General features: G+C 35.7%; 14 protein-coding genes, 1 long non-coding RNA gene and 1 pseudogene across 25 annotated transcripts in view; 10 read left to right on the forward strand and 6 right to left on the reverse strand.

The window, feature by feature from the left end:
- The first annotated feature begins 461 nt into the window (after positions 1 to 461).
- LOC135686886 (glycine receptor subunit alpha-4) lies at positions 462 to 18,885 on the forward strand. Its single transcript, XM_065203263.2, has 8 exons — positions 462 to 691; positions 7,939 to 8,039; positions 12,163 to 12,230; positions 12,606 to 12,829; positions 13,392 to 13,474; positions 14,752 to 14,895; positions 15,526 to 15,920; positions 16,415 to 18,885. The coding sequence occupies exons 1-8, from the start codon at positions 633 to 635 to the stop codon at positions 16,907 to 16,909; spliced, it is 1,569 nt and encodes a 522-aa protein (XP_065059335.2). The 5' UTR covers positions 462 to 632; the 3' UTR covers positions 16,910 to 18,885.
- Positions 18,886 to 21,439: 2,554 nt separating this feature from the next.
- LOC135686889 (glycine receptor subunit alpha-2) lies at positions 21,440 to 29,079 on the forward strand. Of its 2 annotated transcripts, XM_065203268.2 has the most exons (8): positions 21,440 to 21,600; positions 21,795 to 21,895; positions 23,559 to 23,626; positions 24,300 to 24,523; positions 24,951 to 25,033; positions 26,738 to 26,881; positions 27,494 to 27,849; positions 28,479 to 29,079. In XM_065203268.2, the coding sequence occupies exons 1-8, from the start codon at positions 21,554 to 21,556 to the stop codon at positions 28,938 to 28,940; spliced, it is 1,485 nt and encodes a 494-aa protein (XP_065059340.2). In that variant the 5' UTR covers positions 21,440 to 21,553; the 3' UTR covers positions 28,941 to 29,079. The 2 variants fall into 2 exon arrangements, with proteins under 2 accessions (XP_065059340.2, XP_065059341.2); XM_065203269.2 differs by lacking the exons at positions 21,440 to 21,600; positions 23,559 to 23,626.
- Positions 29,080 to 30,445: 1,366 nt separating this feature from the next.
- On the reverse strand, positions 30,446 to 46,230 carry LOC135686883 (uncharacterized). 4 transcript variants are annotated; one of them, XM_065203260.2, is made up of 23 exons: positions 45,186 to 46,230; positions 44,750 to 44,790; positions 43,611 to 43,890; positions 43,186 to 43,259; positions 42,229 to 42,291; positions 41,681 to 41,785; positions 41,280 to 41,358; positions 40,845 to 40,926; positions 40,374 to 40,466; positions 40,182 to 40,251; positions 39,865 to 40,026; positions 39,392 to 39,459; positions 39,089 to 39,162; positions 38,396 to 38,502; positions 37,604 to 37,698; positions 37,287 to 37,384; positions 37,008 to 37,093; positions 36,255 to 36,347; positions 35,509 to 35,544; positions 34,972 to 35,220; positions 34,172 to 34,276; positions 33,302 to 33,646; positions 30,446 to 32,877 (listed from the first exon to the last, which is right to left on the reverse strand). In XM_065203260.2, the coding sequence occupies exons 1-23, from the start codon at positions 45,538 to 45,540 to the stop codon at positions 31,465 to 31,467; spliced, it is 4,173 nt and encodes a 1,390-aa protein (XP_065059332.2). In that variant the 5' UTR covers positions 45,541 to 46,230; the 3' UTR covers positions 30,446 to 31,464. The 4 variants fall into 4 exon arrangements, with proteins under 4 accessions (XP_065059332.2, XP_065059331.2, XP_065059330.2 ...); XM_065203259.2 differs by having other exon boundaries at positions 43,611 to 43,893; XM_065203258.2 differs by having other exon boundaries at positions 44,750 to 44,793.
- A 135-nt stretch (positions 46,231 to 46,365) lies between these two features.
- LOC135686888 (motile sperm domain-containing protein 2) lies at positions 46,366 to 64,594 on the reverse strand. 2 transcript variants are annotated; one of them, XM_065203265.2, is made up of 20 exons: positions 64,442 to 64,594; positions 61,840 to 61,894; positions 61,070 to 61,188; positions 60,621 to 60,660; positions 60,319 to 60,405; positions 60,057 to 60,142; positions 59,249 to 59,317; positions 58,538 to 58,598; positions 58,091 to 58,129; positions 54,645 to 54,699; positions 53,467 to 53,539; positions 52,680 to 52,747; positions 52,237 to 52,408; positions 51,746 to 51,796; positions 51,303 to 51,364; positions 50,395 to 50,497; positions 49,894 to 49,990; positions 49,181 to 49,307; positions 48,464 to 48,620; positions 46,366 to 47,739 (listed from the first exon to the last, which is right to left on the reverse strand). In XM_065203265.2, the coding sequence occupies exons 1-20, from the start codon at positions 64,478 to 64,480 to the stop codon at positions 47,587 to 47,589; spliced, it is 1,713 nt and encodes a 570-aa protein (XP_065059337.2). In that variant the 5' UTR covers positions 64,481 to 64,594; the 3' UTR covers positions 46,366 to 47,586. The 2 variants fall into 2 exon arrangements, with proteins under 2 accessions (XP_065059337.2, XP_065059336.2); XM_065203264.2 differs by having other exon boundaries at positions 52,237 to 52,411; positions 64,442 to 64,593.
- Positions 64,595 to 68,728: 4,134 nt separating this feature from the next.
- Positions 68,729 to 72,243, reverse strand: LOC135686890 (phosphatidate cytidylyltransferase, mitochondrial). Its single transcript, XM_065203270.2, has one exon. The coding sequence runs from the start codon at positions 72,130 to 72,132 to the stop codon at positions 71,161 to 71,163; it is 972 nt and encodes a 323-aa protein (XP_065059342.2). The 5' UTR covers positions 72,133 to 72,243; the 3' UTR covers positions 68,729 to 71,160.
- A 26-nt stretch (positions 72,244 to 72,269) lies between these two features.
- On the forward strand, positions 72,270 to 100,882 carry LOC135686885 (WD repeat-containing protein 36). The gene is made up of 24 exons (XM_065203261.2): positions 72,270 to 72,457; positions 75,663 to 75,690; positions 76,359 to 76,459; positions 76,949 to 77,063; positions 77,489 to 77,621; positions 78,520 to 78,574; positions 79,415 to 79,547; positions 79,987 to 80,162; positions 80,619 to 80,739; positions 81,599 to 81,664; positions 82,053 to 82,133; positions 82,689 to 82,834; positions 83,394 to 83,514; positions 83,892 to 83,974; positions 84,799 to 84,881; positions 85,740 to 85,848; positions 86,311 to 86,390; positions 87,727 to 87,834; positions 89,574 to 89,680; positions 90,387 to 90,547; positions 91,578 to 91,691; positions 93,103 to 93,190; positions 96,354 to 96,541; positions 100,662 to 100,882. Exons 1-24 carry the CDS (start codon positions 72,308 to 72,310, stop codon positions 100,809 to 100,811), a joined length of 2,697 nt encoding a protein of 898 aa, XP_065059333.2. The 5' UTR covers positions 72,270 to 72,307; the 3' UTR covers positions 100,812 to 100,882.
- Positions 100,883 to 113,010: 12,128 nt separating this feature from the next.
- LOC135686219 (neurocalcin homolog) lies at positions 113,011 to 116,267 on the forward strand. Its single transcript, XM_065202407.2, has one exon. The coding sequence runs from the start codon at positions 113,732 to 113,734 to the stop codon at positions 114,293 to 114,295; it is 564 nt and encodes a 187-aa protein (XP_065058479.1). The 5' UTR covers positions 113,011 to 113,731; the 3' UTR covers positions 114,296 to 116,267.
- A 10,852-nt stretch (positions 116,268 to 127,119) lies between these two features.
- LOC148960135 (uncharacterized) lies at positions 127,120 to 129,729 on the forward strand. The gene is made up of 2 exons (XR_016143823.1): positions 127,120 to 127,945; positions 128,644 to 129,729. It is a non-coding gene; the product is annotated as an uncharacterized LOC148960135 (long non-coding RNA).
- Positions 127,804 to 134,408, reverse strand: LOC135686221 (tumor suppressor candidate 2). The gene is made up of 3 exons (XM_065202408.2): positions 133,967 to 134,408; positions 131,083 to 131,194; positions 127,804 to 129,713 (listed from the first exon to the last, which is right to left on the reverse strand). The coding sequence occupies exons 1-3, from the start codon at positions 134,119 to 134,121 to the stop codon at positions 129,648 to 129,650; spliced, it is 333 nt and encodes a 110-aa protein (XP_065058480.1). The 5' UTR covers positions 134,122 to 134,408; the 3' UTR covers positions 127,804 to 129,647.
- Positions 134,409 to 137,283: 2,875 nt separating this feature from the next.
- On the forward strand, positions 137,284 to 163,970 carry LOC135686104 (uncharacterized). Of its 3 annotated transcripts, none has more exons than XM_065202273.2 (18): positions 137,284 to 137,752; positions 138,645 to 138,784; positions 139,872 to 139,961; positions 141,507 to 141,582; positions 143,228 to 143,319; positions 144,328 to 144,486; positions 145,198 to 145,338; positions 146,504 to 146,567; positions 146,739 to 146,880; positions 147,312 to 147,415; positions 149,151 to 149,254; positions 150,110 to 150,182; positions 150,342 to 150,401; positions 150,887 to 155,878; positions 156,483 to 156,526; positions 156,787 to 156,905; positions 158,882 to 159,306; positions 161,841 to 163,970. In XM_065202273.2, the coding sequence occupies exons 1-18, from the start codon at positions 137,701 to 137,703 to the stop codon at positions 162,653 to 162,655; spliced, it is 7,692 nt and encodes a 2,563-aa protein (XP_065058345.2). In that variant the 5' UTR covers positions 137,284 to 137,700; the 3' UTR covers positions 162,656 to 163,970. The 3 variants fall into 3 exon arrangements, with proteins under 3 accessions (XP_065058345.2, XP_065058343.2, XP_065058344.2); XM_065202271.2 differs by having other exon boundaries at positions 158,882 to 161,155; positions 161,841 to 162,051; XM_065202272.2 differs by lacking the exons at positions 137,284 to 137,752; positions 138,645 to 138,784; positions 139,872 to 139,961; ... (4 more) ...; positions 146,504 to 146,567; positions 146,739 to 146,880 and having other exon boundaries at positions 147,313 to 147,415; positions 149,083 to 149,254; positions 158,882 to 161,155; positions 161,841 to 162,051.
- A 621-nt stretch (positions 163,971 to 164,591) lies between these two features.
- Positions 164,592 to 165,107, reverse strand: LOC148960136 (uncharacterized; annotated as a pseudogene).
- A 7,089-nt stretch (positions 165,108 to 172,196) lies between these two features.
- On the forward strand, positions 172,197 to 178,101 carry LOC135686011 (uncharacterized). Its single transcript, XM_065202154.2, has 8 exons — positions 172,197 to 172,591; positions 172,840 to 172,891; positions 173,888 to 174,450; positions 175,081 to 175,182; positions 175,515 to 175,571; positions 176,190 to 176,272; positions 176,537 to 176,610; positions 177,263 to 178,101. Exons 1-7 carry the CDS (start codon positions 172,322 to 172,324, stop codon positions 176,592 to 176,594), a joined length of 1,185 nt encoding a protein of 394 aa, XP_065058226.2. The 5' UTR covers positions 172,197 to 172,321; the 3' UTR covers positions 176,595 to 176,610; positions 177,263 to 178,101.
- Positions 178,102 to 182,526: 4,425 nt separating this feature from the next.
- On the forward strand, positions 182,527 to 191,742 carry LOC135686009 (solute carrier family 15 member 4). Its single transcript, XM_065202151.2, has 5 exons — positions 182,527 to 183,668; positions 184,036 to 184,216; positions 184,940 to 185,165; positions 188,154 to 188,315; positions 188,645 to 191,742. The coding sequence occupies exons 1-5, from the start codon at positions 182,686 to 182,688 to the stop codon at positions 188,905 to 188,907; spliced, it is 1,815 nt and encodes a 604-aa protein (XP_065058223.2). The 5' UTR covers positions 182,527 to 182,685; the 3' UTR covers positions 188,908 to 191,742.
- A 133-nt stretch (positions 191,743 to 191,875) lies between these two features.
- On the forward strand, positions 191,876 to 202,987 carry LOC135686010 (protein-serine O-palmitoleoyltransferase porcupine). The gene is made up of 11 exons (XM_065202152.2): positions 191,876 to 193,026; positions 193,385 to 193,428; positions 193,717 to 193,895; positions 194,551 to 194,660; positions 195,007 to 195,261; positions 195,500 to 195,600; positions 197,474 to 197,550; positions 199,033 to 199,096; positions 200,034 to 200,119; positions 200,739 to 200,846; positions 201,641 to 202,987. The coding sequence occupies exons 1-11, from the start codon at positions 192,587 to 192,589 to the stop codon at positions 201,824 to 201,826; spliced, it is 1,650 nt and encodes a 549-aa protein (XP_065058224.2). The 5' UTR covers positions 191,876 to 192,586; the 3' UTR covers positions 201,827 to 202,987.
- Positions 202,988 to 203,072: 85 nt separating this feature from the next.
- Positions 203,073 to 218,045, reverse strand: LOC135686012 (ADP-ribosyl cyclase/cyclic ADP-ribose hydrolase). Its single transcript, XM_089109101.1, has 8 exons — positions 217,134 to 218,045; positions 215,235 to 215,323; positions 211,276 to 211,405; positions 210,708 to 210,790; positions 207,809 to 207,901; positions 207,001 to 207,087; positions 205,456 to 205,554; positions 203,073 to 204,501 (listed from the first exon to the last, which is right to left on the reverse strand). The coding sequence occupies exons 1-8, from the start codon at positions 217,407 to 217,409 to the stop codon at positions 204,441 to 204,443; spliced, it is 918 nt and encodes a 305-aa protein (XP_088965227.1). The 5' UTR covers positions 217,410 to 218,045; the 3' UTR covers positions 203,073 to 204,440.
- Positions 218,046 to 227,650: 9,605 nt separating this feature from the next.
- The window catches only part of LOC148960137 (uncharacterized), a 25,128-nt gene continuing 23,363 nt past the window's right edge, over positions 227,651 to 229,415 (forward strand). Inside the window, exon 1 of one of the 4 annotated variants that reach the window (XM_089109092.1) lies at positions 227,651 to 228,059. In XM_089109092.1, the coding sequence (XP_088965218.1) occupies positions 227,661 to 228,059 (399 nt within the window). In that variant the 5' untranslated portion in view covers positions 227,651 to 227,660. The remainder of the gene's footprint in view (positions 228,060 to 229,415) is intronic. The other 3 variants (XM_089109091.1, XM_089109090.1, XM_089109089.1) reach the window with 3 other exon arrangements.

Here is a 229,415-nt window from a genome sequence, read left to right on the forward strand (position 1 = left end):
GTTTGCTCTTATTTTAAGTACTCTTTAACTTGAGTATAAGTAGTTGTTCTCAAAATATTTTTGGAGAAAAAACCAACAGAGCCTCTGATCACCACAACAGTTATATTCACGCTCTGTCTGTGTCCTTCTGTTTCCTTGTAAACAATTTTGTATTTATTTCTCAACTCAGATTAGAAGTCCATGTTCCGAGAGATTTGCTCAGCGGTATCAGAGTCGTAAACGCATTCGTGATAAAGGATGACCAAGAAAGCGAATCTAAGCTGCTTGAAAGTTATGTGTTTCACTCTCCACCTAGAATTCTTTGCGAAATTTCTCCTGTTTTTATTGAATTGGTGGCAAACTGATTAAACCTTGGCCTCTAACAATAAAATAAAAGAATAAGCATTCCTTTGACTGTGATTAAATTTTCATGAATTTAGAATAATTGAAATCGCATGTTTATCCCTGCAAGTAAAATACTACTTGTTGGGCATCTGACTGTTTGTCTGCGCGTAAGGTCACTGTGAAGCAGCGTCATTAAATCGCTGCGTTGATTGCATAAATATTATTTTATTTGCATAAAACCTGAAACGTAAAGCTTGTAGAGTAATTCATTATTATAGAGATGCAATTCGGGATTTTGGAGATGTAAGATGGAGCAGAGTATAACAAATAGAAGAGTTTTCATTCTAATCATATTTTTTCTTGAATGGTAAGTTTTTAGAACTGTATTTATCAAAGCATACGTTGTAAGTAATCAATATAAACTGGCCGTTCAAGATCATTTCAGCACATTTACGAGGAATAAATTTGCAGCCAATGTTTTGAAAATAAGAGTGTGTAGATGCAGAAAGAAAGCGTTGTATTTTGAACTATTTTGCATAGAGAATTCTGGAAGATTTTCTTAACATTTTGGCTGTCTACGCTGTGGTTAAAATTGTTTTCGTTGCGATGTGATAAATGTAGAAGAAACATGTCTGAATATTTATTCTTTTGGTATATTTACAAACGATTTGGCACACAAAGCAAAAATAAAATCCTTTTTATAGACAGGAGAGTATTTTGTTGTTTCCTCATTACTAAAGAAATTATATGCACTCAATACAAATATAAAATGTTGACGAGATTATCAGCACAAGAATATTCAGCTTATTCATTCGAGAAGCTTTTTTCTTGATTGAAATTGCTGCTTTGAAAACGAATGATGATCATGGTCATTTTGACAGCAGTGTTGACTTTACTTACTTCTTGGCAAGAAATTATTGTTTTTTTAACCATTATTACGCAAAACCTCAGGACAATGAACAGTGGAAAGAACGAAAGCTGGTTTGAGAATTCATTATCATACGTTTTACAGGCCTTCGCAAAAAATGTCCTTTTAAACAAAGGGCATCTGCTGAAATCAAATTTAGTCAATACCAAGGTCATAGGCATCAAGTCAGTGTGACGTCACTTTTGGCATTGATATTTACTGCTGTTCCTGGACAATTCATGCCGAAATAGGGAATGTCTATAATGAATATTGGAAAGCTGAAAGGTTGTAAAGCATTTTTAAAAAATCAGCTTAAGCACTGTGGATATATCTTACAGGTCATTCTCTCTCTATATGTTGATTCTATTTTAAAGTTCTTATCATTAAAGTTCAAATTCAAGTAAGATAATAGCTACTTTTATGCAATTTATGTATTCAAATGTGCTACTTTAGTAAAGGAAAACAATTTTGAGCTACTTTTATGCGTTTTTGTTGGGAAAAACGCTTAGCTTGTTCATGAATCTAGTTTCTCTTTCTACGCTCTTTTCTACTCTCTCTTTCATTTACAAAGATGTGGTCAAAACCTTTTTGAACTTTTTTAGTAGTTGTACCCTTCAGCTTTCATTTGTTCGTTAGTTCTTACACGTGTGTAAAAATAGCATTTCCCCTATGGCGTCCAATGACAAATTGTATTCTTTCTTGGATATCAACAAAATAATATATTCCAAACTATTTATGAAATGTTTAAAAACAGCTACTTTTATCTGAAGTTTGCAAATACAACTCCTCCCTATGAATTTCTTAAAATCTGTAGAATCTTCTCTTAATATAAATTTGTACTCCTGACCTCAAATCACACTTTTGAACGAAACAACAGGCGTTGAGTTGATTACAAACAATAGCTTGTAACTATCAAAAAGAAAAAAGGAGAACTGAAAGTGATGTATACTTGAAAACGTCCCAATGCAGGCACAGACCCGAAGACAGAAGCTCTTTCTGGGTGTACCACTTCCTCAAATAAAGGGGCACTTGCACTTATTAACAGCGTGTTTGCTATGTTTTTGTTATAAGTAGCTGGGGTTTGAGTCAAAGGGGTTGGATATCCTCAGTGACATGTCCAGAGTTGATATAGTGAAAGGGTATAGTGGTAAGGCGTCTTGGGTGAACCCCTCAGGCAAACGTTTTATGAGACACCCTCTACATTTCATAGGAAGGTTTCATGTGTCTTGTACAAGATGCAAAGCTTTAAAATTCTGTTGAAATTATTCTTAAAGCCAGAAGGATTTGAGGAGAAAGTGCTTGGACAATTTTAACAAAGTTTGAGGACGATTGCCAAACCATACCTTCTCCTCTTGGCCACACCACTTGTTAGTGGGTACGTGCACGCGGCGTCGTTTTTAACTACACCCTGTGCCCATTCTCCAAAAGGCGTTACAGTTCCACGGTTGTGAATAAGAGGAAGATTATCCGACACAATTTTTTTGGTTTCAAGAAGGCCAGTGCATGAGAAAAAAAATATAGAAACAGAGAGGAAAGCATCAAAGCATTCTTAACAACAAAGAGTAAACTGACGTTCAATATTGGTGTGGACGCGTAGTCAAGGCCTTCGTTCCATGGTCTGAAAGTCATATGGGTTCGGGTCCTGTCAGAATCACTTTCCACAAGGCCTCCAGCCAACTCAGCTGTCCATCCCCTTGAGGTCGCCTCCCCTTGAGGTCGCATCCCCTTGAGGTCGGTAAATGAGTACCCAAGGTACTCATTCTAGTACCCAAAGAACATCAATCTAGGGGCAAAAGCCACAGGCCAACATCAGCTAGCATCATTAGCTGTCACAACCCTAACCTGCATTAACAAAAAAGTATTTTTTACTTGCTGCTTGCTACTTTCATGTTTGCTTTTTTAAAATACTAAAAAGTAATTTTAAATATAATTTCGATTCTGTGAGTTAAAATTTGACATCCCTTGTAACAAATTTACTTTATTTTTATGAAAGTCAAACTTTTGTAACTTTAAACAATGGTAGTATGATATTTAAATTTTCTGAACCTTTTCCAAAATTTAGCCTACTTTAAAGAAATTCGCAATATGTTATGATGGTCACAAATATTTTCCAGACCTACAAAACTCTACTGAAACATCTTCAAAACTACATTTTGGTTGCAATGATGTCTTTAAATTCATATCTCCGCCGGAATCAAATAAATCAGATTTTTGATGGAATTTATAGAAAGAAATACGATTTTTAATAGGCTCAGCCCTTCAGTCCTCACCAGGCTCACATTTTCCAGACAAAGTGAAAGTTTGCAGATAGCCAATTTTATCAATTTATCTGCTCAATCAATATGAAAAGGTTTATTTTATTCTATTTCATTTTATTCTATTTTTTTTGTCACCAATATAGTTCTAAATAACATCCAGGCTACAAAAATAACAAACTCTAAAATTAAAGGCTTGTTTTGTTTAAAATTTTGCTCTTTATATGCACCATCTGCCTTATTCAGGAAGGTTTGATTGCATTTTCAATAGAATTCTAGCTAGAGGATATGAAGGTTTCTGTTAAAAGCATTACCTGCATAACATTGTTAAAAAAAGACAAAATAAATGTGATAGCTTAGAAATCGTCGCTAGATTTGGTATGTAGACACCATTGACTGACACTGAAATATTTGGCTTGCTGGTTGACTACAATATTCGAAGGAAAGTGAAATTTCCAGCACAAACAATTTTGTAGGAAAGTTTTATAGGTGACTCTTGGGTTGCCAAGCAGCAAAATGAGCCAGCTGAGAGGGGACAAGGAGCAGAATGCCCCGGGCTTTGAGCCCTAGGCCTTTTTTTGTCTAGAAATAATTTCAGATTTTATCTATGATCTGCTTGAATTGCAAATAATCTCTGGTATAGTTTTCACTTAGCGTTTTAGCGTTTGTCATGTAAGGCAGTAGCGAAACAGAGGCTCATGGAGTAAGTCTATAGTCGTTGTTTACAGCTTCCTAACAATAATGATAACAATAAAAAAAGCAACAACAACAACAAAAATCACAGTTTTGATGACGTCATCACATGTTTGATCTTTTTGTCCTAGGGCCCAGTAAAGCTTTCGGTGGGCCCTGTTAAAAGAAACCAGCAGTACTACTCTGAAAGGTCACAAACGTTTGACATTGTGATATGTCTCGGAGGAGAATAATACTACAACAACCTTAATGATTAAAGAAGCATTTGAGACATCATATAGAGTACCGAAGTGTGACGTCATAAACAATCTTTTTTAGAATTTTTTAAATTTGACCACATTATCCGAAAGAACAGCATAAAATACCTCGCAAAATTCAAAATCAGTTAGATATGCTCAAAATTGGGCGAGATATGGCCAATGAAGAATTAAAGTTTGCTAACAGATCACTGTTAATTTGGCATGGTTCATAAAGTTATGAACCAAGACCTAATAACAGAGGTTTGATGTGGCAAGATTCTGTGCTCATGTGGCCATATCCCAGCCAATTTATAAGGCCTTTAACTGATTTTACATATTTAGGGATATTTCACGATGCTCTTTTAGGTTCTGGGATCAAAAGTGAAAAATTCTGAAGATTAATTTTTATGACGTCATCACTTCGGTACTCTATATCTATTTTTATGGTATGAAAACTAAATCCTTTTCAGGAGTTTTATCATCACTTCAAATATCACAGACAAGCATTTTCATCAAGAAATGCTCTGTAACTACCAATTGAAATCTCGTAGTATAATCATAAAAGCACATGGCTGCTAAGAAATACGAAACAAGTCAACCTCTTAATTGTCAAGGACAGCTGTATTACAAAACCATTTGCTAATAAAGGTATTGTGTCTTTTATTTTAGAAATAGCCCTCTCAAGGTAATGTATGTGTCTATCCAAGGACATTGACAGCCCGTATGCACAGGAGAGGTTTTATTTTACGAATTATAATGGAAATCAAATAAGAGACTCCCTCTAATTGTATAGTGTGACTCTGGTACCCAGGGTACAGGGTCGAAATCTCTTGCAATTTTCAAAAATGTGCCACGTTTTCTGAGACAAAATGTCCTATGCTACATGTGCTTCTTTAATTTTGATATAGCTCCGACATGAAAAGCAAATTATCATATTGTACATTTTATTCATAAAATTTCATTTAAATGATTGTCCGTTGATGTTGATGTTCTATGGAAAAATTGAAAGACTGGCCAAAATATCATCAAAAATGAGCGTGTGATTTCTCAATTCTTAGTTTGTCCTATCTTGATTGTAATTATATGGTAAACTTTTATGCTATTTGTATCACAACCCTGGCAAAAAATGCTGAAAAATTCGGAAAAAATCGAGCTACTTCTGAATCGACTAGCCCCAGTTCCCCAAATCAATGTTGTTGTGCGGGTATTTAGCTTGAACACATCACAGCTGTTATGTTATCATCTCATTCAACATAGACCCTGGGTGGGGTAGGGGGGAGGGGGCTGTGGGCAGAGATGCAGCGTTCATTTAAACTTTCAAACCGGGGCTGGATGAATGTTTTAGCCAAAAATGGGGGGATTTTATTGAAAAAAGCAAAAATTTGTATTATTCCTCCTATGATGTCAATTGTTAAAGAATTTAATCAATAATACTCAAAACCATGGAAAATCACGACAAGTTTATGATAATGATAAGCTTATCATATTACAAAATATTACAAAATTGATATTACATTTTACATAATGATATTACAAAATTGATCAAAGCTGAAAGAATCAGGCTAGAAAAGCAAAGAAAGCCTTGAAGCTGCAATAAAATAGAAAAAAAATCACAGGACGACCCCTAATTACTTTATTTGACCTGTTGCAAAACAGCTTTCAGCCATTTTTCAGCAATTTTTACACTATGCTAAAATGTTGAAGGTTAAGACCAAAAAAGGCATGTTTGGAGGAAAGTCCACAACGTTTTGCAACTCTTTATGTAGGCTATCAGCGTGTTGGATATAAAGACTTCATTTTTTGCGCACTTTGATGGAAAGGGATCTCATTATCTCCTTTTTCAAGTCATGCCACCACGGAGTAGATGCTTAGCAACAAGTCTACCATTCCTGACAGCTGGTTATATTGAAAGTAAAAATTAAGAAAGGCTGTTCGTTTCCAGCCACAGAAATATGAAAACAGAGCGGCTGGTTTTTTTATTGTCATCTGAATGGATACACCCGTCCTTTTCGCCTGTTTGACTAATTACATTTACGGGTCATTCATTAAAATAGGAATAGCTAATAATAGTATGAAGGGTCAAGATTTTCCGAAACGACCACTGCTCTATAGCTGAAAGTGAATTCTCACGATTCTTTTTTGTAATGTTATTTATACCTTTATACCTACAAAGGACTTAGCCGATCAGTTGATTCAGCTAGACTTGTTTCGCAATCTCCTTGAAGTGTGTCCGGATGGACAACAACCTATTTTGATCTTAATATGTCTTTACATTTTTTATGAGAATTTTCTTTCTCCGAGATTTCCAGATACTGTTGTAAAGGAAAATAGGAAAAATGTTTTGTGGAGATATGGCACTGTTAGTGATACAAGCAGAACTTACACCCCAGTATTGTTTTAGCATCTTTTACGTCTTAATATCATTCATGTTAAGTCGCATATTTTCTTGTCGCATTTTTTCAATCGACATGTTATGTTGCACTAAATACTCTTCCAAACAGTATGTCTTAAAACAAAAAGATATTTTTTTGAGTGTAGTGAATTCTTGAAAAGAAAGGTTTTTGTCAAAGGCGTAGGAAATTTTCATGGAGTCATATGCCCTCGGTTTTGTTAGTCTTACCTACTAAAACACTAACTATACAGAAATAGAATCTTCCATAGTATATGGTTTTTTAAAATTGTAATGTTATAGGAAAAAAATATTGTATGATTTGTACAGAATATTAAACTTTGTTTAAGAATGTTTACCTACATTGGTTATTCGCTCCATTTAAAATCTAGAATAAATATAAATTAAAAACTATTAGGAAGAGTCAGAAATGGCTTAATGTATTCAACATGATTGGTGAAGATTTTTGCTTATTGCTTCAATCTTCCTATGATTAGGTTGTTTTCTATCTATCCTGGTGCATATCAGGAATTTTAACGTTGAATATAGATGAAGTTGGCAGTAAAGCTAGATTTTTTGCCAGGATGCAAATCAGATTTCACCCAGCCAGGGCTGATATTCAATGTTGCAATAAATTTGTGTATTTGTTATAATCGTCTGTTATCTATAACGAAGCTTAAAGATAACTTTAAAGGATGTCATTTCAACTATATAAATTATCATTCAAAGCATAGCAAATATCATTAGAGATGCATAGCATTAATATGTTCTTGCCTGTCGAGGAAAGTATGCCTTTTCATTAGTAATTATGTATAGCTAACCGACATGCTAACTGGCAGCCAAATTTTGAGGACATTGCTCAAGTAAATGACAAGCGTTTATGATAATCTGTCAAATAACCATTGCTTGCCGTGGGATTATTCTATAACAGAAGAAGTTCCCAGATTTGATTTCTTAATGGTTTATTCAAGAGGCTATTCATACTTCTGGTTGTTATGAAATTTTAATGCGTTGAATTTGCTATGTGAATTTGTTCTGTCTCGATCTGCAATGTGAGGTCTCTGCACACAAAATGTCTTGCATTGCCGGAATGAAGGAAAGAGTTGTGATAATGATATTTCTTTGTTGCAGCCTATTGATCAACGCAGCAAAGCGTAATTCGACAGAGCTGACAGATATGTTGAGGAACATTATGAAAAACTACGACAAAAGAGTTTTGCCGACAAAAGATGGTAAGCAATTAGCTAACGTTATGTCTGCTACTCTAGCCTAGAGTCTAGGAAACAGCAAATCTTCTTAAATCTACTTTTGTAGACTGCAAAGCTTAACAATAGAAAGTATTTTGGATATTTATCAGGCCCGTAGCATGGTTTTTGATATCGGGGGGTACGGTTCGCGCCGAAGGCGGGAAGGATAAGGGGGGAAATTTTTAAGGTTTACTTTCTCTTAGAAACGCCCATTTTCTTTCAGAAACGTTTTTCTCTACATCATATTGTTTATGTTTCTATATTTATTTTTTCAGAAAAAAATATTTTGTTTGAAGGGGTTATTCACAATGAATGCTAACAAGATCCAAAACCACAAACTTGTTACGGCGTGTTTCTCAGGGATTTAATAAGAATCATGCTAAAGCATGGATAAAACAAGAAAAGAGTCAGTTTTGAGAAATAAGGTGATGATAACGAAAATTGATAACTTAAAGTGTTAATCTTAACAAAGTTAGTTTGTTTGCGTGGCCTTGTGCTGGACCTCGGCCTTCTTAACGGTATCATGCATGGTAAATTTTCCAAACCTCTGGTTACGGCTATCATTTCTGTCAAAAAATTCGTTACCCATTTTGATCAAGTCTAGTTGATCGAGTTTATCCTTATGAGCATGTAGGATCATCAGGTGATTCAACCTGTTGTTGGTAGTGATAAATTGTAGATAAGTTTTTATTCTCTTCAAAGCAGAGAAGGATTTTCACTAATTGAATTTATGGCTGGCATCACCAACAAAATCTTCCCAAGTATTCGCTTAGTGCACTCTTCCTTGGTGCTTTTAGCTGTTCAAACATTTTAATTAGTTCATAAATTTTAAAACTATCGGTATCAAAGCTCATAGCCCTGGTGCTTGCAGTGGTAACTGTGCCTCTAACTGAAAATGGTTGACATCATTTCCATAAAAACTTCATACGTGGTTTCCTGTAACAGCCTTCAGCAAAAGATCTTGCAAATTGGAATAGCATTTGAAATCTGCATGATTGAATCTTGCTCTACTTTCGATAGTCGCATCAAAAGCATTGAAGTAAATATGATGATAACTCTCCCTGGGATTTGATGGAAAAAACTGTTGGCAGGATTGAGTCTTGCAGGCATTCTCCTTTTTCTTGAAAGCTTGGGGTCATCAACATCAAGTTCTCCTTTCTTCAACAGTACTTTAGTGGTATAGAGGCGTAAAATGATGAAGTGGACGGTCGATGCAGAGTTGTGCTTGGTGTTGCTGGGACGGGACCATTTACCCAGATAGCACCTCGACAAACACTGAAACACAGGACACTAAAACTTATAACACAGAAATTTTCATTCCAAACATCAGATAAGCTTCAAACTGCCACAATCTTTCTACAAATTTTAATAAAAAGAAAGCAACATAAGTAAATGATATTGCACTTTGACTTTAATATTTACACATTGTGGCATTGTTTTGTTATGCTGGAGAAAGGAAACGAAACATGTGGTGGTAAGCAGTACGCCTTCAAAACGTTCCAGAGTCTTGTGAATCACTTTTAAGATAAATATACTGGTGCCTTTTCAGAAAGGTTCCATGGTATAAACGAAATCGGTCTGTCAAATTGTGTGTCTGTTTAATTTTCTACTAGAGTTTGTTTTTGAGTGAATATAAATATGCTGCAATATTTATCAAATCATCTATATACAAAGCCAAATTTATAGCAACTGAAAAAGTGTATTTTTGTAAACACCTGTATTGAAATGTGGAAGCTCTGGAGTTATAAACTAAATTTTACAATGATTATTTTCACAAAGTTGTCTAAACAAATGAAAGTGACATGGCTACACTTATCCACGTGGGATTGATGATAAAGCAACCCATATTGAAAATCTTAAGGGCCTAAGAAAATGGCTGGGGCTCTTTTGAGGATGAACATACCAAAATATACAGCAAGAAGCTTATGTTGCTAAAATATATTAAGGTAGCTTAGCTATTATTAGTTGTTTTGTCTCATCAACTGATTTCAATTTCAAGACAGTGCATTTCTCCTTAACAAAAAATATTAGGGCTCCTCTCTGCTTGGGAAGATGGAAAAATACCCCCTGCTCTGTTATGCATCTGCGTCCATATTATCAGGTAAGCGAGGGTCAAAACTCAAGAATACAGTTAGTGATTAAAAAAGTAAAGTATTATAAAAGCAACGGGTATGAATTACTGTGGAGTCTTCGCTTCAGTATTGCGAGCAGCAGATTCATCATTTCATCCTCTTGATTGTTGGTAAGCGGCGGCATCTAGGCCCCCGGCAATGAAATATTACTGCTGTTCAAAAATGCAGGAGGAGCTGGTCTTGAAACAAACGGTCACAAAAGCATTACGTCACGCACATCACTCTGATTAGCTTTTACATGACCCTAATTAATAGCAGTCATTTACTTGTACTGAGACGGTTTATCCTGTCTAAATATGTATAATTTTCATGTTTGTGATTATTGTAATCTTTGCCAACTGGATAACATAAGATGTAAAATGTCGGAGTGCTTTCTTTCAGTATGACAGGCACTGCAGAGCGTTTAAAAAAGTGGGGGTCTAAAAAAAGTGGGGGAGGGGGCTAAAACCGTATAAAAAGAGGCTTTACTGGTAGTTTAGTACTTACTATTTGGCATTTCATGCAAAAAGTGCCCCCAGCCCCCCCCCTGCTCCGAGGTGCCTGTATGGGCCTATGGGAGCAATACAATGCAACTTTTTGGATCTGCAAAGTTTCTTTTTTGTCTCTTTTAATAGTCAAAGCTGTTTTTAATTGCATTCTTCATTTCTCTCCCTTTATAAACTGTCATTTTCGCTCCTTTTTCCATTGTTGATAAGTACAAATCACACGGGCCATTTCCATCTTTATGCTTACTAACCTTATATGCAACATTAATTACAGCAAAACAAATAGTGTAGAAAGGGGGAGAAAGTGTGAGTTAGATGCGATGTTGTTTATTGACTTCAGAGTGCAAAAACCTTGGCAATGATTGGAGCAAAACCAAGAAACAAGGTCTTAACACTTGAACCCTTTTTAATATAGACGTAGGGAGAATTCTCAATGAAACTTGCTTGCCTAAGGTTGCTCCTTTCTTTCTATTGATTGTCATTGACATTCAATATACCATTAAATAGTAAACGTAAAAAGACCGCAAGCTTAGTTAGTGAAAACACAGGAGTTACGCTGCTTGAATCAAATTGAAAACTAGTGCCACTCTATGGAGAAACCATACACTCAATTGCAAATGGTTTGCGGGACAAAATAAATAAAAACAGCTTAAATATTTATGACGTCAATAAAATTTTTTAAAAAGCTTTTAATTCATAACAGCAAACAAAAAACAACAAACAGAGCTGTTACTATCAATAGGTATTTTGTAGATCCGTATTCTGTTATTAGCTCAAGAGCTGACCATTCTATTACGATGGTGATATGAAAGGCTTTTAAGATTTGCAAGGAGCTTGTATGGTGGTCCTGTGGGCAAGCCTGCTAAGCACTGTCAAACATCACGCTGTCTAATTTGTCCTATTTTTGCTATTATTCTTGTTCTCCTTATAATTTATCTTTTCATTTTGATTTTTGCCTTCCTTCCTACTCTTCTCATTTCACTTTTTTCCTCTCCTTCTCCTCTTTCTTCTTGTTTTTTTATATTATTTTCCTTCTTGTTTCATTATCGCCTTCCTTTTCCACTTCTTCTTTCTTCTGCTATCTCTTCCTTGTTCTCCATCCCTTCTTCTACATTCTCTGCCCCGTCTTCATTCTTTCTTTCTTCTTGTTCTCATTTTATTCTTCTTCTTTTTCTCTTTCCTCTTCCGCTGCCTTGTTCAATTTCTTGCTGTTGGGTAAACTCCTTTCTAAACAGCTGATTTTGTGGCCTTGTTCAATACTTTCTTTGAAGACAATCTGTCTCGTTGTGGATTGGTTAACGAGAACAATAGCTGGAACAATAGCCTAAACACGATTCCAGCGCTCTGCCATATTTTTTACAATGCGATAAATTAAAGGGGGACTGGAAACAATTAAAAATTCCTTTGTTCTTATAACCAATCAACGTCGCGACAGATTGCCTTTAAGCTAGAAATGTATGAGAAAAATAAAACTATTTTTTTATTCTCAAGGAAAAGCTGCAGTTGTTATGCTTCAGATGTACATTGGTGACATGGTTCCAGTCGAAAACATCCACATGGTAGAGACCTTTTATTTAAATGAAATTTCATGAGAATCTACTCCTTTTCAGCTTGCAACAATAATCATGTGATACTTGTGATTGGACATTATCTCTCGTACAATGAGTTTGTGGCAGAAGCTAGTTTTCTTATTGTCAACCCTTTTTTCCTATGAAAATTCCACTAGTTCTCCAGTTAGAGATAATGAAGACAAACAAAAGAATTATATAGCAGTTAAAGCATAAATAATTATTTTCATTAAAATAAATTAAGCTGGTTACTTCAAAATATGCCAGTAAGAATGTCATTGAGTTCCCCTTGAAGAAGTTTCTACCAAACAGTACCAAGTATTCGCTTAGAGATTTTGCTAGCTCTCCAATATTCTGTTTTTGCAGCATTATTCCATGGATCTCTACCTTCGGGCATTTTGGTATGACTATCGTTTAGACCTGCCCCTAGACGACGGCGAGCAGTTTCCGTTAAACGGTCAGTTCACGCAAGAAATCTGGACACCAGATATTTACTTTCCAACTGGAAAGAAAGGAAAGATGCATGACATAACAAGACCGAATTCGTTGATTAGAATAATGAAAAATGGCCTAATTCGCTCCAGTCAAAGGTAAGCGTTCTGAAATGCATGGAAGCATCAATTTGTAATTTAACTTTTTAAACAAAAATAGCGAGCACGTAGGCAATGCTGTAAAGTTTCAATTATAAGTTTTTGAGACTACCAAATCTCTTTCATTCAACTTGCTGGGGTTGGAATGGCGGTGAATCGTGCTTTCTTAAGCTAACTGAAAACGTCTTCTCTGCTCGTTAAAATAATTATGGTCATCGTTATCATTGATTATGAAAGCAAATAACGCACTCCATTGGAAGCAGATTTTTTTCTGCGGGTGTAATACTCAAAAATGTTGCTGACATGTAGCAACCCTCTCAAAATTAAGATTCCTCCCCCTCCCCCTCTGCAAATTAATTCTTAAAAAAACAAATATCCATGCTGCAGGTACACAGGTAGTCTATTAACATCTCGACTTATGAAAGATATCGTGAGCCATGTGAGATAACGCAACTAATGAAAGTTCTGTTAAATTTGAAATACAAGTATCAAGTGCAAAGTACATAACCGACAGCTTTAAATTGATAATTTGTCTTCTTGAGCAAACTTTTTCTTTCAACAGGGTTTCAATAACCAATTTCTGCGCAATGGATCTTGGGAACTTTCCTTTCGACACCCAATTATGCAAGTTTTTTCTTGAGCCGTGTAAGTCATATCAGTTTTTCTTCAATCCACCTTCAGAAAGGCATAAATAATGTTATTCAAAGAAATATATACAATTTCCCATTTCCTGTCTTTTCGACATGGACTGGACGTGTAGTAAACACTGATAGCCAAAATTGCTCGTATATGCTGTGAATTGTTAATTGCAAGACGGTTAGGTGAAATGTTTTCAGCGCACAGTCAGTCGTGCCAAGGTTAATTGAATTTCGCGGGTCCAAGTAATAAGAGAAGGGTGAAAAATTAGTACAACTGTTACGAAATGAAAACTCACTGAAAAAACCCTTTTTTACTTTGTTTCGGTAAACTGATGAACGCCGTAACACAATGCCTTTGAAACGATAGAAACCAAAGAAAGTTATAGATCAAAGAAAACCATTTAAGAATATAAAACAAAACTCTACAAAGTAAACTTAAAGTGAATAAAAAGGGAAAAGAACTAGAAATACGACGAATATTTAAAACATAACGACAAAAGATACATGTAGGGCATTTAATCACAAAAACAAAATATTGAAGATACAAAACCTTAAAAAGGGTAGAATAAAAAACAATTAAGAGTATCAGACAGTAAACTCTGCTTTCTTTAGCAGTTCTTGCAAAGCAAACATATATTAAAAGCCTAGGTTGTTAATAGCTATGACGGACGGATAGTAATGAGAATGGAAGATAGATCGCAACGGTACAAGAAAACTAAAACGAAAACCTAAGATATTTGGCTCGCTAACTAAGTTGGCTGCCGCGAGAGAAATCTGATAACTGCCTGCCAGAACTGTGCTTATTCAGTTTTATAGGCAGTAGGCAGCTACCCAAATGGCCTAGGCCAGATGGTAAGCCAATCAGCTATTGGCCAATCAAGAAGCGTCTGACTAGCATCATGCTTATCGATTGGTCATGGTGGACAGATGACTTAAGCCACTGTAGTATCTGCATTTGAATTTGTTTCTTCCTAGCATTCGAAGGTAGTTTTTAGGACACTGAGAAGCTTATGCTTATCGAGCAATGTCCTGGTCTTTCCTCTCGATGTGACCACACTTCGTGATTCCTACGCCTGGAATTACAGAGAGCTGGCGACTCTCCTCACTCTGGGTGACAGTTTGGTCATGTAAGGGACTCAAACCACGGACCCTTGCTGTAGTCAGTGCCTCTAACAATTGAGCCATCCTCGCAACTAAAGTATCTTTTGACTGCCTTTAACTTGTAATAGAGCTCTATGCATACACTGAGAGGTGCCATCAATTTTTTAAAATAATTTTTTTCAGATTCATACAATAATGAACAATGCAAGCTTGCCTGGAGCTACGAAGCAGGAGGTCCACTTTTCTACCCAGAGGATCTTATGATGTTTGAATTCACTTTGCATGACATAAAAGTCACAAATACAACGAGCAATTACGGGATATTTGGTAAGTACATACCTGGAAACACAGTGACCTTTGAATATAATTGTTAAATGAATCCTGCTTACACATCAGTAGTTTGCCATTTGTATATCTCCCTTTCATTTCGATTTAATGAACATGAAAGACGCTAAAGTGCATAGCTTACACAATGGAGGAAAATTTTTATGTTAATGTTTTATTAGAAGAAATTCGTTCAACCCAGTGAAAATGATGAATAAAACAAGTTTTCAAACTCAACCTTAACAGTTAGCTTTATGTTTGAAACCTACTCTGACCAGTTTGCTGCACAACAACAATTTCTGAAAGACGTCCACGTTTCAGAAATTTTATTGCTTGCACTTTCTAACTAAGAAAATACAAGAATTTTCTTTTTCAACACATCTCAAACCATCATCTTCCTCGAAAGACAGATCAGTTCACTGTATCTGATACCATTAAAAGTAAACATCACTGTTAAAATATCTCTCGTTAATGTTGTTAAATGCTACTTGTTGCTGTTGTACGCTGCGTCTGCTACTTTCCAACATAATGCTTTAACAGCAAGCATATAAATTCCTTCACTTGATTTCTCCTTACTGGTTAATAAGATTATTTTTATCTTCCTTGCATGTTTAATTTGTTTGTTTTTTCAAGGAATGTTTGACAGCCTCATCGTTGAATTCCATCTGCGTCGAAATATCAACTACTACTTGCTCCAGAACTACTTTCCAACGGCTCTTGTCGTCATCCTCAGCTGGGTAGGCTTCTGGATCGACTATCGTTCAACACCTGCAAGGGTAGCTCTGGGTATAACAACTGTATTGACGATCACCACATTGGCGAATAGCATCAGGTCAACCCTCCCTCCAGTCAGCTACTCAAAGTCCATTGATTATTACTTGCTAGCATGTTTTCTATTTGTTTTTGCTGCTCTTGTCGAATTTGCTGTTGTTGGTATTACTGATCTGAAATGGAAGGGTCAGATAGAAAAACCAACCAAAAAGCGTTCAAAAAAGCGTGCTGCTGACAGAAATGGCAACAAATTGAAGGTAGGAACGGTTTGAAAATAAGCCTAGTTTTGGACAGAACGCACCATTTTGGTTCAAAATTTTTACACATTCCTCCACACATGTCTGTAAAAATTTGACCTGTTATTTCGCAAACATGAGGAAAGCCATGCCTATAATTCTGCAACGCAACAAACATTTAATAGGACGAAGCAAAATTATCAACAAATTTTTTAATATTTTTTGCTCCGAAATCACAATATTACACTCTTATCATACTTTCATTTCTAACAGGATATTCATTTTGTTGATGCTAAACTTCCCTCCCAATTATTTTTCAAATTTTTTCAAAATTCTGCCTATAGTTCTGCATGTTCCCTTAAATAATGGCATGTCCCATATCACAAATCTTTTAAGTTACCCTCCCCCTCCACTCTTTGTTTATGCAACCGTGTTTACGCACCTTTTGTTTATTTTCTTGATTTGACTGAAGTTTCTCACAAAGGGTATGCATTATGGTATTTTACATGTTTTAGATTTCTGGTGAAAATGGAAATAACTCTGGACCAAATAAGAAAGCAAACGGTACGCGTGAAAACGACACTATCGTCACAGCTATCAACTTTCCCTCAACAACTGCAATCAAACAAGAAGATAATTTGTCGATTCGCGGCTCGAGAGCTAATGAAGCATTTGTTATCGATCACGAAGAGAGCAAAGATGGACCTAAGGTAAATCCAAGGATGCAGAACTGGTCTGTCGAGGAGGACAAAAGTCGTGAAGAAACAAGCGGCGTATCTGAGGATGAGCAAGTGAATGACGCCAGAGACATGACAGAGAGAAGGCTTTCTGTTAGTATCGCAGCGATTGTCAAGGCCAGGCAGCTAGCAAAAGCACTTGCTGAAAAGCACAAAAAAGACAATGAGAATCACATGATTGACAAAATGTGTAGATGGGTTTTCCCATTTTCATTCGTACTGTTCAATGGCATATACTTTGCAGTTGTTTTAACCAGTAACGATAAAAAGTGAAATACAATGTGCTAAGACTTATCCATCCTTAAAGGTTTGTCCAGAGCCCAAAGGGAGGCTCAAAGAGAGAGAGACGAGGGTACTTTATTGCCAAATGCTCAATTCCTGGCTCAATGATCCTCAACATGTCGGGGGACAGAGAATTAGGTATTTCTGCACTACCCCAGTCCGTTTAGCCAGAGGTTTGAATCATTACAATGATAATTTACATTCCAAGGTGTAAATTGGATTTACATTCCATTGCACACCCTAATGTCTATTATAAAGGGAGGTGTGATCTGAGACTTTGAAAATTTTTAAACCTCAATGAAGCCTATTGACCGGTCATACCTAGGGGCGACGGTAAGGCCAGTCCGTGTTAAATATGTTAGGTGTTGAAACTAACTATTATCAGTTTTGCTTCAGCATTTAAAGATAAGATAAATTACTGCCTTGCTTAATCTTCTACAGGCTAAAGACATATTGCCTTAGTAGATCTAAGGTAACTTGTTTTATTGATATTTATACAATTCAACGCATGAGTAAATGGCATCTTTTCTACTTTCTTTGACCATAATTTCGATGGCATGCAGGCAACCTGCACAATCTCATTTCTTCCAAATCTGAATTATTTGTTTCGATGGTAGTTTAAACATTTTTGACAAAGAATAAAGGATTTACTAATTATATTTGCTATAGACTCGATTGAATTGCCTAGAATTTCCATAGTTCTCTCTGTAGTCAATGCATAATAATGTTCATGTTGTTGATTAGTTTTCTTAATAGACAAATACAAGCTAATTTTGTCTCAGCCATTTCCTACACAAATCTTTCTTGAGACACTACGATGGAGCTCCTGTGCTCAAGAGTTCCCCTAGAGTTATTATAATGCTTATTTTCTAGAAGTAACTTAAAATTTTTAAACCACAACAATACAAGAGAAGTCACAAACAGTTTATATTTTAATGATAAAACAATTTTTGCTTAAATTTTTTTGAGCTCCTGAACACAAAATGTTTCCCAAATTATAAAAAATAGGGACTTTCTTTCTAAAGAAGTTTCTAAACTCAAGTGTGAGTCCGATTGCAAAGTGTTTTGACGGGGAAATGATGATATTTTTACAACAAAGATTTAGTGTGCTGACAGCAATGCTATATGAATAGGAAAACGTCAAGAAGGTAGCTTTGATAGCTTCTTCTTTAACAAAAAATAAATCTAAAATGGCTATCATCCTGCATGTTTTTTTGCAAGCTCATTAAAGCACTCCTTTGGCTGAAATTCTGGTGATCCAATATGTTCAGTAATAACGAGAACGTGAATTGGATGTCTTGTGCCATGCTTTAGGGATATGTTCAGCGATGATGCAATGGAAACTGGTTTTTGTTTAAGTTGCATTGATTAAAGGACATGGCTTAGAACAGAAATCATCTATTTGTATTAATAATTTTTCTTCACTTGAACTATTATTTCTGTCGTTGTTATGATGAAGTTGGGAATAGTCCTTGACTGTTTTATTGCCAAAGTCTCTTTGGTTTCTTAGCATACGCAATTAACTCAAGATTGAATAAGTCAAAATAGTGGCTTCCTTTTTCAAACATTATTAACGAAAAATTCTAAGATCATTTCAATTATGCATTTATGACAAACAAATCAAGGCAACATGCGACCAGATGAAAATTTTATGCTAACTTTTCATTAAAAATCAAATCAAAACATAAAAGTACTTATTAAAGATTAATGACGTTTCTGAAAAATTGATTGAATTCAAAGTTCAACTGTCTAAAGATAGATAAACTCAAACAAAGTTAAAGAAAGAGATGCTTTAGGCATAGGAGGAGTTATAAAGCTGAAAAATAATTAGTATACAAATCTAAGAAAAAATATTTCAGAAGGCCCTAGAATATTGAATGATTAGAGTATGTTTTTACCTTCAAACGACGTTTTGATTTGAATACGCTTAGATAATAAGTCTTTGTTAGAAAACCTGTACTAATGCTATGTAAGGGAGGTACCCTTTAACTTTTGGACAATTTTTAATAAAGAATAAAACAATAACTTCGCATAAGAAAAATTTACAATATCTTGCGATAGAAATTTACAAAACATCTAACGGTTGAGTCCACCTTTTATGGATGAAATATTTTCCATAAATGAATGCCCATATTACTTAAGAAACTCCCAATTCAAAACAGCAGATCCACACATTACAAAATATATGGATATTAATATGGAACTCAGTTCCAAATGAGATAAAGTACTCCCCTACTTTACAAATGTTCAAGAAAAAAATCTCAGAATTTACATCGTTTAATTGTACTTGTAATCTTTGCAAGGAATACGTTAGCAACATCGGTTATGTTTGATTTATATTATATTTAGCGTTGGAAATCTAAATCAGTTGGTTTTAATTAGCTTGAGTACGCATAGCTAGAAATTGTACCAACTTTAAATAAAGAAAGAAAACAATAAAATGCCACATAATATTTTTTATGTGATATAAGTATCAAACCGTTTTTGCTTCTATAGCTTCTCTAAATTATCCCTAAAAGTATGTTTTGAAGTGAGACCACTACAAATATGTATACCAAAAAAAGTTAAGTTGCCATTTTTGATAATAACTCCTGTTTTATACTCTCAAGAGCGTCAAACAAAAAAAACTTAAACAGGTTTAGAATTGAAGGCGTCTCTAAATTGTGCATCACCAACAATCAGGTGCATGTGCATCAAAATAACTTTAAAGATGGGTATCACAATAATCTTTTGATAAACGAAAAACTTTTCATTTTATGTTAAGTTTTCAATTACTGTAAGCCCTCGAATAAGCCCAGGGGGCTTATCGTATTTCCTCTAAAGAGCGCCGCCCTCTGATAAAAGCCCCCCATTATTGAACGCCGCCCTCTATTGAACGCCGCCCTCTATTGAACGCCGCATCTTGAAAAGTGGTGTTCATTAGAAAACACACCCAACAAGAAGTAAGGAATCGTTTATACGCTTACTTTTCGAAAGCCATGAAAGTTTTTATCTCATAGAGATGAGGACTCTGACGAAGACAGGGATATTGACATTCCTTGGCTTGACATTTTTTTATCTTTTTTTATCGCATTTTTCATTTGACAAACTTTACTATTTGTATTGAACGCCGTCCTCCGATAAACGCCGCCCTCTATTGAACTCCGCATCCAAAATTTTGAGTTTGTAATAATTGCCGCGGCGTTCTTTAGAGGAAATACGATATTTCGCAAAAGTTATTCTGGATGTGGGTTCATTCGAGGAGTAGGCTTATTCGAAGGTAAGGGCTTTCTTAGCAGCAGCTAAAAATATTACCAGGGTAAATTGGTCAGCATGCTTCAAATGCAGATACAATGGGATAAAGCTATTGCTGTCGAGGAAATATCTTAGCCAATGCGGGCTTATTCGAGGGTGGGGGCTTATTTCCCAAAAATTACTTTAGAGTGGCTTATTCGAGGACTCACAGTATATATTTTCTAGTAAATGAGTGGCTGGCAGCTGCTGATTGGTCAAAATAACCAGCCAATCAAACACACTATTGTTCGTCTCCCGTTATTTTCGATCATCTGTGCTTTCGATTCGTACTTGGTCACCCTTTGCCATTATGTGACGTTTATACTCTGATGATTGTCGGAATAGAAGCATACTAAATTTTGGATTTCAATGCTTTTACAAAGTTTTTTGTCTCTTATATTTAAACTGATGGTGACTTTCGGGCATTCAAGTTGCATAAAACCTGATTGAGAAAATTACCTATTTCGTATTATTCATTCTTAAAACCATTTCCATCATCAAATGGTTCTTCCATTTAGACCTTCTATTGACTCACTGTTTAAATTAGCGTTGCTAGATGCTAACAATTCTACTTTGAAGATGCCGAAGACGCACGCCTAATATTTAATTTTATTACATGTAAGATACATCTAGGGAGATAAACTTGAAGTGATTTTTTTTCGATTTTGCTTAGAAAAATTCAACAATTCAAATTGAAAAATCTGTGTTATCTGACTGTTGCTTTTAGAAAGTAAAAACCAAATATAGCAAATCATGTCGATTGTTTTTGGACAGCATACTATTATGCTGAATTAGTCGCAAAACTCAGTTTAGAAATCAACAAGTCTACGATTCGATACGTTGACCAGGACAGTTTTTAGTTGCTACTTTGAATATAAAACCAAAAGCAACTGATAAATGCTTAAAAATGTTATAAAAGCACAGCTTGCTGGCAACTTTGAAATCTGATGCATTCAGAAACCTTTTTGGATGTTTTATTTATAGCATTGTTTCGAATTAGAATGAACTTCATTTAATTCGAATGAATAGCACCATCATTCTATTCTCCAACATGTTTGCATTGGCACCCTGGAACGGGCCTTTGGCTTATGTAAATTTGGTTTCTATTTGATGAGTTTTTCATTCATCGACAGCAGCGAATCGAAGCATCAAGATTTAGGTTTACAAATAGGTTTTTGTTATGCCATTGTCTAAGCAATACAATGGTCCACCAGCAAAGATATGTTTGAGAGTATGTCTATATTGAAGAATCTTGTATTTATGAATAATTGAGTGGCAATAAGATATCTTCATATTACACATCTACGGTACAATGCAAAGTGAAGAGCTTATATCAGTGCAAAACACGCCGTTCTAACATTGATGATGTCTGTCAACGCATTTTTCGTTATACTGTGTCTTATTATAAGGTAAAGAAGAATGCTATTTCCTTTCTATATATTATCATCTGCGAAATACTTTAAGTTTTTCTCACTGTTGTGCCTAACATGTTGACCAGTCAAGCGTTTTAATCGACAAGAAAAATCGATAAAATATTGAAATTCAATTGTTTTAAACATATATTATCTTCACATCTTTGATTTTAATAAAATTTTGTCTACAGAACAGCAAAACTTGCACCCAAAATGAACACATCAGAAATAAGTGAGAAATTTAGAAAAATATTCAAAAATTACGATAAACGCATCCTTCCAAGTCATACAGGTATGAGTGTTTTACATAATACAATTATAAACAATTTTTTATATCAGCTAAACGTTATTCAAGTACTGAAAACATTTTGGTTTATTCTCCAAAAAAGACTGGTTCTTTATGGTTATTCATATTGAATTATCAATAAGAAAATCTGCTAACAGAATATCTAGCTAATAGCAATCACGAATATTACTGATTTACTTTCCAATTGAAAATTTTTTAGTTGCCCGTTGTTAAGTAAACATTTCTCCTATAAACTCTCTATGGCGGGTTGGAAAAAAGGATAGTATAATTTCTTATTCCGCCTAAATAGTATCTCAGAAAAGAAGATTTTAATGGGAACATAGTACAAATTAATTATCAAAATAATTAGTACTTTTACTATTTATATTGAATGAGTATAAAAATATTTTTTAATATTGCTTAGCTTTATTACTTCTCATCATTAATCAATTTAAAATAAATAGTAAATTTTAGATTGACATAACTTAATAGAATAACGTGTGGCTGTCACTGTCACTGTCACTGTTACTTTTACTGATACTATCACTGTCACTGTCACTGTCACTGCCACGGTCACTGTCACTGCCACTGCCACTGCCACTGTCACTGCCACCGTCACTGTCTATGTCACTGTCACTGTCACTTTCACTGTCACTGCCACGGTCACTGTCACTGCCACTGCCACTGCCACTGTCACTGCCACCGTCACTGCCACCGTCACTGCCACTGTCACTGCCACGGTCACTGTCTATGTCACTGCCACTATCACTGCCACGGTCACTGCCACTGCCACTGCCACGGTCACTGGCACTGTCACTGCCACTGTCACTGTCACTGCCACTGCCACGGTCACTGTCACTGCCACTGTCACTTTCACTGCCACTGTCACTGTCACTGTCTATGTCACTGTCTATGTCACTGTCTATGTCACTGTCACTGTCACTTTTACTATCACTGTCACTGCCACTGTCACCGTCACTGCCACTGTCACTGCCACGGTCACTGTCTATGTCACTGCCACTGTCACTGCCACGGTCACTGTCACTGCCACTGCCACTGCCACTGTCACTGCCACTGCCACGGTCACTGGCACTGTCACTGTCACTGCCACTGGCACTGTCACTGCCACTGCCACGGTCACTGCCACTGTCACTGTCACTGTCACTGCCACTGTCACTGTCACTGTCTATGTCACTGTCTATGTCACTGTCTATGTCACTGTCACTGTCACTTTCACTATCACTGTCACTGCCACGGTCATTGCCACTGCCATTGCCACTGCCACTGCCACTGCCATTGTCACTGTCTATGTCACTGCCACTGTCACTGCCACTGCCACTGCCACTGTCACTGTCTATGTCACTGCCACTGTCACTGCCACTGTCACTGCCACTGCCACTGTCACTGCCACGGTCACTGTCACTGCCACTGTCACTATCGCTGTCACTGTCACTGCCTCTTTCGCTGTCACTGTCCTTTCACTGTCACTGCCACTGTCACTGTCACTGCCACTGCCACTGTCACTGCCACGGTCACTGTCACTGCCACTGTCACTATCGCTGTCACTGTCACTGCCTCTTTCGCTGTCACTGTCCTTTCACTGTCACTGTCACTTTCACCATCAATATCACTTTAACAGACTGTCATTTAACTCTATCTTTCTAAATAGGTGAACCTGTTAATGTTTCGATGCAGTTTTATGTCGTCGATATGGTTCCTATTAAAAGATATTATATGGTAAGAAAGTATGATGATCGCAATATTGACATTTTAATCAAAACATTGTAGAATTGGCACTATAATTGAGTAATAAAATACAGGCTTTGTCAACACTTCCAAAACAATATCGTAGTGTCATTATACCAAGCTAATTTTAGTGCAAGGCTGAATACTGTTAGTTAAGTAGTAATAATCTAGGCGTGAGAGACATAGGTGCCGGGGGCTGGGGGGCTTGCACCCCTCTAATCAGGCAAAGTTTATTGCATTTCAGGTTTCATTCGGGCATTTCTATCTCAATAAAGCAAGCGGGCAGGATCCGTTCTAAGCCTCCCTAAGCATCCCTTACGCCAAGGGCACTGCCGACAAAAGATTATATCATACCATACTATATTCTAACATCCTATATTAAATATTTTTCATATTTCAAGGTATGATAGCACGTTATACAATAAAATACTTGTTATATTTCAGTACATACTGTTTTATTACATCATATTTCTTGCATATTTCTATGTTTAAAAAGTTGCTTCCTTTATCTTCTTGTATCATATTATAGCATACATATTCTACAACAATGATATATAATTCATAACATATACCATTCTACATTTCATATCATGTCATACCGCAACAAATTATGAACATTAATTTAATCAATCTACTTAAAATTCGAAAATTTTTTTGCAAACAGCATATGGATGTCAATTTGTTTGTTCGACAATTCTGGAGAGATCACAGACTTGATCTTTCTTTAAATCGTTCTGAATGGAAAGCATTTGGAATCGAGGCCTTCAAAGATATCTGGGTGCCTGAAGTCTACTTCCCAGCTGCAAAGAAAGGCAAATGGCATGATCTTATGAAGCCAAACACTGCCTTACACATTCATCATGGGGGAGAAATATTTCTAAGTCGTGGGTTTGTGTCACTGTTTTTATTTTCATGAAAATTGAATGTTTTTTAATAGTGATCTGTTGAATTGTTTGTAAAGACTAAAAGAGCTTCAGTTGTTATGGAGTTTATTGTATACAGGTTCTACATCCATGTTCAATTTTTATCAAGAATCTGACATTTGAGTATGTTTATCATATAAGTAATTTTGCACCATGCTTTTTTGCACTATGCTTTTTAAATAAATTTAAGTTTCTGATCTTAAGCTAATTTTATCTTTCTGATTGAAAATGATTGGCTTGTTTTTGCTTGAAAAGAAACGTGATAGCTACTACCAAACTAAGAAAAGAGTGTTAGTATAAACAAGACAAAGATAGCTAGGTATAATAAAGTTTGCATTTGTACTTTGCAACATAGAACAAAGAGATTTAATCACACCATCTCTTTACTACAGCGCCTCACAGACTATTTATTGTCCAATGGACCTTCGAAATTTTCCATTCGATCAACAAAGATGCCAGATGGATATCAGACTTTGTAAGTAGCTAGCAAGTCAATATTTTGTCATTGATTCATCCTTTTATAGAGGCGTTGCTCTTTATTTAAAACAAACAGTTCGTATCGAAAAGTGGCCATTTCAGAATGTGGCAGTTGCCAGTTGTTTCAAAGTTCCGAGATTTACAACGATCTTCTTGGCAGCATACGTCAAATAGACTCACTACTTCATTTTAAACAAAAGCTATTACAATTTGTATAGACACAGGGATACGGTCCTAAAAGTTAGAAAGGGGACTGTGCTGTAAGGAGCGTCTGGAAGCCACACCAAAGACAACACTAAATGCTGCATCATCTGACATTGTGACATAATATACTTGCATTTCTATAAAGATTCTTTGTTGTGTATATGAAATCATTCAAACAGTTCACCGACTCTTAAAGGCTAATGGAAATTGCTCATTAATGGAAAACCAATAATAAGTAAAGCTTAAATTTACATTGCCACGTAAGCAAATTGCCCAACCAAACACACACTGACCTGTTTAAGGAAGGGTTAACCCCCTTTCCCTCCTCTTCTCTCCCTTCCCCTTTTCTCCCCACCCCTCCCCTCACCTCCCCTTATCATGAGCTTTACTGCAACAATATACATGAATTTGACGCAATGGCCTAAATTTGCTTGTTTTTGCTCTTTGGAGTTTGGAGTTGAAAGTTTCAAATGTTTGGTTTGAACTTTGCACTAAGGTCGTTACCTGCAAATAACGAGAATCTGAATGAGCCTTGTTTACTAAAGTAATCATAAATATGCTTATTCACGTAACTATAAATACCACACCACACTGACAACTTGAAGGGAGCCGGCTATTGATAAAAAGACATTATTTTGTACATGAAACAAGAAACACTATGTTCATTGGATATGAAAATTTGGACTTTCATGAAAAATTAATGAGTTCGGCCTGCTAGCGGCGTAGGTATGTATTAGAGACGTCAATAAATTCATATTCAAAGCGGGATGGAAGTTGAAAATTAATGATATCCAGCCGACTTGTTCGATCAATCAAGCATTGAATATGATTCTTACTTAATGTGACGTCAATGAAATTCATTTCTACCTGAATACCTAGCTCAGAAGCTAATCGTAGGTTGTTAGAAAGTACTCATGAAATGCTTGAGCAGTGAAAGCTCACCCTCACTAGTGTGTTTCTCTTTTATTATGCTGTTAACGCGTATTTGTCCACGCGCACTAGCCAAAATCTTGTCATTGATATAGTTAACATCCCTATACAAAGACCTAGTAAATTAAAATATAGCCTGAGTTTTGGAATCAAGCTGCCATCCAATTAGGACAAATCCAGCTTTAGAGTTGTTGAAATAGGGTCCTGTTTGCAGATCACTAAGATTAAAACTGCAAGATAATGATACTGAACTTGACAAAAAATGAAACTTAGAGGGTTGAAATTTTGAATACACAGTGAAAGTTTCTGCAATATATCTAATTGCTATATTTTTGCTGAGAATTTTTGCTGATTTAGGAGTAAAAGCAAGTCAATTATTTTCAATAAAACTCTGAACGGAAAAAATGGTTAGAACTTTCATAGAAACGACTTTAAGAAACCCAAAGTGCTCATTTCCCATCCAACCACGTTAAATATTCAAAATGAAAGGTAAAATTGTAGGGTTTCATGCGCTGTTGTTTATCGTACCACGTGGTTTAGAATAACCTTTTTAACTCTTCAAAACCAGATGCCTATGACAACGAACACTGCACTCTGGATTGGAACCTGGAACGTGGAGGGCCTATCTTCGTTAACAATGACCTTCAGGTGTCTGAATTCTCAGTCAAGTCCATGTCATACAGCAAGTCAGTGGTAAATGTAAGCAAATCAGGTAATATCTCGCTGTATTTACTACATTGGTTATCATCAACTGGTTAGAATGACACAAATGTTTTAACCGCAATAATGAATAGGCAACAAATCATATTGAAACTGTTTTTGATACTACTCATTTCATTCGTTTAAAGATAGTTTTCTTACTCTTGTGTTATATCTATAGCTAGCTTCTTCTTCTTTTTCATTTCCATCCTACCGAATAATTGACTTGCAGGTGTTTCTAATAACTCTGATTCGTGTACGGGCCAAATCGATACGCGTAACAGGCGGAACACGCGGAACGGGCGAAACAGGGGGAACACGCGGAACATGCGGAACATGCGGAAAAGTGAAATTGAATATTTTGCATAATTCTTTAGTTTCTCAAAGATGAAAAATTGAAATAAAGGTGTATCCATAATATTGGTGATTTTAGGTTTTTAGTGTTCTATTTTAGATCAACAGGAGGTTAATATTCTTTTCAATGACGTCATTGTGCTCAAGCATCAAAAAGGGACCTTGCAAGAAATTATAGTAAATAGATGTTATTTGTAGAAGAAGCTCTTATTTGTAAAGACATATCTTCAAGTTACTTGTTGCTCAATTTTGAAAATTGGCATTTTTTCAGCTAGTTACGATGTTTTGTCGACTACTTTCATTCTGGAAAGACAACGAAGTTTCTATCTACTCAATTACATATTTCCTTGTGGCATGATTGTTATTCTAAGCTGGGTAGGTTTCTGGATCGACTACCGTTCAACGCCGGCAAGGGCTTCTCTGGGAATCACGACAGTTTTAACAATTACAACCCTCACAAACAGCATTCGAGCGGCAATGCCTCAAGTTGTTTACACAAAAGCCATTGATGTTTACCTTCTAACTTGTTTTGTGTTCGTGTTTGCATCAATAATCGAATTTGCGATCGTTGGCATAACTGATGTCAAATGGCAGAAGTCCTACAAAAAGAAGAGGCGAAAAATGAAGGTGAAGAGATATAGCTGTTAACTCTTGTTAACATAACCATTGTGTCACAGCCTCTTGATATGGTTTTTAATAGGTGGTTCTAGCCGAGTTTTCCTGGTTCTAATAGCTTATTTGCCTGATGTTCGAACTATCCCTGGTTATCATTGTAAATAATACATTTCAAAACCTGAAAAGATAACGGGTTGGAGAAGTTCGAGATAACGGGAGTTCGAATTAAACAAAGTCGACTTATCAACGTTCAGCTGTATACTGTGTAACTTATTTTTGTAAATTTCCGTTACTAATGGCTACAGTCTAACGATAAATAATTTGTCTTCAAAACATATAAAAAGTTACACTTTCCCAATGCCAAACACTGCAATTAAGCAAAAAGAAACAAATATGTAGTATCATCTTTGTAGCGGACTTGTAGAAGATGAGCTTGAATAGTTTGCAGTCTCTGGTTTCTTTTCATAAGTTTTAAGTGTAGATGCGTACTTCTAAAATGAATAAAACCTCTTCCATGGATTTTATCTCCCATGAAATGCAATCCATTACATCATTCTGGTTGGCGTTCCCATTTATATTCCTGACAGTTATTTAGGAATGAAAGTAACACGTTAACAGATATCCGTACGTTTAAATTACAGGAGAAGGAAAAACGAGCAGACCTTAATGAAGAAATACCGATGCAACAGCTACGGAAACAGCCAGGTAAGCGAGACGCAAGTCAGTCACACAGCAACTCAGAAGCTCACAATGAAACACTTGGTGATGAGATATGCCACAGCTCGATCAGCCTCCATGCAGAAGTCAGTGCTGCAAACAACACAACTGAAATAAAGAGACGGAATATCAAAACGAAAAATGTAGAGACTAAAGACAAATCTGCAATGAAACGGTCAACTACTTCAAACAAAAACTGTAGTTGTTGCCTTTTAGTAGTGTGGAGAAAAATAGTCGACTACCTTGCTGAAAAGCACACAAAAACGAGAAATCATGGACACATTATAGACAGACTCTCAAGGGTTATTTTCCCTATTTTGTTCTTTATTTTCAATGTACTGTTTTTCACTACTGTTTATCTTAAACGTAAGAATACAAAACTTTGATTGATAGTAAAGTATACATAATAAACCAGCCTCTAATTCTCAAAATATTGTCAAGAAATAGCGGCAATAAATGTAACTCTCGCAAGAAAGGCAACGCTATTATCTTGTTGTTATATTGAATATGATTTTTTAAGTTAAATTCAAAGCAGTCTAATTGTTCAAAAAACTCATTGAAATCACGGCCTGGAGTCATTGGTTATAACAGAATGGCAAGTTAAAAAACTTTGTTTGAACACAAGCACGCAACAGTCTAGTTTTAGATCTAAATTTGGATTTAGAAATTTGGGTGTAAGTATGAAGTAGCAAGGCATGTACTTGTAACAACAAGGTAAGAGTTGAGATGAAGCAATAAACTGAAAACACACCTTCAGCTGACTACCTTCAACGGTAATGGCTTAGTGAGGATCCCACGAAATTGAAGAATTTTCCGCTAGCCCTTCTTGTACTGCTTCAATACAAGTAAGGCACTCTAATTATTGCTTCGATAGTTTAGCTTAATGGACAATGATCGAGCGGGAACATCGATGTTTGTAATTTAAGGCATTCATGAATTTTCTCTCTAAAGAATTCTATGGTTAGGTTATTGGGGTAAGATGGAGTTAGGTTGGTGTGTCCGCATACCAATACTTACGTTATTAGACAATAAGAAAGCAACTGAAATTTTTTTTTTAAATTGTGTCAGGTTTTCATTCGAAAAAACACTGCTCCATAGCACAAGCAAAGTTCTTTATCAGATGAGGTAACACAATGGAATAAATCATTATTCTTATTATATAAAAACAAAACATGATTGCATAAACAGCAAAGTTGAAGAGCAGCAATTTACAATGTAATACGCAAAGGACTATCAAGATCTGATCACAGAAAGTCGTTGATATCTTTACAAAAAAGGTACAAAACGCAATTAGACATTAATACATCGTTCAATCATCAAAGCAGGAAATTAACAAGAAGAATGCAACACTTATAATTAAAGATCTTCCTATTGGAAAATATCCTTTAAAGTTATTTACGCCTATAGAACACTTTCTATTAATTTTTATACTCTTAAAGAAATGTCGATACATGACATTTTTACGTGACAGCAAGCCAGCTTCTAGACACGCTTGCTTCTAGACAACCTGAGTAAATCAATTCAGTTTAGGTGAATGAAAATCTAGTTAACTAAGAGGTGCTCCATACGTCTGACTACCTGATGCATTATTATCTACACTAGCTGAAAAGGTAAAAAATCTGCTGTGCAAAGGCACATTAAAATCTAATTAATCTTTGCATTACTCTTTACCTATAAACAAAAAAGCGTCACTCAGCATAAACAGACTCAGCATTAACTATCATTATTCCAAATGCTGTAAGACTTGGCAACAAATCGAAAAATACAGAAAACAGAATAATTGAATTGACTGAGATTTCCCTAATGAAGATGACAAATATCCCAGTTTTTAAATATATGTTTACATGAAAAAGAAAAACGAGTTCTTTGTACACTATATTGGCACAAACTACAACTGGCACAGAAAACTCGAAATGCAACGTATAAAAAGTAATACAAATTCTACTTGTTTACTGACAGAAATCAAACAATCGGTGGGGAATATAATTTGATGGAGACGGATCACCATTTTGTTAAGTTTTCCCCACTTTTTTACAATTTGATGATGATTCAATAGTTTTAATAAGCTCAAAAAGCAAGGTAGGTTTTAGGCAATAATAATTAGTAATATTGTCATCCTTGTATTAAGGTGTGATTCAAATGAAATTCTGTAATTGATTATGAATATCTCTTAATACAAACGCTAGTCAAAACATGTTTAGAATCTTGGTAGAAATCCTAATTGGAGGAGACTCGGCGAACTCCGATTTGAGTTCTTCGAGCCTCCTCGTAGCATCGAGGTCATCAAAATGCTCCTGTTTTCTAACTGCAGTGTTTTCCTGTGATCTGAAAGACGGAAATGTCGCTTAACTTGGCTTGGTTACCTACCGACAACAGGAGATTTATAAATGGCTGGGTACAACTGTAAGGGTCGACTGATACACTCTTTTTTTTATAAGAACCAGTAAATGTTAGTTCAGGCTGACTGTTCTTAATTTTTTCGAAAATCTTAGGCTGGATTGTTCTTAATTTGTTCTTAAATTAAGCAGTGCTTTTGCTCGCTTTTTCGCTCTAAGGAGGTGTTCAGGCCTCATTTGCAAACAAAGTGAGTGAGACAGCCTTAATTTGCTGACAAATTTGAATATTCACCGAAAAAGCACCCACACATCGCTAAAAATCCTCGATTTTGAGAAAAAACGTTGTTCAAAATTGCATTTTGCAGAAGCTCAGCCTCAGCTTGTTCTTAATTTGTTCTTAACTTTTGACCAGTTTTGAGGCTCGTGTTCTTATAAAATTGTTCTTATAAAAAAAGAGTGTAAACAAGAAATGCAATGCTATAATTACAGGCAGATCAATTGATTAGAGGCGCCTTTAAAACGATATGACGACTGTCCTTTACTCGAAAACTGTCGAAGACTATGGTAAATTCATTCAAAATTGAGTACCTCTGCTACGTAAAGATTCCTTGCCAATTGCAACGCCTTCGTTTGTTCTAACAGGGTCACATGGCTCAAAACATTCGTTTCCATTTACTGAATCTGTATCACTGTCACTAAAATCACTTTCAGACCAATCTGCAACTTTGCTGGATATTTTTCTACGCTTCTTTGGCACTGGTTTTTGTTTTTTTGGTTTCGTTACCTTGGGCACTGATTTTTGCTTTTTTGGTTTCGTTACCTTGGGCACTGGTTTTAGTTTTTTTGGTTTCGTTTCCTTCGGCACTGGTTTTTGTTTTTTTGGTTTCGTTTCCTTCGGTATTGATTCTTGTTTTTTTGCATTCGTTTGTGCTTTTTTAGTTAATGTAGGAGCTTGTGCCTTTTGGGTTTTTCTCTGAGTTTTAGCTTTTGAATTACTACCAGACACTGTCTTCATCTCTGGTTGATGAGAAGCGCTGCTATCTCTTATGACTCTATTCCACATTAACTCGTTACGCTGATTTGCATTTGCACCAGTTGCGGTTATTTTTTGGCTGCTTTCATTTTCATTTTTGCGAATAGCCGATCTGCTAGCCTCTGCAACACTAGCTCGCTTAGCCTCAACAAGATCTTCAAAACTGTCTCTTGGGTTGCGCTTAACGTTTCTGCCGGCAGTCGCCGTCAGTTTGGTTTCCTTCAGGTCTGGAATTCGTGCAGGGTGTGCTGAAAGAAGAGCAGGCCACAAGAATAGAGCATTAAATCTTGCTGAGAGCGTCGCGTAGTCTTGCGTGTTTCTAAAGGAATTCTTAGTTTGAGGACTGTCTTTTATTGCTAACGAAGGTTGAAAACTTGTCGTTAACGAATTTGGTAAGCCATCCATTTTGCATGTTCGCAGGGTGGTGCCTTCCTGTGGGTTGTGACTGATAGCAGCTGACTCACCATTGACTGAGTGTACGCTAGAATCTCCAGGCACATCCAAAAGGCTAGGGACACCACTGTCCTTGGAAGAATCAGTGGCTATAACCTTAAATGAATCGGTCGGTTGATCATCTCTTTTGCAAGGGCTATTGGAGTCATTTGAGGTACTCAGCTCAGCACCACCAGTTTGGCCACTAACTTTGCTTGTTTCCGTTGATGTGCTGGCGCTGTTCTGACTTTTTGTTTGGTGGTCAGACAATTGTAGAAGTCTCTGTCGATGCAATAAAAGTTGGCGGAATGCTTTAAGTGTGACAAGATTAGGTGCAATTGGGGTGATTTGGGGGAAAGATGGCGGAACTTTCCGGCCCATGGGTGTAGAGTCTTTGTTTTTATTCCCTGCTGTGCTGCTAGGATTGGTTGTGTTAGAGGCAGTAGTGTTTCCATTTGCAGATGTGCTCGCTGCAGCTGCCTGCATACGCTTCATGATACTTGCATAGTCGATTTTGAATACCTGTTATCAACAAAAAAACATAGGACTTGAATAAATCAGCATCATGACAGATGTGACCCTGGCAACGTCATAAGTGAAAACTTTATTAGAAAGCTGAGGGTTACACAAGTGCAAGCAAAGCACGTAGAGCAAGAATCTCAGTCTTGCGTATGCGTCCCTCATCCGCTTCTTAACTAGAATTTCTGTTAATTGTTATTAGATTCAAGAAAGCCTATACATCTTATAAAAGGGTGAAGGTGGGGTGGATCCTGTCTAGGGCCCAAAAAGCATAAGGGTCACAAGGTCGAAAGCCCTGATGAGTGTCATGTTTAAAACCTACATTTTTCCCATTCATTTTTATAAGTAAGGCTTCAAAGCCTAAGAGTAAAATACATGGGAAAGAGAAAAGCTAGTTTTATATTTAGTCCTGAACAGACATGCATACCTCAAGAAGGATTGTGAAAGGCCCCAAGTTTCCGGGCATGTTGGCGATATTAACGGGTCTCATAGGCCGAATGCCAAGATTTTCTGGACCGTTGACCGTGTCCTTTAGATCAACCAACGGGTATGTAACCTTTAAGCGCTGGTATCTAACCAGATTTTCAACTTCCCTTTTGTCACGAAGCCAGTGAAGGTTTTCGAGTTCCTTAAACTGTTTGTTGTTAAAAGTGATCAGCCTGGATTTTTCTTTACTGTCTTCCAGTTTGTCAATTTGCAATTTCAAAAGGAACAAATCCCTTTTCACATCGACGTATGTTGCAATTTGAGTCTGATATCGACCTAGTAAACGCTGTAGGTAAAGCAAAATTGAGTTAAAGGACTTACTGGAACTAAAAAAAAGGAAAGTAGACTGAACCATAGTTTTTTTCTTACAGACAGCTGAGTAGGAGTCAAGGGTTTAATATCCACGTTTATTTAATTCCTATATTTATTTAGTTCCTAAGCATACAATTTCTTTTTACGTTTTGTTTGTTTAAATGTACAACGTACTCCTTTATTTATTTCGTCTACTGGGTTTTTTCTCTGCTCGCTCTCCCTCATAATCCTTAAACAGCTCTGCGATGTGCAAAAGCTTGAGTGTCCTACATCACCTTTTGCGATGGTTAGGAATTTCTGACGCATCTATATTGCGAGAGGCTTAAAAAGACTAATCCGATAATCGATGTATTACGAAACAGGGCAGGGTATATACATGAATACGATAAAACTAACGATTGGTGAAGTGCAAACTATCCAACAGCTCTAGTGTACGGGAAAAAACATTGAAAAATATGTACAGAGGGGGCTCAAGAACAAATTTTCCAAAAACACTTACCTCACCAGCTTCAAGAATAGTTTCACATCGGCTATCAAGGAATTCGTTTTCGTCACACGAATATTCATCAGGCATCTCGTATTCGGGATCATTTTCCTCCTTTTGCTTTAAAAAAATTATAAAGATGATTATCAACACAAGGAGAAATTCCTTTAGTGAAATTCTCAGAACCCTTTGAGCAATAGTTTTTGCCAGTTCTTGACCAGCCCACTTAACATTAACACGTCTGCAAGAACCTGGAATGAGTTGAAAACGGGAAAAGTGCAAATGCTTGAACGAATGAATCACTTCCAAATGAGCTTACTTACAAGAAATATCCAATTGATTTTATTTATCATAGAAATTCCTACTGAAAAGATTGGCTACAATAGATTTAAAATTTAGAAACAATTTAGAAACCTTATGCACCGTAAGCTAGCAAACCAAACTCGCAAGTTTTATCTTCGGTAAAATATATTCTAATTGAGATAAAAAAACCATTATTTCAACCAGGAAAGCTTGGTAAGGGGCTGAGCGTAGTTATAAGGCAATATCTGTAAAAACATTACAGTCAAAGACAAGAAGCTAATGAATTGAGAAGGGAGATGATCCATTCAAACATCTCATATCAAAATGTTATGCTTATTGAAGATGTACATCAATTTTAGCCGCAGCGTCCTAAGTTCCTAATGACAATGCATTCTATCCCAAAAATAATTCTATTTTCGCAAGCCTTTTCAAGGACTTCGAGAAGCACGAACAAAATGTATAGAACATTTAGCTTAACTCGATGCCTGCAAATAGTCAACATAGTCATTCACCTTTTCAATATCGTTCTCACTATCAGAAGTTCTGCCATCATCTTCTTCTTCTTCGGATTCTTCCTCGAACTCTTCTGATGTTCGTCCACCGTCCTCGTCAGCTAATTCCTTAACATCGCTTCCATTTTCACCTACAATCGTTTTACGTCTCTTGACATTAATTTTCCTCATCTGTAGCGTTCTCTTCTTTCGCTTTCTGTGAGTTGTAGGAGCTCCTTTTACTGATCCACACTGTGGCTTTTCTTGTCCCTGTAAAAAGCATTGCAGAACTTTTCGAAATTCGCAACGAGAAAAGGGACCACTTTGATAGAAAACGTTCTTCAAATGTACCAGATCTTTTAAAGTAACTTAAAATAGGCGATAAATTATTTTGAACTTTTTGGCTTAAATTCTCACATTGTCAGGGCACGTTGCAATTTTACACTTAACGTTAAGTAAACTGGTTTTCAAAAGTATTTTACAGGCTCGTAAGAAAAACGAAAATGATGAAATTTAGTAGCAGTAACATGTTTCCCAGCTTGAAAGATAAAAACTTACTTTTTTTCCATCCGACGGTTCACCAACGTCCAGTTTCTAAAAAATTGGAAAAAAGATTTCTTGTTAATTGACTCACATCAACAATCCTGTCCAAAACCTTACAGGACCATGCAGTCGAGTTCCTAGCATTGCATAGTTTCTCTTAACCCCCTCCCCCCCTCCGAATGATTTTTTGTAGCACATTTTATTCATATTTTATTGTGGCACAAATTTGGACATCAAAAGCCAGTTTTAAAGTATTGATATAATACAACTGAGCAATTTGCGATGGGTTGGGATGCGTGCAACATTTTTGGAAGTTTTTCGAAGGCCTTGTTAGTGAATTACATATGAAATATTAGGCTAGAGCTTTTCTCCAAAAGCCTCAGCCACTTTAGAGCAGGGTCATGAATAATGTGAAATTACTGGAAGAAAAACAGGTTCAAGCATTTTTAATCAAAACTTTGACGGCAGTCTGCCCCCTACAGCCCCTACAGCCCCCTACGGCCACCTACCGCCCTCTACAGGCCCCTCCTGCTCCTTTTGTTCGAGATTATTGTAGAGAGAGCATATCAGATGAGAGAGTTTGCACAAAACTCATATCCTATACAATTTTGCAAAAGCTGCAAATTAAGGATGGGTGGAGACTGTCCTCAAAAAAGATTTGCAAGATATTTGCAGCCTAAATCGTCGAAAGAGCCAAGATATTCTACAAAAATCACAAAAAAAGAAATATTGGAAGAGTAAGAAGCATAAAAACAACTTACATCAAAATCGATGTTTGGAATTTCATGGTTTCTATGCACAAAATAATTCAGCAAATGTTTCTTCTTCTGGATTTTTATGCGATATGTTTCATACTGAAGAAAATAAAAATCAAACGTCAAGTTTGGACAGATTTCAAAGTATCATCGATATGGGAGTGCTACGAAAGGTTTAAAGATATCTTTCATAGATTACAAGTAAAAAGAAACTACGGTCGGTTACAAAAAAGTGCCATAATGAATATATAGAGACCAAACATTGCTTATACTGAGAGAAAACGATGAGTCATTACTGAACCCGCGACCAGTGACTCTATACATCGCTGCAACGTTGTGTTTCTGTGCGTCGCTGCTACGTTGTTACGTTGTAACACTGTACGTCACGGCAACGTTTCAGTCACGCCCTGGTCTAGCCTTGATCATGTCATTTGCTCTATTTTCTCTCAGTTTATTTTCTCAAATCTTTTTCTCCTTTTAAATATTGCTTAAAAAAATTAAAGGCTTTTCTTTTGGTAAATTTCCAAAACTAGGAATTGAAAGATTTGAAAAACGATTCAAGTAAGAAGTTTTTTCTGTTAGTAGCAGAGAAAAGCTAGATAAAATTGGAAAAGGGAAACAAAAATTGTGTGGGTAGGGTAAGGAAAAGTAATTTGATATTTTATTTTATCATTTCATGGCTCCTTGCAAACCAGCATTGCTGAATGGGTTACCACACTTAATAGATAAAAATGAAATGAAATATCCAAGAATATTCACTTCATCTCTCTGAATGATTCTATATCTTCGCCAACACATGTTGTCTGTCCTTCCTGGAACATGTTTTGATACTTGAGTCCATTTTCCTAAAAATACGACAACATTGCTACTGTTAAAACAAACGAAAGCAACTGCTCAAACAAACGAAGAGTCAATATCCAAGTTTTTTCTATAACACAACATCCTCCGTTTTGTTAAAGAAATAAAACAATATTCAGTAATCTACGGATTATTCAAAGATACAAAGGAGTTAAGATTTTGCTTTAAAATTTTACTTACCGACTCCGTATTTAGCAACGGCTTCTAGAAGCTGCACGTCCTCCTTTTTCGACCATTTTCTTCGCAGTTTCAAGTCAGGGTGGTAAAAATTTACCCACCTATAAATGAGACAGAAAATATCCGTATCAAAAAGACAAAACGTTACCCTGATTTAGCATATCGTCCTAATTTAATGAAAATTACTGTTTACTGGTCTGTCATATAGCATTCAATGACGTGTAGGCAGAGCTGTACATCAAGGTCTTTATCGAGATTGATATACAGTAAACATTGCGAGTATCGTCGTTCAGGGCCCAAAGATATACTTATGCACCAACCTTTCTCTGCAAGAGCAATCGCTTCGGCCTGGGATATGTTGGCTTATCTTCTTCCATTTCCCAATACCATAAATGTTGCAGTATTTGAGTAGAAGCTGAAATTGAACGAATCATGATCACAAAAAGAACGCATATTTGTCCATCCAACATCGAACACGATAACGTTGGGCGACCAAACATGATGGAAAAGCGATCCAATTTTTCACTTAACATGATGCTTGGCCAAATTTTGGGTGAAATGTTAGATAGTTAGTCATTAAGGTTGGGTAACTAAGAAAAATAAAAAGAAAATTTTAGGTCAAATGTTGGGTCAAAAATTGGGTGAAATGTTTTATCTTTGACGAGGGCTCAAGGAAACAACAAACATGGTAGGTGTCCTATTCTTGGAGCACCTCGGGCAAGAAGGTGCATTGGCTTGAAGAGAGCCATTTGAATGCGACTCTATTAAAGTACAGCAGTGTCTCTAGATAGGCACAAATATCATGAGGCGCGAGAAACCTGAACCGACCTGCTATAGAATACATCAGCTTCCATTAATATTATTTCGTTTTCAAACTACTTAATTCCTTTTTCATATATTTTAGAAAACATTGTTTGCAAGAGCACACGATATTGATAGTCAGTGAATTCCGAAAAATTCACGATATCGACATAATTTATAGAGCCAATATTCCGATAGAAAATTACACAGACTTCCCAATAACAAGCATAACGTTATATACAAAGTTTCAAGCAAAGAGGGAGCAATTTATACAAGATTTAACATCATCAAAAAACTATAAGTCAAAACACCTCATTCTCTTCTTTGGTCCATTTGCCCTTCTTTAACCCAGGTTGAACGCCCTTCCTATAGCGAATCAGGCATTGCATGGGCAATCTCCCCTCAAGCATATTCGCCACTAAAAATAAGTATAGGAACAATATGCTACAATAAAGCGGCCGTGACATTAAAGAAGCTATGAATGAAAATTAAAATGGCTACATTTGGCTTCAGTTTTAGCCTGGCGTTTCTTATTTCTCGCATAATTTCAGCCTCACGTGTTTTTTTATATTTTTCTTATTCTTTAAATCAAATTTCCTGTGCAAAGAAATGTCCCGAGATAACATGAGCTAAATAAAGACTCTGTCCCGGATGTTGTCCTTGTACCCATATTTTTGCTATCCTTTTATTTTTGAATCGCTATCCCTTTATTTTTAATTTTGTTCTGGTTTTTTAGGTCTTGAGTTTTGTTGAATTTCGGCCTGCCCTTTTTCTCTTATTGTTCTTACTTTTTGGGTAAATATCAGCCTGATGTTTCTTTTAAGAGTTGTTCTTATAGATACATCACATAATATTGATTCCTTGGAAAGTACAGTTGATTGGGATCAAATTTTTCACTTCTTTGATAAATACTTTCGAATTTCAGTGCCAATACTTAGTTAAGAAACAGAAACAAAACAATGCTTATATTTCTGTTACAAAACTCTACACAGCCCAAATATTACCTTGAAGCCAACTTCCTTTAGGGCAGACGTCAACTGCAAAGCATAGTTCTTCATCCTCTGATGCTGTCCACGAACTTAAAAAAGCCAAAGGTAAAACCTGAGCCATTAAGGTAGCTTTAGCAGAAACATATAGATAATGTTATGAAAAACAATCAACTTTTAAGGAGGTAAATTATGTAATGCTTCAGACTGAATTTAGCTTACAGTATAATTTAAAACAGTGTTTATACTGTTCTCATTTAAGTTTTGAAATAAAAACTTAACCTAATGCAAAATGACGTGATAAAAACAAGAGTGCAGTACCTTTTGACAAGGTCTTTGTTTAAGCTTCTTTGAAAACGCTGAAAGCATTGCACTGGAGTTCGGAAAGTCTGAGAAAAAAGATACTTGAAATTAGAACTGAGATATTACAAAAACAACAAAAAGCTTGAATGACGTATATTGAGCTTCAAGCAGCACATTATCCGGAGCTTCAAGAGCCTTCGGGTGTTACAAAAAAGTACCATAAGCTTACATAGGACAAAACTCTTGACGTACTGTGTAGGGAATGCTTGAAGGGCTCACGGAATCACAGAGAGCAACCCATAACGACCAAAAAATTAAAAAAGGCGAACAAAATCAATCACGCTTGCAGGACTGAGATTTTGAAAATAGTGATTTACGATGTTCAACTTAGGAGAGGCAAATTGACTGTTTGAGCAAATAATATACAACTCTTCGGGTTTCCTGCCTCAAAAACATGATATTCATCAACTTCAAAATCAAGTTAATCGAACCCCTAAATCCTGAGCAATCCTCTCCCAATGTCGATTACTGTACTTTCTAGCCAATGAAACAAGTTTTGTATCTTCTTCTTTTGTCCATTTTGATTGATTTATGCAGGGGTGTTCGATGTTCAGCCATCTAATACGGCATTCTTTTTCCGTCCTTTGTGGAAGCTACAAAAAAGAAGTTGCTTTAACAACTGCACGCCGCATCTGAGAGTGCAAAGTAGATCCTTACTGTGCAGTAGAAAATAAAAATAATAGCCTAGAGAAACAATAAACTTGAATTTTAAAGCTTTTTGAACAATGAAATTAAGGCGTCTACTTACATACAACCGAGAAACACTTTCAAAGTCAAGGTCCATTAGACTCTTCCTTAATTCGATCTTAGGCAGAGTTCTAAAAACAAGATTTCAAATTCATAAACAGGATCTTAAAAATAAATGCAAACTATTGAAAATATAAAAAACTATAGATTTACAAACATTAGATAATCTGGTGAAACAACAGGACAAACTCACTGAAGATCTCTCAATTTCTTCTCAACTTCTTCAATTTCCTTCTTGACTTTGTTATCGTTGTTGTTCTTCAATTCCTTCTTTAAATGATTAAGTCTGGTTAAAAAAAATTAAGAACAAAATAGTGTGTTGGAATGCAGTAAATATCTTTAGGGTACATTTGCATTGTTGCTTGAACTATGCTTTAACAGACAACTTGATTTTTCATCAACAGTCCGAAGATACTGTGAAATTTGTTTCGCATACAGGCATCGCTAAATTGCGAAATCATTTACTTGTTTCTTCTGCATATATCTAATTACATTTCTTTTATCGACTGAGTTTACATCCCTTTCAATTGACAGTACCGTACTCTGTCCGCTCGAGCAAACGAACAAACAAGCAAAACAGCGAAATAATTGAAGAATGAATGAAATACATCAATTGTTAACAAGGGAAATATAACAAACAAAAATTGTATTAAATATCACAAACCGTTCTTTCAGAGATAATGTCATTCTTTCAAGGTTCTGATTTTCCACTCCCTCTGCAAGCAGCATTCGTTCCTTTCCTGTCCCTTGAAATCGAAAGAAATATAAAGTCTTTAACAGAACTATTGTATTTTTCTACCTAGAATTACATCCAAGATCTTATCACATGAAATAGACATTGCACCAATTCTTCGACTAAGACCGTTTTCGTCTACATAGCTAATCATACGTTCAGCATAGCTCACACAGAAAATGTTAACTAAAGTCAATGAACAACTGCTTTCTCCAAAAATGCATTATCCTTGCAAAACAAACTAGAGCACTGGTAAACTAACAATGAAAAATGTTTACCTTTATTAGAAAACAAATATAAGATGTTCTTACCAGACTTTTAATAAACAGTACGAAAAATTTAAAAAGTTACAAAATACAAACTTACAAAGTTTTGTCGTTTGGAAAAATGGATGCACTTTCTTGAGTGCCCTTCTGTCTTTACTGTCTTCATTATCTGGTGGTCCCTGCAAGTTGAGCAAAAAACAAATACAAATTAATATCAACAATATTCAACTTGTTTTTGTACAAAATCGTATTTAAATGATATTAATTTGGCTTTATTATTCCTTCAATGTACAACAAGCCAATCTCAATGATTATTTAGCAACAAAAAGTTGATCAGTATATAAGATGCTCTATGTGCAAACATATAGAGGATTTTACCATAGAATAATCAACAGACATAATTCTTATGAATATATATTGTCATATAAAAATTTTACAGTATGATTTAAGAATTTTACATATTAAATAAGACAATGTGGACAAATACTTTATTGAAAATACCTCTCCAAAGCGGTCCTTGAAATATGTTGGACGGAATCTTGCAAAGAACGAATAACCAAACATGTGTGGGTTCTGGGATTCTTTACTTCTGCTTTCAACTTCAGCCTTAAAGTACAATAAAGAAACTATAGTTCAAAACCTTGAATTTTGCCTAAACATCATAATTTCACTTTGCACCAAGAAACCTCAAAGAGGGGTTTTGAAAAAATAAAACGTCTTAAAACTCACAGGAACATTGATACAAAAAATAATAGATTCACATGACAATGATGTGAAGATATGAAGCATTTCAAAAAGCAATTGAAAATAACAATAAAGCAGCACTTTCATGTCACAATAGGTTAACAACAGGACAAAAGCCGAAAAAGTCAGCCACTTTCTACTGCATAAAATAAAATGGCTTTTTATCCCATCAACAAGAAAATCGAAAAGCTGATCAACAAGTAAAAATGATTTCTCAGGCATATCCTATAATCATGGGTAGAAATACCATGATCAGAAAATGAAGATAGGTGTAAAATTGCAATGGTTGTAGCGCAAGCACATACCTGCATGCATCTGTTGTTTCTCAGTGCACAGTTAATTCGAATCAGTTCATCTTTAATAATCTCCTTAAGATCGAGAAAAGAAAAAGTCTTTTGTAAGGTGGTGAAAATCATGCTTCCATATTCAAGTTATTTTTAATATGTATGTTTATATACATCATTATAAACAAAGAGGTAAAAAAATAGTCAGCTTCAAATTTAAATTTAAATTGGAAACCTTCAGTTGATCAAACTTTTGCCTGAAGCTCTAATTATCTAAGATGTGGTTTTTTTCTGAAAAATGTTTTCTCAGTAAGTTGTTTTTGCAAAATTTGTTCTGTCCAAAAGTTTCATAATTAAATTTATAGTTAGCCTGTGCATATACTAGGTATCATAAATAGCTGTAACTGTCAAAAATGCACTTAAAAGTTTTTCATTCTAAGTCGTTTTCCCAAATGTCTCAGTCCAAAAGTCCAAAAGTCCAAAAGTCAATGTCTTCAAATAATGTGTATCTTCTCTTCTATAGATGTTTTTAATATCATCTGTACAGTCCATACAGTCCTAGCCACAGATGTTGTGACCAACACATAAATATATGCCAGGAAAAATGTACAGTCTTACAAATACCAACCTTTTCTATAATAAGTTGAAGCATAAGAACTTTGATAGCAGAAATGTCCACTAAAAACTTGGAGAGGGGATGCAGCATCTCAACACTACCATCTCAACACTACGGTCAAGGACTTTATGGAACTTTTGTTCATCATCTAACCTATCCACACAGACAAGGTAGTATTCCATTTGAACAAGATATTCTGTGCTTTTTAAAAGTTTCCATGTATTATTCATTTATCTTTGAATAAAAAAATTAAGGATTTTAAGTCATTTACAGTTTTGACGGTTTCATGCATAATTTAAAGTGAATCACCAAAAAAACATAATGTGTTACCAAGTGCTTAAGATTGCCCTTAAAGTACATACTTGATAGTCTCTGTTCAACTGTAAGGCCCATTCCAAGGAGCCCACTTGGGGATTTACATTTGACACAGGAGCACCTAAAATTTAGATAACTAATTTTTATTCTGAAGCTTTTACCAAAAAAACTATTTTGAGAAAATGATAAAAGATGAAATTAAAACTCAGTCTTTAGACAAGCAAGGCTGTGTCCCTGATAAAGAAATGGGTTGGAAAATCAGAAAAACTTTTTCTGCCTTCATCTACCAATAAACACTTCAGAAAAGATTACATTCCTGTACAAAATAAGAGAAGAAATACTGGTTGTACCACAGTACTGTAACAAGCATAGATCAATGATGAAGCAGTAACAAGCTGACAACCAGGCTGCGAATTTAATCAAAATATCTCAGAGCTGACACTTAAGAGCTGACATATATCTAAATACATACCTTCATTGATCACTTCCCTTGAATTGCATTGGATTTTCAGAAAACTGTCGGATGAAGTTTCTGTAAACGACTTTTCGCTTGGGGGTTCAACTATATTCTTTGGAAACAATGATGATGATGATCTTAAAGATGTGAAGGAAGGATGTTCCACTTGCTGTAGGGCAGCCTTTGTTCTCTCAATGATATTAACAGTACAGTGATCCTTGTCTTCATCTTCATTATTGTGTGAACTGTCGTCTGATAAGGTTACATGTGACATCCAAGCAGAGGAGGCCTTTGACTGCTTACACAAAAAACACAATTTGATAATTTGTTAAGATCATTTGTGAATGATATCAATATTATCATTTTTGGTTATTTAATTTTATCGTTAGATAAACTTCTGTTTGTTTATAGAAAACTTCAGTAAGTAAAAAGAAGGTTTGCACACAAACCATGTGCCTGACATGATTGTGCATCTGTGAGATCTAATCAAGAACAGTTATAATCTGTACCTGGTCATTACTTTTGTTTCCTTCAAATTGAGAGCTCAAATGACCACAACCTGCCTTATTTTAGGCATTTGGATTTCAATCCTACATTTGTATTTTCCATTTCACTTTTCTTAATAAAACTACATAAATTTTTAACTTGCAACATCAAACATATATATAGCAAACATTTTCCAAATGCAGGTAACAATTGTATGAACTAAAGGAGTGAAATTTAATTTTTTTTAAATAAAATGGAAGCAAATTAAGTTGCTTAGGACAACTAGGAAGAACTTGTTATCACTGCTTTAACCCAGGTGCCTTATATTCTATTATAATTTAAATTGATTCTCATTTTTTCTTAACTATCTTTTAAACAACTTTTTGGTGGTATAAAATCTGAAAATAGCTTTTAGAAAAGCAAACATTTAAAAACACGACTTAGAAAATATTTTCTTTCTTTATTTTTTATACCCTGAAGAGTGACAGACAAAAAGCTTAAGTCATGTTGTAAAATATTTGCTTAAAATATTTGAAAAATCTTTTCAAAGCCATTTTTAAATCATCGTTTACATTATGACAAAAACAGAAGAAAAATGTCAAAATTATCATGTCTTTTACAACCCTATGGCACTAATAAAACTTGAGGCAATTGAAGCACATCCTTACATATGAAAATGAATCCACATCCTCTTCGTCTTGGCAATCATCTTCTGCAGAAAAGAGAATAATCGTGATGTAAACATCAAAATATTTTAAGCTATCTTGCAGCAGGATATAGGAAACATGTTTGAAAGAATTACGAATATTAAATATCAGATATTGAATATGGAATATGAATATAGAATATTCATAAAATTGTGGCTTCAAAGCTGCAATTTTTTAAATATAGTCGAAAAAGGGTTCTGCAAGGGTGTCCTCTACGATGTTTTTGAAAATTTGTTTTATATTTTTGCAGACAATTTGCTGCATGTCACTTTCCCAAGTGACTTCATGCTGCAAAACATAGCAGAAATTAGATTACAGTCAACCTGAAAAATCACAAAGAAATGAGTTGATGAGTTACAAAGGTAAACATCGAACTACATTGATGTAGGACACCCACCAGACAAGCTATCGTCATCTTCGGATTCTTCTATACCAAGGTCATTTTGTTCTTTCTTTGAACTGCGATCAGAATAGAGAACATCTTTTATCTGTTTGATTTCATTCAAAAGCGCCTCTTTCTCCACTTCGGAGAGTATCTCCATCTTCTCGAAACATTTACACCCCTTCCCTACTTCTATCAAGGGGTAATTTTCCCACAATCGAAGCGATCGGCCTTGGAGGCATGCTTCCTGAACAAATGCGCATGCGTAGACAGCGTTCTTCATACGCTCCTCCCTCAGTTGCGTCTGCGTTGGTGCAATTTTTTTATTGACATTTATGTTTATGCCTTTCTTGTTTTCCGTTATTTTCATCAACTATCAAGCTTATTTTAATGTTTTCTTAGTATCTCATTATCACTTTCGCCTATTTCAGATGCTTTTTGCATTGCGTCAGTGTTTTGTATTTATACCTGTTGCTACCTAGCATCCGAAGGTAGTTTTTAGGACACTGAGAAGCCATGCTTATCGATCAGTGTCCTGGTCCTTCCTCTCGATGTGACCTCGATTATGATGTGACGATGGTCGAGTGTTGTATTTGCAATTTACAGTGTTTTATTTTCAGGGGCTTTCAAGGAATTAATCCTTCACCGTTGTACTGTTTTACTCCATGTAGTCTATTGATATTGTACTGATAGTCATTTTACACATTTTCTGAGGAATTTTCTGAGTAACATTTTCGACTGTGTTATCTTGGCACTTGGAAATAGCCCATTGCTCACAATAATGGAGGAGTTTACTCTTCAATTTTACATCAAAAAATATACGTCAGTTGACTGTGTGTGTGTGGCAGGGCTCCTTCTTTATCTATATCACTTTCAGCTGTAATATATTTGGCTTTTTATATATTCGAAAAGTTAAAACTTGAAGTAACAAAGTTAACAATTGCCCGTTATATTATGGCCTTGGTTTTCATCTTAAGTTGAAGAAATTTGTCCCTATATCATTTGGGAAGTTTCGTTAAATCATTGCACCCATTTTTTCAAAAATCCTAAACCCTACAGTTAGAACAAATTTAATCAAGTGAGAATACCCTGTCAGGCTTTGTTTCTTGAACGCATTGAGAAAAAATCCCAAACGTAAATGATGCACAATAAAAAACCAGTAAGAGAAGTAAAAGTATAAAAAAGACTATTAATCTATTGTTATATTGTATATTATTATAAAAATACGACGAAAATCTCCCATGATGAAAATAACTTAAAACATTCATTGAACTTCAAATCAACTACTAAATAAAATATACATTAATAAAATAATATCTTAGCAGTATAAGATATAATATAATTGAGTAACCGAAAAAATTTAACGAGACAAAATACAGTAAACCTATGTTGCCTTACAGTAGAAAACATTGGTATTATGTCAAACCGAACTTCAGATATGTGAAAACATTAATAATTTCTGTGTTTAGTTGCTACATCAAAGATTTCAGAAAATTAAATACTTTTTCTGATTACCGACAATCTATTATTGGAGAAAACTAAAGAAAAAGCGAAAATTTCTGATCAGGGGCAAACAAGTTCATTTTGATTAATAGTGATATGCTTGTTGGCTATTAAAACTGAATCTGTCGAAGTCATGCCAATTAAAATCTTCTGCGCAACTGGCAAGCTTTGCTATTATAATTTCAAAACCGGCCTAATATCGTGCCAAAGATATTCCAGTATCTTTGGTCGTACTGCATGAAAATACAATTTCTTGACGCGTAAAAAGTCAGCTACCGCTAAGCAGGAGCCTTTAAAGGCTATCAATCTCTTTGGGTTAGTTTTTGATACAAGGAATCATATATCTAAGTAGCAAAGTAAAAATAAGCTAATAAAAATTGTCATGGTTGCAATAAAAACGAATGATGTGGATAAAAGATTGCATATACGTTCTAAGTTACATTTTGATGAGATTTATAAACATACAGGCATCTACATAAATTTGGAACAAATTCTGCTTAGGTAGAGCTTTGAATAACTGAGAAGTTTTAAATTGAGAATCTACAATCAACACAAATATCGCAAACAAATTGAAGGCTTATGCCTTTTGACCAGATCTAGTTTGAAAACGAATTCAGATAACAAGAAAATACAAGGATGAAATATATTAAAACAACAGTGAAAACCGGGCAATTGAATATTTCAAAATTTCTTCACTGCAGCTTTGTGTATATAGTTATAAAGATGTTCAGCTTCGCGCAATTTCAACAAAAAAATTTCGACAGCAACTTCGGTAGTTAGACTGTTAGCATGCATTTAGGGATTAGAAAAACTGCGTACAAAATATCTAATGATAAGTTGGATAGCTCTTCGTATCGGCATTACAAATATATCACGTGAAAACCCTCCAATTTTGAAAGGCTAGGTTACATTACTATAACAATCGATCAAACTTGGAAGTATAAGTTTTCAAAATCGGTGATAATACAGCATAGGTTAATGCAAATGCCACTATAATACAAAGTAAACAAAGGATAATTCGAATGTTTCTTTCCAAAGTAACTATCCTTGAATGCGAATCGTTAACCTGGCAGGAAGAAAAACAAGAGCAGTGAGGATGAAGCAATATTAAGCCAAGATCAAGCAAGTACGTAAAGATAAAATTGCTTAAATAAAGTAATGAGCGGGTACAACGACAAATATTCGGATACAAAGCGAAGTGATTTTCTAATGCGTATTATGCATGAAAAACAGAGATTCATGAACAATCAGGGGGGGGGGGGGCAAGCTTCAGTAAATAGGCGTTAGAAAAAAATTCCAAGTTCCTACTAATTCTTACGTAACTGTCATTTTATTTCGATGTTCAATAGTTATCTTGCAAACTGGCTAACTGCTGTCAAATGCTATATGTCTAATTAGAAATTGCTAACATCACTGTTGCAGTGCCGTCAGAACGAAATTCATATTGGTGGGGGGGGGGGGGGGGGGGGGGGGACTGCCCATTTTATTTCTTCTTATTCAGTACACTGCTATAAAGGAAACATATTACAGTTTGACAATTATTGCTCCAGCACCCCCCCCCCGCCCCCGGTTCTGACGGGCCTGACTGTTGAACGTATGCAATATTTAATCCTAAAATTTTCTGCTGAACAATTGGCTTGGTATCATAAAACGTTTCTCACTATAATGTCGCAAGGGTCATGCAATTGACAGACTTTCAACAACGTTGATTATGTCCTTAAAGAAAAAAATAGCAAATACCAATATCGACACGGTGTAAAGGGAAGTTAGTATAAATAGTGTGCCTCTACCTTTGCCTGTAAATCTTCTATGATTTTTTCTTCTAGAATTTTTCTCAGACTTTCAAGTGGATCAATTTTTGCATCATGTTTTGGTGATTTTGGTCCTGAATCGTGAGTGTCAGTGTATGGTGCCGGCATGGAGGTGACCTCGAACCTGCATCGCAATCTGCGTAAAAATGGCTTTAAATCAGTATATGACGTCATTTATTTAGAATTCATTCAGAACACTGCTGCTAGTTGTTTGTTCTCGGCGCGTTGCAGTGTTCTTTATCTTCTACATTTTTATCGACTAATTGCCGCAAGAATTCCATTTGAGTCCGTCGAGCAGCCAGCTACCCTAGCCTTTCCTTCATTTCCATAAAATTCAATTCTCGCATTTTTTCGACAACAGTACAATCTACAAGCCATTTCATGGTAGGAGACAATACATTATTTTTGATAGTTTCCGGCAAGTTGTCATTACAGCCAGGAAGTTAGTTATATACAATTCACATAAGTTGAGTTCACAGATTAACATGTTCAGCCTAGACTTTCAAATCACAAATTTCACCCAAATTTTCTACGAGAAAATAAATTCTGCCTCACCTAATGATGATATCGAATATTATCTCATTCATAACTTGTTTGGGTCCAAAAATGTAAAATTTTTATCTCGTTAATAACTTGTTGATGTCCTAGCAACTTAGCTGCGATTTGTACAGTACTTGGAAATATTATCTACAGTACCTGTGTTCTAAAACACTTGATTTTGGTATTTGTTTCCAAATTGCGCCAATATCTGCTGACTTTTCTTTCTCGGGCACAAGTGCCGATAAAATGAGGAACTTATCACGATTAACATTTTCAGTGTGGCCTGAAAGTAGACGAGAATAAAGTTCATTTGTAAGATTATGAAAATTTACTCAAACAACAAGCAGAGATATGCATTTTTATCATATTTTAGATATTTCTTTCTAATACAAACCAAGAAACAAGCTAAGAATGAGAATGTTCAGCCACGTTTGTGATTCTTACCATTTATAACGTTGAATAGGTCAAGTGAGAGAGATTATGTCTCACAAGTCGAAATCAATTGCTTTAATGTAGCAGATTCAAAGACACCAAAATGAAAAAACGACTTTGACTGTCCAAAAATTTACGTCATCATAAGTTTAGAGGCATACTCTCAAGCAAATGTTGACACACGACCCAATCAAATTTAATTTGGTTACTCTGGCTATTTATATACCCCCACACCCCTAAAGAATTAAAAGGGTAGATCCAAAACGAAATTGAAAAGCCTCGTTTCTGACTCCTGCAAATGCGAGATGTCTCAGCCTTGCTTTTTTGTTGATTTGGTGTATTCTCGCCCAAATTTGGTCAAAATTGTTGAGAACGTCCCACCATAACTCAAAAAATTCATATGTGCCCGTTGGCATCTCAGATGTTCACGAACGCACCTGGTTGCAAAAAGATGTTGATTTCCACACTATTTTCAGGTGGCACTAGACCAGAGCTTGGGCGCACTCTGTAGTTTTCTGGGGATGTCGTCTTAACCTGGGGAAAAGTAAGATTTTATTAAATCATATTGGACGATCTCGAAGATTTTACCTAAGGCTGTTCTGCTTTATTTACTCGCAGATTAGATTTGATTATTTAAAATCTTAATTTTCAGATAAAACAACATATTTCACAAGATTGAATAAAAATAAGAAGCTAAGGTGAAAATCAATGCCACTGAATGTATACAAAAAACATACAAATTCTTGTGAAAAGAAATTGTTAATGAACATGTGCTTATGGCCCTGTTTAGCTTTGGTTAAATTCATCCACTACATCTTTTACTTGGCTTATATACAAAAAATCTACCAAAGGTTCGAAACAAAATGTTAATCAGGGTGAATGGCAGGGGTATAGCAATAACAGATCTTTTAATGTTGTAGGGTTGTGCGGTAACATACCTTATACGCAACATTTGTTGAAATGGTATTGGTGATGGTAAGTATGCTCAGTAGCTCCCCGGAAGTACTAGCTGCTCCACAAAATACAATTTCATCAGCAGGGCTGTGTATAGGCAGAAACTTTTTCATTATGAAGAATAATAAAGAATTTAAGAACTGCTATAAGTAGGTTTTAGATGAGGAAAAAGCAAATATGAATACAAGAAAAAATATTGAGCGTGAAAATGAAAGGTGCATCAAATGAATAGCAGTTTAAGTTTGATTTAAATCCATAAAAATTGCATTCAATCGAGGTAAACGTATTTAGAGATATAAAGATGGGAATACAGTTCTATCCTTAGATACACTCTGCTTGATATTTTTCGTATGATCATCAAAAACGAGTGAAAATAGAAGTGCCAAGCCCCATTGTTGTTGCTTGCAGCTGTAAGTTTGGCAAATAACTATGAATGTAAATAAATGGTAACAGGAATGAATAAGATATTATTGAATAACGACGTTTCGAGCATAGCCCGTTATCGAGACACTTCACGTTCACTTGATAACGGGCTGTGCTCAAAACCTTATTCATATCTATTCCTGGTACAATTTTTTACATTCATAGTTACTTTCTGTTATATTGTACCGTACGCAATCTAGTATATTTATGCAAGTCTCGTAAAGTTGCAAAGATAGGAGATGCTCTCAATGGACTTTCCATTAGGGGATTTTAAATCTCATTAATTTATAATTGAACCCATTACTTTCCTTCCAGGTCAAACAAAAATCCAATGAAACATCTAATGAGGAAAATCTAGAGCTACTGAAGCTATCGAAAAAGTGGAAAGAGAAGTAAGGTCTCTACCCTGCAAATTCTGGTCAATCATTAGCATATGTCAATCAAAAATCATGCAAAAGCAGCCACTTACCATATGGTAATCAATGGGCCTATGAACTCAAAACGGCTTTTCTTTTTAGAAGTTTCGTCTCTCTAGAAAAGTGTTTTTGTAACAGGATGAGAGTCAAAACATTTAGCAACTAGGTTTCAGATAAGACCAATGATGTATATTTTGCTAAATGGATCTAAAAGCCAACACGAAAGGTTCTTAAACCCCGGGCAATGTTTGTAGAAAGAAAGATCTTTCAAAAGAAATGTATACTCATGTAGGTTCACGGCAACAGTAATTCGATTTTTGACTGAGTGAAAAACATTGATTTTGTTAGCGGACTGGTGATGATGACAAAGATAATTGGCAGATCCAAATTAAATAGGCTACTATACTTAGAGAAGAAATCCAGACCCTCAACTGAACATGGAGCATTTAGTAAGATTTTTAACTACAGCCTTTATGTTTAACAGATTTAAACTTACCCTTCTATTATGCTTCTGTTGTGTTGATTTAGTTATGTCTTCATTTTTGCCCTGAAAAAACACCGAAATAAAAATAAAAATCCAGTCTTGGGTTTAAATATAAAGCAAATACGAGATTTTGCGATATTCGAGGTGGCTACAACATGCATAGAAAGTGCTACGTAACAGACACTTCACGATAGTCTATAGCTACATGTTTCAATAAAGACGATTTCTACAAACCTTTATTGTAATGTTTATAAAGATTAGCGATCTGCTTATCTGTGATAGAGTGATCGATGCCATATAAGCAGAGCAAATCATCAGGCAATTGTTCTTTTGACACGTTTACACGGTGTTTGAGGCTAGCCTGGATACATCTCGGTTATCAATATGCATACACTTTCAAACACAAAAACTTTATCTTAAAAACATATAACTTAGATTAAACTCGACCTTTCTGAGCCGAATAACTACAGATGATAACCTCGAAGATAACTTCAGAGGCTTACCCGGTATCTCATGCTGTCTGACAATAGAAGTTCTGATGAGGAATCGTCACCAGTTTTTGTCAGCAACTCAAACGCATCTGATGAATTCACTGGTTTACCATGTATGTCTGTGCTCATTGACACTGATATGCTGCTGAATTCCAAATCTTGATTGTTTTCAATCGGGGCATTGCTGCTATAAATAGTTTGAGCAAAGAATTAACACAGACATGAATCTTCTGGAAGGAAGCCCTGAATATTATGTGGAGCTGTCTCAAATAACTATTTTACTAAAAAAACATTTAAAACAAGGCTTTTGCCTTTGGAGATGCTGACTGTGAATTTTTATTAAAACAGTGATACAATCTCCTTTTCATCAGAAGCCTCTTTTTACATTTATAAATTACATGATTCTGAGGTGATGACAAGAGATTTTGTCATGGTGAACTCAAGTGTTAACTAACCTTGGCTTGCTTTTTGTATCTTTCTTTCCATTTGCCAATTGAGGTGGATACTGGTATTTAAAGTCGTCCTAAAAGAAATATCAAATATACAATTGATCTCAGTTTAATATTCTTACACTTGTGCAAAAAGCTACAAACTCTCACAACCAAATTTTCGATCCGATTGATTGATGGGTGCACGATTAAAAACGATACCTAAATATTTTGTATATTTGCAGATTTCCCTATATATAGGTTCCCCTGAACTGTTTTAAGTGTCTTTATACAGCTGCCCTAAACGAATTTTGCTTACATTTTCATTTATTTCCGTACTAAACAAGTCTGCAGATATTACGTTGTAGTAATTTTCGCTAATTATTGAGTGACAAAAGCATAATTTTCAGTAAAGTATTCTTTACCAAAATCCTTTTATTGCTAACTATAAGTAATTCTTTTGGCAAGCTTTCTTTGACCAATAGGATTCTCTTTATGATTTGCGGTAAAAGTCATATGACAGAACATTGAACTTACCCAGAGCTCACAAGGGTTGTTTTTTAAGTTTAAGGTTACTTTATTCTTGTGATATCATATATTTTGTTACTTATTTTGAATTCTTCTGTATTGACGTCGTAATAGTGAATTAGTTCTTGGATTGACTTTACTGCTGTTGTCATGCATTGTATTTAGTGGAATTTTTAAACATGAAACTCCGCAAGGTAGGCCGAAGCCACGGGTTGAACAAGCCTTTTGCAAGCGAATATTAATTTATCAATACATAATTTAGAATAGGGGTGACAAAATTCCTTACAGTTCCACCCATCCCTATTAACAGCTGGTCTGCATCCACGTATTGTGCAACTATTTCTGTTTTGTTTACAAATCTGAAACGAAAAGCGAAAGAATAAAACCAAATATTACATGACTAAGTTAGCAAGAGAGTCTAGTTTTGGGGGCTGGACTGACTTCTGTATACAAGGGGTCTAGATAGGCCGGTCCTTGTCATTCCACAATGTAGATTCTGCGAGCAATCTTTATAACACAAGACACGTCTTGATACGTTTTCACGAATCTTCGTAGACTATAAAACTTTCAGAAATTTAGATACATTCTTGAACGTAGTCAACACAATTTGGACGTTGTGGTCACTAGAAGAGCTAGGAAACGGTTAAAATCAGCCTTAAAAGCCATAAGAGACGGCTGAGTTCTGCTATTTCGAAACAGAATTTATCACCAAGTGCTTCTGGCCTTTCACTGTAAAGTTTTTCCAATGGTAAAAAGCCTGTTGACAACAAACGATTATTCACATCCTAAAATGTTTTTCTGTTTCCTCATTCACGCTACCCTCAGACACGAACTAATTATTACCATTATTTTTTTACAATTCTTGATATTAAAGTTAAAATCTCAAAAAGAAGAACAATAAGATTTTATCTCGTATCAGGGCTATTGATATTGAAGCAATATGGTTCATTTTAACTTTGCTCGCCACCAACCCAATCTCATCACGTGAAAATCGCCAATACCAACATAATGTTGCGCAAATTGTTGCATTCTGCAAACCAACCGATGCCTCGGCCTTTTTCTTAGCAAATGATTCATGGTTACGATTGTAACAACTCATTAGATTTTGAAATATGCAATAAAGCGTGATGCATTTCACATAAACCTATTCCTGCGACTGTCAAAATCTCATCTATAGACAGATTCCATTAGATTTTCAGAAATCCTTTGCAAGTAAATAACAAACCATAATATTGCTAGCATTGCCTACGTGAAGTACAGGAGAATAATTTCATCTATGCGTTTTTGTCGCAATTTACTTTCTGTTCTAAAAATACTACGAGCAACACTCCCATTTTAACGCACCGCATGAAATTACGGCAAAAATTTGGGGGAAAGTGCTGCATAAATATCATTTGAAAGCAAAAGAGCTTCTGAATGGCGTCTCCTCCAAATGAAAACAACAAAGAATTCTTTGAAACTTACTTTATTTTTGAAATCCCTTCAGTGCTCAACCATGTCTTCACGATTTTCCAAGCAGCTAAAAATCGGTATGTTCGAAATGAAAGCCAATATTATAACGTTAAATATGACATATCTGAGGTGTTAAAGAATCTTTTATGAGCTATTAAAAAAGAACATTTTCTGAGAACTACATGACTTGCCAGACATTATCAAGACAATAAGATGTTTCGACAAAGAGAGCCAACAGGTTCCTGTTGCCAAGGAAAGACGAATTACGGGTAGGAGAGAAATTTTCAACAACATTGTTTGTCTTCATTTTAACAGACAATAGAAAATCCACCAGTTTGGTAGGTGCCAAATTCCCTTTACAATAGTTCAATTTAGCTTCTTTTTTGAATGAGCCTCCAACGTTGAATAACTGCCTAGGGTATCTTGTAATTATAACCTTTCAACTGTCGACTTAATCCTTGCTCTTGTTAATAATAGAATAATAAAAAGACTTACAGACAATTGACAATAAAACGGGTGCTTTCAAGATAAAAACTTGTAGCAAAGTGGTCTGACTGTTCATTTAACTCAGCTTCTTTTCAAACAAGCGATGTCATGCTATACAGCGGAGAAATTTCTAACATGCTTACAGCTTTCTAGTATCAGGCATTCTGAATACTGGCACATTTTGTTTTCAATTCAATGTGTTACTTCTTAGCTCCCAAAGGTAGGTTGTAGGACACTGAAAAGCAGTGTCCTGGTCCTTCCTCTCAATGTGAAATTTCTCATAATACCTAAACCATGAAATACAGCTAGTAACTCCCTTCACTCTTAGAGAACCTAAGTCATAACTCTTGGAACCGTAGAGACCCTTAGGTCTATAGTCCGCGATGCTATCTACTGAGTCTACCTAACATCTCACATCAACCAGCTTTTAATGTGCAATGAAAGTTTTCTGATGATGATGGCATAGATAAATAAAAGGAAAAAATAAAAAGTAATTCTGATGTGTAAAATGATATGGAAGGTATGCCAGAATAAATAAATTGGTAAAAGACGTCAAAACTAAGAAAAGATCACATTCCTGTTACGATCAAAGCAATTTATGAAACAAGCAAATGTGTTTGTCTGCAGATTGTTTTCTCATTACATAAAATTGTGGAACTAACCATATGGAAGACCACAATAAATGCCGGGCTACAATTTTAAAATAAACAGCATCCGAATATATTACAGGAAGCTGACTTTTGTCTTGCATATTTATTTGAATAAAAAGCAAATGCTTGTATGTTCAAAGTGACAGCATCTTTCAAAATGCACATGGTACCTTAATAATTTCTTTAAAACCGACGGGGCTCTTCTGAAATATTTATTGCTCTGTTTACATGATGTATCAAGGCATGATACAAACAAATTTTGCATGAATTATGAAAGCTATTAAAATCTTTTTTAACATTGCATCAAGGATTCTTTTACGTTCGCTGAGTTCATGCAAATCTTGAACATCAAAAACGAAACATCTTTCATGTGTTCTTTCGACATTAGTAGTCTTTTCGCAAATGTCCCTTTGAGTGAGACCATCAAAATATGTGCCGACGCTTTGTACCGGAGCGAGCTTAATAGCCCACCATTCCCAGAGGAAGTATTCATTGAACTGATGGAAACTGCAACACGTTCAGTTGAATTCAGTTTTAACAATGAAATGTACCAACAAAAGGATGGTGTCGTTATTGGTAGCCCTCTGGGACCTGCCTTGGCCAATATCTTTGTTGGCTTTCACGAAGAGCGTTTGTTCGACTACGACCAAAAGCCAGGTGTCTATTTTCGGTATGTGGATGACACATATACCATTTTCAAAACAGAGGATGAGTGTGATATCTTTCTAAAACGCCTTAATAGCCTACACTCAGCCCTCCAGTTTACGTTTGAAAAGGAAGAAAATGATTCCTTGCCATTTTTAGATGTTTTGGTCGAAAAGTCTAACGCTGGATTTCTTACCAGTGTTACCAGTGTATATCGCAAGCCCACTTTTACCGGTCAGTACATACGCTGGAATTTATATTGCCCAAAACAACGCAAAGTCAACCTTGTCAAAACTTTAGTACCTAGGGCACTTATGATCTGCTCGAAATCTAAACTACACGCTGAGCTGGAAAAACTTAAAACGATCTTTCTGGACAACGGCTATCCAGAAGACGTCATTTTATCTTATACTAAGGAGAAGATCGCAAGTTTTTCGGCTGTTCAAAAGTTTGGTCCGTAAAACTGCCCAGTTTATTTGAAACTACCATGGATTGGTAACACTTCCTTGCGATTCGAGAGTCAGATTAGGCGAGCCATAACAAAATGTTTCTTTGCTGTCAATCCTCGTATTGTTTACATCACTAGGAAAGCCCTTCCATCCATTCAAAAGGATTGCGTTCCTACCAACCAAAAAAGTTCCGTTATTTATGAATTTACGTGCCAGTGTGATTCTGGCTACGTAGGACGCACAACCAAGAGATTGGGGGATAGGATAAAACAACATGTTCCTTCCAACTATAAGAAACAAAACTGCCCCTCAAAGAGAACAGCCTCCTCGATCTTGTAGGTCTAAAAACAATGTTAAAACAAGTGATTCTGTCATCGGTCAACATCTTTTAGACAACCCAGATTGTGCAAAACTCTATAATGACAAAATGTTTCGGATAATTGGCAGAGCCCGGTCGTCCTTTCATCTAGCAGTTTTGGAATCGATCTACATACAAACGAAAAAGCCGCCATTGTGTAGACAGAAGGAGTTCGTTTTCTCTGTTGGACTCCAGTGGTAATTTTTCTTTAGGCACTGATTGGTCAACTATACCGGTCTTGTGCTTGCGTTTTTCTGGTTGGCCTATTTCGATCCACAACTGGGTATATATTTTTCATCGTGTTCTTTCGGACCCTTATTCTGACGTTTTATGCTCTGAGGAGTGTCAGACAAAAAAGCTTTTAGTTAATATGTTGTCAAATGTTTGTTTTTTTCAAAGCAATTTTCAAGTTATGCATTTTCAAGTTACGCCAAAAAACTGTTCAAAATCTTTTTTACTCAAATACCAAAAAACCTGGTTTAGCCTTTTCAACATTTCATTTATTTTGGAGTAGAAGGGTTCATATGTATTATGAAAAAGACATTTTATACAAAGATTCTGTAAAATTTCTTTCTAGGTTGATTCCTTGAGTTACAAATTTGTAGTTAAGAAACTATGCAACTTCATTCAGGTCGGTAACGTCAAGATCAACAGTACTCGAATAAAACATAAACCAATATAGAAATAATTTAGAAAAGTTCACACTTACGTAACAACAGCCTTCAAAAGTTTAGGAATACGAAAGGATGACAAGGATTTCTGCCACAAAAGAAATTTCCGGTGATAATTGACACTCAATTGACGCTAAAAGAAACTTTTTCTGGATAGCTTTAAGATAAAAAAATGAAATTTTTGTGCAAGTATACATACCTGACAATATCCAAGGCATTTCCAAAACGATTAAATATTCTAAAGAAAACGAGACAGAAATAAGTCAAGATTTAACAGCCAAAAAAGCAAATATTAGGCCACAGAATATATAAAAAGATTTCACAACTGAAAAACATCTCTCCATCATCAAAAATTATAATTTGAGAGCAATTAACGCAAGCTTTGACTTAAATTTTAAATTTATTTTCAATAGCCAATGGTCAGAAACACAAAAACCCTTTCTTTCAAAATTCTCTCAAAATTAAAAACCAAAATAACACAAAGAGATGAACCAAGGAGCTTGAGCTTTTACATCACTAGGATATATTTTAGCTCTAATTATCCACTATCGCAAGTAAAGCCATTGGTACTTCTAGCTGAAGGTTGCCTTGTGCATTAACTTGCAGTTCTAAATGGCTTTTTAATTAAATACTTGCTACAACATACCCAGCATACATGGATAATACACTTGGAAATTTGTAATCAAGAATTTAATCAAGTCCATGTCCTAAAACAAAACAGACCAAAATTCATTTTCAACAGCTTATACAGGTAGCAAAGAAAAGACTACAAATGACACTGACTTTATCATTCAACATAAGATTTTGATAAGTAATGTGACTAAGTTTGTCGTGAAGACCAGAATGGAATCTGATGGTACCCATATGAGGTTTGGCAGCACATGTGCTTTGTAACTCTGACCTATCTAGCAAGAAGTACTTCATTTATTGCATCTCTTATCTAAATACATGGGTGGAGCATATCTTATACAAATACAGTGAAAATTGACACTAATCTTAATACTGAAGCAAGTTTATAATAGAATTATAATTCTGATAGATACTAGCAAATGGCAAGCAATACCTTCATTGACTGACTGACTAATTGATTGAATGATTGCATACATTATTCATATATTCATCACATATTCATATATTTCATATATTCATCATATAATAATAAATTTCATACATTCATCACACAATTTATTTCATTCATATATATTCATAATATGCATTACTAACCTCTCATATATATTATTTTATTTATATACAGTACATATATATATAGTGTATTACATCATTTGTATTTACACAATATATATCCATCATTTCATATTTATTGCATATGTTCATTAATTTCATATAATCATCATACCATGTTTGCCAAACTTGAATCCTGCATATCAAAGATTAAAGTCACCTTTCCACCAGGATGTTCTCTAGACTAAAAGTAATGGCAAATAGCAGTGATGTTATTCATGAGGTTTCATTGGCAAGGTATTTCTCCTGTGCGGTAGATGAGAAAAGATTGTTGGCTCTTATCTGTAGTGTACTTAACTTCTAGGGAGTAGTATGAAGGGGACACACAGCACCTATTCAGGGGAAAATTTTGCAAAACTTTGCCCTGTGTACTCAAGGAAAAGGGTGCAGCCTTCTTACACATATATTTGAATCAAACATCTTCTTGGTAAAATTGCAAAAAATTATGGTTTAATGTTGCCAAGCTGACATTGTATCAGCCTACCCCAACCCTCAATAATTTCTTTGCACTTTTACCACAAATCCCCAGACCCATGCTTTCACAAAGTAAGAGGCCAGCATTCCCCGTTCTTTGGCAAATGCAAGTGCTTCTTAGGTACAGTTCAAACATACAAACACAATCGATTTGAGAGGATATCTAGGGATGAAAAATCAGGAAAGGACACAAACCAGTGTTTGGCATAATTTTAGAATAAAGTAAATTTTGTGTACTACAGAAATACATGTTTGGATAAAAGAGCCAAAAGAAAGCATTTACCTTGGCACAAGATAACAGCAAAAAGGTGAATGAAAATCTATGTGCAGGTCAAAAAAGGGAATTGACATAAAAGATATAAAAATAATCAATGCAAATTGGAAAAGCATCCAGAAAAAACTTTTAACATAATTATGCATGGTACATTTACAAAATTCTTGAAGCTCACCAGTTTCTCGAGGCCAAAGGCTACAAGCTTTTTAACTTCCTTTGGGTTGTGGGCATCTTTACGATAAAGTCTTGTATGAAAAAGAACTGGAAGGCAATAATAATTTCATCAACTTCCAACATTCATTTATTTGGGAGCCAAGATTCATTATTTTGATTTTATTATCAAATTTAAAAATCAAAGTAAATTATAAACTTTAAAACATAGAGCTTCTTGCACATAACTAAACAAAATATCTTTCAATTTAATAGATTGTACCTACCAAGTGGGTGTCCATTCTTGTCAAAATTGTGGACATACAAAAAACCAATCTCGAACAGTCTTCTATCAATATTTCTTTCCAGCAAGTCTACAAGAATATTGATATGTTAAAACAATGAAGCAAGCATAGGTCTATAGAAATGCATTGTCCTTCAAAAAGAAACAAAAACAAAAGGGCTAGATTAATAGCACATTCATATGTTTAGCTGTGCACATGAAAAATACCTCAACTGTCAAGAAATTTATCAAATATTATAATCTTTCAAAGTGAGTCAAAATTTATACATATATAGGTTAACTTACCATTTATTCCAAACGATTCCCTCCATCGAAGACAATCAACCTAAATATAAAAATTGAAAAACGCTGTAATTATTAAGGTGCCTGATTTTGAGCCATTACATGAACATAAACAACTATATCATTTAGAGTAAATTACCAAATGGTAGGAGGCATATGGTAATCAAAAGAGCAATTATCAAAAAGAAACATGGGAGCAAGGAATACTAGCAATAAGACATCTAGGTTAGGGGGGAGGCTGAGCATTGTTCTTCTACAATCTCTTCTGATTGTGCCACACACCAAAAAGTCACTCCCACCCCAACATACAATCAAATATGCAACTAACCATTTTCATTGAATCTATGTGGCTTAACCCAAGCTATATAACAGGTCATGATATCTCAGCAAGGTATCCTTTTGGGCGCCAAAATTACCTTGTTGTGTAAACTGTAAATGAAGCTTTTACTTACAATCATGTCAATGGCTTTGTCAACATCCTTTTGCTTGTGCTTAATAAACAGCCACACATACAAATCATCATTATTTATTCGCTCAATATCTCTTTCATCAAACTGATTGAGAAGTGTCCCTTGAAAAAGTAGTATGTATTTTTAGAAATAGATAATAGATGGTTGCATAACAGTGTAAGATCTGGTATTTTGGTTTTTGCTGGTTGGTATTCTAATGGTTAGATAGATTTTTCTTGATGGTTGACTGTCTCTTAAAGGCTAAAGGAAAAGTACAAACTGCATAGAGAGACACGTATTTGGAAAGCCTGTCTTTACTCATTTGCCAGTCACATGGCAAATGATCATAGTATGATTTATATAATTTCTTGGTTAGGATAAAAGTATTACTTCTCTTCAAACCAAGAAATTCAGTCATCCAGAAACTGAGATTTTTCTGGCATGTCTACTAGCTTTATGCCATAAATAGCAATAAAAAAATAATTCAAATAAGACAAGAAGTTTAATTGAATGCGACAAAGAGTCTGTGAAAGAGCCTTAATTCTCTTTGGCAAAGCCACATGGATGGCAGGTCATAAAAGAAATTTCAGAGAAGAAGAGTTTGCTTGTCATCAAAAAGCTATAGGATTGATGTAGGACAGGAAAATTAAAGATGCACAACAAACAATTTATTCTTTTCAACCCTCCATCTCATTATAAGATACAAAAACTTCTTAACTCAACTTTTTAATACAGAACCCAAAATAAACCTAAAAGATAATTGAAAAGCAAACCTTTATCAAAAAATTTCCTTTTAACTTCTTCAATCAACCTCTGGGCCTCTTCTGTCTAGAAATTGTTAAAAATAAGAAATTAACAGATGAATAGTTTATGAAAAACTTTCCGTCCTTCTTTCTACCTATAATTTGATTTCAAATTCACAGTTATACATATCTAGATCATGTTTGCAAATAACTGATGAATATGAAACAAATTTATTTTCTTGCATATAGCCCTGGACTATGAGCTACATATTCTAATGGGACAAGACCCTAACCTTAATCAATTAAAATCAGGGTTGCAAGTTTGTCATTCTGGTGGCCAAATTTCTCCTCCCTGGCCATATTGTGAAACTATTTGCCATAAAAAATGTTTTGGCTAATTTTTGTGGTAAAGGAAAACCCACAAAAAAGAAACATTTAGCTCAGCATCTGCATTGGCGTGAATCATTCAATCATGTTCTTCAATTATTCAATAAATTCAGCCTGTCATGCCACTGCTAAGGGATGATCACCAAAAATGCTTCCATGATTACTGATCATGGGCACTTTACATCAAGCTTCTTCCTGCTTTTTCAACTATTTTACCTCTCCACCTATTCTGTCTTCCTTTTACTCTTTTACCCTCCCTTTGGGTCAATTCAGTTGTCTTTCTACCTCACTTATAATCTATTCTTGCAATATATCCTGCTCATTGACCTATTGCTTTTTCTGCCTTTCTAGTAGCATCATTGACTTTTGTCCTTTCCCTGGTTCTTTGTTCTTGATCTTGTCTTTCCAAAGCACCTTCCAGCTACAGCCTTCCAATTGTCTTTCTGGTGTTTTATGAAAGACTTGTACATCATGATTTGAAAAATGATGATGTTCATTATTATCTTCTTGAAACACAGAAGTATCTTTGGTTCTTTTTCAGAAACTTCCTAAACATTCTAAATCATTCCCATCCTGCTGATACATTCTGATTTATCTATTTTGACATATAATTTCCAAATGTTAATGCTCTTCCAAAATATACAAATTCTTAAACTTCTTCAAATATTTCATGATCTACAGATAAACATTTCTTTGTTTTCTTTGTTGGTTCATCTTTATTTTGTCTTTCTTTTCTCCTGAATACAAAGCATTTCGCATTTTTCCAGCTATTATTTGCTTTTTGCAAACAGGAGAAAGCCATCTGCTCTTATTAACTTTTAAGTCCTTACATCACTTTCCTTGGAAATGAAACTGAGTGCAAATCTGAATGAATGCATCAAGCATTTGAGAATCATGATGATTTTACATTTTATGGTTTTCACATCTGTGGCAATTGAGAAACTATTTTAACTTCAATATTGCTGACTGGTGATCTTACTTGATGGAAGGCTCCTGCAACCTTTAAAGATGGTAGCTGATTTTAGCAGGCGTTTTTCAACTTGATTCAGAAGACTCTAAAAGCATATCAGTTTTTCTTTGTTGAAAATCAGTCTATCTTGCAAGAATTGTGATGCCATTTCCTCTGGATTGGCATCCTTGGCTTTGAAAAGGAGTTCACTTACATCAACTCTGCTACAACTGGGGAGATGCAATGAAAGAAAAGCAAGTTTACTGGATCAGACAGCATATCCAATATTTCTCTTGTTTTGTTGTGGCACCAAGCACCTGTGGTTGCTTATACTGAGAGAGATATTCCATACAATATGAGAAGTGAATTAATCATTTGTGGTTGCCAAAAGTGAAGACAACATCATACGGGATAGAGAATATTTAGCACAGAGGTCACCATTTGTGGTCCAAAGGAAAATTAAAGATTCCAACACACTAGTTGAGTTCAAACGAAAATAAAATTATGACATGGAAGTACTTGCATCTGCAGATTGTGCAAAATTTTCATTAAAGATCTAGGGTTTTTGTAGGTTTGGTGTGGACATCGTAAAGTAGGTTTAAATTATTTTGTTGGCGTTAGTTAGCTAATTAGCTATTTCTTTTTGTTCTTTTCCAAGAACCAACAAATTAAAATCATTGCAGGCAAAATCTTTTTTCATTGCTCAACCATGGTCACTAACCATGGTCAGCACTTGTCAGGATCACGGCTAAACCATGGTATGACCATAGCAAACTATGGTTGGGCCATGAACCATAGTTGGGTTTTCGCAGGGGTAGGCCCATAACATATGTCAAGAATTCGTATGGATTGCTGGGCCTTAAATTTTTTCTTGCAAGTCTGTCTATCACACAATGGAAACACGCTCTATATATCATATTTCAGTAAAAAGAGGGAAATTATTGCCCTCCCCGTGGCGAAATGCAAATACAATAATCAATTATTTCTGCTGTCTTGTGCATTTGGCCCGTCAGAGAGGGAAATCATTCATTTGAAATTAACGATCAAAACATAGCGTAAACATTACAGATCCTAAAATTTCACGACAACATACATTAATATTATGGCTGATAAATTAATGCTGGTAACGGCTCACAAACGATTTTCAATCAAATCACAAATTTGCGAGTGGTGGTACGCCCTCCCCAGGTTATTTCTCTGAAAACTAATAAGAATAACTCGATAATGATTTATATTTAGCCTGAGTCCAAAATTAACATGATGTAATAGAACTGAATGTTATAAATAGATATAAACCTGATATTCCATTGCATCTGGTAACGCTTTAGATTTCATTTTACGACATTTTCCTGACGATTCACAACATTTCCACAATCACAGGATACATCGTAATATCAATTCGTTGGTTCCCTGTGCCTATACTTAGACTTCGGTATTGACGTAATCAAGGCTGCTCACGTGGATCAGGAATCGAATTGCATTATTTGGCGTTGCTCTATCACGTTCTTATTCTTATGTTTGTTTATTTTTGCAATTAGTCACTGCCACAAAGAATATGAAAAAATAATCTACTTTCTTGAAATATTTATATACAGGGGCAAGGCAGTGTCATTAAAATAACAAGAGGTCTCTTGCACAAATGATGCAAAAAGCAATAGCAAAAGTAAAAAATTGTCAATTTTTGGTATCAACAAGGGGGGTTCAGCCCCCCTGTGAGCCCCCTAGCACTACACTCCTGGGTTTAGGTCTATCCGATAATTAAGGGTTAGAATTTTCCTTGTGATCTGAAACTTTTGGGTACCTGATTTAATAATATACCTTTTGATACTTATGGGTCAAAAATGGACCCAAAATATGGATCAAAAAACAGGAAAAAAAGAACAGATGTGTTTAAACTTGTTATTCTGGGAAACAATTTATATTACAGAGGGTCTCCTGGGGGAGGGGGTATTTGTTCTTGTATTCTCTTTAATGGAAACATTTCATTTTCAATTCAACTTAAACTACAATTACAAATCTCACTATTACAAGGTAATTTGCAATTGGCTAGCCTGGTTTTACAAGAAAAAACTATAACAATCGTAAGGTAAAAGAAAAAACTGAGAAAAATAAAACAACCAAAATTAAAACGGATGTAATTCCGGATTTGTCCATGGTTTATTTTTGCAACAAAATATGTAGTACGTAGTACGAATGGCAATTTTGGAAAGTTTAGAGATGAGATACCGTTTTTGTTGTTGATCGATGGAGAGAGAGTCACACATTTTGAAGAAAGAGATGCAGGAATTGCCAAAGATGCCAAGAGAGCTCATAGAAAGATTCACAAAAGAGACACATTTGAACTTTCGCTGTAAGTCAGATAGGAGAGGAGCATACTTGCTGTGTTTTCTTGTTGCATTTGTGTCAAGATTGGATTCAAAACCAACAGTAAGCTCTAAGATGTATAGGTAATTGTTGTTAGTCTTCAAGAGAAGATCTGGGCGAAGGTTTTCTCCAGTTATGATTGATGGTGAAAGATAGCCAGGTATATCAGCGTAGATGGTAGATTCATTAACAGCTTTAAGAGACGTAGCTAGAAAGTTTAAGATAGAGTTATGACGCCAGGTGTATCGGCCTTGTTCCAGGTATGTTTTGCAGCCAGAAACAACGTGAAGGAGGGTTTCTGGCAGAAAACAGAAAGAACAATCAGAAGTCTGGCTCAAGTTCCACTTTTTCAAGTTTTTCTGTGTGGCAAGGGTATTGTTCAGGTACCTTATGGTGAAATTGAAAATATTCTGAGGCATGCTACTTTGCACCTTGGACCAAAGTTTGTTTATTTGTGAAAGATCCTGGTTAAAAAGATGTGACAATAAAGATCCTTGGGAAGTTAGAATGTTTTGCAGACGATCTTTATGTTCTTGCTGGACAGCCTTTAATGCTTCTTTCGTGTTCCTATATATATCATATTGTATATTTGTGCTACTGCTGGTATTTTTCCATAAAGAGCGAATGTTATCGTTTGGTGAAGATTTCAATGCGTTGCGTAAAATAGTTTGACACTGTAGGAATTTGGCGGATGGTAAAGTTAGGCTGAGTCCAAACTGGTTTTTAGAAAGAATAATGCTACTCAAGGTAGCACTTATTGGGAGGTCGAGCCACTGGCGGATGTATTTGGATACGAGGCTGTCAAGATTCTCGACAACCCACGTCTTTGAAAGATCTGCTACAGTAAGGTTCCAAGAGATTTTAGAAAGAACAAAGTTGTGATAAAGAAGCAACTTATTTTTTGCATGTAGAGGCTGGGAATCAATTTGCTTGAGCATGTTGGACAGTGATGATAAAAGATCAGATTTATGTTCTTGGTTTGTCATTTCAAAGTCAAAATGACGACCGAGGTACTTAAAAGAATTTCCATTCGAGACAGGTGGGATAGATTCGTTGTTTATGAAAAGCTTAGGTTGATACTGAAGAGAACGTGTGGAAAATTTCTTTATTCCAAAAGTGATGCATTTATCGACACGTATGATCATGTTAGCCCATTGGCACCAGCGAGTGAAACAATTCAGTAGAAGTTGGTTTTCTTTCTCATTGCTGGTGATAACGGCAGCATCGTCTGCGAATTGAAACCAATGGACTGGTTGAAACATACGGTCGTTCTGATCATGTGGGGAGAAACCTAACTGTTTGTATTTTTCAGCTTTTATGTACTGTATGAATGTGTTGAAGCATAGATTAAATAGTAGAGGACTGAGGCAGTCGCCTTGAAGAACACCGCGACGGACTGGAATAGCAGGAGTATTATAGTGGCTTGTGATGATAGAGGTTTTAAAATCGGTGTAAAGGCTAGAGATAAGAAGCTGTATGTTGTCAGGGATATGATGATAAGACAGTACAGTGGGTATCAAATTATGATGTACTTCTCCAAATGCATTTTTAAGATCGAGAAGAGTGACAACTAGTGAACGTTGCTTGATACGAGCTTTGTTTATGACCTGAGCCATCATGGCAGTATGCTCTAAGGTCCCTGAAATATTAGAGGTGAAGCCTTTTTGTATTTCGTGCTCAATGAGACCATTAACTTTAAGAAAATTAAATAGACTGTCACGCAGGCATGATGTGAAGATTTTCAAAGGCACTGGCTCAAGAGTGATTGGCCTGAAGTTTGCTGGATCGTCATTGCTACCCTTTTTGTGAATTAGGATAGTGCATGCCTTTTTCCACTCTAAAGGAACTTTTCCAGAGAGCCAGATATTATGAATGATATTTGTTATCAAAGAGCGTAAATATGGACATCGTTTAAAAACAATGATGGAAATTTTGTCACGGGGACATGGAGTGGCTGAAGATTTCATACGCCGAATTACTGATGTGATCTTTTCATAAGAAGGAGGCTCCAAAGGAAAAGGGTGGTCAGGCTCCCTAAGAGATGGAATCCATGAAGGAATAGAAAAGTTTTTGCATGGCAACAGAGAAGAAAACATTTTAAAGAAATACTGAGAGCATTGATCTTTGGAAAAGGATGGCAGCAGAGTCGAGCTTGTTTGGAGAACGCGTTTGACGTATCCCCAAAAACTCTTTGAAATGAAGTTATCGTGATTTGAGATGTTTTTAACTACGGTAGAAGCAGATGAGTTAAGTCGTTGTCGTAAAAGCCGTGAAACGTATTTAATTTCAATGATAGGTGCGCCGTTTCTTTTCAATAACTGTAGTTCTTTTTTCAATTTTTTGGTAGCATGGTCTTGATATTTTGCAGCAAGTTCTTCATTTACTTCTTCTACAAATCCGCAAGTATCTCTGAAATAATTATAAATTACTTGATTCATTGACTGTATGGATTGATCAATTGAGGACAGGTCCATGGGGTTGATTGTAAAAAAGTATTTGAAGTATTCGTTAGCGACAGTCCATTCTTCGTTTGACCTTGGAAGACAAACGCCAGGTTTCAGTTCAAAATATTCATTCAAAGAGATATCGGCCAGTACAATCTCATTGTCTAGGGTTTCCTCTGATACCTGTTCGAAAGTGTCGTCACTTTGGAAACCGCTAATGACTCGACATCTCCTTTGATGCATTTTCAATCCTTTCATCCCCTTGCATTCTTTACCACAGGAGCATTTGACAATTCTTTCGTTGATGACAGACGCGCTTTCATTTTCTATTTCAATAAATGGAATGTTAATTGATCCCGACGGGCCACTGTCATTGTTGTCCAACCGTCGCTTGCACCTCCATGTATGGCGGCCTAAGGCCTGAAATTCTTTACCGCAGAACGAACAAATTGCGAAAAACAGCAATATCCAAAGCACGAACGAACGAAACATATTCAAAAAAAGATACTTTGTTGACACAATAAAAAAATAAGTAGTATTTGAATCCGTTGATGTAAGTATCCAGGCAGTTAAATAGCTATAAAACGAGAGCCGTGCACGATGGCATCTGTGCGCCAAAGCTCAACGACCAATCAATAATAATAATAATAATAATAATAATAATAATAATAATAATAATAATAATTGAAGCTAAATCTCCATTTCGGAGCATTTTCGGAGGCAGTGTTGATTCGTTTATTGATGCACAAATCCAAGGTTCCTTTGTTATTTTTCAAGTCCCCTAGATATTTATATGACTCTACTTCTTTAATAACTTGGCCATTTAAAATTAAAGTTTCTTTTTGGAATTTTTTACTTTTGCTATATTGCATGATCATTTGTTCACTTTTATCCAAGTTGAAATTCAGAAGGTTTTTCTTTTGAAACTCTTCAGCAATAGTAATCATTTCCTGCATTTTCTTGTGAGATATGGAAGCAATTAATATATCATCCTGGTAAAGTAGTGGAGGTATCAAAATGTTCCCAAAGTTAATTCCTAGGTTTTCTCTTTTTACTATTTGCATACCTTTATCAATATGATTGGCACAGATGGGGGCTGCCAAGATAGTTCCTTGTTTTAAATTTTCTTTAATTCTAACCTGTCTTGTATGTAATTCCACTAGGTGTGTGGACTGGAATGTATCCTTCATTGTTTAATTCGTAGACATTTTTAAGAAAGTTTCCTTTCACCCCACTTCTATACATATCTATGATGCAAGACTTTAGCCACAGCTTATCAAAAGCCTTCTCTAGGTCCAGGTACACAAACTTCACTGAGCATTTTAGATATTTGTAATAATCGTTTATTGCTTGCCAAATAAACAAATGATCTAATGTTGACCTACCCTTTCTTCCTCCTGCGGCTGCCTCTGAAAACCCTTTCTCAATAACATTGATCTGTCTATTAAGCATTAATTTTTCGTAGATCTTTGTTTGTTTCGTAGATCAGATTAAGCATTCTTTGAAAGAAATCGATGTTCCCGTTGAAAAATAAAAGGTGTTTCCTTGTTCCCTTAGGCTAGTAAAAATGTTCCCATGCTCCCAGTGGAAAATTTAAGTTGTTCCTGTGTTTCTGTACCATTTTTGGTCATGTTCCCCTGTTCCCGAAAACCCCTGGGAGACCCTCATCACTATGACTAGTGGTATCTTATGTGCTCAACAACAAGATTTTGTATTTTGGAAATTTTTGGGTCCTATCAACACTTTTTAGCTAAAAATATTGGTTCTATACGATTTGTTTTCAATACTTTTAGGTTAATTTTTATAATTGCGGATGAACCTCCCCATATAGAAAAAGTCTGAGAGACTCCCCTGGCCTGGGTTTCTTACTTTGTTTGTGCTAAAGATTCCTTTCACTGAATATACAGCAAAACCTGTTTCTAGTGCAAACCAATTTTTTTTTTCAAAACCAATTCCCTTTTTTCACAACCAATTTATACTTTTTGAAATCAAATACTTCTTTTTATAAAACGAAACCTTTCTTTCTAAAGCCAAACCTGTTTTTCCGCAAGAGCTCTTTATTCATCTTTTCATATGGTCAGAATCTGTCTGTTGCTCAATATTGGTCTGTTTAGCACCTGATAGACCCAACCCAATCAGGTATCCCACATTGACAGCTTAGATAAGATAAAGCCATATAGGTTTACCATACACTTTCCGATACACGAAAGTATTAATTGCTTTAGCAAAAGAATCATTTGGTTGAAACTGGCTTACATGAAAATAATGATCCGCTTGTTATAGCAAGCAGGACTGTTGGAAGCAGTGGATTGGGGAGCTGGAGCCCCCAATAATTTCCAAACTGTATTATACCTCCTTTATAACAGTGTACTGAACGGAAAGCAATACAATGGGCTCCCCCAAAACATGAATTTTGTTTTGATGACACTGGTAGCAAGCTTCTTCCTCAATGCAATTTCCGACTGTGCTTGATATCCCGAAAAGATATGAAGCGATGTTGGTTCTAAAAATTGCTGGAGTTAATTGCTATTTTTATTTAAAACTGCTTGAGTTAAATGCTTTTTTTGTAATGATTTTTGATTAGATGCTGAAACATATGGGACACTTACACAAAACCAGTGTATTGTTGGATAATGGTAATTCTATCACTGCAACCAGCCAAAATGGAAACCCTTAACCTAGTATGTACAATTTAAAACAATTGAAAAAAATGCTTTGGGATTCTCTGTATTGGTGCCCATCTGCCAAACCTATTTGAGCATATACTTGCTGTTTATGTCTAGTGCATATGCCTCACTGTTAGATAAATGAGAATATTGAGAAAGGGGAAACTTGAAGCCCTAGCCAAGTCTTTTGCTTTTAGCCCTAGCCAAGTCAAAACTGGAAACCGAATGTTTTAGGTTAAAATTACTGTTACAGGGTCATTGCTTATATAGACAAATAAACAAATTAAGAAAAATACATTAGCAAGTAAAACCACATGTTTGGACAGACTTTGATGAATCAGAAAGAAAAGTGTAAATGAAAAAGGACTATGCGTTTAATATACAGTTTATATATTTTCAATGAAACAGAAAACTGATTTATGGTCCACTTAACTACTCTTCCAATATTTACAGATAAATTCTCATCACAAAATCTGAAATTTTTCAGATTAAAAACTCACACCAAATATGTTCAATGATGCATGTAAAAATTGTTTTAAAATCATTTTACAATACTCTTTAGCATTTTCCTTACTTTTGCTAGGCTGTATAGAACCGATTTACTAACTCCAGCTGTCAATATACCTTTTATACTCTGTGTAATACTAGAACTTCTAACAATTGATGCAACTGACTTTTTAACTAGCAATTCACATCGTTTGCTATCTTCAGTTAAGATTTTGCAATTACTATCAGACTCATCCAATGTCTTTATATTTGCAAACATTCTAAATTTTTCTTGCAAATTTGAAGGTAAGGATTTGAGCAGTCTCAATCTGCCTTGTGGACTTACATCCTGTATCCACAAAGAGTTGTTAAATTGAAGACTTTTTGAATCATTTAAAGTGGGTTTGTAAAGCGAACTAAATTCTTTCCTATTTGGCACTACAATATTGCTCACTTTGTATTTGTCTTCACCAAAGGTCATTCGGAAGTCTCCAGTGTATGACAAACTAGTTATAGCCATAAAGAGATCAATCTCATGAAACTTTTCAGGTAGCAAAAGCAGTGATGCATTTACTGCACTTGCAAGATTGCCATAATATTCTGACTTTAAAGGTTCTGTCAAGAATTCTTCTGATATCAGAACTGGTTTATGAAGTCTCCCACTCACATACAAGGTTTTCCAGTTTCTCAAATCATCTATCAAATTGTCTTGAGCTATTACACCATATTTGATAACCCTGTCTTCAAAATTAACCAACGTATTAAAGTAAACTGAGGCTCCATAGTCAGTCTGCATCTTTGCTAGAAATTTAGGCCCAAAATTTTTAATGAATGAATAATGTTCAGGGTGTCTTTCTAAATTCATTTTATGCCACAGAGCTGGGTTGTCGACAATAAATATAAGATCGATCATGTTATCTTTTGCAGGCTTGTTATTGTTCTGCTGAAAGACACCGCTTCCGTATGCAAACGCTGATGTGATTCCAACTGGGAACTGTCTTATTGCGTGTGAAAGAAAATCTTGCATTTTTGCTCCGAAAATTATTAATAACACAGTGATATAAGATTATTTACCAGCCAGCCTGTAACTTCTTTCTCCTGCATGTGCTGTTTTTCTTGTTGTTGTAGTTGTGCAGAAATTGTTGCTCTTGCTGCTTTAATGCACATGTTGTTGTTGCACAAGAAGTTCACATGCTCACAAAATGGCCGCCGGGAACAGTGAAGCCAGTAGAGTCTTTTCGCCGTATCGTGCCGCTGGATTTATTTCAAATCACGTTCCACTTGCATTGCAAGTCAGAGGTACAGAAAATTTCGTTACAACTGCTGTCGGGAAAACATTTCACATTTACAATGTAAGTTTCTAGGCAAATGCAATTCATCGTTTGTTGTTGTTCTCTCAAAATCTAAACCTCAACATGAGTTTAGACATGATTTGGCTCACATTGTAGACTACAAAGTACTATAATTTTTTTGTCTAGAATAATTAACTTCAACTGGCAAAAATCCGTCGCCCCTCCGCTTGGAAAGTCATCAAGAGTTCAAGACTACTTTGCGTTTTGGGAGGCCATTTTAGTTAGAGGAAGGAGAGGGGGAATTAAGTTTGGATATCTGGACCTGAAATACTATGACTATGTTTATTTGGTATCTTTATTTTAGTAATTTGACATTCTTGCCATTCAGTTGAAATTGTAGCTGGACCAAAGTATGGCATATGCACATTCCCACACAGAACGCGTTACCCATGCAGACCATACTTTCCAGTCTGGGTGCACACCGTATATCTTTGTCCAAATACTTCATCCCACCATTTAGGTATTTGGGTGCAGCAAACCAAAAGGGTGTAAAATGAGTGTGGTCCTTTTGACTGTGGGTAGCAAACCTATATCATGTTTCACTGCAGGCAGGCCAGGGTGGAATCCATTTGCGACTCACGCCGGACATATGCCAATAAACAATAGAAAGACAATGGGAAATCGTTAGTCTATGCCGAATATCTCCGGTGTAAGCTACATGGATTCCACACTGGCAGTCAGGAACATAAATACATTCCACTGCAGTCAGGAGCATATATTTTTTTGCCTGAATTTTCCCATTACACTCTTTTTTATAAGAACCAGTAAATTTAAGTTCAGGCTGACTGTTCTTAATTTTTTCGATAAAAAAAGGACAGCTGAAACATGTGATTCCCCTATTGAGTGGCATTTACTGGAAAACCCAGATGTGCAATAACTATGATAGTGACATTTTTCAGATTTTTGTTAGAGCTGCACCGTTGTTTCATCTAGCAGTTTTGAAATCTATCTACATAAACACGAAAAAGCAGGTATTGTCTAAACCAGCCATTCTTAAACTCCAGCCTGCTGGCCAACTCCGGCCTGCTGGCCAACTCCGGCCTGCCGGCCAACTCCGGCCTGCCGGCCAACTCCGGCCTGCTGGTCAACTCCGGCCTGCTGGCCAACTCCGGCCTGCTGGCCAACTCCGGCCTGCTGGCCAACTCCGGCCTGCTGGCCAACTCCGGCCTGCTGGCCAACTCCGGCCTGCTGGCCAACTCCGGCCTGCTGGCCAACTCCGGCCTGCTGGCCAACTCCGGCCTGCTGGCCAACTCCGGCCTGCTGGCCAACTCCGGCCTGCTGGCCAACTCCGGCCTGCTGGCCAACTCCGGCCTGCTGGCCAACTCCGGCCTGCTGGCCAACTCCGGCCTGCTGGCCAACTCCGGCCTGCTGGCCAACTCCGGCCTGCTGGCCAACTCCGGCCTGCTGGCCAACTCCGGCCTGCTGGCCAACTCCGGCCTGCTGGCCAACTCCGGCCTGCTGAGCGCTTTATCTCAAAAAAGTATTTTGACTTACACACTTTGAAAATTTTGAATTTGATTTAGTTTTGTTTTGGACTGCTCTGATATTTTCTTTTTCTCTGTAGTAAATGATAATGTGTGTCCTGTTGACCAGTGATTTATCCAAAAGGGAGTATGAAAATAGGAAATGCTTTATTTAATCATTTAAATGTTTCATAGCAAAATATTTTACTACTTTCATTGAATTCAATAGGTCGTTGATAAACTCACCATGACCTCACCCCTTCCTCCACTTTCTGATACCCCAGGCCCAAGGCCAGACTTCATCTTTAGTTCATGAAGTTCCTGTGTATTAGCCTATGTGTATGAGGTAGCGTGTATGGACTAGGGCAATGGCTAATGCTTCATTGCCAAACTGTGTTTTATTTATTTTTTCTCTCCATCTTATTTTGGTTTTATTCATTGTAAAAAAGTTGATTATTCGCTGTTATGCTAAGATAATTCTAAAACTTTGGAAGACCCTTTCTTTTCATGTCAACATTAAAATAGATAAAGCTATGGAACAGTTAGCTTTTCTCCCGTCAAATTCTATTTTAGATGCAGTTTCTGGTCATCCCTAGATTATTATAATTCAAACTTTTTCTTGCCCCCAACCATGGTGGCGGCCTTTTTTAATACAAACACAATCATTAAATTTTGGCCCCACTTTAAAATATGTTTCACTGTCCTTGGATTTGACTTAAAGTGCATTAAATCGACCTAAAAAATATCAACATCGAATATAATGAACAACAGATATAAACGTCTTAACCTAAAAATATCACAACTGTCTTCTGATTCAACCTGATAAAAGAAAATTTGCTGCAAACTTTTCTGTAATCATTTTTTTGGCTTTAGATACTTTGTTACAGTTTGAAGCTTTTAGTCCCCTTCCCCCCAGAAAGTTATCCCTGGCCTTGGGCATGTAAATCCGTCAGGTATTGCACATTGGGCCAATCCCACTAACATCAAGCCAGCATCATGTCCCTAAATGTTATCATCACCCTCCCTTTTTCTTTCCTCTCATCCACCATTCCAAAACTAATTTCATGAAAATAAGCACTCTACATAGATTTTGTGAATATAGAATCTAACAAGAAGTAATAGGCCTGCCTATCTTATCTCTAAATTAGCTTGGTCAGTATGAGTTCCAAACTTCATTTTGTGCAATTTTTTTGACACACGCTATGTAAAAGTTGAAAACTCGGTGGTCCCCAGAGAAAATCCACATGTTTTCCTGGCTGAAATATGGTAGCAGATGCCGTATAGGTATTGTGCTTCTACATTGACACTGTGAGCTTCAAGCTCAATGTGATCAATAAGCAATTATTCATTTTAAAACAGCACTGTTCTATACCCTAAAAACGTAATGGCAATTTTTATAATAAGCCAGGAATTATTTTTTACTTCTTTATACAATTTATTGATGCAGAATCCAAAAAGATGGAAGAACTCATAAGATTGATTTACCAAGAGGACTCCCATGTAAAGAAGTTCTACAAACAGCATCAATTTTATGAAATATTCACGCAATGTTTGAATTTCAGTTGGTTCTAGAAAAAATGTTCAAAAAAATTGAAACACTTGACAATTCTTTCATGATAAATTTTTTTAAAAGATTGTGCTCTTACGAGATCTCCTTAAGAACTGTCTGGTAATGTTTAGTCATCCATCAGTACAGCAGTACCTGTCCTTGTTTAATGAAATGTGAAATATTTCACTTTTAGTGCTTAAAGCTGAATCTGCTTTTCGTGGGTGAGTTTGATTCATCATTGTCTTATTTTCATTATAAAAGTAATCATAGGATATGCATTTAAATACAGCAAGATTGTGTATGTTCACCCATTGACCAGGAAGCCAGTCAATCTCCAATGAATTGCTGCCTATTTTGAATGATTGGAACTTTTTAAATACAATTTGGACCAATGCCTTCAAAGTATAAATAGCTTCCCTATTTCCAATGCTCTTATCGTTGATTGCATAATTGCAGCCATTCAATAAATGAATATTTTTTATTTTTTTAAACCTTTCCATCAAGCTGAAGATTTTCTGAGAAGGTTCATGCCAAATATCACTGTTATGCCAAGATGAACTAAATGAAATTTGTACTCGTCTGTTTTGTGTCCCTTTTTTCTGTTCGTTTGGAACTGTCCCTCTAAGTGCAATGCAAGTTTGTGCTTTACTGATTATCTTCTTATGTTAACTAAATTCGTAAATATGTGCAATTGCTGAGTAATAATTGTCACGACACTTTGCCTCCACAATCATCCAATATTGAACTTCAAAATGACCAAGGTGGGACACATTCAGTTCTGCAGATTTATCACACTAAATATGGTCAATTTTACTTATTTTTATTACCTATCTGTTAATTTGATTAATGTACTCTAACAAATATGTACTTCATGTGTCACATTCTGCAGGTGAAATTCAGGAAGATAACATTGATCTTATTGCAAATCATGGGGAGTACACTGTAACAGCAGCAAGTAAAACCATTAAGTTATGGAAAAGAGGAAAACTGGTATGCTTGAAAGAAATCTATATTATCACTGAATTTGATAAATTGACTAGTTTCACTCATTCATTTAACAGACCAGACAAAATACTTTTGTCAAATACTTCAATGGCTTTACTAATTTGGCTTTTCTAATTTGGTCCCCACAATGTTGATTCTCCACAATGTTGATGTCTACTGCTTTTCTAAAGCTCTTTATAAAGAGAAAACAATCGAAAATAGGCTAAAAAAGCAGTTCTGCATTTTTTACGACCAAAGTGCATTCTGAGAAGTAATATTTTGATAACTTTTCGTTGATATACTTTGAGCTGAGACGGATCTAGATATTTCTAGATATTTTTGTACCTTATCTTTTTTTATTTCCACTGTCTTTTTATTTTTACTGATAAACTTTCAATTTTACATATGAATGATTTTTAGTTCCATGTTTTTGAAGAAGTTAGTTAATTAAGTTTTCTTGCATTATTTTTGCACTCTTATTTATTTTTTTTCAAGATAAAGCAATTCGAGAAGCACAAATCAAATATCGTGTTTATGCTTCCTTTTGGAGAGCATATCGTATCAGCTGATGAAAGTAATTTGGTAAACATATGGAGTGTTCAAGACCTTGGTAAGTTTAGTAAAAGCAGCTAACACTTGAGCTTAAAATACTGTCAGAGTCAGATAATTTGAACTTTTGTAGGCTGCCATTTTCGAATTATCGAAAGGTCAAGTATTCAACTGGCCTAGCTAACAATAGTTCTAAAATGAATTGCAAAACTTTAACCGATGTTTTAAGAATTGAAGAGTTTTAAGAATTTTGGTGTTGACATGGTAAAAAGAAAACTTTGCTCGAATCAGGGGTTATCATGGACTTTATTATCTTTATAATCTTGTATAATCTCTCTTCGTTGTTTGATCGAGTATGACCACATATTTCTTCTTCTTGATGCGAAAATTTCTTTAAATCCTGCTCTCATTATACTGTAGGAATGCTTGTAGCATGTTGCTGTGCCATGCTTCTCACGATGCAATTCTATGAACTCTTTTTTTTAGATGTTTATCTAACACTACCATTCAGCAAAAATGACTTTGAACTGACGACAGCCCTGCACCCGAGTACCTACTTAAATAAGATTGTATTTGGGAGCAGGCAAGGACACATGCAGCTGTGGAATGTAAAAACAGGGTGAGAGATTGCTGATAATTAAATCCTTTGATAACATACAACTCTGATTAGCCAAGCAGTAGTTTCTGTGTACAAAACTAAAAGCCAGAGTAATATGCTGGTTTTTCACCACCCTCTGGTTGCAAGTGTTTTTTGAGTATTTATCAGATATTAGGTAGTAGGAGCTTTGATTCCAGAGAACTTAAAAACAAAGGTAGTGTACTCTCAGTTGTAGTCTAAGTTATTACTGCATCCTCCTAGTTACTTGCCTACTGTCAACCTTGCCACTTTTTTCCTAATCGGCATAAATGACCATATATAGTATCGTTCAGCCTTCTATTTATAGCAAATTCATTAATTCCACCTCCCCAGATTTGTTCCTTTTTTCATTTCATTTCATTTTATAATATTTAACCTGGTTAAAGGTTCATACATATATGTTTGTCAACCTGACCTGTTTAAAAGATTAAAATAAGCGCTAATAAATATGTTATAATACTAATAACAAAAGAAAATTTACCAACCTAACCTAATTTACAATATTTAATAAAACTAAGGCTATAAAAAGTGAACGTAAAGATGAAATAAAAGTTGAAATAAAAATAAAAGTGTTGTGAGTTATAGCGAGCGCTGAGATATTATTTGAAAAATGCTCTTGAGATATTCTATAAATTTCTTTCCCCAAATCTTGTTTCAACATGTTATAAACACGAATAAATCGTATGATGATAGCAATCCTATACTTTTCGAAATCTCAGAAAAGCTTTGACACTATCCTGCAACGTGATTTAAGAATCATTTTGCTAATAGTGTAACGAGATATTTAAGGTAGCATTTTCAGTACCCTGACTGGTAAAGATATATTTGTTTTGCAAATATTTTTTGTGTGAGAAATTTTAATACATTATCATTTTCTTAGCAAACTCGTGTATGAATTTAACGGTTGGTCAGAGCCAATAGTGGTTCTAGAACAGGTGTGTATATTTTGTTTCATTAGGAATATTTTCTTCTGTATGTAAGCTTCACGGCTGCTTTTAACACTCATTGAACTCAGTATGTGCTGCTTTTTATCGATGAATTGCAAGGAGTGTACTATACTGGCAGCAAGTTTTTTTTATAGGAAGAAGGTTTAAGACTAATGTATCCTGACAAAAATTTCCTTGGTTATATTTTGTTGGTTCTTAACTAGTTGAGTTATTCTTATGTATATTCGTTGTTATAAATAACCTAGGAATACTCGTATTGTTAAAGTAATTTACATTGTTGACTTAAGTATAAATATTTAGCATACAGGTACGAAGTCAGAAAATTAGGGAACTAAAATTGTGATTCCATCTCCTTTAGCCAGCAGTCTGTAATGGCAAGAGCCACAGGCTTTATTGAAATTAGTTGTTTGCTTTTGGATTCTATCGCGCACCAGCTTCATTAATATTTGTAGAGTCGAAGTTAAAAGCATGTTTTAGTGTTAAAGCATTGTACGATTTAGTTGACAGAATGCTTGCTTGCTGCCTTTTAACTGTTTTTATCTTGATACATCCTCTCGCTAATCATATTTTTATCGAGTTTCTTGTCTAAAAATGAAGTAGCACATTCTCCGTAAATTCAGTTTCAAGTATTTTCTTCCTGCTTATATCATTGTTGTTGGACTTCAGAGATCGGAGACGTGGTGTTTTTCACAATATCCTGTTTTTTATAGGAAGCAACTTTTTATCGAATGTCTGATTATGTACGAAGGATGTGTACATAAAGTAGTAGTTGATATACCTAAAAGTGTCAATGGGCTTGAACAAATAGCTACCATATTGTTTATCTAGGCCCCGGCAATCGACGTAGCAGCTGTTGGACTGGAAAGTGGGAAAATTGTTTTACACAACCTTAAATACGATGAAACTCTTATGTCGTTTATGCAAGAATTTGGCCCTGTTACATCCATTTCGTTTAGAACAGGTATGTGCACCGTTGGTTTATGTTTAATCATAATTTTCTACCTGAATTGAATTTTCTATTTTCTAGCAATGTCTTTGTGTCTTGTGTTCCTTTTAATGAGCTTTTTATTATAATTTCGCTGTCAAGGCAGTATGTTTTCATAATCCTTTTTAAAAAAATTATAAAACTCAATTCAGATATATTTTGCCAGACACATTTCAGTTTGAGGAACTTCTTCAACTGCATTCTTCCAGCTCTATAGTCTTATTTTTATTGTCTGAAAAATGTGAGCTTTGACTGGAAATATTTCCTTATAATTTGAAAGCACCTCGATTTGAAAATGAAGCAATCTCTCTTCGCGTAAGCTATCAAATGTTGCATAACAGCCTCGTCCTTGTTTCCTCGCACTCAGACAATTTATGTTACTCGCAATAATAATTTGTGATACTTAATGATTTAGATAACGTTCCACTTATGGCCACTGGTAGTACTTCCGGGCATGTAGCGTTATGGGATCTAGAGAAGCGTAAAGTTCACAGCTGTTTACGAGATTGTCACAGTGGAAGTGTCACAGGGATGAAGTTTCTTCAGAACCAACCATTGATGATAACCTCGGGACAGGACAATTCGCTCAAGGTATTAGTCTTTTTTCGTTACTATTTTGTAATAAGCTATTAGGTAAAAAAAGAAGTGGTGAAATTAAAAAATATTGTTTCTCCGATGCATGTGGAAATAGCATCAAATGAATTTGTACAGTAGTTCATCCATAGTTTAATTATCAAATTATGAAGCCAATCACAACTTCACATAACTAGTGAAACCAGCAAGATACATTCTTTAACATTTTAAAGATACATTCTTTAATTTGACAGATAATTGATTTTTAAGCTTTTGCTAGACAAACCATTCGCTGGTAGAACTTGTTAGGTCTTTGGGAACTTTCGTTGCGTTGCATTTCAACTCAAGATACTATGAGAACCTCTTCAGTTTCATCCTGCAAGTTTCCTTGTTTTAGCTGCCCTTTTTAGGATGATCTGAACTGCCTATAAGAAAATGGCGGCTTGGTTGACGTTGTTGTTTTTCTCTTTATAGCTGTGGATATTTGATAACTCCGATGGTTCAGGTCGGCTGCTTAAAAGTAGAACTGGACATTCGAAGCCTCCAACATCCGTCCGCTTTTATGGCTCCAGTGGGCACGTAATTCTAAGCGCTGGTAACTACTTTTGTATCTTCTTATGATTGGTTTTATTGACGTTTTGATCAAATTTTGATTCTTTTTTATCTTTCAAAAGAAACGATGTTGTGCATGCTTCATTTTTGCTAAAACTTTTAAGTCTTTTCGTTTTTATTGTAAGATGACTAGCATAGATCCTCAATTACTTATTCATTTTGCTTACAGACTTTAAGCAAAGTCGTGAAATGTCACGATGTATTAAATCTTCATTGTTAAAATTCGCCGTGCTTCATGACATGTGTGGCTTTTTAGATATATTCAATGAAGTATTATAGACATCAGTGCGTAGTTAATAGGCATCCTCTGTCGGAGTCGGCTGCTTTTTTCGCGATCACTTTAGTTTTATGTAATCTGGCCAGGCAACTGGTTGTTGACAAAACCTATTTTCAAAATCAGTACGATGTAAATTCACGTGATCAGTCTCAGGTCCATCAATAGTATTGTAGCTCGGAAAACTTGACTTTGCACATTTGGTTATACCCAGTCCTTTTATTGTGGCTCCGTGCCTTCAAGTTTTCTACTTTAGGATGACATATGCTACTTTCTTCTGATATAAACCAAAGACCATCTTCAAATACATAACTGTCAATTATAAGTTCCCAAAATGCAATAGGCCTGTCGTTCTACACAATTATTTCAATTGTTTTTATTAAACTTGCTATTGTTCCAATCTTCTTTGATGCGTGAGGCGTGCACAAAACTGATTAGAATTTCTAGGTTTACAAGTAAATAAATATACCAAATATTATATGATTCTGTTTATAAACGTTTTTCTGAGTTTATTAAGCAAATGTTTGTAGCTATTTTAAAACATAGTTAATATCTACGTAACTTATAGCCCTAGATCGCTCGCTGAGGTACATGTCTACGATTAGAGACGAACAGAGTTGTGAGTTTTCTCAAGGTAAGCAAATGATCTCTGCTGTTTTTTCATCAATGTCTCCATTTAATTACTTTTAATTGCAAAAATTATTCGGAACTGATACATAATTTGAATCAATTTCCATTTTTCTTTGAAACCACGTTGTATACTTTGCATGGAATTTCTGAAATTTTTCTAAAAATTGAGCACAAAATAATTTGTTATCTTTTTGCCTTTTTACTTGAAGCACAGGTTTTTGAAATAATAAGGCTATGAAATACGTATACAAAATCCCCTTTTAAATTATTCCAATAAAGCTCAAAACTAATTCACAATATTTATGAAATTTTAAAATTCAGAAAATTTGCCTAGTCCAAGATTCAATTTTGCACCTCCGTTTCTCCTTTTAAATGAACTATGATCTGTCTAGGTTCGTTAATAAAGAAATCAAAGAACCTAGGGTTGCGAGTGGAGGACCTAAAGCTTCCCCCGATCACCAATGTGGACTCAGGTTAGTCACCAAAGCTACTAGATGTTGTCTTCTTAAAGGTGATAAATATTATTTATTAATTCTCTGTCCCACCTCATAATTTTCTGCTTCTTCTTCTACAATATTTTTGAAAGGATTTTACTGACTGCTAACTATAGTTAGAAATGTAGATCAGTACTTGATAAGTGATAATTTTGAAGACTTCTTAGTAGTTTCAAGCTAATAACTTTTTGGATATTTTATTAGTTTTTTACAAGAAAATTTCTTGTCCTGTTTTTTCTGTTGATATGTTTATTTGTAGTATTTTATTGATGGTATATTCAATTTATCAAGTTATGATTTTCTGTAACCTCAAAAACATATATTTCTCTACAACATAGAATACCTTAGCACCTTTTCCATTGTTAGTATGGTTTGGTTGGATATCTGATAAGTAGTGTTTTTATTTCATAAGGTTGAAAGAAAAATGTCAATGCACAACATCCCTTTAGCCGCACTTGAATGTTTTATGAATTTATTGTTAAGTATTTATTGTTGTAAGCCTTTTCATCTGTTAGTACGACTTGGATGTTGTAGATCCTACACGTTCAAGTGACTGGGACAACGTTGTAACATGCCATTCTGGATCATTTGTCGTGCGCACATGGAGACTCCAGAACAGATGCATTGGTAAAAATTCTTTGGGTAAAGAATTGAAAAAGTTACATGGCAGTATAGCCGTGGTATGCATCCTATGCTCTTCTATGCTAAGTTCTTGTTGATGGAATTATTTACTTATAATTCATTACAATACGAAATGCTTTATGATAACGTAAATTTACTTGCCAGAAATGAATCGAGATCTCTTATGATGGAAAATTAATTTGTAATTATGAAATGCTAAATATATGCTTTTAATTTATAAATGGTCCAGATCTCAGTTATGTAGTTACATTTTAAGAAATTGAAATCTAAAGTCTGAAATGTTTAACTGTAACTAATTTTTTATGATTAGTTTGTCTTTTAATTTTTTAAATCCCACCTTATCCCATATTCCTCAATAATTCTCTTTGAAGAACTTTAAGATACAACTTCTCTGTCCTTTTCCGAAATATGCCCCTGGTGGTGTTGGCCGAGTCCACATTGCATTTCACTTTACTGAGTGTCAATTCATTGTGGCTCCTCTAGTTCTCGAACTGCATTTAAGTATTGCGGTATGATGAATAGGTTTTTTGATAGGAGAATAAAGTTAAAAATTTTCCAAGGTTTGTATAAAAAAACAAACTATGTTCATTTCGAAAGGTTGCAAGGATATCAAGCTGTGGAAATTTCGTCATTGTTGGCTACTCGACTGGTTTTATCGAGAAGTTCAACCTGCAGTCTGGAATTCATCGAGGGTCGTTCATTGAAGCAAATAACAAAGGTTAGAAATCATTTTGAAAATTTCATCAATTTCATTGCCTCCAAATGAGTTACTTTCCCAATTTCTGCATATTGAATCTGGGGTTTTCTCTGTATTCCTGCCTCCCATTTTAGACAACAATTACTGAAAACGAATAATCACTCTAAGGAATTACTACCGCACATCCACTGTAAGCGGTGTAAACTATTTTCAAGTTGAAAATTTGCCACAAAGTCATGCAGTGAATAGGCCGTTCGTTGGATTCCCAAAATCTTGCATTCGGTGACATGATATTTCACATACAGAGCTTAATCAGAGGGTCAGTTCTGATATTACAAGCTGTATGCCAATTAGAAACTGCTTACCAACTTCAAAATTTTGATTCAATTCTTTTTTAGCGCACATTAAATCAGTTAAAGGTGTAGTTACAGATTCTGCAAATCTTCTTGTTGTTAGTGGGTCGTCTGATAAAACAATCAAGGTTTGTTCTAATTGAAATTATTTTTTATTCAAATGAATAAGATAACTTTTCATATCGTTCGATCTAAGAATGGTAAAAGTCTGATTAATAGAAAAACTGCCTCCATCAAATTATGCCCAAATTATTTCATGAATAATTTCGTGAAAAAATTCTGGGTCATGACATGAAGAAAGACTGCAGTAGCATTTGAGCTATACTGTCATGTTTTCCTCTCTCTGGGGTTTTTCCCAGGGCTTAGGACATTCCTCCTTATCTATAATAAGAGGTTAATTAATCTTTTGACGTAATTATAAATCTTGTTTACCATTTTTCCTGCATTTTAAGATATTCAAAGTTAATTATTTCGACGTATTTGATAACTAATTCGTATGACTTTTTGCGGCATCAAATTACTGTTTAAACTTTTTTCTTAAAGTTTATTTTACCCCTAAGATTTACATAACAAAACAATAACAGCCAAAATTTTATAGTTTAACAGATTTTTGTTATTATGTAGATGCATTTTGTTCTTTGTAACACAACATGTTATCTTTCTACATCTGAAAATTTTAGTCTGTCTTTGTCATAAGGTATTTAAGAGCTGTTTAATGTTAATCGTTTTTGTTTGGTACAATCTTTTTCTTGGCGAGGGATAGAAAATAAATGAAGGAGACTTCTTAACATCGTGTAATTAGAAATGAAGTGTACTCATACGAAAGTGCGTTTTTGCCTTGTTATTGATTTAGAAACCTTTTGTAGAGGGAAATATTTCAATCAAAGAAAGTCTGTCTCTGTAATTACTGAAGATAGTTATGACTTTGTAAAGGAATTTTTCTTACTTTTAGTATTGGGATTTTAAATCTCATAAATTCATATCAAGTCAAGAGCTGGAATTCCCAATTCGGCAACTTGTTCTTCATCGTGACAGGTATGGCATTAGACACTATACGGCAAACATCAAAAACAAACATTTGACAATCGCATGTTAATAAATTGACTCTAATCATAAAAATTCTTGGATTGAACATTTAGTACATTAAACCCTTTTTTGAACAATTGGCCAACCATTCTGCTTTAAAACTGCAACCTTGTCAACAGCGTTCCGAAGTGTGATGTACAAAAGAAACAAATTTTAGAACTTTTTTAATTTTGAATACTGGGTTACGAATACTGGGAATTCTGAAAGGACTGAGTTACGGCAAGTCAAAGAACAAAGTTTTCCTAATGAATGTTCTTGGTTAATGACTTTAATAGTGATGTGTTGGGGAAAATCCGGTGCTCTAGTGGCTATTCATCAGTCAGTTTGAAACATATTTAGTTGGTTCTGCACACTTTCAAGTTTTTTATTTGCTCTTTCAGATTATTTGATCTAAATTGACAAATTCTTTAAATATTTTAATGACATAATTAATTGGAACTCCATTCGCTGTTTAATTTTGACAATTTTTGTTATTAGCGTAAAAATTTGGCCAGACATTATCTTCCAACGAAAGCTTGATCTGTAAAATAACTCTTCAATGAATTGCCGAAAGATTTGTTTTTGAAAAGCAATTTTTCGTTGAAATTATAGTTTTAATGCGCCTCCCGTGCTCTGGAATCTTTTCTTTGGCACACTAGGATTGCTGAAAGATTTTTCAAATTTCACCTATGCCTCCCTTGATGTTAGCTTGTAAAATGTTTTTTCGTTACATAGAACTATCCATTTTGAATTTCATTTATCATATTGAATGCATCTCCTCTTCAATATTGGTTGCAAATCTTTACGTTATTTCTTTATTTTTACCAGCTCATTAATGGCAGTTGCTTTGGACGATTTCACTGTAAAGATTATTGATATAGATACAAAGAGAATGGTCCGAAATTTTGTAGGCCATCAGCATTCAATAACAGATATAGTGAGTTGATATTATCATATATGTAACAAAGCATAAAACTCTTGCTGTTTTGTAGCAGAGAAGCTGAAGGAATATTTGGAATTAATTGGTTAAATATGTAAAAGGACTTTCATTTACCATTGGCTCTCGAAGAAATTTGCTGACAGAATGCAGACTTAATTTTTTTGATGTAAACAATTTATTTATTATGCAAGTCCCTGCTAAATGAACTGTAATATCTCCTCAATCAAATTTTTTTATTCCTGAGCAATATTTCAAAATAGGTTAGGAACTCATCAATTGATTTGATTCGGTATTTTATTTGTTATTTTTATCGTGTCTCTGCACATATATTTTAGAAAGTTAGTTGTGTATTTACACATATGCTCAAGACCTTTGATTCACTCATTTAGATATTTAGCCAATTGGATGCCTTTGGTTATCATAATGAATCAGGATATGACAATGCTTAGATTCTTTCAGGCTTTCAGTCCTGATGCAAGATGGCTCATCACTGCAGCAATGGATACCTCCATCCGCTTATGGGATTTGCCCTCTGCAAGGTATATTTTGGTACTCATCTCTGCTCATCTCAAACTTTTTTGTCACCCAAGGCAAATCATGCCTGCTTTGATTTGGAGAGGGGTTGTTTCAAAAGAAAATTTTTGGGATAGTGAATCTAAAGGAGTTTTGGTATAGCTACCACTCTCTGCAGCCTCCATGCGCTGCGCTTTAGTATTTCCTAATTGTCTTTTTCAAACTGCGATAGATAGTTGTGTTTTTATTTCCTTCCTTAATGTCAACAATAGCTGCTCGACTCAATAGTATGTAATTGTTTACAAAGTAAGTTCAAAGCATATATATTTGAAAAAAATATGTCAAAATGACAAGTATAATTCTTTCTGTGATTTGATTGAGAACAGTCTCGCCTAAGCTTCTCTTTACGTCATAAAATGCCATACCTTCTACCTTTTCATTGTAACGTAAAACATCTGTTAATAATTATGGGTCATTAATAAATTTATAGGAACACTGCGATAAATTTATGGGAGCTTAAGTATTGGAGAAGAGGAGAATGGATTTTACTGAGTAAATGGAAGTAGTGTCACTTTGCCAAAACAGCTTTAAAGTTAAATAAAACATTTCCTATTCATTGAGCTGGTTGGTTTGGTCTTTCCTCGGCCTTGATATGCATCACTAAGTTAAAGACCCATTTTTGCTTGATAAACATAGCTAGTAAGCCTAAATATTGTTACATCAAGTCTAAATTGTTTTTGCATGACTCACTCTTATTATCACTGAATATCTAAAAAGATTTACAAAGTTTTGGGAATAGAAGAATTCGCCTCTTTGGCAAACATTTTAATGAAACTCATGTTGAAGCCTTTTTTAATTTTGAAATTGCCAAAAATTGTACGGCGATTTAACTCTGCACAATGTGTCTACGAGAATTGGAGAGTTCGAGGCTACTGGTATAAGAATTTTATTGTCATAAAGATTCATTAACGGGTATATTTATCTTCTTATTTCCAGTAGGCAGATTCGTTCAATTTCCAAGATTTATCCCCAAAATCCTCACAGCTAGGGGACATTGTTTAACAAAAAATTTAAATGTAAAAGTAGGTCAAATATGCTCCATATAGTAAGTAAAATTGTAGTAAAGGTTTCTATTTCCACCTGCCAGCCATTTTGCAAATTTTTCGTAAATAATGAAATTGGATAAATTGCGAGTGGGTCTTATAAAGTTGTTAATGAATGCCTTTTGTTTGTAAGAAAATGAAGTACTGATACAAGCTCTAAAGATTTTGTATTAATACCTATAATTAATTTCTCTTTCTCTATTGATTACATATTGGTTGATTGCATGTATTTTTAACCAATTTATTCATTTTTCGACAGACTTCTCGACTGTTTCCTTGTTGATTCACCTGTAACAAGTTTTTCATTTTCACCAACCGGAGACTTCCTTGCTACTTGCCATTTGGATGACATTGGTGTATATCTCTGGTAAGGGTTATGCTGTTTCCAGTTAAAGCCTACGCGAGGTTGATTTATAATTTTTTGAGATCTTTAATTGCCGATGTAATAGTGCGAAAGGCAAATTTCGTGGAGCAGATATATATGATTGAATATGTACGTTGCATGTGGTACTTCATCCAGAATAACGATAATACAGTTAGCAAATAAATTTTGTACCGGAATGAAAATATAATAGGTTGATTGTTTAATCTTTCAAAATTATATTAATTCAGATATATATATGAATTCAAAATTAATCTTACGTAAGGAGAGCCCGATGTAGTTCTTGTATCAATAGAGTTCTCAAGTGTGACGTCACAAAAACTATTTTTAGAATTTTCGAATTTTGACCACATGACATGAAAGAATACCATGAAATACCCCCATTTATGCAAAATCAGTTAAATTTGTCAAAAATCGGGTGAGCTATGGTCAATAGAAGATTTGAAATTTGCTAACGGATTACTGTTTTTTTGGCTCAGTTCATAAAGTTATGAACTGAGACCAAATTACAGCGGTTTGATGGGGCCAGCTGGTCATATCTCAACCAATTCGTAATACCTTTAACTGATTTTGCAGATTTAGAGGTATTGCATGATGCTCTTTCAGGTAATGGAAAAAAAATTCAAAAATTCTCGAAATAAATTTTTGTGACTTTATTAACATTAAATTGCAGCTGAGTAAAAAATCCTTCTTTGCTCACTTCCACAACAGTGTGTGAACCTGCGATTTTAATCGTCTGGGTATGTTTAGTAGCCTAAAGGTCTTAATAATGAATCTCTACAGGATTTTATTAATTTGTCTATAATCACTGCACCGTTTAACACGCAAGAAGATTCTAAAATGAAAACTTTTTTAAATGCAATGTAAGCTTTGCATTGATATCCCAGAGAGATTTTTGATTTAGTTATTTTGATAATAGAGAAACGAAAAATAGAATTGGAAGCCATCATAGACTAGAACATTTTTTGTAACTTTTTTAAATGCACTGTAAGCTTTGCATTGATATCCCAGAGAGCTTTTTGATTTAGGTATTTTAATAGTAGAGAAACGAAAAATAGAATTGGAAGCCGTCGTAGACTTGAACTGAAATTAAAAAGCATTTTCTAGTGATACCATTACGATAAAGTCAATCAGATTTGTCATCTTAACCGATGATCGTGCTTGTGGTCTCTTGAAATGAATGAAGGCAAGTTAAGCAACATGGAAAGATGATATGAGAATAACAAAACTTCCTAAGAATGTTACGATATTCAAAATCAAGTCAGGAGTGATCGATGCAGCCTTTTTATCAAGTGGCATTCGCTTCAAGCATTTGGAAATTTTTTGCAGTAATGCGCAAACTGATGTTCCCCGCATAGTTTTGTTCAAATTTTTGTCAATTCTGTTAGACTTCATGTAGATGCATATGGGTCTGACTAATTTTTTATTCGCAATTTACTCGTGGTCTTTCAAATACTTATTAAACGGTGCTATTTGAATCAAGCAGGCTACTCAAAAATAGGCAATATAATAATAATAATGTATTTTTCATCCATATCACATGGCATGCCTTTTCAGATATCCTCTGCTGGCTCTTTGACTTTGTCGGTTTGTCTCGCCTTATTTCTTTGTCATACTTTGTCTTATTTTTTCCAGGCACAGCCATATGCTGTCAGTGGGTGTTGCATTATTCAAATGTTATAATTCATAAGCTATTTTTGACTGATGCTCTCTCTCGATTTCAGGTCAAATAAATCCCTTTATAAAGACTTGTACTTATCACCTTTGCCAAAGGATTTTGTCCCACGGCGGGCAAATCTACCCACTACTATTATCACTGATGATGAAAGCGGTACGTGCCCTAATGAGCTTTAATGTATATTCCAGTTACGTGGTTTCACTTATATTGTCTGAATACATCTAAGAGAAGATAATTCAATTGTCTAAAGCTTTTGGCTGCGACAAACTGTTATGTTTTCATAAAAAGTAGGAATGCCAGCAGTGTAATATGAAAATATTCACTTGGTATTTTGCGTGGGCTTTGTCGACACTCTTAACTGATTTTGATTAATGTTTAGAAAGCCTTTCACCGACAGGCTTTAGCAAGATCTTTATTAAACATGAAAAAAAGAATTTAGACAATATTCTTCTGGGCAACTTTTTATGAAACCAGCCATTGACTTCTGTTAAGTTATGACTAACTGATTTGCATTGGTATTCAGGATAAAGGGAACAATTATTTTCTAGCTATTGGTGGGTTGTATTAAAAATTTTTTAATAATAGGAAGCAGAATAGACGTTATAAAAAATTACATTTTTATAATTTCAGAATTCTTACCCCTATCACATCACAAAAGCATCACAAAATACCTCTTGATATACGAAATCATTTGAAACTGTTGCAAATCGACTGAGATATCGCCAGTGAAAGACGTTTTTTCTAACGAATTGCTGTTGTTTTTTCCTGTTTCAATAAAGTGAGATACACACAAACTAGAAGTAAACTATGTCTGTTTTTTAACAATAGCTTTTAAACTTCTTTGTCTTTTTTTCGTTAGTTGCAACTATTGGAGAAACTACACCCATAGATATAAAGGAACCAGAGGAGACCCAGACAGCAGACGAAAGTCTTCCTGAGCAGATCAGCAACGAGATTATCACTCTTTCCGCTTTGCCAGCTTCCAGATGGAAGAATCTGCTCGACCTCAAGCTCATCAAGGTGATCAATCTTTCATTAACTTTGTTTACAATTATTTCCATGTCTAGAAACGTATATGAGAGACATTTATTATTTAAACTGTCTACAATCCTAAGATCGATAAGAGAGCTTTTAGCGAGCTAATATATTGCTCGTAAAATAACCTAATTGATGCAATTGCCTCGTAGATTAGCGAAGGCACTTATAGGCGTGTGGTAGCCAACTGATAAAAGTTTAAGAAGCTTTATTGTACATCAAATATTGTTTACTTAGGGATGAATGCCTATTCGTAATCTAGAAACTTTTAAAAAAGTTAAATGCCAGCAAAGCTTAAGTTGAAATATTAAAGTTAATAATTTGGAATCTGTCTATTATTTTACTTTTATTGATATCTATCTATTATTTTAGAACTTATAGCCGTACAGTTTATGCCTAAACTTTTGCCTTGAACAACATTTCTGTTGCCGTTACGGATGTAGGTCAAAAATGACCTATTTCTGGACCCTTTTCTGCTTTTTCTTGAAAAATTATTCATATCCTTGATTTGGGCCTAATATGTTGATTTGTTTGTTTACTCCTCATTAAAATAAATTTCACTAAGTCAGCTATTTGCTGTGTTGTCTTGTCCAAATTTATTAAATGCAGACCAACGAACTACTAATTGTCCAAATTTTTGCAAAGCTATTTTTTAGGAAAAAGTAGAATAATTTGACAGTGATTTTAAATTTTATTTGCTTTTCTTTAAAAATTCGCGCTAAAAGTAGTAAATTTTATACTTCGATATCAATAACGGCTCCTCAAAGAGGATGATGATATCTTCCCTCCCCCTATGCATTCTCTCTTTCCTCTAATTTTCTAAAATCAGAAATCTTTGAGGAGCGGCTTTCCTCTCCAATTTTTGCGAATAGGAACACATCTTAAACAGTTTAACCGTTTTTCTATACTCAAGACTGTAAACCCTACTGTTTGATGTAGTATACTGTATATTTTTTATATATGTTATATTATTCGTTTGAGAATTTTCAGTATAAATAATAATGCCGTTTAACAGGAACGAAATAAACCTAAAGAGCCTCCACAGAAGCCAAAAGCTGCCCCATTCTTCCTCCCGACTATACCAGGGCTGGAACCCAAGTTTGATACGTCACAGGCTGAGGATACCGCCGTAAGTGTATATCAATTTTCTTTGAATATCATGTTGTAGCTATTGGCAACTTCTGGTTTGAAGTTTGTCACAGGCTGAGCGCATTATCTTATGCGCCAAGTAAATGCTCTTTTTCACTTGTCGTTGTCTTTGTGTTGGGAAGCTGAAATTCGTTGTGCCTAAAAGCCCTTTCCAGTTTAATCCAGTTAGTGACAAATTTAATCCATTATTGCTTGCTGGCTCTGTTGGAACTCAGAGCCCGCCTCCTTTACACCAGAAGCGGAAACTCTAAAGATTCATCCACGTTGTCCAAGATCATTAGAGTATTTTTTATTTCTTCTTTTTTAACTGAAACTACTTTCAAGGCTCTTGTCCCGTCAGTTCATTTTAAAATCATTTTCTATCTTCCCAATGGCCCGATAAGGTGCCTGTAATGTTAAATTTTGGGATGGTTTTAAAGGCTAGTTTTATAACAAAATAATCCCTCCCTCTATTTTGAGTTGTCTAGTTTTCTTTGGGACACTTCCCTTGTCTGATTGCCAGTATGAATTCATTTCAGCTGCAATATTTTTCATTTTCAACTGCTAATTTCTTTGTTCGGTTTAATTTGATCAAAAAGATCTTCGGGGATCAAAGATTAGAAACCTTAAAAGGAAAGTTTGTTTTGACTTGAGGGCTTTGGCACTTTGTTCATTGATTCCAGCGAAGCCATCAATATAATTTGCTTTGACGTCATAGTGTGGGTTCTGTTTTTTTGATGACGTTAATTGAGAAAAAACGGCCTTTAGCTCAAGTATTTTCCCTCTTTTTAGCTGCTTGAAGCATCTGGTGCATTAAATTTTCAGTTTCAATCTTTAAAGATGAATACTTTGATCATTCATTATTAAGACTGCCTCGCATAATTGATCTGGCTTTGCAATGGAATTTTAAGCTTGAGTTTGTTGTTTGCTTCAATCTTAATGGGTAGATGTCACGCCACTCATGGTTTTGAAAAAAACGGCAATTGCAATGCAGCTATTCAAGCACCATGTTTTTGTTATATTACCGCGCAATGGTATGCTACTGCCATATTTTCATGTGCTTTGATTATTGATAACAGACCTAGGTAGACACAATGCCTGGTACCCTGCTAGCAAAACTGAGCTTAAATTCAGTCTTAGAGCACATTTTAAGAATAATAAATTTTAAGAAATTTTTACGTTTGAAATTGATAAAATTTGAAAATTAATTAAGAATCATTGCCTGGCTCGCCATAACTTTTTATCTACGCGATTTTTAAAAGAGAATAGAAAAGCGTGATTTTCACTCACAATGTCAGTGGAATACTATCAACACCCATCAAGCTTGTATTTCCCTATTATGTTGTTTTGTTTCCAACAATTTTTCCATGACGAAGAAAGACAATAGCAAATATATTTTCGTTATTTTTTAGCATGAATCGAGAGTCGTATCCATAAACATCTTTTATGAAAAGACAAGATTTCAGATGTTATTGGAAGAATCAGCAAAATCTAGAAACTGTATGTGTTTATTTCCTATTCTTTTATTATGTTAGTTATTTTTTGAGTCTTAGTGATTTTTGTATCTTTTTCAACTTCTTTTCACTTTAATTCCTATATTGATTGCTAGAGTCCGCAGCAAATTTCGCAACCATTTACACATTTGAATGAGTGGTCGTCTACATTAAGAATTGCTAACCCATTTCGAAGACATAACGAAAGTCTTTGAGACGCTGAAGCTCTAGTGATCTATTGCTTCTGCGAGGCGGTGTCATAAGCTTGCTTGTATTTTTAAACTTCTTTTTGCTTAGCCAAGACGTCGTAGAAATTCTTTTCTTTCTTTTAAACGTGGCTTCTTCTTATTTGGATGAAATTGTTTTCGCAAAGGAAATATGTTTTGAATTTTAAAAATTATTTTGAAAAAACTAAAGCAGTGATTGGCTTTCTTGCCTCAAGAATGTTTTCGTATAACTCTCAAGTTTTAAAACGACACCATCTGATTATTCAATTGATGGAACTGTCGTGGTTGTGTTGACTTTTTTCTGCAAATCGTGAACTTGGATGACATCTGATTACTCATTCATCCAACATTGACTGGTCTCCCTTATGTTTAATTCATGAGTTTTTCCTTAATCTGGTTATTTCTCTTACTAATTCCTTGTTCGTTGCAAATTTTTGGTCTATTCTTACACTATTCTCGCCACGTAGACCACTCTCGAGTCCTTCTAAGGCGGTAATCTTGTTTAGAATGGCTCGGTTTTCAATAGCTATGTTTGCAGATGCCAGCTGGTTTCTGAAGTACGCCCGGATCTGCTTTCGTTTTTACGTCTTTTGGAAACTCCGCAAAGATTTTCAAGTCTTGTTTTCTTCTTAACGCAAAACGCTCACTTTGGAAGGATTTCGAAGCAAAACAAGGCATAATTTTAAAGTTTAAATGCGATATGTAAAGAGAACTGGTCTTCTTTCGTTTTTGTAATGATCAAAATAGTTTAGGTTGTGCTTGAGAAAAAATGAGCCAAAGGCTGCTCATTGTCACAATATTCTTGTCCTCTGTAGACCAATATGTGTGGATCAGTTCACACAGAGATAAATAAACAGATAAAAATTAAAGAACTTGAAGAAATGATTGATTGCAGTATTTATGATTAAAAGACTTTTTAAACTGATGCTTTGATAAGTGAAGGAAGTGATTAGTAGGATAAAGAAAGAGTTTAAAAATTGGCAAGAAAATAGGAAAAAACGATGATGCTGATATGAATGAATTAAAAGAGACAGGAGAGTTGAGATGAAAGATGTTGATTATGAATAAACTGTATTTTTTTCATTTATGCCATTGTATAAAGATAGAAACACAAGTGATGGATGATGTTTTTTATTCAAAAACAATTCACTGAATTTGGACAAATTTTTTTAGCTTTTTTCGCAAGTGCTCTTCTAGATTACATAAATTTACCTTCCAAAAAATATTTTCATTTATTCATATTCTCAAATATATATTTTTGTATTAAAATATTCTCATTTAATGGAATTGTCTTTCATGGTTTCTTTAATTTCAAAATTGTAATATTTGTGGGTGGTAAATTAAATTTTTCATACCTCTTCAGTACGAATAAAGCAACGCTAAAGGTTTATAGTGCTGCCTATTTCAAACACACATTGAGCTCCCAAAATAATTCGTACTGTAATGCCATATTACATTTAGAATGGAAAACAGCATGTAATCGTTCATCTTTGCAGCAATCACAGAAACAACAGAAAACTTGATACAGAAAAACGTTTAATAGAATGTTTGTGCTGCGTAGAAGTGATGAATTGTTATTGCTGCTGCTGTTATCTCACTTATCTGTTTACTGAAATATTAAATTTCTCACAATCGAAATATCGCATCTAATAAAATCATTCTAAAGATAGTAGCTATTCTCAGTTTTATTCATGTCTATCTTAGCTTATTAGGCAAGCAGTCTTCGGGATACACAGATTACAAGTGGCTTTGCATGCAGGTGTATTTGGTTGTCGCAACCATATAAGCAATTTCTTAGAAACTGTTTATTCATAAATTTGATGTCGTTTTGAAAAGGACTTAAGGATTGTTGAAAAGGAAAACATTTCTTGCTTTTTTGCTCGAACGAAAGTCAATTTTAGTCCATTAAGAGAAGGAATAATTCTTTTCAATTCTCAAGGTCACCGAAAGATCAGGTTGCAGCAAATAGAGTATTTCGGTCATCGTCATTATGCATCATAATTTCTTTCTTTCATACGCTAATCACCTTTTTCTTACGACGCTATTTTTGCATTTGGTTTGTCGATACAAAGATTTCATGCGCATTTCGTTTCAGCCACGCCAGTGTTATTGTTCGTAGTTCTATAACCAGGCATAGCATATTCAGTAAAGAGGTTGCCTTTCTCTGTAACGTTGACTACCTTTTATGATATCCTTAGCTTATATTTCTTACTTCCTTTCCCATTTCCTTAAGTTTTGCTTTGTGAACCTCGCCTTTTTAGCGTGTTGACTTTTTACGAATTCTTTGAAGTTTGTGTTGTTCTCTTTCATCATTCCTCTCTTTAGCGAGCACCGTAATTTGTTCCACTTTGCCTCATTTTATTCCACTTCGTAGCGAGGCCCAGTATGCAGGGTATAGCTTATTACCTATGTAGGTGATATCTGTTTGCTACATGGTTGAGAATTACATAACCTAAGCCACAGATTTTGTTGCAAGTTAGCAGTAATTTATAAGTATTGCTAGGCTTATGAAGGGTAACAGCTGGTATAGGTATACTTAGCATTTCACTTTGCTTCCTTGCCTTCTGGAAGTTTTTTTAGGATGTATGCAAATGAGCTCTGTTGTTGATTTTGCAAATGATATCTGTTCAAGTAGATTAGAGTGCCAATAGGATTAGAAAATGGATGGTATGATTATTCACAGGAAATTGTGCATAGCTAATGTTGCAGTGAGAACTACAGAAATTCCTTCAATTTTAGTGGGAAAACCTTTGCATAGAAAATGTAAATTTAGATTATTTAAATCGACTTTAAACTAATCCATATCGCGACAATTTTATGACAGGTTTACATACTGAGAATAACCTTTTAAGAAATATTTTCAACCAAACTTTGCGGATGTCGTTAAAATGAGATTTTATTGTTTCTTTTGCTCCATGTTTTCACCGACTTCTTTTTCTTTAGATGATGCTGTTATGGACTCGCTCAAAGAAATGAGTCCTTCTGCGATTGATGTCGAGTTACGATCGGTTGCACCCGAGGTTGGTGGTAATGTCGATATGATGGAGAAGATGCTTGATTTCTTCAAGTACAGAATGAAAGATGGTCGCGACTATGAACTGGTTCAATCGTACATTGGTCTGTTTTTAAAGGTATTTATGATGCCCTTTTTGATATTCACTTTTGGCTCTAACGTCCGATCTTTCTTGGTTTCTTCAAATCAACGAGAAATAGAATAAGGTTTAACGGTCAATTCAGATTAGCCAATTGATTTGATGAATTGAGCTATATTAGCCAATTGGAATTGTGGTAGATAATTCAAATTTATAGTTCAAACGTTAAGGTGAACAAAGCTCTTTACATACCAATGCCTTTATAAAAATGTGCTTTTTCCGAATTATGCGTTTTCAAAATCTACGTTTTCATCAATTTAATCTCATTCGATCCAACCGGTGTTGAAAAGGTGTCTGTCTCTACATTGATCCGAGTTACCCCTATAAAGCTCACCCCCCCCCCCCCCATCAAGCAGAAACGTTGTTTCAATCATTTCTTTACATTTCTTTACATTTCTTTACATTTCTTTACTCAATTATAAAACCAGCTTTTTCGCTTATTTTAAATATCTGGAACCCGTTTTCAAAAGTCTTCGGTTTTCAGTGTATCGGGTACCAATGTATGTTAAGTGTGTATGTACATGGCTTAAAATGACTTCTTGTTTTAAAGAAACGAATTTTCCCAAATCGAATAAACCATTTGTGTTGGTTTTTATTCCCACTTTTGAAGTATAGAAATATTTGAAGAATAAACACCAGCAGAGCGCAAATAATATTTGTAGATTTCTCCATAATTTGTCGACTTTTTCATGTCGACATTAAATTGTTTTTTCCATTTTCATTGAACGCGTTTCTTTATCTTTCATACCTCGCAGTGATCCGCTACTTTTAGCATTATTTTTCGTTTTGCAAGAATTCAAAATAATGATAAAACCAATATATCTAAAATAAACATCTTTTACCATAGATTGCCTAGATTATAAACCTCAATTGCTCACAATTAAAAATTTCCTAGTTTCATATGCAGAACAGCTGCGTTAAAATGTTTAGCAAGCGAAAGAATTAGAGGTGATTTGCAAGAGCTGTAGGCACCTGCATGCTACTTTTAGGTGATTTTGTTTAGATATAACCGACGTATGATGACATAGCTTCTCTTGGAAGTTTTTGAATCAACTCAAAGCCTTCCAATTTTTTCTAACACTTTTCAATGCGCCACTGCTGTTTTAATGCTTACGAAGTTGATTTTATCGATATATTGATCTCAAAATCCTGTTCAACTGCGATGCAAAGCATGGTCAGGTCTCATTCTTAAACCCATACCAACTTTCTAAATCCAACCGTCACTTGTACCTTAACATTTTGCCGTTATGCTGCTGTTCAATTTCGTATATAAAAGATTTATCTTCCACAGAAACTGCGTTTGATGAATTTTGCTAATGTGTAAGAGTAATGGCTGTTATTTTGGTAATTTTGTTATCATCCACTATTTTCAAAGTAAATCAGACTTTATAAAGCTGTAATGTTTCAAGGTACTGAGGTAATCAGGCAGATTTTTTCATGCTTCGAGCTGAGAGGGGCTAAAAAAGGTTATGAGAAAGTCCCTAGCAATAACAACCATGAACTTTACGGTTTTAATGACTTCATCGCGTGTTTATCATTCTTTTCACCTGAGACCCTATATAAACTCTCGGCGGATCTAAAGGTGATCAATTCAATTGAATGCTTACTCTTCCAATCTGCTTGACAAAGTATTTTTTAGATTAATTGTCTATACAGTTGAAAAATGCTGCAAAAATTCTTCAAGTATTATGAACTTTTAGTTTCACTATCAATTAGACAAATTCTGACCCGACTGAGAGAACGCTTTTTCCATTCCATGCGTCACGTGCTCTTTCTATTTATTTTGTCTCTTGAAGATTTTTCATCACCAGTCTTAATGTTCAGTCGACGGCCCTACTCGAACATAACGCAAAACTTTCCATGTTTGGTCTCTATTCGGTTTTCACGGCCTTCCATTAAAATTTGAAATAAAGTTTGGGATGCACAAACTTTTACGTAGACGACGTAATAGTGTGTCATTGTGACGTAAGTTTTTCCAGTTACGTCAGACCTATTTTTAGGTTAGTTTGTTTAGAGTACTCAGCACGTGATTTTATTAAGTATCTTTTTTAAGAGTCAATTGTAGGTCTTTCGAAGCACTAGAAGATTATCTGAACATGTGTTAGAGGTTTGATTAAAGGTTCAGTTACAGAAAGGCCGTATCTTTGAGAGGGCGGAAACAATCGACCATTCCCATGGGCTTCGTTTGTGAGAAAAAAGGGGTTTGATTTATGTCACCCTCGTTCCATAAGCCTACGCATAATGTACCTTGGCGCAAAAAACAATGAGTCATTTGTCTGTCTGGAGAAGGTTGAGCGATCAAGTTATCTGCGAACCGCCATAAGGTTCGTTAACAGTGAAAGTTGGCTTAAATTTAATTTTACAGCGATTTTCTTAGTACAACTAATCCATTCAGCGTATTATTGAAAACATTCAAGGGTATTTGGGAAATCCAATTTCAAATAAGAGTGGAATATTCATCTGAATGAGGAATTTTAATGAAAACAAAAACATGAGCCATTTTGCATAAATTAATTGTCTCTAATGTTATGCACGCTCGAATGAATGTCTAAGCAATTTTATTTCGAAAGTAATTTGCCATATTTCGCTATTTCATAGTTTTGAATAGAAAAGCTTTAATACTTGCAATTGTAAAATATCGTCTAGGTCAATAAATTTCATCAGCAAGTTTTAATGTGAACTTGTAGCTTAAATGAAACTCATTTGAGGTCACACCGATTCATTGTTCTCAAAAATTTGGTTAAAAAGGAATTTCACTAGACAATGTGTGCGAATGAACAGATATAAACTATGCCGAAACCGATCTCTCTTTATTAATCGTGCATTGGAACAGTTTTCCCGTTCTCCGGACCTTTGCGAACACGCAACCATCGTAATTTTGCAGGGACCTGTCGAGAACCTGATATTGTTGACGTTGTAGCGTTTGTGCGAGAGGCCTTGCATCTCCGCGTCTATTGCGCTCGACTAATCGTGGGCCTTTCTTTGCGTTTAGCAAATGGATAGAGGTGCAGCCGCCTCCTTTCGAGTAAAAATCAGATCATTTTTTAGAAAATTTCCACTACTATGGAAAATTTGCAAAAAGGGCCCAACGAAAAATAACTGAAAGAAGCACACGGCTCTACGCTGCAGTTAACCGTTTATTTTAAAGAATAAAATATGCAGCCACAGCTAGAGAAAGTTAAGAGAAAAAAAATAGTGCAATGCCAACCTCAGCCAGTTCGCACTGGACACTGTCACACAATCTTAAACCGTTAAAAGATCAGGGACCCAGTTGCCCTCGGTACCAAAGCCACGTAGATTCGAGCACAGAAATAGAACATAGGAACGGCAAGTGGAGGAGCATCTTCCTGAGAAGAATGAAAAGTGGCTCTGGGCTAACCCTTCGTCTCAAATTTATGATCCTCCGCTTGCCGCCCCTATCTTCTATTTCCAGTCACGAATTTATGTGGCTATGATACCCAGGCTAGGATCCAGTTTGCTATTTGAGTATTGTAGCTAAATAAATGGAGCACAGCATCGCTGTAGAGTTATATGTGATGTTTCTGATAAAAAAATCTACTAAGACGTTGCGTGAGTAGAAAGGATTAATTTGAGTTGGATATCATGAGATACACCGTCACCCGTTTTCATAGGAACGGACAAAAAAGCGTGATACAATAGGCGGTACGATATAAATCTAATCCATAAATTGCAAAAAAAAGTACAAAGTCAAGAAATACAGATAATTTCATTGAAAAGTTTATTTAAAAAAGACGACGGAGGTCATTGGAAATCGCCAGGGGCCCAAACTACTGGGGAATTTCTGTGATTTTGGCTCTCATTGCTGGGGAAGGCATTGGGCCTACTGGGGAATTTTCCCCAGTAGTTACACTGTTAAAAAATGCTCTGGTAATGAAGTAGTTGGAATCCCTGTTGTGCCCAGGCCTCCAGACTATGAGGCAGTTCTAGAAAGCACAGCTAAACACTAGCGTGATCTTTGTAATACCTTGATGAATGGATGAGCATAAATTGATAAATTATTGAGAAAAACGAACAATAAAAGTCTCTTTCAATACTCCACTAGCCAGCTTGAGAACTGAACAGTTTGATTTCTTTTCAGCTTCATGGAAAGCAGATTGCATCGGAGCCAAAGCTGAGGCAGCAAGCAGAAGATATCGTTGAAATTAATAGGAATGGATGGTTGCGATGTCAAGAACTTATCAATCAATCAACCTGCTTGATAAACTATTTCAAAAGTGCGACTCTTTGATGAATATAATGTTTATGGAAGTTGTATTTTAATCCGATGCTTTTGATTTAAATACAAAAAGTAGAGAGGAATTGCATTTGCCTTTGCCTTTTTTGTATTCTTGAAGCCAGGCATTTTAACTTGACTTCCCATATTGCAAAGGTTGGTCATGAATCGCCTGTTCGTTTTAAAAGAAGAAAATCAGTTCCTACGTTTTACATATTTTCGTGCATTCATACACAACTAGATAAACACGGCGCCTTCTCGGTATTAAAAGGCTGTTTTGCACGATTTCGCGATTAGTATGAGCATGCATATCAGAGGATATCCAGCGATTTTTGAGGTCCGTTTCCAGACTTCATTTGCATTGTTAACAGGAAAACCAATCCGCTCAGCTTCTCCTATTTTGCATCCGAATTGACAATTTGAGGTGCTTCAGATAGATTGACCCTGATGTGCTATTCGGGTTGACCCTAGCCGTGTTCTCTTTTCTGTTTATATACGAATGTATACAACGAAATGGAACTCGGGACAGTTATTGCCTTCTTTCGTATTCGTTCCTTATTGATCCAGATTTTTGCCTACACATTTATTAGGCAGATCTATAATAGCACCGGCATAGTAAATGTTTCAGTTATTTTGTACCCGGACAGTTTGTACCCGGAAAAGCTTAGAGGCAGGTTTCAGTTACAGCGTGCGCAATGTTCTCAAACTTTTGTATCTATTTCTGTTTTTAAGGGAAAATTTGGATGAAAAATTCGCCTAGAAAATTTATACTGCTAGTTGAACTAAAATCAAAAAGCACTTGAGCGATTTTTGATGATCGATTTAGACAAAAGAACATTTTACGAAAACTCTGCAATTTCGAAACAGCAAACAAAGTTGTCAGTTGCCTTGTCAATGATTATCTCTGGCAGTATACAAAGTTTTGGTATTTTGACTGCAGAAATGCCCCACCTATCTTAAACTCGGCAATGTCTGATTGGAAAAGCAGCACTGTAATCGTATTTTCTGTTTGCCTAATCCATTTTTAATCTTCTTCAAGGTCAGGTCTAAAAGTGCTGTAAATGCGATAAAATGACCTATTTAAATGTTGCCTCTGCACCTTTAACCTTCTTCCTTCAATTTTGTATCCTTAAGTCAAAATTTTTCTATTAAACTAAGTAATTTTGTCATTTAGCGAAAGTCTAGGCATCGATGCATTAAAAATACTTGCAAAACTTCCAACCAATGTTAAAAAATAAACTGAGAAATTGCACAGCTCTTTGCAATCTTCTTTGCGCAAGACCATTCTTAACATTCTACGCACGTGTAAATCGTCGATTAATGATGCTCAAACTGATGCGTTTCAATTATTTTGTTATTCATATTAATTTTCTTTTGCAAGTATTTGTGGAGTATCTTAAAATTAAAGCCAACATGAAAAAATGACGGTCACTCGGCTAGAAATGTGCAAAATCGCAATAAAAACAATCACGTTTAATCGCTTATCTTTTGAAGGTTTTAAGAGCTTAAGTCTCTATCAAGATGAATGCTAATCACATTTCTTGGTTCTCGGACGATGTTTTATATTTTTACCTTTAATTTTGAAAGATTTCTCCTCTTTTCGCTTCATCCGAACGACTTTTCCTTGAATTTTACTAGCTCACCTTGCGAGTTTTCATAGCGGCTGAAACTCGATTAATTTTATTTTCGTTGGCATTTAAGTTGTTTGCTTTTCGAAATGTTCGCCTGTGGCAATAAAGCAATGTGCAGACTTTTATTAATTTGTATTAGAAATAAAGGGTCGATTAACATTTGTTTTCGGCATAATGCATTTATTAACAGTGATAAACTGGAGAGAAATTTTCAAAATATAACTCACATTTCAGTTTAAGAGTTTAATGAACTAAATGAGTTTGAGAATAACAAGGACAAATCGGCCTTAAGTACGAGTGAATTATTTATATCAATTAGAAGTTAACCATATCATTTAGTTTTGAGTTTGTATTAGTTTGAAGGAATTCAGGAAAGTGTCTTGAAAAACATGCATTTTTATATAAACATGAATGTCTTGTTTTACATTATACTGATAAGTTTTCCATCGGAACAATTTTGTAACCCCTTCCGAAACATATTACATATTGCAAGCCCTGCAATCATCTAAAAGCCTCTACTAAGCAATTAGATCGTTTGTTTACAAAGTTTCTCATTGTATATAATACTTTTCTACTAGCGCATACAGAAAGTATTATCGATGGACATTTTGTCGAAGTTTATTTCTTTTTAGAGAGCCTTGGTCTGTCACACATACGTAGAACGCATTTCAAAGTAGATGGCACGTGTTGGCAAAAATTGGGTACCTCTGTGAGCTGCAAATAGGTACTTTTGTCCCTGAAAAGTGGGGAAGAGCACATGCCCCTTGTGCGCATAGCTTCTACATATATGGCCCATCACCTTGTAGGTTGGGTCTCTCTTCGCAATGGGTTCCCATCCTTTAATTGCAAAGCCTTTCGGCTTGTCTAGTTTAGGAAAGTTTAAGAACTTTCAATGCATAGCAGCCAAGGTACTTGATAAGCCAGCCACTTATGAAAAACCTTTAGTTAACAGACCAGATATCGATGAAAGTCAACTACTCAGGTAAAATTCCAATGACAGTCAAAGTGTAAAAGAAAGTGAAGCGTTGCTAAATTATTTTTTTCTGCGTAGAACAGGATTGTTTTTAAGTTGAAACTCGGAGATCGTGCCTGATGGGATGATCAAGCGAATGTACTTGCTGTTTAGTTAATAAATATAACTTAATTTAAAATACAAGTTCCCTTCCAGATATTTTCATTTCATAAGTTCAGATCTGGGACACTTCCTCGAATTTGCGACACTGTACTTGCGTATAACTCCCATAAGTTAAAATTTTTCGTTGCAAGATTCGACAACGACATTTCCAATTGGCATAATTGGTTTTGAACAGAAAACATCTTCTACCAAAGGTGGGTTATTCATATTTAATCACTCGATTGTCTCTTATCTTCAAAAGCATCTACTACCTCGATTCAGCTTTTGGAATCTCGATATGTTAGTTACCATTGAATGTTGTGTGCCCCAGGAATCGTACCTTGATCCACTTATATTTGCATAAGGCTAAGCTAACTTTAGCTGCTATGCAGGCATGCCACTCCATGGAAATCTCTTAAACCCTTGGTAGAAATCATATTGTTTCATCGGTAATTACCTAGAAATCCTTTTGTTTTGTTTTACTCTCGTACGCTGTTTGTAAAGAGCGAAACAACAGGACCAGAAACAAACTTACTGTAGCAATGATTTTCAAAGAAACCACAAGCGAGGCCTGCATTGGTAACACAAAACAGCTGTAAGTGTTGCAAAGTTAGACTCTTTTTATTTCATTTAACCGTCGCTTGATAAAGAACAGCAATCATTGCTAATGCTAGCTCAGTCAGTGGTCAAAACAATCAAAGAAATGATTCAGCTTGAAATGGCTACGCTGGAAAGCTCGTCACGATCTAAATCTACCCTTTACCAAATAGCGAGTTTTTATTGCTTCACAATCAATTATGAGATGATTTCTGATGTAATAAAGTAAATCCTAGCAAATAAGAACATTCCTCTTGAAATGCCAGACCGGCAGACTCAAAATCTTTTAAATTATGAACCTAACGTTTTTCAACCTATTAGATTCTTAAACATAGAGTACTGAATAGAAATGACTACCTGTAAATTCTTAAATAGAGAGGTTCTTTCCTGTGGTGATCTACTGTAAGGGCCAAGTAATTTCTTGAAATATAGATCCCCAGGGCTGGCGCTAGAAACCAAACCACGATGTGCCGACAATCTAAATTTAAAGTGCCGACGACTATAGAAATGGTTGCCGACATATTTTATGAACTCCCCCTTACAGTTTCTTTAAGTCTTAAGATGTTTTGAAAATAAAGGAAAAAAATGTTCTTATCCGCCAATCAAATCGTATATACATTCTTTGAACTAAAAATTTCGTTAAAGCGTTTCAAATCACCAAAATTTGACATGAAAATTTTTTGATGTGCCTAGCTAGGAGGCCCTTGTACAGTACATTTTTTACTGGCTAAGCAAGTTTTAGCCATTTATTGTTTGGTTTCTGCCAAAGACAGAATGATCTTGCTTTTTGGATATCTTGTTTTAAAAAGATCAAGGATAACGTAAAGGGCCAAGCACCTTGTCCCGCTTTGACTGAATATCGTGCAAATGTCTTGCTTGACTGTGAAAATGGCTGCGCATTTAATCGGTATCACACGCCTTGGGCGAAGACCGCAGAAGAAACAAATTTGCGACCACGCCCTTAAGTTTAGCTTAAAATACGTTTATGAATATTTCTAGGAGCCATTTTCTTCCACTTGTTCAGAATGTTTCACTATTCTCAACATACTTTTGATATGTTTGAGTAATTCCATTCTTAAAAGTTGAATAAATTACTTTATAAGGCCCCCATAGAGTCTTTAAGCTCTGGGGAAATTTGCCCCTTTGCCCCCCTTTCTGCAGCCTGTGTTACAGACTCTTACTTTGCAGGACCATATGCTAGGTCACTAGCGCTGGATGGGGCAAGATATTGCAAGTGATCAGCCAAAATCATTTATAATAAGCCATCATATCACACAAACTACTGGAGACCATTTTAGACAAGTAGCCAGAGTGAAAAAGTGACAATTTTGATATCCAGGATGAATAGAATTGAACTGGTACTAGTGAAAAACAACTTCAATTTATGATACCTGCCGAATCACAAACATTGTAGATTTTATTTATTTTCTTCATTTATACCCAAAAACTGCCTCAATATGAGAGAAAAATGTATCTAAAGGCTGTTACATTCAATACAAATGACCGTATCTTGCCCAATTGTTTCTGATACTGTCTGACAGCATAGATACATGACAATGTGCTGTTATTTCAAGCTTAGTTTAACAACTGTAAAATATTTTGAAACAACGCTGTATCCTGAATGAGACATATTAGAAAGACTTGGTTCTTCACCTTACTAGATTAAAAGTTCATTCTATATTTCAGTCAAGAATCAAGACAATTTTTCCTACCTTTTTCTTAAGATAGTGAATATGATTATTGCTGGCAATAAAAAGTCTAGTCTAAATCAAAAGAAAATTAAATTTTTTTAAAAACGCAAATTATGCAAACTGTTTAAAAGTGCCAGTCATTATTACAAAATTAACTTAGAAAGCTTATTCAGAAACCTTAAATATTTATTAAAACTTAAAGTATTTGAAATAAGGTTTAATTGAATAATTTTGGAGAACAAAAGTTATGTATCAAGCATTTTTTTGCATAATTTACTCATGTCCCTCTGGCCAATCCACAGCCACCTGATCCTTAAGCAAAGCATGTACACGTGAATCTAAGTCAATTTATATCTCAAGACTGTCTCAAGGAAAAATAGATTTCACACAGTTACATTATCCAGAACAACATGTTTGCTAGCGTTGATAAAATTTTAATCTATTATCAGATATTCTTATCAGAGTAGAGATGATATTCTTTTTTAATAATCTTGGATCTTACTGTCTGATAGGATGATGTCTAGTGGGGTGGGTTTTTTGCCTAAATTGCCTGCTTTGTCAATAAATCATTTTGATTACGCAATTAAATTGTTCTTCTAAAGCTATTTTATGATATCTAATGATAGCAAGAAAAAATAAAGCAAATAAGAGCTTATCATTTCATTCTAAAAAGATGCTCAGAGCTGTCATGGAGAGAACACATGACAAACAAAGAGCTCTATGGAAGCCTTAAGAAAGTATGAAAATCACTACTTAAAAAAAGACTGAAGTTTATCGGATACAGTTGGAGACGAAAGGACGAACTTGTAAATAAGGTGCTGTTGTAGGAACCTAAACATGGCAAGCGAAAGAAAGGAAGACCATCTACAACATACACAGATCAACTGAGAAGAGACTATGGCTTAACGAATCAAAAGTATTTGAATACAATTAACAACAGAGAAGAATGGAAGAGACTAGTCGATGGAGTTCGAGGAAATAAAGAAAAACGAAACCTTTCGACTGAAAAAACACAGTCATGAGTTTATTTTGCTTTTTTACAAAGCCAGTCGAATCCTGTCATCCCAGTGAAGCATCGGATAAATCCAATTTTCAAACCACGTGCAGCTGGGTTTTGGTGATCATGTTGAACGTTTAATGCATCTATAGAAAATTATTTTTATTTGGTAATTTGCAATTGAAAGGTAAATAGAGTTTACAAGTAATGACAAAGAAATAGTTTCTAGTTAGCAAGAATAACATTTTGGTTAAGTCTTGATTGTTGTTTTTTGATCGAAATCTTTAATCTCATAAACAAGATTTTATCTAATTCCAGTTTCTATGTACTGAGGAAACTGAGTTCATTCGCACAGAGATTGTATGGATCGACAAATGGGTCTGAACTAAAAAGTGTAAACGGGGCTTTACCTAGACATACAAACGAGGTAGCACGGAATCTACTTTAATGTCTAGATTTTCACATCCGTAAAGTCCTAGAGTTTCAATTCACATACAAAGTAGCCCTGTTTTCAAATCAGTAGAATGACAGTTAGATTCGCTCCTATCATCTTAGAAGTAGCACAACTGTGACAATCTCCAAACGAATTGGAGAGAAAAATACCCATTGCTGAATACAAATCCACGGCAAGCAATACAGTGCAAATATGTCAGTTAATAGGTTAATTGTCATTGTCTCTGTTTAATTTCGCATATTCTAACAAATTGCTGAGATTGGAAACTGTTAAATAGCGTACGGCATTGTAATTTTGCTAAAAAAGTTCTACAGCTCACGAGAATCGAGGCATGCATTTTAATTGTGTCATTTCTTTTGTGTTTTCATTCTACTTTTTTAGTAAATTAACAACGAATGAAAAAACGTATGGCTTTCTAATGGTTTAATTATCGCTTTATACATAACTTTAAACGCAAAATCTTATGGCAAGACACCACAGAAGCCTGACAGATTGACAGTGTAGATTTTACTATACTGAAGAGCACAGTGGTCATGCCCCTTTGACCCCATTGCCTTATGACCTCTTGGCCTCATTTGAAGCAGTCTTTCAGTTTTAGACCCCGTTTACACTACAGAAAAAAGAACAGAACTCCTTGGTTACGTGCCTGAAAAAGCGACGATAGCCCTTGCGTTTACACTAGGCATCTTGGTTCCGTGCTAGTTTGGGAACGGTTCCGTTCTTCTTTCATTCCGCTAAAATGAGAAACTCTTTGCTCCCATTCCCAAATCGTGCTTCTTTTCTCTAGTGTGAACGGTCAGGAACGGAACTTTAAAATGGTTACGATTGAAAATGGAGCTTAATCTGGAGTTGGGGAGAGGTTTTCTTATAATGTCAGAACGTCATTGCCGCATCACTGCGCGCGCGTCGCGTCAAAGTTCCGTTTTTTTACTCAAAAGTAAACGGGCAAAAATTTGATTCCGTTCCTTTTTGCTACAGTGTAGACGCAATGAAGAAAGAGGTATCGTGCCCAAACAAGAACGGAACCAAAGAGTTCCGTTCTTGTTTCTATATTGTAAACGGGGTCTTAGAAGCAATCTAATTACCTTCTTTTCTTCAGGTTTTATGGGGAATAATCAATATGTTGAAGATTGGATCGAAAAATATCTTTCAACATTTTAATCCATCCTTCGTCTCCTGAAACATGTGGCTTTAGTCCTCCCTCACCTCCCCCTCCCCCTCCCCCTCCTTTGGTAAGATGAATTTTCAAAAAGATTGGTCCTAAAGGGTCATGCATTTTTCCACTGTATCCGTGAATTGTAGCATAGTCTATTGACAATGGTTGTAACAATATCTTGTTCAATATAATCTAAGCTAAACATAGATAGGTTAGAACAACGGAGGTTTTCATTTTGGACAATTTTCAATACCATAGAATCTAAAATGACCACAAGTCACTAAATAGTGGCGTTATTGACAATCTTTTAATAATGTTTGGGAAATATTAATCTACCATCTAGCAAGCTCTCTATAATTTATTTATGAGCCTATTAAATGTACGAACGTTCGAAAAGATGAATTCTTTGAGTGAAGGAATAAACTCTTTTAAACTTCGAATTTATTATCTTTGTTTGAGACCCTAAGGATTTTTTAATAGTTTGCGAAAAAAGTTTGAAAGTTTCTGACTTAAATTCATGCTTTGTTTACCATCCTTCTCATTATTTCAAGAAAATCTCGAAAGGACAGGCATTAAACTAACGGAGGCATGTGGGGCTAGAATGACAGCCAGCCCTCTTCCCTCGATAAGCCCAACAATGTAGTTCATAAGGAATTCGAAAATCGCTAAGATGAACTCCATGAAGCAATATTTACAGCGAAAAAGTTGAGCTCGATTCTGCTTTCTTGCAATTTCGCTGCAAAATCACAAACCTGGCTCTACTCTCATTGAAAATCAGCCTTTTAGTTAGCTTCTACAACTTTTACTTGGCAACAAGGCGACATCGTTCTCTCAACATTCATCACAACAGTAGTGAATTCTTGCAAATTCCATCAAGAAGGATTTCCGTGACGACAAAAAATCACAACTGCCTTTGAGATGTGTCCGTTCCTTGATTCAATGATAACATAATATTAATTTTTATGGCTGTCTGAAGAAAAAAGTTCATCGTCGACGACTAATATTCAGCTGCTTCTACATCTTTTCAAACAGTGCATAGGGGAGCCATAGCAGGTCGGGTGCCCTGTCCCGGCGACACTGCTAAAGAGAAGCTGAAAATGATGAAAATGAAATTTTGTCGAAACCTGATACGTCGATGCCTCTCTGCCTTAGAAAAATTATTTCCAGGGGTGAGGTTTATATTTTCTGACAAGAGAGACGTCGCAATTTTTGTCGATGATCAGATGATTTTCCAAGGTTAGAACTTTTTTAAACTAACGAAGACAGATTTGAACTGAAGTAACATTTTGGCAGCTTGGAAAAGTCTAACTTTATAGCGTGCAATCGATGCCCACAGATTAGCAATTAAATCCATGCTTTCTTTAACTAATGGGAAAATGATATACACAAAGCCATAAACTGAAAATAAATTATATACACAAAGCCATAAAATGGTATACACAAAGCCATAAAATGAAGTATATTTGAGCAGTTTACAAAAATTGGGTGTCTAGTTGTATAAAACTGCTGTAGATCTACAAGAAATAAAACCTAGAGAGTGGGATAAAGACATCTACAATTCGTATTATGCTTGCGCCCTTGAAAAGTACATATTATTTCATCTGCTCTTCATACGGGTTGCTGGTTCTACTTCCGCTTTTATGCTAAATTAAAAGCCTATTCTATTAATTCCTATGCCTAATTTATAAATCTGAGAGGCATATCTGGTTCAATCATGTATCCGTTGTTTTCTATGAATTTGGAATTTTCTTTTAATGGGTGGGGCTCTCTCTCTGTCTCTCTCGATTAGTTTGTCTATTTAGAGAGCTCCAGCTTAATCAATCTATTTTATATGCAAACTTGTAGCTTTATATGAAGCTAATGTTTTGTAATCATTGTAATTGTATCCAATGTAATGTAATTATGTTTTAGTTGTCTTTAAAATAGATCGATAGAAAATGAAAATGAAAAGAAGAGAAGATCTGTGAAAGAATTTTTTATGCTTGACTTGCAGAATTTTATGACACAATAAAACCATTACTAGGGGCATTCAGGATAACCGAAATGAATTTAAAAGCTATGCTTGCCCTTTGGGCATGCGTTTTGTATTCCAAGTAAAAGTTCTGGGTATAGAAAAACATAAAAGTTTCAGGGTTCAAACACACTACACCCCAGATACTTACCTACTAAAGTTATTGTCTCTTTTCGGTTGTACATGATATTATTTTGTAAAATGCTGCCAGAAACGAATATTGTTAACGCTTTCAAACATTTAGTTGAACAAACAAGACATTACTTTCTCAGCAAAAGCTAACCTGTATGAGTATAGTATCAACAGAAGTATTAACAATGACAAGAATATTCTAGGCCATTGCTCCAAGCCAAGACTACATGCAACTAAAATGCTGATTTGCAAGAAAATACTGGTTATTCCCCATATACAAGTTTCTTTATTAGATACAGTTTTTCACTTCATAAATTAATTGGTATCAGCTATCGCATAACAGTACTGTTATTAAATATGTTAACAGCTGAATAGTGCTCTCAAATATGTTCTTAATCCGGTAATTTTCCTGGACATAGGCAGTACAAAGCAATGATGGTATGTGTTTGCGTTTGCAAACATCTCTTCAAAGCGAAACTCCTTCTTTCTTTGCAGAAGATTGGTTACTGCGGTTTTCCTTAACAAGAGTATTGCTTCGTGATTGCCTCCGAAAACAAAGATTTGGCAGCCAAAATCTACGTGGATGACATCGGTTTTCAATTTCAACTCAAATTATTTGCTTTACAATTCACCCGACATACGATGAGTAGCCATGAGGAGAGGCTTTGAGAAACGAAGAAATAACGCCTAATTAGTGTTTGCTAGCAGGTGGACTGATATGGCGAACCAAAGAGAGATAGCTAACTAATGCAAAACCCTTTTGTCCCTGTTAGCTTCCGTTTCATATACCTGCCAATTGGTTAGACGCAAGCAATTAGAAAAGATAAGAAAGAAAGCTTTTGTGCTTCCCTCTCCCAATAGGCTGCAATTCATTCTTCATACCGCACACTGTTTACCAATATTCAAAGACTACTTATCCACAATTCAGCGTTTGTAACTGATAAGTATCTAGTTATGAAAAATCGCTCGTTCTGATTCTGAAAACAAACTTCTTTCCCAAAAGATTTCCATATCAAAGAAAGACATGCAAATGTGCGCTTTATTCTTTAAAAGCTTGCAAGATTAGATGTAGATTGCTTTAAAACGACTTCAAGGAAGAGACTCGCGTTCTTAGGTTGCAAGAAAAAACAGTGCTGGAAACGTAAAGCCCTAAGTTTATCCTTTTATTGAGAAAGAATGGCAATTTAGAGCAGCAAAAACAGTCCTTAAATGAGCAATCAAGCTCTTAATGCTCTTTTATCTTCTTTGCTCTTTTCCAATTAGCAATTTTTTGTGATAAAATGTTAAGAATGAGTATGGATAAGAATGGATGCACATCTTTAAATTATATTTTTAGTTCATTAATTTTAGTTTCAGACTGGCGGCTTAAAAATTCGAACTTAGTCAAAGAAGGCATGCAAATAAAGCTTTGTGCATATTCGTATTTTATGATGTGACGTCAAACTCTGTGTACGTTGATATAGTTTCTATGCCAGCTGTCTGGCAATCGTTAGTTTTTCACTTCATCCCTATCTTTTCTACGCCTACTTAAAGTGCATAGCCATTCTAAATAAAAAAGAATAGTGATTATGTCAAGACAGACGATAGCTGTTTTGGAAAAGTCTTCAATTTTTCAAATTTTAGATAGTAAAATAAAATTATAGATACAATTCCCTCAATTCTAGAAAGAGTTTGCAAAATTGCCAACATTAGGCCTGATAAAGAACTAAAATCCTCTAAGAAACATGTCTTTGCCTAAAACGCATTTCTACCTTTTAATTTTTCTTAAGCTCGGACAGTTGGATCTCAAATAATAAAAGATTAACTAAGAAATCAATTCTCGTTACTGGGTTTGCGCTGTTTGGAAACTTATACACTTATTGAAACTTTAAACTAGAACTTAATAACAGCTTAAATTGAAGATTGTTTTGCGATTGATTTTTAAATGGTTTATTGTTTTAGCACTGAATTCAAAATGGTTTTTAGATGCAAATTTTTGCTCTCAATCAATGTCTCGTTTGTTAGTTCTGTGTTGATTATCATATGTGTGAAGACTTGCAAAAAAGAATAATTAAAACTAAATCGTTGTTGATTTAAGCTGAGTGTAAGATTTAAAAGCATTCAGGTAGTAACTATTGAGATTTGAGCCTTGAGTGAGAATGTCTTCTTTAAGAACCGTTTGATTGAAAATGTACAACTTTTACACAATTGTTGCAAATATTTTGAAAAAGATAGTTATTCAGCCAAAATCATAACCAATATTTGCAATCCTCTTGGATAAAAAGTTCGCAAACACGGCATGTATGAAAATAAAGGCAAGGATTTATTGCGTTTGATGTGACAGGTATTATGCACATAGCGACTGCCAATAAATGCCCATATAAAGCGACCATCATTTTAAGTACCTGTTGCTTTTATGTAGTATTCCAGAGATTGTCAAATGCATCTGCTGAGCTACTCAAATTTGCATTGAAAAGATCTTTTATTTCGATTTCATCAAGAATTTTGATGGTTTTTATTCTTTTTTAATTTTAGCTTGAATGTAGGCATAAACGGGGCACCTGGTGACTTCCATCAGTTTCTTATCACGACTTTTGCTAATTAAACTTTAATGTATGCTCTCTAATATCTTGTGGGCTTTTCTGGATCTAAGTCAGATCATTCGGTGTGTTTCCAGTGCTGGTTGAAGACTTAACACAGTTCCTTTAAACACAAGGCACCTCATCATCATCATACCAGTTGACATTTGGGCATCTCATGACACAAAGGTATGCATTGTTCTAATGTCTTTCGTCATTTCAGTTGCAATTCTCTGAATCTAGTTTGCAAAACAACGGACAAAGACCGATCTGCTTAGCCTTTATTGGGAGATCGTTTGTTAAAGCCTTGTTGTCCTGTATAAATATTAATGAACAACTCTTAAGAATACAGCTTACAGCACACAGGTTTCTTGCTCCCACTGTCCAGTTCATATAAACACCTAACTGGATCGAAGTAAATTACACTTGCACTTGCAGAATCTCCTTCCATATCGTGAGTTGAGAAGCTGTCAAAGTACCATCCTTGCAGGCAGGTATTTTTATCGCCTAGACAATACTTATCAGTAATAGATTGAATCAAAACAGAACAGTTCGCCTGCACCTTCAGCAGTTATCGAGAAGAGTTGAAGCAGAATGGGAAAACATCAGAGCAAACTCACTCCAGAAAACCTAGCGTACTTGCGACAATGTACAGCTTTTAGTGACCGCGAGCTAGATAAGTGGTATAAAGGATTCATGAAAGATTGTCCAAGTGGCAAAATGACAAGAAAAGAGTTTGAGCAAATTTACAAGAATTTCTTCAAGGAAGGCGATGCTACAAAATTTGCAACACACGTTTTCCGCACATTCGATAAAGACGGAAACGGATCGATTGATTTCAGAGAATTCATTTGCGGATTGTCTATTACGTGTCACGGTACAAAGGAAGACAAGCTAAGATGGGCGTTCAATATGTACGATATTGATGGAAGCGGCACGATCACAGAAGACGAGCTTGTCGAGATAATCAAGTCGATATACAAAATGATGACAGACGAGGGTGGCAAGAATGCAATGGAAATACGTGATCCTCCCCCTGTTGTTGCAGCCCAATTGTTTCAAAGAATGGATGAAGATGGGGATGGCGAAGTGACGCTTGACGAGTTTATAGAAGCTGCCAAAGATGACCCAACAATTCTCAAACTGCTACAACAATGATAAGAAAAAATTAGGCCATTAGGAAATCTGAAGCACTAGAGAGATGATGCATGATTGTACTTCGATGGAGAAGGGACGATTTGCTAGCTGGTCGCTATTCGGTTTATTTGAATCATCAAAAACATTCTATAAGCGTTCATCAGAAAACATTAGGTTATATTTGTTTTTCTCAAGTGTGCACTCGCGTTTCGACAGACAAAAGACGTCAGTTCATTGTTTCAAACGGATCGCTGTGGTATGTACTTACACACATGTGGATGATATTTTCAAAACATAGATTTTAAATGAACATTTGCAAACGAATTGTCTGTTAGCATTCAGAATAGTAGATATCTAAAAAACGATTTAATTTTGCGAAAATTGTTGAATTTCATCATTTAAAATGTTCTCAAATCCAGCTTACTTACAATTTACTTAAAGTTTAAATGCTACCGGCTATGTTTTTATCGGAATATATAGCATTTTATGTTGACGATCTATTGAAACTTGAAATCCAAATCACTGAATCTGTCAGCGAGCTGAAAACTGTATAAAAGTTAAACCCAGGAAATAGCTTATCCTGAAAAATATGTGATTCAATATAGAATCATTATATAAAGTTTGTAGAAAGCAGAATAATCTTGACTTCCCGACTTTGGTTTCAAATGAGAAGCTACCCAATATTGAAAACCCCATAGCTAGAAATGATTTCGGTTGTGAAACAATTCAGAAATAATAATTCTTTGTAAACTTTGTTTATATTGAATAGTAAGGCAAAACCTAGCAATAACAGGGTTTGCAATATTTTGTAAATATAATAGAGGGCCTCGTACCTTCTTAAAAATCGACGGGAGCTATAAACCATGTGATGAATTATTGATGAATCCATGGATTTGAGAACATTAGTAACAAAAATAGCTGTAGTTGAGAAATTACTCTAATTTGATAGTAAAATTTATGATATGGTTAACGGTTTCTCAGCGGTGTTCCACAATTGTAAGTCTGGTTGTAGTTGCTTCGCTTTCAAAGCATTAAATCGAATGAAACGTCTGAAACAGGTGTACCCAGAGTCGTGAGAGAATCATGTGTAAATCAATTTCGTCTCCCCATTTGCTTGTTTCAGCCGATCTTTCAAGATTATTTTGGCTCTTGGAGGAAATTCAAGATACAAATATTACAAGTGTAGGTTAGAAAAACGCTTGATTGAGGTGATGATAGCTCAGGCATAGGTGATTAAACAAGAATCTAGTTGGTATTCATAACTAAATGTTCAGATAGAAGTACCAATCGATTTGATAAGTCAATCACATATACGGAACAATCAAAGCTCACTCTTTTCAAAAACAAATTTCTGAGTTTTGATTGCTAATAACCTCTTCTTCTATTCTGTGGCTTACGGTACAAGTCTTGCCGATCAATGGGCTTCACGAGCAATGTATTTTCTCGAAGTTACATAAGTCAATCAACGATCGGTTCACATATTCTTGTAGCTCACTAAAAGGTTGTTTTTTGCTATGGATACAAAATAGCTGTATTGAACCAGTTTTCAGGTAGTGTGCTAACTATATATGTAGACATCTCAAGTAAACGGGAAAATACGAAGATTGTCAATCTGGAAATAAAAACTTTGCGGCCAACACCTGAGTTGCCTGTCAACCTTAAATATTTGTAGTGTTTAAAGCATCCCTCAAAGTGTCTGCTAGCCATGTGGTAAGCAAGTTTCACACTTTGCAGACAAATACCTTGTTGTTGCAAAGTAGGTAGTTATGGAAATACCGTGTGCTTTTGAAGGCTATGTACCTAGGTTATCACCTTCACGCCTTCTGTAGAGTTGCCATAGTTACAAGTGTTATGCGAGTGCAATAATCGCACTGAATTGTTATCTATCTTGACTAGTGAATCATAGGTACAGATGAATTATTTAGAATTCTAATAAATTTTTTCAATTGATTTCTGTGTTTGTCTTGATTCAAAGAATGTATGCAGAAATGAATCACAAGTTTATATTTTGTAATTGTCATCTTCACCGACTTGGTTTCTGTCTTTCATATGTCTATGGGCTCAGAGGAACATTCTATGTATGAGAAAGGCTCAATGCATTTTGATGCACTACGATTAACACTGATTTTGTCTTCAAGACATAATGTACTTTAGAACTTCATATCTATTGACTTTGCTATAAGACAATGACATTTAACTTCGATCAATCGAGAGAATGAAGCATAGAGTTATATGTTGGTCATCTTCAGTACACAGCGTTTGAGGTTATTACCCAACTCTTTCTATTATGTCCTTTGGTCGATTCAACGCAGAATATGTTATTTTATTGATTACCATGAATCTATGAAGCATTCAAAGGAGCCAGAGTAATCAAGTCATAATTGAAATTAAATTAGTGTATTCAGCAGGGTTTTTCTTTGACATTTGCCTCTTGCGTACACGATGAAAGAACAGCTGTCAACCTTTGAAGAAATTCAGAATGATTTCATCTTCTGCTTTCTTTTGACCAGTGAGCGTCTGACCAAACATTTGCACATTGTGGTTAACGTAGGAAAAAGTAAACAAAGCATTAATTTAGCTCTTCTTGAAATTTCGCAGCCACTAATTATGGAGAAATTGAACTGATTTGACTCTTTGCAGCAGTAATTAGAAGCACATCACAGTCAGGGGTATCTATATTTAGCACATAAATCTGGGTCATCTTTACAAGGCACCGCAAGCATCCATATGAAACTCAAACCGGTTCGAAATTCGATTTGAAACTCGGATCTGGACTAATTTCAACTCAGCATTTTAAACATGCTCCTCCGCCCCTGTTAAAATCCGCCTTAATGTTAACAGAAATTATTCTCAAACCGGACTGAGTTTGCCTTTCATTTAAAAAAAGGCTGTTTAGCAACTAAAAAATATTTTAGTGTCATTGTTTAAAACTCTCTAGTCGTATCTCCCATGTCGTTGTCTGCAAAATATGTGTCCAAAGGGCAAAATGGTAAGCCAATTTGAAGTTTATCTGCAAGAGTGCACTAATTCCAACCAAACAATTACTAAACACCATTTGTTTTCACCATCTTGTAATCAAGGCAACAACAGAGCTATTCTCAGACCGGATTAAAAAGCGAAAAAGTCATCAATTTTTGTTTCAATGCCGAAAATACAAAAGCGACCAGCAAGAGAACCAAAAGCAATTAAAATTTCTGATGCTAAAATTTCAAGAAAGTTTGTTACAGCAAGTCTACATTTGGGTCCAATGGTGTCGGCAAATTGGCGTTGTGTGCGAAGTCAATCAACGCTAAATATTTTGTCCAAATATTTGTGGAGAGCCTCCAGGCAAGTACAGAAACAAGTATTGGTGCTATGCAAAGACCATTTACTTTTGAGCGAGACAATAAACCTAGTTATGTTGCGACTGTGAAAAAATTACCAAGAAAAATGGTATCATGGTCTACCAATAACTGGTTTTCATAATTGAAAACAACTTGCTTTCATTAAAAAATTCCAAGAAATGAAATTTTCGAAGACCATAAAAGAGCTGATTAAAATTTTTTTGAGATTTCGTTCTGTATCCAAAGATATCTCGTTAGTCAGTGAAAATGGCGACAGTCTAGAAAATATGAAATAAAACAAGTTGTACTTGTCTAAAAATGTTGGTGTTTTTATATAATTTATACAATTTATGTTTATTTTACATTTTGGTCAAATTACAATCGGAAATCTCAGCCAACAATCTCATTATGCTCCAATGTTTTTTCCTGTGCGTATGTTAACGGCATTTTGCTTTGAGGCGATGCGATCGTCCTAATACTTTTTCATCTAAGTGTACATGAACATGAAAAAGCCACTATTGCATAGACAAAAGGTTTTCCTTTTTTTACCATGGGACTACATTGGTAACATTTTCAATATCCATGCGGCACTGATTAGTCAACCTCAACAGTCATGTGCTCGCGTTTCTGATTGGCCTATTACGATCCACAAGAGGTATATATATTTCCTAACATAAAGTCTTCGATCTATGTTCTGTCATTTTACACTCTGAACATTGTCAGACGAAGAACTTTTGTCCTATATTTTAAAATGTTTGCTTTTTCCAAAGCTATTTTTAAAATCTGTACCACAAAAAAGGATTGTTAGCAATTAGCTATAAGTTTTAATTGATTTGTGTAGAAGTGCTTTCGAATGCAGGTTGTCATTTGAAGGCAAAAGGTCGATATTAAAGGCAATCAATCAAGACTAAGGAACTTTAGCCATCTTTCAATCAAAAATTGACCAATCGGTGGGCATGATTCCAATCACAAGCTGATTGCTTGGTTAATATTGACGATATGCTATCCTTTGAAGAAGACATTCCAACAACTTCTGAAATATTCCAAACCTATGCTTTTCTAGTTTTTCAATCAATGACTGTCATGGGCCTAAACTTCTCATAGGCTTGTGTTTGTGAGCAAGCATAACTGAGAGAAAAGAAGCAAGGTCGAATTTCCTTATCAGTAATAATGCGCTGCCTATAAGCGGTACAGAAGACAAGAGCACGCATGTCTCTACACTATACTGCAGTCAGTGCATGGCCTCTATGAAAAACAGGCAAGGGGACCGATTTTGAGTGCCATCATAACCATTTGCTGAAGTAGCAACTTCGTGGATTTGACAAAAGTAGCATAAAACTTAATTGGTTGTCATCTTTTCAAAATATACATCTTATTGAGAAATAGGGGTCATGATTTTCTTAATCGTTAAACCAATATAAAAATAAGCAATTTAACTCGTTCACAATTCATTTCTTGAAATTTCTAATGGCTGCTTGTGATTAAGGCCCTTTTGATCACATTCAAGATACCCATGAATATCAAAGAGGTTAAATTTTCCAATCAAAAGGAACGATCAATGAAGTACCTGCAACCTAGTACCTGTACCTGCTAGTTGGTTGTTTCTTTAGTTACCTTCTTTGTACACATAATCGATTTTAGTCTACTAGGCTCAGCTGCAGCCAGTTTCATTTATTAAAGAAAGGCAGGCCAATGGGGAGAAAAAATCAAAATATCGATAAATTGAATTGACGAAAAAATGTGACAGAGAAAACATAACACGAGATACAGTAATAATGTTGCGTGGGCTTATCCAAAAAGCGCTCACTTAGCAGTTCTAGCTACTGAGTAACTCTTTTGAAAAAATACACAAAGAAGTGCATTAGTTCCATTTCCTCTTTGCTTAAAATATAGACTGTTATAAATTTCATAAAAATAGGCTAAAAAGATACCTTGCTCTTGATAAAAAATGTCTCGTCCTGCACAGAGTCCAAAAATGTTATCAACTTCCCGGCCAAGCAAATCTTACTACAAAACCTAGAGAATTTTTGTGTTCAAAATGGCGTAGTCAGGAAATTGGAGGTACTCAACCAGCTTTGATCCCCTTGCAGCTCCGTTTTTCCAAAACATTTTTAAAAAATTTGGCTTTTTTCTTAATATAGATATATTTTGAGACAGATATAAGAAGCATGCTTATGTATATTAAAAAGGAAAGGCTGTCATAATTTCAACATACTTATAATCAAATGTTTTATCTATGACCATGACAACAAACCCTCAGATTTTGGGATAGTTAGAGGGTCATGCTAGCCAACCTTCTGATAGAAGATGGTACCTGATGATGATATCATCAAAAGTTAACGCCTAAATTATACAAAGTAAGGCAGTTCTGCAAACACATTCATATTAAAAAGCAGGAAATTATAAATTTTATTTGACTTTTTCTACTTGAAACTGTATTTTGAAAACCAAAAGGCGATACGATTTCTTCAACTTCCTTAAGTTTCCAATTGTTGGGTCACCTTCCTCTATTTTTTTGTTTCTACAACCTTCCTCTGGTCAGATGCCGTGGGGTCGTGATATTTCCCTGACTCTGGTCCTGCTCTGTATTCATCAGATCTAGATAAAACCAGCCGACTTTTCCTTTTAAAGACATGCTTATATAATACAAGTCAAGTGGGACATAACAAAAGTACTTCTTATCAAACCAATCTAAAATAATATATGGTTATGATAATGCTTAAGGTTAATCTTTAGTAATGCATAATGTATCTCTTTTGATAAGAAAGTGAATGAAACACATTTGGCAGAATACTAAAATTACTGCTCTTATCTCATGGCATTAAGCCAAATTGGCAACCACCCTTATCCGATTTTGAAAAATTAGGAGATCTTTACTGTCTGGTTTCCTCTCTATGTTATCTAAAAAATGACCAAGACCTAAGCTTTATAAATATAGGTGGCGTGTTTTGCGATGAGCAAAGAGGGGTGGACTGGAACTGTCCACTCGGGGTGGCTTTATGGCTCTGAAAGGGCCCGTAGGGCGAGACCGGGCCTTTAATAGCTGTGGTCACTTAGAAAAGCTATTTCACGTACTCTTAAAATTGATATTAATTTGTATAACTTTAATCGCTTCCAAAGAATTTAGGCGGGATAGCCATTGTTTCCCATCTGCAAAGTTTAAATTTATCGTTATGGATTTATGCAATACATAAATTCAAAAATTTCCCCTTTATGAAAGGCCCGCTTCTTAAAATTCTGAGGGGGCCGGGTGGTGAGGGCCAGTCCGCCCTTGAGCAAATCTTTAGCTGATTTCCAAACTCTGATGGCTATTCGGTAATTAAAACAAGCTGTCGTTTGCCACAGTTTGTTTTGCCCATAGAATTGCAAAGTGGAACAGTCATAATAACCTGTTTTTGGAATTTTCAGATTTAAAACAAATAACATGAAAGAATGCCATACAACACCTCTAAGTAATCTAGAGCAGTTAGATCTGCTACATATTTGTCCTTTTTTAAACTTATGAACCATGCCAAACAATAACAATCGGTGAGTAAACTTCAATCTTTCATTGGCCATATCTAAAAAAAACTTTAACAGATTTAGCATTTTTTGCAAATTTAGAATTATTTTACCTTGTTCTCTTTGCTCGAGTTGTCAAAATCACAGAGTTACAATAATCCGATGCCTTCACCACTTTGCCTCATTTATGCTACGATTTGCATAAAAACTTAGAATAATCTTAAAAGTGCATAATTTTGCAGTGAACCGACAATTATCTAAATTAGGAACTTTTCATTAGTCAAGTGAGCAGTCAAGTCTTGGCAACAACTTTAACGTGAAAAAAGCATCTGCCGTTCACGGCTGCACTTATTCTCACGACTGACTAACTTTAAAAATCGTGTTCCAGAGAAGGATCACCCAGCAGTGCCATTTAGCCAAAAGTTAAGTGAAAAGTTTAGTCGTTTTGCCACCCTGTTTAGTGTTGCTTAGTCTTGTTGAATGTTGTTGAGCAAAATTTGATCCTGGTCAAAAATGTTTAGCGTTGTTTAGTGTTGTTTAGCAAATGTTTAGTCGTGTTGCCACCAATTAAACATTTGCTCTGATCGCGTAGGCGCTCTAGCTGTGAAAATCCAAAGGTTTTCGTCGGTTTTGTTGGTTTTCTTGTTTCTACGTGACCCAAAAAGCCTTTAATCAGACATATGCATATCTCGTTGTACGCAAATGTCTTTTCTTCAACAGTCAACTTTGTTGTCAATATGCTAAAAAGTCTTTTCTTTCTGCATCGCTTGCTTCATCCAATTTTTATTTTTATCCACTGCTGGTGCATGCAACAAAATAAACCAAAAGCAAATTCCTATGCAAGATCTCCTACAACCCAACAGCGTCCTACACAGCTCGCAGTTTAAAAAAGTTGAGTGGAGTTTAGTGAAAAGTTTAGTCACGTTTTGCCACCCTCGCTAAACTTCGCTCAACTTCACTAAACAAAAGTTGAGTGAAATGTTTAGTGAAATGTTTAGTCGTTTTGCCAGGGCTTAAACGACAACCATTAAATCTGATAAGTTTTGCAAAACTACGTCATTACGCCATAGAATGTGATTTTAGGCCATACATCTTGTGCTTGCTTTTTTCTGATTGGCCTATTTCGATCTACAACTGAGTATATACTTTTCATCGTGTTCTTTCGGACCCTTATTCTGACATCTTTTTGCAAAAAACCATTCTAAAGAGAACAAGTGTTTTCAAAACTTTATAAATTTCTATTTGTCAGAAAAAAACTTGTTTTCTTAATACCATACTGTAAGTAAATGTTAAATTTGTTGTCATTTGTTTATAACGCATCCGTGTTTGCATTTTGTTGATTTTCAAGGTATAGAATACCGAAGTGATGAAAATCATAAAAATCTATTTTCAGAATCTCTAAATGTTGATCCCAGAGCCTAAAAGAGCCTCATGAAATACCATAAGATTATATAAGATTATAATTTTTCAATATTTTAATTTTAATTTAATTTAATTTCAAAATCAGAATGTTTTAGTAGCCTATCCTTTTGGCGAAGGTCTTGACTAAAGAAAGTCGAGAAAGAAACATGAGAATGATTTAGTGTCGCAAACTTGATATCTTTGTTAATTGTGATGGTGGGTATAATTTTTCTCTAATGACAGCAGAAATTTAGATATCTTGTCAAACATTTAGAGAACAATTTTCCTGAACTAAATTGAAAAGCAATAAATCCCACATGATCCCACTCATGCGATTAGAGGTTCGATATGAGATTGAGGCTGGCAACTGATTTTCGTTTGCCACAGTAGGGCTTGAAGCTACGAAACATCAAGAGAGAGAGAAAATATACGAAATGATAATCAGAGCATTAACTTCACTAAAATATGCAAGGTGCTCTAACCAGGACAATTTGCAGAATGGGTGAATAGAAATCAAAGAGACCTGCTTGTCATTAGCCACTTTAGAATGGGACAACAGATGATATAGCAAGACAACAATAACAGACAAGCTTTATTCTGTCAAGAAAATACAATAAATTAACTGCAATGGTGGCACAAGCACTGAAATGGTTCACGCACATTACCCTCCCGCTATGAATGAGGTAGGTGGTGGTGCTGCTGATAAACCGACAGTTCGAAAAATATCAAACATCGAAAACAAACGTCACACAAGAAAAAGACATAGAAATTTAACAGTTGACAAAGAGGATGGGAGTTCAAGTCGTCCACAACACAATTTACACAACTTTATTGAAAATAGATAGGCCTGTTGGTGACATTAACAAAACGAAATTGTGAAAATATCAGAGTTATGAAATGAGAGAAAAATGAAACGTAACCAGTCTTCTGTTATTGTAATTGCTTTCATTTATTTAATTATACCTTTGGTCAACGGCCCAAGCTCGATAAATCTATGCTCCTCTTGGGTTGTGTATTTTACAGTATCTTGGGTCGTGTATTGATATTGTAATAGCAGAACAGGTCTACGCAATACACCAATTCGACTTACGTCCTCGTTTTGAGAATTTCTCCTAACCTAATTATACGACTTTTAAAAGCTCAAATTTGGTTTTATCACCATAATCTTAGGCCGGATACAATTTTTCATATTGTTTGTGCTTGTATTTTAGATTTTACGGAGAAATGAAGTTTGAAAACTTGTAAGAGATTTGACCGCAAAAATCTTTCGGGGGTAACTTTAATAATTTTCTGGTATTCATGCGCATACTTTTCTAGAGCTTTCTGAATACATGAATAACATTTTTCTAGTTTTTTAAGATTCCAGAAAATTCAAGTTTTGTAAGGTTTGCAATAGACTCTGAATGGCACAATCCTGTACTACCAAGTACCTTATTACCCAGAAGGTTTAAATATTCGATTCTAAATTTTGAAGTAACATTGAACATATGGAGAAAATTCGATGCAGCGAACCGTAAGTGTAATCTATAAAAATTTTTGCTCAAGTACATTTAATATCCACCTTACAAAAACAATGGAGTAGTGATTTGTGAATTGGCCTATCGCTCATTAAACAGCTACTGCTAGGGGGAATAAATGATGGGGAAAGACGATGGTGCCTTCAAAGGGACTCATTTTTTAAGTAATCAAACCTGGGATGGTCTTAAAGATTATCACGTAAATTCTACTACGTAAATAACGAACTTCCCGGTATAATGAACTAAATGTCTGGTCCCTTGGATTCAGCCTAACTTCTTATAAACTCTCTCGGTATAACGAACCCCGGATATAACGAACTTTCGTTATTATGAACCGATGTTCCTTCATCATAATTACCCTCGATATAACGAACTTTTCATAAATTTTTAATTTGTTTTTTTTGTTTATTTATTTTCGGTGTTCATTTATCACTTTCTCTTGGGACAAATCATTTTTGCAATCGGCAAAACATGCCGATGATACCTTTCAAGCACTGGCTGATAGACTCAGTGCACGAGATGAAAGTTTGATTGCGTCAAAAATTACTGCGAATGAGTACATTGACACTAACGAATACTGTCTTACATATGAGACATTGGCAATGAGCGACGACAAAAATTGATTGCGGAACCAAGTTGGAAAAGCAGGAAAAGGCAAATAAGAATTTAAAGTAATCGAAGACATCATTCAGGCACCACCTAGGAGCGACGTGATACCAGCTTTGCCAATTTCTTGATCCCAAATTATGAAAGGAACATTAAGATTTTCATTTTCAATGACCAGCCAGTTGTATTGTGTGAATTCAGATTGGAGTTAAAAGTGCACAGAGGTTGGATATAGCCTAATCAAGCCCACCGCAGGTTCTTAAGGCGTGAACTGCGAAAAGAGCCAAAAAAACGTTATCTCTCGGTTTAACAAACTCCCGATATAACGAACTATTTTCTGGTTCCCTTTAGAGTTCGTTATATCAGGATTCCACTGTACTTGATAACCTGATGATAAGTTGAAAATATCATGTTAAAACGAGGCGCAAATTAGAAATCTGAACTCTAACGCGCGAAAGCTGTGCACTCATCTTGATCACGTGACATTATTAAAATGAAACAAAAAGTTAGAACAATGGGCTTCCAGACCAGAGATTTTCCTATTGAATATGGTTCAAACTGAGATATATTTGCACGCGCCTCACCCCGATTAGTTCGCAAAGAAAAAGCATATATTTGATAATGTCAACAATTCCACTTCAAAGAGCACGCCAATTTTAAAATTACAAAACAGAAGCAATTTCTCGTTTGCAGCTGCAGCCAGCCAAACTGGGACGATATGAAGAGGAATCTAAGAAAAAGAGAGCGGTCGAATCGAAAAACAGATGGTTTTCCAGATGAGAGGCGAATAATCTTTTTTCTTGCGAAAAATTTCAATTTTAATGCTCCGCATTATGCTGTTGATGAAGACAGAAGCCCTAGGTCTTATTATAATCCTCGCTCTTACATATTTGCTTAATGCTAACTGTAAACGAAGCCTCTCTTTTTCTGTAGGCTAACTTTCAAGATAGGCAGTAATATCATTATTGATTATGAGCTGTCACAAAAAAATTGTAGACTCTTAAATAATTTGCTCAATAGAGATAAGCAGTTATAATAGGAAGAATTCAATAATTAGTAAGCTGGATAATTGGTAAAGAGCCAGTAACACGAAACGGGTGCATATGTAACGCAAAACCTACCCCATCCACCCACCCCAACCCTCGCCCTCGGGGGCACTCACATACTTGACCTGATTTGATGTCCTGTGTTGAAGGAATTGCTTCCCAGATACAGGTACATGCAATTGTAATTTGCATTCAAATTCTAGGACAGCGGATAAAAACAAAGGTTAGCTCATAAAACAGAGTATTTAGAAATGAAGTCGAGACACGAAACGATTTATAATTATAGTAGGAAAATAATCATATTTTTTAGGAAAGGGCCAAGAGAAAGAAAATGTTTAAAATCTTTGCACCAATAAGAGGATGAAATCGTCCAATCTACTGACAGAAAAGTGGAAAAATTGGATGATATGGATGATATGGTCGATGGAATCATAGAAACTGATTTTAAGATGTTCATTCAAGAAGCACAATAAGTTGAAGCAAAAGAAACTACTGTACTGTATCTCCCCTCAGATGCTTTCGCTAGAAACAATTTCAGCATTAACGTCAATGTGCCTTGCCCGTTCTAAGTAATGTTGGGCCAAGACCTGATGAAAATTCCGTTATTGAACTCCTTTTATTCACAACTACAAGCCATCCGGATATCAAGATTTTGTCCCAACAACTAATTTTTCAATAAATCATGAAATTTCTTTCATCTCAGTTTCTAAAAATAAAATGCTTGGACTTTCACACTTCTTGATAGAGAGCAGGGGCGGATCTAGAGCAAACTTGAAGGAGGGGCAGTTGGTGGTGGGGGCGATGAAAAATTTTAAAAAAATTGCTGACGAGAGTACGCTGTATACAACATTTTAGATCCATTTTCGGAATAAATAACATAACTTCGAGGTAATCCTTGAAGCAAATTAACCTATCGATTAAGCTTGTTCACCTGATTCTCATTCTTCAAAAGGGGCGCATAATTTCCAAAAAGGGGCGCCAGAGTTGCTTCAACTCGTCGCGGGGGGGGGGCAACTGCCCCTAGTTGCCCCCCTTAAATCCGCCACTGGTAGGGAGTCCCTGTACATGTGTTAGCCTGGTTGAACGAGTTCTTGTTCATTTAAACCAATTTCCAAAAGGCGCGTTTGTTCTGCCTAAATTACACGAAAATCTTTTAATGCTACCTGGTAACTAATTTCATCTTATGTTCATATCATATCATTTATGTTTTTATGAGACAGGGCATACTGTTGGCATTTTTGGCTGGGAAAAGGTAAGGATGTAAAGAAGTTTTCCACGCTACTTTTCCACGCCACTTTTCCACGCCACAAGTCATATACGTATCCGCTTTCATTTCAGCTGCGTCGGTGATTGTGCTTGCCTTTTGAAGGTTAGCTGCTCTTCCATATTTTAGCCGCATTTCTTTTCATGCAGAATACATTTTCAGGGCATTTTTAGTCCCCTTTTTTTTACAAATGCACCATTCTTCTCATTTCAAATACATTTTCATTTGTCAATGTTTTTAAATTGATCCCGTAAACATGATATATAATAAAGCCCTGTTTACACTACACAAATCAACCTGGGTTCGCCCCAGGTTAAAACTAACCCAGGTTAGATTTTTGTAGTGTAAACGCAAACTAAACCAGGTTCGCCCCAGGTTAGTCAACCCATCTCAAAAGGTGGGTTCGCCCTAGGTCGAACCTGGGTTAGTTTAGATAAAGTATAGTGTAAACGCAAACCAGGGGCTAACCTGGGTAGTTTCTTCGGGACGCATGCGTAGTGACAGAAATGTTCGCCGAGTGCAAACACAGCAAAGCGCGAATGCAAATTTTTCTCATGCCACACGTAGGGATTTCAACCTACGTTAGGGATTCTGAGAGTTTTGTAGGCTGTCGGGAAAACCTACGTTATAAATCTTGAAATGTAGGTACTTTTCGAAATTTGTAGGTAGTGCAGGTGGAATTTTTTCAAAAAGTGCAGGTGGGCTCTAGGCCAGGGAAACCACAATTAGAAAATGTGCGAAAATTATGTGGAAGTGCAAAAATTAGTTCTAAAAGTATTGTTTCTTTATTCTAAAGAATTTTTGCGACCAAAAAATGGAAGAGCAGCCTCCATCTAACATGAATTGTTTGCTGGTTTGCCCCACCTGCGCGATTTGAAATACAGCTATATAACAAAAGGATTCAAATAAAAAAATATGAAATGGATGGTCTATTTGTCTTTCTTATCATGCAATGCCTCAATCGCAAACATCTAGCAACAGAATTGGAAAATAGACACCACCGAAAGCCTTCCGTAGGTAGAAAGTAGACTTTTTAGTAGTATGTGGGTAGAACATTGAGTTGCTGCGTGGAAGGTGGAAATGTTATATTGTGCGTGGCAGCACTGCTTGATTCTATTTACACTACAAAGTTGACAGTTTCCAGTGTAAACGCATCAGGGTTCGACCCGGGTTACTTTTAACCTAGGGCAAACCCAGGTTAGTTTGTGTAGTGTAAACAGGGCTTAAAAAAGATTTTTTCAAATCCAATTATCTACGTTTCAAGTCCCACAAGCCTTCATTATCACTTATCACGTATATATTAGGTATTTTCATTATTTTCAAGTATGTTTCAATCATACAGTTCAAAAGCAGGAGCATTTCATACTAAAGTACTTTTCGTCCCACAATTCTTAACTATAAATTTGTCCCACAATTTGTAACTAGAAATTTGAATCTACCTAGATAATTCACCAAATCTGGTTTCTGTCAAACCTTGAAATGTCTAACTCTGTTTTTTATCTAGCAAAAAGAAAGTAATTCATAAAGTAAATTGGCAACTTTCAGATCTTGAATGTATAAAAAATTGATGTTCCACAAGACACTGCTCATCTAGGCTCCCTGATATTGATACATTGTATAAAATATTACAATTTCCTTGACATACTCAATATGTCAATACAAAAAGGTCCCTAAATGTGACAAAGTCCCAAAGTTTTATGCTTTGTTGTAGGACTGTGAAACTTATTGTTGAACATGCAGTAAGGAGAGAGTGGACCTGGTTATTTGGAGACAAGAAAGGGAAACAATTGATGAGAAGATCTCCAGAAAGAATAAATGGCCTGTTGCAAGGTTTAAGAGGGCCAATCAGATGTGAAAGATGCTAGAGAACTCAATAAATTGTGAAAAGAAACCAGTGGCGTCGATTTACCTTCCAGACTAGAGGGGTGGAGGGTCATCAATACAAAAATTACTGACATAGACATAAATATAGAAGAATTTAAGTGCTATTCCACCTACTGATAGATGATTTTACCGACTAACTGAGGATTTTATAGACAAACTGAAGATTTACCAACGAATTCATGGCAAAGTACCCCCTACACCTCCCTGGCTAGCTACGCACCTGATGGGAACAAGGAAAAAATAATGAGATTTGACACAAATGTACTCTTTTATTCCGCATACATGTTCATGATATGTCACACTCAATTCAAGACACTAACAGAATAACGCAAAGCTACTTCTTTTCTTGTTACCCTTGCTTTCATTACTAGAGAAAGCATTGAACAAAATTAATCAACAAAGCTGAAGCTAAGAGACGAAAACAAAGCTCACATATGGAATTTCACACTAGAATGGTCAAAGATATTACAAAATGTTATGAAGAGGAGTCAGTCTAACTTGTTTTGGTTGCAGTAAATTCTGTAAGTATTACAAATGCATAGGTAACAGCATACAAATCACAACTAGCCTGAATCTTTAGCAATTATTTAAATTTCATTTACACCTATTTGGAATGTTCAAATAAATAGTATTATTGCATGCATTCTTTAGGTCGAATAACAAAACCTATTTGTTGCAATCACCTCAACAAATGATTTCAACTTGGATCTTCAGCCTCCACATTTGTTATCATCTTGACTTCCAATCTAGACAAATCCAATGCAGACAAAGAGCTTGTGATGCTGATTATGTCAACTGCATGACCAATGATTTCATTAAGCCAAAAACAAGTTAGCCCTCATACAAAGCAACTGGAAAATCCACATGCAGTCTAGGATACTTCAGCTTAACAAATCCCTGCGGAAAAATAACATTTTATTTGCAGCACTACAACTACAATCTTACAAAACTAAGGTAAAACAATAAATTGTACAAGATAATTTTCTGTTTAGAGCATACAAAGGGTACTTGAATACACAATTCAAATATAAAGCTTAAAATACTTAAAATAAATCAGTGAAAAGGTTGTTTAGAATGTTTCAGGATCTAATTGATTATCATTATAAAATTGTATGAATTTACTTTTAGCTTTGTAAAAATCACGGAATAAGATGATTTATCACCAAGGTGAGTTCCTAACTCTTAGCCTTGTCTTACTCCAAGGAAAATTGGTATTTTTAAAATTGGTATCTTCACCAAGAGGAGATGAAAGGTGGCATATCTTAAATCAAACAACTTGAATTATTGTTGCTGGTTTAGTTCATTTCAGTTTCTTTCATTTTTGAAGATTTTGTCTGCTCATATAGAATTTTTGGGAATCTACCAATCGCCCAATGCTATTTGCAACTTAGACATAACATAACAGTCAAAATAACATAAAAACTACAAGATTTGGGCTCAACCTTTGTCACTGATATAACCAGTAAAGACCTCTCACAGACTTTAACAAGGCTTAAAACTACAATGAAAATAATTTGTAACATATATGCCTAGCCTGTGAAGCAAAGGACTAAACCAAAGAGACAAGTTTTGAGCATTTAAAACTGTTCTAAGACCGAGCTCAATGAATTCTCTGTAAATGCAAAACAATCTATGATTGTCCAAAATCATGTAATTTAAATACTTTCTTTTTCATTTGTATGAATCCTAGAGTGCAAAAGCAAAGGAACTCTGAGGAAAAAAAGGTCCTCAACCACTTTGATTTGATTAACATATGAAGGGCTATTGCTCTCAAAAATTGATGAATGTGACCAAATATGAGTGATATAGCAGCTGGGCAGGCCAACTCAATTTTACTGTGGGTATAATCCACACAGGATAATAATTGGCTGTTATTAAAAACTCCATTTCAAGAAACTGTTTTTTAAGTGTGTTCACATCTAGTATCCCTAAAGAATGAAAAAATGTCAGTGTTGTTGGTTTAAAACAAAATAAGCTCACAGGTGCCAAGCATATCTGGGAAATGTATCTCTGGCAAGTCAAATGGTTTTGAAATATTGATTTTGGTTATATTTCCCATTGGTATCTAGTTTCTATTTGATATCATAAGAAATGCTAAATTCAGTCTAATTTCCATCCACTTTCATTTTGATCAGTTTTCAAAGTGCATTTTAAATGCATTTTCACATCAGAGCAACGTGGATGCAAGGCTAAACTGAAACATTATGATCTGATTTCATATAAAAACCAAGGTGTGTGAATGCTATGTGATGTCTCAGTTATTTACCTGTTCAATTAGGTTTTCAGTAATTCTCTTCATCCATGGTCGACCATTTGGTGGTGTAACTTCTACATAAAATTCATGAGCTGCATCGCCATCTTCATCAATGAATAATGAGCTATGAAAAAAAAAATTAAAGTTGAAACAAAAAAATTCTCACCTTACCAAATATCACAAAGTTTCTTTTTGCTTTAGGGTTCCTATGATTAAATTATTTGGCTAGTTATTTTCCTTTAAATGGCTTATTTCAACAGGCCTCTCAGGCTGGCATGCACCTTGCTGAAATGAAGTGTAAGAACAGAAATTTATGAATGAAATTTATGTAAGAGAGAGTTTATGAATAAAATTGGAAATGAAACAAACCTGAAAATAAGGATTATGAAAAACATGACCTATGCAATTGCCTACCTTTTGGCATAGAGTTGGCATACCTGTTGGCCTAGCAATGGTGTCATTCAGTGTAGCAATGGCTTAACACAGAGAAATTTGGCCTAGCAAGGGCGTAGACTTGATGTACCTCTGCATTACAACAAAAATTTAGAGAAAGAAACATCTGAATTAGCTTTGCACTCAAAACAAACACAACATTATTATCACAATTAATTTTGCAATCATTTTTGAAGTTTGCCTTTAAAAAACAAGGTTTTTGCCATGTAGGGGTCCTTCATCAGCAAATTTTCAGACTTGGCAGCAAATAAACAATGGTTCACCTATTTTCTCAACAAATGGGAATTTGAGTGCAACAGCAATGGCCCTGGAACTGCTAAAAAAATTTAAAAAAAATTGTTTTCTCCTGGATGGCAAGAGGAATTAGCAATGCTCACAAAGTGTACAATATTTATGGATGATAATGACGTAGGTATTGTGTATAGCAAATTAAATATGAAAAACTGATGCAGCAAATAGAAATATTTTTATCTGACCAAAATTATCTTGAAGGCCATCTTTCAAAATTATTTGCAAAAATAGTCATGATGCATATGTTTTGAACACAAAGCTAATGACATTTTTCTTTCTAAAAGTATTTTTGTTGCAATGCAAAGGCAAACCAAGAATATATCATTGCTAAACCAAATTGATCTGTTGGAAGAAATTGCTCAGGCAATTTGGTCTGTGCTAGCCCATTGCTTGATATGCCAAATGTACACCATTGCTACACAAACAGGTAGGCCAACTCTACACCTAAAGGTAAGCAATGGCATAGGCTAGGTTTTGTTGCAACCCTGAAAATCCTGTAAATAGCTCAGAAACAACCTATTTGTATGGCAACTTAGCCATAATACAATCCTAGAAAAAGCTCACAAATTAGTCAATATTTTGTCATTACTGTGTAGCTATCTTGAGTGCTTAATCAGGGAAGATGGGACCAAAATAATTTATCTCATTTTAATTCAGGATAATATAGGCCATGATGCATAAATTTGAGGACAAGAACTGGGGCACACATTAACATTCACATTCAATTTGGTAAGGGGGCAAAAGAACAATTTTTTGCATGATTAGCCCCCAAATTTTAGAATTCTTCTGCTCTGATAAATACTTATGATTATATACTTTTGTATCAATTATCTGATATTGTGTTGTACTTTTAGTGTAAATTTCTGTTGGAAACTAAAACTGAGACTAGAGCTGAGAATACATGAAATACAATAATACATTTTGCATAAAAATTATCTTGATTCTAAATCATCCACATCTAAGGTCAATGTCAAGATTAGCCAGTCTACAGTGTGCCATGTATGCCAGTCTATAGTGTGCACACACCAGTTGATGTACTATTCTTGCACATTTGCAAATTATAACGGCTTGTTAAAAGCTTTCTCCTATCAACAATTTTCATTGCTTTTCAAATTTTTATAATCATCTGTTTAGTCCAGTTAGTCCAAAAATGGAAAGAGGTATGGTTAATTATACTGTTATGGTCTCTCCTCGCATAAAGACTTTTTGCATTGAGCGTGAATTTAATAGCGATTCATTGGAATTGTGTGCAGTTCAAACCCCCTTTTGCTGTTTGCACAATATAACTTTTGTTGCTGTTCATTCAAATCGGAGCATGGAGGTGCACCCTGGAGGACTGCAAAACATGTTGTTTGCTTCATGTTTTTTTGCTTAATTTTTTTTTTTGGGTATTTGCGATAGGCTGGACATGATATTTTCGAAATATAATAAAGGACATTAATGGAAAATATTTACTTACTACCAATTTACTTACTCTATTTACCTATGCAAAAGGAAGAGTTTGGAGTATATGAGTTGTTTCTTTCGAGTTTTCCTACCGTCACGAGTTGTCCTACCGTCACGTCACGTTTACTGAGGGAACGAGCTCACTCATATACAATGCAATAATACATATATTTGCATCTAGTGTGATTTATAATATAACTTTCTGCAAATCAGCACCTCAAAGATTTTATGCAGAAGAAATTTTTGCAGAAGAAACCCTTACCCCAAATTTTACAAAATTAATTTTGGGGATTAAATCTTCCTCTGAATTTTGAAGATTTGTTTTTGCAATTGACAGCTTATTCTTAATATTACAGATTTAAAGTTTGTGATTAAAAGATTCTGATTTTGTCATTCCTTCAAATTTCAGTTTTTGACAGATCAGGCAAAAATTGATTATCAAAAAAATTTTATCTTTGTCTTACTCTGTCATTTTCCTTATCTTTCAGGCTTTTAAATTACTCTCCTTTTATCTTATTACCGTTTTTCTTCCTCATTCTCCTCCCGCTCTTTTCCCCCTTTCTCTCTCTTGTTCTTCTTTTCTCTCTCATTTCCTATTTTCTTCCTTCTGGACAAGCGAGCTTTTTTAAAAGCTGCTTCGTGGCTTCACGCACTTTTTCCAGCCCTAGTTGTTTTATTTAAATGAAATTTGCCACCGCAACCATACCTTCGTCTTGTAAACACAAATGGTGTTGCACAAGACATGCCAGTACCATCGTTTCGTTCGTCTGTACCATATCCAAACATCCATTTTCCATAGTCCCAAACAACGGATAGAGCAGATCCCATCGTTTTGTTAACTGCGTTCACAAATAAGGACATTATAATGCTGCCATACACATCCAAGTCTTCGTACAAAGCTAGTCCTAAACGGGCCTAAAAAGGCCTCTCTTCCGTGACACTTTAGTTTTAAAGACAATAAATGAGCGATTTGATAGCGATAGAACACTTTGAAATGATCCAGAATAAGCTTCTTGAATAATAACGCCAAGATTGCCCATCAATCAAGTCTGCATAGCTAAATTTATGCGGTAAACTCCCGTTTGAATTTTGGCTTTTTCCTAGCCATACGTGCTGGCGATGATCCTTCTTGAAGAGTAATATGGTGGAACAATTCACTTCAATGTGCAGCATGTCCATCTTACATCATATCACAAAATGGGATCTAACTTTGAACAAATACATAGTAGATTACAAAACCTAGCAGTAATAACTTACTTTTTTATTACAATCATACACTGCTTAATCACTGCAGGAAGCGTTGGAAACCTTCACTTCCTACCCCTATTTTTCCCCCAATGATGTTTATTTTCTTGAACAATCCAAAAGAGGATAAAAGGAAAACAAAGTCAGATGACATTTCTGTTGATTGTAAAAAGAAAATAAAACTTTCTTATAAAAAAGGAAACTAGCGAAAAGAGCTGCATTAGTTTCAGGGGCGTTAGAGTAATTTTAAATTTGGAGGGGCCAGTACAGGGAAGGGCATTTTGGAGGGGCACATGTCCCAGACAAAAGGCATTTTCGTAAATGTCCCAATGAGATGGCAATCTCAAAAAATATTATTCAAATAGTTGGGGGGGGGGGCATGAGTCACTGATGCACGTAAGACGAAACCAGGGAAAAAACAAAAACATAAACAAACCAGAACTGAAAGAACAAAAACCAGAATAAGAAATTCCACAATTGAAGTGTTTGTAAGTTATTGATTGATCCTCGAAAGGCAAATCATCTGTTTCTTTTCATAAAATGCTGTTTTTAGAGACTTGATCTCTAATCATGTTACATATTTCAATGTTCTAAGAACTGTCCAAAACACAGCCTTACTTTTTTATGTAATCTGAGGTTTGTCTATATGATACAAATCTGTAACTGCTACTAATCTTTCAAAACTATGCCTGGCCAAAAAGCTTTATGGATACCCAAAGCCAAAAAAATTCTTATCCAAATATTAAAAGATAGAAATTGTATTCACTCCAATTATTGTGGTGTATTGTGTTTCATACAAAAGAAGAGAAGCAGGCCGCCATTTGATGGTGGTAGTGGCATTGAGTGTTTTTGGCCATGCAATACAGAAAGCCCAAGTTGTCGGAGGCCCTAGGATTATCGGAAAGAAGAAGCTTCCCTGCGAGCGGAGCGAGCAGAAAATTTTGTGACTACGCCCTTTGAATTAGCTTAAAATATATTTCAGAATTTCTATATATGAATAGAATAGATTTCTAGCAGTTATTTTCTTGCAATCATTTAAAACATTTTGTTTTTTTCAAGGCATGCTTTTATTACATTTGATTAATTCCAGTCTTAAAATTCACATAATTACTTTATACGACCCCACAGACCTCGGCTTATTCCTTGGAATCTTAGCAATAACAGGATTTTTTGCATTATTCTTTTTATCTATTTATTTTTCAGTATTTTTTCTATTTTCTTCATAATGCAAAAAACACTTTTTGCATTATGAAGTGCGTATGTGATTAACTGTATATTATTTTTATTGTTAAAGCTGGTTTTAGTTGAGTTTCACACGTAGGTTGATTCTATTATCTCATTTGACTATCGATTATAGTTTGTATTCATTTGTCTTTATTCTAAAAACATCCAAATCAGTAGTATTTGGAGAATTTCAAATGAAAAGTGAAGTCACTGCTCATTTTTCAATTCATCACTGCACATTTTCGATTCATCACTGCACATTTTCGATTCATCATTGCACAAATTGGTCATCACTGCACCTTAAATTAATCCTTGCAGCAAACTAGACTTTGAAGAACATATAAAAACTTGCAAGGGTGGCTGCATATTTGCCCTAGCAAAGTTGAGGATGCGGGAAACTGGCCCTCGGTTCAAGTAACATTTTAAATGATTCTCAAGAAGAGTGGTACCTAGGCCCCTTGGGCCTTGCTTATTGTGTCCACTGATAGGTTGGACTTGCTACAAGTTTCTCTCTATCCATTTAGTAATCTGGATAGAGAGGGGCTTGTAGTAAGTCCACTGATAGGCTAGCCTATCCCTGGGGAGAGGCAGGTAGGGCCGTCGCTTAGCACACACATTTGTAACTTTTGTGAACATGGTCTAATAAAGTAATGAATTCTGTTTTGAAATGGAATTACTCAAATGTAACAAAGTTATGCTTGAAAATAGAAAAAGATTTAAACGAATGAATCAACTTAGCCTGGACCCCCCCCTCCCTGCCTCCCTTTGGCTCCGCCCATGCTGAAACCGCAGTGTTTACATGAATGTTAGTTTAGTCAAAGTCAAACTGTCGATAAGCCTAGCAATAATCATTAATATTATTCTCAAATTTCAACAATATCAAGCCTCGGAATAGTTAAAGAATGCTTGTTTTTATTGGGAATGTATCAAGTTATCAAACCACTTTTCTATGGGACACAGGCTATGTAAACCCTAAACTTCCTTTGAAATAAAGCAACTCAGTTTCGACTCTGCACTCTGGTAACAAATATTTTTGGCAAAATCGCACCAAAAGATATTTGTCATTGGGATGGATGAACGAGAATGGTTCAAAATTAAACTGTAAGTGTAATGAGAATTTTGCGACTTTAACTTAAAAGAGCAGATTCTGTCCAAGGACCGCGCAGCATATTACAGATTGAGGGGCTAAGACGCTTTAGGAGGGGGGCTAAACATACTAGAGACCAAGATCAAAGCAATTTTTTATCAATTTATGTACATTTTTGAAATTAGTTGGGGCTAAAGCTCCCTCAGTCTCTCCTGAGCAAAACACGAGGCCTGACAAAATAACTGATAAACAAAGTCAAAAAATCCACCAGTGATCAGTAAGTGGGATACATCCTTAGTCTAGCCAACGGTACCAATTTGAATGTGCTCACTGCAGACCCCTACCAAAAAACTAGCCAATAACCCCCTTCCCCGTGCCTGCCCCCAACTGGCTGTAGGCTGTCCATTTTCCTTTGCCACCGACCAGGCACAAGACAGTAACAACAGCAACCATTTATGCCAATGCGCATGCCCTCGTCGGTCATATTCATTCCCAAAATCACTAATGGAAGGTGGGAAGAGACCGTTCCACAAGATGCAAATATACTTAAAGCAAAGCAGATGATGCAATGTTATCTTCGAGGGTGCCTTTAAAGGAGAATTAGTATCCAGTTTATCAGAAAATTTCTTGAATTACGATCGGTTCTTAGTCTAAAGGTTTGCAGTGCTGCTTGCCGAAGCCCATGTGCGGAGCCTCGTTGTGTGTTGTTGATATCCTGATGGAAGGAGCCCTATCAATCGAGATCTAGAATGTGAATTTACGTGTACTGCCGCGAAGTTGAATTCTGCCAAAGACAGGCTATATCTCAATATGAATCAAACCTAAATGCTGATTCTAGGTCAAGGTGCAAATTCTGGAAGAGAACTTGGCTAGCAGACACGATCATGCCGCGTGAAGGAAAAAAGTTTACCATACCGAAAAAGGCAGTCACTCGTGGTAAATAAACTGCACATGTATACCCTATTTGCTATAATTTCAAAATGTACTGACACAGTTTATCAGGGCTGTGGGCATAAGATCACGATACAACGGTTTTTTGTAGTAGTCCTTGAATTTCCATATTTTGAATTGCTTGCATGCTTTATGTTATTCCAATGAATGGTTGACGTGAAGAACAGCTCTGGTTGGCTAGGGTTGTTTTCATTTCTTATCTCTCTTAGGCTTGTATTGAAATTTATTCTGCCATAAAATCACTTTTAAGGAAAATTTCTGTGGGGTTTCTCAAAGCATAAAATATATGGCAATTTTGGTGCTTTCTGTTTTTCTGTTCTTCAAACACAAATTTCATAGTCCAAATTGTAAATAATTGTGCTTTCTTAGAATTGTGCAAAGATTTGTAGAAAATACAGTTTCATCCCTGTAGAAGCCAGGAATAATACTGTTTTTGAAAATAGCACTGAGATAGTACTGAATGGTTGAATTTTTGAACACATTCTTTCAGTTAATATATGTGATTAAAAAGAAGATATTTTTTCAATTTGACAATAAGCTTGCAGCACACAAAAGTGGCCCTTCTTCTCTCACCAATTTTTTATTCTTCCCAACCAAGAACATGCCTGTTTTTGTAAATTGAAAGGTACTCTACAGCTCATCCCTGGTAGTGAAGGGGCTTGAAAGCAAGCACAAGCTATTGTTTGCCTCAAAAGTCATTGCAAGCAATAAAATCTTGCCAGAAAAAATTCAGGATGAAGAGAAAAGTTGCTTCATTTTCTTATGTATGTGTAAATTATTTTCATATTTTCCTGGATGTGTCCTGTGAAATGAGTGAGTTTTGAGAGGCAAGCCAAAGAAATCAGGTTTGATATTGTGCTTGTTTGTTTTGTTTTAGAGCTCCTTGAAAGATGTGATGAAAACTCTAGGGAGTACAAAAGTATTTCAGCAGAAATTGAGCATTCTTTATGGAATTCAAAGTGTGGTTTGCAGATCAACAGTATTGAAAGAGTCAACAATGAACAACTTGTTTCTCAGGTAAGAAAGTAGTTTTGCAATTCAATTTTGGAGTCCACATTTCGAAGCTTTAAATTAGAAGATAATAAATTTTCTTTGCCTGTCTCAACAACCTTTATGTCTTTTGGCATCTTTCACAACAGCTTTGTCCAGATTTGTAGATAAGTTTGAACAATTTGACTGGATCTTCAAGATAAGGTTTTCAATGGGGGCCATGGCACACAAAAAAGCAACTGAGATCAATTAGATATGCTCCTGAAAACATAAAGTACATAACATGGTATTTTAAATTTATGTTAATCAAATTTGAACCATCTTTTCAAATGATCATAATGTTATAATTTATAAGATTTGTATAAAAGTTTATACCACTAATCTTTTGACAACATTTTATACCCCAGGGTTTTCAGTGGGGGCACCCACCCAAATTTTCCTTTTGGGGGGATTAATCACACACCCAGAGATGATTATTTCTCCACACATCTAGTGGAAAATATTTACCTTGAAGAGAAAAATCTTCTAGTGATGAAAATAAATAATCAAAAAAGCATCCAAACTTCATAAGAATTAAAATTTCCATTTTTACCAATTTTCCAGAGTCAGACAGTGATGATAAAGTTTAGTTTTTAATAGAAAAACTTTATTGTTTTGTGCTATCCAATAAATTTGATTTGCATGCCCCACTCTTATCATGCAAGTTAATTTCTGAACATGAAAGCCAAGCCTTGTGAGGAGAGTTGCTCGAGCAACTCTGCATGCACCTAGAAAGTTCTAGGAGCTTGATTGATTGTGCACCTAGCATGTTAATGCCGTCTTAAAACTAAATGCAAAAAAACAAATTTTGTTATAGACAATATTTGATGATGCTCAATCGAGCACCTAGAAAGTTGAAGGCACTCAGTTTGTCAAGCTCCTGCTTTTTGCTTTTCACAAGGCCTGGTGAAAGCCCTATACTAATTTTTTTTATTTTGTGTCAATATCTATTCAATTGTATTTTTTCTCTTTCTTTTTTTATTTTTATTTATAAAAGAGTGTCTGTGTGTTAAAAAATTTCTAAAGGCAAGCATATTCGTTGCATACTTTATTGTAATTTTTTTCACTTGCACAGTTCAATCAAAAGAAGCTGGAAATGCAGAAAGAAAGTACATCAAGACAGCAGATGATATATGGCTTCAAAACAGTTGATAATCATGATCAGGTTTGTAGCCATAAGTTTTGCTGCATGCTTACATAATTTTATCATAATGTTATTTTGTACTGTTGGTTGTTTCTTTACTCCTTAAAGGGCCTCTCCAGCTGAATTTTGCACTTACATTTTATTGGCTAATCTCAATTTGTTTTCCAATATTTTTTACAGTTTGTGAGATATAAGCTCTTGCATTTCGATAACTGAATTGAATTAACTGACAAAAATTTTACAGTTTGGTGACACTGTGACGCAATTTGACGTCACCGTGTATTTCGTTAGTCTTGCCTCAAACCGAATCGAAGGACTGAGATTCGCAAATTGAACACTGCAAGTGATGGTACTCTCAGTTCTGTTCCACCAGCTTTTAGTTTGAGTATTTTAGACACCAATTCTGAAGCCTTTAGCTGTTCATCGTTTCTGGAGAACAATATGAGTATCAATTTTGATTAAATATACGCCAGGAAAGAGCTGGAACAGGAAGCCATAGCTTTACAGGCCTACACAGGTGATCGAAACAAAGTTGTGACACAGCATGGACACACCTACAGACTTAGAATGATTGTAAAAATTTGATATTTTTCGATCCTAAAAAGCTCCTGCTGTAGATTTAAATGCAGTTATCCATGGTGACCATGACTCCTTCACGATTCATTTGAAGATATACAAAATTCATGGCAAACGAGAGCCGCACATTGGGACGTCAGAATGTCACCAAACTGATTCCACTTTTGTTGTTTTTTTCTTGGAAAGGTGCAACTTTAAAGCCTTATAACTTCTAAATTAATTGGAATTTTGCAGAAACAATGACTTGCAAAAACAATGTCAAAATACACACATCAGATACTAACTATTTAGTTAATAAACATTATTTTTTTTGGCTGGAGAGGCCCTTTAGTTGCTGTTTTTCATCTTTATTTAAACTACAAATGTAAGGGCTAGACTTCAGCTGATCATACAATTGCTTTTAGACATTTTGATATTTAGATTGTTTCAATGTGTTAGAATATTGTTTTCCTTTTGCTTTAGGGGTTTGTAAAGTACTGACTTTTTTGCTAATTATAAACATGTCATTGCCTGTTTATTTTTCAAAGGTTCATGCCATCTGCTCAGAACATTATTTTAATTTTTCTTTGACTTATAAGTTTATGTGAGAAATTTGCATCTGCCATCAAAGCAGCTTTGTTTTATTAATTTATTAACAACTCAAAGAAGTACCCTATCATATGAATAGTTAACAAATAAGGATAAACCCAACTGCTATCTAGAGGTTAGTCTGGGAAAAGATTTTTTGGTATTGTTAGCACAGATGACATGACTTGTAGCAAGCACCAAACAGTGAAAGATGATGGAATAATTACATCCAGAGTTTCCCAATTTCAATTATAATAATGTAATTAATTGGCTATTTTATTAATATCTCCCTAACTAAATTTTCATTTGAAATCTTTGTTTAGGTTTTACTCGAGAAATTTGAAAGGATTGCTTTCTGACGCCAGAAGTTTGATTTTTGTTATTTAGATATTCAAATTGTTATGGTTCATACTCTCTTCATAGGCAAAGAAACTTTGCAAGACAGGCCTGCTGACAGGTAACGACACCAAGGTAACTTGCCTTGGTGATCCAGCTTGTGGTAAGTATGCAGTATGAGCATTATTCGCAGATTGCTTGCATTTGCAACACAATTTATCATGATGTTACACAATATCTGAACCTTGAAAGGGTATCCTGCTAGATAGTTTGTGGGTAAATTGGATACATTTTTAGGTTAGGTCTTACAGTTGCTCAAAACTTCTCAACTTCTTGCTTGTCTTATGGGAGCTATAATTATATGTGTACAACAAAGAAACTTTCACTAGTTAAGCCAAAATCGACACATGAGAATGCAAAGAAATACAGTCCACTCTTCGATTTTAATGCTTGATCAGAATTTGTGACCAGCTACAAAGAAACATTTGAATTTGTTTGTAAAAGCCGTTTCTTGTTACAAGTAATTATTTTATGTAAGGTAAAAATACATTGAAGTAGCTGTATTGCATTTTTAGAGAGAAGAATGTAAAAAGAGAGAGATTGATTGATTTGAGAAGAGATTTTTGGCTTTGGTCAAAGGCGGATTTAATTTGCGGAAATGATTGCCATAATTCTTTATGAAACTAGATAAGTTTACTTAAAGTTCACAGCAAGCCGGGTTAGCCAGGAAATTATCTAAAATAGGAATGTAAAACAACAAAACTATTTTGCGAATTTCTTAGCAATTTATGTAATTCAACAGCTTTTTCTGCTAAATAAATGCTGCTTAGTTAATTGTTTTTTGTTTTGTTCTATTGATGCTTTTTATAATTGCTTAGTTTTATTGTTCTGGAATGTATTGACATTCCAGATGAAGAATACATTAATTTGTTAAAAAAGTGGAAGCCACTTCAATGTTTGACTAAAGTGTAAGTCTCCAAAGCTGACCAAATATCCATTTGGAGGTAATGGAGAGTTTGCTGAAAGCCCAATCTGCAGTGAGATAAAAACCAGCGAAATGCGAAAAAGTTCCCGCGAAATCCGTTGTGGGCATGCGCAGTTATTTTTTGCTAGGATTTCGCGCGAAGAATTTCCCTGCAAAAAAAAGTTAAAATGGGTTTAACTTTTTTCGCTTTTCGCTTGCGAAATCCTTCAGCGGCCAATCATGTTTTATATCCATTTATCACGCTTCCAAACTTTACATTCCAATGTCGTGAGTTCAACAAAAGCATTCAGAGGAATTTTTTCACGTGAAGTATTTCGCAAGACTTTTTCTCACTGGAGATTGGGCTGAATACCAAGATAGGTTATCTTTGAATTATGCAAATGGTTTAAAAAGTGAAGATATTCAGCCTTATTTCCTGATTTGAAGTATCCAATATTCAGTTTCCATTAATTTTTTATATTCTCATTTGTTTCAGCTCGAATGCATGAAAAATTTGTGACTTGTTTTTGCTTATCTCCTGTGTAACAGCCAAATTTTTGAACAAAATCCTCTTAAATATAAGAGTTGATAGCTTTAGAAACGTCATTTTTTTATTTCAGCTAAACAATGCAAAGCAACATGCAAAGATCGTTTAAGTTTTTTTAACCTGTGTGGTACAGAAAGCTGTCATATTATGGCCCGTCTTGTCCTAAGTTTGACTTTTGCCAAAATAACAAATATCGAGTGCGATTCCAATGTCCTACATGCAATCGTTTATTCAGGAATTACTAAATTGCGTACTTCTTCACAGCTTGATTCAAATTTATCATTTCACGAATTTTAGGTGTATACCTCTCTCGGTGTGCTGATGTGTTGAGAAGGTTCCCTCTGAAATACAATAAGCAGATGATCATGGTTGTCTTCCAGATCATCAAAGTATGTTTTTGAATACCTTTATAGTAAGAATATTTCTTTTGTTACAATAAAAGTAAAAATGTCAAGTATTGGTTTGCTATGCTGTGATCAATCTTTCCTGAAGGTTGCATGGCATATTATCGAGGTATGACATATAGCTCAAAGATGAAATAGTTATTTTTTTGTGTTAGAATAAACTTTGCCTTAAATAGAAACAGCGAATCCTTATTCTGTGAATTATATATATGTGAGAATTGAGGCTGTCGCTGCAAAGTGTATGTTTAGGCCATCAAACGAGCCACCCAAGAAATTATTTTTAAAAAACAGTGATATTTAACTCTACAATCTTTTCATAAATACTCGTTCTACTGGCACCACAAAATGTGATACCTTGGTGTTACATCCATACTATTCATACTTTTTCCTGAAACGCACCTAGCGACTTTTCAACTCATTTTTTGTTTTGTTTGGATAGATAAGTAATTGAGTACATTTATTAACTTTAGAAACTTGGCACGTTTCCCCTACACACCTTGCGGAACGATTCGCCACGTGTCTCCACAATATCTCACAGCTAAAAGAGGGAGAATATTTTGCAACTGATTTAAAACTTTGCAACAATTTTTAAACGTAATAACTTAAATATTTGCTGAAATATATACATCCTTTGAAAAAGATTCTGAGTATTGTATTGTATTGTAGATTATTTAACGTTAGTTTTTACAATAGTGAATATACATTAATTAAGACTAACATGAAGCAATTTCAAGGATTGCATAAGAAAGTTCATTTACTGCAAAACGAGCATGCGCACTTGTTTTCAAGGAACCAAGTTTTGATCAAATTCTTAAATTGTCTAGTATTTTGTGCTGTCTTTATTGATTCCGGGAGTGAATTCCAGATTTTAGGCCCTTGAAAACTTAATGATCTGATACCATTATTGTGGGTTTGTTTCAATTTTTTAAGAAATATTCAACTCTTTTGTTCTATAGAGTCTCACTATTCTTACTTAAAATTCTTTGATAACAGGGTCGAATTTTGTCCATTGCTGAGCAGCATGGAAACAGTGGGGACCTTATAGAGCCAACACCGGACCACGAGGGACACATTTCAAGAGATTTTAGAAAGACAGAACCGAAATCTGTCAAAAACCCAAGCGCTTATTCAAGAATTTTTGACTCTTGTCAGGTTAATCTAAATTTATTTCAATTATATATTTGTTATTAACTAATATCTTTCTCTGCCTGCATTTAATTTTTCTTAACTCATTGCTCGAAGGGGTATCGTATGATTTTACCTTTGGTTCAGAAATAATTGGACTTAAGAAAATCGGTTTTAGACATCTCCCCATCTTCTAGTCCTTCTCCCAATGGTAAAAAATGTTTGTTGGCAAAGGATGAAAATGAGCTCACATACCTTGTTTTAATGATAAATTGAGTAGTACCTAAAGTGTGCGTCTTCAGAATCTATCTTTTAGAATTTTTGACATTTGACCACATACCAAGAAAAAACACCACAAAGTAACCCCCTGAAAGTACAAAGCTCCCTTAACCAGTTACCAATTGACCAAGATCCAGCAAGTCAAAGAACATTCTTTTAGTGGTAGATCATTGTTGTTTTGAGTGAGCTCGTTGGTTTTGAGCCAATAGTGAAAAAGCTTGTGCTCATGTAGCCATATGTCCGCCAGTTTTTAACAAATTTAGTTGATTTTGCACTTTTAGACCATGATGTTTTTACGCGTAAAGCAAAATTATTATTTTTAGATGAAGCCATTTAGCGTTGCAAATCCATCAGATTAGACCTCTTCAATACTGCATTGCTTTGCAGGCACCGATTCCTTAATGGATGCCTCAATCTTAGCTTCACTATTAATTGAAAAAGTTGTTCTGTTTTTCACAGATCTACCTTTATGAGATGAACAATGAGCTGGAAGAGTTCTACGTAAAAAGGCCGAGGCACTGTGTTCCGTATGCAGTTGTTTTCTATAGACTTATCCAAGAGTCACCACCAGAACCGTTGGCTGCTGAAGCAATCTCTAAGGTATTAACAAACATTTGTGCCAAGTATTAATGTTTTTGTATACACAACAATCAAAATACCCGTGGCAATACTGAAATCTGTTATACCCGAGAAAACCAAGCCTTGTCTTGCTGTTTTAGTTAGGACGGTATGAAAACTGCCTTATCTTGCCTGAAAAATTGCAACCTTGTGATATCTCAAACAGTACGAACTATAGTGTAATTTGGATCACAGGCTGTACGAAGTCTACCGCATTGTAGCATACCTTGATAAGGGAGCAACAAAGGCATCACGGATCACTTTAAGGCCCCATTGATATTAAGAAATTGAATATATTGCAACTGAATAGTTGGTTGTTTGGCCCTTTTTAGTATTCCTAATTACGGTTTTTTGAAGATGTTTGATGTTTTAGAATACAGCGAAGAATGATCTTGTAGAAAAGTCAATTATGTTTATCTAGTATTGTGGCCTTTAACTGAAATGATATTTTAACTAGTGAGGATTTTAATTATTTGCTTGAGAAAACGTCATTGCTGCAAGATGTTTTTCGTTCTGGGAATGTATTATTAGAGGGAGTTTTCTCTCCTTTGAAAAAATTGCAGCATGTTGTTTGGCAAAATTGGAAACAAAGTTAATATTTTTTTATTTGGTTTAAGTTTTGAGTTGAAACTTTCAAGAGCAATATATCCCTTGCTGTAATAATTCAAAATTAATTCATTTATATCCAATAGAGTCGCTTTTAGAAAACTTCCTGTAAAAATTTCCTGAGAACCTAGCACCCATGTTTTGATAACTTTTTGAATATTATTTAATTTAGCCTGTATACAGAGTCTGTTTTAAAATTATTGGTTTCTATAAGTATCACCGTAAATGTTGTTAAAATGCTCCTACTTAACAAACATTAAAGTGATGTTTTGTTCATATTTTTAGGCACCTAAAGATATAATATTCTACTTCCTTTTTACCTTGCCGGGGCACTTTTTCTTTTGCTTAAAAGTTTTCTGCCTTTTGCCTTAAAAGACCTCTAAAAACTGTCTTGAAACCTAGTACTTTTTGCAACCCTGTTCAAATTACTTTTAGTAGCACGACCCATATTATCTACAATAAGGTTATCTTAAAAAATTAAGACTTTTGAGTATCGTTGAAAATTAAGTGGAATTTATAGTTTTGATTGATTTTTTGCAAGGTGCCAGTTCAAAGATCCATAGAAACAAATGTACCTATAGCGAAACCTAGGCCAGAGTCTTCAGGTTTGTTGATGCTTCCGTTTTTCTTTTATCTCAAGAGCGTAATTTTGCAGTATTATCGATTGTGATAAGCTTTAATTAAAACGAATTCCTCTGTGCATGAAGCACCTAAAAATATTGTAATAGATTATATAGTCAAATGCTACAGTTCTAGTATTATTTACCTTAATGCAGAAAACGATGAGCGCTATTATAAGGAATTGGAGAATTCGCTAACCGTCTGGACAGGAAAGCTGTATAACAAATCGACGATTTTGACTGATGTGAAGATTATATGCCATACCAAAGAATTCTCTGGTCATTTGCCTATATACAGGCAAGTTGATTTGCATGTTGACTGTTTCCAAATCTTCTTTTTCTTTTACCATTCATTTGCTTATAAAGCATATACATAATAGGCCTATCGAACGAAATTTCAGGTTCTGTATCATAAAACCTTTCATTCCTGCTCCTTTTAAAGATTTGACCTCAATGAGCGATATAAGAAACCAATGACAGCTCACTTCCAGTCATACACTTATACCCAGTTGTGATAACTGACAAAGGGCAGTCTGCATCAAGCCAAAAAATGCGATATTATTGAATAATGATCAAGTCTTTTTTCATAACAACAGTAATTTCTTAAAAATCTTCCTTTTAACTCAGGCCATTCTTGGTTTTATCAATAATTTAATGATACTTTTGTGAAAACCTTTGACATGTTTTGTGCAGTAGTTTTAATAGCTACGTACTTTTTTATAACTTTAGCAACAACTTGACCTTGCGGATGAAAATGAAGCTCTCAACTCTGGAGGAGGCACTGCCCCATTCATTGTATACTTCACCGCCATTGAACTCCAAGTGTCCAAAAGGTTTGACTTTTCTCGTTGTAGAATCGACTTGATAATGTACAGCGTTATGTCATTGGTAAACTACACTTATTTTAAGCTAAGCTAGGAAAACCTAACGAAAGAAACATGAAACGAAACACCTTAAAAGTCCCAAGGAACTCTTTTTCTTGTTATCTTTGTCAATTAAAATATAAAATAGGTCCCTAATCGTCGAAAATAATTATTTCCACCTCATTTTCTTAAAAAGGATTTTTGAGTCGTTTCGTAAGGTCGGGGGCGACCAATTTCATGGCCTCTTAATTTTTGGTCATGTCAGGGCTCTTTTTCTTTTAAATGGTTTCTTATAAATCAACTGAGTGTACAGTGGTGCTCATCTAATTTGCAACGGTCCTACGCAATTAGGTATTCCATTTGACTTTGTTAATGCATTACAGTAATCATAGAGTTCAGGGTCAGATTGATAAATTCGAATTTTCATAGGTCGAGCTTGTTCAACTATACGTTAGATTTATCGAATGAATGCGAATGAAATGTTTTCTTGTTAATACTATTGCTTAATTGTTGCACATTGTAATTAGGTAATTTAGGTTATTGAGTTTTTAAGTGTTCTCTAATGCGGCAAACCTAAACGAGCAGATGGTCGCTTTTGACTGAAGTAAACCTGGAGGCAAAACTGATCCGATGTATCGAATTTGAGAAACCCCACCATGCAAACCCAAACTTCAAAGTCTAGGCCGAACCGGCAACTTTCTATTACAGTGCATGCTCTGGAAACAGCATAACGGGGGTATGTTTTGGGTACCGTAAATTCTCTTTCTAGCCCCTCGGGGTAAAAGGCTCTCACATGGCCCATGCTTAACGCACATCAAATCTTTGTCTTCGGATTTGTCGTGACTGGAAGAGACGTGGTGTGAATTTTGATTTAATGCGAAGTATTGAACGACCAATGGATAAAATGAAAATCTCTGTGTTTTGTCAAGTTTACTTATTTCGGCATCAGTGAAAATATGAGGTGGCAAAATTGAGAGGGGGGCTAATTAAATTTTTTCTTCTGAAAGGGGGCATAATTGAGGAAAAATCTCTTATTTCTTATTTCTTTCTGAAAGGGGGGCTAATATGAAAGGGGGTTAATAAGAGAGGGGGCATAGTTGAGAAGGGGGGGTTAAAAGAGAATTTACGGTAATTGGCAGAGCTCTATCGTCGTTCGATCCAGCAGTTTTGAATCAAGGCATATAAAAATGAAAAAAACCGCTATTGTGTAGCCAATAGGAGCTTATTTCCATCCTTAAGACTTCATAAGTAATATTTTCTTTAGTCAAGCGGCACTGATCGGGAAACCTCTACAGTCACGTGCTCGCGTTTATGATTGATCTATTTTGATGAACAACTGAGCACTAATGTTTTATTCACACTAAATAGTAACAGACGAAAAGCTTTAGTAAGTTTCAAAATGTTTGCTTTTTTCAAATGGATTTTTAAAGTTTGTACCTCTAATATATTTTTACAAACAGTATACTTCACGGTCTACCGTGTCTGTTGATGCGTTAAGGAAACCATTCTTGTTAAATCTAGTTTTGAATACTATTTATACAGACAATTTACTTTTTATTGCTTTTACTATAATCCCTTCAGTAAAGAGGTTCAACTTGAAAAATCTAAATCTAAGAATTTTTATCTACACTATTTAGATGAACCTGTTATTCGAGGGAGTTCGGTTGCTTCAACGTTAATTGACATATCATTTCCCTCATTCCAGTTCTGAAGAGAGGAAGAGAGTACCTGCATTGTGAAATGTGGCCGCAAAATAACCGCAGTACGAAATTTGCGTTGCTGAAGAGAACATTGAAGAAGAGATCAGAGGTACATCCTTTCTTTCTTTGAGAATATCCTTTCCGCTTTTGTAATGTTCAAAAGTGTGTTGGTATAACTTTTTTTAACTTTTCTGTTCATAGACTCCTTAATTTCTCGAATATACCCGAAAGTGGTTCCAAATCAAGTGCTTGTTCTACTTAATAATATCGAAAATTGGTTGTCTACTGCAAAAAAATTGACATTATTGCTTTTAGAAATAGTATTGTTTTATGAAACGTGTTGAAGAGCTGGAAGTACAAGAAACGAGATGATGAATAAAACATAAGGGTCTTGAAGTTAAGCTGTTAAGCCATCGAAATAGAGGCGGAAAGCTCCAAAGATTGTCCTTGTTCACGAGCAAAGGAAATCTTTGACTATTCTTACCGAAAGAATATTAATCCAGTATCGTGTAAACGGGTTAATTGTGATTGCCCTTCATGTGCCGCCATACAAGCAACAAACTCACTGATTTATTCAGGTAGATAGCTGAAACGTCACTAAAAACGTTGTTCACCAAGGACACAACTGAACTTGTGACTTGTGACGACTTAGTCGCTTACTTTTTCCAATTTTAGCTGTTTTATTGCTATTTTAGCTCCATTTTAGGAAAACTTTAGTTTATAGTGTAAAATAGCAAAAACAGTTTATCTGCAAAATGCATGAAAAAATTTGAGGCCAACTATTTTCATAAAAATTTTGGTGTTTTTCCGGTGTTTTGTGTGTACCAGAGGTATAATTGTTTTTTTTTTTAAATAAGAAGTATTGGCTTGTCTGGGGCCCTTCATTGAGCGGCAGTTGTATCAATTATTTGGTTTAACATCATTCAATTTGCTTTTCTAACTTTCCACGAAATTTCTTTTCTAGGTCTTGGTGTTAAAACTGCCACAGGGATACGATTTGTACATTTTTCCAACGGGCAATTTGACAAAAAGGCTCGGTAAGAATATATAATTTTAATAGTTATTTGATATTCAAATTATTTTATGGCCCTCTTAAGATTTAGCCTCTTAGAATGGTTAGCTTTGCTGTACTGAATTCGTTACCAGTAGGTAAAATTCTTCAGCTTTCAAAATCCAAAATTTCTTTGTTTTTATAGGGATAACACTCGAAGGATATCCGGAAACACTACATCTATTGTTTTCTCGCAAAACCTTTGGTATGTCTACATGTTTTCTTTAAACTGTATTACTTTGAAAGAACGCTCTAGACGTTTTTTTTAATTTTCTATGCTTTTATAATGGGGCCGACTATTTAAAGGGGGGGGGGGGGGTTAAAAAGGGGAGCCTGATAGAGGAGGCGTTTAAAAGAGGAAGCGAATTTTTCTTACTTGATGTTTAAGAAAAATATGAATAAAAAAATTTTTTCGACCTGCCTCAGGCATTGTACGGAGATACTTTTAGAAGAACCTTTAAAAAAAGACTGTTTTACCTATAGTTTCATTCACACTAACGAGCTCAAGAATTTTGCTTTACCGTTTTAATAAAACTTGAGGAATTAGTTTTCTATTGACAATTTGTCGTTTTAGCTCGCAGACAAGATTATTTTTGCTTTTTGGATTTTAGAACGCTATGATTATTTTCAGAGGAAAAAAAGCTTGAAATTTTTCCTTTTACTTAATTGTTGCTGAACATTGTATTCTAGACGAGCACACAATTTTACGAGAGAATCACAAGTTCTTAAAAGACGCTCGATTGATACTCGACTCAAGACTTTTAGAACTTGAGAAACTTAAACTGACAACACCAGTTGCTGTGCCTCCTCCTGTAGTCGATGTCAACGATTCGGAATCTCCTTTTGATGACGAGAATGAATGGACGGAATACCCTTTATTTTTTTCACTTCTTGAAAAGAACGAAATAACGACCAGGATTCAACGTGCCAGATATGCAGCTGATAAAGAAATGATTTTGTCTGAAAAGCAGAGATACAAGCCAATTTTCAAAACTCCGTATTTTACAACAAAACCAGGAGGAATTCAGCTGCTCAGCTCAGGGTCTGATCATCAAGAGACCTCGAGACATATTCACGAAGATTTACATGCACAACACAAGCAAGACATTGGGAAGCGTACTGACCCAAGGTATATTGCGCGCTCAAAATCAAGTTCAATTTCTGCATCTCATCCTTCGGTACCGGTTCCATATTCCCATGTTCCTCAAGCTTTGTCACATGCTGCAAAAAACAAGCAACCAAAAGACCCAAGGATGCAGCATTTCATGCGCAACAAAAGGTCAGTTAGTTACAGCGGGGTTGATCAGGACAGAATGCACTTTGGTAGAAATTCTGCAACATCCCATGGTAGTGTGGAAACCTTGACAAGAACCAATGCGTTAAAACAGGCTGAGGGTAAATCAAGACCTGATGTAATTTCTGATAGGTCAGATCGACTGCACGTTGTGAGTGCAGTAGGTTCTAATGTTGACTTTGCGAGTTCCGATTTACCTCCAGACATACAATACGACTCGGTATCTCAAACCTTAGCTACTAATCTTCGTACTGAGATGCCTAGGCCCGCATCACATGCCGGTCATATTTTAAGGGAAACTCGTTATACTGAAAAAAGATTCAAGAGTGCAAGTGGCAACACACATGGAGATGAAGATATTCATCCTGCGAACAGGGGGTTGGAAAATTGTCCTGATAGTTTTAGTGCAAAAGGGCTCCACTCCTATTATAAACAAATATCTGAGCCGACTTCCCAAATGGTTAATATTTCTAGAGAAGCTGGGTTTACACCGCGCACAGAAGCTGAAAAATATCCCAGGGATGAAGATCTTCATTATGAAAAGGAGAGATCGGAAAAGCAGTCTGACAGATTCAGTGCAAAAGGGCCCCATCCTTATCATAAACAGATTGCTGAGCCTTCATCGCAGATTGATTGCGTTTATAAAGACAGTCGTTATCCGTTGCAATCAGAAACTGAAAGCGGAAACAAGGATGGAACCGATAATAGACACAGAGATTCAGAGCGTTATTACAACAGTGAAAGGTTTGGCAAGCCTTATACTAGCTTTGTTGCTAAAGGATCTGCCTATAGCCATAATCAGGTATCTAGAGTCTCATCATATGTAGACAGCATTTCTAGAGAAGCTGTTCTTCAATCGCAAAAAAAGAAATCTGGGACCGAAAATAAACACTTTGATGAACCTGAATATAGACACATGGATGTAGATCTTTATCCTGAAGATGAGGCATTGGAAAAGCGCCATACCAGTTTTGATCCAAAAGAGCTTCCTCTATATCGTGAAAATATATCAGAGCCTTCATCTTTGTTGGATGGTGCTTCCAGAGAAAGTGGTTATCCGTCCCAATTAGAAACTGAAAATAGACTCAAGGATGGAAGCGAGAATAACTATAGAGAAGCAGATCTTTATCGTGAAACTGTGAGGCTGGAAAATCGCCATCGCAGCTACGCCAATCAATGGTCTGTTTCTAATACGGATACAAACGAAAATTGGGAAACTCATTCAGATACTTTATATACAGAGAAAAGTTCTACTCCAACAATAGTTGAAGCAAAGAAAATAATGGCTACTGAAAAGCCAAGAGACCCACGCCTTAAGCTTAGTATTCCAAAGATATCCAGTGATAATACCCAGGCACTAGAAGCCACTAAAGCGGTCAGTAGTGACATACCAGACAATATTCCATTGTCAAGTATTTCTGCTGGTGGCACATCGAGTGAGGCATGTACATCGGTGTCTCATACGACTTCTGCGCAGAGTGTGTTAAACAGTCAGAATTTGAAAGCTAGTAGTGAAAGAGATGAAGAAAAGACTAAGGAGAAGGTTTCCAAACCGCCAGTAAAAGACCCGGCAAAGGAACCTCGGTCGTCACAGAGTTATGAGCCTAAGAAATCAATGGATGGAGTACAAAGCAAAGCAGAAGAGAATGGTGCGATTCAGACTGGTAAGCCACTGGGTTCAAAAAAGCTTGACAAAGGTGCAGGCTCCAGATTTTCCACCAGTCATTTTTGGAAACAAAGCAGTATTGCCTCACCACAAACAGAAGGTTTACAACAGAGTGGCCAAAATCAAGATCAGAATCAAATTAAAGCTCCCTCAGACGTCCTTACGGCACCGCAAGTGACACTACCCTTATCCGATGCAAAAGCGACAGTACATGTAGGCAATAAGGTTGATGGGTATGAAAATGCTAGAAAAAGTTCAGAAAAAGACCAACAAGCTTTACCGCCACCTCCATTACCACCAGTACTTCGTAATCTGCTGTCAGTGTCACCGACTACAGATTCACAACCAGACATCCCCAAAGAAAGTGACCCTGGAAAATCACAAAGCGTATTGTATCCGGCATTTATTGCAACCCCACCAATTCAAACTGCAGCTCTCGTGCAAGCTGCTAGAGCTTCTGCCCTATCCACTGTTCCCAACCATCCGATTGTTAGAGAACTTACTCAACGAGGAGTTTTGCCAGGTTTTACTAAGGGGAATGCATTGAACAACGCTGAACAGATATTATGTTCAGGTCTGGCACCGAATATCCCATCCATTCCACTGCCCGCACCCCCAGCGCCGACTGCCTTTATGCAGAGCTTTAACCTTGTTGATCCCCTGAACCGTAGTACCAATTCACATGTTGGTTCGACTTTCGAAGTATCTACATCAAAAATTGGTGAATTTGTCAGGTCGCATGAAGACGATAAAACTGCGCTAACAGGAGTTGATTGTGCTGGCAAGACAAGCGGTATTGCTACAGAAAAGAAGGTAGAGAATGCAAGTGTGCTACCTGTTGACAGTCAACCTTCAACTGAACTGAGAAAGAAAGAAGGCCGGAAAGGTCTTGAATATGCTGGAGTAAGTGATCAAGATCCAAGCAGCCACGACGAGACGATGAAGAGAGAGCAAATTGATCAGAATGGGCGTGACAGTCAGCGCAAAAAAGACCCAGTGAACGATGCTAGATTAGTTTTCAATGACCGGACATTGTCTGGTCAGTTGAGAACGGCATCAGGCTCGGCAGAAATGCCTGTTAATGAAGAAAGAGCGGGAAAGATAAAGGATTCTGTAGAAGCCTCTCAAAATGATTCAAAACAGAACAAAAGCCACATCTCTAATGAAGACACTAACAGCGAAAGATGCACCAGTTTGAGCAGTGATGTCTCTACAGATTCTAGTAGGACAGAGAAGTCTCAATTAAATAAGCGACGAATTCAGCATGACGAGCACCCAACAGAAGAAAGTTTAGAAGAGGATAAAAATCATTCTCAGAAGCCAAAACTCAGTGGCTCGTTGAAAGACAAAGACAATATTCTCATAACAGTTATTTCAAGTGATAAAGATACATCCAATAGGGGAATGAGTCAGGGTAAGGAACGGGTACCTGTGGTTGCTCCACCCAGTGGGAAGGAAGATTTGCGAAAGAAAATAAACGAAATTAGAGAAGAGAGAATTAAAAAACAGGCAGGTTTGCACGGCCCAGGAGAGATCAGTGACGGTAACGATCATGGTGAAAATGCTGAAAAGGTTGCTGAATTAAAACAAGATAGTGTTTCAGATAGCTCTCTAAGAAAAGAAAAGAAGTCACGAAGGGTTGTAAGGGAAGGAAGGAAGAGAAGGCGAAGTAGATCGAGAAGTGGTGACGGACAAAGAAGCTCGTCTTCGTCATCAAGAACGAAGGCAACTCACAAAAGCGTCTTTAGAGATTCTCGAAGAAATGATAGAGCCGATAGAAGTTATGACAAAGATTACAGGCGAGAAAGGAGCCCTGAGGGATCCCGCTATTACAGTAGTAGCGAGAGAGAGTCTCCTAAAGGTAAATATAAACGTGGCAGAGAAAAAAGGCGTCGACGAAGTTCTTCATTATCCCTATCAGATTCAGCAAGTGATCTTAGTCCATTGAGCAACAAGCGTTCTAAGACGTCTTCTAGACCAGCAGAACCAGACTCAAGACACCCACAAGTCTGCAAAGATGACGAAAAGAAAATCCCGGCTGGTGCTTCTGCAAGTGGCAATATCATGGATGTACAACCTATACCTACTATAGAGGAAATGGTGGCAAAGAGTGCATTGAAAGGACTAGAAAGCAACGTTAAAAACACCGCGACGGCGGTTCCTTTTGTGCAAAATAACGTGGTAGTCCCCCCGCGCGGACAAACGACCTCTGTGAATTGGTATGATACGGAAGAGGTAATGAAGTATGGTGTCAACGAAGATGCGTTGAGTAATGCTCCCAAAGCAAATAATACAAAGGTGCCTGAGCAAAAGACACCTGATAAACATGAAGCATCTACCGTCAACTACAAAGCCAAAGAAGCTGGGGAAGGTGTGGTTTCAGAAGACCAAATTTTTGATGAAATTTACAGCCCGTCATCCCCAACAGGCGATTTCGATTTTAGCAGACCAGCAATTCCTGATCTCGTAATTCTACCAAACCACGCTTTCGATATAAGAAAACCACAAACCGTTCATGGACATTCTGCCAAGGTACCAGGCAAAGGTTGGTTGGCCACGGTGGGGGATTCGCAAGGTTATGGAGATGGTAAGGCGGAAGAAGCAGAATGCACCGCCACTGTTGATATGGAAATATCGGACGGTGGAGGTTCGCAAGATAGTATCTCAAGCGCCTCTAAACGGCGAAAGTCTTTTGACAGCGAGGACGAAAGCCAGGAAAAAGGTAAGCAATTTGATTATGACATCCTCAAATCATTTTTTTTATAAGAATTGTTTGAAATATCATTTTTTACTATTCGATGTAAATGTAATTTGTTTGTAATTTGTAAAATGTAAATGTAATGACTTAAAGGATGGTTTATAACGCTGGATCTTCTTATGACTTAAAAGGTGCCCATGGATATGGATGAAAACTATATATGGAAGAAGACTATATATGGAAGAAAGCTATATATGGAAGAAAACTATATATGGAAGAAAACTATATATGGAAGGAAACTATACATGGAAGAAAACTATATACTTTATTCCGGTTAACATTGATTGTAATCTACCATCCCTGAATAAAGCTTTTTGGATATTCCTGATACTCAAAAAACGATGATTTCCTGATTATCAACTTGGATAAAGATTGTCTAGTGTAAACTATCCAATTAGGGGCCCGTCGACTGAAGATGTAAACTACCCTTTATTTTGCCTTGATGTTGCTCTAAAGCACAATTCAAGATTGGCTCACCCTTCTTTCAAATTCATCTTGAAATAAAGTCAAAGGTATTATTTGATTTTTCAGGTAAATATCTCTTTCACATTATAAACTCTTTTTTTAGCCGATGAAATGAGTACTCCTGATGTCGAGGCAGATAATTCCCACGTAAGTATATTTTGTATCTAATCGTTTTTTTTTGCTTATTAACCTGCTGAAAAACCTTTATCGTTAATAGCAAATGAACTGTTACAAGCAAAATTTTGAAACTGTTCAAAAGGAGAGAATTCACCGTATTTCGTTGAATTTAAATTTAATATGCTTTTATTTAGAAGATGATATTCGACCACATGGCATTTAAAAATAATCGAAGAGCTAGTATTATGGATAGTAAATATCACCTGTAGCTATGGAAAATTATTTTTCAGGGACCATCAATAATTATGCAAAGTTTGATGTCATCATCACAGAACGCGGCAAAGGTGCTGTCGAAGAATCTCGTCATTCAAACTGGCCAACATTCAACCCCAATCTCAGGCGGTATTGGGTAAGTCAATTTTTAGAATGCATTTATCTTGCCGGTCTCAATAATGATGAAAAAAGCTGATAGGAACGATATTATTTAGCAAGAATTGCAGTGGTTCCTATCTTATCCTGTGACTTTCCATCGTTGATGTTACTCCGAATCTTATTTAACGTGCAGAGAACACGGAGCCAGTGAGAGAGACAGTGTGTTGCCTGTGTAACTCTGATGTGAACTGAACTGAACTGACTAACATACAAATTAACATACTTATATACAAAATAGATGTGCTGACTAAGGATGAGTTAGGATGATATTATAATGATGTAATGGAAAAGGAAAGATCTAGACTTGGGAAGAAATCAGCATGACATAGATGGGTGAATTCGTAAACAATGGTGAAGGGAATGTCCTGTGGTAGATGATGCCGTAAATGACGTAAGTTTATGTCATGGCAATGGCATGATCGATGAAGGAATAGGAAGTGCGTGTAAAATGGCCTAAGTAGAGTCACTACAAGCTATCGGGTGCTAGTTAGTTTTAGGTGTGAATATTATGCACCAGGTATATTTGCTATACGATGGAGGCTTTGCAATGGCTGCTAAAATATTCAATGTGTTCTTTGAATAAGGTAAATTATTCCGTGATCCGTGATCTGTTGTTTTAATGATTGCTCTACCACGCTGTTCAAAGATGAATTTTTTCCTTTCTTTATCATAAATCGTTAGTATAAATTGTTGGTACCCGACGATGTATAGTCAATTCACGGATTGGCCTTCAAGAACACTTTGGCATAAGGCTTTTTGTAGGTGGACTTGGATTTGAATTACCAGCGTATGGCAAAAATAAGAACTTGATCACTAATGTACCATTGACTGAGGGTGCCTGAATAATATGATTAGGAAAAGGAGATCGACAATTCTCCTTCAAGGTCTTTGAAAAAGTATTAAGTTCGATTCTCAAACAAGCGAAGTTTGCTAAACTCGAAAAGGGTCCAAAGGCCCCTTGATATATATTGATCTTTAGTTGCTAGTCAAACTGGTTTTGAAAGACAATAATTTCTAAAGATGACTATTGTTAACTTGTGTGTTGTTAGGATATAACGCAACTAATTTAATTTACATGAGAAGAGAAAATGTTATGTTTGTGCAGAAAATGTTTGCAAAAAATGCATGCTTGATGGGTAACATTGTTCACTGAACTTGAGAATAGTTTTGCGATTTTGTATTGATAGATCTTTTTTTGCAATATGATCATTAACCATTATAATTTCTGGATCAAAATACCCAATCTGCTCAACGGGATACTGAGAATGTGTTTCGCTTGGTATGCTATATTTGTTGCTTTGGTTGCTTCAATGAAAGTGCCACTTTCAAGTAGCAGTCGTGAATTTGATTGGAAATTCTTGCCAACAAAGGCGTCAGGTGGTATCCAGGGTAATAAATGACGTCAATACCCTTAGTAATGAATACCTTACGATTATTTTGGGAAAATAGTTTCTTTATCATTATTATTGATGAACGGCAGCCTTTATGTCCATCAATTCTTAGGCCATTCTTTGTAGGAATTCACTTTACCGTCTTTATTAAAGTAACAAAGTACTTTAACTGTTTTTTAAGAGAATCGTAAATTTATTTGTGAGTTTCCACCTACCTTCAGAATATGATTATGATTATCATGTTGATCTTAATCCTCTTAAGGAATTCCTTTGCAGCTAATAATTTTGAAGATCGCTTGGCTTGCAGAATTACAAGCTTTTTGCTAATGCCAGTAATCGCAAAACATGCTCGAGAGACTAATCTATATTTCTCCGGCACAGACTAATGGCCATAAAGGTCTGTTGTTTGAAAGTATCATCATCGACTAAGTGTTCGACTACAGAGCCTATGTTTTACAAACCATATATTGTCCCTTGCTTCCATTTTCTTAATTTAACAATGCAATAAAAGACTTTCAATGTTTTATCATTTTGAATGATAACTATCTTTTCTATTTTTTAGTAAACATTTAGAAGCAGCCGTCTTTTCCAAAGAAACTTTGCCGAATCACACAAAAGATCGCTACAAGCAGCAAGAAAATAACGATCTTTCCAGCCCTAGTCAGACTAGTTCAATCTCCAAAGGTGTTCCAGTTCCTCTTTGGGAAGATTCCAGTGCTTCAGAAAACCGCACCCAAATTTCCACGGAAAAATCTGTTGTACGTGTCAGCTGTAGCACTAACATTGTGCCGGTAGAAACGTCTTCGTTAGACAGTGAACAAAGAAAGGAATTAGAAAAGAACTTGATCCGCAAAGAGAAGAGTGGCTCCCTGTCCCGTCCTTGGATAGGTACGCCGTGGATGGACTCTCACTTTGTTCCTTCTAGCGAGTCGCAGCTATTAAGAAAATCTAAAGATAGTACTGCTAAAAGTGTGAAGGATGCGAAAGGTAGGAATTCAAGACCAGGTCTTGAAAGTTCATCTCTGTCATTTACTGGTCACGAACACGGTTTAGCACGTGTACGACACTGCATAGAGCACCAAGAAAATTTTGACCGGGTAGGGAGCCATTCTTTTATTGACAAAACACGCCAAAGGGCAAACTACAGCTTGCACCATAAAGATGGAAGCAATTTGAAGACATTGCCAAAGAAGATAGCACAGAGGCTTATGAGGCGTAATTCACACGATTCTGGTATAATTGAAGGTAATTTCGTGGCTGAAGGTGAATATATTGACGAACGTGCTAGGTCACCGAGTAGGAAGGGCAGTATGGAGGAATTTGTCCCAAGGCATCGTTTTCGAAAAAAGGCTACGAATGCTCGCCCAACACTAAAATTGAACGCTGGATTAAGGAAGGATTCAAAAGATAAAACTAGAGAGGCATATTACTTTGATGAAGATGATTCTAGGGGGAAACGTTTAAGTCGTGGTGGGAGAGCTGCTAGGAACATGCGTCCTGTAGAGCTTATGGAAGAAGAGTTCGAGGAACAAGCAGGCTCAAAGTATTATCGAAGAGGCCAATATCTGCATAGTCCAAGTATGGAAACCAATGACCAAGACTTTGTTGAAGAAAGTCAGGTTGACTCCCGAAGATCACATTATGAAAGAATACAACCAGAATACGAGGAAAGATGGTTTGATGCAAAGAGAGGGCAAGTACTTCGAGATGAACGTCTCTGCCACACTGATGATCATATAAATAGAATCAAAGAAGACGTCTACGATCTCTATAGGGAGGAGGAGTTTCGTGCTAGACTTTCTGATTATGATGATGATAGAAGTTATTCGAGAGAGTATCATCGTTATGGCGACGAAGAGCTTAATGATCAAGACTATCTACAAAGAGATGCACAGCAGGATTACAAAGAGGTAGAGTATGATAGACTGAAAACGTATTATGACGAGAAAGAGCCGTACTATGACGAAGATCGGCGTGAGATTAGGAAACCGGAAACTAGCAGTTGGTCAGCGCGAGACAGGCGAACTCAACGTAGCCAGAGAGTAGTAGAAAACTACAAGGAAGATTCTGTGCATTATGATGACTACCCTGTTGAAGACGAACAAAGTGATCGTGACTTAAGGGATCAAAAGTACAGCATGAGGTATGCTGATGAGGATGGCGCTGGTGATGATGATCCTGCGGGCAGGCGTTCGGGACTTCCCGAGCGGCCAAGGGCTTTGATTACCGATGACGATGATCGTAGATCTTTTGATGGAGATATAGAACGTGAACGCGAGTATTTAGAAAGACAGCGTCAGATTTTTGAAAAATATCAAAAACAGTACTATAATGACTTTGATTCTGAAGATCAAAGAAGCTACGGTAAAGACAACAAACAGCACCTCGGATACAAAGAAAGGAGTCCATACGAACAGAGAAACGAGTATGACATGCACGATAGAGAACGAAAAAGAACTGGAAGATCTTACCTAAAAAATCCGAGATTGGATTCCCCGAATCGCATATCTTCAAGGCGAACTGATTCTACTCAACCCCCATCTCTTCTTGATATCAAAGTACCTTTCAGGCCAGCCGATGTCGATCTTGAAGAGCTCGAGCGAGATTTAGACTTTGTCAGCGATGCTCCTCCACGAGGCTTGAACTCACATCGAAGAACTGAGGTTTTATATGATGATTTTGAGAACCAAGAAGAGGATTCATCTTATTCCACATCGAGGCCTTTGGATGTGATTTTTAAGAAGAGGAAAGCTGAACAACGACGGAAGGATGACGATAGGCCTTTTTTCGGCGAGATGGTTGGCGACGAAGGGCTTGATGCTTATTCGATGAACAGGTCAGCTCGATTTTCGTGTTTTAAGAGAGTTTAGAAAGTGGACGTTGAAAGAAAAATTTCATTTGAAATGGTATTCTTCGAAATTCCTGGACGCTAGAGATTGAGCTCCCTATAGCTATATTTACATTGACGATAATTGATAATGCCATCGAAAGGTGCTCTATGCTGTGTCGTTAGGCCCTCAGCTGCTGATTTCGCCGATGAATACTCATTGAATGTATTCTCAAAATCTTTTTCAATGGATTTCTTTGCAGAATTTGGATTTTATATAGCAGGGATCGAGATAGGGGGGGGGGGCAATGGCGTTCTAAAATTTAAAATTTTTCATTTTTTGAATCATTCTTTTGAATAAATATCTTGATGACTTAAGAAACTTTGTGTAGCCTTGCTGACAGCCGACGGTTTGTATTGGTCTTGATTGAAAGCAATTCCTCAAAGCCTAGTTTTCACATTCCTTTGCGATCTCATCAGATTGGCAAAATTAGGAAGAATTTTTTCTCCACAAATTTCCCATTTGCCCTTTATCTCGGTTCTTGTATTTTCCTTTATTACTTTCGTTTAGAAATTTTGATTTTGATTTCAGTATTGGAAATAATCTAATCTCTAGTATATCACCTAATGTGTCGTTTCAATCAGTACTGCAACATGCTCTTTTCGTTTTGTAATAAATACGTTTCATCTCCAGGAGAATCCCGTTTGGAAAACAAAGATTCAAGCCAGAACCAAGGTACTACGACCAGGAAGAATGGCCATAGCAAACCTAGTGATTCTTCTTTGAAAAGCAGGTGGGACGTAAAAGGTGGGAAAACTTTAAAGAAAGCCGAAACTGTTACCGTGTTGAAACCAGCAGCTGCAATCAACATAACAGGCCACGTTGAAAATGCAGGTGTTTTGAATTCTTCCTCGCCCAGTGGAAAGAGCAACGCTCCTGTGCAAGTGGAGTACATTTATAAGAAAGGGGCGGGTAACCGGGTAGGAACTGACCAAAGCGTTTATCAAGCTCAATCTACCAATGAGCCCCAAAATAGCCATTTTACACCATCAGGGTCCGATATGGATTTGTCTTCAATAGACAGTGATGGCTGTGATGATGAGATTAATGATAAAGCCACATGTAATGGAGCCATTGTCCAATTGTCAACTGACAAGCACGTCAACCAAGCTCAATCAAGCAATGACCCTCATCTTGCGAATTCCGGCTCAGACATGGAACTGTCTCCGTACGAAGAAGAAAGCAGCATTGATGGAAAAGCTGACACAGCCTTGGCAACTGTAGAAGAATTATTCGATGGAGATAGAAGCATAGGACAATCAGTGACTCTGAATAGAAGTTCTGAAATTTGTCCACTGACAGGCAACCAAAGGCATGGGAGACTATTTCCCAACTTACATACGTTAGGCCATATCCACTGTGCTAAATCAAAACTATTTGATAAAGCTGTCACCGATGTTTTCAAAAGCTTAGAAAGCCGAATATTTAAGCTAAAAATGAAAAAGTAATATAATTCGAAGAGGATTGAACATTTGTAGATGTATTCTTGTTTGCCCTAATAGGCCCATTTTCACAGTTTTGCTTCAGTTTGTCAGCGCTGACGCTGCTGAGTTTTATAATGTTTGAATTTTATGAACGTTGTTAGTATTCTTGTTCGGTAGGATTCCCCAATTCATGGCAAGAGTTGTATCTTTTCAGAGAAACCTTGGAAAAGCCAGTCAGTAGCTAGTTCCTGCCCCTTTGATTTTACTTTCTACCAATTCTGTAGAAGCCAAACTTGCATTTTTAGAATCACCTTTCGTAAACAATTCATGTTTCTACTAAATTTACCAAATAATTTTTTGGCTGATGTTCCATGCTCTGAAACAACTGTCATTTTCCAGCATCTTAACAATCCTTCTACTCAGGTCCAGTTTATATTGATAGTGAAAATATTACATATTTTAAAAAGGTTGAATCTAAATAACTTCAAGCTCCATTATAATACCTAGGCCCCGTTCACACTTGACCGGATGGCTATCATTGCCTAATAAATCGAACACTCCGCAGGGGAATTTCGATCTCGACTTGCAACAAAAACATTCATTTTTCTTGCAATGTATTTCTTATCACATCTTGTTTTGAGCAGAATCTCTTTCCAATAATACCCCTCAAGTTTCCGTTTGAACAAGTCTTTTACACATTCAAACGATTTACAGCTCTCGTCTACTGAAGAAAGTTGTATACACAGAATAATTTTTCTTTTTCTGTAGTTTCGACACAACTTTGTTGTGGAGTATCAATACTTTGAATATACTTTTTACAGTTTTACATAAATTAAGTAGATTCGCTAATGGCAGATTTAATGCCAAACAATAGAAAAACGTTTGGATTAATGTGGGGGCTGCTATGACAACAACCTATATACCTGGTATGGTGTGACCGAATGAGCAGTCTGGTGCTGTTGAATAGAAAGCATCGTTGTACGGTATTATGTCAACGGAGTCCTAGGTTGCTCAAAGCCCACTGCAGAATTTTTACAAAATGTTTCTTATATATGAAAGCACTTTCGTTGCGATATTTTAATGTAAATTTGCCACCTTTACCTTGCTTTTTATATCTTGATTACCATACGTCATATGTGCGCAGTTTTATGCTGTTATGTTATTGCATATTTGTTAACTGCTTTTACAACACACGTGTTCTTGGTTGTTTAGGGCTCCACGTAGATAAGGTTGTCGTTCATATAGTTTTTGCGCAGATCTTCAGTTGTTCCCTATAGCAAGGTGTTATTGTCAAATTTGGCCTTCAATTGAAAAAATAGTAACCAGATGTTCAAATTTTGTTCCTGTTGTTTTGAGATTCTATCGACTTGTTCACTGCGAAACATGCAACTATTTTAACTCTACGTGACGCGTGCTAAAAAGTTCTACCTCAGCGATCATTAGAACTTTCTAGAAGCTTCTAATTAGCTAACAATAGAGCAGCAAGCAATCTACTCTAACTACGCGTCCTACACTAGCTACTAATTATGAAGGTCATTAGCTTACTTACAAAATCAGCAATTACGTAACTGTTGAGTGCACGTTTCCAACACTCCCACTCAATCAACAGTTTCTTTTCAGGTTTTATTGCATTCCGAGCTTGCAGCGTAGGTACTCAAATTGACCTCTGTTCAGTGATTTAGTAAGTAAGTCAGCCAGCATTTCTTTCGTGTTGCAATATTTTAGTAGCAGAGTCCCTTTCTCTACTTGTTCTCGAACAAAATGATACCTTATGTCGATTTGTTTCGTCCGTTTATGTCCGACTGGATTTTTTGTCATCGAAATTGCTCCTTGGTTGTCTTCCATGATGGTTATAGGTTGCACATTGTCTCCTATTTCTCTAAACAGTTGCTTCAGCCTCTTGGGCAGCTTTACTTAAGGCAATGTATTCTGCCTCAGCGGTTGAAAGAACCACTGTTGATTATTTTTGACTAAGCCAGCTAATCGCACCTCCGGCCATCATGAAGACATTTCCAGTGGTTGAGTGGCGATTCTGCATATCGTCAGCCCAACTAGCATCACTAAATCCCGTAACTTCTTTGCTTTCTGATTTCTTGTAAACCAGCGAAAGATTGATTGTTCCTTTCAGATAACGAAATACCCGTTTTACAGCAGTAAGATGCGCTTCTGTTGGTGCTGAATTGAATTGAGAAAGAGCTCCCACTGCTTGAGCGATATCAGGCCTTGTTGCGATGGCAGCATAGAGTAGACTCCCTATCATAGACTGATATTGAATATTATCAACAGGTTTACTGTTTCCATCATCTGCTACAAGTTTAACATTTGGATCAAGAGGTGTACACACTGGATTAGCATTTTGAAGTCCATAGCGCTTCAGTAATTTTTCAATGTACGGCTTCTGTGATAGACTGACTCCTTCTTCACTTTGCTCAACGCTGACTCCAAGGCAGAAATGAAGGCTGCCCAAATCTTTCATTTTGAAATTCTTTCTCAGGTTTACTTTCATTTGTTTCATTTCATCTTGAGTAGTGGATATGATGATTAAATCATCTACGTAAACAGCAATAATTGTCAAATTGTTTCTTTCAAGAGATCCTTTCACGAAGATGCACGGATCTGCTTGACCTTGTCTGAAATTTAGTGATTCGAGCGCGTTTCTAAATTTTCGATTCCAGCAACGTGGTGATTGCTTGAGTCCATAGAGGGATTTTTTGAGCCTGCAAACCAGATTCTCTTTTCCACGTATCACGTAACCCTCTGGTTGCTCCATATAGATTTCTTCCATTAAATCTCCGTTCAGGAATGCCGTAGTTACATCCATTTGATGAATCAGCATTCGGTTTTGAACTGCAAAAGCCAGTAAGGCTCGAATAGAACTGAACCGCACGACAGGAGAAAAGGTTTCATCAAAATCGACGCCGTACTTCTGAGAATACCCTTTTGCTACTAAACGACTTTTGAAACGTTCCACTTGTCCATTTTCGTCATACTTTACTTTGAAGACCCACTTGCACCCGATAGCCTTTCGGTCTTTTGGTGGCTTCACTAGCTCCCACGTTTGGTTCTCTATGAGTGACTGATACTCTGAATCCGTTGCTTCTTTCCACTGTGCGGAATATTCACTATTGAAGGCTTCTTGGATGGTAGCTGGTTCTTCGATGATTGCTGAGAATACAACATGTCTTGCTTCTGTGACGTCAGCATACTCATCCAAGCCAAATCGAGGTGGTGGTACCCCTTTTGTGGATCTTTGAGATCGTCGAGGATGGCTTTCTTCTGCATCCGTGTTCCTTTCCGTAGGCTCTGTTTGTCGTTTATCTTCCTTTGCTGGTTCTGGACCCATCTTCAAATACTGTTTTTGAGATCCAAAATCATTTTCGTTGAAGTTAACGTCTCTTCGAATCACTATTCTCTTGCTCTGCATATCAAAAAGTCGGTATCCTTTTGGATTTGCACTGTACCCCAAGAATCGAAGTCTGTTGGCTTTCTTGTCCAACTTTCTTCGCTCAGCCTCTGGAATATGAGCATAAGCTATGCAGCCGAACACACGAAAGTGGGAGACATCAGGGGGTTTTCCATACCATTTTTCATACGGTGTTTGACCTGATGCGCTGGTTATAACACGATTCCTTATGTAGGCTGCAGTGTTGACTGCTTCTGCCCAGAAGGTTTTGCTGAGTCCGGCATGGTTCATCATCGCTTTTGCGGATTCAACGAGAGTCCGGTTCATGCGCTCAGCTACTCCATTCTGTTGTGGAGAGTGAGGAACAGAAGTTTCGTGTTTGATACCTTTCCTTTTCAGAAGATTTTCAAATTCATTTGATACATACTCTCCGCCATTATCGGTACGCAAGGTTCCAATTTTACATGCAGCTTCATTGGTTGCAGAGGCTTCAAATTCTTTAAACCTCTTTAGTACCTCAGACTTCTTTCTAATGAAGTAGACTTTGACACATCTCGAGTAGTCATCAATGAATGTGACAAAATAACGCTTTACCGAAAAGCTCTGTATTGACATTGGTCCACATACGTCGCTGTGAACTATCTGTAATTTTCTAGAAGTCTTGATCCCCTCTGTTGACTTGAAAGGTTTTCTGCTCATCTTACTTTCCGCACATCCTGTGCAAAAGTTCAGTTCGTCATTTCCTTGGATGGCAACTCCTTTGATGAGCTTCTTCTTGACTGATTCCAATAGCTGTTTTCTATTTATATGTCCTAGCCGTTGATGCCAAATATCCATCGTGCTAGGGTTGCTATTTTCCATCCTTTCAGATTGATGATAAGCTGCTGTTATATCGGTTTCGCAGCTCAGAACGTACATTCGCTTAACGAGTCTTCCTTTGCCTACAGCCTTACCGTCCGAGTCTTTTATCCAGCAACAAGTGTGTCCGAACTGAACAATGAGTCCCTTCTGTGTCACAGCTCGCACACTGAACAGGGTGCAAGCTAGTTTCGGAACCTAGAGTACATTATCCATTTCAATTGTCAGCTGCTTGTTGTGGCTTGTTTCCATGGTTATTTGAGCTCGTCCTGATCCACGGGCTTCCACTGTATGTCCGTCACCCAGTTTGACTAATTCAGGCTGGTTGAACTCTCGGTAGTTAATCAAAAGCAGTTTGTTTGAGGTCATATGCTGCGAGGCACCCGAATCCAGAATCCATTGTCTGTTTGTCTCATTTTCTGTTTGTTCATTTTCAGCTAGAAAGAGTTGAGAGTCTGAGTCATCATCTGCCTCCTTTCCTGCAGTCTTTGCATTATGTGTTTCATTTTTAAATGAATTGCTGGGCCTCACTTGCTTCCTTTTGTGACATTCAAGGCTTTTATGACCCTCCTTGCCACAGTTGTAACATTTGCCTTTGAAAGGCCTGCTGATGCCCTTTTCCAAGTGTAATGCTGAGTCTCGATTAATTTTAGTCGTTGCGGTTGCTTTGAAGGCCTGTTTTTTTTGCTCTTCATTGATAAGGGCTTGCTGGACGAAGGCCAGTGATAATTCATCTCCTTTAGCTTCCAGAGCTGTAACGAGTGTTGTATAGCTTGGTGGAAGGCTTATGAGCAATGCCACGACTTGCTCTTCTCCAGCTACTGTAGACCCGAGTGCATGGAGTTTATCAGCAATTTCCTTCATACGTTTCAAATGATCTTGGACCGATTGCCCTTCAAGCATTTTTGAAGTAAAATATTGTCTCTTGAGAAACAGCTTGTTTGCTATCGTATCCCTCTCGAAATAGGCTTTGAGAGTATCCCACAGGTCCTTCGGTGTTTCGCATGATGTCACCAAGTAGATAAGATTCGACTGAATTCCCATTACCAACGTCGCCATTGCCTTTTGCTTGGCCTTTTCGTATGTAGCTCTAGATGCTGTATTATCGTCAGGTAATGAAGTCGTTCCAGCTACGTGATCCCACACATCTTTCGCCATCAACAAATGTTTCATTTGAAACTTCCATGTAGGCCAGTTTGACCTATCTAATTTTTCGATTTCGAATTTATCTCCAATTCCAGCCATGTGCAGTGGTTTGGTTCTGGGCCCATAACCTGTTGTTTTGAGATTCTATCGACTTGTTCACTGCGAAACATGCAACTATCTTAACTCTACGTGACGCGTGCTAAAAAGTTCTACCTCAGCGATCATTAGAACTTTCTAGAAGCTTCTAATTAGCTAACAATAGAGCAGCAAGCAATCTACTCTAACTACGCGTCCTACACTAGCTACTAATTATGAAGGTCATTAGCTTACTTACAAAATCAGCAATTACGTAACTGTTGAGTGCACGTTTCCAACAGTTCCAACTTTGTTGTATATGCATTCACTTCTTTGTGAGTCAGCTCTAAGATCTTCTAGTACTGAATAGGCCTAACAGTTTCGTTAAAACTCGCGGGCGATTTTCCTTGCTAAGTTTGGTGATTTGATCTTAAAGAAAAACCACTGCGGGTGCTGCTTTTAGCAGCGATTTTTGGGCGGCGACGTCACAACCAAACAGACCGTAGTACTTTATATTCCCGCTCTTTGCTATCATCAATTACTATCGTACTGGCTTCAGTTTTCATGTTTTTTATAAAGATGTGTTTTATTTGCAACTTGTGGCAATTATTATGAACATTCATGGCAATGCAATATCGTGATGTTGTTTTTGTCTTCTTTTGATTTTGCTTTTTAGTTGAAATTGAGCTCTCGTGTGGACTCTCTTAAAAGAAAGTAGCCGAGAACTTTCGCGTAAAAGAAGGGAATCGATCTTTATTTTTAATCGAACAATATAAGATTCCTAAAAGAAGCTCCGCGTTTACTTATTAAACTTTTTGACTTACAAGGAGATATATTTTTCATTTGTATAATAATGTGGTCTCCTTCTTCTTGCTAAAGATATTTCAAATGCTAAAGAAAGTTTGAATGGACAAGTAATTTATGATTCTCTCAAAATGAACAACAACAGAACATCTCAAACCTAGAGCACCATATAATTGTTCGGAAACGAAGCTGGCAGTCCTTTGTCTCGAAACAATGCCGTTTTAAACCAATCAGTGTTGCGGGGTCATAGCACATGCGCATTAATAACAGTATTCGCACAGCTGTTCTGTCTGCGACCACACAATTCTTGAACTTCCTGCCAGGGCTTCAAGTGATAATGCGCATGTGCAATGGCCCCGAAACGGGGGCTAGTGCATGTCTGGAAGACGGGCACGATTCATCTCCCGAACAAATAAGAGACAAATTGATATCTATTGCTTTCTGATTTTCCCACATAAAACCCTGATTCCGTCTCCCTCCCACTTATATATGATAGGCAGGGCATTCCTCTCAACCATCGACCGCATTGCCTAACCTTTGTTTTCTCGGCTGATTATGGAACACTATGGTATAACGAATAATTTAAGCCCTTACAACATTTTCAAAAATTCATCAAAGTCACGTTACCGATGACGTCAAAAAGGTTATGTTTCCTAGACTCAAAACCATTGTAACTTCTTAAGTATACGTCTGACTTCAATATAAATGCTAGATTCGGGCTCGCCTGAAGAAGAGCTTTCCAATGATATATACATATCAGTATTTTAACGATGTCAGCAATTTTCAATGATGACGTCATCACTTTCAAAATGGCCGTCGACCAGCGAGCTGACTCTGATTTTGCTAGGCACAATTTGGCATTATCGCAATTTGACATTATGCATGATTTTGCTTAACACTTTCTTATAACGGAGAAGAAGCTCCTCCTTCGCCATCCAAAGTTTTTCATTATTTCATAACGACCAGCTTTCGAACTGGGACGCTAAAACTACCAGAGGGCAAAGAGGGAAGGCTTTAGTAAAAGAGCATTTGAAAAAAATTCCCAGCTTCAACTAATTCTTGTTTAACTGTCATTTTGTTTCGATGCTCTGTAGGCATCTCGTAAATAACCTAAATTGTCATAAGAAATTTATTACAAGTTTTGAGAATTTTGGTTATGAAAAAGTCACTACTGCCAGGATTTTACATGAATATTTTCAATGATTGCAAAACCCGATGGAGACCATTTAATCAAGGAATGCCTCGAGCTAAGTACTTGGACCATTTTTCTTCACTCAACTTTTAAATGACATGCTTCTCTTCATCCAGGAGGGCTCTCTATGTTACTTTGTAGATTAGAACGTAATTTTAGTCTCTGCTGGGAATGCACCTGCAACACTTGCAGTCAATAGTGTGCATAATGCTCCATGGATTTATGTATTAGCTAGTTCTCACACTATTTCAAAACTGACATTAAAAAGATATTTTCTAACATTATCTTATATTTTATATTAGATTATATATATCAAGTGCACTTTTATAAAAAAGGAACGTTGGCCCCCTTGTCCCTTCTACCGAAGGGCAAGAGGGGCGGTTTCCCCCGTGCCCCCTCTCCGACGTCCCTGCATTCGAATAAATATCAACTTTCTCCTCCTTGTTGACAATGCATCGATTTATATACTATCGTTGATTTTTATGATTGACGTGGCATGTGATTATCATCGACTATGTGATTGGTCCTGTGACCTATGTCAATCAGCCAACTCTCGCTTTTCCAATACCGTAAATCCTTGAATTAGCCCCCTGGAGGCTTGTTTATTTTTGATATTTTTGAACGGGGGCTTATTCGAGAGGGGGGCTTATACGAGGGGGGGGGGCTTATAAATTTGTAGACAATAAGTAGACATTATTAAAAGACCTTGTTTATTTTAGTAGGAATTTCTTTATGAGCATTTAATTAATTACTACCAAAAGTACGAATTTGTCGTGGAATTTCAATAGAACGCAATAGGCAACCTCAGATGGCAAAAACCGTCAAATTAAGGGGTCCAATTCGAGAATATACGGTAGCAGTAGGGGCTTATTCGAGGGGGGCTTATTGACAGTTTGTAGTTTTAGAGTGGGGGCTTATTCGAGGGGAGGGCTTTTTCGAGGGGGGCCATTTCGAGGATTTACGGTATCCTATTTGTCCTGGAAAATTTTCCTAGCTGATACAATACCCTGTATAAGAAATTCAGTACTGTTGCTACTGATTAGCTAAGAAATTTTCATCACTGGCTGATAAATAAGAAACCTTAATTTTACAATAAGAAGTAATGATGCCTTTGAAAGAAATGATGCCAACACTATATGCATGGGAATACTTTCTTTAGTTTTGTGTTCTTTGGAGCAAACAATTCTTCGAACTCAACCAGTAACATTGAAGCGACAATAATATTCGTGTCAAAATCACAGAAAATCGTAGTTTATCAATAGAAAGATTATCGTAGAAATTCTTGTTTTTGTGTTTTCCTGCAATCTCATTTAAAATTTCCTTTACCATACAAAGTGAATCTTTGCCTCCACAAAATGATGTTTAGATAATCCAAGAAAAATTCATGGAACAGCTTAGTTTCAATTTTCTACATTAAATTTTCCAAGACAAACAGGAACTGTCTTACCGGAGGTGTAGGGTTGTAACATCCTCCACCAGTATATTGTACTATATCTGGTAAAATTTTTATGATTCAGTAAAAGCTTTTATGGTAGTCAGTAGAGAAGAAATATAACCAGTATGTTTAACAAGTTACTGTTGGAAATGTAAGTTAGATGAAGTAAAGATGTAAGACATCATTGTTACAAAGTGAAATTAGAAAATTGGGCGTTTCTATCTTTTTTTCAGACAGCTGAAATGAGTGGCATAAAAATCCGATCATCATCTAAACACCCCTCGAATCATTGCCTTTAAAATCCGCTCCTGAAAATAAGTATTATTGGCAAGGACCACGGAGCAGCACATTACAGAAGGACTCATTGCTAACACAGTAATCTTCTACGGATAAATCAAAGTTTTAAGGGATGCTTGCGTAGCGCAATGGCTCATTGTTAACAATGAGTCTTTAAGGGGGCTTGAATGAATGTTTTGTGGCCCTAAACATGCAAAAATTCCCGAGCAGAGCGATTTTTGTACGGACTTAAGTACATTTTGGGAATTTTTGTGAGGCGAATTCCCCTCGTAACCCCCCCCCCCCCTTCCAGGGTCCCAGATTATTGGCAAGTTTTCTTGACAAACATTAACTGTTGGCAAGAGACTGATCACATGGTTCTCACAGGCAGACCATAGGGCAACAAGGGTACCGATCAACCGATAGAGAATGGCCTAAATTGTAAATTCTGAAAACCGGTAGCTGACTTACCTAGTTGGGTTTTGTTTCAAAAGAAATGGAATGTCAATGAATTGCTCACTTGCTTGCCCAGCTCTAACAGAGTTGAGACACGATGGAGCCCAATATGTTTGTGTATTCGAAGAGTGGGCTTATGGCCTCGCCGCTGCTTTGTTGTGTTTCGGCGGCCTTGTTCCTTTGGTTTTAATTATTTCTTTTTGGGCTAAACTCAAGAATGCAAGCAGCAAGACGAAGGGAAGACTACGCCGTCAAGATTCCGAAGCAAGCACTTTCACTGATGTCTCTAGACCTCATGACCATGGAGTGTATGAGGTGAGATGTAAAAAAAACTCCGACAGTATATTCTAGGACAAGCTTTGTTGTTGTTATGGGCAATGACTGTGCATCCATGACTTGACGATCTCGTTGCGACTGTGATTATATTTATTTTCAGTACATTTGACTTTTTAACTGGGAAAGTCTAATTTGTAGAAAAACCAAACTGTTTATTCATGGAAATAGAGAAATCCATAAATTAAAAAAAGCCCTTTTATCAAATAATGTTTTTTTGTTTACATCAGGTCATAAGAAATGAAGATCACGATGATGTATTCTACAGGACTAGAAAAGGAGGTAAAAATATCATCAATCCTTTGCTATGGCAATTAGGAAATAATTTTCCATCTTCATCTTCAATAATCTGGTATATCTTGAATACCCCAACCCCAAAATTTGGTTGATTTTTGAGAGGTTGGCACATAAAGAAGAACATCAAGGAGGAACTGATGCATTTTGTATACTTGGCTTTAACTGTGCAATGAAATGAATGCCTAGTTTATATACACCAGCAAATTTAACATCTATGCAAAATCCCCCACTGTTTTTATTGTGTCACTGATTGTACCATGCCTAGGTAGTATCTGCTGTCTGACATGTTGGCCTGCTAGCATGCCCTTTTTGGTTGATCATAGTTAAAATTATAGATGTCTTAAATGTTAATTGGATTTATGGTAACATTTGAATTGCAGAAGCTTGAATTCTCACTACTGTTTAAACCTTCTCAGGAATTCAAAAGCTCCATGTTGTACTTTTGAAGGGAAGACTCATTAACCAGCATTGCCATTGAGGTGGTTCAGCATAAGTGTTCACCTTAGCACCCTCCTAGATCTCTCAAGGGATTATTAATTGCCTGTTTCTACTTTGAACCTCCATCTATTCATTTAGGATACTGTAGGTTCCATGCATTAGTCTGGAAAGTTATTTTCTGTAGTTGTCCTATATTTACATATTTTTTTATTTGCTTTATAAATGCTCTCAAGGCATTTTATTAACTAATTTATGTATCCAAAAAAATTGATAAACAGTAGGGTCATAATAAACAAGGGAAAGTGCTAGTAAGTGAAAATCTGTGAAACCATAGGCAATAATGTTTCAAGTATGTAATGTAGAAAAATTCTTGAATAACCAATATCAGATCAACATCTCCAGAAGATTTCTACACTTTTTAATATTGAATATTGATATCCATGCAGTGATGTTGCGCTATTACTCAAACATGATGCTGCCTAATTGCTCCTTTGGTCATCGATTTCTCTAATCAAGTTGACATTGACTTTTAATCTTTTAAAGGATTTCCCAACCACAAGTATGGAACTTTCAGTGTCCCAAATTTCAAAACATTTGACAATTTTGAGTCAGCTTCAAGGCATATATATCCGGACTTAACAGAAGTTGGTTTTCCTGAAAGCCATCCAAGCACTCCAAAATCACAGACAAAACAGGCTAGCTCAGTTGGATACAGTAGTAGAATTTCTAGTGAAGAAACAATTCCACCTAGATTGGCAAGAAAGAGACGCAAGGAACATTCACAAGAGGATGTGACAGGGCACAGAACTGTTAAATTTCGAAGGCCAAGAAGGAAAAATAGACATAGTTCATGGCACCCAAGAAGGAAAAGTTTGGAAATTGATTATGCCTCAAAAGGTTTTAATAGTAATATTATTGCTAGGAACAGTTCAAGCTCAATTTCAAGTGTTGAAGGGCTTACAATGGACCAAAAAAGAAAAAGCGTATCTACAAAACAGTTACAATGTGGTGCTATAGACCCTACAAATGATGGCTATAACTATGGTTTCTCAGAGTGTCTTAGCTTCCAACCAACTCCTCCAGTTAAACATCTGGTCGAAAGAATGGTTGGTGTAGTCTTTTATATATGTACTTGTCTTTTTTCTCTAACAAAACCTAAAATACTGTTCCCTTCCAAACAGAACTTCTATCTCTTACAGGCATTGTTTTTAGATATTTAAAGGGTATTTCAATCATGCTAATGTTCATCTGTGAGAGATACTTAATTGTGCATAATCTGCCTTTGTTTCATAAGCACCATGAAACTACCATCAATTGTATTTATTGGAAAAAATTTTGAACTTAAAGTCTAAGAAAGAATTAGTACAGTATTAGTCATTCTGCTTGCCTTTTTCAGCCATTTTCCTATGTTTATACACTGAGCAATGTCTGAGGAAAAGTGCTTGTAAATGGTCTATACCATATTATTTAAGGTCTTCCAATGTTAAATGCGTATTTGGATATACCAGGTAATGACATCATTTATCACCAAACCATTCTTGTAGAAGTTGGAGTTAATTCCAGATAACAGAAATTGATTGAAAAACAAGCAAACTAATCCCAGTGTTCTGTTTGCGATAAAAGTGGAGGGGGAAGGGACTAGATGAGAGAGGAAAAGGGTTTCTTGGTCCCTCGAGTAATAAAGTTATTTCTGCAACAAATCTGCATTTGAATCAACAGATATATTTTTGCTCTAGGACTTTGATGGATACCTAAAAGATTGCATCAGCACATTGCCAGAGGACCAAAGAAATGGAACATTCTTGATAAGGGATTCACAGAGTGAAGCTGGCTGCAAAGTAAATTGCTATTATTGAATGATTAGGCATATATTGAATGTAATAATATAATACACATAATATTACCCATTAAAATGATTACAAAGATTTTGAATTTAAATCACGTGGTTACAACCTTTGTCATATCTGTTTGGAACCAAATATTTTTAACTCTAGGCTACTTGATATCTATTTTATTTAAAATTACTGGCCCTAAGGTTGCTTTTTAATCATATCCTGGAGCGTTGCTCAAACAATTTTATAATCTACCCACAGTGGTACATGGCAATCATGTTATCCACTGCGGCACACAAGCAACATACAAGTGAACATGTATTTATTTCCAATTGCAGGTATTAGCAATTTTTTGTAAAGGAGTAACACCAACCAAGGTCTTGTTCCACTATAAGGTAAATTGACATGTGTATTTATTTTTAGATGTCAGATTCATAAACAAAAACTCCTGTGAATTGTATTTGAAACTAGAGGAGTATAAACTGTCACATTTTCTCTGATATGCAGTTCTATGTTAATACAATGTGGACTGTATTTTCTAAAAATCAAGAATGTGTGGAAACGTGTCTGTTGTCTTTAGCCTTTTTCGTGAATCTTGCTGTCTTTTTGGCAGGTTTTCCTATAATGATATCTTCAGTTTTTAAAATTTAAATTGGGTTCTTTAGATTTTCCATGTCTTGCTGTCTACAAAGATTAAGCTGTGGTTATTAAGGATGCTTTCTCTTTGAAACCAGTATTGATAAGTTTTCTTCATGATAGTCGGAAACATTTTTGTCATAATGTTGAAAGGAAAGTTATATGTTCAACTAGTAATCAGTTCTCAAGTGAATGGCAAACTTTCTTGTTGAGACAACCAATCGTTTTTGTTTCACAGGAAGTTAGGCTCTAAACAAGTAATTTTTGGCCTTTAACATAGCTGTCAAGGTCCAAAGACCAAACAATTGTGCATAGAAAACTAATCCTACATTTTGGCATATTATATAGGATCTTAAATGTATCACTATTTTTTGCAGCTCTGCTTTTCTGGAGACAAAGTCTTTATTCCTGGATCTGGTACAAAATTTTCCAATATAGACGAAATGATTGATCACTATAGGTAATACAATGTTTATTTCGTCAAAATTATTCTTGTTAGGGGAATTGAAGGAGGGATTAGGAAGAAAGTTCAAGTTTAATTATTTTGTTTAGAATAAGGACAGTTTGTAAAAGTCTGGGAAACAGGAAAGGGTAGAACATTCCAAAGTTTTGAATAAAGTCTTAATAACGAAAAAGTCTTGCTTAAATCATTATTTATTTATACCTCTATTTTAGGTAACATGATTTTTCTTTGCAGACACTTATTCTTGCCATTGTTTTCCAGGGAAGAGCGAACAGTTTTGCCATGCTTGCTTTCAAATTGCCTTGGAAAAAACTTCTAGCTGTTTAACTTAGAAGGTAATGCAAGCTTTTTATTATGATTTTCGATATATATGATGCCATAGATTTCCTTTGATGCTACTGCTGAAAAGGAAATGTTGTGTAAGTCAACCTCACCGTTCTGAACACCAAAATTTAGCCTTTGTTTGCATGTCTACGTCTACAGAGGCCAGGTTGGTCCAGGAAAATTGAAAAAGTTTAAAAATTTACACTGTCTCACTGTGCATGGAAATCAATAACTGTAACCTTAAATGATTCTTCGATATGTTGCCTTGGGCATTGATACCAAAACATGTCATCATCGTTTACCTTATCTAAGATACAGGATATTTCACACTGTCTGCAGTAACAAAAGCAATTTTGAAAAGATGATTGCTGCTAGAAAGTGCATGGATGTGTTTCATCAAATCATTGTTAAGTCGTATCCAAAATGTGCTTCTACCAACAAATTGATTTTTTACTACCTGTAGGGGAAATTTTTCTAACCTATTTTTTGGACTCCTTAATGTCATAGTGTACACATAGTCTCTACTTATGAACCTTGACTGGTTATAACTTCGATACCTGGTATTTCTGATTGTCCAGGATTCATTTAAAGTAATGTTGTTCATCACGATATAAGTAAAAGAAACATGGCTTCCTAACCGGTATATTATTTTTTCTGCGATAGGAGTGTCAAGACTCTTTGCTGCTATGCTGAATTTAGAGTTTGCTTTTCTTGTAAAGCATTGCTTTGTTAAAATTTATCTCGATTATATTATATAACAGTACAGTGGAATCCCGTTAAGTCCTACCCCGGTTGACTCGGAATTTCACTTGGTCAAACTGGTTTTCAATTCTCATTCGATTTTCTTGACTTCTTCAAGCCAAGAAAGGCACACGGTGTCCAGTCCTCGTTCAAGAAAGGCACTGGTCATCCACGATGACGATTCAAGTCAAAAGTCGTATTCGATAAGAATCAGACATTCGCTAAGTGTCAGACTATTTCCTTTCACCAAGGTCCGACCAAACGGGATTCAACTGTATAATTGCTTTACCATATGCTGTATAAATTATATTTCTTAATTTCTGTGAAGTTTTAGTAGGCTTGTTTTCTTCTACAGTGCTCTGAGGCTTTAATTATGAAAATCGTCATTATTATTTTTTAAGAACGTCTTACATTGAGATAAATAACTGGAAGGTTAATCGGTATCTGTTTGATGTAGAAAACATCAAATTTTTTTGTTTTCAAACACAATTTTTGTATTTTGTTTTTTCTAAGATAGAAATTGGTAAGACGATTTCAAATATAACTTAAGTAATATATTGTTGGCACTATTCCTTGCTTTTAAGTTGTTACACAGTTTTTGTGAGATTATTATTCGCTTAAAAAACGGCTATCAGTCGACAGAGTATTTACAGAGAGGCTAATTTATTTTATTGATTTGTTTTGGTAAATTGTCATTTTTGTTTGTGATTTGAAAACTGTTTCTTTTAAGAAAATTCTGTCAAAGACTTGTTTTGTACGAATTTGTAGTGCAATTATTCCTGTTCGTTCCTGCTTAACGACTCAGAATACAAATTGCCTCGAGATGTAAATCGAAATGTTACACGCAAGGCTTGAAACCGAATAACCAAATTCTCCGATGTAAATGCAAGCGTTTAATTTGTCACGGGTAACACGAATGAAGGTTTTATCTTTTAATTAACTCAACGAGAAAAATTTTCAGTTTTATCTTAGTAATAGGAATATTTAATAGAAATGTTAAAAAACATTTCAATCAATGAAAATAAAATAATAATGTGTTATATTGGATAGATTTACACTAAACTTAATTTAAAGGTTATAATATCAATTATATTCTGGATATGTGTGCTGCATATCTAGAATATAATGTAAAAACTTACTGTAAAACTTTATCGTCATCGTCTGCACAGAAAAACTTAATGTAAAAAAGGCAAAACAAGTTTAATAAAAAATTTTAAAAAAAATTCGTAAAGAAACCAGTAACAGATAAATAAGTACGGTTGCAGTGCAGTTTGATTTCACAGGGTAAAAATTCATAGGGTAAAATATTAACATTGGATAAATACTATCTTAGTCACTGAACAGGCTGCTCATTTGCTTAACTTATTTATTTGTTATTATTTGTTGTTAACCTTTGTGTGTTTTTGTATGTTTGTTTGTTTGTTTGTTTGTTTTTGTTTTTCTTTACATCAATAGAGCCTTCAGTATTGAAGTTGTTGATTAAATTCGTAGAAGTAGATATAGAAGTGGAAGTAGAAGTGGAAGTAGAAGTAGAAGTGCATTTGCCATATAGTTAATTTCCCTTGCATGTGCGCTCTGCATTAAGATCTGCATGTACAAATCAATTGATAAAATTTCATGTTCTGTATTGGAGAATGCATTCAATGTGTGCTATTTTAATAATATTAGACAAATAGACCTAAATTTTCTAAAACGAAAACACTAATGTTAATTATTGGTTGAAAAATTTTAAAAGCACAAAATCATTAATTCACAAGTACAATACAAAAGTTTGAAAAGCACAACATCTTTAAAATAAGAGAGCAAGGTGAGCAGCATCAACTTTTCAAGAAGTAGAAGCTTACAAGGAGTTGCCTTACTGTTCTTGCCAAATTTTGAATTCAATCAATATCCTCTTGGCTCATCGTCTGTTTTCAAGACTCAGATTCTTTTTCAAAGGATACCTCTCTTCCATTTTTAAGAATCTTGCAGAGGCAATGGAACATAGCCAATGTCATCAGCTTGAATTTTACCTATTTCTTTCTGTAAAGTTTTAATATAATAGAAAATAAAAATCAAATTAAAAAACAGTCATCGAAAATTAAAAAACAGCCATCGCTTTGTATCTTAACTTGATAAAGGGCTATGTTCGTAGTGAATTGCCATTTTTCCTCGTACAATTTTATTTTAATCTTACTTTAGTTATATTCTAGCATGCAAGCTAGTGTATAAGAATAATTGGAAAATATTGTAAGAAAAGTTTCCAGGAAAATTTTTTTTGCTTAAAATAGTGTACCACCTTCAAAAGAGCCCAAAGTGCGTACTTGGCTATAAAGGATGGACCTGAGAACATTTTGAGACAAAAGTTTGACAACTCTCAGTTGGTGCTAGCTGTGTGCAAATACTTTAGCCATTCAATTTTACGTTTGGGAATAAAACATCTTTCACGTACCTGTATCTAGAGAAACTGTGAATCCTGTTCTAGAATACGGGGTTTCACAGTTCGAAGTAACAGGGTACAGATTGGGACCATGTAAACCACATTGTATTTCGGGTCAAGTCGTTCTGGCGTAAATACCATTCAGGGTCTGGGTATCTAAACGCATCGATACTTGGGATACATTGCCATGCTATTGTAGCAAGTTTTGGTTAATTAGTCAAGTGACCATAAGAAGGAATGACATTTTCGTTTACATGAAATAGCTTCCATTTTCAAAACTTCTGTTAGCTATCATTATGTGACTTGAATGTCGGTGATAACGTATTGTAGACGGCTGCGGTGGCAAATAATGAGTGGATGCCTAAAGAAAATGTTTCTGTGGCTAGTTTCGAACCATGTTTCCGAAACTAAACTATGGAGACTTTGGCACCCAGGGTACTAGAATGTGAATAAATTGAAAAATGGATGTTTACATCCAGAAAACGTCTACCGTAATCTTAAGAAATAGATTGTCCAGCACACCCGTTTTGCAATTATGAATAAATTTTCTGCATTCAGTTTATTTATTGGGATTCTCATTAATGAAGCAAATGCCCCCACAATATGCAAAAGTATCATTTATCCAAGAGGTAGCCAATCTCTACTTCTGTAAAAAATTTTGTAAAATCCCAAACAGTGTTCGCACCTCTAGAGAGACACGTACTGTAAGGGGTATCATTGAGATAGGAGACATGGATCTGCAGCTAATTCAACTTGTCTCTCGACAACGAACCTTGATTGTGTCAGATACATTTAAGCTTTTCTTTACATTAAATTTTTCAACTATCATTAAGAAATGAGTTTAAGAAAGGTACTATACACCTTCAAGATGACCCTTCTCTACACACTTGTAATTCAAACCCCGGTATTTCTTTTAATTAGCAACGTTTGTAATCTGAAGTATACTAAATTATCGTATACTATTATAGGCATTTGACATGCATAAGTACAGCGAATCCAAAAGTAACTTAGGCCAAATAGATCAGAGCACACGCACAAGAATGGAATTGGAAACTGCTCACGTGAAACCACGGCCTGCATGCTTTAGGATTTCACCCATTTGCAGAAAGACGGAAACTGTTCACATGTTCTTCTCTGTGCACGCGAAATTTGACTGGTTAGCCGCTCGTGATCGAGTGGCTGTAAGCCACTTTTACCTGTGTCGAATGAATAATCTAAGTAGATTAAATTGACTTGAGGTATTTTTCATTAAACCATCATTCAATGTTTTAAAGAATGCCAAAAGTGGTATATGTTTTGAACTTTAATCAGTGTATCAAAACATGCATCTGCCCTACAGCAAGTACCCGTATATATAAAAGTCCCGTGTATATAATCCAGCTCCTCTCCTTCAAAGGGTCCATTTTTCGAGAAAAAATCTTTACCTGAAATTAAAAGATTAAATTGTTTTATGGAAGGTTGTCAATACTAAATTTGTAGTGCGTGTATTCTATCGATATGAAAATTACATTTTAGATTATGTATCATACACTTCTACCATTGAATACAGGACCATGGATGTTACTGTCATATAGTGTGACTTGATTTGACTTGCCAGTACATATTGATAAGAAACTTAGACCCTGACATCAAATTGAAGCTCAGACTAGCTTTTTGACTTTCAAATAACAGAGGCATCAAATAATCAGGGCCGCAAAGAGGGGGCAAGGGGGAAACTTTCCCTGGAGCTTCAAGGCTCTATGACGCTTTTTGAAGTAATGTATTCAATTTATAAAAATGGATTTATTCAAGCATGAAAAATCTACCCAGAAGAGTAAAACATTCCAAAAAATTGGAAGAAAATGGCTCCAAGAAATATTCTGGAATGTATCTTCAGCTAAACTAAAGGGCGTGGTCGCAAAATCTTTCAAGACGCTTCGCTCGCAGGGAAGTCTTTTTGGGTGTCTTGCCCCAGAGCTTGTGCCAACTATTAAATGCGTAGCCTTCTTCACTATCAATGAGATATTTTCACAATTTCAGCGGGCAAGATGCTTGACCTTTACGTTGTCATCGATCTTTTTAAAAGATGGTTTACACGATTTGATTGACGCGTAAAAAACTTTTTTCATTCATTTTAAGAGAATTTAAGATATAAAGATACGTTGAGTGGTGTTCATGAAATATGTCGGCTCGGAAACCATTTTTATAGTCGTCGGCACTTTAATTTTTCTAAGATTGTCGGCAGATCGTGGTTTAGTTTCTAGCGCCACCCCTGGACCCTGATGATGAAAGTCTCTGTTATAAGAAACTTTACGAGGCCTTAGTTTAAAAAGGGGTTTCTTGTATGCAGGTACTTACTGTATTCTAATGTTAGTTCTCTTGGGCTAATACACTAGGGTATCAGAAGTATTGCACCACCTTGTTCAAAATGGCGGCACATTTTGTAAACTTTTTGGCAGTACAAAACATTCGAATGCAAGAACTTGAAAACTTTCGAAAGGCAAATAATCTCCGCACAGAACTAAAATTGATTACAGTCATCAATTGACCTTTTATCAACAATACGTTTCCATAAAAAGTTTAGCTTCACCTTCAAGTCGAGCAATATTAAAATTAATTGCATAGTTCCCAATTCACGTTATTGTAAAATTCATTGAAGACTAAAGTTTGATCAGAAAATTCTTGAAATTAAAATTCTTAAAAGGAACACGACAACAGCTTTTAGAGGGACCTGCTTTGAAAATTTTTGGCCCCACACCCTTCTGCAAGTCGAAAGTTTTCTTCCAAGAATCTCTCCAGAAGGAGGCTGAAATAAGATGCTTTTGGCACTGCTGTTACATGACTTGTTTATTCGCTTGCCATCTTGAGTTCCACGATGAATTTCAAAGAGTTTGTAATATAACCACAAAAATCGTCTTTTCTGCTTCTTGCAAGTACCTTTACAGAGATGTCAGCCGAAGGAGTCCAAAACAGCTACTTGAATTATGGGTTTGATTTGATGAATGAAGAGGACTCCGTCTTGCAAGCAGGCAGGACAACAGAAGATGGAATAACAGGGTCTAGGGTGGAAAACAGTCTTTCTCATCAAGAAACAGCAGTCACCGCTGTAGATGTACAAGGAGGTCATGCCCATTATTTTAGGCGAAATCCAAATCCATCAGAACGGACTTCTTTATTACCACAGGAAGAAGAACAGCCCACTATTACCTATTTTGTAAAACCTGCAAATACAGATGAGGTTTTCAAAAGATTTAAACAGTTGCTTGCCTGTGTAGCTCTATCAGACTGCTTGCACAAGATTGTTTATTTTTGTCTCGTGGCAGATTTCATTCTGTTTGCAGAAACATATTTGCAATGTGATGCAAGGAGCTCAATCATTTTTTCATATGCTGTCGTAAGCTGCTGTCTTCTAATGTCTGCAGCTTTTCTGGTGTGCATAGATCTAGGTATCAAAAGATTTGGAATCATTTTGGTGGGTTTTATAGGCTATATTATTGGAATTTCAGCACTGTCAGGACTTAATGCTAGTGTTTCCAATAGATCTTGTAGATGGTGGAGTATTTTGGCTCTATTCCTTATATGCTTTGGAGAGGCCTCAACAAGAACAGCATTGCCAGAGTTTACCATCATGAGCCCATCGCAAAATGGTAAAGAAAGGCAAAAAGCATATGCATGGAAGCTCCACTGGGCTTCAAATCTTCTCATTATCTTGTCTGTTGCAGTTGTGACTGCCATTGATCAGAATCTAAATTTTGAAACTGGGTATTATATCAGCACTGCTGTTGTAGTACTTGCATTTACCTTATTTTTGGTTCCTCTGAAACATTATAAGCAGAGACCTACATCTCATACTGGATCATTGAAAGTTTTACATAATATCTTGGCTGAAGCAAATGAAGTAAGAAAAGGGTTGCAAAAGATTTCAAAAAGGTAATTCTTATATATGAATGAATAAATACAAAAAACTTATGTATTGGGGGATACTCAATATTTTTTTGTGAAAGCAGGAATCATCAAGTCTGGACTTGGCAAATTTTTGTTAACAGGATTTGGGAATCAATAACACCCGGATTTGGGGATTTGTGGAACTTGGGAATCTGGCTGAAAACATAGTGGGAGTTCAGAAATTTATTCAGAAAGTTTTTAAAGACTTTGTTTTCATTAGGATCTGTTTTTGTAATGCATTCTTTAATTTGGTTGCAAAATTAAAATAAGTGATAAAAGATTTTACAGGGAGGATTTTTTTGGATAATTTTCAAATAAACAAGGTGGTAACATCTATATTTCCTTTCACCAGCTCTACAAATTTTGAGAATGCCAATGATGATGGCACAGCGAGGCCAACCAGCTGGATAGATTATGCCATGTCTAAGCATGGAGGAACATATGAGGATTGTGATGTCAACAGAGTAAAATGCCTTTATGACATGGCAGTATTGTTTCTTTTCTTGATTCCCTATTGGATTATTCATGCACAGGTTAGCAGACTGCATTAAAAAAACCAATTAATGATCTTCCACTAGAATAGAAAGTCATTTACTCAATTATCTATCAAAATTGTGCATAGCCAAGTGATCAGCATTGTGCACATTGTTTGTTTGGTGTTGGTAGTTGCAAAAAGACAAAGATTTCAAAATCACAATAAACATTTAAAATGGGTAGGTATGCAGGAGCAAAATGGAAAGGCCGGTCAAATGGGAGGCTGTGGTAGAACAATTGACAGAGAACAAGATAAAAACAGGGTGTCAATCCACATAATTACCTTTTACATCTTAGCCTGTTCTAGCCTGTTGTTTTTGAGTCCTGGTGTAGACAATTCATCACAGCATATGTTAATAGAATAGGAAGCTTTGGAGGGTCTACTTGAAAAATTCTTGCCAGCCACGCCTTTTATTTTTACACCAGGTATATTCAGTCTATCAAATTTCTTATCATTGTCCATAAATTTTGAAGCTTGCAAAAGATGTATAAAAGTTGCCTGCCATGACTATAAATAGTTTTGTTATTACACATTTTTACTGTTTATCACTTCACAACACCGCTCTGTCACCGTGCAAAGAGGCTATCATTGCACTTCAAAATTATGTTTGGAAAAAATCTGCTTTTCAACCAAATCATGTTTGCTTTCATTACTTGATGATTTGTTATGGTGTTAACTTGGCATTTTTGAAAATCCAGGCTAATTATTTACCCCTTTTCAGTGCTACACAACATACTACCATCAAGGAATACATTTGGATACAAGAGTTGCAGGAAAGAGCTTTCCAGTGGCTTGGATGAATTTGTTTACTGTTGTAACTGTGATGCTGGTCACACCATTTCTTGATAAAGTTATATACCCTGCTTTAGAGGCCAGAGAAAGGCAATTTCCTATCACTTGGCGAATTATTCTTGGCATGTCCTTTGGTTGCATTTCTGTAATTGTTGGTAAGGGCTATTAAAGTTGTATTTGTTTTATCATTTCTATCTTGATAATTCATATAAAGAAATAGATCAGTTTCATGCATTGAATTTGTACAATAAATGTTAATTGGGATTTGACTTTGAATGATAGGAATTCCCTTCAATGAATGTTCAAAAGCAAGACTTTGTTTGCATTTTTGTGTCATAAAATCAAACCAGCTGCTGTATGATATACATTTGTTTTCTTTTCTTTACAAATAAAGCAATGTATTACATGGAGTCTAATTTTTGGTTGTCACTAATTGCACCTGTTTACAACAATGATTCTTGGTTTCAAAAACACTCTCCCTGTTTTTAGTGGAGTCAGTAAGTTGCTATGTTGACAATGTCCATTGAAAAGTTGGATTTTGTGTTTGAATAAACTGATTGATTTTGGCAATGTCAATTCAGAGTCAATGATCTGAGAATGGATCTAAAATGATTGTAGTAGCTACATAATAAAGGCTTTGATTGCAGATTTGTTCATGCCTTTAATGTAGTTCATGCATGTTTTTGTGAGGATTGCATGTAAATACAATGGATTTTTGAATCCTTCAAAAATTTAACTAACCATGAATGCAATTGTCCAGGTAGAACTTTAGAGATCATGAGACCCACACTGATAGATCTTGTTTATATGAAGGTGGATTAATGCTGTGTCATGCTGTGATAAACTGCTTCCAGTTTTTAGCTCTTTGACAATTCTTTGGTACCCCTTTTTATGCAGAATTATTCTACCCACAAACAACTTTATCAAGTTTTAACAGAATCATTTTCTCAATTCGTGCAATGGTACTATCTTGTATACTTCCAAGTCAATTTGCTGGATTGCAGAAAAGACTCTGAAAACAAGACCCTCAAGGTCCTTTTGTTGGCTGTTAGGGACTCTGATGCCAGTTGCTTGTCTTCTGTGAACCCTCTATATGTACCTTTTGGTTTCCCTGAAACACCTCTGTGTACATCCATAAAACTTCTGTCATTCCAATTCCTTCTTCTTTGCTTTCAGGACCCAGATTCTTTATCATGTTAATACCTGGGAACGATAATGTTCACTTCTTGTCTTCATTTTGCATTGTGTTGACATTACACCATGTTTTCAATCCATGCTCTAACATTCTATTCTCAGAAGAGTGAAGCTTCAACATTTTTTTTCAAAATGTGTGCTTTTCTCACAAAAATCTTTAAATTTCAATGCAACCAAATGATTGTTTACAGCTTGTATTTATTTCCAGTCCAATTCGTCAAGGTTATTAGTCCGTAAATCGTTTAATTCCATGAGACACTTTTATAGATGAACATACAGATCGCTGAAGCAAAGGGGGGCCTTCATCTCGTTAGTTAACCTACTTTGAAGGCTCCTCCTTAAGAATTCTGCTTTGATTTGTCTTTTAAATAATGTTATTGTTGTTGTTGCATTCTTTAGTTGATTTTTTTATAATTTATATACCTAACTAGCCTTTTTTAGAAATGAAGTAAAATTTGAATTGAATAAAAATCAAATCAAATCAAATCAAAAGGTTGATTTCTCAAGGTTGACACCGAGTCAGGTGTAGACTTCTTTTTTTCCACGACAAAAATTTCTGACGATGAAGAGTCTGCTGACAGTCAACTTCCAAAAAGTTGGCATCTATTAGCATGACTTTCAGTTTACCCTTTTTAGACGACAAAGCGTGTTATGAACTTCGATTTGCAAATTTTTCCTTGCCATTTCGTCTGGTTTTCCTGCTGATGGAAAGCATTTATCAAATGTCATGGCTTGGTCTTAGAATATATGCAATAGAAGCCAGAAGATCTTGTATCCACATCTATATCCCAAATCCTAGCCATCATTTTATAGGTCTAGCTTAATCTTTGCTACCTTCATTGCTTCTTTTCCTGAGAAATGTGTGATGTTGCCATTCACACTATCTCTGCTAACTCATAATTACTGTCTTTCCGACCAATATGTACGGAATTACTACCCTCTCTATAAATGCTTTACTGTCCCCTCCAAATTTCATTATCATCACGAAATGCTTTCAAATATGCAAAGTTGACCGAATATGTCTAAAATCGGTTGAGATATGGCCAATGAGAGATTTGAAGTTTGCTAACGATTTACTGTTATTTTGGCTCTGTCCACAAAGATATGACCAAAATACAGAGCTTTGATGGGGAAAGAGCCAATACACATGTGGTCATATCCCTGCCAATTCGTAACACAATTGACTGATTTTGAACATTTAGAAGTATTTCACAATGGTCTTTCAGGTTTTGGGTTCAAAATTCAAAAATTCTAAAAATAGATTTTTGTGATGTCATCACTTTAGTAATCAAGTCAATTTTAACATTGACCTTCTTTTAGAATTGGATTTACCTGATCAATAATCTCATCTTCCTTGCTGTAGTCTACCACAGTCAAAACCACTTGTCTATCTCAAAAAGGCAATTTTGCAACTTCTAGGATTTTGAAAGTCATAACAGTGAACAGTAAGGTCATCGGTTTCTGTCTGATTCTGCTACACAGTCCCTGTTCTGTTTGATTCCACCAAGGTCATTTAGAACGCCTTTCTTTTTCTTGCGATTCTCACGTCGAGGTCTACCAAATTTTGCATATCTTACACGTGTTTTACTCAACTCATTTCTTAGCAAAAGAGTGTTCAAATACTTTATCAACACTTTAATACCAGTGCCTGTATTCAGATTTCTTGATAATTTCAGACTCATAGCCTGTCGCAACGCAATAGCTCACAATTTTATTTTGTTACGAGACAGCATTTCTTATATTCTTCCGCGTATCGATATTGTACACACTATTGCACCAACTACTTTTTGATATTAGTGCTTTTAATATTATAGACTTTAATATCAGTGTTCTTAAGATTTAATACTAACCAGACCCAACCAGCTATTGCATTACTAATATAATCTTGAATTTTTTCATTTTTTTACACTACCAATACAATTATGCATTACAAAATCTTCTTGTTTTAGCTGGATGCGTCGAGAGATCTGGTATTTTTCATAAAAATTCAAAGGAGATTTTTCATCAATCGGTTGGCACGCTGAATGTTACAGCAGTGAAACTCAATATATTTGTTCAACTCCCACAATACTTTCTACTTGGGCTAAGTGAAGTTTTATCCAGCCTGACAGGTACTCACCAGTCTCTTTCATGGTTCATATATTTCTGAAAAAACAAGCTGTCATACTTAGTTTTATAATATCATTCATTTTCAAGAATTTGATTTTACGAATATTGTATTTGTTCGTCTCTTGATACACCTTTTAAGCTTCTCTCGCCTAGGATCATAGCCTTCTCGAAAGGAAATCAGCTGGTGCTGGAGGGGCAATTGTCCCCTAGGTAGTATCTTAAATTAGACCCTGCCTAAGGTACTACATATTTTCTGTATATTACTGATTATAGCACATCCTTGCCAAGTGTTTTTGCTAGAGATGTCACGAGCCATTGACTTTCCTTTTAGCATTGAATGCTGCCCATAGACTTTGCACAGGAGGCTTCAGAAGACTTGCAACTGTTATGTACTTCATCTCAATGTCTGCTGGTCATCTTCTTGCTTTGGTTATAATATCTTTCCAGTGGTACCCACCAAGTGACTATTTCGTTGACTCAACAGTCCAAAACTATTTCTTTTTTCTAGCGGTTCTCATGGTCATTAATATCATCGTTTTTGCCGTTATTATTTACAGGATGGTAGACATTCCTTCACGTTTGCATAACTCATAGCATTAAGGTTAATTCAAGGTTATCAAAGTTGTTGTAATTTGTTGTAAAAGGTAGTATCTTACTTTTGAATGTTTTTCGTTTAAGTAACATTTTCAGAGTAGCTGAAGCATGTTTACTTTTGTTAAATTCGTTATGTGAAATATAGAGTTATAATTTAATTAGGTTTATTCAATCACTTGACAGTTTACCGGGCCTAAGAAACTCGTAACTTTCCTATCATGTTACACGTGTCTAGTTGTTTTTGAAGGTTTCGTTGTTGTCTAATATTGTTTCTTGCAATACGAGCTACAAAAGTGTCACCAACATTGGCTCCACTTAGTGTCCATAAATAAACTGATCCCCTAGTCCCATATATTAGTTCTGGATAGTTTCCCACCCCTGTCCCTCGTATAAATCACCCCCAATTCAATTAGATTTAAACTTTGTGTTTGTCAGTGTACAAAACATAACTGCGCCAAAATTGATGCCAACTTCATTTTATTCGCTGAATCCTCTAAAAGTGTAAAATTCTTGGTGAGAAATTGATCTGTTAAGTCATTTGAGGTCGCACAAAAGTTTTCCTATTTTGAACCCAATTATCAAAATGCTATCGCAATTTTTGCCAAGCTAACATTTCAAAAATTTTCAAAATGTTGGATGCTAAAATGTTGTACCTTGGCTTAGGACATTACAAGCTCTTATGGGAAATACTTGAAACATACGTCAATCATTTCATGGCCTTTATCCAATATTAGAACTGCTATAAATCATCTATGACTCCCGAGTAAAAGAAGTATACATCATCTGGTAAGATGCAAGCCATGTTGTACCTACCCTGGGTACCAGAGCCACACAGAGTCAAAGGATTATGAACGGGTAGAAGAAATTGCGGTGCAGTACCATACCGGCAATGAGCTATACATTTGACTTCAAGTTTTTTCCGGTAGAGTCGTTTATTGAAAGGCATCGCAGCAGAGTTTTCATAATGGGTAATAGTGAACACACCACATCCCCCACTCCCCAAAATCACTGATAGATATCAGCATGACGTCTTTTGATTTGATTTGATAGAGAACCAATATGAAAATATCATATTTTAAGAACTTTTGAATTTTGACCATATAACCTAAAAAAGCATTATGAAATACCTCTAAATGTGCGATATCAATTGAATGTGTTGGCTGAGGGATGGCCACATAATCATAGGCTTTTTCCCAATCAAACCTCTGTGAATTGATTTTCGTTCATAACGTTATGAACCAGGCCAGATTAACAGTAATCTGTTAGCAAAATTGAAATCTTTCATTGTCTATATGTTGCCAAATCTTAAACAGAATAACTTACATTGCATTTTGAGGGGTATTTTATGGCGTTCTTTCAAGTTATGTGATCAAAATTAAGAAATTCTAAAATAGATTTTTGAGGACGTCACAGTTCGGTGTTCTATTACAACCTTCAAAGTGCACTCGATTAGAAATCAAGTTGAAAACCAAGACAACATTTGTGTTATAATTATCGTATTCTCCAAGCAATTTGTGTGTCTTTAGCATTTCTTTAATTTCCTTACAAAATGATGTTGATTAGGTTACTGTCAAAACCATGCATGTTAGATGTTTCAATTAATAGATTTGGTCACATCGCTAGAATATAGTTTATGTGCAGCTGACTCGCTGGCACCATGTGGAATTCGTAGCCTCAGACCCCGTTTACACTGTCCCGGGACAATTTTGTACCGTTACGGTTCGCAAGTGTTTACACTGTCGCGGTTCCAAATTGTTCTGTTTAGCCGTTCCGTTTACACTGTACCGGTACGACCTTAATTTAATGGTAGAACATTGTTTAGAAGAAGCTGTATTTAGTCAACCAAGGCTTTTATTTTGCCGCTGAAGTCAACAATCGAATTTTTATTGTGAGTTAAAATGGAGCGGAAGGCCGATTAAAACTTTACTTGGACGAAAGACAAGGTGGCTTTAATTTTCAGTGTTATTTTAGACTACAAAACTGCCAAGTTCAATCAAGGCTTGGACTGGGAAACACTACAAGCCTTTTCTGTGGTCGTCTTTTCTTCAGAATTCCCTTTTCTTCAGAATTTGAGAACGTAGTTACGCCACAATCAAAGCCTCGATTACCTGAAACAGCCATACAAAAGACCTCTTTGTGAATCCGTGACAAAATCGTCTCGGATAGGTGTTTACACTGTCCCGTTCAAAAACGGAACCGTGACGGTACAAAATTCGTTCGCTTTCAAAGCAGGGTCAAAACTGTTCCGGATAGCAGAGCAAAATCGTCACGGTTCCACAGTGCTAGTGTAAACGCAAGGGCGAACCGCGACAGTTTTGTCACGGTTCCAAACTTGCACGGGACAGTGTAAACGGGGTCTCACTGACTATTTTCTTGTTCACATTTATTTACACCCGGTGAAGTAATTTTTGCGTACTTCTTTTTAGGTGACTCAAGAACAAAATATTACACGTAATACTCGTGTACCTCGCCAAACACGGCACTTTAACTGGTTTAGCCCTGAAATAAATCCCAAAATGTCCTTAAACCATACAGTAGATCTTTTTACCTTTGATTTATCGAACTGCAAACTTTTTGCCCCTTTTCCCTCCTTTGTCAAATCATATGTTGCTCCCAGGTTTGTGCTCTAGTGTTCAATTATCATATGTCTGGATACTTGTTTTAATATGATCAGCGTCGCCAACATGGGCGTTAAAGGCTATAATTGCTTTGCTCTAACTTTGTTATCATTAAGTGTGTATAAGATAATTCATTTTTCATACATATTTAAAGGAGAAAAAATTAGTCAAAAAAAATGTAGCTGGTCACTTTTTTCCTGAACGCCCCCCTCCCCAAAGCTATACTGTCTAGGCACAGGCACATAGTTATAGAGTAGAAATTAATTTATTATTGCAACCAGTTGCAATACTCTCCATCTAGCAGGAAATTGAAACACAAAGTAAAGGGACTGTTGAGAAACAAAGCCCCTTGGTTGATGATCCTGGGCAAGGAGTATCACAGGGATGAGTACTTGATACTCTTCTCTTTTGTATTTTGAAATTATTTTTTACTACCTTTATTTAGCCATTGGCTGGCGACAAAAAATGTTTGTCATTGCAAAAAAATTCGATGAACCATTAAAACTTATGAAAGCCAACTTTAGCAAAACCTTTAATTAGTTTCAATCGAATAAGATGACTGAGAAACTTCTCATGATAAAATGAATAGCAATGTTATTCTACTTGGTGTTCAGATCAGTGAGAATTCAAAAATCGATACTCATAATAAAAGGATCTAAAGAAAAGCACCCGAACATTTAAATTCTTTCAAAAGGCAACGGAGACTGTGTTTGGTGCCAAGATTTTTTATACATATGGGTGACTTAGCACCTTTTGCATGGTTCTAAGTTCTAAGAAGGCGGGAATATATTTGCAACGAGGCTGATAAATGGCGGAAATCGTTCATTCTTTTGAAGATTGATGCTCTTCCGATTTGGATTAAAAACTCGAACAGTTTTTCAAGGCAACATAGAAAATCATTTGGTTAAGCAGCGAATGGCTGGAATTTGTCTAAGTACTGCCAATGTCACCCGCCTTTTCTTATCACCATCTATTGAAGGAACACATCTTTTGATAGGGTCGTCACCATAGGCCTATGATAAAGGCTGAAAGAGATCAAGAGAGTGCCTCTGCCTACAAAAATGGAACACGAATTTTATGAATACGATGATGTTGACGATCAGGCTGCCTTGTCAGGACAATATCACGATTCGGAAGCTTATTATGACGATGAAAATGAGTTGCTGCAACAACTAATGCAACAAGAACACCATAGAATAGCTAGTGAATTTAGTGTTTGGAATGAATGTTTGTGGCCTACTCTTTCCCAAGGGTTGCAGTCCCTTTGGCTCCTTTTGGTACTGTGCCTGGTGTTGAGACTGCTGTGGCTTCTGAGACTGAACCAAAAACTGCTCCATTTCTTTTCATTTGTTTTTGGCTTCATAGCGTTGTGGCATTTTTATGAACAGTCAACTGGATATGTCATGTTACTTGCAATGGCTGGCCATATTTGCCTTTCCACCAACCAAACAGGCCGTGGTGGATTTCTTGCATTTTTCTCCGTCGTTTTTATGCTGTCTTGGTAAATATTACAGAACAGTTATTTTCTGTGCATTTTAAGTATATAGATAATAATATATATTCTTACAAAAACAGACACAGAATTTTTTAGATGTATACCTCAGTCCTTGATAATAATGATAATAATAAAAGATATAAGTAATATTTGTGCAGGTTTACCTGTTCAGGATAAAAATCCGGTTATCAATCAAGGACCTATAAAAGAAAAAGGGATAAAATAAGAAATTGTAAAATGTAACTTAAAAGTCAAAACTGTGTTCAAGACTTTCCTGAATATTATGAACATTGCTCAGATTGTGATTTGCTCATTTATTAATCTTAGAAAATTAATTTCTCATTTTGAATGTTCTGTTTTTTAGTGAAAAATTCTTTGTTGGTGAAATGGAATGGAATAAGATAAGAGGTGATGAAAATTACTGTTAGAAGTCTGCCATTAATTGCTTGATGTTGTATAATCAGAGGTATACACACTCTTGGTGTAAACAATCTAGGTAGTTCTAAAAAGGATCTTAAGACTGTCCTGTTCTATACACTAAAAGCAAATTCAATATATATCCATTTATACTTGTATATGTTTGAATAGAGTCAGGTATTTAAGGAGTATTAGTTGCTTCAATCCTATGCTATTTTGAATGTTACTTCACAGCATTTTAACTGGCAGCATTTTAAGCAGATCTTTGTTCACTTCTAGGCTCTGTAATGATTGTTGCAATGAAGTTGATTTCTATTGGATATGGAAAGAAAAACAGTGAGCTCCTAAGTTTGAATGCAGCTAGCTACTATGGATATGTGCTAAATCCTGCAAGCATCATCTTTGGGCCTTTTGTGACATTTAGTGAATACATGCAGCTATTTAAGCCACAGCCTTTAGTAAGTAAAATAACTGCAAATATACAAAGAATTAGAAAGAGATGAAATGTAACTAAAATTGTATTCTACAATTTAGCCAAGAGGAAAAAAATTGTCCCACTCTTAACCCTATTTATCAACTGGTCATTGTATCATTTTATATGCTCCGTAAACAATACCTTAACAATGTTTTCAAAGAATACATTTTAGCTACTTTAATGGTTGTTTTGGTATAAAGTAGAACATGATAACTGCTTTTTCTTTCTCATGTATTATATAATTATAGTATATTATGAATTTTAAGTGAATGGTTGCTTGATGATTGTATCAAGTGCAAAATTTGGAGTTGCAGCTTAGAACCTTTTGCTCCTTGCACCTAAGCACATATGACCCTGTCTAACGGACATTGAGCTCTATATGATAAACCAGTAAAATAGTTATTTTCATCAATTTTTGAGGTAAATATATATGTTTCTTGTTCTCCTGCTCCTTTACTCGCTTACCTTGTGAGGAGGCAGCTATATTTAGTATATTTCTTGTCTTCCTGTAAAAAGATTTGTCCAACAATGCCCTGGAGAAAAATTTGATTTTGAAGTGGAAAAGGATTCATAACATGTTATAGTTAATCTTTTTATAGTTATTACAAATCTTTTTGTATTCCCTGTTTTTTCTTTAGACTTTTAACTGGTTCTTGAATATTGTAAGAACTATGGTTCTGTCTGCTGTGTGTCTTCTGTGGTCCACATGTGGTACAACATATGTTATTCCAAAGCTAGGCTCAAACATGTATGTCAAATTATTCTTTTAATCAACAGTTGTTGTTTCATTGCACTGCTTTAATAGAATTTTAAGAACCCCTTAAAGATTTTTTAACTGATGTATTATACATATGATAACTTTTTCTAAGTTTTGTTCCTTTTTTTGTCAAGTGAATCTTCAGATTTTATTCAAGATATTTTTAAGACTTTCCAAGTAAAGAAATCTTCATTTACAAAATGTTCATGGATAAATTATGAGGGTAGGCAAAGAAATCAAAAGCTATTTGTAGTGGAAAAAGTTGGATGAAGTATTTTGTAAGTATACAAGCAAAAATAACAAATCTGTTTCAATTACTATTTGCTTTCCTCTCTAGATGGATAGATGCTTACAAAGATGCCAATGGTTTTAGGTTCAGCAATTACTTTGTAAGTTACACATCAGAGCTTACCTGCATTGCTATGGGAATCATAAGAATTTTTCCACCAGATGGTGTCTCAACAGAAAAGGAAAACAAAGACGTTGGAGATAATTGTGTTGTGAATGACCAGAATGCAAATGATGCTAACTGTGAAAAGTCAGAATCAAGTCTACAACAGCAAGAAGAAACGCAACAAAGTTTTATAGAATGGTATAAGTAGCATTTGATTTTTTCTGTCAAACCTGTTTATATTGTTTCTGAAGTTTTTCTCTTTTTGCTGTTTGTTCTTTTATAATGCATTTTTATTGTAACAATCTTTATAGGTGGTCATATTATGAAAAATGCTTCAAAAACTTCAGAATTTGAATGATAAATCTTTCCTTTGCTGTACCAGTGGCTTATTTACTTGAAAATGATCTTATGATTGCTGACTTTTGTACTATTTCAGGAAATATCCTGTCTCTAAACCAATATCTGTTGAGATTCCACGTTCCTTAGGGGAAGTTGTAACTAACTGGAACTTACCAATGCATTACTGGTTAAAAAATTGTAAGTATGGTAATTAATCACTTTATGTTAGGGATTTCCGTATACCATTTCATTTGGTGATTTACCAATTGATTGTGACAAATTTGATTTCTTGTGGCTTTCTGAATGCTGATTAGTTGTAGTCAATATGTTGACTCTGTGTGTGGTTTATGCTAGCTGGCTGATACCTGCTTAGGGCTAATGCAAGTTATTTTCTTCCTGCTAAATGGCGCTGCAACAAGATTTCATCTAGCCCACCAAATAACTTTTCCTTAAAAATACTTTTGGCTTACACTTTCAAAATTTGGAATTTGATTTAGTTTTGTATTTTCTATCTCTGATATCCTTGAATGTTTTATTTTGAACATGTAAAAGCAAAATATTTACTGCTTTGACGAGTTAAGAAAGTAATCTAAGCAAATCCACTATCACCACATTTTGGTCTCTATAGAGTATGTTTCACAAACCCTGGGTCCTGGGTCTGACTCCAAGCGCTTTAAGTCGACCTAACAAAGATAAATCCTAATTTAGAAATAGCACAGTGGGGACAAACAACAATCTTCTGACTTAATCTGGTACACAAAATGTAAAGTTACAAAACTTTGTGTAAACCACTTTTAGGTTTATGTACCTTGTAAATTTGAGGCTTCTGGGACCCCTCCTCAAGAAAGTTACCCCTAGCCTTGGGCGTGTAAATTAGCTGTGTATTGCACATTGGGCCAATCCTTCCAGCACCCACCCAGCACCATGTCATTCCATGCTATCATTGCCACCCCCTATTTCCTTTCTATCTTCTACCTTTCCAAAACATATTTCTTGAAAATACATACACTGGATAGATTTTATGAATATAGAATCTAAAACAAAGTAATAGGCTGGCCTATCTTATCTCTAGTGTATCCTGGAAAGTATGAGATCTGAATTTCATTTTGAACAGCTTTTTTAACAAAAGCTATGTAAATGTTGAAAACTCAGTGGCCCTGGAACAAAATCCAGATGTTTGTCTGGGCCAGCTCTCAAAATACTTAAGAAACTCTGATCTAAACCAATCTATGCCAGGTCACTCAATTTGAAAATTATCTGCTTCAGATTAGAATTGGGTCTCAATCATAACCTAACCTTTTTCATTACAATCACAACCCAGTGAGCAATCTATAAAATTTTGTAGCAGTTAGTTTATTAGTACATCTTTTGCTCATCATTTCACTCTACTCTGTTTAAAATTTCATCTCGGATGTAAAATTTTCAGCAATGTGATATGACTGCCTTCCCAATGTTTTTTTTGACAAGATTCAGATGCTTTTCCTGGCAACTGGCAGAACAAAATCCACCAATAAAACTAATGCAGGAGCCAATTGTGCCAAAGCTGGAAACATAACTTGTTTGTTAATAGAGCTTGTTTGCATCGTTTCTCAACATTATAACTCTTCAATACACGTTGTTTCAAGTTTGTTGATACCATTTTCTAGTTAAATTTCTTGAAGCCAGGTGCCACACATTACCTGGTGACCAAAGGTGGCTGAGTGTGTAGTTTAAAAATGGTACTTGAGATAAATACAGCTATATCAATGACATATTTTTATTATTTTGATGTACATTTTCTATTAAACAAATTGTACTCTTTGCTGGTAATGTGCCCAATTTTATCAGTTTCTTAGATAAATTTTGTAAAACATGTTTTCCGACAAAATTTTGTAACATACTTTAGATTAGCAGTTTTCCAATGTGTCTTGCCTTGTCTAGTATTCTTTTGCTCATTCCTTTGCTTGTTGGGAATATTACAGTTTCTTTCTTAATGTTGTTAAATTGTGTAACACCTGTTGATTATTTGTATGCATTAATGTAGCAAATTGTCTGGCTATTTTGGTAAAGAATGCATTTTTTCAATTTTCAGATGTTTTCAAGACGTCAAGACATTTAGGCACATTCCCTGCCATATTATTGACATATTTTGCAAGCTCGCTGCTTCACGTAAGTACAGGTTTATGCAAGTCACTCAGGTACGATGATGGATTAGTGGTTAGAGTCACTGACTAAGGATCCAAGGGTCTAAGATTTAAGTCCCTGACATGACACAACATTTACTAAGAAAGAGGAGAGTAATCAGCTTTTTTATTCGTCTAAAGGCTCGGTTCTGCAAGAATAATTTTTTTTTTATTATTTTTACTTGGATTCCGATGAAGAATTTTTCGAAGAGAGATCTTATCAGACACCTCGATTCAAATCTGGGTGGTTGATTAGGTCTACCTCCGGACAATTCCCTTAAGCTTTGGAAACCTTCCTAAAAAAAACAGGGCGGTGTTCGAGAATGGCACTTTAAATCATTCTCTATTGCCCTTCCTCAGGGTCGTTGACCGTACCACCGCCATGTTTTCCGGTTTATATGAAAAAGGAGCTTACAATTACGTCTTGAACGTAATGAAGCTACCCTACAAAGTTGGGGCTATATTTCTTGCAACTGTTTCCTGCAAAAAGTTTCTATTAAAATCTTGGGATGTTCGCTGGTGGCCATATTCACTCCGACGTGGTGGAGGATAGCTCAAAGGCGCTGGCTACAGACCCAAGGGTCCATTCGAGTCCCTGGCATAACCAAACCTTTACCCAGAGTGAGGAGAGTCGCCAGCTCTCTGTAATTTCAGGCGTAGGAATCATGAGGTGTGATCACATCGAGAGGAAGGACCAGGACACTGCTGGATAAGCATAAGCTTCTCAGTTTCCTATAAACTCCATTTGGATGCTAGGTAGAAACAAGAAAACAAATATATTCACTCCTGTCTGTTGCTCAACTTGCATACCAAAGCACAGAAAAGAGTTCACATCCGTACACATCCGCATTCCTATTGTCTGAATTTTCTCCAAACCAGGAATAAAATGAAACTAGTTTGAATTAATTCACCTTGACACGAATATTCAAATCATCGGATGATGATGCAATAGGAATATTCTTTGGAAAATTCTTCATCGAAATATAAGGAATAATATTCAAAGAACAAATATTTGTGCTTAAAATAGTATTACTCTTGTTGAATATTATTTCGTGTAACAGGGCTTTAAGGTGAAATTAACTCCTTCTGTCTGTACAATAGCGGTTTTCTCAGGTTTCTGTAGGTATGATCAGGTTTATAATGAAGAGGTATGGTCACATGGAGAGGAACGACAAGGACACTGCTCGATAAGCGTAGCTTCTCAGTGTCCTAGAAATCAACCCAACCTTCGTGTGCTAGGCAGAAACAAATACAAACACAGAATCAATAATGAAAATTAACTGAATATAAGGTTTGAATCATTTCATTTTTAGATTTTATACAAGCAGGATATTTAGAACAAATTTGAAGAAGCGTGGTCGCAGAGAATAATGGTGGAAGCCACTTAGCATGTTTTTATTGTTTTCTTTAAGAACTCTTTTCATGTCAACTGAAACTTTTACCTTCACTAAGAATCTCTTTTTTCTAGGGACTAAATTTTCAGCTATCTGTAATTTTGCTGTCAATTGGAGTGTTTGCCTTCATTGAAAACAGTGAGACTCTATTTATTCTTATTTTCTTCAATAACCAATGTCTTGAGTAAATCTTTCATCTCGTTTTCTTTAGCCCTTTCTTGTTTGATTAATGACTGCATTTTCATTTTATGTTTAGTGTATAAAGCAGGTTCTACGGGTTTCATGCCTATTTTGACCAACTAGTTTTATTTAGCCTAAGAAATAGCAATAGACCGCTTGATCAACGTTCACTTCATTTTATTTACAATATATATATTTCTGCATTTAAGAGATCTAATTGATACAAAACTAGTTAATCTACTCACCTATTGACAAGGAACCAATCATAGTAGGATTCTCTTTGCTACTAGTTTTGGATACAGCTCAATGCCGATTCAAATTGAATGGAATTTGATATTATATTAAGAACTCGGGGATATATGTCCGTTCATTCTCTTTAGAATATTTTAATACAAATCTTGTTATTCTCCATATATTTTAAATATCTCTCCTTCTATTCCTGGCCTATACCTTCCCCTAGTTGATTGTATTCCCTATAAATATCTAAATACTTTTAGAAGAAGGCTGCTCCTAGTAGTTTGTTAATTTCAGACATATGATTTCATTTTCACTGGGTCAACATGTATAAACGTAGACACCATCATTTATAATAAAAATGTAGCATAAACTCCTTGATAGGTGATCGGAATCCTGTTCTGCTGAATTATCGTTCTTGTCTATTTTGTATAATATTGCCACTATAAAGATTATGCGCTTTGATTGTATTCGTGAAGACATTTTTCCTAATCTTGTGGATAACCCCTAGTAGAAGAAAGAAAAATTTGTTTCTTGCCATTTAATTATTGTTTGAAAAAAATATTTGTTTCCCGTGATTAACTTGTATGCAAGATATGCTTCCTCTATCTCTTTTTTCATCCTCTACTGCTCGCCACCTGATTAAGTTGATTTATTTTAGGTGCAAGAAAAACCCTTGCCTCTGCATTCGGTGCCTGTATTGAGGCAAGGAGGTGCAGAAAGAGTTGTACACATCGGTATAAACAGGTATGTAGTTATCGGCTTCTTTATTTTGTTGGCACGTAGCATCAAAATTTTGAAATAGCCAAGATCTTGCCATCAACTTTATGTTGCCGTTGCTCCAGGTATATGTGATTGAACGTTTCATGAAGCGACCATGTCCGTAGCATGCTACTTTGTGGTATTTTAATTGAAGAATTCTATAACATTCTATAAGACTCCAGTGGTAATTTTCCTATAGGCATGCGGTACTGACTGGGCAACTATACCGGTCATGTGCTCGCGTATTTCTGATTGGCCTATTTCGATCCACAACTGGGTATATATTTTCCATCTTGTTCTTTCGGAACCCCATTCGGACGTTTTATACTCTGAGAAGTGCCAGATGAAATTAAGTATGTTGTAAAATGTTTGATTTTTTCAAAGCCATTTTAAAATTCTGAAATCAGATCGTTGCGGTTGTAATGATTGGAAAATGGTATATTTGAATCTAATGGAATTCACTGGTAGACGAAAGAGTTAGTGTTGATGTAAAATTTACATTATATGGGTTTTTGATACTTTGAATTTTCATCCTGTTAAGGCTATGACATAGCTTGTTCACCATTCGATTTATTCATCATTGACTACTATCCTCGGTTTATAGGGAAATTTCTGGGTGACGTGTGCAAATTTGGCATTTGGCTTTATTGCAGTTTGGAACCTGGCATATCTTGGCTGCCTTTTTGATAACGATCCAGACGTGCAAGACAAGGTACTGTTTCATTTTTCCAGGTCATTTATTACATAATCTAATTAGAGGTTTGTTCTTTGTGCTGGTTTTTTGTGCCAGGTACAGCATATACATACATCGATTCACTAGAAAAGTTGCATTCTGTCCAAGGCAAGTGTTGCGACAGTAAATGAAATAGAAATGGTCTTTCTTTCAGATTTTAAATGAGACTTGAATATTGTGTAATTAACTCCATTTTCATTTTTCGATTAACGGTATTTTCGATTTCACTGTATTCGCTTTCTCAATCTTGTACTAAAACGTAAAGAGTTGAGAAATTTATCATTCCCTCATCTCAGTAACCCTGTTATACCTTTCTCAGCCATTCTTTATATTCCACTTTAGGCAATTAAGCTAATCAAAACAAAAATACAGTTTTAAGTGTTTAGCAATGCAAAAAATGCTTCCCAGTCCTAAAGAACTTTTAAGGAAATTGTTTGTTAAGTTTGAGGAAATCTAAAATAATTTGAAATAAAAGCCTCTTTTAAGCAATACTCATTGTCACTTGTTTGTGGAACCATTGATTCTGAAACCTAGAATAAGATGAATTATTTCTAGTACTTTTCCCGTATATTTAGACAAATTTCCCCCCAAGTGATATTTCAAGAGGATGTAAGTTGCAAATTCTATTTGATTAATCAAATGATTGCTGCAAGTCTCCAAAACTCTTCTGAAATACGCAAGTGTTGACTTTTTAGACACATACAACAATAGTTCAATATTTACTCATTCGTTCTCCAACAGCTGTCTTTAATAATTTCCGTTTTAATTTTCAGGGCTACTCGATGTCACATGCGTTGAGGAAATGGGCAGCTCTTGGTTTTATTTGCCATTACTTCATGTTAGCAGTCTTTTTATTGAACAAGCTGATAAAAGATGGCACCTTCTTCTCTCTACCACGCTGGCTTCATTCAAGAAAGAGTGAGGCACATGATCCATCACCTCCAGTATCTGCTCGTTGAAAGAGTTTTCGATCTTATAGTCTTTGGTAGATTTCTTTTGCGGAAGTGGTTCTTTTGCGGATTTCAATTCACAGTTTGTATACAATGGAAAGTTAAACTGTTTGAAGTATCCTAAAAATAATGTCATCCCTTGTAGAAATGGCATGAAAAGGTAACTGCTCAAGGGGTACCGTTGAAAACATCCGGAGCTGTTTTTGATATGCATCCACTTTGTATGTAAACAATTAATGTAGGAGCTTGTGGTGAAAAACTGCTAGAAAGCAGATTTTGTACTTAGGCCATTGGGACTGGAGCCTCAAGGTCTTGAAATCTTGCTTTTGCCGTATATATTGATAGAAGAAATTGTAGGTTCACTTGAATTGGCACATACAGTTACAGCTGCCAGACACCTGCGCTTTTCGCGAACGCAGTTTAACGTCAGAGTGAAACAACGAGTATATGCTAACAGTTCTTGGATTATTTAACTTTTTGGATCTCCAGACCCTATCTATATCAAGGTAATGTCAATTAATAAGATTTTAAATATTTCATATATTCACTACCGATAAAATCATGTCAAATATTTTTTATTTGACAACACCAAGTTAAAAACGTCTCACATCGTTGGCTAAGCTTTAAGATATGCCAAGGTTTTTGGTATATCATTGTATTTTTAGATAGTTTAAAAACGAGAATAGAACTCCACCTTAGCAATGATAAAGCAAGAGAGTGTAGCTGCTCTAGTGCATGAAGTCATACGGTGCTGAGCTCATTGAATATTCTTTTGAGGCTAAAGATGCTAAAAAACTACTGTAGGAACAAAATTAACCGTACCAAGACGGATGCAGCAAGATAAAGCGCTCTTTCTCCGTAGAATGTCTCCAAATGGTCAATGGAGATTTTTCTCAGGTCCTTTTATACTTTATTCTTGCACAAAATTAAAATTGACAATTTCTATAATGTAATGTTATTCAATAGTTTTCTTCATTTCGAAACTTTTAAGCATTCAATGTTAAAATGTAGAAAAATTTTCAGATAAGTAGCATCATTCGTAAAAGAAAGAATTCACTAGCAAAATTCAGTTTTTTATATGTTTGGAATTTCAAATGCAGATGGAATTTTTTGACAAAAGTAAACCATTTTGTGTAGTTATTGTAAAATTATTCGATCTTTTTTAGTAAATGGAATCATTTTCTTGAAAATCTCTTGTCTTGGATTGCATTGTCCAAAAATTAAATTTCAGCAGTGTTCCCTGTGGTTTATAGAATAATACAGTTCTATTTTTTCTCTGTGATTTTCACGTTTAATGCGATCACCAGGTAAAATACCCATCCTAAGGTCCTAAGGCTTTATACAGCCAGTGCAAAGAGAACTTAAAGTGGCACCTTTAATTTAGGGGTAAAAAGAGAAGATTTTGCCTAATGGAATTTTGTCAGCCTGTTGGCTATTTTGTAAGTTTGATTTGGTGAATATATATCAAAAAAATTGCGAAAGTTTTTAAAAGCATTCACTTTTTATGGTTAAAAATCGTTTAGGCTTGGGAATATGCTGTATATGTTTCTCAAAACTTCAAAGAGTGCTAAATGCCTAGGTTAGTGAACTTGCATATTACGAGTGTTTTACAGTTTAATCCAGTTGAATATTAATTTACTCGCCTTGTTTGAATTTATATCACGTGACAAATAAAGCATCTTTTTACTCCCGAAATAATGTTGAAAGATTAACTGTCTGACAGATATTTGTAAACTATAAACCGTGTGGGTTGAGAATATTTGACCAAAAAGAAACTACTAGATAATTATCGCAAACATTTTAATCATAACTCATGCTGAATTCTAAAACCTAACTAACCAAATAACAAAACTACAAAATCACACCTCATCGCACGTGCTATATAGAAAGCCTGGGAAGAGCGCAGAATAAACCTTCGCAGAGGCTGTATTTGCGAAGTTACTTTATAACACAGATCAAAGTCTACTAACGTTTTGGCTCAATTGAAAGTTTTCGAAAAGAAGCACTTTGTTTTATTGATGTTTCCAAAGAACCGTCTTGTAAGGTCCCATAGCACTTCTCGTAGGCATCAACCCATTTTTATTAGAATTTCTTATTAGAAATCTTTACAGGCAACAGGATTTTTTAAAGATAATTAATAGAGAGTGCGGGAAAATAACCGACCCGAGCGAGGCTCGAACTCACGACCCCTGAATTTGATGAAAACACGTTGGAGTAAAGAAAAAGTCGCTCAAAACAACTATCATCAATTAGAATACCATGTAAATAGTTTTAGCAATGGTGCCAATGATTTTAAAAATCTTGCTTTGAAGTTCGTTGTAACGTAAGTTCCCTTGAAATGTGCATGAGCAACACTTTTGATAAATAGCCCCTACTACCGATGCTTCAAACTTTTCAACTCAGCGCTGATCACAAAACTTCGCTTGAAATGCAACTACGTTCCTCATCCCTTTTCCAAGACAAGTTTTTCCATTAATTGTTTGTTATATTAATAAAGACACAAATTAAATAAGTAGTTAGAAAATGGAAAAATGTTAGCAGTCAATAAGTAGCGTTCGATTTTGGTTCTTTGCCCTTCATGATAATGAAAGAATCTAGTTTTTGCATCATTTCAGCGATTTTTTCACCAAATTCCAGCAACAAGTTGACGAACTCCATTGCAGAACAAAAGGAAACTGCAAAACCTGTAAAATTGAGATTTCAAAAGTATTTACATTTACTCATCAGCTATAAAACTTGAACATGAAATCTATATTTAATGAATTCAAAATTAATATCAGAGAATCGTAATTTCACAAAACTGTGTATTTATGTTTATATTTATTTTACTCTTTAATTGCGATAATCAAGAGCTGGAAAATATGTGTCCACTACAAATATTATTCGTAGGGAATGCATTAGATTCTGATACACTCATTTATCGGGATAGTTTTGAAATATTTTAGTCGGTTGCAACTCTTTGATCTAAAAGAGCTAGCATTAACAGTCTCTTTCAAATAATTTTAATGTTGAACGCAGACCAGCTGAAGTTCATATCTCAGATCATTTGTAACTGATATCTGTAACTTTTTAGATCAGTGCTTTAAGTGCAGAGTAGCATTAAATTATTGAGATATATATTTATATTCCTTGAAGATATGTTAAAAATATTCTTTAAAAATAGCAAAAGGGTCGCTATTCTGTCCTAGCATCATTTTACGAATGACATTTACTATAGAAGTTAAATAAATTTCAGAGGACTATATACTTCTAATGATGTTAATACGTCTAAAAGAAAATTAAGGCTCAAAATCGTTGTAATGTAAGAATGATTTACGATTAATGCAAGGCTCAAGGTTCATCAAGAATTTAATTTTTCGTTCATTTGAGTCTTTTTGAAAAGCAATTCAAATGCAAGTTTCACACTTTATGTTTTGAACTACTGGTGTTCGCCTTTGGATTCATCTACACTAAAATGCAGTCCAGATACACTTTGTATAGCTTAAGAATAATTTAGGATCTTAGGCTCAAATCTTAACAATTCAAGAATATTGAGGATGAGCAAAAATTAGGTATTCTGATAACAAATGTGGGTACACAGTGTGAAACAAAATAGAAAATCAAGTGTGTTTACAAAGCACAAAGCGAATCTTACATACCATGCAATGGAGATATCAACTCCTGCGGAAGTCAACGAATTGAAGACATTACAAGCTTTTGCAGTTTGGTACTTGAAGCACATCAGCGGCCGCAAGAACCTATAAAATATTAAAATGAATTTAAGAATAGACTGCAATACAAATGCAACGATGTGATAAAAATTTACAACGTAAACACAAATTTGCTATCATTTCTGTTCCATGTAGAAATGGTTTGAATGTGGTAAGCTGTGCCCCCCCCCCCTCAAATACACACACACACACACACACACACACACACACACACACACACACACACGCACACTCTTCAACAATTTTCTACTCCCCTGCAGCGAGGGTGAGGCTACAAGAAGACTGCTATAGTGCGACTTGCCAACAACACTGAACACTAATGGCTGTTCACTGAGCACGTTGTATCCTGGGTCATGGTTAAGAAGAAAACCTCTCCAAAAAGACCAAGGTTCTGATATCATCTTTTAACAATTAAGCCACGGGCTTTTGAATTGGGCCTTGCTCGAACTGTTTATAACAAGCTTAGAATTAAGAATCTAGATAACGTCTAGGCCCTGTGCAAAACTAAAAACAATTTAATCAGGACCAATTAAAAAGGAATAAGGCTAGGTCAACAGGCGTCATTCTTGATATCGTTTTTAATTAGCAACATTATCTTTGTATTCCTCATATAAATATTCATTATAGAAATTCTCTAGCCACAAGTACGTATGGCTCGAGGATTTAGATTATTTTTAAAATTGCCATGATTTTTAGAGCAACTGCCCCCATAGCAGGAGAGGCGTAGGTCATCAGTTGTACAAATCTTGCACGTGTTTCTATTTCGAAATGCTGTCCACTATAAAGGGTTTTTTAATCATATGCGGCGGTAACTACTATAGTGGCATCCAGAAAACAATTCTTCAATATGATAATGTAAAAGATTTTTATTAATTTTTTATGAAATAACTATGACCTTCTGCTCTTCTATTGACATAAGATTTAAACAGGGACATTAAGTACGTATTTTTTCTGTACCAAATTCACGGAACTCAACTTTATTTCATCTTCATTGTCCATCGGCACAATCATTGTAGTACAGACGAAGTCTTTTATCTTTGATATAATTTATTGAACTAAGCTGATTAAGACGCTCCTAGTGTCACAAGAATTACAAAGAAAAGAAATTATAATCAAGGTTAAACTTTTACGTTTGATACAATGCTGTGTCTTTATATATCATTGACGATTGAAACCAAATTTATAGAATCTTATTTGACTTCTTTGAAAAATGTTTAGCAAAAAATTGCCTCTGTAGTAATTGACTTTGTCACAGCACATTTATGATCGGTCATTATCAATTTGTCTGTAAATTCAATCAGAATGAGTGTGGAATATTTTGGAAGATGAAGATTTCGTTGAACATAACCTGTTGAAACATCAATATCGGTTGAGGCGTTAATGTTACTACTGTTTGTTAAGGCGAACTACCTACGAGAATACTGTCAAAATATCATTCACGAATAGTAAGAGGTTCAAGTGTGAATAACTTACAGAGGGTTGTCTGTACAAGTATATTTCAATCCAAACTTCTTAGTGTCTTCTGCTAAGTGAACCAGTGACTTTTCACCACACTTCTCCCTGTAGTGAAATCATAAAATTTATTATAATCTTTGATGTATTTGCTTTTAAGTATTATAGATGAAAAGATGTTTAAGACGAGGAGACAACGTAAAAGGTAAAAAGTGTTTTTTCCTTTCTAAAAGAGGGGTACTTAAAAGTGTAAAAATGGTACATTGCATTATAAAGTCTTTAGATCATAACACTGCAGCTAAGGAGCAAAAGGTTTATACAAATCAACTTACGTCCTTTTCACTTTAACGACAAAAATCTCAAGGTTAAATATCTAGATATGATATCTAAGTTTAAGGGAACCCAACAGGTCGTTTTTATCATAACCGTGGGCGAAAAGTGAAAAAAATTTTGGTAAAGGCCTATTGCTTCAGTAAGATTTTTAGAAAATTCTAAACAGTTCCCCAGCTACTGTTGTAGTAGCGATAGCCTAAACATATAAATTGACGTAAAACTCATTTAGCAAAGACTTTTGTGGACCCTGTAAAGACGATAATATATTACTAACGGATAACTTGAGTTTTGGAAAAATCTGCTTATGTATAATATCAAGGTTGTGGCATCAAAGATATAAAAGATAATTATAAAGTATGCATATATCCACAATTAAATAGTTTCGAACATGAGATGGTGAAAAGATTTGAATTGGAAAAGTTATTAGCTGCCCAAATCGTTACACTACTGAATAATCGCATCTTTAAGTAAGAGTCGCCTCAAACTATGCACTTACTTTTGCTTTTTATGTAGATCGTATATAACCCATGCACGCACCTCAGTAACAGCTTTATTGTCCATATTTGGGAGTTCCAGTTTTGCAAAGTAGCTACAAGGTAGTCAGTCCCAGATCGAAAGTTAATTGCGAAGTAATTTTTAAAATTTAAATTGACAATTATAAGCCTGAAATATGACTCAAAAAAGTAATTTTGAAAACTGCTTCTGTAAGGTCAAAAAGCTTTGTAGAAAGAAAATTTTGGTCTCGGACTGATCGTATTTTCATGCCAATATACGTGAGTGTTCTTTCTAACCACGAAGCTACAACGCACGTGAAAGTAAAACAGAAGACTTAAATAAAGCTTTTGGGTTGAAAGCACCAAATAATTATAAAGATTGACAGTATTTTCAAGCCAATTAATTTAAAAAAAACTTGGAAGGTAAAGTGTATGAAGGATACTTTATTCTTGAGCAGTTCAAGGTTTGCCCCTAAAGCTATTGGGCAACTTGTTATAATGTGTGACTTATTTAAATGACTGAACACAAATGGTTTTGACAAGGGAGAGGTGTTTTTTCTGCATTAAAAATCTTAGTATTTTGCAAACCATGTCAGAACATCATTAACAGTCAAAGCAAAGAAATGAAACGAGAACGTCCTGATGCCACTGATGCTGTGGTTTATCATGATACCTATCATTAAATGACTTGGCACATAACTCATAACATCGAAAGTTAAAATGACCCTGGTTCTCAACATAACTTCGTTGCCCTTTGATAAACTTTAAAAATTATAGTTTATCCAAATTCATATCCGAAACACCCCTGTGTAATAGTTCCTGCGAGCTCTTTTCTTCAGGGAGGATAGTAGCTTAATATGACAATAGCAGCAATTTTCGTCTCTTGGACAAGCATGTAATTGGATGTCGTGCCAAAGGGGGAACTTAAAACTGACAGGTGACAAAAATCGCAGCTGCCAGGAGACATCTGGAAATGGAAAAATGGCCGGGTCATTTGATTTTTTATAAAAAGGGCTCTCTGATCGGGAAATTTCACATCAAGGACGGTTTTCATCTGGCTTATTTCACAGGGGTGTTGCGAATACGAGAAAAGCTACTGTTTACAATTTGTAGGCAAACTGGGTCGATTTAGGGGTTTGATTATATGTTATAAAGGCTGTTTCTCTTTGAAAGTTTGCGCAAACAGCTCTCATGCACTTCCCTTTCTTTGCTTACAAACAGTCATACTCTGGAAAATAAAATTTAGAAGGTCCTTTAGTAGAGCTATTGCTTCATTTACAGAAAGCATGGAGTGTTGGTGAAGTTTTTTAATGGCTGTGGGGCAAGCAAAATCCGCAGAGTATGTTAAGGATTGGGGAGGAGGCTTTCACGTTTTAGGGGGCTAAAAGACTAAAAACCAAGAGCAGGGTGATTTTTTGTATTATTTATTAGTACCGTTTCTGCGATCTCTTGGGGAAAGCACCGTAGGGCCTGGGAAACTATTTGATAAATGCATCCAACTAATTTTTTTTCATAAAACATGACATACTCTTAGTTTCTTTTTTGCGAACATTGTGTTCTGAAAGTTTTTTTCTCTGAATCATGTCAGACGAAAAGTTTTAGAATCAGAGCGGTAAATCTATCATGTCAATTAGGGGGTCAACAAGGCGAATGAATATCAATGTGCAGTGGGTCATGGCACCACCAACCAATTTATGGTATGTGTGTATGGAAACAGTGTGAGGGCAAAGACTTAATAAACAAAAAAAAGATTTTTAGATTTAGTATAGTTTTTTCAGCTCTATAGAAGGTATTTACAGATATATTCTTAGCAAGTTGACTTTTTTATAGTTGAGTTGATAACATTTTTCAGAGACAGCTTGAAGAAATTGAGCATGGGGGCTGAGAATCATGTTTAGTGTAGTAGGAGGACCCAAGGGTTGGGGCCGACGCGGAAGGAAATTTTTGAAATCATACCTTCTAAATAGCTAAAAAAGCATCTCCCAGGCCAAGTTTAACAAAATACTATACCGTTCAGGATAGACAAATAGACGTTTTTCAGAAGAACACAGATTATTGTTTCTGGGAGAAATTGGGAAGGGGAAGAGTCTAGTGACAGATGTTGGGGGAAATGCTTGAACTCTAGTGACAGACGTTGGGGAGAAAAAGGAAAGGTGTTTTCTAGAGCAAGCAATTCGAGAGCAAGCGAAATTATTTTTAAGGCTTAAAACGAGATTTTTTTTAAAAAAATCGAGGCTGCGCAAAATTTATTGCATTCTAATAATAAAGAGTGTAGTCATTGCTTTACTCTATATTTAATGCAAAGTATCTATTTATTGACGTGGTACTTTTACGCAATTAATTTTACTTCTTTCCCTTTTTGTCTTTTGGCCTTGTTCCTAACTACAGTTAAAAGCAAAAGTCGGAATTTCTTTTTTTGTGTGTCTATGCTATTAACATGTCACTAAATGTGCAGTTAAAATTAAGGAGCAATTATGGAGGTCTTGGGACCGCAATTCGACAGATAGAGGTTCAGAAATTAGGGACATCATGATCTAAGTTCAGAGTTAGGATTTTTATAAAAAGGCGTGTAATGGAAATATGTGTTATGTGGGTTTGTCGAGATTATGGCGACTTAAACGGTTCTTTTCTTGCATGTTTTTTTAGATACATTCAAGGGGTGACCGGTGGATAAGATATTCTTATCCCCCCAATGGGCATCGTCACCAACTTGACACCACTCTGGAAACATATATAACAGCCATCAACAATTGTGAGCTTGCGCTTGACACCATTACATAGTGACTGAGGTATGTTGCAATAACATAGCAAAACTTAGTTTGGTTCTAACCCACCTACCAGGGATTCGAAAAGAAAATTTGCACCGATTGCTTGAATGTCTAACATCTAGTATGACCTTACCTGTCTCTGCTGTATGTCGGCACTCCGTCTTCTCTAGAACCATTCAACAAAACGTGAACAACACCAGTAGCTTTCTTTGCCAACTGCAAGTGAAAAAACAAGTTTAGCAGAAAAGATAACAAAATACTTTTTCGTACTGCAAAGATTTTAAATAGAAAAAAGCATATATTTTTTAAGAAGTTTCCCTTTTTTCGTAGAAATCATTTATAATTGTAGGCAACATAGATTGTGTAACTCTGAATTTATGTAGTCAATTAGAAGCGGGCAAATCACTCCAGTTTAAAGAGTAAATATCTATTTTCCTCACACTGCCACTGGTAAATAACTCTGTCTGTTTTTAACTTTTGCGGTGCAATAATTTTCTTCAGAGGCATAGGTATGCCTTTTATGCAAAGGAATTTAATTAGCATTTTTGTATTATTTTCTTATATTATCACTTTTGATGAAGCATATTGTGTCACAATTCTCCTTCAAGACCAGCTAAATACAACATTATCAATACAAATACAGCATTGAATCTTGAATCACACAAACTTTTTTATCCATAATTTTAAGTAGAAATCCTCACTTGTTGTGAAGCATATGCCCAGTATGGATAGTAAACTTCAAAGCCACATTCGTTATCACCAGGACAATGTGTGTAGTTTATCCCATCTGGTCCTGAGCCACCGCACCAAAGAAGTCTATTTGCAATATACCTAGAGAAGAAATCTGCTTTTGATATGCCAATAAGGAGACAACGAAAAACGTGTGTGTCCAAGAGAACATGGGAATATTTTGATTGCTGTATCTATGTCGCGTGATGTACTACGGGCTTTTGATAATCGAAATATTTTCGGCTGATGTTTTACGATAATGCCTTTTCTAATAATCTACTTTAGAAATTGGTTATTAGAAAAAGCATTATCGTATTTTCTCATTGCCCAACTAATCCCAGTCAATACACTATTGGATACACTAATTTTTGTAAGAAAAACTTTAAAAAAACGTATGTCTCAAATTGGTCAAAAGTTAAGAACAAATTAAGAACAAGTCGAGGCTGATTTACTGTAAAATGCACTATTGAACAATTTTTATCTCAAAAAACGAGGGTTTTTAGCCATGTGTGGGTGCTTTTTAGGTGAGTATTCAAACTTGTCGGCGAATGAAGGTTGTCTCACTCACTTTGTTGGCAAATGAGCACTGAACACTTCCCTAGAGCGAAAAGATAGCAATCGCACTGCTTACACCTTGTAAATTCAAGAACAAATAAAGAAAAAACCATTTTCGAAAAAATTAAGAACAATCAGCCTGAACTTGATTTTACTGGTTCTTAAAATAGTATACATTCTTGAATTGAGTAATTAAGGCCCCGTTTACACGAGAGAAAAAGGAACGGATCCAAAAGATCCGAACCTTTTAGGTACAACATGGCTACGATCCACAAGCGTTTACACGATATCGGATCCTAAACTATAAAGCGTTTACACGGGAACGGATCAAAATCGAATCGCTTTTTTAAGCATGCGCAATGACAAGGTAAATGTTCATTTTCATTTTTGCGGGAGAACACCTACAGTAAGATGGCTTCATTTGCAAACAACGATAAGCTTTTCATTTTTACATTGACAGACGAGGAGACAGCTTTGTTAATGGAGACAGTAGTTATGGATTACAATGCTGCTAAAATGCAAATGGAGAAGACTGGGGGACTGTTATATCGAAATACGAAGACGCTCTACTTAAATTTATCGAGGCCTATCCAGAAACACCAACAGAGGACTTTCCAAATAGCCATGATAAAGAACAAATTACAAAAGAAAAGGTGAAAAGAAAAGAAAATGAAGACAGGGTTCTACTGTGGAAAAAAGAGTGGGGGTGGGAGAGTAGTTTCTTTGTTGTATGATGAGTGCTGCGTACAATTGAAATAGCCTCCATTCTCGTTCTACTGCCGTGCCTTTGCGGATCAATGATATAGGAGCACCGAAGGCGCTAGATGTCTAACTCGGGTCATGCTGCGTATTTCCGAGCGAGGCAAATTTGTTTACTTCCGTCATTTTGAATAGTGGCAAAAAGCGAGCTGCAATAGGGTTCAGTATGGAAAATTGCTTGTTTTAATGAATTATTTTCTCGTGGGTCACAACTATTTCAGTGCACTTTCTGGTGCAGGTAGTCAGAGGAGATATAAATCAACAACACATAACAATTTTTTGGGGTTTTTAAACATAATTTTAAAAAATATGGCTCTTTTAGTTTACGTTCAATTCTCGACCTACTGCCGTGCCTTTGCGGATCAATGATATAGGAGCACCGAAGGCGCTAGATGTCTAACTCGGGTCATGCTGCGTATTTCCGAGCGAGGCAAATTTGTTTACTTCCGTCATTTTGAATAGTGGCAAAAAGCGAGCTGCAATAGGGTTCAGTATGGAAAATTGCTTGTTTTAATGAATTATTTTCTCGTGGGTCACAACTATTTCAGTGCACTTTCTGGTGCAGGTAGTCAGAGGAGATATAAATCAACAACACATAACAATTTTTTGGGGTTTTTAAACATAATTTTAAAAAATATGGCTCTTTTAGTTTACGCAGTTACGGGAGGAATATAGCAGTGGCCTGTCGTGTTTTTATGAGTTGAAAAGATATGTGCTTACAATTTTTATCTTCATATAAATTAAAAAGAACTTTCTGAGTCTATTTTCTAATAATATAGACCATTTTAAATATATAATTCTTGAATTTTTCTGTCTGTCGTTTAGAACCTAATATGGCGTAAGTAGGAAAATGCGAATGTTTTATATTTAGTTTGTCAAATTGAATTTGTTGAAAAGAAATTTGATATGAATCAAATTTCTTTTCTCTTGGTAAGGCCAAATTAGTGATCTTCGTCGTGAAAATGTACCCCCAAGGTATTTTATAGGCCTAAAGATGCGGGGAAGGATGCATTGTGCTGAAGAATAATTACAAGCAACGAGTGTGGTTTTGAAATATTCTAAAAATACCAATTATTTGTAAAATAAAAAGTTGGTTACTATATTAAAACTCTGTTATTAATAACCAAGCATTGAATTATGACCTATTTTGGGATTTGTCAAGAGTTAGGCCTAGATATTTCATGACAGTTTCTGTAAACAAAGAAAGAAAAAGTAACTAAATCAAATCTTTGTACAAATGTGTAAAGAAAATTATGCATTGAGTGGCTAAATAATGTTGCTGGATCCGTTTTAAAGAAAAGTGAACGAAATTAATCCTTACTTTTACCAAATTTATAAGGGCTCAGTATGGAGCAAGTTCCTTTTTGCCACTATTCAACATTCTAATAGGCAAGCGGCACTGATTGGTCAACCTTTACAGTCATGTGCTCGTGTTTCTGATTGGCCTATTTCGATCCACAACTGGGTATATATATTTCTTAGCGTAGAGTTTTCGATCTATGTTCTGACGTTTTAAACTCTGAAGAGTGTCAGACGAAAAGCTTTAGTTTACTAAATGTTTGCTTTTTTCAAAGCCATTTACAAGTTTTGTACCACCAAAAGATTGTTTGCAATAAAGTAAGTGAGACACAGCCTTCATTTGCCGATAAGTTCGAATATTCACCGAAAAAGCACCAACACATGGCTAAAAATCCTCGTTTTTGAGAAAAAACGCTGTTTAAAATTGCATTTTACAGTAGCTCAACCTCATCTTGTTCTTAATTTGTTCTTACTTTTTGACAAATTTTGAGCCTCATGTTGTTATAAGATTCTTCTTATAAAAAAAAGAGCGTAGGTTAGATTTGAAAATTGTAATACTTATTAAAAAACAAGTATTGCTTTAAAGTTGCTTATTTTTGGGCCTATTAGATCCAACAAGAAAGAACGAAGAAGCGTTTGGCAGTTAGTAATGAAATCTAGGAGCTTCTTGTAAAGCAAGCCTGCAAAAGAATTTGTGGTGAAAAAGCTTAACCAAACAATCTGCAAATTTGATATATCCACTTAATGTCCCTTGACCCTTCGTGATTAAAGTAACCTTCATGCCGACTAAGCCACATGTATGACAAGCTTTGTCCCTTCTTGTGGGATGGCTCTTGTGGGTTTTTTGTGCAATTAAATAAGCATTTTCTATGTTTCTATATTTTCTAAATTATTTTTCTTTTTGACTTTTAGAAAAGCACCAGCAGACTGATTTATTCATAAAAAATATAAGTCAGTATGCAATAATGGGCATCAATGTCCTGGGAATAACTTAACATTTGCCAAAAAATTCATCAGTTAATTTGAGTATTGAATCCACAGAAATATTTGTTAAATTGTCTTTTCCGTAGTTAAAGCGATTTGACAAAACGCCTTTTCTCAGGCTGGAATCACTAAGCTGGCACACAGAAATGCTTGCTATTTGATAGAAAGTGTCTCTAGTATAATTACAAAATTTTTCCAATTGCACAGTTTGATCTTAGACATATTTAAGAGCATAAAACATGCTCTTAGAAATTAAATATAGGAGGATTTTATGATTATTTTAGGATAAATACGTTTCAAGAGTCGGAAGTAGCAGTTCCCAAAGATCAATTACCCTTGAATTGTTCTTCCAAGAGACACAAAATTTGGATAAACTTGAGTTATAAGATCCACTGTATCTTTCGTTGCTTCCCAGAAAAGGCTCTACGATCAAAAGATAGATTTCACAGCGAGGCTTTCATTTACAAAAAAGGAAAAATTTCAAAATCTATTTATTGACAGTTTATAGACTTCTAGAGATAGAGTGTCAGCTTTGTGAGCATTAAACTTTCCAGTTTTTATACATATCTAAAGTTTCTCTCCTTTCATGTAAACAGAATTTTGGGCCTAGCAAGGAGCTGATAGTTGAATTACGTCTTGTTTTCACCCTTTTGCGGTCAGCTGTTTTGGTCGTGATTATTTCCGCAATTTCCGCAAAGTAGTTGAAGGTATACTTAAGCCTGGTTTCCATATAGCCATAAGGCTGCCTGCGACTGCCTGCGACTGCTTTCTGCCATCTTCCATCTTCCACCCTTACATTATCACTGGTAAATGGAAACGTTTTGTTTGCAATTGCCTGCGGTATCGGTAACTATGCCGGTAACTAGGTAAAGTTTGAGCGGGAAAAACTGGCGGGCAGAATTCAACAACAAACATGGCTGCTGCAATAAACGAACGATAATTGCTTCAATATGAATACATATTGCTACTTGCTTACACAGAAGAAGACGCAATCAAGTTAAGAGGTTTTGGGAGGAGCTTTATGGTCCTTGCATTTCTGGTCGTACATGGAACGATAATTTCTTATGCAGTCCATTAGTTTTTCATTACTAATTTCTGAGATCTGTTCCAAAGTTTCGACTACAAAAGACGAGGACGACGCCATGTTTTTTGGAAAGATGTGACAACGAAAAACAATAACAATTTCCAAAGGCCCTATTTCAATTGGTTCTTGCACATCACATGATTCGTTCGAACAAAAGAATGCCGCAGGCAAGGCGTTTCCATTTGTAATTTGTCTGCCGGCGGTACCGGGAGGCTGCCGTAAGAGCCGGGAAAAGTTGAACTCGTTCAGCCTGGTTTCCATATAGCCGTAAGGCTGCCTGCGACTACTTTCTGCCACCTTCCATCTTCCATCCCTACGGTATCGCCGGCAGATAATTTTTTATGGAAACGCTTTCTCACGGTACCGCAGGCAGCTGTTTGAAGTGCCGTAAGACTGCCGGGAGAGCCGGGAGAAAGTTGAACGAGTTCAACTTTTCCCGGCTCTTACGGCAGCCTCCCGGTACCGCCGGCAGACAAATTACAAATGGAAACGCCTTGCCTGCGGCTGCCTGCGGCATTCTTTTGTTCAAACGAATCATGTGATGTGCAAGAACCAATTGAAATAGGGCCTTTGGAAATTGTTATTGTTTTTCGTTGTCACATCTTTCCAAAAAACATGGCGTCGTCCTCGTCTTTCGTCTTGCCGTAAGGCAATCGCAGGCAATCGCAGGGAGCCTTACGGCTATATGGAAACCAGGCTTTCAACTTTCTCCCGGCTCTCCCGGTAGTCTTACGGCACTTCAAACAGCTGCCTGCGGTACCGTTAAAAAGCGTTTCCATAAAGAATTATGTGCCGGCGATACCGTAGGGATGGAAGATGGAAGATGGCAGAGAGCTGCCGCAGGCATCTGCAGGCAGCCTTACGGCTATATGGAAACCAGGCTTTACAAAAACCTTTAAAACTATTCGAATTTTAAGGATTTTTAGGGTTATACTTTAGAAACATCAGTTGACCTTTATAAGGTAAACAAATGACAATATTCCATGGTATTCTCAACGAGGTAGATATAACTTCTAGAAGGGCTACGAATAGTTGCGCAGGGGAACAACACCTGCCTGATGGAATCAGAAAATCAACCTTCAAAGTTACTGTGAAACTTTCTGTTGCCCTTTTGCCTGTTTTTAATGTCTTAAAGTCTACTGCACCAACCTGATTTATTTTTCTTGAATCATCAGCGTATTCACAATACTCTTTGTAGTCACTTGGCTTTACTTGACATGCACTTTTATTACGAAATGCCTCGTGAAACTTGCTCCACAAAAGCGAACAATTTTTTGGCAGTATATGAGGCTGTGAAATTTGATAGAACTCATGACAGCGACCTATGAATACTTCCTTTAGATTCTTCACCGTTCCTTTACTCTGAACTAAGCCTTGAAGGCTTGATACAAGAAGCAACCCAGCTAATACTCCAGAAGCCTTCATAATTCACCTTTGCTATAATGCTTGTCCAATTCGTATGTCGCTTGGTAGGAATGCCTTTCCTCAAATCAGAGGCGAACAAGATCAAATGCAGCCGCTCCTTCTTTCTTATATTCACTTTGTGGTCACAATGTACACTTAACCTTTTGACACTCTGTTCAATCGAAATGTACAGTTTATAGAGGCAGGAGTGTCAATTCAAACCAGTTTAGAAATAGAATAATTTTTCCAACTGTATCGCTTGAACACGTCTTGCCAACACTCGCAGATGGCAATTCAACACGTCTTGCCAACACTTGTTCATCCGAAATCATAATTTTAGCAAATTGTTAAAATTTCTCAGCAAAAAGATAAGATTTAGAGAATAATTTGAGCCCGGTTATAGTCCTACCAAATGTTGCTTGAAAACTTGTCTGAAAGGGTGCATGACTGTAAACGGAACCTAATTGAATAGTTTTACGTATTTGAGTCTAAGTACTATGTTACCGCTAAGGGTAATTTGGCTTTAATTGAAGTGACTATGAGCAGAGTCAAAAGTACTAAGGAAGCTATCGATACAAGCAACAGAGTACCGTGGAAAATTCTAACCCGGAGCGAAAAAATCTTCTTCCACTTTCAATCGCGTAATGACATCGGGCAAAAAAACGTTAATTTGAGAAAGGAATTGATCAGGAGCCCTTGGCATGGGATTTTCCTAGGGCGACACAAAAGCTTGAACCTAAACAAGAAAATTGATTAAAATATTGCTGATTTAATACTGCATTCTACAAAGTCAGTTTAAAAAAATACAACAATTGAAGGAATGATGATAGAAGAGAGAATATAGCATGAACTTCAGTGGCGGAAATTATGGGGGTTTGGGGGGCTCGGGCCTCCCCAATCAGCGATGTTGTCGGGAAAATTCGGGCTTTTGTCGGATAATTGGCAACCTTTTAACGGGTCGAAATTACTCCAAGAAATTGTTCTGAAAAGGAATTTTAAGCTAATCTTAGGGGCGTAATTACCAAATTTTCTGCTCGCTTCGCTCGTAGCTGATCTACATTTTCCCTTTTTATCCCAGGAGCCTCTATAACCTCTCTGTGCCCTTTTTGCAAAATTTGAACATAGCATAGGTGATAAAGTATTAGCCAGTACTAAATAATAAATCAAATAATATATGACCAAAATAAAAAAAACTGCTTGTGAATTGTATATTTAATTTTAATTCCGTAAAGATTAGCCAATATTTCCATCGGATTCTTTCGAATAAAAGTTATTTTCAAACGTATTTCCCACTGACGAAAGCAAGATTAAATGCATGAAATGAACATACGACTTATCAAAAGTGTAATCGGTCGACCTCTTGTATCATCAATTGTCTTCGATGAGATATCGATCTTGATATCAAAAATCTTTAATGGATTGTTTTTTTGCTACTTAATTATTGTGTGGTCAGGAAAAATTTCTAAAGGGCCCCGTCAAAAATCACTTATTTTTATCAAATGTGCAGTTTCTTTAAAATGAGACATGATCCAAGATGTTATCTTGTCGGAAAATTGTAGGCCAGGCCCCCCCCAAATGAAAGCCTGAATTTCCGCCACTGGCATGAACATCTTGAGAAAGAAGGGAACATATAAATGAATAAACGTATACACAACGATGTAAGGTAATATAATCGAGTATTCTGTCTTGAAACGTCAACGCCGGTCGCAATCTTTTCTTCGATCTCTGCATTCTGTTGCTATGGTGACAGTCTGTTTAAAACATTGTTGGACATGTCGGAAATTTTTGGGAGAGAGTCTATTATACAAAAACTCTATTATGACTGTTTCTGTAAGCTTGAACACAAGACTACTGTAAATTAGCTTTTTGGCCCTCTCTGGAATTCAGATGTCAAAACAACTTATTATACCCATTAAATTCCATAAAATGCCTTGATCTGGTTAAGTCTTTTCACTTTAGAAAGACACGACCTCGACCCCTCTGTTCTGATCTGACGATTCTCCCAGAACTATTCTCGATCGTAGAAGTCTAAACGATTGGCAACTGGTCTTGCTACTTTTCTTTCAGAATAGATTAGAATTTATATTTTCGTTAAGAAACATCTGCACATAAACAAATATGATATGAAAAGAGTTTGAGAAATTGAGAAAAAGTATTAGGGAATGGAGGAGTTTAGGCACAACTCTAGGCTCCAGTGGTTTTTTTCAACCGACTTCCTGTATTTGGGTATTAGTTTATATATCTTTACTTTGAAAATTTTGTTGTCTGATCTAAAGTTTGTTCAATTTCATGTGACCAGTTCAAAAGGTTGAAATGGAACAAGCAAACGTTTTTAAGAAAGTCGTTGAATGTAACCAGTAACTTAACCATGTCTTGAGTATTAAAGGGGCTAACTGAGGTGCCCATTTTTGCCTGGTTCAAGTGCGCAAAGGTCGTCAGAAAACCCATCAGACAAAATATGTAGCCGTGGAATCTTTATTGATTAGCATTAGCATTTGATACAGTGAATCATGATAATATGTTAATAAAGTATCTCCCAGAATTATCACTTGATAGAATTTTTAAAAATACTTCCTAAAACCTATGGTACTTACTCTAAACTGGGGCACTTTCTACTAATTAACGGTTTGATTGGTCTCTATAAATCTTCATTTTCACCATTTGTTCAGTATGGAATTTTATTTTGAAACTTATCTATTAAACCTATGTCAATGCAGCTTTTCTGCTCAGAATAGGGTTTCAAAAATCATTTTGATCTTAAACTTTGACAAATTATACAAACTTGATATAGCAAAATTTATGTTTCAAATAAAGAAAGACAATAATTACGCGAATCTAGGACAAGAACTTATAAAAGCAAAAAACACTCATCCATACAATAAAAGTCAATCCTCTAGTCTTGGTTTCCCCTACAAAAAACATTTACCAATTGTAAGATAAATTTTCTGACATTCGATGGTATCAAACTTTCGCATTCACTGCCATTAGACTTGAAAAAAACCAGCAACAAAATATTATTCAAAAATAGAACGAAGCAATACCTCTTAGAAAACATAATCTAAATGAGCTTGATTGCAAAATTAGTACGTATTAAATCCTTTTTTTAAATTCACATAAAATTTTTACAAACATACACAAATTTACCAGACCTTACCACAGGGAGCATGGAAATACATAGCAGCTCTGTGGCCATTTCCATTCAATATAAAAACCTAAATTAACTATAATTCAAAGATGCAAAATGAACGAAAAGAATAAATAGAAAGTAGTTCTAGAAAAAGGAGAGGAGAGAGGAAATATGTTGTTTGTATTACCAATTTATTCAAAACGTTTAGAGGCCTAGATATATTTAAGCATTGCAGCGAGAATTTTCGAATTTGATTCGAGTGGTAATTCTTCATGGCCATAAAGGATGATTTTTAGCAGATCTTCATTTGAAAGATTTATCAGACCACGAGGCAATAATATCGCATTTAAACTGTTGAGGAGATCACATCTATCTACGTTATAATTATGGCAGAGCAGGAAATAGGGCTCCGTGTCCCCAACACCGTCAATTATTGGGCACAAAGGGTTCAAAGTGTCATTAAGATTGTGCTTAAGTTTGTGGAAATTTAGCTTACTGAGTCCAACACGTAGCTGCGTTTAGGGCAGTCTGTCCCCTCAATGATTGGCTAATATGAACAATAGGTCTTCCCGCCTTAACGGATAACGGATTACGATACGATGCTTGCTTTGGCTGGCCTAGCTGCGGTAGTGGACGACATTTAAAACTGCGAGCAAAAAGCAATCGGGAATGGCAAGAAGATTTAATTACTGGAATTGAATGATGATAATGGAAGCATTTTCTTTCGCTGTTGACATATTTGTCGCAGAAACCAAACAGGGAGCCATATTTTTCTAGTCACAGCTTCACTACAACGGGAACACAGGCATTTGATTCAAAAGTTCTGGAATCAAAGTTGTTTCTGATTGGCTTAAATCGTTTGATTATTGATCAAATTCAACGGTGCGTGAATTTCACTCCCGTGAAAATAAAGTTGAGCATATAAGGGGACAGCAGACAGCCTTTAAGATGGATAGGCCATTTGGGTCATGAATATTGTAGACTGGTTTAGGAGGTGGATGGATAATGAAAAACAATTTTTCTTGAAAACATTTACCGAGGTCGATTGCCTAATCTCAGGATCGAGCCTTTCCCATTCCAACAAGCAGTTGGGATAGAAGCTTAATCAAAAACTGTTTGTTCTTGCACTCATTGGCCCAATCGTAATTGCGTCTGTCAAGATCATAATTGGATTCTTAAAGATTGGGAATTTGATGTCTCATTTTTAGTCTGGTTTTAGGTTGTTAACTATTTATAGAAGAAGATGAGACGTCTACTCCATCTTCGGAGGTTTATCATACAGCTTCTCACGATTCCCACCCAAGCTTATCATACAGCTTCTCACGAGAAGTACCTTTCCAAGCACCTGTCACTGCTAGTGCAGCAGAATACTGGGTAGATTCAAGTTTTTCCATTTCATTGGTTAGGGTGACGCGATGGCTGAATTCGCAAATTTTGCTCGGTGTGTGATACATGAAGTTACCATAATCGAGATGTGGTCGAACATACAGTTTATATATTCCATTTAGGGTATGCCGCAGTAAATATTTTGAGAGAAATACCAACATTCCTTTCTTGCATTCTGACAAGTTCAACGAGGGGTATTTTCAATAAGTATTGTTTTGGAAGATAAAGATTTGATATCCTCGTACTTAGAATTTACATGCAGTGTAAATTGTCAAAGTATTCTGAAATTCACATCAGGTGTAAATTAAGAGCATAGTAAATACTATGGTTACGAGGTGACCATCAACATGTTGTTGTAGGTGACTTTTGTTAGTTCACCGTTCCACCTGGCATGCAGGAGAATGGACGGTGGAGATGAAGAAAGCAATGTACCAAAACCAGGACCAAGCCTAAGCAGTAAGTGCAAAGGAATCATTATTTGTTACCGCATAGGTGTAGTAGTCTAGGAAACTTTATCGCTCGAAATCAATGAGTATCGCAAACTTGTTTCAAGGTCATATGAACCGAAAAACGATTTTCACATATTTGGTAGAGCTTTTTTCGCTTGTCAATACGCCATTTCCCGTTTCTTTCTACGACTTGAACTTGTCTATATATGGCGCTCGAAAGCCCGAAAAGTGATCTTTAAAAGCGATGCCACTCGAACGCGGTCAGATCGACGCTGTGACGTTGAATATTGTAATACGCATGGTGCTTCAATGGTACCGAATGTTGAAGAAGCATGTGACTTTGTTATGAAGAAGGACCTCTCTCCAAAAATAAGTGAAGCTATGGACATATACAGCAACGATGAACCACAATGAACCGCTTTGTGGGGGGTATTCTTGAGGAGATTCGCACTGAAAATGGTTATGCTACTTGTCTTCTAATCTCTAATGACAAGAGTTCCGTTTTTGTTCTAGACCCAGAACAGGGTCTCATGTACTTCGACTCACATCTTCATGAGAAATATGGGGCCATTGTAGGCTGGACAAAAGAGCCATGTTTTCAAGATACGAACGAGATTTTTCGAACTTTTCCTGTCGAAAAGATTCGCTTTGCTAACCTGATTACCATGACTTTTGCATAGTTTTTAGATTTTTAATTTCTAATATAAATAAAGAGTTATTAAAAAATACTCATTCTTAACTTTTTTTGCTTTGCTTTAAAAGTTCTAAAACAAGTAGAAGATTAACAGTGGCTGTTTCTATAAAACGAGTCTCAAGATATGCTATTTTTTGTTGAACTAACTATTTGGACACAGGATTTTAGCAAAAGAAGAATTAATTGACAACTTTTCCAAAATATTCACCAATTAAAAAATATAGCTGTCCAGATTAAATAATTTTTATGCACTAAAGTTCCCAATAGATCCGCGAATTATTTCAGTAAACTGCTGAAAAACCATATCAAGAATATCAAGAAGAACAATGAAAGAACTCTACCAATATACATAAAGTCTACATAGACCAATCTGAGGCTATATGGAAGAGAATAATATAATCATTTTCCACTTGTTAAAAAACTTTGACCAAACAAAAAATAAATTCAAAAGGTAACATTCCATGAGACACACAAAAAACTTAAGAAACAGAAACATTTGTTGGTCTCTCTTCATGACTTTAGCTTCGGTGGTGGTCTAAGGAGGGGCCAAGACAAAACAGAAACATGTTCGGTCTCTCTTCATGACTATAGCTTTGGTGGTGGTCTAAGGAGGGGCCAAGACAAAACAGAAACATGTTCGGTCTCTCTTCATGACTATAGCTTCGGCGGTGGTCTAAGGAGGGGCCAAGACAAAACAGAAACATGTTCGGTCTCTCTTCATGACTATAGCTTTGGTGGTGGTCTAAAGAGCGATCAAGACGAAAGAGATATGTTTGTCACAGCTTTGGATGTGGTCAATAGAAGTAATGAAAACATACTCAGATATTAGCTGTAAAATTCAACAGTAAGAATAAATTTCTTTTCATCAAAGGTAAGGTTGCTATATTTTGTTGAAAAGAAGCCACCCTCAATTAGTAGCCACGGGAAATATGGTGAAAAAATATATAGACTCCGTTGTGGATAGAAGCTCTCCAGGAAATTTTTTTCTCAAAAACTTTGCTGTCTTTCTACAGTTCTAGAAAGGACCTAATGAGGAAAGAGGCATTTGCCTTGGGGGCACTAGTCTCTGCCAACGAGTACCTTTCAGGCACTAGTAAGTATCTGTGTCAAGACTGACTTAACTTAAGCTATATTTGAAATTGAACATGGCTATTTTGATTGTCTATATTTGAAAAGGACTAATTTGTGGCTTTAGGAAAGATAGAAGCCATCTTTGAATGGCGGCTGCAACAATATAATGTAGAAAAAATAGAAGTCTTTACAATTTCATTAAAGTTATATTTAAAAAAATTTCATTGGGGCATTGTAACAGAAATTTCATGTTTACAAATATCTTACAAGCTGAATAACTTTGCTCTTTAAAATATAAATGGAAACATTATTTCTCTTATTCTCCTATAATTTGCCGACAACTTCCTCTATCAAAAAGGGGTGAATTATATACTGGGGGCCTTTCAAGGAGGGGGTATTTTTTGTATTTTGACATAACAAAGAGACCTTTATTAAAAAGGACATACAAAATGGGCCACTTACTTGATGTGATACGGTAAACGAATTTTTAGCATCTTGCAGTGCTAACTAGGATTTCCTTTGGATATGCCTCCAGTAATTGAATAGACAAAATCAATTCATTTAGTAAATCGATCTTCTTCAATTCTTGATCAGTTCACAAATTAAATTTTGTAGTTTTCATGTTTGTTTCCTTATTCTAATTTAACCTAGATATAATGTGGAAAATAGGCCTTAAAGGGCAATAATTAGTTAAGTCAGACATAACATATGAGCCATATGAAATATACGAAATATAGCTTTGATAAAGTACATTATTTTAGAAGGGAAAGAAAATACGTCTTTTTCTTTTTGGAACAAAAGATATGCAAAATATTATATCTATATGGTACTTATTACAAGAATGGGCTAGCTTTTCTCTGTCTCAATGTTTATGCGGACTCGTGGTGCCACGGATTATTGATTTCCATTTTTGCATTTATTACCTATCTATTTCCTGTTTACGTTGAGCAATTTTATAATGTATTCTTAAGTTGTAAGTTTAAAACAAGTTTAAATCTTCCAAAACTCTTTGAAAATAGCAGACGAGTTAAACAATTACTATTTTTGTCATTTTAAATGACTTCTTTTCGGTTCAATACGTACGCACAAGTAGAAGTGCAGTGCTAGAGGGGCTCAGGGGGCTCAGGGGGCTCAGGGGGCTCAGGGGGCTCAGGGGGCTGAAAACTAGAAAATTTCTACCCTAATTTGCTATTGTCTTTTTGCAACATTTGGTGCAATCCCCCTTGTTATTTAGATAGCACTATGAGAGCATAAAGGCAAGGAAACAGTTATTTAAATTGAAGCCTTACCAGAATATAGAGAAGAGCAACACATCGCTTGAAGAATATTGATTGTTGACAGTCTTGGAAATAATTTGTGAAACTAGCAGCTCACTACCTAGTTCTCTTTATATTCCTTTCAAATCCGATTTGATAATATTTGTATACAAAAACAAAGTATTGAAAAATGCGGCATAAACGATTTTCATCCACCGGTGCTTTCTGTGTAACACTGTTCGTTTCCCTTCCATTAAGGTAACACCCCTGTGTAACAAGCCTGAAGATAACCGTTCCCAATCAGAAATTTCCTTACCGGGGAGTCCCATTCAAAAAAACGAAATAAACTGGATATTTTAAATTTTCCTCACAACTTGATAATTCTGTCCCCAGTTAATCAATCTTATTTGGCAAGATGAAAAAACACGGAAAATTGTTTAGAATTATAGAATTAACATTTTTATGTAATGAAAAGTGTTATTGGCAAGAATTAGATCATGAGGTCGAGCTAGCCCCCTCTGTTTCTACTTTGTAGATTTTTTATTAAGATTAAGTATGCAGATTAAAGATAAATGATAAGTGAATGTAGATTAAAGATTAAGTAGAAAATAACTTTAATTTTTTCTAATTCAAGATTGTGAATATGTTTTTAAAAACATTGTTTAACCATGGCCCCCTAAAAAGCAGTCAATCTTGGTTGATGGGGACATGTATCAAAATTAAAATGAATTTGAAAAAAATTGAAATGAAGTGTATGTAGCTAATAGAGTCATGGGAGTGTTGTAAAACTAGGCCCTTTCCATTTTTCGAAAAAAGGAAAGGCCCTTGAGCTCCCTACCACCCCCGTCAGCCAGCCATGAAGTTGCTCACTGGGATAATTTTTAAGTAAAAGTAACATCTAATCTCTTCAAAAAAATTTAGCGTTTCTTAAGATTATTGCAAAGCAAAGGCGAGGAACACTAGCCTTGCAAGCGGATGTTTTTTACTTTGAAGATTTTGAGTCTTATCCTATAATTCTCTTTTTTTTGATAGGCATCAATATCATGGGCTCTGAAGTAAGTTGCGGAGTAGGGGGGGGGGGGCGGTTTCAAAGGAAAATTTAGCAATAATAACAAAACATTTTGGAAGAAGCTCTATTGTTTTGCAAAAAGCGGGGGCCATGGTCCCCCTTCGTCAAAGGCCCTGAACAAATTGTAATTAAGCTACCCTTTTAACCTCCTGATATAGGTAGGTTTTTAATAAGAATAATAACAACAACGACCAAATCACATTGGGGCCCTTTTCCAACAAGTTTATGTAATTCAGTCTGTGTTCTTAAAGTTATACAAGCTTATACAAAATTTTGTGAAATAAATTTGGCTAATCTATCTTGATTGGACTTGCGACATTTCGATCATTTTAAAATATCCCAGTTTACATTTGTAGCTCATTTCAGCATGAAATAAATCTCAGTTAGATATTGTAAATAAATCACAATTACATCATGCCATGCTTATCTTTATAAAGGGACGCCGTAGAGGGAGGGTCCACCGCCCCTATTGCCTTTTTATAGGTGGGGCAAGGGGGGCTAAAGTGCCCTTTTCGTAGAAGTGCTCTTGACGCCGGCCTTTTGTAGGAAATAAAAAAAATTCATATGAAATCCTGACTATAGTGCTTTTTTATGACGACATTTCTCAAATTTTGTTAAGAAAATTCTTATGCCAAAAGTTAGCCGATTTTTAAGATACCAACAGAAGATCGAAAGAAAATGACAGTTAAGAAAGAATTGTCGGTAGCTGGGCATTATTTTTTCAAATGCCCTTTTACTCAAGCCTGCTCCCTGGCCCTTGCCCTTTAGTCGCTCCGGTGTCCCTGTCTTTATACCATATTTGATCCATGAATGGACGTTATGTATTTTTTTTATTTTGAGAGGGACGTTTACTAGAGGGGCAGTTATTTTGAAATTATTTTTCTCGAATCAATTCAAGCTAAATCTTCAAATAACAAAATTAATTTTTAAAAATAATCCTTAAATTAAACTAAATCAATTTCTGTTGATAGATTCTCTTCATGTCTAAATCTTCTTGTTTAAAATTGTACTCTTTCTTGTTGTCATCACAAGATGTGATGGTTATTTGGAGGTTCAACCTAGTAGGTTAAACGCTGTTGGAACGAAATTCTTATTTGGAGGGCTGCCCATTGTATTGTTTCACATTTACCAGCAGTCTTCCCTGGTAGCGACGCCATTTACCAGCAGTCTCATTTCCAATCACACATATGCTTATTGATTGGCCAGTAACTGATTGACAGATGGCTCGAACCACTTCCGTATTTGTCGATTACCTCTGTCAGTCAATCAGATCATACACGATGGCGGAAGCAAACGGCAGTAGCGAGCCTTATAAAACGAAGAAAAAACGAGAGTATCGACGGAGAAAGAGACAAAGAGAAACATTTTCCAGTCCAAGTGCTCCACGTTGCGAAGAACAAAAAATTGTTCAACTGCATAATCAAGACATCCCGATTTTCAGCGAAGAAGCGGAACGCTCAGTTTCCAAGGCTATATGTTCTGTGGAGGAAGAGCCTCTAATTTTTACAAGAATTTCGATGTCTATTAGTCAAATACCAGTACAAAGTGAATGTGTTTTGACGGATGTCGATGCAGAACTTGATGCTGCCATGTTGTGGAGACCGGCTAAGGATTCTGAGGTAACCTTATTACGAACTGTATGACTCATCCTTTTTGATTTGACAATGAGGGGGGGGGGGCTGGAGCTAGGTGTTTTGAAACACAGGACCGGCGGAACTAGGGAGCTTGGGGGAGGCTAGAGCCCCCCTCCAATAATTGTCATCCTGTAGTATATTTCCTTTATAACAGTGTACTAAATTTAAAGGAATACAATGGGCAGCCCCCCCCCCCCAATATGAATTTCGTTCCGACGAGCCGTGAGACAAAAGTTGATCTGGAACGGAAAATTGACCCTAGCCAACCACCACGAGAAAGGGACTTTCCTGTTTGTTGTGGCTGGATCAGGGCGGTGTGTAATTAAAGCAACAGAGACTGGTGCTACCTCAGCTCACTGCATTATATGTGGCTGCAACCTCAAAGTGCAACTTGAAGCTTAGCTGCTTCATGTAGTTTTAAATTTCAAACGACGCCTGTGCACAAAATGAAAGAAATGAAAATACCCCTTTTTTGTATACAACCAAAGTATTTGGATCATACTAAGAGGGGGTGTAGCGGCGTAGCGAAATCCAATTCTTTATCGCTCTGCTGCAATCTGTTGGGTCCAGTATCAGCGTGCTTTTTTGTCAAAAAACCAGAGTCCACTCAACATGATCGTCGAAATACTACACCCGCAAGATTTTCTGGATCTGCAAACCCGTACTAATACAATCAAAAATCAGCAATTCGCCTACAAAAATAAAACCCCTACACTTCCTCCCCTCATGTTAAGGAGATTAGATAAAAAAATTGGATTATAAAACACATAGTTATGAAAAGGGTTTCTCTTCTAAGAAAACGTATCAAAAATCTTGAAAAGAGAGACACGCTTTAACAACCCTAGGAGCAGAACACTAAAACTTAGTAAAGGCGCTATTTTTTGTTCAAGCACCAAACCTCAAAGGATCTTACGAACTGAATACGAAGAAATCGAATCGTGGTATGGTAGTGATGTTAAACATCATGGTGTTTCACACCAATATTAAAGGAGGCTGGCCCTTCACAACTAATTTACCTTTCCCCTTATTACGTCATGCGCTCCTGAGTCCGCAATGCATTTCTCTAATGTCAATGTTGACAAAGACAAGTAAAGTATAAAGTAAAGCAGCAACATGCTTGCAACACCTTCCTTGGCCAGCTTTACAGTCGCATTCGCATGAACCACATCACCATTGATTTGGTCTAAATGAACATATACCATGTACTGGACACTCTTCATTGATGCAGATACTTTTAGGGTACACCTTAACGTTACAAACCCCTTAACGTTACAAACCCCTTAACGTTAGGTCCAACGAATACAGCACGCACATATCCCTCCTTCCATAGTTTGTACCCTT

Source organism: Rhopilema esculentum, chromosome 6 (assembly GCF_057945365.1).
Source record: "Rhopilema esculentum isolate cy_ngs chromosome 6, ASM5794536v1, whole genome shotgun sequence".
NCBI classification, from domain to species: Eukaryota; Metazoa; Cnidaria; class Scyphozoa; order Rhizostomeae; family Rhizostomatidae; genus Rhopilema; species Rhopilema esculentum.

Excerpts from the sequence above, each read along its gene's own strand:
- LOC135686886 (XM_065203263.2), top strand. The coding sequence starts at position 633 with ATGGAGCAGAGTATAACAAATAGAAGAGTTTTCATTCTAATCATATTT. Across the intron at positions 692-7,938 it reads ATCATATTTTTTCTTGAATG|CCTATTGATCAACGCAGCAA; the intron begins GTAAGTTTTTAG and ends TCTTTGTTGCAG. Across the intron at positions 8,040-12,162 it reads AGTTTTGCCGACAAAAGATG|GAAAAGCTGCAGTTGTTATG; the intron begins GTAAGCAATTAG and ends TTTATTCTCAAG.
- LOC135686889 (XM_065203268.2), top strand. The coding sequence starts at position 21,554 with ATGATGTCTGTCAACGCATTTTTCGTTATACTGTGTCTTATTATAAG. Across the intron at positions 21,601-21,794 it reads ATACTGTGTCTTATTATAAG|AACAGCAAAACTTGCACCCA; the intron begins GTAAAGAAGAAT and ends TTTTGTCTACAG. Across the intron at positions 21,896-23,558 it reads CATCCTTCCAAGTCATACAG|GTGAACCTGTTAATGTTTCG; the intron begins GTATGAGTGTTT and ends CTTTCTAAATAG.
- LOC135686883 (XM_065203257.2), bottom strand. The coding sequence starts at position 45,540 with ATGAAAATAACGGAAAACAAGAAAGGCATAAACATAAATGTCAATAAA. Across the intron at positions 41,786-42,228 it reads GAAACAACAGATGCATGCAG|GCTGAAGTTGAAAGCAGAAG; the intron begins GTATGTGCTTGC and ends TTGTACTTTAAG. Across the intron at positions 34,277-34,971 it reads GTGAGAACGATATTGAAAAG|CAAAAGGAGGAAAATGATCC; the intron begins GTGAATGACTAT and ends ATTTTTTTAAAG.
- LOC135686888 (XM_065203264.2), bottom strand. The coding sequence starts at position 64,480 with ATGAAATCTAAAGCGTTACCAGATGCAATGGAATATCAG. Across the intron at positions 52,748-53,466 it reads TAATAGGGATGGGTGGAACT|GACGACTTTAAATACCAGTA; the intron begins GTAAGGAATTTT and ends TATTTCTTTTAG. Across the intron at positions 48,621-49,180 it reads TCAAGTGTTTTAGAACACAG|ATTGCGATGCAGGTTCGAGG; the intron begins GTACTGTAGATA and ends ATTTTTACGCAG.
- LOC135686890 (XM_065203270.2), bottom strand. The coding sequence starts at position 72,132 with ATGCAAGATTTTCTTTCACACGCAATAAGACAGTTCCCAGTTGGAATC.
- LOC135686885 (XM_065203261.2), top strand. The coding sequence starts at position 72,308 with ATGGCCGCCGGGAACAGTGAAGCCAGTAGAGTCTTTTCGCCGTATCGT. Across the intron at positions 80,740-81,598 it reads GCACGTAATTCTAAGCGCTG|CCCTAGATCGCTCGCTGAGG; the intron begins GTAACTACTTTT and ends CGTAACTTATAG. Across the intron at positions 86,391-87,726 it reads TGGGATTTGCCCTCTGCAAG|ACTTCTCGACTGTTTCCTTG; the intron begins GTATATTTTGGT and ends ATTTTTCGACAG.
- LOC135686219 (XM_065202407.2), top strand. The coding sequence starts at position 113,732 with ATGGGAAAACATCAGAGCAAACTCACTCCAGAAAACCTAGCGTACTTG.
- LOC135686221 (XM_065202408.2), bottom strand. The coding sequence starts at position 134,121 with ATGTCCTTATTTGTGAACGCAGTTAACAAAACGATGGGATCTGCTCTA. Across the intron at positions 131,195-133,966 it reads TTTGTGTTTACAAGACGAAG|CTCATTATTCATTGATGAAG; the intron begins GTATGGTTGCGG and ends TTTTTTTCATAG. Across the intron at positions 129,714-131,082 it reads CTGAAAACCTAATTGAACAG|GGATTTGTTAAGCTGAAGTA; the intron begins GTAAATAACTGA and ends ATTTTTCCGCAG.
- LOC135686104 (XM_065202271.2), top strand. The coding sequence starts at position 137,701 with ATGCCGCGTGAAGGAAAAAAGTTTACCATACCGAAAAAGGCAGTCACT. Across the intron at positions 146,881-147,311 it reads GGTCATTTGCCTATATACAG|CAACAACTTGACCTTGCGGA; the intron begins GCAAGTTGATTT and ends TTATAACTTTAG. Across the intron at positions 147,416-149,150 it reads GAACTCCAAGTGTCCAAAAG|TTCTGAAGAGAGGAAGAGAG; the intron begins GTTTGACTTTTC and ends CCCTCATTCCAG.
- LOC135686011 (XM_065202154.2), top strand. The coding sequence starts at position 172,322 with ATGTCAATGAATTGCTCACTTGCTTGCCCAGCTCTAACAGAGTTGAGA. Across the intron at positions 172,592-172,839 it reads ATGACCATGGAGTGTATGAG|GTCATAAGAAATGAAGATCA; the intron begins GTGAGATGTAAA and ends TGTTTACATCAG. Across the intron at positions 176,273-176,536 it reads GAAATGATTGATCACTATAG|GGAAGAGCGAACAGTTTTGC; the intron begins GTAATACAATGT and ends ATTGTTTTCCAG.
- LOC135686009 (XM_065202151.2), top strand. The coding sequence starts at position 182,686 with ATGTCAGCCGAAGGAGTCCAAAACAGCTACTTGAATTATGGGTTTGAT. Across the intron at positions 183,669-184,035 it reads TTGCAAAAGATTTCAAAAAG|CTCTACAAATTTTGAGAATG; the intron begins GTAATTCTTATA and ends TCCTTTCACCAG. Across the intron at positions 188,316-188,644 it reads AGTTTTATCCAGCCTGACAG|CATTGAATGCTGCCCATAGA; the intron begins GTACTCACCAGT and ends CTTTCCTTTTAG.
- LOC135686010 (XM_065202152.2), top strand. The coding sequence starts at position 192,587 with ATGGAACACGAATTTTATGAATACGATGATGTTGACGATCAGGCTGCC. Across the intron at positions 195,262-195,499 it reads CAACAAAGTTTTATAGAATG|GAAATATCCTGTCTCTAAAC; the intron begins GTATAAGTAGCA and ends GTACTATTTCAG. Across the intron at positions 200,847-201,640 it reads ATCCAGACGTGCAAGACAAG|GGCTACTCGATGTCACATGC; the intron begins GTACTGTTTCAT and ends TTTAATTTTCAG.
- LOC135686012 (XM_089109101.1), bottom strand. The coding sequence starts at position 217,409 with ATGAAGGCTTCTGGAGTATTAGCTGGGTTGCTTCTTGTATCAAGCCTT. Across the intron at positions 210,791-211,275 it reads GGGCATATGCTTCACAACAA|TTGGCAAAGAAAGCTACTGG; the intron begins GTGAGGATTTCT and ends TTTCACTTGCAG. Across the intron at positions 207,902-210,707 it reads CCGACATACAGCAGAGACAG|CTACTTTGCAAAACTGGAAC; the intron begins GTAAGGTCATAC and ends ACTACCTTGTAG.